The sequence below is a fragment of the Amblyomma americanum genome, chromosome 1 (assembly GCF_052857255.1).
Source record: "Amblyomma americanum isolate KBUSLIRL-KWMA chromosome 1, ASM5285725v1, whole genome shotgun sequence".
NCBI lineage: Eukaryota > Metazoa > Arthropoda > Arachnida > Ixodida > Ixodidae > Amblyomma > Amblyomma americanum.
In genome coordinates, this window is record NC_135497.1 from 124827259 (window position 1) to 125115616 (window position 288358).

General features: G+C 46.0%; 3 protein-coding genes, 5 long non-coding RNA genes and 1 pseudogene across 10 annotated transcripts in view; 5 read left to right on the forward strand and 4 right to left on the reverse strand.

Moving 5' to 3' along the window:
- Positions 1-18284: 18284 nt before the first annotated feature.
- LOC144113618 (protein PALS2-like) lies at positions 18285-50757 on the forward strand. The gene is made up of 14 exons (XM_077646782.1): positions 18285-18418; positions 21391-21512; positions 23017-23169; positions 24713-24865; positions 24951-25026; positions 25796-25944; positions 26031-26162; positions 27110-27218; positions 29697-29762; positions 35306-35467; positions 37452-37654; positions 42603-42734; positions 43519-43590; positions 49513-50757. The coding sequence occupies exons 2-14, from the start codon at positions 21480-21482 to the stop codon at positions 49687-49689; spliced, it is 1617 nt and encodes a 538-aa protein (XP_077502908.1). The 5' UTR covers positions 18285-18418; positions 21391-21479; the 3' UTR covers positions 49690-50757.
- Positions 50758-89572: 38815 nt separating this feature from the next.
- On the reverse strand, positions 89573-92958 carry LOC144135718 (uncharacterized). The gene is made up of 2 exons (XR_013315552.1): positions 92737-92958; positions 89573-89679 (listed from the first exon to the last, which is right to left on the reverse strand). It is a non-coding gene; the product is annotated as an uncharacterized LOC144135718 (long non-coding RNA).
- Positions 92959-98010: 5052 nt separating this feature from the next.
- LOC144113619 (uncharacterized) lies at positions 98011-103709 on the forward strand. The gene is made up of 3 exons (XR_013310837.1): positions 98011-98103; positions 100573-101648; positions 102050-103709. It is a non-coding gene; the product is annotated as an uncharacterized LOC144113619 (long non-coding RNA).
- A 1320-nt stretch (positions 103710-105029) lies between these two features.
- LOC144113531 (protein PALS2-like) lies at positions 105030-163452 on the forward strand (annotated as a pseudogene). The gene is made up of 16 exons (XR_013310815.1): positions 105030-105134; positions 128625-128844; positions 128895-128981; positions 131966-132087; positions 133592-133744; positions 135275-135427; positions 135513-135588; positions 136489-136637; positions 136723-136854; positions 137798-137906; positions 140386-140451; positions 145907-146095; positions 148582-148850; positions 153734-153865; positions 154650-154721; positions 162207-163452. The product of XR_013310815.1 is annotated as a protein PALS2-like (transcript).
- A 19071-nt stretch (positions 163453-182523) lies between these two features.
- Positions 182524-188748, forward strand: LOC144113620 (uncharacterized). Its single transcript, XR_013310838.1, has 2 exons — positions 182524-183016; positions 185487-188748. It is a non-coding gene; the product is annotated as an uncharacterized LOC144113620 (long non-coding RNA).
- A 13287-nt stretch (positions 188749-202035) lies between these two features.
- On the forward strand, positions 202036-209886 carry LOC144113621 (uncharacterized). 2 transcript variants are annotated; one of them, XR_013310839.1, is made up of 2 exons: positions 202036-204154; positions 204787-209886. It is a non-coding gene; the product is annotated as an uncharacterized LOC144113621 (long non-coding RNA). The 2 variants fall into 2 exon arrangements; XR_013310840.1 differs by having other exon boundaries at positions 206554-209886.
- A 34078-nt stretch (positions 209887-243964) lies between these two features.
- LOC144135734 (uncharacterized) lies at positions 243965-245284 on the reverse strand. Its single transcript, XR_013315553.1, has 2 exons — positions 245145-245284; positions 243965-244347 (listed from the first exon to the last, which is right to left on the reverse strand). It is a non-coding gene; the product is annotated as an uncharacterized LOC144135734 (long non-coding RNA).
- Positions 245285-249715: 4431 nt separating this feature from the next.
- The window catches only part of LOC144113623 (uncharacterized), a 209076-nt gene continuing 170433 nt past the window's right edge, over positions 249716-288358 (reverse strand). Inside the window, exon 2 of the mRNA XM_077646784.1 lies at positions 249716-253424. Coding sequence (XP_077502910.1) covers positions 252965-253411 — 447 coding nt within the window. The 5' untranslated portion in view covers positions 253412-253424 and the 3' untranslated portion in view covers positions 249716-252964. The remainder of the gene's footprint in view (positions 253425-288358) is intronic.
- On the reverse strand, positions 271082-271724 carry LOC144113622 (NPC intracellular cholesterol transporter 2-like). The gene has a single exon (XM_077646783.1). The coding sequence runs from the start codon at positions 271646-271648 to the stop codon at positions 271196-271198; it is 453 nt and encodes a 150-aa protein (XP_077502909.1). The 5' UTR covers positions 271649-271724; the 3' UTR covers positions 271082-271195.

Sequence of the window (288358 nt, forward strand, 5' to 3'; positions counted from 1 at the left end):
CGTCGCTGGGCACGTCCACAAGTGCCGCACATCACAAATGTCCGGTGCAGCGCTACAGTGAGGGCACCTGTCAGGTGCTGGCAGATCTTTGGCACGCCACCGATGACGGACAGATAGTGTCAGAGCCGCCCTTGCCCGAATCCGGCGCACGGATACCTCCTCCTGCCTAGTAAAACTACGGGGGAGAGGGTGCGAACACGGAGGAATTAGAGCGCGTGTTCGCTGGTGCAGAACTTCGGAATCGGAAACATGGGACAGGAACGGATCTGGGGGAAGAGGCGAAGGTGGCGGATCGTCTAATGTATGAAGATGAGTCATAGCATCCGCTTGAATGTTATGTGGATCCTGGGCATGGCCGCGAATCCAGTGTATGCGCACAGGACATGGATACTTTGCGCAGAGCACATGAATTGATTGTGAAATCTGGAACGTTCGTCGAACAGACTTAAGCTGTTTAAGGGCGGCGCGGGAGTCGGTGTAAATATGAACTGTATTGAATGTTGGAACGAGCGGAAGGGAAGCAATGGCATTATAAATTGCTTGAAGTTCCAATGCCAGGGGAGTGCACGTATCCGCAGTATACGTCGCGCGAGAGTTGAGATGCGGATGAGATGGACTATACACAGCAGTAACTCCCCTCTCTGCAGGATGTGATGCATCCGTGTATAATATGCACCCTTCAGGCGGATACGCTGCTGATACCGACGGGGAAACAGTGGGGCGATTGTCAGTGAGCTGGCAATAGGACCACGGTGGAAGTGTCTTTAAACGATGAAGTTTGAGAGACTGTTTTCGAGCTCTATTTGCCACCCGTTGGTCTATGATTTCACTGAGTGTATTAAGTTGGGCGAACTCCTGTAGCACAGGTATGGGTGTTAAACGACGCAGATATGTTATGACGCGCATAGCCTCACGATTGATAGCTTCAAGGGAGTCCCACTGTCTGCGGGTGAGACGTTGAAGTTGTGCCTGATATACTATCCGTGGCTGAAGGATATAGAGCGCACAAGCTGGCGGGCCGTATGAGCACGTGCGCCACCAGAGCGCGTACCTATACGACAAATCAGACCTAGAGTAGCGTGAGCCAATTTACGGGTGGCTCTCAGCCACGGGGTGCCAGTCCCAGATGTATGGAGGAGAAGACCAAGAATACGAACAGTTTTTACCTGAGGAATCAGAGAATTATGTACCGTAAAGTTTAAAGGGGGAGCTTTCCGTAAGCCGGCTTTATTTCCAATTCGAATGAAACATTATTTAGTAGGAGAGAGTGTTAGACCCAGAGGTGGGAGGCGAGATGTTAATACATCCAGCGCGTGTTGAAGGACCGACTGATGAATAGACGCATCTGGATGACAGCACCACAAGGTTATATCATCGGCATACGCAAGCACGCGGATAGAAGGGATGGTCTCTAGGGCTCGAACAACAGGAATTAAAGCCACATTAAATAATGTGGGCGCGAGAACGGAGCCCTGAGGCACTCCTCTATTGGAAGTGAAGTTACCAAAGGGCTTTCCGTGGAGACGCACGCTGAAGGTTCGATTTGCTAAGAAGGCGTGAATAGAGAGGAGGAACCGGTGAGGGAGACCAAGAGTTTGAAGGGAGGAAAGAATGACAGAGTGAAGGATGTTATCATATGCCTTTGTTATGTCTGTAGCGATTACGGTTCGTACAAGGTGACTCTGCGGAGAGTGGTCAAGCACGTCAGCAGCGAAAGTAGCAAGGCCGTCCTCCGTTCCAATTTGTGGGCGGAAACCAATTTGGGAATCTGGGCAACAATCATGGGATTCCAGCCACCGCGACAAGCGTGCGACTAGAATGGTTTCGTAAAGCTTGCAGATGGTAGGCGTAAGGGAAATTGGACGAAGGGCCGAGAGAGATAGTGGAGGCTGACCTGACTTTGGTATTGGAACCACAATAGAATGCTTCCAGTCTCCCGGCATGACGCCAGAAAGCCACACTTCGTTAAAAGTATCAAGTAGGGTTTGCAAAGCCCTCCCTTCCAAGTTACGGAATAAGGAGTTAGGTATGCCGTCGTGCTCGGGAGTAGTAGTAGTTTTTAAACGTTCAATGGAGGCCAGCAGCTCTGCCATGGTGAGGTCAGAAATAATCCCATCGGAGGGCTCTATAACCGATAAGTCAGGTGGAGACGTAGCGGTGCAGTCATGGTTTGGAAAAAATTGACGGGCCGCTTGTTGTGCAAATGTGTCCTCATCCACATTTAGCGCAAGGCGAATGCTCTCTGTGTAATCTGCAACCTTAGAAGGGCGCTCCATGGCGTGAAACACTCTCCAAAGATGTCGATTGCCCTGCGTAGAGGACAGGCGGGCACACCATGCAGCCCAGCGTTGCATAGCGCCGCGCCCGTGCGGTAGCGCGGTGAAGAGTAGGAAGAGCCGATGGGTCATCGGGGAGACGAGTAGCGTAAATATCCGCCTGGCGACGAAGAGCCCACAGATTCAAGAGATGTATGTCCGGGTTTGGGTCGTCTTCATTTACAGTAGTGGTAATAGTGTGAGTGGCGAGAACAGCGGAGAGAGTAGACAGTGCTGAAGAGGGGTTGAATGTAGATAAATGATTGTCGGCGCGTACAGAGTCCCATGACGTTGTTCGTACAGTGCGGCGTATTTTCCGTATACGAGTAGGCGTGAGGGAGATAAAAATAGGGCTGTGATCGCTACCCCAAGTATCAGAATCAACAGCCCAACGAGGGTTACTGGGGCCTAACCACCAAGTAAATCAGGTGAATACGGGCCACCTCGTGGGCGGGTAGAAGTATTCGGGTGGTTTAAAAGTTTAAATGAATGATCCGAAAGCTCCCTTGGATGTGTGCACCCCTTGAGGAATCCGATGGGTAACCCCACAAAGTGTGCGCGCTGTTGAAGTCACCACCAACTAGAACAGGGATACCCGAATTGGTAGAACGTAGAAAACGAACCCATCCCAGATTGGGAGATGCGGGGCCAGGACGACTATAAAATGAAACTAGGACAAGGGGTGTGCGTGCAAGTTTTACCAGAAGGGCGACAACCTCTTGACGTGTGTTGCACCACCGTGAAAGGTCGAGCGGTGTGTGCGGAACTGAACTGTGAATATAAATTGCAGATTTACCTGAGCTGAGGGAGGAGGCGGTGCAACGGCGATCAGGGATAGAGGGTGAATGGTATGCGCAGAAACCTGAAAGGCGTGGGAGTGCATTATGCTCTTGCAGTAGGAACGCCCATGCCCTCAGCTTTCCGTCGCGAAGGCGGATGTTCACTTCAGAGGCCTTATTAGCGAATCCTCGACAGTTCCACTGCACCACCACCGATGATGATGCGCTATACACGACGAGGCTGAAGAGCTTCCACGATGAGGGATGTCACCTGCTTCATCCGCGCTAATATCTTATCCACTGTCGGGGTAGTCACGGCTAACAGGTGGTCGGCACCTGATTGTAGCCCAGTGCTTGCCCTATTTGATTCCTCTGATGATTGCTCCCGAGTTATTAGAATTCTTCGAGAGGATTGAGAACGACGCTGTTCCCGGCGCTGGGTGAGTTCGTCTAGTCGGCGGCGAGCCTCCGCGATTGCATTGTCTAAAGCTGTGTCTTCATCTGTGGTATCCACATGTGTTGGATGCACTGGACGTTTTGGCGTACCATTTGATCCGGGAAGGTGAGCCGCTTGTGCATATGTACGCTGGTGAGAAGACGTATGGTGAGCAGCGGGCTCAGATAAAGGAAGTTCAGGGAAGTCGTTGTCGTCACATGCGAGGGCTGCAAAGAGATTACTTGTAGGAACATCCATTTTTGCAGGCGACTTGTGAAACTTCTTCGCTTGCTTCTTCTTTGGACAAGCGGAGGAGCGAATGTCATGGTCCGGCGATTTGCACAGGGCACAAGGAACTGTTGGTTCATTCATGTCGGCCACAGCTGCTGGATTAGGGCATATGGGGGTATTAGGGTATTTTGCATATGTCCTTCTTTGTGGCAGTGATAACAAAAAAATACGACGAGGTCGGAAGGGCTGTGGTTTGATGATCGCACCGTAGTAGGTAAGGTACTTCGGGAGAGTCAACGGGCCCTGCAGGATGAGCAGATATGAGCCCTGGCGACCCATAGGCCGTGTTTGCAGTACAACGTGAGTTGAGCAGCGAATATTTTCGCGCACCTCCTCGGGAGGGCTCCTGCTGTCGATATGATAAGCCATACAGTGGAGTGTGTCAGGACCGGATTCAAAATATATTTGCACCGGGACATGCTTGCTGTCATCCAGGGGGATCCGCGTAACTGCGCAAAGTTTCTGGGCGTCCATCAAGGATGACAAGTTTACCGTGATGGTGTTCGATGGGCGATGGGACGACAAACCCGCAGTAGTTCGAAGAGCCAAGAGCGTGGTCAATTGTGACTTGAACATTCCGGGCAGGGATGGCAGTCATATCAAAGCGCAATGTAGGCTTGATGGTAACGCGGAAAGAGTTCACAGCAGGCGGAAGAGAGCCCTGACTCACGGGGGGCATCTGTGGAGGAGGCTCAGACACTGATGACGGCCCTTGGTGGGAATACTGAACTGGCTCGACGGGCACATTTTCTTGAGGGAGTGCCACGGGCACGGAGGCGGTGGAGCAGTAGGCCACATCGTTCTAGGCCACATCGTTAGCAAGGAGGGAGTACGCCCAGACCCGCAGAAAACAACTGCTATTGAACAGTTTCCATCGCCGGCTGATAAGAAAGCAGTGCGCAGATTTCTCGGACTGTGCGCACATTATCGACGATTTGTGAAAAACTTTTCGCGCATCGCCGAGCCCCTAACCCAACTGACGAAGGCAGACGTGCCGAAATGGGAAGTGCCGCAAGCAGAAGCCTTCAAGAAACTTCAGCCTCGTTTACAGTCCCCACCGATCCTCGCGCATTTTGATGAAAACGCCGATACTGAAGTTCATACCGACGGAAACAGCGTGGGCCTATGCGCCGTCCTCGTTCAAAAAAGCGACGGGCTGGAGAAAGTCATCGCATACGCTAGCCGTTCCCTTTCCAAGACCGAGGCTAACTATTCGACAACTGAGGAGTGCCTTGCCATCATCTGGGCTACGTCGAAATTCCGCCCCTACCTGTACGGACGACCGTTCAAGGTGGTCAGCGATCACCACGCGCTGTGCTGGCTTGCCAATTTGAAGGACCCCTCGGGCCGACTCGCTCGATGGAGTCTGCGTCTCCAGGAGTTTGACGTCGCCGTCGTTTACAAGTCTGGACGCAAGCACTCTGACGCCGATTGCCTCTCACGAGCCCCTGTAGATACACCGCCGCTGGACGACGATGAGGACGCCTTCCTGGGACCCATCAGCCCCAGCTCTTTTGCTCAGCAGCAACGCTCGGACCCCGACCTAAGACGCCTCATCGAGTACCTGGAAGGCAAAGTTTCTTCCTCCCCCCCGCCCACCCCGCTTCATTCAAGCGAGGACTGTCTTCCTTCTGTGTGCAGAATGGGGTCCTTGTGAAGAAGGACTTTGCAGCGAGCAAAACAGCCTACCTCCTTGTTGTACCTGCTTGTCTCCGCGAAGAAGTTCTACACACTTCACACGACGAGCCGACAGGTGGACATATCGGGTTTCCTCGCACCCTCTGCCGCATTCAAGACAAGTATTACTGGCCCCGACTGTCTCCCGATGTCGCACATTATGTGAAAACCTGCCGAGATTGTCAGCGACGAAAGACCCCTCCCGCACGACCAGCAGGATTTCTGAACCCCATTGAACCTCCCTCAGGGCCCTTTCAGCAGATCGGCATGGACTTGCTTGGCCCTTTTCAACGTCAACGTCTGGAAATAAGTGGATCATTATAGCGACCGACTACCTGACCCGCTACGCTGAGGCGAAAGTCCTACCGAACGGATCAGCAGCAGAAGTCGCCAAATTTTTCGTGGAGTGCATTCTTCTTCGACACGGCGCCCCCGATGTGCTCATCACGGACAGAGGAACAGCATTCACGGCGGAGCTAACGCAATCCATCCTGCGTTACAGCCAAGCCAGCCACCGGAGGACAACTGCATACCATCCGCAGACCAACGGACTGACCGAGCGCCTGAACAAAACCATCGCCGATATGCTCGCCATATATGTCGATGCCGAACACAAAACTTGGGATATCATTCTGCCTTACGTCGTCTTCGCCTACAACACCTCAGTGCAGGAGACCACCCAGATGACAACTTCTAGGCTCGTCCATGGCAGGGAGCCCACGACCACGCTAGACGCCATGCTGCCCAACGTTACAGAAGAGAACGTCGACGTGGCCGCCTACCTTCAACGCGCCGAAGAAGCACGTAGGCTTGCCCGATTACGGATCAAAGATCAGCAGCGGTCCGACACCAGACGCTACAACCTACGAAGACGCAACGGGGAATACAAGCCAGGAGACCAAGTCTGGGCTTGGACGCCCATTCGCCGCCGTGGATTCAGTGAAAGCTTTTCCGCCGCTATTTCGGCCCGTATAAGGTTGTTCGTCGGCTAGGTGAACTGGATTATGAAGTATCCCTGACGCAATGACTGCATCTCAGCGACGCCGCGTAAGACCAGAAGTTGTCCATGTCGTCTGTCTGAAGCCGTATTATGCGCGCTAAAGGACGCTGCATGTCCATAGTACTCTATTTTCGCAAGATCTGCTTTATCTCTTACTGGTCGCATTATTTGTTTTAATGCATCGGGTCGTTGCTTCTTTGAGAGGGGAGTAATGCTACGAATATTTGCAGTTTTTGTTCGTTCTTCAAAACTGCCGCCACACCACTTTATCGCTTTGTTTGCGACGCAAGACGCGACTAGATTTATCTCGATTGATCGCAGCCGGGCAGAGCTGATTCTACGTTGTTCCAGATTGTTCTAGTAACTTTTCACTCTTTATCTCGAAAGTTCGCTATCAGCTTTAAATTGAGCACGGCCGACAGCGGCGGGCATTCTGTTCGACGATCGCCGAGCACGCTTGTCGCTTCGCCGCAGCCGAGTGATTCAGACCATTGTGGGCGCAAGTCAGCCCAATAAACAGTTTTCTGTTAGAAGACCTTCTGTTCGTCTTCATCGCTCCTTCGACTGCCGTCACCACTACGTGACAATATTGTAACGTGAAGATGTGCACACCAAAAGGGAAAAATATATTTACAGGGAAACAGCTTACAGCCACGCAGCCGAACAACCGGGCACGCGAAGCCCAGCAGCAGAAAACGCACTTCGTCCTCTTCGCGTTCCAAGCGCGAGCGCACCAAGCACGAGCGTTCCAAGCACAAGCAGAACCGTAGCATAACTCCCGGCGGCAAAAGCACCGTCCCGGTGCTAAGTGGATGATGTAGCAGGCGTGTGGTACGGTTTGAGACGGACTACATGAACGACGTCAGTCAAAGGGCTAGTGGACGACGTCGGAGCATGAAGAGGTGTAATCTCGTAGGTCACGTCGGTCACCTGACGGAGAACTCGATAAGGGCCACTGTACTGACGTAGAAGTTTCTCAGAGAGACCGATATGGCGAGAAGGAGACCAAAGGAGGACGAGTGAGCCCGGCGGATAGTGTACTGGGCGATGCCGGCGGTCTTAAACTGACTTCTGGTAGGTCTGAGATGCGGTGAGCCGGTCTCGGGCGATTTCACGGGCCATAGTTGCTCGGGAGATGGCGTCACGTGCATACTCTGTGGTCGAGGCAGTAGAACTCGGTAGTAATGTATCCAATGGCAGCGCAGGATGCCGACCAAACAGAAGGTAGAAAGGAGAATAGCCGGTGGTATCATGCCGCGACGAATTATAAGCAAATGTTACATAAGGCAAGGCAACGTCCCAATCGCGGTGGTCGGGCGAGACATACATGGATAGCATATCGGTGAGAGTCCTGTTGAGGCGCTCGGTAAGCCCGTTCGTCTGGGGATGGTAAGCTGTAGTGAGCTTATGCTGCGTGCCACAGGACCGGAGGATATCGTCAACTACTCGGGACAAAAAGTAGCGGCCGCGGTCCGTCAGCAATTGGTGTGGAGCGCCGTGGTGAAGGATTACGTTCTGCAATAGGAAGTCGGCGACATCGGTTGCGCAACTTGTTGGTAACGCACGCGTGATAGCGTACCGGGTCGCATAGTCGGTCGCGACAGCAATCCAACGGTTGCCGGAGCAGGACGTCGGGAAAGGTCCGAGTTCTTGCCCTTGGTGACGTTGGGCTAGCACGGCGCCAATCCCATAACCGCAGGCGTCTGTGCGAACTTCAGTCGGAGCCGACGGATCAAAATGGGCCAGAATAGGTGGGGAGGTGAGTAAGTCGACTAGCGAAGAAAAGGCCTCCTCTTGGGCAGGGCCCCAGGTAAAAGGGGTGTCTTTCTTTAGAAGGTCGGTCAGGGGGCGAGCGGTGCCGGCAAAATTTTTGATGAAACGGCGGAAGTACGAGCAGAGGCCGACGAACCTGCGCACATCCGTAGACGACTGGGGAATAGGGAAGTCCTTGACGGCTTTAACTTTAACAGGATCCGGGCGGACACCAGAAGCGTCGACTAGATGTCCGAGAATGGTGAGTTGGCGGCGACCGAATTGACATTTCGACGAATTGAGCTGTAGCCCGGCTCGACGGAAGACAGAAAGAATGCTCGCCAGTCTTTCGAGGTGCGTGGTAAACGTGTGCGAAAAAACCACAACATCGTCGAGGTAACATAGACATGTGGACCATTTAAAGCCGCGAAGCAAGGAGTCCATCATTCTTTCGAAGGTAGCTGGCGCATTACAGAGACCGAATGGCATAACTTTAAACTGATATAAGCCGTCCGGTGTGACGAATGCCGTCTTTTCGCGGTCATTGTCATCAACAGAGATTTGCCAATACCCGGACCGAAGGTCAATTGAAGAGAAAAATTTGGCTCCGTGAAGGCAGTCCAAAGCATCGTCTATTCTTGGGAGTGGATAGACGTCTTTTTTTGTTATGTTGTTTAGGTGCCGGTAATCAACGCAAAAGCGCCAGCTGCCGTCCTTCTTTTTAACCAGCACAACTGGTGAGGCCCAAGGGCTCGACGAGGGCTCTATGATGTCTTTACTGAGCATCTTGTCCACCTCTTGCTGTATGATGGTGCGTTCTGTACTGGACACTCTGTAGGGTCGTCTGTGAATAGGAGCTGCGTCACCGGTGTTGATGCGATGCGTGACCACAGATGTTCGAGCCAAAGGGCGGTCATCGAAGTCAAAGATGTCGCGAAAAGACGACAGAAGATACCGAAGGTCGTGAGCTTGCCCTGGTAAGAGGTCAGCAGCAATCATTTTTGCATATTCATCAGGTGGTGGGACGTCAGAGTCGCGGCAGTTCGACGAGGGTGGGACGCTTCTCACCGCCGATACGACGCATTCGGCAGCAGGGCACAGCGTGGCGAGCGACATACCTTGTGGGAGCGGCTGAACGTAAGAGGCAAAGTTGAGAACCGGAAGGGACGCTTGATTTGCCGACATGGTGACAACTGTATGCGCAAGGGCAACACTGCGTGTAAAGGGCACATCAGGAACCGGAGTAATGATGTAGTCACCATCGGGAACTGGCGGGACCGAGGAGAAACGGACATAAGTGGCGGCATCGGGGTCCAGGCGGACAAAGTCGGCGGTGCACAGTCGGTGAACAATTGGATCCGGTGGCTCTGAAGGAACAGGTAGAGCGAGTTGAACGATGCTTGTGGCGCAATCTATAAGGGCGGAATGGTCGGTGAGAAAGTCAAGGCCGAGAATGATGTCATGAGGGCAGTGTTCGAGGACAGTGAAGAGCACAGAAGTATGGCGGCCGGCTATTGAAACACGAGCAGTACACATTCCGACGACAATAGACATACCGCCATCTGCAACACGGACCACAGTTGAGGGGGCAGGAGTGAGCACTTTCCTTAGGCGACGGCGAAGACGAGCATTCATGACTGAGACGTGCGCTCCAGTGTCGATCAGAGCGGTAACAGGGACCCCGTCCACGTCGACGTTAAGGATGTTCCGATGAGCATGAAGAGTTAAAGGAGGGTTTTCTGGTCGGGTCGTCAGAGCAGCATCCCCCCCAGACGCTGCAGCCATCAGTTTTCCGACCGGGAGCGGGCATATGGGGCCGGCGACGAAGGGCGGCGAGGTCGGGGCGATGGAGATCGACGGCGCTGAGGTGACGACGAACGGTTGGTAAGCGGGGTCTGAGCGTTGTGGCCAGAAGAGGTCGTTTCCGAGGGCGAGGGAGAGCGGCGGGAATATGCAGAACCCGGCGGGTAGCGGCTGTAGGTCGAGGACGGACGGCTTCGGCAGTGTCGAGATATGTGGCCAACTCGGGAGCAGTTAAAGCAGATGGGCCTGTCATCAGGTGTTCTCCATTCATCTGGATTGCGGCTGCGTCGAGGGTAGTATGCACGTTCAGAACCGAGCTCCGGGGACATGCGGCGAGCATATGGGGCACTAACTGAGCAAACAGGTTGAATCCCAAGATTGGCAAATTCTTTGCGAACGACAGCCTGTATAAGGGATACTGCTGGAGTACTGTCTGTTGCGGGTGGATGAAACGCAACGGGGAACATTGCCTCTACTTCTTGGCGCACAAGTCGTGTCAGGCTCTCAGATGTCGGCAGACGGCTCGGTGGAGTCGAGTCTACACAGGACGACGTCGCAGTCGTATTCGGCAACCGCGTGAACTGCGGAGAAATTCGGCGGCTCTTCGCTTGTTCGAACCGGCGGCATTCCTTGATGATTGCGTCAACCGTTCCGCAGTCCTTGTATACAAGAAGGTTAAAGGCGTCATCTGCGATGCCTTTAAGCACGTGACCTACTTTGTCGCACTCTGACATAGTGGCGTCGACTTTCATGCAGAGAGCTAATATGTCCTGAATGTATGATACATAGGACTCTGTGGACGTTTGTGCACGGCATGCGAGCTCCTTCTTCGCAGCGAGCTGACGCCCGAATGGCTTACCAAACAGGTCACAAAGCTTGCGCTTGCAGAGATCCCAGCTGGTGAGTTCATCCTCGTGGGTCTCGAACCATACCCTGGCAGTGCCCGTCAGGTAGAAGATGACGTTGGCCAACTTTAGGGTCGGGTCCCACCTGTTGTGTGTGCTCACGCGCTCGTACATTGCGAGCCAGTCCTCCACGTCGACGCCGTCCGTTCCGTTGAAGGTCCCAGGATCTCTCGGATGGGCAATGATGAACGCCGGGTTGGCGGACGCCGACGGAGCGGCCCCTTCGCTGGTCATGGTTGAAGAGCCGGCGAGCTGACGACCGCTGCGAAGTTCCGTGCTTGCTGTGGCTGCACCCAGCACCTCCACCAGTAATGTAACGTGAAGATGTGCACACCAAAAGGGAAAAATATATTTACAGGGAAACAGCTTACAGCCACGCAGCCGAACAACCGGGCACGCGAAGCCCAGCAGCAGAAAACGCACTTCGTCCTCTTCGCGTTCCAAGCGCGAGCGCACCAAGCACGAGCGTTCCAAGCACAAGCACAACCGTAGCAATATGAAAGCACTGTCGGCCACAAAAGTTTACCGGGATGTGGGTGTGCGAGAAAAAAAAATCCAAGCAACTACGCGCGCCAATCGCCCAAATGTCTGCAGGTGTGCGGGAACGAGCTTGCTCCGTCAGTTCGCTACATTACCAGGCAGCTGGATCGCGAGGCTGCGCAACATTGTTATTTTTAAGAGCGTGAGCTCTTACTCTTCACGTATCGAGATATAGTAGGGTCTGCTACCACCCTTGATCACAGCGCCATCTGTGGCAGCAACTACTCATCGCGTTTCGAGATTTCATGAGGTCTCCTACCACCCTGAGATCAAAGCGCCATCTTTGGCTGCAACTAGAAAACAGCGCACCTCGCATTGAGACTTGTAGCGACATCTACAACATTGTAGAAACAACCACCTGCAGCGTGCCAATATGACTTCACGGTCCAATATGGTGGATAGAGGTCGAACTATGGGAGTATGACGTCAGGGGCCGAAATGGCGGCATAGTTTCGGCATATAGTTTCTTACTATTAACTACAGGGAAAGCTGGCGGCACTGCACCTGAACCTCCATGGGCGCGCAAAGCATCATGGGGCGATGAGGTACTTGGTGCGGGACCGTAGTTTTTTTTTTTTTCAGGAACACGGAGGGGCGTTACGGAGATGTCCCATTCCGTATCCACAGCGCACTCCACGCGCAGACTTCGGCGTGAAAGTAGTGCGCGAAAGCCATAGTAGCGAAAACGCAACAGCACACGATGCCAATAAAAGGTTTTTCTTTTCCGAAATGCTGTGGAAAAACCTTTTAAAATGTTGACGCGACATTTTTTTTCAAAAATATATCTATTTTTAAAAGTGCGCCTGTTAAGCACGAAATATTGGCTTTTGTGGTCTGCAATGCTTGGCCAATAGGAGAGCAAGCCATCGCTTATTTTGAGCAAAATTTGCATTTACATGCTTTTCTGCTCGTTTGTTGCGATTTATAGACAGGATATTGAATGATAGGACAATCTTGATTATCGAACAATGTGTGTTTTTTTCATTATTTTTGTCCAAAAGTTGTAGTTCTGCAGTCGGTAGCTCTCCGCCTTATGATGCTTAGAGCGCCCCTGGTGGTACAGGTGGTATCGAGGAAGCTCCTTGCAAACTCGCATAGGCGGGGCGCCAGCTTTCCCTCTAGTTAATAGTAAGAAACTCTACTTGTTTCGGTTTCTCTAATCCAAGATGGCGGCCATTAAAATTGGTTGTGCCCTCTTATTGTGAACTTTTTCTTATGTGAACTTTTTCTTCTTGCGTGGCCATGTTTTTCTGACGAGAGTGAGAAACTCTTGGCCAACGAGAGGAAAATGGACGTTCCGTTTGACGACGCCTCTCGCATCGTGTACCTTGAGGGCTCCCGAACTAAGCGGCGGTCGAAAGAATTCTTGGAAGTTTTTAGAGGACACTGGCCTTATGGAAAAGTGATAGAGACACAATCATTCAAATCTGTGATTCAGACGGAGCAACTGCTGACAGGCCACTGTAAGGCTAATCCCACTCGTAAATTAACACCACCGCCTCCTGCATAACATCGAGCTTAGATTTTGTTAAGTTTTCTTGCATTTTCGCCTGCATCCATAAGCATAAAAACAGAAGCCGGGTTTCGCGTTTCTTTGTTTTGTTATGGTTCGCGATGAATCCGAGCGATTAAAAAAGAAAATAAAAAAGGGGGCGACTGCTCTCGTGGTAACTTCAATGATCAGCGCTGGCTGTTAGCGTTCGGTGGTTTTGCATTTGCTTTTGCGTTGCGCTGTAGCTTGTTTTGAGAATGCGTAATGTGCTACTAAGGCGGTTCTGCAACCACCCTCGGCTCGCTGCCGTTCCCTCGCCCTTGTCTCTCGCTTACGCGCCGCGCCAGAAGGATTAGCTTCCACAAGCCGTTGTGGCGCTTCATCCTTAGCACTGTTGTGAAGAAGGAAGCGCAAAAAAAAAAAACGGACGAGGTACGGAGTAGGGGACACAAAAACACGTTCATGAGCGCTCGTGAACGTGTTTTTTGTGTCCCCTGCTCCGGCCCTCGTCCTTTTTTTTGCGCTTCCTTCTTCACAACATGCATCACCAACTAGACCGGCAGCTTACTCTCCATAGCATTGGTGTTAGCGCGACGCACCTATGACGTCGACAGTCCGGGACTGTCTGCTACGCCAGCACGCAGGTATTTTTTTCTGTTTAACGGCGCCCTGTGCGTGTGGCGGTGCCCTATATTTGAGCTACTGCGCATGCGTCGCTCGACGCTCCGGCGCCTACCCTGTAGCATAAGTATTCCTTTCCCCCTCCTCCTCCTTTACCTCCTCTCCTGATTTTCTTTCTTTTAGTACGAAAACATTATTAGCCTCCTACCTGTCCAAATCGGTCTGTTTGCGTGAAGCCTCTGAGAGAGTCGCGAATGGAAACGAAAAGCACATAACTGCCCCCCCCCCCCCCCCCGGGTTACTGGGCAACTCATTCGCGCTTTGAGCTACATGGCGGGGGTGACAGCCCCAAATTGGATTGGTATAATGGATGAACTTGCAAACTTGAAACATATTTAATGAACGCTCTACCCAATGGGGGAGGACGCATTTTAATTTTTCAAAAAAAAGTGGTGGTGGTGACAGAGAAATGTGCGCTGCATGCGCCGGCGTTAACAACGTTGTGGCAGAAACGCGGCACTTGAGCAATAGGCCGCCGGCGTTCATTGGGTTCATTAGCTGTGGCGTTGACATCTTTGTAGACTCAGTAGATTTTGAGGAAAGAAAAGGCCCATAACTGGCTCCCTGGGTCAGTGGACCCCTCGCTTTCAGGTGTACGTGGCGGTGGTGTCCACCTGCAAAAACCCATGCTTTGCACAATATTTCGGGCTCAGAAATGCTAAACCTCCAGCACGGAGCAAGACTATATAGGAGGTCAAACTCCCGTCAGCGCGAGCGAGCGCAGGCGACCAGATAAAAGTCACAATTGTATGCGCCGACGGGGTCGCACGGAGTGGCGGCGGCATGCGGCGCCTCGCAGAAGCCGCAGCGAAAAAAAAAAATGCAGCGCCCGGGCAGGCGGCTCCGGCGGCGCGCGCTCAAAGCAGACGACAAGCAGACGACACGGGTGTTTGCTTCAGCGGGCACGCCGTGACGTTGTGTTTCAGTAGTTTCTTTCCAGGCCGCCAGCATGTTAGTGGCGCCGCGGGCTTGTGACCTTTTCTGGTCGCCGCAGACAGCGGAGTTTCCACTCCTATATAGTCTTCCTCCGTGACCGCCAGCCAATTTTTTTTTACTTTAGGTCGAGCCCATGCTGCCTCGACTGAAATACGTTTCATGTTGTTGTTCTTCCACCAACACCTGTTCCTCCTTCCGGGGCACGAGGACACGTGAAGGTGACGATGCGTTCAGCGTTCGATGTGAATTCGGGCGAACCTATCTATAACAGGCAGCGCTGTGTCAAAAGATAGGCATCGTTACGCGCCGGTTTGAGTACACGAAGCGGATAGATAGACTGAATGGAGATTGGCATGTCGTGCAGATCACTACCAGCGGTCTCGTTCGCAGCCATATCGACAACAGCACAAGGGAGCCTGTATGCCGTAGGAGCCCGGCGACGACGCAGTAAATCGTTGTTTGTTGGGCACCCGGACCGCTCGCAAAAATTCCGCTCGTCCATCATACAGGCAACAAGCGCCGTACGCTGGGCCGCGCGCTGCTGCCGTGGACCACTTGCCACAGTCCGTGACCGGCGAACGGTCCTTGCGAAGGCCAGCTCTCTTTCTCTCCCTCTTTTTGGGCTGCCTTGAACTTTTCGGTTCTCTTTCTTCTTCCCCTCCCTCCTTTATCCCTTCCTTTATGGCGCGGTTCGGGTGTCCACCGAGATATCTGAGACGGTTACTCTGCCATTTCCTTTCCTCAAAAACCAAACAAAACAAATAAGCCGACGGCGTTCACAGAGTTCATTGGGGTTGACAGCATTGCAAAGGCCGTTCGTTTTCACGAAAGGAAAGGTGCACAACCGGCTCCGTGAGTCAGTGGAGACCTCAATAGAGAGTTTTAGTTTCACGTACGTAGAGGCTTCACGTACGTAGAGCTCTTACGGGTGACCAGTGCGCATGCGCAGAACGCAAAGGGTATGAGCGAGTCTCACGTACGTACGTGAGATTCGGATTTTTACGTTGCGGTCTTAGCGTTGCTTGCGTGCGTAGCGTTGACAAACATGGCGGCACCCTGCCCGCCGTTTCACGGCGATAACAGCTTCGTCGCTAATCCCTCGAGGCGATATGGTGTTCTAAACTGCTGTATTCGCCTTCGATTTGCCCATTCTTACCCTCGCACAAGGTTTAAAGCGACAAATAGCTTTTGTTTTTCAGACAGAAGGGCGATTTTTCAGCTGCTAAGCCTGACGAAGTAGCGTTGGTCGTCGTCATAGTAACGGTCTCGCTATGAATGGCTTCGCTTAATGACTTGTCTTGGATGATTTTGGCTACAACCAGTGTCTGTGTTTTTTAGTAGATGGCGCTAGGCGTAATGCGCGGCGTGTTTCGCGTACGTGTAACTATAAGGGTTTCAACCCACCTGCGTGCAGGCTACGTAGACTTCTCACGTTTGCGTGCGTGAAGCCTCTACGTACGTGAAACTAAAACTCTCTAATCTCGCTTTCATGTACATGGCGTTGGTGTCCAACTGCAAAAGCTTGCTTTGATTGCGTTCCGCACACTGGATAGGCAGCGTGCCCTCCCTGCCACCCTAGGGGGTGAAATGCAGTTAATGGTTGATCGCGAGAGATTGATCACCAAATGAACGCGGCGGCCTAGCTATTGCTTCAGAGCCGCATCTCAGCCACTACGCTGTCAGCGCTAATGCATTCAGGCCACATCTCTCTCTATCTCTAACCACCGCCACATGTATCAAAGCACGAATGAGGCGTCCGCATGTCCAGGAAGCCAGTTATGCGCCCTCCCTTTGCTCAAGGCCACCGTCGTCTAGAGCATTGTCAATGCCAACGCCAATGAACACAGTGAACGCCGACATTTTTCGCTTTGTATATCCTGGATTAGTTGAGCTAATCCAGATAATTTTTTCAGGAACGGAACGGTGTTTGTGCCCCGCCGCGGTGGCTCAGTGGTTAGGGCGCTCGACTACTGATCCGGAGTTCCCGGGTTCGAACCCGACCGCGGCGGCTGCGTTTTTATGGAGGAAAAACGCTAAGGCGCCCGTGTGCTGTGCGATGTCAGTGCACGTTAAAGATCCCCAGGTGGTCGAAATTATTCCGGAGCCCTCCACTACGGCACATCCTTCTTCCTTTCCTCTTTCACTCCCTCCCTTATCCCTTCCCTTACGGCGCGGTTCAGGTGTCTAACGATATACCAGACAGATACTGCGCCATTTCCTTTCCCCCAAAAAACCAATTATTATTATTTCAGTAGCTGCAGCCTAGCGCGTGGCACGCGTTCCTTAGCGCTCTCTGCCCTCGCCTCGCAGCTTTGGCTGTGCTTCGGTGCGAACAGCGCACGCATTTTCCAACGTTGTATGCAGATCTCCTAAAAGCTAGTTTTAAAATCCCATGCTCCCAGGTGGATAGCCGTGACACTATGCGTAACTAGCAAAATTATTGGGAAGATATAGCGAACAGTACGAACTAGCTTTTAACCATACCTGGTGCATCAATGCACGTCGGGGGCCATAGCATGTTAGTGTAACTGCCAGTGATACAACTGAATTTCTTATAACATTCTGCTGATGCCATCGTAGCATAACCTGTTTCTGAATTTGGTGGCAATGTGACGTAACTCCAATAATGAAGGAATAAAAAAAGAACCGTCTAGCACACTCTCAGGCTGCGGACAGCCGCACGAAATGCTTTGGATGAAATGGCGAGGACCGCCGCTCATTGCATATCCCGATGGAAGCTAATGGCCGGCCGCATTTGTTTACACTGAAAGCGTTTACTGATTTGTGGACACTTTGTTGTCTACTCTATGGTATAGCCCAGTTCCCGTTTTATTTACGTTTTCACCTATTTCGATAAAGCGCCTGACTCTTATCAGTTGCTTTCATTCTGCTCTATGAGTGGTGGCGCAAAAAAGTTGGTAAGATTCAGGCTGAAGCCCCGTTCTCCGCAGAGCAGTAGGAAGCGAGCCGGAGAGTAAATGGACGCCGGCTGCTTGGCTATCGTAAGGAAAAAGTTGCCGGCGAAAATATTCGCTCCGCTGTTGAGTGCGTCGATGTGGGCAGGGCTTGGCGAGGCGTTACGCGTTTTATCAGCCCCGTGTCGTTCACTAATGAATCACGGGTGCAATGCTGCTGCGCGACACTTCCGCGGTGGAGGCGGCGATCTGAAGGGGACAGTATATACCGTGCTGGGTACCTCGGCCGCTTTCGCGACAATAACGACGTCGACTCTCCCCAGGCTTCCGGCAGTGCACGCGTGGCCATCGTCGAATTCAAAGAGAAAACTTTTCTTACATCCTCCGCCGAAAACCGGCGCCTGGATGTGCGCCCTCTACCGGTCGTGCACTGCAACTTTGTGTGCGCCGCTCGGCAAAAGCTCCGTCGTCGAGCTGGGAGCAATGGAACAGCAGCAGCAATACAGCAACGACCAATGTTCTTCTGTTTCTTGGTGCAGATGCTATCTTGGAGCGGACTTAGTCATGACTCGAGCGACCGGCAGCACGTTCCCTACCTGACATCGACTGAGCGCCCCGTATCGCATCTTCGGCTGCCTGTACAGTTCAAGCCCGGCTCGCTACGAATGAGCGAATGTTGCCCGACGCCACCGGAAGAAGCCATCGCCTTCAAGTGGTCTGCACCTTTGGCCGCGCAAGCCCCATCGTCACAGTCATCAAGTGTATCGCGCCAAGTTTTAATATAACCTCCTTGATCGCGCCCATTTAAGCACTGGCAATCACCGAGCGCCTTCAGTGGGCATGGAACAGCAGCAGCAATGCAGCAACGACCAATGTTCTTCTGTTTCTTGGTGCAGGTCAGTTCATGTCCTTCTTTGCACTGTAAACGCACAAGTAATGTCAACCTGCTGCTTGTGCCATGCCCAAGCGTATTCATGTGCATTGTCTGCGAATGTGTATATGTGCTGAAATTATTGCTCCTAGGTGGCGACATTGAACAGAACCCAGGGCCCCCTAAAAAAGATTCTAGCCAGTCCAATGATGACGTAGTCACTCTGTTAAAATCTTTAAACGAAAAAATTGACAAGAACCATAGCGAAATACTCTCCCAGCTCAATGAAGTTCGGCAAACACAAACAAAGCTTGAGCGTCAGATGGCCAGAATGAACGATAGGCTTGTTGCCGTCGAAGAAAAAGTAGCTGCCTCGCAAGCCTCCAGCGCCTTTGACATTACCCAGGAAGTGTCTGAGGCTGTACAGAATGAAGCAGAGGCGTTTCATAAACGACTCGACGACCTCGAAGGCAGGTCACGACGCCATAATCTATTTTTTCACGGCCTCCCTGACACGCAAAACGAAACATGGGATGAATCTGAAAAGCTCGTGCGTGAAAAGCTTCTTTCTGAAATGGACCTTGAGCTACCCAGCGAGGCCATAGCACGCGCGCATCGGCTGGGTAAATTTTCGAATGACAAATGCCGTCCTGTCATAGTCAAGTTTACGAATTTTAAGATCCGAGAAGCCGTGTTTACTGACCGAAGCAAAATGAAAAATGCTGGGATAAAGGTTACGGAAGATTTCTGCTTATCAACTCGCAACGCACGTAAACTTTTTGACTTTGGACAAGCAAGTGGAGAGAAGTGCGCTATTCGTCAGAACAAATTGTTCATAAAGAATAAGTGTTACATCTACATTTCGGCATCAGATAGCATCTGTGAATATCATATCAATAACCAAGCATCCCCACTCAGCCCTGATAGTAGTGCCTTGCCTGCCGATCTTTCTACCGCGTAGCTACCTGCTCGTGGTCATGAGCTTCCAAATGACATATGTGTTTTGTTCTCTAATATTCGTAGTGTTGTTAACAAGCGTGATGATCGACACGTGCGATGCAGACATTCTGGTCCTCACCGAAACCTGGCTGAATTCAAAGATTTGTAATGAAATACTAAACTGCGAAAAGGATTTCATTACTTATCGATGTGACCGTGGAGACAGAATAGGAGGCGGTGTTCTGATAGCGGTCGCTGATCATCTGCATTCTTCACACGTGTCACTTGTTTCTTCACTAGAAATTGTATGCGCCTCTATACGCATTAATCATCGAGACGTAATCTTCTGCGCATGCTATCGCCCTCCAAATGCTCCATCGTCTTTCTGTAGTGAACTTCATGATGTGCTCAATCGCATTTTAGTTAGGTTTCCTTCTTCGCCAATCTTTTTACTTGGCGATTTCAACATGCCAAAAATAATTTGGTCTGGCGCGTTCCCTTCCACTCTGGATTCGTCACCTGACTCGATTGGCTTCATAAATCTGTGCACTGACTTCAATTTTTCTCAGCTCATTACCCAGCCAACCCGTATCACCACTACTAGCGCTAACATTCTTGATCTTGTTCTAACTACGCTTCCTGAGCTAGTTCATTCATTGGCATTTCTACCAGGCCTCAGTGACCACTCCTTCATCCAGTTTGACCTTAAAGATACTAGCACACGTGTGCGACCGAATCCCAAATATATCAGAGTTTATACAATGGCAAATTTTCCGTCGATTAACGCTGAACTCGAAATCTTCTTAGGAGAGTGCATGCCAAACTTTTATAACCGTACTGTGGAAATGAACTGGCGCCTTTTTAAAGAAAAAGTTCATTTTCTCGTCCAAAAACACATACTTTTACGCGTCATATCAGGCAAGCAACGTTCCCCGTGGTTCACTGCCGCATTAAAACGCCTTTTAAGTAAAAAAAACGAGTTTATCGTAGAGCGAAAACCACCGGTTGCCCTGATCACTGGGATGTGTATCGTGCCATAACATCTGAGTATCGAAAAGCCTTAAGAAGCGCCAAGCAGGCTTTCTTCCAGAGTACGCTTCCGTTTTTGTTGATTGATAATGCCAAAAAATTTTGGAACATCATTTCTGGTCCCAAGCATAAAGCAGTAGCTCTGAACGATAGAAGCGGCGCAGCCATTCCTTCATCAGAATGCCCTCAAGTGCTAAACGACGCCTTCTCAAATACTTTTTTACAGCAATCATCTGTTTCTCTGCCCTCTTTTCAGCCTGTGCAGAATCCATTAATGGACCCGATTGTGTTTGACAGTCTTGGTATAGAAAGTCTAATTAATAATCTCAAAATTTCTTCGTCTTCGGGAATCGACGACATAAATTCTAAATTTTTAAAGAATACAAGTGTTTATTCTTCCATTTACTTGTGTGCACTGTTTTCGCAATCTTTGAATTCAGGAAAGCTACCCGGGGACTGTAAGGTGGTACCAATATTCAAGTCTGGTGATGCTCATTGTGCTCTTAATTACAGACCCATATCATTAACGAGTGTCCCGTGTAAACTGTTTGAACATGTCATTTATTCTAATCTGGTTAAATCGGATCATCTGCATTTTGCCTTCTGACGAAATAAATGTTTTGCAATCCAATCCTAGGCTGGATATATATTCATTTTATGAATATAGCAATCTGTTATGTGGTGGTGGTCAGGTGCAAAAGTGCATATGGCATGTGAATGTAGTGCACATTATGGCAGCTAGATACATTAAAGGCAATCTATGGCGCTTCCATTATTTAAAATGTATGCGACTTAAGCATTCAATGAATTAAGAAAAATTTAGGATGACAACCACAAATGAAAAAGAAATGATCTAAGCTTCATATCTTCTTCATTTTTGGTGTAAAATCTGTCTTTTGCTATAATTATCACATAGTTTTGTGATAATTGCCTTGGTAACCATTTGTAACCACTGCTGAAAACTTAACAAATTTTCCTGTTCTCGAGTTGCTAAAGCAGTCATTCAGTCTTTTTTACTTTATTCTTCAGCTGCCTTTCAGCATGTCAGGGAAAACATCGAGGACCTCAATGGACGTGTGGGTGTTCGGGACACTGACCTCATTTTTCTCAAAGGTCTCATGGAATCGCCTGTCATGAGCTGCTTAGTGCAGGTATGGCACTTTCATAAATTTTTGTCACATCTTGTCGTTTATCATCATAAGGGCATTCAACATTTTATTACTACTTTCGAGCTTTTGTTTAACTTGGAATAGTGATCAGCGAAATTCGAGGAAGTTGAAAAAAGCTACGTTCTGCAACTTCATAGGCTGGCATTGTGCATGTTAATACCAACGTCCCTTGCAGCTGGGCATCTATGCATGTTGTACAAGGCATTGGAGTCACTGCCCTCTCTCTGTCAGAAAGCTAAAAGAGTGTAATTGGCATGGCATTTATTATCATGGTCATATTGTCTACATCATCGCTGTGGTTGTTATTAGTGAGCAATTTTGGTACATTGTGCTAATTCATTTATTTTTACTGATCTTTGCTAAGTCCAGTTAGTTGCATAGAATGGAGGCATTCTGAATGCATTTCAGCATTGTAATAAGGTTTTTGATGCGGCACAAATTACATTGTTTCCATCCTGTGCTTGCTAGCTCAACATGCTGTCATCATTGTACTCAAGCAGGAAAGTTGCTTGGACCAGTTTTTTAAGATCCATAATATCAAGTGTTTGCAGCACAAAAGTATGAAGGCAAAAGACGTGTGTGTTCCTCTTGCTTTTTTCTTTCATTTTATGCTGTGAAGACTTTATATTGCGCACTTGAGTATTTTTTTATGTAGTGCTGTGCTAATCATGTGTTACTGTTCTGGAGTTGTGCAGAAGAATAAGACATCAGTGAACAGCAGGTAGAAAAATATTTTGCATTCATTTTCTTTTCTGCTATTTTTTACCCTTTTGCTGATATGTTGCCTTCTGTGTTTGAGATGAGGTTGAAGTTACTTGTTGAAATCATTTACATGATGTTACATTCATAGATATGGAGAGTCTTTCACCAGACAGTAGTCATGAGAAAATTAATTTTAGAGTGGGGCCAGTGCCTCAGAAATAGCATCAATGTAATTTCTGAGGCACTGTTAAGAGTTTCTGATTCGGAAAAGGTCTAGAAATGTCAGAAACACATTGGCGTACTGGTATTCGCAGTTTGGCATAAGAGCCAGTACCATGGTATATTTATTTTTGCATAGTTTTTCAGTGTAATGAGAACTGGTCGACTTTTAATATTAAAAAGTTTATGGAGGAGGTCGATGTCAACAAAATGTGCACTGATCAATGTGATACCTTGTGTGCTGACTGAGGATATGTATAGCATTTGAAGTGCTAATGGTATTCAGGTGAGTGGTTAGCCAAAATGAGTTGAGGAGGTAACCCCAGCGTGTTATTTAAAATGAAAGTTCCAGCTGTAACCTTACATGAAGAAGTTCCTGGTGTATCACGGTACAAAAACAAAGCACAATTACTTGGCATCGTTTTGATCTTTAGCATCAATATTTGGTTATTAGGTGTTACGGTGACATCCATTATGAGCCGTAAATAAAGTTGGTCGGTTCTGTTGCTGTGAAATACATGTAAAGTTGATAAATTCAGTTAAATTTTCTTTCTTTGTCTACCAGGTCCAAGATCATCTTGAAGAGAAAACTACCACTTTCAAGCCTGTCTCCACAAACAATGTAGAACTTTTGAGGGATGTCTGCCAGGCTTGCCGTAGAGTCAGTGGTCGTGACGCCCAAGAGCTCGCCAACATTCTTAGTGGTCCTCACTTCTCAGTATGGCTCTTTCTTGAAATTATTCTTTAGTGTCTGGCCTTATTGACAACAGTGAAAAATATATATTGCATGTCTTACCCCTGGTGTAGTTTCACACTCTTTTGTCAAGCCTAGTGGGCTGTGTGTTTGAGGTTGGTGTTGTCCTCTGTGGCCTGGCATTGCATTTGGATAGCTGTTGTGAAACTGCACATGGGCGTTTCTTAACTTTTGTTGCAATAGTGTAAATAGACCAACTGAATTGATTCATGGCAGTTGTTCATGGCCAAGGTAAGCAAGAAGTGAATCTTTGTTTCTTTTGATAAGCAGGTTTTCTAATGAAGCTTAAAAAGATTTTTGAAAGGGTCTTGTTTTTTTTTTTCTTCTATAAAAATTAAGTGTAAAACTGGCTTTAAAGGCTGGTGCTAGCACAAAGTCACAGACTACAACGGCAGTCAATAGACTTTTCACCTGCACCCGCAAGCTTAACCAGAAACGTGAGCCACCAGTAATGTGGCCGAGCGCAGTGTTCTAAATGAGGCCAGTGTTGGGGAAAAACTTGCGAAAGTTCCGCCATTTCTTCCACGCTTGTATGCTACATGTAGTGTTGTGCCTGCTTTTGAGTGTGAGCTCTGCCACTTTTGCAGCGATGCTGAATATGTGTGAGAAGTCTTCCTTGCGGAAATTTTTTATATTTGCTTTTTTTTTATTTGAAAAATGGAGAACCTTAGAGAATATTGGAACAATGCAGTCTCCATGACTGCTTAGCCCTTCATATTTGATAAACTGCACTTTGTTACCTTTGGAGTGCACAGGAACTAATTTGGGGCTCTTACTTGTCTGTCCAATATGAAAAATGTTTGGTATGTTCAGTTATTGCTAGGGGCTATAATTGAATCTGCTGTATCACCATGAATAGTTATAACCTGTTGGTTGGGTACCCTTGTATTTATTATGAATTTTAATTCATTAGACGGTCACTTCGGGTGCATCTTGGGGTGTTTGGCATTGTTTTTTGAGTATGCCCATGAATGATAAAAATGTATTGCCTCCTCAGCTTCAAACTTCAGTAGTGACCCAGTTGGTGTTATCTGTTGACGTTCTTTGTTTATTACTCATTTTTGTCATTCAGTAATGCCCTAAGTGAAAGAGATGTAATTAATATAACAGATTTGTCACTTCAGGGATAAAATTTTGTTCAAAGCAGAGAAGGGGGTTTTTACCTTTGCTTATAGGTTCACATAATAAATCTACCTGCAAGGTTTCTTTTGTTTCACATCTTTTAAATAACAGAGTGTTGACAATTCTCTGCAATAAGTGTTGCATTAGCCGTAGAATTTGTAAAAAAAGCTACTGGAAAATCGTGCCATATGTGTCTTCAAGGTTTATTGAGATCAAAATTGTCAAACACTTTACCTTGCTTATAAATTTACCATTCTTAATATATGCACCAAGAAAAACAGTGAAAGCTAGAGGGATAAAAATTACTACCAAATGAGCATTTGGAGTTAGACTGCAGTGAGTTCTTGTATTTTGTTTTTGATGGTTCTCCTTTTGTTCATGGTAGGCCTTGCTCAACGCCCATGATGCTGTAGCTACAAAGAGCTATGAACCTGCTAAACCACTAGCACTTGAGAAGGAGGCACCAGCAATGGCACCTGAGACCCTGAATGACACTATCAGGATGGTGGGAATCAGAAAGAATGATGATGAACCCTTGGTGAGTGGCTGTTTCATTTCCAGCTTGCTGCTTTTGTGATTCTGCACACATGTGGTATAGAGGTGCTTTTGCTTAATGTTTTCAGGGGATAACGGTACGAGTTGAGGATGACAATTTGATGATAGCTCGCATCCTTGCTGGTGGAATCATTGATAGGCAAGGTGAGTTTGAGTGCAAGCTTTCTTTTTCACTAGATGCTAGGATTTGAAGTAGATTTCTTGACTGACTGATTGTGATGCTTATGGCAGTATCAGACTTCCCGACCTTCCTTGTGCAATATGGTTTCATGTGATTTGAGGATTCTTTTCTACTTGTTACTAGCTCTAATCTTTTCCTTTTGTGGAACAATAATGAATACCAGAATGGTAGTATTTGCTGTCTGTTAGTCCCTAAAGAACTAAAGTAATATCATAGCTACTTTTCTGATTTGGATATGTGTTTTATGCCTTTTAGTGGTATTCATGATAATGTATTTTGCCTTTTTAAGTTCTTGTGACTTTTTTTTTTTCAAGGGGTTACTTATGTTGAAATAATAAATAAATTGGTTTTTGAGGAAAGGAAAGGTATAGGAATGGTCTCATGTCTTACTGGACATCTGAACCCTGCTGTGAGGAAAGAGATGAACAAGCTTACCAAAAAAATTTGCCGTCACTGCATTTTCTGTTTTCAATTTTAATATAGGTTGAGGTGTGAAGGTCAAAGCATGCTTAACTGTAAACTGTGGTAAAGGCATGCTAAGTATAAACCTCATGTCATGACATACACTGAATGTTCAACAGAGGAAGGCATGTCTGTACTAGTTATTTCATTTAGAACATTCAGTTTGTGTTTCCTCATGGTTACTTTTAAAAGGAACTTTCAGAACATTCACATTTTGTTGTGTTAAAGGGAATGCAACTTAGTATTGTGGACACCTTGCTTATATTTCAGGGTTGTTACATGTTGGTCATACAATCTTGGAGGTCAATGGAGTGCCAGTTCACACGCCTGAGCAGCTGCAGCTGCAACTGAAAAAGGCCCAAGGCAGTGTTGCATTCAAAATCCTCCCCTCATATCACGACAACCTGCCAACATTTCAGGTATGTGTCTGTGACATCAACTGACATATTACAAATGTGAGGCTTTTTTTTGTGTGTGTGTGCTTGAATGGTACTTTATTTTGCAGTGTTTTGTGAAAGCACTGTACACATATGAGCCATCTAAAGATACCCTTCTACCATGTAAAGAAATTGGGTTGCCATTCAAGCAGGGTGACATCCTGCAAGTGCTCAATCAGGAGGATCCAAACTGGTGGCAGGTAGGTACAAAATTATAGTCTGAAGTATTCATGCACCTCTCTTTCAGCACATCTACTGGTCACAAGTGAGCCAGCAATCAATTTTTTTGCTTGGTTTAATCTTCCTTTTTTTTTATTGCGTAATCAATGATGAATCGGGCAAAATAAAAAAGGCTGCTTCCTGGCAAACAGTTTTTTTACCCTTTGCTATACACGCAGAGCTGTAATCTGCCCACAAGAGTGCTGAAACTGCTGCTGCTTTGATTGCCTCCAGAGTTTTTTGAGCATTTATGCTTCACAATGCGACGACTCTGCTAGACACCAGCATGCCAGTGATGCATGTCTCGTCAGATGTCAGGCATCAGGTGGTGATACGTACGAGCTCATTTAAATCTGCAGTTTCTTTTATTCTTGCTAGATTGTTGTAGTTTGCTAAAATTCCACATAATATTTCAGAAAAGCAGCAGCACTACAGAAGTGAGTGCTTTATAGGGAACGTGCTGAAGTGAGCATTTTGGTTTATTCACAACACTCACAACTCATATGTGCACAACAGTTTTTTTTTTGGCCACAATGACTCTAGAATAGGTGACATGTCTGAACTACTGAGGCTAAGCTTTCACTTTTTTTTTTTTGTCTCTGCAGTGCATCATGAATCAGTTCATTAGCTGGGCTCTAAAGTCTTAATAAACAAAGTGCACATGTCAAAGATCAGGCAGACTGGCATGAGGTTTCGTGGTGCCAGATTAAGCGGATCTTAATTGCATTTGAATTGATAAGTGTCATCAGGTTGAATCTACTACTTTATTAAAGTATCTCTGTTAAAACAATTATGCTATCAGCTTGTTGGCTTAGATTTGAATTGTATTTTCATTATTTTTGTAGTTGTTTTTATTGTGACTAATTTTAATATATTTGTTTGATTACAAAGCCTGAAGGTTTTCATGTGTCATTCTTTGCTTACACAGGCAAGAAGAGTATCTGCTTCAGGTCCGGCAGGCCTTATCCCATCTCAGGAACTTGAGGAACGAAGACGAGCTTTTGTGCGGCCAGAGTATGACTATGCAACAAAGACAAGTATGCATTAATTGCTGCTTTTCATGAGACAGATATGTCACAGGTGTTGAGGACTGCAATGAAAGTATTTTTGCATTTTAATTTCACATGTGCATAGTACCTGTTTTAAGTAGTATTGTCAACTTGTTGCTCGCACGAGCCTGTTCGCAGTCAAGATTTTGCATTTAGATTTAAATTCATTTTGCTGGACTGCATACTGTTGTCATGCAGTACTTTATTTTGACATGAGCAGGCTTTAACCATTATAGGCAGGTACTAGTGTGTTTTGCATAACTGCAATGTTTCCCAGTTTCCCTCCTGTAATGTAAGGATTTTTGTGATTTTAAATAGGTGTAGAATTAACACTCAAGTTCCCCAAACTAGAGGGGAATTCATTATTGTTGTGTAGCTAAAGCTGCATGACAATGAAAGCTTCATTGCTAGGTTTCAGCCAGCTGCCAGTGTTTTACAATGGTGTGTCACCACTGCACTTCAGTGGTTTGGAGCTCTGCCGTTTCTGGTTGACAGCTATTGGATCTCAAGTGTGCAGACCACCTTACAACTAGTTCGAGCTTGGCTGACAGGTGCTCTGAGCAAGCATGATGGCAAAGTTTGTTTCACGCTTTTTCTTTATAAAAGGAGTGTGCAGTGTTAAACTTGCCTCAACTGTGGCCACATTGGTTTGGTTTTTATATCATTTTATGTTTGCATTTACCTTTCTGTTGGGTCAAGCATCGCAAACAAATGGTGAAATGAAAATATTTGTCTAAATGTGCTTGAAGCAATACATGGCGAAACTTTGTAGTATTTTATTGTTTTGGAAAGCTAAGGATACTGCATTGCACAGTTTATTTGTGGTACAAATGTTTTGTTCACTACAATCTAAGCACCTGAAGGTTGTAAATTCAATGGGGATGTATGCACAGATTTGAAGGATGTTTTGAAATGTTAAATTTAATCGCTATAACATGGGCAGTGCTTTAGTCAGAGGCAAAACTCGGCATTGCGCGTCCCTCATAGCCCGAGTCGCTTTGGGACGTTAAATCCCCATAAACCAAACCAAAGCTCGGCATTGCAGTATTATGTAGTTAAAAACATGTGCTTGCAGCATGAGCAGTCATTGACGCCATTCCTCTTTAGATTGATTCATGTTGTTGCTTGAGCTGCTGCTCTCAGTGACCGCTGTTTCATCACAGTGGTTTGTGATTCATTGTCCTAAATGCCATCGTGGAAGGGGTGCTCATACTTGAGCACTAGCAACTTTATGGTTGCTATGGAAAACGTTGAGAAAATTTGGACAGACTCTATAGTGAGAGTTAGAGAACAAAAGTTTTTTCTTGGGGGGGGGGTACCAGATGCCATATGATGTTTGTACTGAATTTAAACAGCAGTGTTTATGTGTGGTACTGAGGGCCCGTCCATTTATGCAATGAACAAGACTTGTGTCGGCATCTGCATATATCATTGGTGAGGTTTTGGGCAGTTTTATAATATTTGTTTTGTATTTTTGCTTTTTTGTTCTCACTTGTGACTTGTGCGGGGATGAGGTAGAGAAATGTAGTAAACATAAAAAGTTAAAAAAGATACTAATAAATTCAAGATACATTTGCAGGGAATATTTTGACAGTGATGAGTTATACCATTTGTAAAAACATGAATGTTGTATGAAATAGGTTGCAGTTAACTTTCCTTGCTCCTAGTTATGCTTTTCTTTTGCAAGTTTCCTACTTTCATTTCAGCATGAAATTGCTAATTTCCTGTAGACAGAACTTATTCTGGTAGATAATTTCTGGTGGAGTACATTCTCATCATATACTTACAGCTGTTAATATTGAAATTATAGAATTCTAGTGCATCGTACCACTATTAAATGTTTGCATTATTTACTTTGGTTTCAGTGTGTTGGCTTGCTGTGTATGATGTTTGTGTGGGATATGAGGAAAAGGAGGTGCTGCTCCTTGGCGATCTAAATATGAAATTTGGAACATCCTAAGGAGCTGCTGCAGATATTTTTGTCATTTTTTTATTTTTACAGTGTACAAATGTTATGAACATCAAAGCAGTGAAAAACTAAAAATGTATGAGTTTTGTGCAGCAAACAGCTCAATTTTGATGTTGGTCATTACAAATCAAACTTTTGGGGCATGATACTGTAAGCGTATGCCTTGCGGTTTCTTGTTAATGTACACTGTGTCTTTGAAAGCACTCTACCACAGGCTTTGATTAGTTTTGTTTTCAGTGCATTTTATACACACTCATGTCACCAGTAGACTTGCAGTATTATTTAAGCTTATTTCTTGTCTCTATGTGATAGTGCAACATATTTTGGGCCATTTCCTACAGAAGTGTTGGTTTATAACATGTTAGTTGTGTGACCAGTAGTAGTCTGTGAAGTAAAGCTTGCTTAATTTTATCGTTGTTCTAATGCAAAAATAGTTTCTGTAGCCAGGTAGTAAATGTGTGCTTGACATAATATTATCTGTATCCATCTCTTTCCAGAAATGTGTGGTACAAAGGTTACTAAAAAGAAGAGAAAAACAATGTATGAGAGCAAGGCATCAGCAGGTATGTTTGCATTTCTGCTTGTGTTTGTTTTTAATTTATACTCACAGGCACGAGAGTTGAGTTAGATGTGCACAGCGGAACCTTAATATGATTCAGTCACACCGCCCCTCGAAAAGGCCACCAAAATGGCGATTTAGAGTCAAGATTTTTGTTTTTTGGCAATGCAGGTATTTTTTTGTGGTTGAAAGCAACACCTTTTGGCTTACAGGATGTAAATGGCCCTATGTGTATAAATGCATGGGAGAATAATTTGGGTGTGCTCTTTTTGTTTTTTTTTTTTGCCGGTACAAATATAACGATAATCGGTTATAACGATCAGATTTTCTAGTTTTGTCAGTATTGTTTACTCACGTACTCATCATAACAGTCGGCTCAGCTGGCTGATGTGCTGGAACCATTATAGTGAAAGTGCCACATTCCTATTGCTCATATATATATGCTTTGAGATACTGCGCAACAAGAATGCACTGTGAATTTCTGGAGCACTTGCAAGTGCCTGTGAACACATAGCTGTTGTCTGGTGGTACACTCATTGTAGCCTGACTATTACCATCTGCCATTTCCATCTGCAAGCAATGCTAACATATCTCATTCACTGCGCTGTTGTCTGACTATGCTCACTCTTAAGCCAAGAAACTGTGAGTTATGGGTTCAGTCAGAATTCGCTGTCATCGTCGACTCGGAGAAGCTCATTACTGACCCCACTGAGTAGTTTCTAAGCATCCCAACAAGCTCAGAAAGCATGCATCTAGAATATGCCTGTATGTGCCTGTATGTGTATGTAAAGTATTTGCTTGCCTGACCATGCCGCAGTTGTCAGCCGCTTCCTTGTTCTGACTTTTACCTGTGATCGTAAATGCATAGACAGTGAAACATATCTGGCATTGATTTTTTTGTTTTCCTCCATGGCTGTTGGTGCAGAACTGCTTTGCATAGTAAGGGAAAAAACAGTCGTGGCCAAAGCAAACAGAAAAAAAATTCTCACCTTATTTATATTGTCATATCGAGGTTAGTTTTCTGCATAAAAAAAAAATTGAGAATTGAAAGTTAAAAATTGGTTTCTTGGGGAAAGGAAATGGCGCAGTATCTGTCTCACACATCACATCGGAGGACACCTGAATGGGCCCCATAAGGGAAGAGATAAAGGAGGGACTGAGAAAAGAAAGGAAGAAAGAGGTGCTGTAGTGGAGGGCTCCAGAATAATGTGCCATAGTGGAGGGCTCCAGAATAATTTCGACCACCTGGGGATCTTTGCACACGGGTTCCCCTCCATCGAAATGCAGCCTCTGCTGTCGAGTTCGAACCCCGGATACTCTGGATCAACAGCTGAGCGCCCTAACTACTGAGCCACCATGTGGGGTCTGTATAAAAGCGGCTGATTTAGGTTTATGCACAGTGTGCACATGTGGGGTAAACCAAGTGGTCTCCCTTTTCTCTATCTGCTACTCTCTTCACACCAAGTTGCAGAAAAAATTAAGGTGCAGTTGTGATGTCCTGGCGTTGTTAGTTGTTTTGAAGGCTCACGGAATGTCTGTACTCGTTTCATGCATTTCCTCTACACGAATGCCCAGGAGGGCTCTGTAGGAACCTGTATAAATAAATAAATAGTTTTTTTTAGTGAGCATGTCATTTGTACTGAAAAAGAGCTTCGCTAATACAAGCACAGCACGTAGCAGTCGTGCAGGATGGCAGAATCAGAGGAAAATGTGTTATATTTGAAAAATGAGAACACGAGTTGTATTGATTATCAACTGAAGGGTCATTTACCATTTACAAATTTTTATTTTAAATTAAAACTGTAAGAGATATGTCAGTGCAGTCTATGCAGGCAAATTGTACAACTAGGTGAACATTATGTACCTGATGTGGATTGATAATTACAAGACTAATTTACTAAAATTAGTTAATAAACTTTTATTTTTTATAATCAGGGGCAAGGTTATATTGCGAAATTGAAGGCTGTCAACATCAGAGGTGAGCCCTGTTTTCAAATTTTCTTAATCGGCAGTGTGGTCCGAAACTTGAACATCAAAAATACACATTTGAAAGCTTGTTGAGTTGGCTTTCCCAAATTGCATAGTTACAAAATGGCGTCACTTCGTGTGGTATCGTCGCTGAAATCAAGTTAACTTCTACAGTATCAAATACACAAACGCATCAAATGGGATCGAAGTAAACATGCATTGATGGAAGGACAACTCAACGATATTGCATGTGCATATTTTTGACATTCGACATTTCTAACCACATTGCCAATTAAGAAAATTTAAAAACAAGACTCACCTTAGATGCTGGCTGTCTCCAGCTTTGTAGTATAACCTTGCCTCCTGAAATCAAATAAAAACAACTAATTATAGTTAATTAGTCATCTATTTATTGATCTATATCAAGTATACCAGGTGTCCCAGCTAACTTGAGTCAAGGGTTAAGAAATAAATTATTAGAGACAGGCGAGTGAGACCATCTGCATATTGGTGACATCCATCTTGAGCACCACAGGCAATTTTTGTTTTGCTTATAATTAATAGTTGGTTTAATTATTTAATTTAAAAAATATTGACTTTAGACAACAAATTGCATTTGAAGAGTTGTAGAGCGCGTTCAAAAACCCTCATTTTATCATTTACGCTAAGAAAACCCTCAATGGTGTCTTTTTTTTCCCAGCTCCAAAGAAAGCCCGCGAAATACAAAAATAAACCACGTGACTAACACATTCGCATGCCATGATCGTGCTGCTCTCAAGCGTGGTTTGAGCAATTGAAATCACGTGCAGCTTTGACTCGGCGGCCCTGCAGCAGCGGCAGGCCGATATGTTAGCGGCGGCAACTCGCACCGTCATGTGTGCCAACTGGCTAACGCAGACGAGAAACCACCGCGAACATATCGGCCTGTCGCTGCTGAGGGGCCGCCGGGTCAGAGTTGCAGGTGATTTCGTTTGCTCAAACCACACTTGAGAGCAGCATGATCGTGAACGCACGAATGCGTTAGTCATGTGGTTTATTTTTGTATTTCGTGGGCTTTCTTTGGAGTTGGGAAAAAAAGACATGCGTGTGGGGGTTTCCTTATCGTAAGTGATGGAGTGAGGGTTTCTGAACGTGCTGTACAACTCTTCAAATGCAGTTTGTTATCTAAAGTCAATATTTTTAAATTAGATAATTAAACTTAGTTAAACTATTAATTAATTGTGGGAAAATTTGCCTGTGGTGCGCAAGATGGCTGTTGCCAATATGCAACTGGTTTCGCTCGCCTGGCTCTATTAATTTATTTTTTAACCCTTGGCTGAAGTTAGCTGGGACACCCGGTATAATGTCCTCCTTGCTGTACAATCCACTTGCACAAACAGCACTGACGTATCTCACACAGTCTTAAAAATAAAAATCTGCAAATGTTAAAAGAAATCAGTGAGCCAGAGTACCCGTGGTCGAACCCAGCTGCAGTGGCTGTGTTTTTGATGGAGGCAAAACGCAAAAGGCACCTGTGTGCTGTGCGATGTTTAAAGATCCACCTAAATTATTCGGGAGCCCTCCACTACAGCACTTCTTTCTCTCTTCCTTCTTTCACTCCCACCTTCCTTCCTTCCCTTACAGTGGGGTTCAGGTGTCCACAGAGATGTGAGACAATTGCTACGCCATTTTCCTTTCCTCAGAAATCAATTTTTCAAAATATCACCCTCTATATATTCACAAGGGGCAGGGGTGGAAAGCGAAAGCATGTTAGAACATGTGCAGACTGGAAGAAAGCAAAGTTCCAGCAGCGTACAAGGCATGAAGGTCAACAACGTTGATGGTGGTGTAAGCAAGGTACTTTTAGTGCGCAAGCACTGAGTACTAAGCAGCGTACAAGGCATGAAGGTCAACAACGCTGATGGTGGTGTAGGCAAGGTACTTTTAGTGCGCAAGCACTAAGTACTAAGCACTCACCGATTTCGCTGATCTTTGTTTGAAACCTTCTTGACCTGAAATAAAATGAACTAAAATAAAACAGTTTATGGCCACGAGTGGCTTTCGAATCTGCAGCAATGCAAACAGATCAGCAACTCTGGCCACTGCATTAGAGCACTACGCCATAGCCGCTGCTGAACATCCCGCACGTTTAAACTGCTAGTCTCTCACGCCATGCTTTGGATGTCATCTTCTTCATCAACTTCCATCCATGCCCAATGGATCCAGAACACACTGCTATCGCATTGCCCTCTTTAGGTGCATTAAGCGGCCCCATAATTTTTTAGCCACTCACTGATTTCGCCAAATCTTTGTCTGAAGCCTGCTTGACATTGAAAACCATGCCTCGAACCAAAACTGACACTGAAGTGAAAACCAAGCGCTAGTGCACCTAATTTGCATTTGGCCTAACCATGCTGAATCATCTATTATTTTTTTCATCTGCCAGCCACCACCAAATTCTGACTGAACATTGCTTTCTTTTCTTTGGCTGTGGGGTAAGCCTCAAGGATCAATTGCGCGCATTGGTTTTGGTGATTGTGTAAGAATCTCAGCTTCATGAAACATGGGATGGCATGAGTAGCTGCAGTAAAACTTTGCGAAGTGTGCATATTTTTGTCATCTTTAGTGGCGCTGAATGCTAATAATTCGACCTTAACGTACAGTCACGAGTAAAAAAAGATCAGCACAATGACATCACCACAGCGGTGAAAATCAGTGTGTGGACGGCGCGGCACTGTGCTTTGCTGACACACCTGGCACTTTTGTTATCGGCATGTTCGTAACTGCAGTGCCGAGTGTTGCTATCCACTGCTTTGGGGGCACGTCACTAGTTGTAATATTTCGTGACTATACCTTCCTGGCTGACCCTCTGCAAGATGAGAGCCACATTTTGAGAACTGGTGAAAAATTTTCCTGTGATATTACTTGTATTGCATCTTTTGCTGGCATCATCTTTGCACAGTCAGCTTGCATAGCAATTGTAGGACATGTGCTTGCTAGCTTCCGAGACTTTTAAAAGACATCAATACCATATCAGGTTCCTACTTTCATCACTCTGAAAAATATGGTGCGTGTTGGGATGAAATCACCAGGGATACTGATTTTTAACTCCTGAAAGCAATTGTGAGAGGGCTGAAATGTACTGCATGTGGGACCTATTTGTGTGGCAAGTATTAGACCCCTTTTGCATGATCCTTTGGGTAATTCAAATTCTGGTGAACAAAATTCTCTGGCTGCAGCAAGTTTCAATTAATGCAAGCTGCCAGCAGATCTACATATTTCTGGGTTTACAATGCTGTGTCGTCAGTATTGTGCACAGCATACTACACTGCAGACAGCATCCCTTCAATTACAACTTGTCAATGCTTCTTAACGTACCACTTCACCTTTACAAGGTGCTGTGTTTGCTGCAATGACATGTTGCATCATGGCATTAGGCTGTCTTCGAAGTCTCAAGTCTCACAGGTATTAGAGGAATATGTTAAAAAATTACTTAGTTCACACTTAAGATATTGATTTCTACTTCTAACTACAGCTATAGTCTCTAACTCTTGTGTGATGTCCTTGTGTTTATTTCTTTCTGCTCTTTTGCCCATTTAGAGTTTGAAAAAGCTGAGCTGCTGTTGTATGAAGAGGTTGCCCGGATGCCGCCTTTTGAGCGGAAGACAGTAGTTCTCGTTGGAGCACGGGGTGTTGGCAGACGTTCACTGAAGAACAAGCTTATTAGCTACGATCCAGCACGCTTTGGGACACCACTTCCTCGTAAGTTGCTTTCTGTTTATGTGCTCTGCTATGTCAGGGCACAGGAACACTTGAGGACAGCTGCATCAAAATTTTGTTTTCAGTGAAATTCTTTTCTGTGGCTATTTCTGGCTATAAAGGTGCATTTATTACTGAGAAAATTAGATTGAAAATATTCCCGCCATTCAATTTAAACTCACGACGCCCTACACGGAAAAGGACTCCCTGATCACTATATTGAATTACACGATAGAGTAGCCTATACCTCATCTCACAAGCTGTTTGCATCACTGTGAAAGGTAGAGTGCTCTCATCCAGTCAGGGCCAAGGAAGACAACAAATAGTTCCTCGGATATTTGAGTAGTGTTGGGACTATTTCTCAAACAGTTATTTCAGTAATTGAAAAGACAGTTCAGAATGGTGTTTTGAAAGTGCAGCAAGTATTTCATTCCCTTCATAAATTAGCAGAGAAAGTCCACACGAACGCAGCATTGCGGAGGCCTGCTGCGAAGTGGTCTGCCACCATTCGTGAACGTGGCATCCGCTGTGTCGGTGCTCTGGTGCTCTTTCCTTCCTAGGGATGGAGCCACCAGTTGCGGGGTTAGGGGCACGGAGGAACACGTTTTGCAGCACACGCTGTTCTGATTGACTCAGATCACCGCAGCTTTCACGGTGCTGTAAACGGCTTGTGAGATGGAGTATAGCGTCTGGAATTTGGGGAAAAAAAGGCTGTTTGCCTGGGAAAGAAGCCGCTGGTGGTGACACCTCTATTTCGTTTCTTGGTCTTTTCTAATTTATAAAAGATTTGTTTTCTGGACGAGTGGTCTCTGTGACTAGCATTTGATAATGCATCAGTACTGGCTGACTTCTATTTCTACTCATCTACTCAGTGTCCCTTTAAAGAAAGAACCCTAAGTGGTCTAAATTAATCAAGAGTGCTCCACTACAGTGTCCCTCACAGCCCATGTGTCACTTCGGGATGTTAAACCCCACAGTTTGTAATTTACAATTTGTTTACGAGTACAGCCACTTTTATGTTCTGCGGTTGGAGATTTTGAAACAAATGGATTCAAAGATTTTTACAGGTAAGAAGGCTGCATGTTATCCATGTTCCACTAGTGCCTGGCAGAATGTTGGATGTGAAACTGCATGAACTTTTTTTTGTGTGTGTACAGTATGCAGCTGTAAAGGAGCTTAACAGGCTGTAGAAGCTGTGGCTAGAACGTGTCTTTCATCAAGTAGTTGTAATGCATTCAGGCTTGTGTTCATAGGAAACGTACCACCCTTACATGGGCAATAGCATTATTTTTCAGTAAGTTGTTATTGTTGTTATGTTACAGTGTGTCGTATTAAATCATTGTGTCTTTATTTAAATAAAATGAAAGGAGCTTGTTAAGCTCATTGTAAATTGGGAGGGGGAGCAAGAGTCTAAGGGTAAAAAGAATTGTTATTCCACGTAATGCCTCTGATGGGTTGGTATGTGGAACTATCGACTAGCTGAATGAATTACAAGGATACATATGAAGCAAGCAGAACTAAATAAGGATATGAGAAGGCACACGTAAGATAGGATGCAATGAACCAACTAGCCAAACCAAAATTTTGACCTAAATTAAAAAGAATTAACGAAGGTATCTACACACATTATATGTCTATCTTCATAACAGCAGGCAGTTTTTAAGGCTCTTTATGGCCATGAGAAACATGTTCAATTCAGTTTTGAAGTGAAACAGTAGTAACAATAGCTAGTAATTTTGTTAAGAGCTTTTATTAAGCATTTTTGTTTTTTACATGGTCACTAGCAGTGCCTGAAATGGTTGTGCTAATGTTAACTACCTTCCACTGTCAAGTATAATTCAGTATCGAGTGTGATTGTGATGATACATGGTTTTTATGTTTCACATACAAGGTACTCTATGTAAACTTGGCTACCCACTCACTTTCATGGCAGTTTGACTTTTTTTACCAGGTTTTAACAAAACTGTTTTGTTATGTGGCGATGCAGATACATCTCGCCCAATCCGGGAGACAGAAACGGATGGCAAAGTGTACTACTTTGTGTCACGTGAGGTAATGGAGGCAGACATAGCTGACAACAAGTACCTTGAGTGGGGTGAGCATAGTGGTCATCTGTATGGCACCAAACTGGACACCCTGCGTGCAGTCATTCGCTCCGGAAAGATGTGCGTGGTGGACTGCAGCCCCCAGGTATGCCCCTTATGCTGCACTTGAGAGTAACTTAAGGTTGTATTTACTGTTGTGCTGTCATACATAGTTTCTATGTCTCCAAGGCCTTTGACACTTTTGCTGGACTACCTTCTGAATTGGAGCATAATATGCCGATTATGACTAAGCTGAAGTAATCTGGCTATTCATGAAGCATTAGAACAATTTTTTAGCCCGCAGCTTACAGGTATCCAAGGAAGGGGCATGTGGAAAGTACCTTTAGTTCAAATATATGGCTTGTATTTCTTCGACCTGCTTTGCAGATGTTTTAATGCTTTCTTTGTTCTCTGCAGTATGTAAAGATTACTGTGAGACTTCTTGTGGCACCTTCTGATAGACGAAGATGTTTTGCTACTGCTGAGGCCACTATATTCATTCCAAATGGGCTCATGATGCTCTTGTAATTTGCAGAAATTGAATATTGGCCACTTACCTTGTATCACACTTGCACATAGCTAGCAACAATGGCTTTGAAGTGCATTTAATGAAACTGTGGTATGTGCACTACAGTGATTTTACCTTTTGAATTGATTGCTCACTATGGCCCCTCATTTGTCAGGGCCTTCATGTGTATACAGCAGCCTATACTTGTGTAGCGACATTAACTAAATCAATGCGTACAGCACTTCACTGCGTATTGTGGAGTGCATTGTGGATGCAAATGCTGGCGAGCATTTCCACAAATCGCGTGAAGGTACACATAAACAGAATACAGTGAAAGCTCGTTAATTCACAACTCGTTAATTCGAAATTTTGGATAATTCGAAATAGTCATCGTGGTCCGGTCCGCAGTGCATAGAAGTCTATGCGCATAACAGCTCGTTAATTCACTCAAAAATTGATGCCGCCACCCATAATTCGAACTGCGCGCCGCCAAGCGCCGCTGTTGAAAACCATCGTTGGAAGCTTTCACGGCAGAACGATAGATGGCACAACCATCGGGGCGCCGCTAGGGTGCTAGAACAAGTACTAACCAGTCTTTCCTGCCGCGACTGCTTCAAGGAACGACGTTTTAGTGTTTTAGCCCTCGTTTTGCACGCCGCTTGCTATGAGCTTGTGTCCGCGAGGTGTGTTCGCGTGGGAAATACTGCGCCAAGACGGTGAAGGAGAAAGTGGCAATTTTACTTGAGGTGGACGAACGGAAGGCCAGCAAAGTGGAAATCGCGAAGAAGCACGGGATTCCACCAAGCACGTTGTCGACCTACGTCCGAAATAGGAAGGCCATCGAGGATGCCTACGAAGCCGAAGATTTCGCCAGCAACAGAAAAAGGCTCCGATTAGCCAAGTATCCGGAAATTGAGACCGCTGTGATCACGTGGGTGAAGGAAATGAGAAGCGCAGACATTCCACTGAGCGGCTCAATTATCATGGCGAAGGCGGTCGATTTCGCCCTGCGCATGAATGGAAGATTTTGTCGCCTCCGAAGGATGGTTTCACCGCTTTCGAGACAGACATAATCTTGTCTTCCGGGTGTTGTCCGGAGAAGCCAAAGAAGTGAACGCAGAAACTTGTGCCACGTGGCGAAGTGGTGCTCTGCAGCAGTACTTAGAAAGCTACTCGGCACAAGATATATTCAATGCTGATGAGACGGCTTTGTTTTATAAGCTCCAGCCCGACAGAACAGTAACATTTAAAGGGGACTCCCTGCGTCGCATTCGCGTGCTAGAAGACCGAGTGACTACGGTAGCCCTCAGAGAGAAGAAGCAGAAGATGATAACAGATTGTTTTGCCAAATAAATGTTTTTCGTGCCCTCCGGGCATCAAACACGTCCATTTTTGCTCACTTTCATTAGTTCGAATTTTGGTTAGATCGAACTGGCCTGGCGGCCCCGTGGAATTTGAATTAACGAGCTTTTACTGTACAGTCAAGCCCACTTATAATAGCATCCACAGATATAACGAACGCTTGCTTATTACGAAGGAGTGCAGTGCTACCGTCAAAATATGCATTAGGGCTATGGCAATTCGTCTCAGATACAACGAACAACTCTGGTGACACCACTGAGCTACAGCAAACGAGGAGACACCATAAACTTGCCCCGAAGTTGAAAAACTGGCTCTTCCAGCGAGTGGGGAACACCGGAGGGCACCTCTAAGCTCCCATGACACGCTACAAAAAGAACATGTCGATCCAAAAAAGGCCCAAAAAAAATGACTGAAGAGGCGGCATTGAAACTCATGCACAGGTCGATCATTGCCTGCACGTGCGACAACGGGGCAAAACATCCTAAGTGGAAGCAAAAGGGTGATGGGTGCAAGACGGTGGCAGTGTCAAAACTGAAGCTACTGTGCATTGTCGTGGATCAGCTAACTGCAGTGATCTGAGAAATTTTAATGCCTTGCTGGCCATGCTGGTGACGTGGTATGCATCGCCTGCCAAGTCAGCTCCACCTTTTGTTCTGCTACTACATGCACACAGTGCCAGACAACAGACAGTGCAGCTGGTTCTGTAGGCATGTGCTCTGTGTTCTACTTTTGCAGGTGCAAGGGCCCAGAAACGATAGCTGACATTGTAGAAAACTCTTTTGATCAGATGCACGTAGACTTGTGGCAATGCGTCATTGATGCAAAGCTGGTTGGATGTTGCCTCCGATGACAACGTTCACTTGAACGACATTGCAGAGCCATACTATGAGGAAGCCCTTGTGCACAAAGTGTGAGAGCATTCTCCTACCGCTAGAAATCTGATAAAGGTGTTCAACTTGCAATCAGCTGCCTAGCACACTTCAGCCACGATCAGTTGTACCTAGGGCCTTTGGTTTTCAGGTTTTATTTTTTCCGTAATTTGGGGGGTAAACATCAGGCAATATTTTTCGAGCTCAAATATTGGGGAAAATCGGGTTATTCAGGAAAAATTTTCGTAGTTCGGGGTTTTTGGCGTCTTTTTTCCGTCATAGGAAAGTTTAATAGAACGGTTTGTTTTTCTGCTAGGCATAAAATGCCCTATATTTTGCTTATTATTTCATAAATAAGGAATTCACAGGCTCCACTAAAAAATTGTTCACGAATTAAAGTTTTTTCTTAATCTATTACAAATATTTCATTGCGTACATTATCAATATCCTACGAAGCACTGCCGCATCTGAGCAAGACCAGTCTGCCTTTATGCGTACAGTGTGAGAACAGTATCACAACGATAATTTTAAACACACAAGGTCAAAGGGATTAGGGTGCCGATATTTTTGGTAAAGCTTCATACAGTGACTCCGATAAGTTGCCTTTTCGGCAGCCATGCTTTTTGCCTCTCACTTCTAAATCGCCCTTTTTGGAACTTATCCTATAATTCATCCACTTCATAAAAATGAGCGTTAAAAGAAGTTTATAAGATTCCTAGTTGACCGTAGGCACCCCTCAGGAGTAAACACTAGATATCCACACATTTTATTGTGGTCTCTTGAGCTCTGTGAACTGGAAAACCAACATCATCTTGAAGGCTCGTTTTTGGGGAGAAATTTGGTTTACCCCAATTTTTAAGAAATAATTTCGGGATGCAAGAATTGGGTAAAATTGTGTTATACCCAAAGACTAAGGGCCCTAGTTAGGGTCTGTTATCTTGAAATAGATGCACTTGATATAGTTTTAAAGTAATAAATGCTATTTTTGATGAACTTAGTATCTTTAGCTGTAATATGCAGAGTCCTCTTACTGCGAACACCGGATACAATGAACATAGTCCATATTTCTGTCGGGTTCGTTATAAGTGGGATTGACTCTAGTAGGTGAAAAACATTGAACAACGTGATGAACAAAATCGAGTACATTGTTGTACGAATTGGATCTTTTGGAAAGAAGGTATAGAGGTGACTGAATGGGGCGGTGCCTCCAGTCTGCACTAGGCTTTGGAATGAAATAGTTGCAATCCAAATCAGTCCAGGAGCTGGGTCCTGTGCAAATCAGTCGGGAAATTTTGAACTGGTGGTCGCTTCGGAATGAGATGTGTGGTGGTGGCAAGAATCATTTTTGACATCGCCACACCACACATGCCTGCACAAGATGGGTACTTTGTGAATTAGGCACAGATAGATCTTTCAACAAAGGAAAAAAATCAAGCAAGTTGAGGTTTGTCCTGCAGGGAAAGGTGAATCTAAGTCGGAACTCTTTTTCTTACTCCCCATTCATGCCATGCTGGGTGCACACCCGCACCCGTTGCATGGAGGCTGCACATCACGATTCCTGATTAGCGTAGCACGGTGCTAAAGCGTGATTATCAAAGCAGCAGAGCTAGACATCCCAGTAATGTATAAGCAGTGGTTTTCATAAGTTGGTTTACGTACGTTATATACACTATTGCAGAGGACTTCAGCCGGTGCGCGATAATGCTGTGACACTAAAAGAAACAAGTGACCAAGGCAAACAACAATGCAGCAGTACCTTGGAATGGGCTGCCTTACTACTCTATTTACTCGCATAATTTGTGCACCCCCAACTTTTTATCTGGATTTTTGGAAAAAAAAAAAAACTTTTACTCCCTAATTTTGTGCTGTCTGCTGTGCCACACCGCCAGCATGTACATGGGTGCGCGTGGAACTCTGAAATACAGTGCTCCTCTTAGATTAGGTGCAAGTGCAGGACATAAAAATTTCATGAATAAAAAAGTAAGAAATGGTGCCATCAACAGACATGTGCAAGTATGTCATTTTATGGTTGTCCATGAACTAGACTAAGGAGTAGCTGCAGTGTGCCCCCCAGGAGCTGGTAAAAACTGCCATACAAGTAGGCCAAGTGCATTTCTGTTCAGCAGGAATATGTTGGGAAGGTTGATGCTGCAACCATGCTCTAAGTGAGGAGTGTCAGCAGCAGGAATAGAGTGCTAGTCATTTAGTAGTGCGCCTTATGTGTGCTATGACCCATCTTTTGTCATTTAAAAAAAAAGTAGCTCAGCTGCACCACGAGTCGTTAGGAACTCATAGTTGGCAATGTCTTCTTCCAGTATCTGAAAATCCTGAACACACCAGAGTTCATGCCTTACGTGGTCTTCATTGCTGCACCTCAGCTGGAGCACTTCCGACAGATGCATGAATATGGGCGTCATCATGGATATGGAAGCAGCCGCAATCTCACGGTAGGATGTGTATCGCATAATGATAGTGCTAATGTGGGAAACTATTTAAAACTAAAGAGTAAATTGCATACACCCTAACACCTACTCGAGAGGTTTGCCTGTCCTGTTAAATGAGCCACATTCAGGGCTGCTGGTTTGCCTGGCCTGTTAAATGAGCCACATACAGGGCTGCTTGTCTACACCAGCAGCCCTGAATGTGGCTCATTTAACAGGCCAGGCAAACCTCTCGAGTAGGTGTTAGAGTGTATGCAATTTACTCCCAAGTAGACCAGCAGCCCTGAATCCAAGTTTGGTTACGAATTCATTCAAGTTCATATATGTTTAAAGTTAAATATATGTGCTTATATATACAAAGGGTGTGTACATTTAGATGAATTTCTCTTACTGTAAGCTACAGTGCTGCTGTTATCTTGGGCCAACGCCTTTTTGTTTTTGCAAGCAGCAAAGTTTGGTCCAAGTGATGCAGAAGACCATGGATTAGTTATCTTTTAATTTATGCCCTTTATTCCTTGGTATGATTTCTTTCTTTGCTGCAATATTAAAAAGCTTTCTTGTGATTTATTCACCATGGTTAAACTTCTCATTTAATTACTGTCATGTAGTTAATATTAGTCAGCTGGGACCAAGCAGTGCAGCTTAAGAGTGATTAAATTTAACCATATAGTAAGGCAGTTTTTATGCTTCATCTTTCTTGCTCCTTCACAGTTTAATTCTTTGCTCTTGACTATTGGTGCTCTTTGCTTGGAGTGAAACTTGGATTATTTTTTTTTCTTCATAAATTTAGTTTGATAGAGCCATGAGTCGACATGGTTCACGACGGGCAAGGACTCTTGAAAGCTTGGCATCTCTTCAGGAGGTAACGTACTGTTTTATATATATAATTTTCTTTAGTCTAAGTAGATTTATGCTTCAACATTGCCATAAGCTATACCACTTAGAATTGTGGTTATCAATGAAGTTTGCTGTCATGAGGCAACAGTTAGGCTGTGAGAGCCGTTGTAGTGCAGAGTTAGAGCTAACTTTGAAGGGTATAGAACCAAAATACAGTATGGAAAATTAGGGATTGGCTCTTGCTTTGGCTGTTTTTGCTACAATTTATCAATGACGTTTGTGATGGCGAGCACAATGCAAATTTATTTTTATATACCAGGTGTTTCTGCAAAGCCTGCCACTAATTTTTTAAAATAGTCTGAAAGACAGCTTTTGCATCATAGTAATGCCAGTGGTGGCAGATGTCAAGGGGGCTGGTCAATCATGTGAATTGTAAGCTGGTTAACTAAATTCTAATAGATAAATTTTTAACTATGTATTACACTTAGGCACCTGGTTGCAATGAGAGATTTGTAGTTCGCCGTAGTAATGGTCATATCAGTTTTTAGAATTTAAAAAATGTGATTCAAAAGCAGCACGGCTGTGGAGCGTACACAGGGAGGCCTACCAGTACATATCATCAGTGACATCGTGGAAAAAACAACGCAGAAAGACAATGGACGTAGAAAGAGCAGACACCACAAGCGCTGACTCTGAACTGATTGTATACTCACAGAACAACAAAAGAGAAGATATGGATGAGGTGCATTTAGATACCATATTTACTTGCATAATCTGCGTACTCTGTTTTCCTAGAATTAAGGCTTCAAAATGGGGGTGTGTAAATTATGCGGAGATTTCGCGAACACGTCCTAAAAACTTTAAAAAGGTTATAACGCAGAATTTATATGGCATACTGCCACGTTTAAGTCGACTCTGCAACTCGCGCCCCACGCTGGTCAAAAAAAAGTTGACTCCAAACATAACTCGACGCATAACCCCCTGCGCTCGGCCCGTTCCACGTTATGTAGTTCCTTGCAGGATGGCATGACGGCACGTGTGCAGCTCAAAGCAAGAAACCCGGAACGATACAATTGCAAAGTCAGCAGTCCGAGGCAAATGGAGACAAAAGGCGATAAAACGGCGCCCTCATATGCGGCCCAGCTGAGTAGTGGCAAACAGAATAGCCAATGGTTTGGTAGTTATGGATTATGATGCAACTCACGCTTCGTAGGTTACCAGAAGTTTACACTCGCAGCCTATCGTACAGGAAATTGACCACTGGTGTGAACGAGCCAGGTAAACGGTGCACAGCTTACTTTTTCTTACTAGAAGCAATTTACAAACAGATTACCGACTGTTTTTGACGCCACGCACTCGCTTTTCGCAACTGCGCGTGTGACACAGCCGCACCTATGTTCCCAAGCCTGCTGGTGTGCTTGCGTAGCAGGGAGTGAAAATATATGGGTAAAAGTATTTGTTTTTTTTTCTTCAAAAATCCGGGTAATAAGTTGGGGGTGTGCAAATTATGCGAGTAAGTACGGTACAACTCCATTTCATGCAGGACAACTAATGGGTCACTAACACATGTGTGCTTGTTCTTTACAGATATGGTAGGCCTCTAACACCTTCCTTGTTAGTTGATTATGATGCCAAAAAAAAATTGTGGTTTGGTAAAAAAAAGGTTCACACCCACGACATTCACTACAATGCTTCACTACTTTGAAGAAGGCAGTTTCTTCAGAGATAGGTTATGCTCCTGCAGTCATACATTTAAGCAGCGGCCAATTTGTCCAATGTACGTACTACCACAGGAGAGCGGAATTTTATAGACCACCGCTTTTTCACAAGTGGCGTGCTGGTTTGCAAGGTTTACTGCACATCCCCTAGCCCTGCCATGCCCTTCACTACCAGAGTGTGTTCCGACCATAGCGCAGATTCTGCCACGTTTTTTGGGGGCCAAAAATAGCACAATGATACTGTACTTATTACCGTCAATTTTTTATTTGAGTGAAATGTTAAACACATGGAAGAACCGTTACTTTTTTCTTTTTCTTTCCCACTTCAGCAACCGTGGGTGATAACCTCTTGGTATCTTTAACTTTCATAAGCACCTTATTGAAGCGAGGGACAAGACATCCTCAGGAAACCCAGCCAGCCTTAATCTGCCAACTTGTTCACAGAAATTGTCATTCATTGAGTTAGTACCTGACTTGTGCAAAGATGATCCCAGGCAAGCCGCAGCAGTGCCACATTTCACAATTTTATAATTTCCTGGCTGAAAATTTAAAAGCGGCTTCACTGACCTTGGGGAATACTTCCAGCACACATGATCCTGCTGAAAACGGAGTTTAATGTCTAGGAATAGCAAATGGTAGAAATGCTCACATCAGAAAGTCGCTGTACTATTTGTACATAAATGGTTTTATGCTGAAAGAAGAGATTAGAATCAAATTATTTGAAGTGGGATTTCCTAAGTTCTCATGTTTCTAAAAATTGCCAAAAACGCACTGAATTGAAATTTTCAAAAATATATTTTTTTGGCCTAGTCTGTGATCTTGTAATGAAAAAAAAAAACATGTCACATTGCTGTAAATTGCACCTGTTAGAATGTTTAGAGGAAACGAGATTGGCATCTTCAATTATATTGTGGTAAACTACGACGTTGGGTGTTATTTGCAAACATGGAGGAAGAAAACCTCAGGAGAGGCCCACGCTATTTGAGCTGCATGTGAAAGGGGGTGCTGGAAGTCATGCACTTTCACAAGGACTACTGGGAGTCATTGGCCATCGGCATAGCAGTAGTAACATTGGGCCCAGCTGCATTGTCTGCTGTGCATGCTCGAGCACGCTGAGATGGCAGCCAGGGGGGGGGGGGGGGGGGGGGGGGGGGGGGGGCAGAGCAGGAGGGAGCTTTCACGTGCGGCTTCAAAAACTTAGGCATAACCACCTCTCCCGAGTTCTTTCCGTCCTCCATGTTTGAAAATTATTTTTTATAGGTGACTGCACAGCATAGAATAAATTTTAACATGCCAGTTTTGATTATGCTTATGTGCTCTAACAGGTGTAGTTTACAGCATTGTGAGGTCTGTTTTTAAGTTGCAAAGCTATAGAGCCGTAAATGTGAAATTTTAAAAAGTTTTCTTCAAGTTTTGTAACCTTTGGCAACGTATGAGTAAAAATTTAGGCTTAGATTGAAATTATGCTTCCGTTAGTGGCTAGGTACTGAAATAGATATTACAAGTAGTCTTTCTCTTTCAATGCGCCGTATTTCATTCAAATTGATTCAGCAGCTGCCTGTGGGAGCAGTTTGGTGGCCCTGATGTCTATGCATGAGAGAACTACCGTATTTACTCGCATAATTTGTGCACTTTTTTTTTTGTCTTTGAATAAGGCTTCAAACAGGGAGTGTGCATATTATGCAAAAATTTTGTGAACACGTCCTAAAAAACTAGAAAGGTCATAGCACACAATATATACTGTATTTTGCCGCCTATACGTCGACACTATAACTCCCCCCTCACTGGCCAAAAAAAAAGTTGAATTCAAATATAAGACACAAAGCTGCACCTGCTCCACCTACCTTATGTAGTTCCCTGCGGGACGGCATGACAGTGCGTGTGCAGCACAGTGCAATAAATTCACAACAATACTATCAAAGCCAGCAGTCAAAGGCAAGTGGAGATAACAGGCGATAAAACAGCGCCCTCTCATGCAGCCCGGCTGAGTAGTGGCAAACTGAAAAGCAAACGGTTCGGTAGTTTCGGATTCTGGCGCATGCGCACCTGTTCATCCGGGAAAGTGACCGCCAGCATTGCCGAGCCGGGTAAACGGTGTGCAGTTTGTCCCCTCGCCACTTGCACCTTTCGCAGCTGCACATGGCAAAGCGGCCACACCATTCTTCCCAAGCCTGCCTTCTGCGCACCTGCGTCATCTCGTGCATGCTGGGGGTCTGTCACAGCGGAAAACATGGGGAGCATAAAATGTGCGGGTAAAAGTTTTAGCGCGAAAGCGCTACTTCACTAGCAAAGCTGAAAAACCCGAGATGTGTGTGAAGCATCAACCTTTGACGGAGCACCAGTGGTGGAGGTCTTGCTTGCGCAGCTGCACTGTCAACGCATGGAACCATCACCCCCTCCCCACGCGCGGCTGCCAATAATGGCTGACGATAAGACCTTGCATGTGGTTGCCTTTGAGGCGATGTTGTCTCAAGTGCTTTCACATGTCCTACTCGGCTTTAACTGCGTTAAAACCCTACCATTTTTTTTTTTATAAATCCAGGCAATAAATTAGGGCGTGCAAAATGCTTGCGGGCGCAAATTATGCAAGATAATACGGTACTGTTGGGCTCAAATTCAGGCTTGTTACTAAATGCCTGCTCAAGACCAGTCACTATGATCGCTGGTCAGGTTTATGAAGTTTTCATGGCTGTTACGCTATAGCTAATTCAGTGCCCTGAAATTGTGCATCGCTGATTGTAATTGCTTTGGATAGTCTGTAGGAAGGTCATTTGAGTTTATAATTTCAAGCATAGCACTTGACCATAGTGCTGCTATTACTCTATTAATCTTTCGAGTATATTCTGCTTGCAGCTTATAGATTATGATGTGTTTATTTCACAGTACTAAGCAGAGGAAATTTTTTGGGGCTTCAAGTAGTGCTTCCCTGTCATGGTTGTGTATATTGCAGAAGAGAAGAAATCAAGAATTTTTCTCATAGCGAGCAATATGGTTATTATGCCTCTTCACGTAGTGTGCAAGGTTTACAGATTAAATGCAGCGGTGCTACGCAGAGATGTGTTTTTTTGGTCACCATACCGTTATCTCGAAAACAAGTTTTGTTTGCCTTTGGTCCCACTGATGATTTAAAGCATCGCGTATGTCCTGCAGCTTCTAGTGCACTCCAGCCAGGTTGTGTCCAGCTAGGTTGAATACAGCCAGGTTGTGCGATCTGATTCAGAGAATTTGCGATCTGATTCAGTGCAAAAAGTGTGTATTTGAGCCTATAAAAAGAAGCTTTTGCTGGTACTTTGAAGTGCAATAAAATTAATCTTACTGAATTAGCAAGCTCTTTTTCTGTGCAAGTTCTGTTTATATTTTTTTTATGCCTTCTGCTTTTTGTTTTGAAAGTTGACTGTTTATGGTTGCATGTTACAATTTTTTCTATTTGCAGAGAAAGGGAAAAGTATGTATTCACTGTAGTGTAGAATGTAGTAGTAGTTTGTTTTTTTATTGCATTTATTTCTGTTTTCATTCTTATGTTTTGATGCATGCATTTTTATTCTCGACAGCAAAAGGGCCGAGTATGTATCATAGCTGTAGACATGCGTAGATATCCTAGTGGGTGCTTTATGTTGGAAAAATTTCCTTTTATTTATAACGTCATTCATGTATTGCAGTGTAGCTGACAGTGCAATTATTTGGTCTGATTCTTGTGTTGTATTTCTTAACTTCTGTGGAGCCATACCATTCGTGTGGCTGGACTTTTGTGCACGTTGTAATGCTTAAAAACATTTGTCTGCCGAAATTAGTTCACTGTGGAGACATTTGCTTCCTTACAGCCGAAGCTATTGAACCAGAACATGAAAAATCCTTGAGAATTCTTGAAAGAACGTTCTTGTTACAATTGACTTATTAGGGAGAGGGAGAATTGGGAGATGTTGATCTGTGAGGATTGACTGCAGGTGACAAATTATTTTAATTATGAATTTAAATAACTTAATAATACTCCAAGTTGCCAGGCTAAGAATTGATAACAATCCTTGTCGTTTAGTTTAACGTTGCTGTTTAATAAAGACTGCTTTTAATGTCACTGCAAAGTGTAAAAAAGAATAGTTTTCTAAATTTTTGCAGTCACATGTGCGTCTTTAATAGAAGCTGCTATTGCCAGAGGGCATGATAATCACTGAGCTGCGATTATAAGCCATGAATACCATTGTAGCCAGAGTTAAGCCTGCCTTTTTGTACAGGATGAAGATCTCAAGAGGACCATTGAGGAAAGTGCCCAGCTTCAGAGAGCTTATGAACGCTATTTCGACACAATCCTTGTAAACAACAACTTTGAAAAGACCTTTGAACAGCTCAAGGATGTGATTGATTCACTATCAACAGAACCTCAGTGGGTGCCCATTTCATGGGTATACTGAAGTATTTTTTGCGAGCGTGCTGGCAAGCGACGCCCTCTGAAAACATTATGGCTGAAGCCAAGGGTGTCTTTTAGTTGGCCTGTGCCAACAAATTTTGTCAAAAGCAAAGACAAGGTCTGGAAGTAGTAGGTTTTAAGAACATTCTTTTAGATAACAGGCTGATCCTAATCAGGTACATGCTTAAATACTGCAATTTTCCTGCAGTTTGTGTTCAGAAAAAAAATTGAGATTGTGTGTTGCTTTTACTGCTTAGTTGTGGTTGTGTACTTTGCAGATGCCATAACTCAATATGAATGAGTCTCATTTTGTAACTACGCCCCCCCCCCTTTTTTTTTCCTCCTTTTTTTTTTCATGCTACTTGTGTTGGCACCCAAAGAGTGCCTTCCACAGCCATTCTAATTCCGTCCTCTTACTTGATATCTTGCCTTTGAAAGGCTGTACTGGCTGTGACAAGTATGAAAGGAGGTTTTAAGTACTGCATTCAGGCATTTAAGTTGATGACCTTTTGTTGGCCAAATGAAGAATCTCAAAGATAGCTGTCTGAGCAGCATTGTTTTACATCAGATGCTGTTTCGTGTGTTGTGCATTCCATTTTGAAGCTGTTTGTTGATTTTGCCTTTTGATTACACACAGATGTGTGCACTCCTCACATGAAGGGTAGTGTGTAGACTTGTGTTATGTGTGGAGTGAACACAGGTTTCTTGCCACTGTGTATAACCGGTGATGCCACCTGCAATACATAAACATACATATCACTCATAGTACATCATATCAGTTGCATCCGGTTCCATGCAGAGCACGATGATGTTTGACTGTTGCACTTTTATCTGTATAATGTCCCAGTGAGATGACCTAGATACAGCGCGTTGAACCATTGTCTATGTTGTGTTTGCTAGTGAAAGCACATCTGATTTCTTTGCCTGTGCTCTTCTTGCTCTGTTGTTAAAATAAGCAATGGTTTTAAATCTGCGAACATCATTAGTGCTTACTAATGACTGTTCAAATGGCGTGTTATTTGTTAAAATATGTGGGACTTTGTTAGAAGAGGTAATAAATGATCTGATATTATCCTTCATTTTTATGCAAGGTATAGGACTTGTGGTGATAACGAGCGGAGATTATAAGAGTAACTCAACTAGATTTGATGTGAAGCAACAAGTTTGGAATACGCATGCCTTTGTCATGGCACACATGTCACAGTAATTGTCTTTTCACTGATGCTGGGGCCACAATTACTGAAGCCAGTGCATAAGGTATGGATTTTTTACTGAGGCAGGCCCAGTGCAGCGCTGTACAACTTGTATGGTCTAATTTACGTAAATGTGGATAGATTTTAAAGGGCAACTCAAAACGTTTCTTGAACGTCTTGAGTTGGCAGGCACATCACATTTCTTAAGGTCCCCTCTCTCCGTCACAACAAACCATGTTTAAAAACATGAAGTGGAACAGTTTTAAAACAGCTAAAATGACAAATTGAAACCCAAACTCAATCCATGGCCAGGGATGATGCTCCACGTGAAGCAGTGATGATGCCATAAACATTACTAGAAAAACACTTGTACGCCTGTTGTATGGCTGAAATAGTGGCTGGTGACTTTGAATCCGTTCATAAAATGCCTGAGACGACCTAATATGAGCTTTGCAAAACTTTGTTAGTGAAGCAGGGAGCGGGTATTGACATGTGGCACATGTTTGTGACGTTGAAAATTCAGTGTTGCTCATAGAAATCGTCTGAACTGAGGCCACGGAAATGCAAACTTTAAAATCAATTTGTGCCAGAATGAAATGTCACATGGCTACCAAACTTGGTGGGAAATCAAAAAATTAGGACAAGAAAAAAATTTGCAGTATAAGGTTCATTAAATAATGGTAGTCTCAAAAAACCCCGCACACGCATGCACACACGCACACACACATATCACCACGCACCTTTTGTGAAGAGAGAAGAAGGCTCTTGTCGCATTAGATCAAATTTTGGTGAGTTACTCTTATGATGTATATGTTTCAGTGCCACAAGTCCACTAGAGTACATTTGACAGAAAAATGAAATTGGGGAGATCATTTGCAGTAGTATTGTACTGTAGCCCAGAGGCTTGACCTGCATATTCTTCTGGTAACATTATGCTGCAGACACAGGTTTAAAGGTACAGACACACTGGCGGCAAAACGTGGGCGGCACGCCAGTGGCGGCAAGCCGCTTTCCGCGAAACCTGCCGCGGCAGCGGATTGATCTGCCGCGCAAAGGATAGGTCGAGGAGCCATTTTCGGCGGCTTGCCACGTGCCACAGACCGGGGAGACCAATGATGAACGCCCGAATTAGTCACGTGGGGAGCGTCAGTGCCGCCACCTCTTAGCTCCTAGCAAAGTGTCCTTCCACAGGCTACAGCGAAGCCACGCGTGTTCCTCCACTAGCAGGGACCTCGACCGGTCTGGCAAGAAAGGAGCTTTGTGCGGCCGCGCTTTCCTGCGCACTCCTCGCCACCTGTGCCGCCAGCGGCTTGCCGCACGTTTTTCTGCCAATGTGTTCGTACCTTAAGACAGCAGATGTGATGGTTTTGGGAAACAGTTGAACCTGTAGCTAGCTTATGTTACTTGTTGACTCAAGCTTCATTTGCAGAAGTGAAATGATGCTTTTAAGCATGTGGGTAAATAATGTACATGCTTGCTTTATATATGAATGCACGAATAATGAATTGGGTTTGCTCGGTCGCTTGTATGAATGGTGTGCTGCTGAGCTAAGAAGTCCTTTCTGTGCAACTTTGAGCAGTGAGTTAAAGCCCGGCTGAGCGAAATGCGTGGCTTTGGCGCAGGATTATGTTACAGAGGAGAAATTGGTAGAAAGATTATATGCTTAATATCATGGAGTACCTGTGGTTTGGCTTGTCTTAACAATGTGAGTGGTTTTGCTTTTCTGGCAAGAATGATTCACATGAGACAATGAACGAGATTGGGAGGTCTCGCTTAATTATAATCTGTACTTGTGTGGTTTTACGAGAGGTACCTTGCAGAATTTTGCATGGGATGTTGCCTGTGGGCAAAGATCAAATACATTCCAGGTTTTGGTGACATGCAACTGTCAGTCTATTTTTATATTCATAGATAAATGCATTTTAACTCTGTAGTGATAACATGTGCAACAGCAACACTTTTGTGTCATTTGACAAGTGCTCAGGTATTCAAATGATTCATGATAGAGGTGCTAGTAATAACCAAGAGTGATATGCTTTGGCATATTCATATTTTTATGAGTAATAAGTTTACTTTATGCAGAGGTCTGTGAATTTTGACACATATTTTGGATATTCATATACTGCTGATTTGTATGCAGCCTTGAACAGTCAAGTTTATAAAACCAGAAGCATCTGCCTTGCTTTAGGAAATGTTGCTCATTTGTGTACTTTGTACTTCATGACATCACAGATATGTTTGACTTTACTTTTCTTGTAATAGCATAGTGCATTTTGCATCATCAACTGCTACCAATTGTGTGCCATGCAGAATTTTGATGTAAATTGTGATTACAGGCAGTGCACAGCTCTTAGGAATTTCACCACGATCTTCAAGGTGCTTTCATTTCAAGAAGGAAACGTGCTTTTCCATGCAGTAGGAAATGTGTGCTTTCATTTCTGTCATTAGCATTGAGGGAAAAATATATAATCAATGTGATGCTTATTTAGTGTTTAGGCTTGCAAGTTTGTCATACTAATAGTCTTTACATTTTTTTACTTTGTAGTGGATTGGAAACGGTTGCTGTTCATGTCAGGCGACATGCTCTGCATATGAAAGGTTCACATCTGTTCAAAAATTGGATTCAGTAATAATTGGTAATGTGTTGAATAAATATTGTGCTGCCGGATTTGTTCAACCAAAAAACTTCCAATTTTAGGCAACACTACTGAAGGGAACATTGCAATGCAAGTTATTTTTGCTCTTATGACATTATTGTACGCTGACATATTTTGAGGTATGCACTGTAAAAGTGCAGGTGTAGCTACACTGCATGATTTAAATTTAAGTGCCAGTTATGAACAGATGGGGTAGGGTGGGTGGGAAGTCAGGATTTTTTGATGCCTCGGATATTAAATAGCATTCACACTTCCCTTAATGGTTGCAGCACACAGTTTTGTCCCCTTTAGCTCTTAGTGCTGTGGCTCTTAATGCTGGCTGTCTGTGTTAAATTTGAGGAGCTTCACAGCCATTTTTTTTTTCTGTGAATAGGGGGCAAAAAAAATAGCCAAATGACTGTTTGATGTCCAGTATGGCTATTGTGAATCATTTATTGCTTTTCATTCAACCTGAGCCTAAATCCCGGTCTGCTGTGGAAGTGTGCACAGCTACACACAATGATAACTGTTTATTAAAAGCGAACTTCCAAGCTTAAACTGTCTATACTAATGAAGACTACGTGCTGTGATGCGCGAATTGTGTGCATTGTTGATCATAGTGTGATGTAGTGAGATTTTGCTTCTGGTTACAAAGCTGTATTTCTGCCTTTTTACTAAGTGGTGAAACCTGTTCCCAAGAGTAGTGCACTTTTCAGTGGCCTGTGTAATTTTTGTCATTTAGAAATATGGAAGCAACACTTGTGTGTCTTGGACCTCAATTTGGAGCCATTGCATTAGAAACAGATCTCACACTGTTTGAAGACACTGTTGCATTACAGATGAAACAGACTGGCATCATGTTTTCATGGCACTATACAGCCATTTTCTTTTACACCTGTGCTTGAATTTTCATTTGTTAGTTTGTGTGTGCTTCTGTATCTGGCATCTTTACAACTGAGATTTTTATAGACCTGTTACCTGGTTGCCATTCTGGCATCATCCGTCCAGAGGTGTGCCTTTGACAGCTGCAGAATAAAGTTGGTGTTCTGTTCATTACAGGACACTTCCTAATTTTGTGCATTCCATTGTCTCTGTATCTTGCATGGTGGGCACTGAGTACTACTTGCTGCATGCCACAGTGGCTCTGCAGTATTCAGTTATCACATGCATATACGCCATATTTGCATTGCAAAATGTGTAGTGGTTTTAAGGCATTTTATTTTCAGGACTGGTGCAGATTGGGGGATACCTTTTTGTGCTTTTTGTCTGGTAACACACTTGCAAAAAGCCACACATGTTCTCAGAATTGAATTTCAGTTCAGTGCATTTGATAAGTCATACAGGTCTGGAAGCTTATCATTAGGCACTGTTCTCTTATTTTACACGTCATTTTCTCTGACCACATGTGCCATAAAGCTGACCCTACTTTGAGAGCTTCCCTGGCCATTCATCCTGGGATTTTTCTTTTTTTGTGTAGAATAAGCTGTCAACACTGAAAAAATTTACTTGTGTCAGGCCATTGTACGCTTTTGCATGTTTAGTTATATTTAGTCGTGCTGTGAATGGTGCACTAAGCCATGCCATCACACAGAATGTGCGTTTATTGTGAGACTTATATAGTTTCAGGTTTGATGCACCTCTAAGCATGTGCTGTGTCGCCACACTAAAGATAATCGACTGGCTGCATTAGGCTGAATGCTGCTTCAAGGTGAGGAAGAGTGGTGTTGGTAAATTGTATTCGGTGATTAGCCCCGTTATAGATTCTTCTGGGTCAGTGAAAAAGGGTAGCACAGTAGAATAAAGATGGGATTCACACTAGCACTACCACTAAGTAAGCGTTCACAATTCCACCCCACAGTCTTTGTTTTGTCATGCTACCCTTCACGGTTCTAAAGCACCAACTCATTTTTCAGTTGGACACTTTTATGTTAAACTGATCTTTGTTTTACCTTAAGGGTAAACAAAATGTCTGCACTTTGTAAGAGTTATTGGTCAAAATAATTACTTTCCTTCATTTCTAATAGTATATACAAAGTGTCCCATGAATTGGAGGCTGCCAAGGGTTTTAAAAAAAAAATCTACAGATTGTGGAAATTAAACACAAGCAGTATTTTTGGGGGTTGTTGAGGGCTAACAGCAGCATTTTTCAACTCTGCCTAATGTCGAGCGTCAAAAAAAACCAGGTATGTTGTGGCATTTGCAAGGAAATGTTCTTTGCGCTCTGGTCGAAGTGCCCAATGTGTGGGCTGTGCAACTGGCAGCACTGCCCTGGTGGCTGCCGACATGGCGCGCTCAAGTTTGCCCAGCCACACTGGCTACTGCGGGGCTCCCACACCTTTCTTTCATTTTGGGGTTTCACGCATTTCCTTCAAAAACAAAATAGATCCGGAATAATCCTGTATTTGTAGAAATATAGAGTACGTGGCACCATTTTGCAGTGTCTTGTACTGGTCTGCAACTTACTAATCAGCAGTTTGCACATTTCTCCAGTGGTTTGAAAAAATCCTTACTAATAAGTTGGTGTGAAATGAAAAAATGCTTCTGCTTGCTTTAGATCGCTGCCCGCTGTATTATCCCAGCTGTATTTCCTTAGTGTGTGCTGGCTTTATTATTTATTTTTATCCTGTAGTTTACGTTGCCTAACTAACTAGGTTCCGTGCATAAAACTGACTTATTTGCCGAATGGATGGTGTGGGAGCTTGGTTATGGTTGTGCAGGGAGTTGGATTACAGGCCACCTGCTGAGGTTGCAGTCCATAATTTGATTACGAGTTTACGCTGCATAAGCGCAGGCATTCAGAAAAATTACAGAGCTAAAGAAAAATAAAATCCATTATTGAAAACTGCGCACACGCGTTGTATCGACTGCCGAATTTCGGGCGATCAATTCAGCAGGCCGATCGGTATAATTTCTTGGATCGTTCAGGGAGCTGGGCATGTGAGACCTTTGTCCTCCAGTACTGGGCTGCTGCCGCCTGCCTACACGCGAGTCCATTAGTTTTGGAATTACTTATGCAATAGAGCGGAGGACTCGTGCACGCGAGCAACCCTGCCACGGCACCTCGCACTTTAGTGAGACCTCGCTGCCTGCTACCTATCCCCCTTCATTTGCTATTCCTATTCTTTTCTCCTTCGCACTCTTTGTTGACCACACACTAAGAGATTTTGGACATGGCATGCCGTTTTTTTTTTTTCCTTGTGCACTGAAATTCTTCAGTAGACTTTCTTGATTCACGACCTAGTTCTTTCACATTTCCTTTCGTGGTTTCTGCGCAGTTTCTTGAAGGTCGACTCGCATCGACTCACGCGCTGTGGCGTGTCGTTTTCGCTCGATTCTCTTCGATGCCCCATCGCGCCGTAACGCCGCTCCCCGCTCTATTTCCAGGGACTCCAGTGATTCCAAAGGTTTTTTTTTTTTTTCAAAACGTACGCTGTGGTAAAGGTAGGGATTAGCGATGTTAAGGTGGTGGTACAGTACCGCGGACCATTGGCGCAGCACAAGTGTTCTTCCTTCAGCCTCGTGTCGCTGCAGGTTTAGGTTGTTCGGTATAAACAGGCTGCACTTACTGTGCACAAGCATCTGCGGCGTTGTATTGCCAAAAGACCGTTTACAATATTCCAGCGTGACGCGGCATATACGTGCGGTATATTGTTTTGGTAAAGTGCGTTTTCTGATGCCAGCGTGTTATACTAAATATATAGCATTCAACACAACCGGAGTGTTCAGTGCCGAGAGCAGATTTCACGCTTGAAGTGGCAATACGTCGAAACGTTTCCGCAGGTGTGTCCGAGCGGCATCGGAAAACTGGGTATTTTCATTAATTTATTTTAATTTTTATATTTCGTTTGTTTTTAATTTATTTCAATTATTTATTTTATATTTTAACTGGGTATTTTTATTTTAGTTTGGTAATATACAAAAAATTGCTTGTTTACTAAATGGACGCTTTCTTCGCCATAGTATGTCCGACGGATGACATCAGAAAACAGTTGGGGCATGTTAAGTTGCAAAATGTGGTAGCTAACCTCTTAAATAATAGGCGTCTTTCTGTTAAACAGAATTTTGGAGCTTGCTGTTAGTAATAGCCATAAGCAGCTGCGGCGCAAGGAATTTTTGGCCTCCCGACGCGTAAAACCGAAACCGGTGATTCGAAGCGGGCATTGCCAACACGGCGGCGTATGTCACTTGCTCTGCGACACAGAGCACGTGACACGCACGCGATCAGATGACCTGTGCGTGTGGGGTGCGGCAGCGCGCGCGCGGCGCGATACGCCGAACACCGCAGACGGAAGCTTTCGTTGTTACGAAGGCGGCAGATATCCGTTTTTGAGTTTTCTTTTGAAGACGGGGCAAGGTGTCATTTCTGCCCATTCGGGGGTCATGCTTTTATACCCGAAAGGCGACATGCTTTTATACCCGAACCGTTCATTCAGCGGAGATGGTACGAAAATAGCAGGTCGCGGATTTTGATCGCGGCCGTGCACCGCGAACGAATTTTGAGGGAAGCGAAACGCGAAAACGTTCATGTGCTAATATTTCTGTGCACTTTAGGGTCATTCCACGCCAAACTATCTCCCGATTTATTCCAGAAAATTTACGGCTTTTTATCGCTCTGTCGAAAGTAATTTCCCTCTATAGTTTTGCGGAAATTTTTCCTGTCATGCGGCAGCCCTTTGAACTTTCCTCCAGACGAATGCAAGACTAGAACTCATTAAAAAAATGTGCAAGAAATTTTTCTTTTGCGGTTCAAGTTTTTGCGAACAATGCAGAAGCATTGTACTTTAGTATCAGTCAGCAATATACAGCCAGCAGAAAACCTTGATGTGTTTTCAGTTCATTAATATAGCCCCAAAAGCATCATTTTTATCATTTTTTTCCCTCAAGAACGTAGGCGACATTCATGAACAATATAAACCGCTTTATCAGATTTCTTGGACATAAACATGCATTACTCTGTTAAAATGTTTGTACTCGAATAGAACAGAATAAATCTCACGAAAAAAATTGGAAGTTGCAAATGATGCGATTTGTCGCGTTTTCACCTTAAATTCCACACTGAGTGGTCCAGGTAAAAATACAGACTGTGGTTCCTTTGATAGCTGATGTTATCGTAATTTCGCTCAGCGTTATTTATCGAAGTGTTTGTTGTTTTTGTTTTAGGCGAGAAACGAATATTTGAAGTTCAATGCCACCAGCAATTGTCCCATATTGCCACTACGCCACATGGCACACTCGTCAGTTCCTAAGAGGCACAGGCCGGCTGTTTTGCGCTCCAGAAAAAAAGTTCGTTCCTTACTGTGCATGTGAAGATTCGAGTTCAATGTCGGTACGGGTGAAATGCGTTTCCGAAGAGAATGCAAAGAATTATGGAAAAATCGTCTGCTAGGTACTTACGATTTCAATTTTTTTTTCCACTGCTTGAGTTGGGAAGAGACTGTTTTTTCAAAATATTATCAACTCTTAGATTTTGCACCCTGATGATAGAGCATTTAATTAGCTTTCATAAAATATATTACACTTGTGTGTTCGCGATTTCAGAGATGCTTTTTAAATCCTTTTTGTGGTCACGTCTAGCGGAAAGGTGGAAGTTTTTAGAGGTTTTATTCGCATTTTTCTCACTTCACTTTCTTTGCAATTTTTAGGTTTGGCGGCCTTCTAACGGAGCACGTTATTAGCGTTCAGCAAATATATTACACTTGGCTATTTGCGACTTCGGAAATGCTTTTGGATCTTTTTTCGTGATCGTGTCGAACGGAAAGGTGCGAGTTTTCAGATGTGCTTCATCCGCATTTTTCTCAAAATAGCATTTCTGGAAGTTCGTGTACTTTTTCTCAGGAACTATTAGGCGTAAGCAAATAAAAATTTTCCCAGATTTTAACCAATGCCTTTTACAATACTAGTACCAGAATCGAAAGTACAAGTCCATTTTTATTTTAACGACAAAAAAAAAACATTAATGGGTCACAATTTTATTGCACCTGTTGTGCCGCCAAGTATAGGTTTTCTTTGGCTTCAACATTCAGGTTGACTTTTTACCGCCTTTCTCGTGTGATAAAAGTTCTCTAGCTGTTTCATAACAATACTTATACAGGCTGTCCAGGCTAACTTTTGCCAAGGGTTAAAAAATAGGATATTTGAGGTAGGCCAGGGAAACCACTTACATACAACTACCAGCCGGCTTGCGCATCTAGACAATTTTTGTATTGCTATTAAGTAGTAATTAAGATAATTTTCCTAAATGCGTAAATATTGACTTTAGACAGCAGATGTGAATAGCAAAGTTAGCACCGTCAGAAAACCCCCATTCCATTTATTTGCGATAACGAAAGCCTCACGTGTACCTTTTTTCTGAGCTCAAAAGAAAGCCCGCGAAATACCAAAAAATCACGTGACAAGCGCATCCGCGCGCCACGATTGTGGTGCTCTCAATCCTGGCTTGCGTGAATGAAATCAGCTGCTGGCATGGCGCGACGACACCATTGCTCCGGCAGACCGATATGTCGACGGTGGTTGCACCGTCACGACCCCATTGCTCCGGCAGGCCGATATGTCGACGGTGGTTGCACCGTCACGACGCCATTGCTCCGGCAGACCGGTGCAACCACCGTCGACATACCGGCCTGCCGGAGCAATGGGGTCGTGACGGTGCAACCACCGTCGACATATCGGCCTGCCGGAGCAATGGGGTCGTGACGGTGCAACCACCGTCGACATACCGGTCTGCCGGAGCAATGGGGTCGTGACAGTGCAACCACCGTCGACATATCGGTCTGCCGGAGCAATGGTGTCGTCGCGGCATGCCAGCAGCTGATTTCATTCACTCAAGCCAGGATTGAGAGCACCACAATCGTAGCGCTCGGATGCGCTTGTCACGTGATTTTTTGGTATTTCGCGGGCTTTCTTTTGAGCTCAGAAAAAAGGTACACGTGAGGCTTTCGTTATCGCAAATAAATGGAATGGGGGTTTTCTGACGGTGCTAACTTTGCTATTCACATCTGCCGTCTAAAGTCAATATTTACGCATTTAGAAAAATGATCTTAATTGCTAATTAATTGCAATGCAAAAAATTGCCTATGATGCGCAAGCCGGTTGGAAGGTGTATGTAAGTGGTTTCCCTGACCTGTCTAAAATATCTTCTTTTTTAACTCTTGGCTAAAGTTGGCCTGGACACCCTGTATACTTCAGTATCCAAACGTGTAACCTTCATGCACGTTTGTCAGCCTCAGAGATCCGTGCTGTGTTTCGGCTATTTTGCCATCGCGTTTGTACCTTGTGCTTGCGAGATTGGCCTGTGGAGGCGATACGGCGATAGCTGGATGTTAGTTCTTGCCCTTTCCTACCTTACGAGAGCTTTGTTTTCAGTAAGAGTGGTCTTTTTGTGTTCAGGAGCTGGCATTCTATTGACGCAAGCCAACTTTAATTTCTCCTTCGCTGCGGTGGCGAATAGGCTGTTTCCTCCGTTGCGTGAGTGGTTCGCCGGTACACTGGTACGTTGTTGTCAGGGTATTGCTGCAAAAATATATCTTAGGAGCCCTGCTATACGTGGATGTCCGCATGATGTCACTGCTTGTCAGCAATGCAGAGAGTATGGGGACAGGAAGTTTGCACAATGTGCAGTGGAGCGCTTACAGCACCATACGACAGAGCAGTTGTCGTCAGCTACTATTTCTAAAGACGACTTGCGTGGACCTATGTAAATAAGAGGCGCTGTTTGTAAACAGCCATCGCTGCGCGCACGCAACCAAGGGAAGCGCGAGGTGTTTTATGCATGAATGTCCGTGTAATGGAAGGCCTTATTGCGGCGTGCGTGTATGAGGATTTGTTATTTCCGTAGAGAGAAAGGGGAAGGGGATGATATATTGATTCTTTTTGTAATTCTTTTTGTATTTCGTTATTGGCTCATGCATTCGCTGTGACTGGAAGCATGCACTCGGACGGGTGGATGGTAAGAACCTAATATAGTCGTACGAAAAGATTGTACCGGAGTGACCTTATCAATTACGTGCCTTGCATCCACTGCTTATGAACAAATAGAGAGCGCAAGGCGTGGTTGTTCCGAGATAAATAGTGCGCGGGGAAGGCGATCATATTGTTCTCGCTTTCCACAGTAGACGTGATTAAAAATATGTATTCATATCTAAAGTATCACGTTGTCATTGAAATTTATGAGCACGAAAAAACGCGAAGCAGAGGAAGTTTTAGCAGTTAAAACTTATGCGACAATGGGAATGTCTCTGCCTTATTTTCTGCGCAAGCCGCATGGCAGTAGCTCAGTGGGTCTTGCTTACCAGAAGTGCTAGAGGCAGAAAATAAAAATAAAATACGCTTCTAGTTTTGTCATTCACCCATTGTACAAGTCTCCAATGACGATGTTAATTATTTTAAATTTCTTCCAAAGTGCGCGTCCAAGTCCATGGCTCCGCAATCACGCCTGCCGTTTTTACGTGCCAGGCGGCGATTTCGTCTTCATCTCTGTTGAGTCGTTTTGCACCGTCGTCGCGAGTAACGGAGGACTGGCTCACAGGAGGTCGCCAACATTAACAAAAAAGCGCGAGGTTGTGACGTTTGAAAACAAGCAAGATTCTACCTATAGGCTGCTCCCAGAAGTAGTGGTAGCTCCGCCACTTTGGATATAGAGGTGGCGTGTTTGCGCGTTTATATAACAAACCTGGTTGCGTCTTTCTGCCTCTGTAACTTACGGCTAGAAGTTTACTTTTCTGGGCGCCACATCCCATGGCAAGTGCACGCAGCAATTGCTGAACAGAGAGGAAAAGTTCGCGGGTTGTGTTTCGGCAATCAAACGTGCAAACGTGTGGGCCAGCGGAAAAAAATAAAAATCAGGCGTGACTCACGGCGCATCGGTTTATCGCATCAACTGAGTAAACTTGGCGCAGTAAAGAGGAGTAAGCGTATTGGAGCCAAAACTGCGCGGGCCAAGCGCGAGTTGTGCCCCTGAAGCGGCCCTCTGATAATGGCAGCAATGTGGCTGTCATACGCTGCGTACTTTGACCATCGAAGAAGATTGGTCCGTATGATTTGAGAGTGTCAGCATTAACCGGCCGTTTCGCTACTTTCGTGCACATCTTTAGCTGTCGACTCGTATGTTGTTTCAAAAAGTGGGCTTTAAATTTATTATTTCATGAAATGAAAGACTCGCAATAAATTTCCGGACGATCATCCAACGACCGCTTGTTCGGCGCATGATATTCTTCATATTTGCTGGGGCGACTTTATTACTTCACTACGACCGAACTAGTGGCATTGAGGAAATTTTATTAGTTGCAACTTAGCTATAGTACAACATGCCTCAGCAGCAAACTGCCTTATTTTATATTTGGGACAAGAGCTGGACTGCGTCTGCTCTGCTATAGGCGAACAACTGCTGTTGCGTATTATGGGAGCCCGACGAAATATGTCGGCTCCGGACGATCGAGGTGGGAGAGAGCGAGCGAAAGCAGAGCGGAGCGGAGGCCAGACGCGCTGCGCCAGATGCCGAGTCACTTGATGCCAGGCGCGCATACCACTGCTCGTGTAAACAGCACGTGAGGAGCGCCGGTGCCTGCTGCGATCAGAGCGTGGGAACAGGAACGCCCGAACGACGACACGGCACACCGTGAGTGCGCGGCAGATTAGGATTTCGAGCAGTGCCATTGCCGTATTGTGCAGTGAGGTGGCGTTCAAATCAAATTTTTTTTCCTGCCTAAAACAAGGACCACCGCAATAACAATCGCTGATCGAAACTGAAATGATATTACTGTGAAATTAGGTGCAATTTGCGCCTCATTTCGCCTCAGTGGCACCTCAGCGCCACCTCAGTGGCACCTCAGCATAGATTTTCGGGCTGAGTATGCGGCAAAACGCGCTTTGTTGCAAATTCAGAATTTTTTCTGAAATTTCTTTTGGTCTATTCGAGTTGGAACATTATAAAAGAATATTGCATCAACCTTACAGCCGAAGAAGCGGTTTATGTTGCGCACAAATTTCGCCTACTTTTTGAAAAAAAAAATCTAAAAATGGTAATTTTTGTGCTAAAATAATGAACAAAACGTACCTAAAAAATTTTCTTCTGGCAATTTATTTCTAGCTGATTCTGAGGTACAATGTTTATACATCGTTCGGGAAAATTTTGAGCTGTGAAATAAAAATAACTATTTTGTTAATTTTTTAATGTTACCTAGTTTTGCCTTTATCCGGAAAATTCAAAGGGCTGTCACATGACCGAAAATTTTTTCCCGCAAAAATATTCACTTTCGACAGTGCAATAAAGAGCCATAAATTTTCTGGAAGAAATCGGTGAGGGTAGAGCACGAACTCTGGCGCGTCTGGCGTGGAATGACCCTTTAAAGAAATTTAAGGGGACGAAATTATACCGGTGACCAACAGTGTTGTCTTGGCATGTAAAAACCAATCAGCCGTAATAAAGTACGCGCCTGCTCTGGTTTCAACCATCGTATTGACTTCCACGCAGTTAAATGCGATGAAGCAGACCTGACGCTATAGCTGCCAGCGACTTCTTGAGTAAGAAATAAACCCTTGCTGACCCTTGCCAGCACCGCGTGCGTAACCTCGTCCTGTTGTCAAGAGCACATCACGTGATCACGCACTTGTGAATAAACTGTGCTTATGTATAGAGGGAGAAAAGGTAGCGGTGTTCTTGCTGCTGCAAACGAAAGCCAGTTGTCCGCATTTTTGAGTGCTGCAGGCAAATTTCTTTATTGCAAGACTCAATGTGCGAAAGCATATGAAGATTTTTTTTTTCCAAATGAGCCAGATCCACCTATACGAAAACCGAGAAAGGGTCGAGATTTGGTTATCTGCACAAACAGTAGCGCTATCCAAGATGTTATATGGTATGGTTTACATGTTACAGAAGCTCTACACAACGATGTATTGAAATATATGCAAATAATATAGTCAATATGAGCATGTAAACTTTGGATTTGACACTTTGCAATGTGGAACTCTGCGCGTGACACAGTTTTGTCCAGAAGACGTTTTATACGGCCGTTTACAAGCGCTGTTTATGAAAACAGTGCCTAAAAATTATTATGATGCGAATACAGCAGAGAAACAGTTAAAACATTCATTGTGTGCAATCAGGGGCAGTGCTTTGCTTCAACAGAAGCAAGCAAATACGAACAGCAGGCTTCTGTCGCAAGCGCTTACGCGACAACCTTCTTTTCCAATGTCCACACTTCGGCAGCGGCAAAGTAAGCTACCTAGAATATATGGGATCTATATATTTTACTTCACTGCAGCATTCTAATTCAATGAGTAGCAGCGAAATGGTAGGCGCGTTCAGGAGGCAAAACGTCAGGACAGTGGCTAGTATTGTCATTTTCTGTCTGTATCTACTATTACGCTTGTAATAATGAATTGAGAAAGCCACTTGAATTGAGAAAGAAGTCGCCAAACTGAGTGCTTTAACGTGCACTATTGCAGAGGCGCATCCTTGCTTCATCGGCGACAGCCCTTGCAAAAATATTTTGAGTTTAATTTGACGCTTAATTCAATTTTCTCATTAGAACCCTTTGATAATAAATTGACTAGGTTTTGAATTGTTCTATTGACTTACGATAGCAAATTGGCCACCGCGTTAAAACTGAAACAAAATGCAGAGTGGCAATTAGACTCAACTGAGTTCATTCGTTCTTTCGAACGAAAATTTAATGTCTATCCAGTACCTTAACTCACTGCCCTTGAATGGTAGCAGCCTACAGCTTGGTGCTGAAACGTTACCGGAATGCTATAAAATTATTTATTTTGGTAAAAATTCATAATATATGCCGTCCGTCATATTCCTGATCTCGCTGAAACATAATTCACGCTCTCCATGATGCGTTTTTAAGCTTTGAATAACATTTTATAACCGGGATCGCCAAAGTTTACAGCAAATACCCTCTGCCAGCATTGCGAAAGCAGCAAGTAACAGGCACTTGGAGACCGCACTACTACACAGCATAAACAGGTTACAGCCATACAATCACCTGCCCTAAACCTACATGCTCCTGCTTGTATACTCGATATGAAGAGTGTTTCAGCTAGAATAGTTGCGAGTTGTTAATAACCGCAGATTTCAAAAATGATTTAAGCACCATTGCCGCATTCTGTGGATGGAAATGTTTCATTTCCATTCATTTATTTTTTCCCTTAAAGACCCGAAGGCATTACATAAGGGGGGAGCAAAATCAAGGTCAAAAGAGAAAGAATAAATTGACAAAAGAGAACAATAACAAAACAAAAAAGGGTATGTAACAGTTAAATGATCTTGTCACGCGTATACAATGCAAAGTAAAATTCACGGGTTTGAAACACGAGAAATATATATATATATATATATATATATATATATATATATATATATATATATATATATATATATATATATATATATCAAATAACATCCTGTATATCTTTTGTCCCTCGACACCGGAAGAGGTGACGTACAGCCGCAGCACTCTTAGATGTCTGCACACCAAGAAAAACACGCTTTATGCACGTGTTATAGAATTCTTTGAAAGTTGAAAGGAACAGCTCAGATATTCACGCAACATTGTTTCGCAAATGAACATCCGTTGATGTCACCTGGTGGGGCTGAATGAAGATCAAGTAGAATTATTCAAAGCTTGCCTTTGCGCGGACATTTCTAAATTTATTAGGCATCTCTACTTTCGCGCCTAAATTCAATGCACAGTCCAGGTGTTAAAAAAGTGGTATGCAATTTCTAATTTTCCAAGCTTTTGGATAAGTGCCTATCGCTAGAAGTCCTCACGGGCCGATCAAACACATCAAAGAGAACACGTCAACGACATTTGCGAATCTGCACCTCCGATTCCAATCCACGTGTCAATAATGGACCCTTTGCAAAACTCTGGATGTCAGTTTCCCTGCACAGCGAGAACCCCTTCAACATGGCGACCCGGCCTCTTTTTTTCGGACAGAAATTAGGTGCAGCTCTAGCAACTTCTGGTCACAAAATATTTCCGCGGGTCTCTCGTGCACACTTCTGCAGTGTGCTGTATTCGCAGTAAAGGGGTTATGCGCTCTTTTGGCAAGTCACTGCTTGGCAGGTGCAACCCACCTGCCGCGTGTTGCACTCGCGACGGGGGGAAGAGCAACTGTGTCAAGCTGCTGCTCGCCAGGTGCGTGCACGGCATAAGTCTTTCTGTTTGTCTCCAGCCCTGCACCCAACTTCTGCCCTTGCTTGGGACAAGCCGCGCCGCCATGGTAAAGGAGGTGTTCATGTTGAGGGAGGCTAACTTTCGCAGATTTTCAAATGATCTGCGAGGCTTTTCTGGACGTGATCGCATCACTTTACATCACGCGAGATTTCTATCGTCAGACAGCGCTCGGAAGCGAGTAAATACCGTTCCATAGCTACTCCACAATGATTTATTAGGCGGTGCACTCTGCTGCTCACTGTCGGAGCAGATGTTGTCAATACTTATCGGCAGAAATAAACTGAGCGGAGCAAAAAGCAAAAAAAAAAGTTAGAAGGCCAGGACGTATACCCTGGCCCTAAAATTTCAAGCACATATTTGAAAAAGAAGTCTGGCTATAGAAGGGGAACGTATGATCAATGAACGAAAAAAGCGTAGTATTAGTTTGCCGATGACAAAGTCCAAGTTCATTGGTGAGGGTGAGTGGAGGCAAGGATATGACATAAGACTACAATGTTTTTCGAAAATAACACAACATGCGGCCACTCCTCACGTTCGTCTTCCCGTCACTCTGCGTTGGCTAGTCTCTGCGAGGAAGACGGGGCACCGGCTGCAACTCAACGTCATGATGCAGACGTTGCGCCATGCCTCCAACGTCCCGCTGGCCATGAATGAAGGTGACCGTGGCGCGCGTCTTCTTGTTGTTCTTGTTGTTGTTAGCCTATAAGAGGATGGCACATAACCACACTGGGGGATCGGCCAAGAATCGGGTTACTATTCACCTGTATTCAGGTAATTAAAATGAAAAGCACGCTGGAAAGCAACACTGGAGGATTCTTCCTCATGAACAGAAAAGGGATTAAAGTTTTGATTTCAAAATTAATAATAATAATAATAATAATAATAATAATAATAATAATAATAATAATAATAATAATAATAATAATAATAATAATAATAATAATAATAATAATAATAATAAAGACAGGGACTGGTTATTGAGTCAAAATTTACTAATTGAGAGGAAAGAAAATTTTGTAACCCTTAGCATGGAAGTCGGTAAGATTCTAGCAGGAAATTTATAACAGCGGTACAAACAGATCTGTGGATGAACCCAAATAAGGTGGCGCCAAATGATAGCAAGAGCGGGCTGCTTAACCTAAGACCAAGGGGCCGCAAGGGCTCCTCCGGCAACCTTCTTCTCAATCAGGTGTATCGGCGACAATAGAGCAAAAAATGCTCAATGGATTCAAGCTCATGGCAAAATGCACAAAGTGGAGAGAGCGCCAAACCCAACCTGTGCAAATAGAAATTTAGAGGAGGTATACGGCACCGCAGCCTGTCAGAGATACTTCAAGCTGCCGAGATCGACAAACTTGCCTGTTCCAAGAATATCTGAGGTGCTGATAATCCGCCGATGTTATAAGTTTTGTGTCTTGCGTGCTTAAAAACGCACGTCGCCGAAACCTAGATGCTGTCATATAGGCTGTAGCCGGGATGATAGGCAACACGGGGCCGCTTAGGGAAGCCTTCGCGAGAGTATCAGCGATCTCATGAACTGTCATACTGCTGTGACCGGGAACCCATACTAAATGAACAAGACTCAAATGCGGAGGAAGCAGGGACAAGAATGTGTTGAAAATGGAACCGTCAACATGCGCAGCGAGGGACGAACACAGAGATAAAGAATCGGTAATTACTGCCACTGCGGTAATAGAGGGGTCTAGCTTGCGTAGAGCAAGTACTACTGCCAGAAACTCTGCTTGAAAAATAGGGGTGAAATCTGGAAGCCGCCGTGAAAAAGACCAGTCTAAATGCGAACAGAATATTCCCACACTTGCCTTTTCATTGCACTGCGTCGGTTGCTATTGCAATTTTTGTAGGTAGGGTCCTTAGATGATCGTTCAGTAGACCATTTGGAATACAGGGTGGCAAAAGTTTTGCATTTTGGGGGTAAATATCGTCGAAAACAATGTGGACAGCGGGCACTCTGTATAGCGCAGGAAGGATGTCATAAATCTTCACATCTAAAGGCTCAAGTGATCTTTGCACAAACACTACCTGTGGGGTATGAAAACGATACCAGAGGGCACTAAAAAAGGAGGTCGGCTGGCAACAGAAAATGCTTTGTGAACGGTGGAAATGAGATTCGTGGATTCTTAGGTAAGTCTGCACAGTTAAAAATTGAAGTCGAGATAAGAGAGAGGGAATGCGGGCTTCAAGGTACAGCACATTGGTAGCCACAAATTTTGGGAGGCCGAGGCACATCCTAAGTGCTTCCCTCTCCAAAAGGACGAGAGGACGAAGTTGTATGTAGCCGAGCCTGAAAACAACACAGATCTAAAATCCAAAATTGACATACATTTTGTAGATCTTTAATAGCGCATCTCTTCGCATGCCGTACCGGGGACTACACAATCTACGCAACATGCCCACGGCCCGAGGCCCCTTCACCGCGACATGGTCAATGTTGGGTCGCCCGGTGAGTTTCTCGTCATAAATGACCCTTAGGTATTTTAGGGATTGAACCTGCAGTATTGGTTGTAAGTGGCAAGTGAGAGAGACCACTACAGGATTCTGTAGAGGGAAAACAAGGATGGCACACTTGCTAGCATTAAAATTCAGGTATCAGCTGCTCAGCCAGCGCTCAAGTGTACTCAGATATGACTGCAACAGACCATGCAGGGAATGTATATCCGGCGCAGCCGCAAAAAACGCAATGCCGTCCGCATAGAAGTAAGTACGTAAATGTTGATGGAGAGGAATTGAGCTCAACAGAATATTAAAGAGCACAGGAGAAAGAACAGCTCCTTGCGGTACACCTCTCGTTTGTTTCTACCTCTCTGGATGGACACCATTATGGACGCAAAAGAATTCCCTATTATAAAGAAATGCAGATATGCAAGCAACTATATAATCTGGAAACTGGAGAGACTGTAGCCTATGCATTAGGATGGAGTGTTCTACACTGTCGTAAGGTTTGGCGACGTCTAACGCAACCAAAGCCGTGACCTGGCGTTGACGACGAGCAAGGAGAATTCTGCTCTCAAGATCAGCATGTGCATTCCATATCGAACACCGTGGCCGGAATCCGAGTTGACACGGGCTGAGTACATTTTTGCTGTCCACGAAGGCAGACACCCGAATTAGTAACACCCTTTCTATTAATTTTACCACGTTTTCTGTTAAAGAAATTGGCCTAATATTATCCAATTCATAGCCTCCCCCCTGATTTTAATGTAAAGGGATAACCTTGGCCAGCCTCCACTCAGGAGGCATCCAAGCGTGTTTGATAGAGTAGTTTATGAGGTGCAATAAGGAGTCAGCGGACTCCTCTTAGAATCTTGAGCATCTTTGTAGTGACACCATCAGGGCCAGGAGCAGCCGCTAGTAATCTCTGTACAACTTGGGAAAGCTGCGATAGATCAACTTGTGAGGCATTATTATTTGGCACCACCGACGCAAACAATATTGGTCGCAAAGGCAGTAGAGACGAAAGCCGCGTTTGCAGGCCCGTGGAAATTAATTCAACCGCCTGGATAGCTTCTTTAGGTGACATAACTAACGACTGGAAATAACTAGAGGACGTGAGCAGTTTTCTGGACCGTAGAAAGCCGAATAGTGCACGTCGGTTGCCTCACTTCGAAAGATAATCGAAATGTTCTGAGTCATATTTTTCCTTCGCACGAGAAACTGTGCGTTTAAAGGTGGCTGCAAAAAATTGATAATCACTAGTTATTTGGGCATTGGTTATGAAGAAACTTTTCCATGCTGCCTTCCTCCGCCTGTAATCTCTTGTACAGTCCGCATTCCACCAGTTAGAAGAATTCCCTTTTGTTGGCCGCACCAGAAACTCCGTCTTTTTACGGCATTCTTCTATAGCCAGACATATGCTTGTTGACTGGTGGGCCTCGGCGATGCTAGACACTGACGCAAGGGCAGAGCGCAACGCCGTCCGAAATCTGTCACAATTTATATGTGGCCGCAACTGAGAAGACGCAGGAGTTACACGACATACGATATCAAAATGAATAGGTATATGATCACTTGAGGTGCCGCAATCAACAGTCGACCAATCCGTCACACCAAATCCAGGACTAGTGAACGTGAGATCTAAAACGGATTGAGTCCGTGCGCGAAGATAAGTGGCCGATCCTGAATTTAAGCACATCAGGTTGTGATCAAAACCCAGTCCCAAAGGCGCTTGCCGCATGAATTAGTCCTAAAACCCCAAGACACATGGTGAGAATTGAAGTCCCCAGCCACGAGAACTGCGTTTTTACAGTTTACGAGTAAAAAATCCAGAGGTCTAACATCCTGGACTCCATTGGGGAAATAACAATTTGCTATGGAAAACGGAGAGCACCAAGGAAGTACCAAGTCTAGTGCCAAAATCTCACAGTCAGGAGACATTTGTTGAAAAGATACCTTAGCCCTGTGGCAAAATTTTGAAGAGACTTAAGTTAGTAAACCAGCTCCTCTTGACCGGCGATCTATGCGAAATGAACGGTAATTTTTAAAATGAAAATGGTTGTCGGTTGAAAGCCAGGTTCCTTGCAGAATTATGACATCCGGATTAAGCTGGGTAGAAATGCAGAGTAAATCTGTGGAATCTGAAATAGAGCGACAGTTCTACTGTAGAACTCGCAACGACGCTATGGTTGCGAAAGCCTAGCAGCAGCAACTGCCTGTCCCAAAATGGTATCCTTGGGCTTGGTGTCGAGCTGTTGCTTCTTTGGTTTGGGCTGGGCACGTGGAGACGACGAATGAGATATGAGGGACCCGCTGCGCTTGAGAACCCGCCAATCAGGCTCCATCATCTCGGAATCATAGATGATGCCATCATCACTCGAAGTACCCGAGGTATGTGCCGCGGAAGGGGCTGTAGTACGTTCATGGGGCTGAGGTGCTTCAGGAATTGCAGACCGGGTAAGAGTAGAGGGAATTGCTGTAGAGAGAGGGGGCAAACCGGCCTGCACGGCATGTGTAAGCTGAGTCGCTAGAACGTTTGTAAAGCACTCCGATACACTTGCGACAATCCTTTCTACCATTTTAGACATGGAACCCTCCACAGCAGCCGCAATTGCCTGGGACAGCGTCGAGTCTAACATGGCTCCTTGACGAGCGGTCACACCTGCATAACCGTGGGCACGTTCTTTCAACTGTGTAATAGGGTCACGGCGCGAACACCGTTTTCTGTCAATTATCTCTATAATTTGGATTTCCTGCGCTCGGGAGGGACAATTTGAGTAGTTTGCAGAGTGGGCCCCACCGCAAAGGCAACACTTCTCGTTCTGCTCAGTGCAGGTGCTCGTTGCATGACCATCCCCACAGTTGCAACACCGCAAGTTGGATTTGCAACCACCGGCACTATGGCCATAGCGCCAGCAGTTGTTGCACTGCAGAGGCCTAGATGACAAAGGGTCTACCCGAAAAATTAGAGGCCATGCCTTGATTTCAGAGGGGCAGAAAGTTCCGACAAACTTGGCAATCACAGATTCGGTAGACATCCGCATGTTGTTTACATCCCGGCTACAGCGGTGCACAGCAACAACACCTGCAACAGACAGAAGCTCAGAGGTCTCTGCTGGAGACAGGGAAGAGTCCATAGCCGAGGTCTGGCGATCTACACAGAATCCCGCCGCGTCCAAACTGGCGCACCTCTGAGATTGACTCATAATGAGAAGTGGCTGACTGGACAGCAGCCCGAACAGCTGCAGGGTTGGTCATCTTGATTGCACCGCCATTCTGAGGCACCAGCGCAACAGGGATATTGCCGACGCCGCTGCGCAAAAAAAGCTTCCAAAGGCAGGAGATCAGGTGATAGAGAAGCCGACCAGGGGGAGCTCCCCTGGCCGGGAGACTGGGTAGACATTGCCCGGGCTTACCGCCTTACCACGTGCTTAAAGCCCACAAAGCGAGAAGCCACCTGAAACTTAGCTGATCGTTCCCAGCAGAGCAGAGCAGGTCAGAATCGAACGCGTCCAGAACAGAACCACCGCCGTGGCGCGTCTTCTCTGGGTGGTGCACAAGTTCTTCCTTGTATTCTATAGCACCACGGAGGCCAGGTGGCAAGAGCGCAGCGGTTGCGTTGGCAGCAGAGTCGGAAGGTAGCACGAAAGAGTCGAGTAGCAGCCTTGGGCAGCGGCAGTTCTTTCGCGTGTCTTTCAACATCGCGCTGGCCATATGGCTCAAGCCCTGAATATTTATCATCAGTAGGCTGCACCGTGAGGCAGATGACTCGGACAATATTGCTAAGCAGGTGTTGAAGCTGGTCCGTGAGTTCGTGTGCGCCTTCGATGACACAGCTGGAAGGTGTTGCAAGTGAATCACGTGCGTCAAGACCAAGGGTTTTCGTGAGACGAAAGACACCGGCACAGTCCTCGACGATAGCCAGGCGTCGCAAACACATACGGGGCCTTAGAAAAGGGTCCGTCGTAAGATGCAAAACATGAGTGACAGCACAGTGAAGAATCAGGAGGGGTATGAGGCGGTCACCTTTACCATAACGGTGGTGGTCTGTGCACCACGAGTACCAAAATTTCCCGGTCGTAGGCAACGATGGCTTCGTACCCGACCTGCGCTGTAGATTTCACTAGCTCCTCTCTGTCACCAGCGTGTTATTTGGTGTCAAGTATAGAGTTTTTGTACTTGGAGATACCATCGATGACGGCGCTCAGCTGCGTAAAATTTTAACGGCGCTCTATGGCCGTGGCGAATAGCAGGACGTTGAGTGCCGCACCGACGATCGCTCGTACACCAGCTACCACAGTATCGGAAGCGCACGGCTAACGGAGAAAACCTTGATCTCTTGTGAAGTGCCGGCCATAACCGCAAATGATCCGGAGCCGTTCAAACCCCCTTTGCCGTCCATGAATACCGCTGACGGCTCCAATTTCGGTACTCGCATCAACAGGTTGCTGAAACGTCTTCGCGTAGAGCTAGATAGGGAGATGGAACATCATTTCATGGTGCACAGTGGTACAGCAAGGCTTAGGAAGGGACCGGAACTTTCGCTGCGCGGCCTGCGCCAAAGGCGATTCGGCGGCACCTATGCCCCGAAGTGGGCGAGAGTGGCACGAGCTCCCTTCATGTTTCTCTTTGTCGACATGAGCTAAAACCGTGTACAAACAGCGAAAGGCGGCTTCGTTTGAAGGATTCTTTTTTTTAGCCAGTTTTTAACATGACAGCGTTAAGGTTCCCGTGTCGCAGAAAAGCCAGCGTCGGCGTCGTTGGCCGCGAGCGAAAAATTTCCGAAAAATCCCCAGAGATGTAACCCAGGTAGCAGGTGGGCCAGTTACGTCAAGTGACCTTGTGACGTAATCACAACCAGCCCACCGCATTGTGAGCACACTGGCCACCACAGGGGGTGGCAGTTAAATTAATGATTTCTCGCGAGAGGTTGCTCTGGAAGTGCAGCCTGGGTCGCACAAGCCCCACCGATGGCAAGGCAGCAGCTGTTATTGCAGTGCAGTGGAGCATAGCATAACCAGTGCAACACTGCACCAGAAGTGGTATGAGGACTCCCAGGGATCTATGAATGTAAGGCAGAGAATGACCAATTCCGCATATATACCAGCAAACAACGTACCTCCCCACGTGCGCCCAGAAAGGATGGAATGTCCCAGTCCCAGCACAACATTTATCGAACATTTCCAGGCCGTAGAGGCAGGACACAGAGACACAAGCAAAAGGGCAGTGCGCCCACTAATGACCTAGTAACGTTTTTTCGAGGGTGTTAAGCAGAAACAAAAACAAATCATAGCATTTTGGTCCCAGAAAGGTAACTGGGAGAACGTTTTTGGGACCAATGCTTTTCAATAAAAAATACAAATTGACTCCTCGCTCCCTTTTCCCTCTCTCTCGTGCCAGAAGCTACGGGGAGAGTATTTTGCTCTTGCACTCGCCGTTTTGAGAGATCAAACAGTTTTGTTCGAACAGCCGAAGGAAGCGCAGTTCACCCCGCATCTCTCTCGTGGGCCGTCGGCTCCATGCTGCAGGCAGGCAGGTGACGGCGGTCTGCCTTTTCATCGCACCGCCGGAAGCGGCGGTCACCAACGTGCCCGTCTTCTATAGTGTTTCCAACTTCAGCACAGTGCGGCGGTCGCTGCAGGCATCTCCAACTACCAGCAGTCCTCGTTGCGCCACTGTCTAGCAGAGGCGCAGTAGTGGCCTCCCGTCGCTCGCCCGGCTTCCTCGCTGTACGGAAGCCATCTTGCGCACACGTATTCGCGCAGCCCCTAGCCGCTCACGCGCAAGCCCCAACGAGCGGCTGCTCTTGCTCTCATCACTGGGCTGACGTGAACTTCGTAGCTACGGATCCATGGCAGCTTTCCCTCACACCTCGGCGTGCCCACATAATTCCTTTTGGAACTGATGCAGCGGCGCGCGGCGCATCGCAAGTCTTTTGCGTAGCTTCACGGCCCTACAGCATAATGGCGCTCTTACAGGCGTCGTTCGCGGCAGCGGATTTCAAGGCAATGGGCGACTCCTAGCGCGCACTCTGCATCCCTCAGCGCCTCCGACGACTGTGGCGTGTTGTTGGTGGCAGCGTGGCCGTCCACTGCGGTCATAGGCGGGAGAGATCTTCGAAGGCCCACCAGACTTTTGCTGCGTGTGCCCATGAATTAACCTGCTCTACCTACATTGCCGTCCTGTCGCAGCGGTATAGTTTGTGTTGTGTTCGCGTAGCTGACTCCCAACCCACCCCCACCGGATTACTTGTGCCTTGATCACCTTGATCTCGCCTTCCACGCCGTATTGTGCCGCACGCGCGGTCTGCTGTACCATGGGTGCGGCGCGCCAGGGCTCCTACCTCAAGACGTCCCCCCTTTCCATCCGGCTCCAAGCAGTCTTATCTCCACACTTAGACACAAGAAAATAAAACGGGGGTGTAACGCGTATGTTTTAGCGTTCGCTGTGCCGTGAGAAGGCGCAGGACAGAAGAAGGCTGCGTTGAAGTCATATATATATATAGTTGCGGGTTTCCGTTGGCAACGTCGTCAAGGTATGTTGGTTTATGCTCGTTTTTTATTTTCGTCTAGTAGAATTAATTTTTTCCTGATTTGATAACACGCTCAAGCTTACTCCGAGGCTCATGCGAGAGGCAAAACGAGAGGGAGGTTTCACCCTGCAGAAAATCTGTGACCTGAAACCGCGTATCTGTATTGTACGCCCATATCTTCTTTTCTATTGGCACCCAGGTTGCTCGTTACATGCGCTTGCTTTTGCGTGTGCATATACTCTTCTGTACCCTTTAGAGTGTTTGCTTAAGGTGCATCAACTTTCAGCTTGTATTATGCTTTTATTGCTTAATTTTTTCAGATTTCTCAGAGCTAGAGAAAAATTTGGTCATTATTATATGCTGGTGCCGTAGTGCTCCGTACATTTTGTGTTAAATGGTGCATACATATGCGTCTCCTGTTTGTATTCATTTAAATGCAAAGAGCACATCTAATAATCTGAAATTACATCTGTATTGCGCTGCTATTCCCTGTTGTATGGGCGGGATCGAACGACTTTTTGAATTTATATTTCCTTTGTGTGTAAAATTCTAGCACATTTCATCTTGTGGCGGGAGCAGCGCAGCACGAAACAAAGAAGAGACAGGCGGGAATAGACGCTAACAGCCAGATTTTTAATGCGCGTTCGTCGAATATATACATCTCGTTCGTGCTATAAGGAAAGGACAGAAGCATGACAAACGCATAAGAAGTACACGTGGTAAAATATTAGGGAAACGCACGCAGATAATCAATTTCGCTGTCACTAAACGCTATCGAAAGTATGCTGACGCATACGTCGCTCTTTTGTAGAATGTTGAAGGCTTCTTCAATCTCCCTGGTCTGTTGTTCAAAATATGACGTGATGGCCATTGTGTTGCTAAGCTGCAGGTCACATTCATGCTCTCTGCAATGTTTCGCAAATTCACTGCTGATGGCGCCCTTTAGGGATCTTTTGTGCTCTCGAAGCCGTTCATTCAAACAGCGCCCTGTTTGACCAATGTAGGTGCGTCCGCATGACAGAGGTATTTCATAAACCCCCTTTTCACACATTTCACATGTTTTTTCCGGTGCTTTTTCTTGCATTAATCTTTCTTTGCTCGCTGTTGACTTTGGCGCACAGGGTTCTTAATTTGTTGGGTGCTGACATGAGCACATTTACACCAGCTCTTGCGCCTACCTTTCTGAGACTGTGGGAAATGCCATTAATGTAAGGAATGACAGCGTACGGGTTCCTTTCTTCTGATGTGGTTGTGACATATTTTCTGCCTCTAAGTGCTTGCAGAATCCCTTCTGCGACACTGGACAGCAGTCTCGTCGGGTAACCTGCTGCTTTCAGCCGACTGTTCTGGGCGTCAAAACTGCCTTGAACTTCATGATGACAGGATCTCGTCAATTCGGATCTCATTGCTGTTTTTGCTAATGACTAAAGGACTAGAAAAACTAGGACTAGAAATAACGAGTAAACTCCCAGAAAACAACGTTATGCGATTTCTTGACTTGACGCTAGCCTTTCTAGGCGCTCACATATGCTGGCGGTACGGACCACGAAGCTAGAAGGGGCTGCTCCCCTACACATCTGCGCACTCCAAGATCATCAAGAAGGGGTAGAAAAAAACAGCAATGAGAACCGCATGGACGAGATCCTGTCATCATGAAGTTCAAGGCAGTTTTGACACACAGAACCGTCGGCTGAAAGCAGCAGGTTGCCCGACGAGACTGCTATCCAGTGTCGCAGAAGGGATTCTGCAAGTACTTAGAGGCAGAAAATATGTCACAACCACATCAGAATGAAGGAAGCCGTACGCGGTCATTCCTTGCATTAATGTCCTTTCCCAACGTCTCAAAAAGGTAGGAGCAAGAGCTGGTGTAAAAGTGCTCATGTCCGCAACCAACAAGTTAAGAAGGCTTTGCGCCAAAGTCAACAGCGAGCAAAGAAAAAATCAATGCAAGAAAAAACACCGGAAGAAACATGTGAAATGTGCGAAAAGCGGGGTTTATGAAATACCTCTGTCATGCGGACGCACCTACATTGGTCAAACAGGGCGCTGTTTGTATAAACGGCTTCGAGAGCACAAAGATCCATAAAGGGCGCCATCAACAGTGAATTAGCAAAACATTGCAGAGAGCATGAATGCGCTCAGCAGCTTATCAACACAATGGTCATACCGTCATATTTAGATCAACGAACCAGGGAGATTGAAGAAGCCTTTAACATCCGACAAAAGAGCGATGTATGCGTCTGCATACCTTCAATAGCGCTTCGTGACAGAGAAATCGATTATCTGCGTGCGATGTCTTAATATTTCACCACGTGTACATCTTATGTGTTTTTCATGCTTCTTTCTTTTCCGTCTTATACGAGCGAGATGTATGTATTCGACGAACATGCATTAAAAATCTGGTTGTTATTCAGCGTCGTGTCCTGCCTCTCTCTTTGTCTCGTGCTGCGCTGCTCCCGTCACAAGATCATGCACCAACCAGCCCAAATTTTTACCTTGTTAAAGCACATTTCATGGAAACAAGTAAGTCTGAATGGCCTAGCCAGCAAGCATTCACGCGAGGGGACAGATGTATTACACCACCTGTAACGTAAGCATGTGCCTGAAATTTGGTACATATGTGCGCTTGGATGTCTGAAGTCTGCATGCAAAAGAATAAATAGTTTTATTGAGCCAGCACGGAGATAGCGAACATTAACCTTTTGGGGCTGTCCCCGGGACGCACAACTCTTTGGACACGGCTAGTTGTGGGGACGTTTTTTGGATGTCTTCGGGAAAAATGAGCCCCTCCTGGGGAGATTCCAAATGTCCTCATGGGATATTTCTGGGAGATTTTGAGGAGGTTTTGTGTTGGGATGGGCATCAACCCACTATCGCTATCGCGTCACACCGTTAAGGCGGAGCTCAAGTGGTTTGGTTGGTTTATGGGGTTTAACGTTCCAAAGCAACTCGGGCTATGAGGGACGCTGTAGTGAAGGGCTCCGGAGATTTTCGCCACCTGGGGTTCTTTAGCGTGTTCTGACGTCGCAAAGTACACGGGTCTTTAGCATTTCACCTTCATCGAAATGCTACCGCCGCGGACGGGATGCAACCCGCATCTTTCGGGGCAGCAGCCGAGCGCCATGACCACTGAGCCACCGCGGCGGCACGGAAGGTAACATTCAGCTTCTGGCTTCTCGCCGTCGCGCTTCTGTATACCATGCATTAAATAAAAATTGCTGCGAAGGGATTTACCTGCATTCTGCACATTTTATTTTGGGGTTTCTCTTAATGTCTCTATTGTTTTGCGGATTACCGCCTCTGTCACACACCTTCCTCTCAATTTCGAATACTGGAGCCTTAATCTGAGCATCGGTGAAATTACTCAATGTAGCGTCAATGTACACTTGTTCGCGCCGTTCTCGGGGACAGGACGCGCCACATGCCCGGGAAGCGTGGCGCTCTTCCTGGTTTGTGCGACAACCTGCGGTTCTTGCTTTCCTTCTCGTGCGGGTGCCCTTGACCCCAGCGCGCACTTGGCTTTTCCCTCTCAGATGCAGTTGCGCACACGCTCGCACGTAAGCATGTGCCTGAAATTTGGTACATATGTGCGCTTGGATGTCTGAAGTCTGCATGTTAAAGAATAAATAGTTTTATTGAGCCAGCACGGAGATAGCGAGCATTAACCTTTATATATATATATATATATATATATATATATATATATATATATATATATATATATATATATATATATATATATATATATATATATATATATATATATATATATATATACACGCCGTCCCTGGAGTGTGAACATCTATGGACTCTAACCGAAACCCCTGAAAGCGAAGGCAGACGCCAAGTGCTCTGCGTCCCTATTTCGTCTTTCATCGTTTGTGCTGACAATCAGGCGAGGGAATTTTTCGCTTCGCAATGCGACTTGTTCAAGCTGCCTCAGAAGACAGATATTCGCTTTTAACGAGCGGAATTACAGGTTGATATGAGAACACTTAAAGTATGCAGTGTATATGGGTATGTAGTTTTCTATTGCCTCGGTGAGACAGCTCCATATTAACATCTAAGCCTATAGGCCTTTAGCAACCCGACATTGGAGAGATTTAGCACAGCTGTACGGCGAGTACGGCAAATACGGTAACGTGTACTATACGTTGCCGTTGCTGCTGTTGCAGTGCTTGCTTAGCCGTGTTCGCCTTATGGTCACAATTACCGTAGTTAGCGTATTTACCGCACGAAGGTGTTAAACTCTCTATTTTAGTGATGGTATAGAGGTCCGGCATACAGCGCTGACACGAAACGCTGAACATGACGTGGCACTGCAAAAACCGGGTATATAGGGACTAAAGTGTATTGGTTTGATGCGACAGATCACATTTTATTTATTCAGGAGCAATAGGCTGCGCTGAAAGTTGAAGGGCAAATCAGATATTCATGTAGGGCAGATCAGAGGAACGACTTTCGCTGCGGCAGCGTAAACCGGTCATGCGATGACTAAATCATGAAAGTTCTAGTCACCTGTCTCTACTTAAGATTTAATTTCTTTTTTGCAGAAATCAACAGACAAGCAATCACGCCATTTATCCGCATGATGATGATATTGCGGTCGTACCATTTGCAACGGATGGATGGATGGATGGATGGATGGATGGATGGATGGATGGATGGATGGATGGATGGATGGATGGATGGATGGATGGATGGATGGATGGATGGATGGATGGATGGATGGATGGATGGATGGATGGATGGATGGATGGATGGATGGATGGATGGATGGATGGATGGATGGATGGATGGATGGATGGATGGATGGATGGATGGATGGATGGATGGAGCGTCCCCTTTGTGTTGGGAGATGCCACCATGCTCGACATTTTTCTTTGCATTTATCTAAGCTATCTGTCAAATTTAACGGTATTATCTATAAATCTGGGAATTTTCTTTAAATACAAATTACACTGACCTTTATAGTTTTTGCCAATCTTTAATCTTGAACTTGCACCCTTGTGTTGACAACATTTTATCGTCCACTTCCGTCAGGCGTTCTTCATAGCATCACACTCTGAGCTTCCCGTGTTTCCCGTTGCGTCACCAGTTAAGGCCAGGCCATCCGTCAGCCACCAGTAGTGAACACAGCGCAAATCTGTGGCAATATTTTCATTCATTATTGAGCGAAAACTAAAGAGCGGGCTGTGAGATAATGCGCGATGATGCTGATACTGATGGCTTACTCTTTCTGCGCGCTGCAGAATCTGAATTATTAAATGCTTGCAGCGCTCGCCCCACTTTCAATCAATCAACGAGCATTTATTTCACCAACAAAGTGTACAGGTGGTGAAAAAGGGCGGCGGAGAAAAAGCTGCAAGTTTCGCAGCTTGACAAAACCCCGTCCGCCCCTCGAGCAGCGACAGGCTATAGTAAATGTAAAAAAAAACGCGCATGCACACACACTGATAACAAAAGAAAAAAAAAGCATGTAATCGATGCTGATCAAGAGTTACAAAGACAGAAATACCACTCAGATCTGTCATTTGCGATAACACATGTTGAACAGAAAACTGTGGCGAAATAGCACATGGTTATCAAATATGTAAATCTTGGAAGGCACATGCATGCAGTACACAAGAGACACAGAAAAACACGATTGCACTTGTAATTGAATATTTCATTCATTTTTGTCTAGTAAAATGTGATGCATATTACCTACAAGAATAATTCTGTAAGGCGCCGATTATTTAGTGTAAATACATCGATACCTAGTTGATCAAAGTAGTTTATTAGTTTAGGTAGAGTACAACTTGCCCGTTGCCGACCGTACTCTGTGCGTGAGAATGGTATTTGCCATGGGGGTTGGTGTCTATATGGGTACACGTAGTCGGAGCGTTTGAGGTTGGCATTTGGTAAAAATGAGTCCAGTTTTCCATGGACTGCACTTTTATAGCATCTTAGTAGTTTGTTATTATACACGTCTGCCACTTTAGGTATTTTAAGTGTCTGAAAAAATACTTCCGTATGTTCAAGAAAATGTGTATTTTGTATGGCTCGTACTGCTTTCTTTTGTAAAATAGTCAGTTTATGCAGGTTTTGGGACGTCGTATTTCCCCAAACTGACACACAGTAACAGAGATGAGAATGGAAAAGAGAATGGTATATGAGTTTTTTTATGCCGACAGGAAGTGAATGCCGGGTTTTGTTAAGCACGCCAACTGATTTGCGATTTTTTGTACACATAGCGTTAATATGTTCATTCCAGGACATGTTTTCTGAGAAAATTACTCCTAAAGTTTTAACGTGTTTTTCGACTGTGATTGAGTAGGGGCCTAAAGTAATGTTTCCAGCCACATTTGTTTGAAACCCTGCTGCACGAAAAAGAACACATTTTGTTTTAGATTCATTTAGCACTAGGTTATTCTTTCAGACCAATCTTGAAGGCTACAACACACAGAGCTTGCCTGTCTTAAAATGCTTCCCAAATCCTTTCCTTCCACGTATATGGTGCAATCGTCTGCATAGATAAAGAACTTACAGGTTTTACTGATTGCTACAATATCATTTATATAATAAAGAAAAGGTACCAGGTCAAGGATGCTACCTTGTTCTCACGGCCATAAGAAATCTATTGAGTTCGCCACGCATTAAAAATTTCCCCGCAGATTTTTGATGTTCAGCGTCGTGCAGAAGGGGGTGGTAGCCGCGCAAACTAGAAGCGTCTCTCCCGATTTTCTGTACTCGTTTTTATTGTAAGGCTTTCCTGCAGCGAGTGTCTTCACCGTAGCAGCCAGATCTTCACAAGACCGATGTGGGCAGCAAGTAATTCCTGTTCCGTAGCGTTCTTTCGCGTTGACTGATTTGACGGGGCACTACGCTGCTCTCCGAAAGTACCACAGCTGTCAACCAACTACAGCAAAAAGAAACTGCGAACGGCCAAGATCAAACCGCAGGTTTTTCGCCAATCTTTCGAGGGCGCACAAGTAAATGCAGTGTGGCTTAGCCAAGCCAAGATTGTGTTGTTCTACATGAAAATCCCACTACTAATTTGCAGACAACTTCACGATTCCACGCATCCGGCGATGCCTACCTATGTTTGAGAAAGCTAGAGCCTGAATCCGCTTTATTCGGCAGCCGCCAGGACTCAAAACGTGCCTCTCAAGGTTTACCAGAGGCGAAATTCATTGGCCGGAACAGGAGAGAACACGAAACAGAGTGGCAGCGGTGGTTTTTCTAAAGCATCCGACATGCGGCTACTTCAGAGAAAACAAAGTTAGCGTCGCGAAAATCGAGCAAAAGGTCCTTGACGCAATGAATAATAGTTTGCTGGATATGAAGTTCATTACCCGGGATGAGTAGAGAGGATTAAATTGCGGATGGCCCCAGTGTCTTCTCTAAAGGGTTAAACACTTGGCCACTCAACACGTTCATCTTCGCATCGGTGGTCGACTATACCCAAAAACGAATATGGTGCGCTGGTTGCAACTCGACGACCTGATGCAGCCGCCTCGCCACGCCTCCGTCGTCCCGCTGGCCATCACAAACGGCCGGCCACCGTGGTGCGCTGCTTCTGCAGGCGATGCACAAAATCTTCCTCGCCTCCTATGGCACCATGGAGGCCTGCTGGCGGCAAAAGCACAGCAGGTGCACCATCAGCAGGGTCTCCGGTAAGAAAGCGTCGAGCAGCAGCCTTGGTCAGCAGCAAGTGAAGGTCGTTCTCGTCTTTGGGCGCATCATCAGTAGGGTGGATCACACGTCGGTAAATACCAACAGCACCATGAAACAGTTGTCGGACGGCCTTCATGAGATCTGCACGTTCCGCGATTTTGATGGCAGTTGAAATAAGCGCAAAAGACCTACCAACACCAAGGTTTGTAGTGAGACTGAAGACTTCGTTAATATCCTGGAGATCTTCCAGCAGGACGTCGACTTCTTTCGTATCTTCGATAATAACGAAGCCATTTGTCGTAAATGCACGATAGGCTTCGAGAACGAGGCTCATCGCAATATGGAGAAGTGATAGCGCAAAGAAATATCGGGAGCACGAGGTTGTCACGTGCACCGATATTACAGTGGGGTCCGTGTGGTACGGAAACCAGAACTCCCCGGGTGCGGACAACAGTGGCATAGTGCCCGATGTGTACGGTAGTCTTGACCAGTTGCGCAGCTTGCTGTTCGTGGTTGTCAGGAACATGCTCTTTGTGCTTGGACAGGCGACATGTAGCGCGATTCTTGTGAGTAAAATTCTTGCAGCGCTCCGCGGAATTGACGAAGAGCAGAATGTCGTCTGGTGCACCGAACAGCAGTCGTATGTCAGCTGCCTGCATGCAGGAAGCGCACGGGTGGTCGTAGGCAACTAGGGACTCCCCTTCCAACGGCTGCGAATACGGCACAAGACTCGGGTCGCAGAGTGGCCGCGGGTGTTGTAGCACGGACATGGGCCAGTGTTTCTTTATCGCATCAGGACTCACGATTGCGGCGTCTAGGAGTCCAGCGACGCTCCACCTGTGGGTAGGCCTCTTGAGCTTGGGAGTGGTGCCATGCTCTAACCAATAAGGGACCCGTATCCGTTGCAGCTGTTGACTTCGTTGTCCACAAATCGCGCTCACGTACTGCTCCGGTTTCGGTATCCTACAGGGTGCTGCAACGTCGTCGTGTTGAGCTATACGGTGAGAGAGGACATCGTTTGATGTCTCCCGGTGGGGCAGCAAGGCTTAGGACTCGAAAGATGATCAGTGGGCCCGGCACGTTCTCTGGGCTGCCTGCGCCGAAAGCGATTGAGGGCACGTGTTCCGCGAGGTGCGCGAAAGTGGAATGAGCTGCCTTGATCTTTGCCTGCGTCAGAATTTTTCAAAATGGTGTAGAAAAACCGGTGCACCACTCTGCTTGTGTGGGACCAGAAAATTTTGGCCCTGCCTCGAAATACGGCATCCAGCTATGGCTTCTTCCTGTAGTCCTGCCACACAGTAGCCAAGGGAATCGACGTGGAGAGATATGGCTGCACTCTGCAGTAGGGTCTTCGGTGTTTGCGTTTTCTACGCTTAATGTTTTTGTAGCATGCTTCTGCCACTCTGCCTCGCACACTTCTCTGACCACAAAATATTTGCACCTTTCTCAGCGCGTTGAAGATTTTACAAATCGCATCGTTCCTACAACCTTAACTAAGCGCTCAGACCTCGCGGCACTGACGCGCCAGATGCCCTGCAAGTGTGGCGCTTCTGCTTCGTTCGTGCGACAACCTTTTTGCTTTCAATCACATCTGCGTGCCTTTTGGCATAAAATGTGATATACTCGTACCCGACGTTTTGGGCAGAAAAATTGTGAATATTGGAAAATTGTAAGGAACTAGCTGTTACAGAAATATTGAAGGTAATGGGTCATTCTTCTGATTTGTAGCAAAGTCTTTGTTTCGAAGTTTATCATCGCTCGCATCATGCAGTTAAGATTGCCATAGAAAACCAATTGGGAACACTTTTGATGATAGCAAAAACGTTATCAGCAAAAAAATGCAAGCCTGTCCACGGGAGATCTGCGGATATGTTGACTGTCATTGTGAAATCTTAAAAGAAATGAATAAAACCTGCGGTCATTGACCCTTCGTATTTAAAAATGCTTTTCCGGAATTGTTGGGTATGTTACAAATGGAGGTGCAAATCTGATTTCCCTCCCTGCCGTATTTCCGGGAACCAGAGTAGGCGTGCAGTTGTCATTTCCCGCCGACAAAAAGTACGGGATCACTCACACTCAAGGGCGCCATAAAGGAACGCCGTATTCGGCGAGGGTCAGCGTCTGCAGAATGAAACCGTGCCATCTGAAAGTGAAGGCAGGCGCAGAGTGTTTTGTGTTTCTTGTTTTGCCTCCCAGTGGTGCTTGTTTATTTTTCTTTTGTAACGATAGCTACATTACGTAGCATCTCGAGCCTTGAGCGTGCCACGGCGCCGCCACCCTGTGGCTGCGCCGCCACGCTGTCACCTGGTTGGTCACATGGTGCGGAGAAGCTGCCGGCAGCGCGGCGCCGTGGCTGATCACGTGAGCATATTCCACTCGGCCAGCTGTAGCTATCGCGTCACTCCAGGTTTAACCAAAGCTAAACCACCGCCAATTTTTTCATGAATATGAACAGCGCTACGTATATGGAAGAATACATAGACAACACACACTAATTAGAGGCGGATTCATGGGTAACTCTTGGAGGGAATGGTGGGAAGGGGGGTGAGGTCCCATATGAGCGCCATGTACTTCTTGGACTTCTTTTGCTCGAAACAATTGGTACAGCATGGTTTTCCTAAGCAAAAATTTCTCGATTTATTGGCGGGGAGGGGGAGGGGTGGAATAACAGCCCCTCTTTAAATTTGCCCCTGCATACACACGACTTAGGGCTGCGCCTCTTATTTTCACGATTTAGGAGGCGCCCCTTAAATGGAAGACATTTTTCTGCTTAATTTTTTGAACTATATTGTACCATACGTTCCCCAACAAACACGAAACCTCCTCAAAATCTCAAAGAAATATCCCATCAGGATATTTGGAATGGCCCCAGGAGGTTCCCATTTTTCCCGAAGATGTCCAAAAAACGTCCCCACAACTAGCCGTGTCCAAAAAGTTGTGCGTCCTAGGGACAGCCCCAAAAGGTTAATGCTAGATTTCTCGGTTCTGGCTCAATAAAATTATTTCTTCTTTTTCATGAAGACTTCAGGCATCTAAGCGCACATATGTGCCAAATTTCAGGCACATATGCTTACGTTACAGGTGGTGTAATACATTTGTCAACTCGCGTGAATGCTTGCTGGCTAGGCCATTCAGACTTACCTGTTTACATGAAATGTGCTTTAACAAGGTGAAAATTTGGGCTGGTTGGTGCATGATCTTGTGACGGGAGCAGCGCAGCACGAGACAAAGAGAGAGGAGGGACACGACGCTGAATAACAACCAGATTTTAATGCATGTTCGTCGAATATATACATCTCGCTCGTATAAGAAGGAAAAAAAGAAGCATGAAAAACGCATAAGATGTACACGTGGTGAAATATTAAGGCATCGCACGCAGATAATCAATTTCTCTGTCACGAAGCGCTATTGAAGGTATGCAGACGCATATGTCGCTCTTTGGTCGGATTTTGAAGGCTTCTTCAATCTCCCTGGTCCGTTGATCAAAATATGACGGGATGACCATTGTGTTGATAAGCTGTGGAGTGCATTCATGCTCTCTGCAATGTTTTGCTAATTCACTGCTGATGGCGCCCTTTAGGGATGTTTTGTGCTCTCGAAGCCGTTTATTCAAACAGCGCCCTGTTTGACCAATGTATATGCGTCCGCATGACAGAGGTATTTCATAAACTCCGATTTTCACACATTTGACATGTTTTTCAGGTGTTTTTTCTTGCATTGATTTTTTTCTTTGCTCGATGTTGACTTTGGCGCACAGGCTTCTTAACTTGTTGGGTGCTGACTTGAGCACTTTTACACCAGCTCTTGCTCTTACCCTTTTCAGACTGTGGGAAATGCCATTAATGCAAGGAATGACCGCGTACGGCTTCCTTTATTCTGATGTGGTTGTGACATATTTCCTGCCTCTAGGTGCTTGCAGAATCCCTTCTGCGACACTGGATAGCAGTCTCGTCGGGCAACCTGCTGCTTTCAGCCGACGGTTCTGGGTGTCAAAACTGCCTTGAACCTCATGATGACACGATCTCGTCTTGTCTTGTTGTACGCCTTTGGAGTGAACAGAGCACAAAAAGGCAAGTAGAAGACCAGATGAACATGGCGCTGGCTTGCAACAACATTTATTCGGCGTACAGGAAATCTCCGTTTGTTCGTGGCGAAACAAAAACAAACAGTCTAGGAAAAGTTGTTTAACGCATGTGGCCGTAACTTCCGTCCTCTTCTGGTAAAAGAGAAACTGAGCATATGCACTGACATAGTCTTCGCCCCCTGCTGCTGTCATCTCAGCTTCCATATGTTATTGTATCAGTTGCACTTCATATTTTTCAGAGCAAAACAGTTGCGAAGTGAGGCATGCACCCACAGGTACTACAAAGCTGTCATCCTTCATCATAGTCAGTTTCCACCTTGTTGGCGTACTCTCTCAACTACTTGCAAGCATACTAACTGCTTGCTGCATGAGAAATGATTGCATGCAGTATACCACACGTTGTGTGCTCACTTCACGAACTCTTAGTAACAACTTATGATAATGCATGGCGACACGACTGACTACTTTCACTATCCAGTTGCGCACATATCAAAGCCATGAAAAGAACATTGATTATGTTTTGTTTAGATTTCTCTGAAGAAGTCTTGCCCTGACGAAGTGGACGAAAGTTTTCAGCAACTATGTATGCGGTTGATATGTGCCAGTTGCCCAACTTATCTTCACATTTGCATTGAAGAAAAATTGCTGCAGCCATCACGTTTTGTGAATGCAGTTTACTCACAGCTTTAAAAAAAAGGCAGAGCACATTGTTGCTGTCATTCTTTACCTTCACACTCTGCCACACAATCTCCAAAGGTTGGCCAATGTTAAGGTTCGTTTTTCAGCACCTAAAATGCTGGGTAACATACGTAAAATCATGATATCTGTTAACTCAGTGAGTGTTCAGTGGAGTGCAGGGTCTTGTCTCTCACTCACGGCAAGTAGTACGTTCGATACAGTGGCTGGTGTCACAAAACTCTCAGTAGGCCTGCCAGCAAGGTTAAAACGGGCCATGAAGGATGCATGGCTGCGCATTGCAGTATCAGTGGGTGCATATGTCGGTTCGCAGATTCATTCTCAAAAACATAAAGGTAAATAGGAGCAGAAAACTAAAGAAAATCAGAAGATTGCAGCAGGATGTGGTGACTGTATCAGTATATGCTCGCTATCATGACGCAGAGCTCGCGTAGCTAATGGGTACATGCAGGCATTAAAATATTTATCCAAGCATGTCTGCTTGGTGACCTGCCAAGAATATATATATATATATATATATATATATATATATATATATATATATATTCGGACATTTTATCTTCACTTCACTTTGTTTTCCTCAAAGACCACCTCTGGAGGTATTACATGAAGGGTGGGGTTAGAGATATTTGAGGAAAAAAGAAGTACAAACATTGCCTTTGAAAATGCATTGTAAAGGCTTCGAGAAGTGAAAATGGCCATGTGGTGGCGGCGACTTCATGGGGAAGGGCATTGCAGTCCACAATAGCTCGGGGGAAAAAGATCCTGAAAACGTTGTTGTGCGAGCAACAGGGCAAGTTTTCTGAAACGGATGCACAGCGTGGTGAGATATGTGGGGGCGATGCACAATGTAAACAAAGGCTGGCAGTGCAGCGTCAAAGTAAGAGGCTTTCAAGGCTGTCCTTCAGAGATGAAACGCTGATGGAATAAGAGTATGCATGATGCATGACATTGACGGCATGGCTTTGAATTGATTCGAGCGCATTTGTTAGGTGTAACTGAGGTGGGTTCGAGATGGGACTGGCGTACTCAGGTTTTGATCTGATGCGTGTTTTATATGTCAGAAGTTTCACGTGTTCGAATTAATTGTGTTTTAAGCAAGTGCTGTGTTTGTGTGGTCTGCTTTGTTTCTGCCTATTCATGTGTTGTTTACTTCGAAAATGTACCAGAAAGGTGAAATTTTACTGCAGCTCTATACTGCTGTGATGCTTTAAATGTTTCCCCGCGCTGGTTGCTCAGTGCCAAGGGCGCTCACCGAGCCCGGTGACAAAATGGCACCCATGTGCTGCTCTGTGATATTGCAAATGGTCTAGGTTAATTCGGAACCCTCCACTGCAGCAGCCCTCATAGCTGAAGTCAGTTTGGGACATTAACCCTAGATATCATACCATGTTTCACGTATTGCCTTAATTTGCCCTATTTCTGAACAAATTCTATTTTATTTTCAGCATCGCTTCCTGGATGTAGCTAAAGCACCAAAGAAGCACCTTTTTGCTGGTGATGGATACCATCTGTCGGCTGGTGAAGGAGTGGAGGAGCCGGCCGAGATCCTTGTCAGGAGCCTGGAAAAGTTGTATGGACCAGGTATCCTTGCTCTTTCTCAAGGGTGCCAACCAGGCACATCATTTACGCATGCCATCACTGCGGTACAAAGGGCCATGTGAATGGGGACTGCTACGAGTACCGCAGGCCGTAGGACCTGCACTACTACCTGCAGTGCTCGTATCAGTGGGTACTGTAGTGACAGTGAGACCTGTTTCTGCTATGCTTCTGAGCTACATCTGCTCCTTGGAATCTGTTGACATCATCTGGGATTTTTTTACATGCATTGACAACACAGAGCATGCTGGCGTTTTTGCATTTAATCTTCGCAGAACTTGCCACCGCTGCGGTTGAAATTAATCTGGAGCTCTCCACTGTTGTGTCGCTTATAGTCCGTATGAAGATTTCCGACATTCAAACCCGCATGACAAGGATTTCAAGTCCACTAACGTTGTGCTGGCTTGCTTGACAGCCTGTATTGGCAAGCTGGAAATCTTAGATGGGAAAACAATCGGGAAAGTGTGGAATTCTACTTCCCAGCAAGCTATGTCCTTGCGAATGGCAAGCTGTTTTATATTCTTGTGGTGCAGCTACGTCTTCACTGCTTCGGAATAACGGCACCTCACAACCATGTAGTGCTGCATGTTGCCACTAGTCGAATACTTTTCATGGAGCCAAAGCACTTGCAGAAATTTGCAGTGCCCCTTCACCAATGTCGTCACCTGCGGTACCTGGTTCCATATTTTCCACAAATACAAGCGACCATGTATCATACAGCTTGCCACTGTTCACAAACTGTCACAAGCAAACTGTTCAGCTCTGAATCGAAGACATTTAATGAATGCTGCAGTTTGCGGTTCGCATTGCCGACAGTAAACTTCGAAGAACAGCCAACAACCAGTATCAGACGAGGTAGCAGGCAGCTGGCTTGGGACCCACGGAGCTGTGCAATCATGAATGCATTCATCAACGACCAACACAATGGCAATACCAGCTTATTACAAGGTACAACCCAATTGTCTGCTGGTCTGCAATTAGGCTTACACCAAGCTGCAAATTACTGACAGATGTCCAACAAACATGTTGGACACTACGAGCATAGCCACACAGTGGTGATCATGTCTTCACCTTTCTTGCAGTCTGCACAGACTGTGACCTGGCTCCACATTATGTACAGACTCGGCCAACCCAGGCCTTGTGCTCGAGTGAACCGTTGCAGTTACAGCCTTGTGAGTGCCCTTTCCAGCTCCCTTGTTCAGGCTGATCAAGCGTGAAGCTGTTTGTTCAACTGAGCGAAATAACAAACTGCTGCCTCTGCTGCAGCTCTCTAGCCCGCCACATCATTATTGCAAATGGGTTCTGCCTCCTGCTACAAAATAAGCCTGGTACTGCGCCCTTTTGCAATGCTGTGGTGCACACGTCTTTCATCCAGGCCTGTCATTGACACTGTTTGAATGAAGTGCCATGGAGAGTGTTGCCTAGTATCTAGATGCCTAATGAAAAAGCATCAATGCCTCTGCCAATCAGGTGCAACAGCACCACTTCCTCTTTGGCTCCCGGCACTGCATAGCAGCCTTTCAGAAGATCTTCAGGGCTTGCAGCTGTGTTGTGCAATTTTCTCTTTCAACGTTTCAAGCTACAGAACACTCAGTACTGGACCTGCCTCCAAGAACATGTCTATTCTTATCTTGGTACCCCGGTTGTCTTGAGATTTATAGGAATCTATGTCTGCAAAACCAGCACCACCTTTCATTTGGTGAGCCCAGCATACAAGAATTTCTCAAGGTTAAAATTAATCAAGTTCACAAGCATTGTCCCCGTTTCCATTCCGCTGTGGTGCCTTGCATGTCACTGCCTGGGTAGAGAAGGAGGCTGGTATTGCACTTCTGTTTTGCAGAAAGGGAAGGAGGGGTCACTTCAATCATTGTAACATGTTGCGATGTGATGTGTACTGAGTGAACTTAGTGAATGACTGCACGTTTCCAACTGTTGTGTGTGTATTGCAACTGTAGAAACTGTTTAAAAAGCACAAGTGCAGTGGTGTGCAGGTGTTAACTTTTATACAAAAATTTTAGCTCTGCACATTTCTTGACCCAGTTCCTCCTCTCATGTCTTTTTTGTGGTGCCGAGGTAGAACGTTTAAATAGCAGGGTACAAGTAATGCTTATGGAATGTCAACATGGGTAGCATTGGTTGAACGGTCCTACCTGTTCTGTGTACGTGGCAATGTCTGTTCATCGAGAAATATGGCACTAAGTGTTTACAACAGCCGCCGCGGTGGCTGAGTGGTTATGGCACTCGGCTGCCGGCCCGAAAGACGCGGGTTCGATCCCGGCCGCGGCGGTCGAATTTCGATGGAGGCGAAATTCTAGAGGCCCGTGTACTGTGCGATGTCAGTGCACGTTAAAGAACCCCAGGTGGTCGAAATTTCCGGAACCCTTCACTACGGCATTTCTCATAGCCTGAGTTGCTTTGGGACGTTAAACCCCTATAAACCAAACCAAACGAAGTGTTTACATTTTGAGTGTGTTTCTGCCAGCACAGTTTCTGCGCTTCTCTGGCTTCTTGGAGAGTGGTATCGCAAATTTGTGCAGACGAAGGATTTTCTCACATTCAACCATACTTTATCTATTGGTCAGCCCTGCAAAATTCCCACTGGTTCTTCTCATGCGTTTTTGAGTGCAATCTGCATTGGAGTGTTATGCAGCCATTTGCTGTTCATTAGAGTTTACACTGACCACGTAGCTCAAAGAGGTGTTCCTAAAAGCCTTGCACCCTGTCGCACAAAAGTGTACTTATGGTGTGGAATGGTAAGCGCTCTGTATGTGTGCAAGCCTATAAAGCAGAGAGAAGGCTTCGAAGAGGAAACTCAAGACGCACTTTACACATGACTGAACAACAAACAAAACAGCGCACTACACATACACCAATATAAGGCTACAGAAAACACCGCAGTCCTATCACACTATTGGTCCTCACACGTAAACCACAAAGTCGCACTTATAGTCTTGCTACCAAAGGCGGGTGACTCGTGCGCTATCTCGGACGCGGAGTAGGGGCAAAAACCCAGGCGGTACCTTGTTTCAAGAGACGCCGCTCTTCCACGAGAGGAGTGTTGAGGAGGATCAGGTGAAAAGAGACGGTACTGCCACGTCGCCTTAGCTGGATGTCGGTGTTGGGGCATCCTCGTACTGGTGACGAGGTCTGGGAGCTAGCAACAACCGCTGGCAGAGTCGTCGATCCGGAGGCGTTGACACAGGGCCCACGTTCCAAAGACAGGGTCAGCGTCATGATCCACAGGACCGGGGTATCAACCGCTGGGGACCACGCCTGGTCAGTAGGCCTCGCGATTAAACACCTCCTGCAGCAGCTGACGGCCGTGCACCAACGTCCGCACCTAGAATATTCCTCCTCCTGTCCACGTCGGCATACCTTCTTCTTCTTCTTCTTCTTCACCCCAGGTATATGGCACATACCCACGCGGGGGGATTGGCCAAGGTGTAGTTGAATAAACAAAGTTTACGTGGAAGATGATGACAAAAATGTAGCACCAATCGTGAATTTTGAAAAATCAATGAATAAAAACAAGAGAACAATATTGACAGTTAAATAACAGACAGCATTTTATACCTCCTTTTATACGTCCACTTCATGTTCTTCTACTTCCGCCTTGTTTTCAGTGTTGTCGTAGTCTTCTCCATTTCTTGCAAAAATACCACTGCACTCTCTTTTCTTCCCTCTTATCTTTCTTTCAGGTGCCATGTGCCAATTAACGTGCCTGTCCTTAGGTCCAGTTTTTTACTCATCCCTCTTTTCTTTCGCTCATGAAACACCCTGACATCTGCGAATTTCAAAACCATTAGCAATTCAAACAGTCCAGTAAGGTTTTTTGCTGTTGACTTTTGTTGTGCTCCCTTTTATCCTTTTTTAAGCTAACTTGTGAGAAATGTGACTAGTTAGCATGAAGCACAACCGATGAGAGCATGGCGTAGTCTCCTTGTCATTCTCATAATTTAATATATTTGCATATTAGTAGAGGCTCATTTCAGCTCAGAGATGAATTCCCTTTTAAGTGCCTGACGTTTCCAGTGCCCTTGCAGTCATGCTCCAATTATCGTTGTAATGATGCTATGGCAATGACTGTGCTTGTCTTCCCCTGCCCACATTGTGACATGTTCTCAATGTAGTCATTTCCAAATCACATGGTGCCTGTCGATGCGAGCGCAGAACGGTCCTGGGCGCTGCCCATGCTTACTGCTGATGCTGTTTGCAAGACTCCTGGGGCCGTATTACTGAACTGTCAAATATCAAAGTTTTCAAAAACTTGCGAAAAATGGATGGTTAGCCTCCCTCCTATTGGTCGGTCGTGGCCGGCGGCCATATTGCTTTTTTGCGTCATGGGTGGCTTCAGATTACGTCACGGATGTGGTAGAAGTGATGGCGTTGCACACCTAATTATGCAGGCGCAAATTGACATTTTTTTGTGATCACCTCGAGGCAGTCGATTTTACTGTTGCGTTTGTGACAGAAAATAGCGGCGGTGTACGCGGCGATATGACTGAGGCGGCTCCGCCGGCGCGAGCAGCGGCGAAGGAGGGCGCACGAAGGCGCGTTTGATTCGCCGGACGAGCTGTTTCGGCGCCTTTTTTTGGCTGGAGAAGCAGACTGTGGAGTGGCTATGCGACGAAGTCGCCGATGGACTGGGAGGTGCGCATGCGAGCGTGCTGTCGGTGCGGCGGCAGGTGCTATGGGCACTGCGGTTATTTGCCATGGGCGGCTTTCAGGCTGCCGTTGGTAACGAGGCGCACGTCAGCATCACAAAACTGATGGTAAGCAAATGCGTGCGGAAGGTGCTAGAGGCAATCTGCTAACTTAGCGCGCATAAAGGGTGGTTCCCCGCGGTCACGTCTGTGCAACAGCTACATATAAAAAAAACACGCTTATGCTGGTAAAGCACTTTATTTTTCCTAGAAAATCACACTTCGTGGTCGTCTTCTATTTCCCAAGGGAAAAGAAACAGACAACCACACATCACATACAGCAACACTTCGCCCTTTGGCGTTTTGTCATCGATCGTGAGCGCCGAACAAGACAGAAGAATAAGTTGTCTTCGTCGATTTCTTACCAAGCGCTCCCTGCTAGTTTGCTCGGCAGGCACGTAGCCTTAATTGCCTTCGTTTAATTTTTTCTGCGCACTAATTAGGTCAACCGCACTGTAGCTTGATTTCAGACGACACGAAAAAAACAAAACAGCGTGGAATCGGCTGCTTTCGTGCCATGGAAGAAGGACTCCATGTTTCGTGCAACTCTTCAAGCCCACCACTACTACCACTGGAAGCACCCTTGCACAAGTCTTACTTAAAATTATGTTCAGTGCAGCTTAACGCACTGAACGAATTTCAAATTATTTTTTTATGCAATAGCTTGCAACTTTCATTGTAAAGGCTTTCACACTCCTCCATGTTGGGCGAAACTGTTTGTGACCGTTTGACAGCATACATTGATTTGTGTGGTGATGTGTTTATTTATATTTTGTCTGTACTGGCACATGTTGGGAGTGTATAGCTGTGCCCCCAGTTCTAGGTTGTATGTGTGCCTTTGTAAAGGTTATAAATTTTTAATTCAGAACCATATGTTTTATTCATTCCTGCTACATTGAATTCCATTCGTACAATTCGTCACGCAGCACCTGCCAGGTGCAATAAATGAAATATAATGGTGCGCAACACAAAAATGGCGCAAATGAAAATAGTAGTTCCATAATCAACATTTAATGTGCTGAGCCGTGTAATGTCTCCAGGACTACTTTTTTCACTCACCACTTCCCAGGGTGGCTCTGTCTAGGCATTCATGAGATGCCTCTTTTTTCCCGCTGAGCACCATTACCATAATTTGAATTTTCCTCATAAGGAAAGGCGCCTCGATTTATCAGGCTAAAGGTTTTGAAGTGCCTGCTGTTCACTGCACCAGTGGTTTCATTTTAGTGCAGTGTGGCGTTAGTTGCAGGAAAATGAAACGGCCTACTAAAAGTTGTGTAAATGCGCACTTACACTCATTTATTGCGCGTCGTGAAATGTGGCAGTGAATGTCAGGTTAATATACAGGAATGGGAATGTAGGTGTTTTCAAACACAACTGGTGAAGGGAAAGGTTGAAGTGGGGATGGCCTTGCAGGTATACATGCATCTTCCACGGCCAGGTGGGAAGGAAGAGAAAGCAGGAATAGGAAAAGGTAATGAGAAGGGGGAAGAATTTCAAAACAAGGTGCTATGCACTATTAAACGCCTGAGGAGATCAAAACCAGTTATTTAGAAGGAGGGCAATCAGTACTGCATGCTTTAATCAGTGCCTGCACAATACAATGAAATCCCTTCACTGCGTAACATAGCTGTAGTGCCGAGAAGCTGCCAATATTGATGACGGCATCACAGAGTGTAATGAAGGCCCTTGATTTGTTTTTGTGCACATATATCACTCATGCAAAGTGAAGTAAACGGTCCATTTGCATAAAAGTGTGAGCACGACACAGGTATGCCGCGCGTACGGCTGGAGCAATTTTAAGCGTTACATTCGTTGCCCAGGTTTCAAACTACGGACCTAGATTTCGTTCAGCTCATATTACACCGCCTCGAAGGACTACGCTTGGCGATGTGGCAACAAGCAATGAGCCATTTAAGGCGCATTTATAGTCCGACGTGTTCAGTCTCGCTACGCCGGTTTCGCTGCGCTGGCCGAAGCGCCACCCCCTATGCGACCAGACGCCGCGCGCCGAGCATGCGCAGAACGACCGCCGCCTCGCGCGCCGACCGTCGACACGCCGGCAGTTTGAATTCCGTTCGCGCCTTTTTCTGCGTCGCCTCATCCGTTTCGTTCCATCCACGGCATTGCGGCTACTAATGAAACATGGCTATTGTGTTATCCGCGCGACAGAAACTTGCTCTCGTGTTGCTAGTGCACCGCTTGCGGCGAAAGCGCAGGCGCTCGATGTATGTGCGAAACATCGCTCTCTCCACGGGAACAACTTACCCGTAGAGAGACCGGTGCTTCGCCTTCTGTTGCCAAGCGTTCTCATTGCCCTGGTGGTCTCTGAAATCCAGCCTTTTGGTGTCGTATACACAAGGGTGCTGTTTTATGGCTTCGATAAACCGTTCCACAATGATGTCCGGCACAATTTCAATATTTGGGCAGCTCGCGCCACTCACGCCGCTCGCACTGGCATCCGCCATTTTTCTCCGCGCGATGCATTGTGTGTCGACGCGGTCGGCGGCGCCGGCGCGCAATTGGAGCAGGAGCCAAAGCTGCGCCGGGCCCGTCGGGGCACGCTGGCAGCCGCCGGTTACGCTGGCCGCGGCAGTGCGTCGAACTAAAGACGGAGCCTTTTCACCAAAGCAGCGCGCGCGCGCTTGCGTTACGTCGGACTATATTCGCGCCTTCACTACGAAAACAATGTTCTGAAGACGCACGGACATTAAACCATCAGTTGCGTGCTTTCTTAGTTGTAACAGTGCTTAGCGCACAAGTAGATATGGATGACCACTTTCGTCCATGCCGACTAAATATTTTTTAATTCTAATTGGTTATGTAAGCCCACGTAACGTGTACGTAATTGCACTAGTCCGCTTTGCTATTCGGATGCTAGACAGCGAAACCAAAATAAGAAGAAATTCATTGGAATTATTTACTAGACGTATTCATATTCTACATGGCAGTTTATATTCACTTATGTCTTGTGCTTACACAGAACGTACAGCCGAATGTGTCTGTACTGCTTTGATGATTGCGCACCTTAGGCCGATCTTTGGTAATGTATACATGGTATTGTCGAGCATTTTTCGCTCTCTCAACACCGCCATTTAGCCTCAGAGCACTTCCTTTTGAATAATTTGGAAGGGCGCATTTTGCGAGCAAGGGAAAAAGAGAAGCTTCGAAACATGGCGTCTCACCTGCACCATTGCCGTATAAAACTCTGCGCGTTTCGCTTGCCACGCTAGCTTATCAAAACCACTGCGACACGAATCATCTGCGTCAGCACGTTTTCAAACGGCACCCGTCGTCTGCACTGGCCCAAACATAGCGCTATCGTTTTCAAACGCCGCGCCATTTATACCATAAGCGCTGTTGTGCTAGTGTCATCATCAGCAGCCAAATTTGCTTGCCAACCACTGTGTTGCAAACTTACAAACGTAAAAACCATTGTGAAATCTTGACAACTTGGGGCGTGTACGTTATTCAGTGTTAGGAAAGCTAAAATTCGAGCATTTAAAAGTGCTGGCATGCATTTCGACATGTTTTTTTTTTGTTTTGCTTTCAAATATGCTTGCTATGGCAGTACTGGCGTTGATCGCTAGGGGACCATAAAGCGTTAGACAAGATGGCCGCCTCCATGCTGCTTGTGTTACATTTCAAAACATCGCGAATAGTTCCCAAGACGTAAGCTTACGAAGGGTAGGTGAACGTTTCAGGTATATCAAGTGATTCAGTGCGTACGATTGTTGGAAATATGGAGCAGAAGTTTCGTAGCTGGCCTTACATGGCAGGCAAGTGTGTGAGCAACGAGTGCTAGAGTGGAGTAAAGCTTTGCTTTTACTTGAACATTAAGTACCAGCAGGCTGTTTTTTTGAATGGTGGAGGATGAGCTCTACACGAAATACAAACCTTTGACGGCACTGATGCTCATTAATTTTAAACGCCAGGTCCGGTGAGTCGCACCGAGCATTGTATGTTTTATTTCTGTGTGAATTAAACTGCAGTGAGCCTTTCGTCTTGCCTCTCGCGTCTGCATGCTACTTTGCACTTAAAGTTGTGTCAGTTAAAGAACTGTGCAGCGAGTCTTTCGCCTTGCCTGTCACGCGTCCCGGTTACTTTGCTGTGGAAGTTGTGTGGGTGTGAATTCCTGGCGCTCAGTTGGGCTTCAATCTATAATAGTGCCACAGCGAAAATGTAGGATCGTTCACCAGTACGCAACGTGAACGATCACGCCAGGACATCGCGGAGAGTTCGGAATATTGGTAGACCTGCTAGTTTTTCGCTTTCAAACGAAGGCATTTTTTGTTTTATTTATTTTCAATATTGCACAGAGCATGGTCTTCGACGGCCAAGTCAAAGGCAGCTGGCCTGAGCCTAACAAGGCCCCACTACCGATGTAATTCTCGCCAGAAAATAAAAGAGAAAAGCGCTACGAACCGAAGTACATAGCTAGATATTACCTTGTGCCTATGATGTCTGTGTCCACTTACCACAGCACCTTTCTGTTGCAGACATTCCTCTGGCATCATGGGCTCTGTTAACATGGTTTTGCAAAGGCAATAATGGGCTGTTTTGTGCTGCTGTTTGTGAGGTGCCAATATTTAAGTGTGCCAAGAACTTCTACTGTCATATCGACTGCACAATGAAGTTTTCACTCTTTCACGCATTGCTATGCATGGCTATACGTGGGGATCACATGTTTTGTCATTTGAAAAATGCACAGCAATTACGTGTGTGCTAATACGACCATGGGTGTTTCCGCCACCTTCTAACGCTTAATCTGGGACTGTTTTGTTAGTTAGACTGCAAAGGAATTGGGGCTGATGCTGCTTATACCGCCTCATCATTTAATTCCTCATGCATTTAAGTTCTACGCTGCAGCTGTGCTATAAATTGCTGTGCACCTAGCCAAAGCAATCATTGCCCTTCCGTCGCGAATTCTCAACAGGAGATTCATTTAGTCAAAACACTCACACGCTTCTAATAGGAGTATTATGTGCGGAGGGCGTATACAGAAAGCGAAGGAGAGAAAAAAGCCGCATACATGTCGGACATCACTTTTTTACAGAGAAGCTCTTGAGCGCATGTTCCTGCATTCAACGTCTTAACTGATTGCTCATTCCTCCACTCTTGGCGTGGCAGGTGGTAGCAGAGTGAAACGCCACCTGCCAGGGAGAGAGTGGAGGAATGGGCAACTGGAAGGTGGCTAGCAGTGTAACACGTCACCTGCCAGTGGTGGCAAGTGGCATTTGAAGAGCTGCACTCAAATTTCACATTACCCACTGTCATATTTCAAACTTCTGAAGCTTCACCATGAATGGGTTACACAAAAGGCAAGCATGTAGGAAAGAAGTTACAGAACTGCACGTGGTGCAGAAAATCATATGTAATACAATATAAGGCTTTGGAGAATAGTACACAACACATTATATTTCTGCTGTTTAAATGAACATTTAAAACATGACTAACAAAGTACAAGACAGCACAAAATAAACCAGGAAAAGCATAACAGCTCTTGGTGATTTAAGACTGCAGGGTCATTAATGGAAGCGGTGTGATCAGAAATATCATTCCAGCAGCTTATGGTTTGCAGGAGGGCTGTCAAATTAGCAGCAGTGGTGCGACCGAATAAGTGCCTAAAGCTGCTGTCTTTATAAAGACAACGGGATGCACAATGTGGTTCTGCTAGGGGAAGGTTAGTAGGATGCCTGATTTGGACAAAGCAAAGCAATCTTCGTACGTAACTCTAGTGTTGTAATTAACTTTAGTGAGTGATAGCGGTAACTTAACATTAGTAACGCTTGATTACTGGTCATATTTTATGGTTAGAAAATGTGCTGTGCAGGTGTGAATTCACTTGAACAATTGTATTAAATAGGCTTGGTGTGGTGACCACATGGGGAACGTGAATTCAAGTTGGGCAAGAACAAGTCTGATATGCAAGTTTTCAAGTGGTTAACAGGGCATCTCAAAGATTACGTCTTAGATAGCTGAGAGTACGGCGATTTTAATTATGCCATGCTTGAAGGTATTTATATGGAGGCACGTATGCACAAGGGTTAAAATTTAATTTTTTTTTGCTTGCCACGTTGGCCAGGTTTGGAACTGCCGACTATATTCTGTACTTACAAAGACGAACCTTTATTGAACGCGCATCTGTTTCTTCAGGCAAACTGCAGCCCACATTTTGGTCTGACCAAGAGTCTCAAACTCGTTTTGCCATGCAAGCCAGACTGTAGTTGTACCACTCGGGTATGTGATTTTGTGCAGGGAAGTAGGATCAAGGGAAGGGGGTGTTGCATTTTTGTAACAAAGCGTATCTTCCTCTGTAATGGCAGATGTCCCTGGTGTTGAAGCTGTGCGGTGCAAGCTGCATCTCCAAGAATGTCTCTTACATGTGGATACCATCTACACACTTTAGAATTTTGGAGGAACCTATCTTGGCTCTGTATTATATGCTCAAGCACATGTCTGGAAGTAAAATTATCATGGCTGGTGACCTGAACCTTGCTGGTATAAACTGGAACACACTGAATACCGCAAATATAAGAATATAAGATTTTATGTTCACCTTTAGCCTCAAATAGCATAATGAGTTAATTGTCATATATACAGGTGATTCTCTAATTTACAGTCATAGATCGCCGGGAGTCCTCGTACCCTTTCTGGCGCGGTGGTGCAGCGGTTAAGCGATGCGCCACTGCCCTGTGATGGCAGGTGCTCCCAGCAGTGGGCCTTCTGCGGCCCCGGTTGCTCTTCCCGAGCGACCAATCATTCATTTAACTGGCCCATGCCATGGTAGGCACTTGGCTCTTTTCCAGTGGGCAGGCTGTGAGGACGGTGCAAGGTTACACGACCTATGTGGCCCATCTGCCTCCTAGGTTGCTCTGTGCGGACCACCTGCCAGAGCCATGCCAGTGTTTTTTTTTTTTTGCTCACAACGCTGACACCAGATGTTCTGGATAACGGGACCATTAACGCTATCACGTTAATATAAAGACAGATAGCAGTAGACTGTCATGTTCATTTGAGTGCATTGTTTGCACAAAAGGCACAGAAAAATGGAAGGGTCACGACTATAGCTGGAGGTAACATTTCAGACTGGCTTCAAATTTATCATGATCAATGGCACATGCAGTGGTACCAGGCAGTTGATTCCAGTAACGAATGGGGTGGAAAAAAGGTGAATGAAAAAAGCAAATTGAGGAAAGGTATGTGCATCTTTCAGTTGGTGATCAATGCAGGTAAAAACAGGACAGGTTGGTGTGATATGGCACAAAGTGAAGTAAGAGTGACTATGGTATTATTTGTGAAAAAGGAGGGAATGGAAAATATTTGCTGTCCTTTGAGCAGAGGTAAGTTCAGATATTTGTTTCATTTCTTTGATACTCAGTAATTCTTAGATATAAATTGCGCAGGCTCATTCTCCAAACTCCGATTTTGTTAGTATATGTGCATCTGTTAGAAATCAAGGAGGTATATTCCATTTCGAGCACACTAATTAATTCTATGTTAAAAGCATTGTGTCTGGGTTTCATAAACCAAAGGTTGCATTGAAGGAATTCAGATGCTTTCGATGCCTTGTTGAAGAGGTCATGGTACCATTCTTCAGACTCAAATTGTTTATTGCATGTAGTTTGTTAAGTATATCTGAACAAGTAGGCGAGATATAGGCTGATTTGGTGCGACAAGTAATTTGTATTTAAGTTATCCTGAACCGTGTGAAAGTCAGGCAACACTGGTGCACCCTCGATCTGTGACGCCATAAACCAATGGTCACGTGCTTGCCTGGAACTGAACTGCGCATAGTGAGGATAGGGCAGTGGGTTGTTTATTGTTCATGCTAGGGGTGAAGAAGGGGTGTTGGCAAGAGAATGAGGAGCCCACACCCCACAATAGGGGGACAAAAGACAAAGGCAACAAAGGCCTGTGTCCTGTTTCATGTCTGATCTTGGAGACTTCACCGCAGTGTGCCACGGCGGGACTTAAATAGGTGCATGTTGTGCTCCACACTGACTGTGCGCGGCAGTTTTGGAGATGATGACAGTGCTAACGATTTATGACGTCACTCAGGCTGCATCTATATGGCCGTCACTGCCATCGGGAGGGGATTAGAACCGATAACTTCTAATTGCAATTTCTAGCTTTCCAGCTGAAATGTGCACATAGGGCCGTACGCCTTTTTTATGTATAGTTAATAATGCCGTGGCCAGTGGCAGTAACATAAAATCATGATTTGTGGGGAGAACATGTCATGTCCCCTTTAATAATCGCGTCTATGTGATTGTTCCAAGAAAGGTCGGATGTTATGTGAACCCCGAAATACTTGATGGTGGGTACTGATTCTATGGCAACATTGTTCAGAGTGTAATGGCATGGTACGATGCTATATTGTGAAATTGAAGGGTGTAAAAATCGGAGGCAAGCATAGCTTTTCAGAACCTGTATGAAGCCTCGAGATATCGAACATGAAAATAGCTTCAGAGAACTCAAGTTGGGTTTTCTCACGTTGCATATCGAAAATGGGCGGTCTTAGAACATAGGTGATGTAAGCAACGCCCTTTTAGGAACATGTAATGTGGGAAAGGCAATTTTTACGAGCTGCCAAATGCATATTTTCTGTGGTCCATATCTCGAATTACGATTCTGTTGATGTCTGCCTTGCTGCATAATCAACCTGCATAGACGTACCTTTCGCTGCTTTTCAAATAAAAATCTGTATTGAATAATTTGAAACAACAAGTTTGTGTGTATGCATATATAAGCGCATGTGTGTAGAAAGATTCTACAAAAATGCCTGGTGCAGTCATTTCATCCTTTTGCATGATGAGGTCCTCCTGCTTCTTCTGTCACCATTTAGACCTCAAAATCAAAATAAGGTGGCTGCTAGCTCACTGCGACAACATGGCAGAGTTTCTCTTCTGTGTGTTGCAACAAAAAGAGAGTTCAAATAAAGGTCAAAGAATAACTGCAGAACTGCTTGCTGGTCAGCAGAATGACAGCATAATAGTATGACTGCAATAAAAACACATGGGCATATGTGCTCTTTTCACACCTGTAAAGCAGACTTGCAGTGTGTAGAAGCATTTTTTTGAAGTGATCATGTGGTTGTGAGGCACGATATCCCACCCAGTGGTAACGGGAGCAACTTTATGAAAACAGGCAAGAACAGAAAACTTGATGCTGTTGGTCCTGCGGGACGACATGTTTGCTGTCTACATGAATTATGCTGCTATCTTCTCCGTCCTATTGTGGACATCCAAACCCGGATCTGTACAAATAAATAATACAACAAAAATATGTGATCATGCCCTCCTTTATTTGATACTGCCAAAACAGGTCCCTGACAGGGAGGTCCTGGCAAGGAAGTCATGTTCAAGCACTCTGTAATGAAAAACAACAGACTATAATGTAATCAGCACAAATAACTGTGCACAATAACATCACAATTGGGTTAAAATGAAACAGTATAAGCAGAAATGTATAATATATACACAGAAATGGAAAAAACATAAAGCAGTAATATCATATAGCGGCTACAAAACACCACGCAAGAAGTATACAGAAAACAGCAACAAAATTACCATATCCAAAAGGAGGAAAGAATAGAAATTTAAAACACGATAAAACAGCCGGAAGAAATTTTGGAATCCTCTGAAACAAGAAGGAAACCATCATGCAAAGGAAAAACAAGGCTGTAAAAGTTTTAATCGGTACCAAGATAATTAAAAGTCACGAACTGGTTTGACTGAGGCATTGGTTCGTGCTAGAGCCGTACCTCACTGGCCTGCAAGGTAGCCTTGAATATGCAACTGGAAAAAAAATGTGCTTAAAAAAAGGACCAAATCTGAGAAAAAAACTTGGAGATGAAGAAAAAAAGTGCTACCAGGCATTCCACATCTGGTTATCAAGCAGTTACCGCAAGCTACAGAATTATCCAAAACTGTTCTGTACTTAGATGAAGCAAAAGGACCGGAGCATAGATATTTAGGGCATTGGCAAAAGTAGTGAGAAATTCCATCTACTTGACTTCCACTGGGGCAAGCAGATTTAGGAAAGCCCAGTTTTAGTATTAGGTGTGACGGTCCCTTCAACTGCCCCAGACATGAGAAATGTCTGCGCTTTACAGCATACAGCATTGTAATAAGGGAGTATTTACTCTCTTACAAATCTACTCCACCTTGAGGGATTCTCCTAAACATTTGACCAGCATATAGCATTACACACGTTCACACCATGCAAGTGGCAACAGTACTAGCAGCACCTCTTGCTCGCATGACAACCTGGCCAGTTTGTGGAACTGGGCTGCAGACTACGACCATGGAAGTGGCACAGCAGTGGGGGCATCGCTCACTCACGTTTCACCTGGGCCAGTTTGTGCCACTTGCCTAGACTATGAATACATTCAGACCTTGTTGATATGTTGCCAGTTCATATGCTCAAAATCGCGAACAGCAGAAATCTCGCCTCCTAGAATTACAAACAACACCTTGTGACACATTTTCCCAGCTTCTAAATTTACAGTTGTGACGAATTCTGGTCGTATAATATGTTTAATGACTAACTGAGGTGTGCAAACATTTAAACGGGCCAAACATAGCGGGACACAACATGGGAAAACTAGGATGCAGCAGCAGTCACCCACTGCGGTGGCTTCTGTGCAGTGCGCAAGTGCAGAGTACCAGAAAAGCGACAAAGGTGCTGAAACATATGAGCAGACCATTTTTGTGGTAAGGCAACAGGAGGAGGCCGAGTTACGCCTCCACAAAAGGCGGCAGTGTGGTGCGCGATGTTGGCACATGCTACAAAACCCCCTGGCGGTCTAAACTAATCCGGAGCCCTCCAATACGGCGTCCCTCGCAGCCGAAGTGTCAATTCACGACGTTAAACTGTTTGATTAAATTACTACGCCTACTTGCTTATAAATGTATTGTTCTGCCTACCTTAGATTATGCTGCTATCATTTGGGACTCGTTCACGCAAACTAACAAATAAATTAGAGAAGGTTCAAGAGAGCGCGGCACAATACATACATAACAATTACCAACGTACATCAGTAACACATCTTTTAATCCAAGCTGGCCTCCCTACAATAACTGAGCGAAATCGTTGCGCACGACTTAAATTTATGTATCAATTAATCAGGAGACACTACAGAACGGAGCTTACCGATTTGCTTGTTTTTTCGTCCGTATATGCGACGCGACAATGACACCAGCTAACATAAACTCCTTTTCGGGTTCGAAATAACTGCTTTAAATACTCATTCCTTCCACGAACTATTTCCGATTGGAGTAACCTCACTAACAGTGAAGTGCTGCAGCCGTCGCTGACGCTGTGCAGCATATCACCTAGTTTTCAGTGCATTTGCTATTTCGCTGTTCTGTTATATATGTTTAAGGGGGGAGTTTGGTCTTGAAAACAAAATTTTATTATTGTAGTAATAATTATGAAATCTTCAGGGAATATGAATTTTTGCGCACTGATTGTAAATATGTAATTTAATTTCATGTAAAACAATTTCTTGGGCACTTATATAATTCTTATGCAATTATTCTGCGAAGAGCTTGGAAGAAAATTTGCTGTAGGAGAATCGCTGAAATGTATGCCTTTGGGTCGTCTTGATACTAAGGAATGCAATAAGGGTAAAATAATCATTCTGAATATTATAGAACTTCAGTTATAGGGTATTGAAGCTGCTACCAGAAACGAGAATACACACTTTTCTTCACATTTGATGACTGATGTTATAAACTACCGCATATCATCACAAAACATTCAAATGCACAGCAAGTTTCCGAGACGCGTTATTTCAACTTGTGTGGCTTCCCTACTACGCATACTGCAACCGGCCGCCGCGGTGGCTGAGTGGTTACGGCGCTCAGCTGCTGGCCCGAAAGACACGGGTTCGATCCTGGCCGCGGCGGTCGAATTTCGATGGCTCATTCCCGGTTAAAAGCAGAAAAGCAATGACAAAAATAAAGTGGAACGAGAAACGGCCTGTACCTGCATAGCACCACCAGGCTTAAACCAATAAAAGAAAAAATGAACAGGGCCCATTCGGCGAAATTTTTAATTTAGTAGGAAAAGCCACTGGGAAAAATAAAATTGGGCATGGTAACTGAAACGGTGTCCGAAGGGCTCAACGTACACACAGGAATGAAAAAGTCCTCACAGCCCCCCCACCCCCTGCAGCGTCCCGTCAACCTTTACTACGGTGAGTAGCTTTGGGACGTTAAGCCGCCATAGACCATAAATGGGCTTAATTCTTGACAAGAAGCGAAAAAAAAGGAGCCCTTTGATGTACCACAAACACATCAGCCAAGCACACTGTGATCGTGAGTTGTACGACAGTGTACCGGCGCTTCTGTAACTGGATTTGATGGCGCTAGCTCCTTTCCCAAGCCATGCACCCTAGAAGGCCGAGCACCAGGCCGGGGATGGCTTGTACCCATTAAAGCATAACCAGTGGGTAACCGGCGGCAGTTAGGAGTCGAACCCACCACATCCCAAAGCTGAGGCGAGTGCTCTACCACCAAGCCACAGACATACCCACCACAAAGCCACAGAATTTGTACTTGGTACCTACTATTAAAAAAAAAAAGAGAAGAAATCGACAGGGGCACAGAGAACAGAACAGCAATATTTAGTTGCGTCTTAGCGTAGTTCCTTTTCAACTGCAAACAAAAACCAGGTCTACTTCATTTTCATTTTACACGCACATTTTGATGCTGTGACGACAGATGGCGCTCACTAGTGGCGCATATAATGTGGACAACTACTGGCAAAATAATGTGGATAAACGGCTTCACCCTACAGTGGAAAGCAGCGGGGCTGATTTATCCAAGGCATTGGGGTTTAAGGACAGTGAAGGGAAAATATATTTTAAGCGGGTAGAAATAACCAAGCAAAAGTTATCTGATTGGCGGATAAAATCAAGAGAAGAGTAAACTTTCATAAGTCATGGCTAGGTGGCTTGAGCCACCGCCCGATTTAAGGGGTTCAGCCGTATCCATCCATCCATCCATCCATCCTATAGGGTGCCTTGATGTGCGCGGCTCGGGCATCGAGGCTGAGCAAATCCAGAATATACAAAGCGAAAGATGTTGGCGTTCACTGTGTTCATGAACTTGAGATGACTTTGGGGAAAGGAAGGGCGCATAACTGGCTCCCTGGATATGCGGATGCCTCATTCGTGCATTGATACATGTGGTGGTGGTGAGAGAGAGATGTGGCCTGAATGCATTAGCGCTGACAGCGTTGTGGCTGACATGCAGTACTGCAGCAATAGCTAGGCCGCAGCGTTCATTTCGTGATCAATCTCTCGCGATCAACCATTAACTGCATGGTTGCAGTTAATGGTTGCAGGTGGGATTAACTGCAGCCGGTTGTGCGCTTTTCAAGGAAAGGCCTTTGCAAAGTTGTCAACGCCAATGAGCTCTGTGAATGCCGTCGGCTCACTTGTTTTGGAGCACGGACTGTTGGGCGAGTTGGTGCATTGCAAACACGTACAAGCGCACAAAAAAAAACGCACGAAGAAAGAAACAGAAACCACGAGCGCTTTGGTGTCTGGTAAGCGCTCGTGGTATCAGTCTCTTTCTTCGTGTGTTTGTGTTTTTTGTGCGCTTGTGCGTGTTTGCACTTTTTTGGTTTTTGAGGAAAGGAAATGGCACAGTAACCATCTCACATACCTCGGTGGACACCCGAACCGCGCCATAAAGGAAAAAAATAAAGGAGGGAGGTAAAGAAGAGAGAACTGAAAATTGAAAGTTGGATTTTGAGGAAAGGCGCGGCGCTGCGCAGTGGCGGAAAACCTGTGGCTCAGTGCTTCTAAGGGCTAGGGAGTGGCTAGTGATTAGGGAGTGAGAGAGAGTGAGAAATATCCTTGGCGAGGTGCGCGTTGTGACTTCATGTGCCTCCTCGGAGCACCGCCACGGCGAAATTGCAAGTTCGCGGCCAGTAAAGCTTTCGCTTTAAAATTTTGAGGACGCTTAAGGGCGGTTCACATGCAAGCGAATTGGCGAACAGAGCAAACCGCGGCGCGGCGCTGCGAAGCGGTTCGCGAGCTTTCGTTTCACATGCATCGCCGCTCCGCGTTTCCCACTGCTGCGAAAACCAATGTTGCTGGCAAAAGACATGCGCCTGCGACCGGTTTTGCTGGCCTGCAACCACAAAAAAAGCGTAATATAAAAGCGTTATTTTATCATTTCTTTTCACAGTTTATTTAAATAAATATAATTATTGCGTTTTAAGCCTTAAACAGCCCTTTATACAATTTCTTTCCTAAATAAGTTTGTACGTGCGGCGTACAAACTCGCGTGTCAACGCCGGGCCGTCATTGGTTGAGATGCGGTGCTGCCGCGTCGCCGCCGCGAAAATTTCCAACTTGCCCGAACCTCGCCGCTCCAGCCACTGGGGCTTCCTCCGCCGCTTCGCGAGCGGTTCGCTTGCATTTGAAACGGGCTTTAAGCTTTGCCTTTAAGAACAGGACGCGACTGCGTGTAGCAGCATTGACAAGGAATCCACGGAACGCCATCGTTCTTCAGTGCGAGCTCTTGCCCGGTCAATTTAAGGAAACATATCTCGGTGGACACCCGAACCGCACTGTAAGGCAAGGAAAATGAAAACATTTTTTTAAGGAAAGGAAAAGACGCCTCTCTCACATATCTCGGTGGACACCTGAACCGGGCCGTAAGGGAGGGAGATTGAAATGAATAATAATGATTGTTTTTGAGGGGAAAGGAAATGACGAAAATTTGGTTTTAAGCAAAGCAAATGATGCCTGTCTCAGAATTCTCGCTGGACTCCCGTACCACCCGACCGCGGCAGCTGCGTTTTCATGGATTTAAAACGCTAAGGCGCCCATGTGCTGTGCGATGTCAGTGCACGTTAAAGATCCCCAGGTGGTCGAAATTATTCCGGAGCCCTCCACTACGGCACCTCCTTCTTCCCTTCTTCTTTCACTCCCTCCCTTGTCCCTTCCCTTACGGCGCAGTTCAGGTGTCCAACGATATATGAGACAGATACTGCGCCATTTCCTTTCCCTAAGAACCAATTATTATTATAATTCCCGTACCGCGCCGTTAGAGAAGGACAATCCCTTCCCTTACGGTGCGGTTCAGGTGTCCATCGAGATGCGCCATTTTGCGCTCACGGCCAAAGACGCCGACAACACCGGCTTTTCTGCGAAACGAGCTCCTTAACGCTGTCGAGCTAAAATAATAGCATAGCTCAGAAAAACGTTATTGAGCTCAGATGAAGTGTCAGGAGCTAGGGCGGGTCGTTACGGGGAAAGGAATAAAGCAGTGTTATTTTTACGCCGACGCGACCGGTGGCGTTGAGCGCACCGTTAGCGCTTCCGTCTACTCCACCAGATGGCTCTCACGTTCGAGGGCTGAACCGAAGGATGCGGTGTGAAATTCCGGCAGCGGCGACTGCATTGAAGTAAAGGCGATACTAAAAAAATGGCTGCCAATTTCCATGGTTATTGAAATGCGAGCGCGCGACTGCTTGAGGGATCGCGAGCCCCCCAGCGTCCCCTCAAGGTTCACTACGGCGTCCCTCATAGCCTGAGTCGCTTTCGGACGTTAAACCGCCATAAACGTTTGACAAGAAAAGCAAAAAAAAGGAGCCCCTTGATGTGCCACCCAAAAAACACATCAGCCAAGCACGCGATGGGGTGGGATTGGTTGTGAGCGAACACTAATCCTCGAGCTCCACGACAGAAGAACAGCGGACGGGGATTTAGTATGCCCATGCAAGGCTCACTCGGGATTTGAAGGCGGGGGATCCTTTCTCAAGAACAGCGGACGCGCATTTAGTGTGCCCATGCAAGGCTCACACAGTGTCGGGATGTAAGGCGCGGGCTCCTTTCCCAGGCCATGCACCCTAGTAAGCCGAGCACCAGGCCGGGGAATGCCTTGTACCAATTAAAGCATGGCCTCTGGGTAACCGGCGGCAGTGGGAGTCGAGCCCACCATCTCCCGAGGCCGAGGGGGGGGGGGGGGGGCTCTACCAAGAGGCCACGGCTGCGATGGGATCTAGAGTCACAGGGTTCGTATTTGTATCTGCCGTTAACAACAAAGCAGGAAAGAAGAAATCGGCAGGGCACGCAGAACAGAACAGCGCTACGTAGTTGCGTCTCAGCGTAGTTCCTTTTTAACTGCAAACGAAAGAACCCAGCTCGACGTCAGTTTGATTTTGCACCCACATTTCGATGCTGGCACGAAATGTGGCGTATCCACTAGTGGATATCCACTAGTGGCGTATCCTAGTGTTCCTGTATATGCTCCCGCAGGGAGCAGAGTAACGCGAAGGTCCGCCATCATGTTCCAATATCTGCGGCAAAGCCCACGCTACTGCGTACAGGGTCTGCTACATAGGCTCGCTGTGTAGAGCCCTTGGGCTTGTTTTTTTATTTGCGTACAAATTGCACTCGATCGCAATTTTTTAAACTTAACGCCAAAAACTAATCTGTGATTTGCCGAGGGTGTGCATACAGCATTAAAAAACAATCGCCAAAGACTAACAGCGAATTGTAGTCATGACAAATTGACGAAAAATAATAGAAAAGGCCTGCGAGTTTTTTTTCTTCTTGAAAAAATAATTTCAGATGCACAGGCAGTTCTGTTCCGGATGGTACAGCGTCTGTCCCGTCGTGTCTTCCTCTGTGCGCTTCACAACTAGCACCGCCGCGTGTTCTGTGCGAGTTATGCACGGAAAATATGAAAACGCATCTCCCTAGAACATTAACATGATTCTGCAGCTTGTTACAGGCAAGTAGACTAAAACAACACCAATGCGTTGAACAGGTGAGTCTGACCTAACGAAAAAAATTAAAACTCAATTGCTTGCCTAAAACATTTTACACAATGTACCACGTTGCTAAATGCAGTGAAATGACGAATCTTTAAAAACCATTGAAAGTGCTCTCTCTCGTTGATATTATTAGCTTACTTAATTTTTATTAAGCATTATCTTTTCACCTGTGTTATTAAGTTATATTTCGTCGCGCTTAACGCGGCCCATTCTCAAAAGCTACATTAATCGCCGACGCACTTCAGCCGCCGAACTTCCAAATGTCAGTTCGTAAAACGCTTTGCCGTTTCCAGTGCGTTTGTGACAGTTTGTCGCACTGCACGCAGTCATAGCTGACGACGGCGTGGCTCACTGCCACAGCAGAACCCCAAACCTGACGCCACAGGTGAGCACTGGAAATGGCGTCGAGCTGACGAGGGGTCGCTCGGCACTGCGCCTGTGAAGTCAGCTTCCCCGCTGAAAGTTCAACACCTGACGTCACGAAAATAATGTGACCGACTCTTGGCGAATGGCGTTCGGAGCGGCGAGGGAAAACAGACACGCAACTCTGCTCCCCGCGGGAGCATATACAATTCAATTCAATTTCAATTTATTCAACATCTTGAGGATTTTGGGTGCGTCGACAAAAAGCCAGAGAGAAGGCTTGACAGGGGTCGACGCAGCCTACAATGACTTGACAGCAGCATCAGAATACATTAATAACAGGATCACTACGTGAATATGGAAATAAAATAAAATAAAATGGCAAGTAAGCACGCCGGAAAGAAAATACAAAATAATAAGTACAAATCACACTTGCACGAAGCGCTGACGGGTACCTAAGTGTACATTAATTTAGATGCCTTATTTAATGAGCACGGAAGAGTGTATGAAAGCATATGACGACTATAATTCGTTCAAGTTTTCGGCACGAACCATGTAAAACCAGTACGAGGGGCATACTTCAGTTCGTTACATTTTAAGCTCGACAGGTGCACCATAAATATATTATTTTTTCTAATACTTGTTTTATACCGCCTCAGTAGTATAGATTCAAAGATTTGGGGAAGGGGGTGATGCGAAGTGATGCAAAAATCGGTTCCGTATGTTCAAAACGTGAAGCATTAACAATATTTCGGACAATTTTCTTTTGAAATAAATGCAACCGTTTGATATTCATAAATGATGTTGTTCCCCAGACCAAAATACAATAGTTAGCAACAGAGGAAAACGGTGCGTTGTACAGCATCAGCTTAGTATGCTTTGGAAAGAGGTACCGCAGTCGGGACTCAATACCAGCAACCTTGGACTGCTTGTCTCTAATTTTTTCAACGCGTTCATCCCATGATAAATTTTCATTAAAAAGCACTCCTAGGCTTTTGACCGTAGGAACTATTTGAATGCATGAGGAACCCATTTTTAGATGAATTTGTGAGACAGCAGGATCCTTATAACGAGGCCTAAAAAGTACATCTTTGCTTTTTCAGGTGTTTATGATCAGTGAATTGGACTCAGACCATTCGTGAAGTTTCTGCAAACAATCTGCAGCTTGCTCTTCAAGATCTCGCACATGTGCTGCTCGGAAAAATGGAGTGGTGTCGTCTGCATAATGACAAAAGTTGGAGGATTACTTATACAGACTATGTGTTTTACATAAAGAAAGAAAAGCAGCGGTCCCAATATACTGCCTTGCGGCACCCCAGAAGACAGATGTATAAAATTTTATGTCTCGTTGTCTACTGCTACTTGTTAGACATGACAACCAAAGTATGACGTAATAATTTGATGAAATGTTCCGCGATAACCATAGTGTTCGAGCTTCGCCAACATTGTGTTGTGGTTGATATGCTCGAAAGCTTTCGAAAAGTCAATAAAAATGCGGAGAGTGAAAAGTTTTTGTACAAAGGACTCTAGAATTAGTTGTTTTTGGGTTGGAAGCGCAATTTCTGTAAAAAAGTTTTTCCTGAAGCCATGCTGACTAGGCGTTAATATGTTACATTTCTCGCAGAAACTGGACATTCGCTTGTATAATATTTTTTCAAAACACATCGAGAAAATGGGGAGGATAGGAACTGGGCGATAATTGGATAGGTCATTTTTGTCACCACCCTTATGAACAACGGTTACTTTGGCAATCTGCAATCGTTGGGGAAACACCGCATGTTCGAGGCAGCAATTCAAAATGTGCTCTAAAACTGGGCTGATTACATCGGCTACACCGACCACGCCCTATGAAGACGCTGCACCCGCGACGCCGCATGAAGAACCGACACTCGTTGCATCGACGCCGCACACAATGAGAACGCCGACCACGACGCAGGCTGCCTTGAAAACGACGCCGCCACCCAGAAGAGCTTCGACCACACGCCCCATCCGCGACTCGCATACGCGACGAAGCCGTGACCCGACGCCGAGAGCGACATGCAATGCAAGAGCTAGGACCTCCGTCTTAGAAGTGACTATCGACGGCCGGAAAGTTACCGCTCTAGTCGACACAGGAGCCGATTACTCTGTGATGAATGGAACATTCGCTGCGCAGCTGAGAAAAGTCACAACGGCTTGAGACGGCCCACAAATTCGCACCGCAGGGGGCCACCTCATTACGTCATCAGGACGATGCACAGCGCGAGTGACTCAAAGGACATACCTATCCTGCGACCTCTGTTGTGCTACCGCAATGCTCCCGCGAAGTGATCTTGGGTATGGATTTCCTTAATGAGCATCAGGCGATCATCGACCTGATATCCAAGCTGATCACGCTTTCGACGGACGAAGCCATCGCTTCGATGAAAACTCGGGAAAATCACGTTGCACTGAGTGTCCTGGAGGAAGAAGTGAGCGTCCCACCCCGTTCAAGCGTTATCGGGACTGTAGGCGCCACGAAAGCCATTAACGCTGAAGCCATCATCGAGGGGAACATGCAGGTGCTTCTAGATCGAGGAATCAGCATCGCAAGAGGCATCGCACATTTCCGCAATGACCAGGCCGAAGTACTGCTGACTAACTTCCGCGAAGAATACCGGCACATTAAATGAGGAACGACGATTGCTTTTTTAGACGAAATATCCGACGTACGAGGCTCCTTCGCCCTCTCTGACCCCCTCCGCAGAAGATTCGCCTGACCAAGAGAACTCGCCCACTTTTGACATCAACCCAGCCCTGCTCCGGAAAAGAGAAGACCAGATCCGCAATCTGCTTCGAAGCTAGAGTGAGTGTTTTTCGACATCGCCGAAGGTCCGACAAACGCCAATTGCCGAGCATCGCCTTATAACGGACCAACACGTCCGACCTCTCCGTCAAAGCCCCTACCGTGTGTCACCGCGACCAAGTCGAATAAATGCTTCGCGACGACGTCATCCAGCCTTCAAACAGCCCATGGGCGGCACCGGTTGTTCTAGTGAGAAAGAAAGACGGCGCACTTTGATTCTGCGTGGATTACCGCCGCTTGAACAACATAACAAAGAAGGACGTCTATCCCCTCCCCCGCATCGACGACATACTGGACCGCCTCTGCAACGCTAAATATTTCTCATCGATGGACCTCAGGAGCGGCCACTGGCAAATTGAGGTCGACGAAAGAGATCGCGAGAAGACAGCATTCATCACTTCGGATGGGCTGTTTGAGTTCATTTGGTCTCTGTTCCGCACCAGCGACGTTTCAGCGAGTAATGGATACAGTGCTGGCAGGCCTGAAGTGGAAAATTTGTCTGGTATATTTAGATGACGTCGTTGTCCTCGCCTCGAACTTTGAAGGACACCTCAAAAGGCTTCGAACAGTACTAGACGCCATCAAGTCGTCTGGCCTAACCTTGAAAGCAGAGAAGTGCCACTTTGCCTACGAAGAGCTGCTGTTTCTAGGCCACATTTTTTTTTATTCGAGAAGTGTGCCATGAGGCATAAGTTGAAAAAGGAAGGGGGGGGGATGCACGGGATTGAAAGTTAAAAGAAGGAGTGAAGAACCGTTGCGCTGAGGTAGTCGCACAGGTTGCCAATGAAACGGTTGTCCATAGTCCACTTCACGTAGTCACTTTCACGGTTCCACCGCAGGCCCACCTCCCTGAGGAGCCGTTTTCTGATAGCAGCCGTCGCTGGGCACGTCCACAAGTGCCGCACATCACAAATGTCCGGTGCAGCGCTACAGTGAGGGCACCTGTCAGGTGCTGGCAGATCTTTGGCACGCCACCGATGACGGACAGATAGTGTCAGAGCCGCCCTTGCCCGAATCCGGCGCACGGATACCTCCTCCTGCCGAGTAAAACTACGGGGGAGAGGGTGCGAACACGGAGGAATTAGAGCGCGTGTTCGCTGGTGCAGAACTTCGGAATCGGAAACATGGGAAAGGAACGGATCTGGGGGAAGAGGCGAAGGTGGCGGATCGCCTAGTGTATGAAGATGAGTCATAGCGTCCGCTTGAATGTTATGTGGATCCTGGGCATGGCCGCGAATACAGTGTATGCGCACAGGACATGGATACTTTGCGCAGAGCACATGAATTGATTGTGAAATCTGGAACGTTCGTCGAACAGACTTAAGCTGTTTAAGGGCGGCGCGGGAGTCGGTGTAAATATGAACTGTATTGAATGTTGGAACGAGCGGAAGGGAAGCAATGACATTATAAATTGATTGAAGTTCCAATGCCAGGGGAGTGCACGTATCCGCAGTATACGTCGCGCGAGAGTTGAGATGCGGATGAGATGGACTGTACACAGCAGTAACTCCCCTCTCTGCAGGATGTGATGCATCCGTGTATAATGTGCACCCTTCAGGCGGATACGCTGCTGATACCGACGGGGAAACAGTGGGGCGATTGTCAGTGAGCTGGCAATAGGACCACGGTGGAAGTGTCTTTAAACGATGAAGTTTGAGAGACTGTTTTCGAGCTCTATTTGCCACCCGTTGGTCTATGATTTCACTGAGTGTATTAAGTTGGGCGAACTCCTGTAGCACAGGTATGGGTGTTAAACGACGCAGATATGTTATGACGCGCATAGCCTCACGATTGATAGCTTCAAGGGAGTCCCACTGTCTGCGGGTGAGACGTTGAAGTTGTGCCTGATATACTATCCGTGGCTGAAGGATATAGAGCGCACAAGCTGGCGGGCCGTATGAGCACGTGCGCCACCAGAGCGCGTACCTATACGACAAATCAGACCTAGAGTAGCGTGAGCCAATTTACGGGTGGCTCTCAGCCACGGGGTGCCAGTCCCAGATGTATGGAGGAGAAGACCAAGAATACGAACAGTTTTTACCTGAGGAATCAGAGAATTATGTACCGTAAAGTTTAAAGGGGGAGCTTTCCGTAAGCCGGCTTTATTTCCAATTCGAATGAAACATTATTTAGTAGGAGAGAGTGTTAGACCCAGAGGTGGGAGGCGAGATGTTAATACATCCAGCGCGTGTTGAAGGACCGACTGATGAATAGACGCATCTGGATGACAGCACCACAAGGTTATATCATCGGCATACGCAAGCACGCGGATAGAAGGGATGGTCTCTAGGGCTCGAACAACAGGAATTAAAGCCACATTAAATAATGTGGGCGCGAGAACGGAGCCCTGAGGCACTCCTCTATTGGAAGTGAAGTTACCAAAGGGCTTTCCGTGGAGACGCACGCTGAAGGTTCGATTTGCTAAGAAGGCGTGAATAGAGAGGAGGAACCGGTGAGGGAGACCAAGAGTTTGAAGGGAGGAAAGAATGACAGAGTGAAGGATGTTATCATATGCCTTTGTTATGTCTGTAGCGATTACGGTTCGTACAAGGTGACTCTGCGGAGAGTGGTCAAGCACGTCAGCAGCGAAAGTAGCAAGGCCGTCCTCCGTTCCAATTTGTGGGCGGAAACCAATTTGGGAATCTGGGCAACAATCATGGGATTCCAGCCACCGCGACAAGCGTGCGACTAGAATGGTTTCGTAAAGCTTGCAGATGGTAGGCGTAAGGGAAATTGGACGAAGGGCCGAGAGAGATAGTGGAGGCTGACCTGACTTTGGTATTGGAACCACAATAGAATGCTTCCAGTCTCCCGGCATGACGCCAGAAAGCCACACTTCGTTAAAAGTATCAAGTAGGGTTTGCAAAGCCCTCCCTTCCAAGTTACGGAATAAGGAGTTAGGTATGCCGTCGTGCTCGGGAGTAGTAGTAGTTTTTAAACGTTCAATGGAGGCCAGCAGCTCTGCCATGGTGAGGTCAGAAATAATCCCATCGGAGGGCTCTATAACCGATAAGTCAGGTGGAGACGTAGCGGTGCAGTCATGGTTTGGAAAAAATTGACGGGCCGCTTGTTGTGCAAATGTGTCCTCATCCACATTTAGCGCAAGGCGAATGCTCTCTGTGTAATCTGCAACCTGAGAAGGGCGCTCCATGGCGTGAAACACTCTCCAAAGATGTCGATTGCTCTGCGTAGAGGACAGGCGGGCACACCATGCAGCCCAGCGTTGCCTGCCTAGCCGCTTTGCATAGCGCCGCGCCCGTGCGGTAGCGCGGTGAAGAGTAGGAAGAGCCGATGGGTCATCGGGGTGACGAGTAGCGTAAAGATCCGCCTGGCGACGAAGAGCCCACAGATTCAAGAGATGTATGTCCGGGTTTGGGTCGTCTTCATTTACAGTAGTGGTAATAGTGTGAGTGGCGAGAACAGCGGAGAGAGTAGACAGTGCTGAAGAGGGGTTGAATGTAGATAAATGATTGTCGGCGCGTACAGAGTCCCATGACGTTGTTCGTACAGTGCGGCGTATTTTCCGTATACGAGTAGGCGTGAGGGAGATAAAAATAGGGCTGTGATCGCTACCCCAAGTATCAGAATCAACAGCCCAACGAGGGTTACTGGGGCCTAACCACCAAGTAAATCAGGTGAATACGGGCCACCTCGTGGGCGGGTAGAAGTATTCGGGTGGTTTAAAAGTTTAAATGAATGATCCGAAAAGCTCCCTTGGATGTGTGCACCCCTTGAGGAATCCGATGGGTAACCCCACAAAGTGTGCGCGCTGTTGAAGTCACCACCAACTAGAACAGGGATAGCCGAATTGGTAGAACGTAGAAAACGAACCCATCCCAGATTGGGAGATGCGGGGCCAGGACGACTATAAAATGAAACTAGGACAAGGGGTGTGCGTGCAAGTTTTACCAGAAGGGCGACAACCTCTTGACGTGTGTTGCACCACCGTGAAAGGTCGAGCGGTGTGTGCGGAACTGAACTGTGAATATAAATTGCAGATTTACCTGAGCTGAGGGAGGAGGCGGTGCAACGGCGATCAGGGATAGAGGGTGAATGGTATGCGCAGAAACCTGAAAGGCGTGGGAGTGCATTATGCTCTTGCAGTAGGAACGCCCATGCCCTCAGCTTTCCGTCGCGAAGGCGGATGTTCACTTCAGAGGCCTTATTAGCGAATCCTCGACAGTTCCACTGCACCACCACCGATGATGATGCGCTATACACGACGAGGCTGAAGAGCTTCCACGATGAGGGATGTCACCTGCTTCATCCGCGCTAATATCTTATCCACTGTCGGGGTAGTCACGGCTGACAGGTGGTCGGCACCTGATTGTAGCCCAGTGCTTACCCTATTTGATTCCTCTGATGATTGCTCCCGAGTTATTAGAATTCTTCGAGAGGATTGAGAACGACGCTGTTCCCGGCGCTGGGTGAGTTCGTCTAGTCGGCGGCGAGCCTCCGCGATTGCATTGTCTAAAGCTGTGTCTTCATCTGTGGTATCCACATGTGTTGGATGCACTGGACGTTTTGGCGTACCATTTGATCCGGGAAGGTGAGCCGCTTGTGCATATGTACGCTGATGAGAAGACGTATGGTGAGCAGCGGGCTCAGATAAAGGAAGTTCAGGGAAGTCGTTGTCGTCACATGCGAGGGCTGCAAAGCGATTACTTGTAGGAACATCCATTTTTGCAGGCGACTTGTGAAACTTCTTCGCTTGCTTCTTCTTTGGACAAGCGGAGGAGCGAATGTCATGGTCCGGCGATTTGCACAGGGCACAAGGAACTGTTGGTTCATTCATGTCGGCCACAGCTGCTGGATTAGGGCATATGGGGGTATTAGGGTATTTTGCATATGTCCTTCTTTGTGGCAGTGATAACAAAAAAATACGACGAGGTCGGAAGGGCTGTGGTTTGATGATCGCACCGTAGTAGGTAAGGTACTTCGGGAGAGTCAACGGGCCCTGCAGGATGAGCAGATATGAGCCCCGGCGACCCATAGGCCGTGTTTGCAGTACAACGTGAGTTGAGCAGCGAATATTTTCGCGCACCTCCTCGGGAGGGCTCCTGCTGTCGATATAATAAACCATGCTGTGGAGTGTGTCAGGACCAGATTCAAAATATATTTGCACCGGGACATGCTTGCTGTCATCCAGGGGGATCCGCGTAACTGCGCAAAGTTTCTGGGCGTCCATCAAGGATGACAAGTTTACCGTGATGGTGTTCGATGGGCGATGGGACGACAAACCCGCAGTAGTTCGAAGAGCCAAGAGCGTGGTCAATTGTGACTTGAACATTCCGGGCAGGGATGGCAGTCATATCAAAGCGCAATGTAGGCTTGATGGTAACGCGGAAAGAGTTCGCAGCAGGCGGAAGAGAGCCCTGACTCACGGGGGGCATCTGTGGAGGAGGCTCAGACACTGATGACGGCCCTTGGTGGGAATACTGAACTGGCGCGACGGGCACATTTTCTTGAGGGAGTGCCACGGGCGCGGAGGCGGTGGAGCAGTAGGCCACATCGTTCTAGGCCACATCGTTAGCAAGGAGGGAGTACGCCCAGACCCGCAGAAAACAACTGCTATTGAACAGTTTCCATCGCCGGCTGATAATAAAGCAATGCGCAGATTTCTCGGACTGTGCGCACATTATCGACGATTTGTGAAAAACTTTTCGCGCATCGCCGAGCCCCTAACCCAACTGACGAAGGCAGACGTGCCGTTTAAATGGGAAGTGCCGCAAGCAGAAGCCTTCAAGAAACTTCAGCCTCGTTTACAGTCCCCACCGATCCTCGCGCATTTTGATGAAAACGCCGATACTGAAGTTCATACCGACGGAAACAGCGTGGGCCTATGCGCCGTCCTCGTTCAAAAAAGCGACGGGCTGGAGAAAGTCATCGCATACGCTAGCCGTTCCCTTTCCAAGACCGAGGCTAACTATTCGACAACTGAGGAGTGCCTTGCCATCATCTGGGCTACGTCGAAATTCCGCCCCTACCTGTACGGACGACCGTTCAAGGTGGTCAGCGATCACCACGCGCTGTGCTGGCTTGCCAATTTGAAGGACCCCTCGGGCCGACTCGCTCGATGGAGTCTGCGTCTCCAGGAGTTTGACGTCGCCGTCGTTTACAAGTCTGGACGCAAGCACTCTGACGCCGATTGCTTCTCACGAGCCCCTGTAGATACACCGCCGCTGGACGACGATGAGGACGCCTTCCTGGGACCCATCAGCCCCAGCTCTTTTGCTCAGCAGCAACGCTCGGACCCCGACCTAAGACGCCTCATCGAGTACCTGGAAGGCAAAGTTTCTTCCTCCCCCCCGCCCACCCCGCTTCATTCAAGCGAGGACTGTCTTCCTTCTGTGTGCAGAATGGGGTCCTTGTGAAGAAGGACTTTGCAGCGAGCAAAACAGCCTACCTCCTTGTTGTACCTGCTTGTCTCCGCGAAGAAGTTCTACACACTTCACACGACGAGCCGACAGGGGGACATATCGGGTTTCCTCGCACCCTCCGCCGCATTCAAGACAAGTATTACTGGCCCCGACTGTCTCCCGATGTCGCACATTATGTGAAAACCTGCCGAGATTGTCAGCGACGAAAGACCCCTCCCGCACGACCAGCAGGATTTCTGAACCCCATTGAACCTCCCTCAGGGCCCTTTCAGCAGATCGGCATGGACTTGCTTGGCCCTTTTCAACGTCAACGTCTGGAAATAAGTGGATCATTATAGCGACCGACTACCTGACCCGCTACGCTGAGGCGAAAGTCCTACCGAACGGAACAGCAGCAGAAGTCGCCAAATTTTTCGTGGAGTGCATTCTTCTTCGACACGGCGCCCCCGATGTGCTCATCACGGACAGAGGAACAGCATTCACGGCGGAGCTAACGCAAGCCATCCTGCGTTACAGCCAAGCCAGCCACCGGAGGACAACTGCATACCATCCGCAGACCAACGGACTGACCGAGCGCCTGAACAAAACCATCGCCGATATGCTCGCCATATATGTCGATGCTGAACACAAAACTTGGGATATCATTCTGCCTTGCAGGAGACCACCCAGATGACAACTTCTAGGCTCGTCCATGGCAGGGAGGCCACGACCACGCTAGACGCCATGCTGCCCAACGTTACAGAAGAGAACGTCGACGTGGCCGCCTACCTTCAACGCGCCGAAGAAGCACGAAGGCTTGCCCGATTACAGATCAAAGATCAGCAGCGGTCCGACACCAGACGCTACAACCTACGAAGACGCAACGCGGAATACAAGCCAGGAGACCAAGTCTGGGCTTGGACGCCCATTCGCCGCCGTGGATTCAGTGAAAGCTTTTCCGCCGCTATTTCGGCCCGTATAAGGTTGTTCGTCGGCTAGGTGAACTGGATTATGAAGTATCCCTGACGCAATGACTGCATCTCAGCGACGCCGCGTAAGACCAGAAGTTGTCCATGTCGTCTGTCTGAAGCCGTATTATGCGCGCTAAAGGACGCTGCATGTCCATAGTACTCTATTTTCGCAAGATCCGCTTTATCTCTTACTAGTCGCATTATTTGTTTTAATGCATCGGGTCGTTGCTTCTTTGAGAGGGGAGTAATGCTACGAATATTTGCAGTTTTTGTTCGTTCTTCAAAACTGCCGCCACACCACTTTATCGCTTTGTTTGCGACGCAAGACGCGACTAGATTTATCTCGATTGATCGCAGCCGGGCAGAGCTGATTCTACGTTGTTCCAGATTGTTCTAGTAACTTTTCACTCTTTATCTCGAAAGTTCGCTATCAGCTTTAAATTGAGCACGGCCGACAGCGGCGGGCATTCTGTTCGACGACCGCCGAGCGCGCTTGTCGCTTCGCCGCAGCCGAGTGATTCAGACCATTGTGGGCGCAAGTCAGCCCAATAAACAGTTTTCTGTTAGAAGAGCTTCTGTTCGTCTTCATCGCTCCTTCGACTGCCGTCACCACTACGTGACAATATGAAAGCACTGTCGGCCACAAAAGTTTACCGGGATGTGGGTGTGCGAGAAAAAAAAATCCAAGCAGCTACGCGCGCCAATCGCCCAAATGTCTGCAGGTGTGCGGGAACGAGCTTGCTCCGTCAGTTCGCTACATTACCAGGCAGCTGGATCGCGAGGCTGCCCAACATTGTTATTTTTAAGAGCGTGAGCTCTTACTCTTCACGTTTCGAGATTTCGTAGGGTCTGCTACCACCCTTGATCACAGCGCCATCTGTGGCAGCAACTACTCATCGCGTTTCGAGATTTCGTGAGGTCTCCTACCACCCTGAGATCAAAGCGCCATCTTTGGCTGCAACTAGAAAACAGCGCACCTCGCATTGAGACTTGTAGCGACATCTACAACATTGTAGAAACAACCACCTGCCGCGTGCCAATATGACTTCACGGTCCAATATGGTGGATAGAGGTCGAACTATGGGAGTATGACGTCAGGGGCCGAAATGGCGGCATAGTTTCGGCATATAGTTTCTTACTATTAACTACAGGGAAAGCTGGCGGCACTGCACCTGAACCTCCATGGGCGCGCAAAGCATCATGGGGCGATGAGGTACTTGGTGCGGGACCGTAGTTTTTTTTTTTTTTCAGGAACACGGAGGGGCGTTACGGAGATGTCCCATTCCGTATCCACAGCGCACTCCGCGCGCAGACTTCGGCGTAAAAGTAGTGCGCGAAAGCCATAGTAGCGAAAACGCAACAGCACACGATGCCAATAAAAGGTTTTTCTTTTCCGAAATGCTGTGGAAAAACCTTTTAAAATGTTGACGCGACATTTTTTTTCAAAAATATATCTATTTTTAAAAGTGCGCCTGTTAAGCACGAAATATTGGCTTTTGTGGTCTGCAATGCTTGGCCAATAGGAGAGCAAGCCATCGCTTATTTTGAGCAAAATTTGCATTTACATGCTTTTCTGCTCGTTTGTTGCGATTTATAGACAGGATATTGAATGATAGGACAATCTTGATTATCGAACAATGTGTGTTTTTTCATTATTTTTGGCCAAAAGTTGTAGTTCTGCAGTCGGTAGCTCTCCGCCTTATGATGCTTAGAGCGCCCCTGGTGGTACAGGTGGTATCGAGGAAGCTCCTTGCAAACTCGCATAGGCGGGGCGCCAGCTTTCCCTCTAGTTAATAGTAAGAAACTCTACTTGTTTCGGTTTCTCTAATCCAAGATGGCGGCCATTAAAATTGGTTGTGCCCTCTTATTGTGAACTTTTTCTTATGTGAACTTTTTCTTCTTGCGTGGCCATGTTTTTCTGACGAGAGTGAGAAACTCTTGGCCAACGAGAGGAAAATGGACGTTCCGTTTGACGACGCCTCTCGCATCGTGTACCTTGAGGGCTCCCGAACTAAGCGGCGGTCGAAAGAATTCTTGGAAGTTTTTAGAGGACACTGACCTTATGGAAAATTGATAGAGACACAATCATTCAAATCTGTGATTCAGACGGAGCAACTGCTGACAGGCCACTGTAAGGCTAATCCCACTCGTAAATTAACACCACCGCCTCCTGCATAACATCGAGCTTAGATTTTGTTAAGTTTTCTTGCATTTTCGCCTGCATCCATAAGAATAAAAACAGAAGCCGGGTTTCGCGTTTCTTTGTTTTGTTATGGTTCGCGATGAATCCGAGCGATTAAAAAAGAAAATAAAAAAGGGGGCGACTGCTCTCGTGGTAACTTCAATGATCAGCGCTGGCTGTTAGCGTTCGGTGGTTTTGCATTTGCTTTTGCGTTGCGCTGTAGCTTGTTTTGAGAATGCGTAATGTGCTACTAAGGCGGTTCTGCAACCACCCTCGGCTCGCTGCCGTTCCCTCGCCCTTGTCTCTCGCTTACGCGCCGCGCCAGAAGGATTAGCTTCCACACGCCGTTGTGGCGCTTCATCCATAGCACTGTTGTGAAGAAGGAAGCGCAAAAAAAAAAAACGGACGAGGTACGGAGTAGGGGACACAAAAACACGTTCATGAGCGCTCGTGAACGTGTTTTTTGTGTCCCCTGCTCCGGCCCTCGTCCTTTTTTTTGCGCTTCCTTCTTCACAACATGCATCACCAACTAGACCGGCAGCTTACTCTCCATAGCATTGGTGTTAGCGCGACGCACCTATGACGTCGACAGTCCGGGACTGTCTGCTACGCCAGCACGCAGGTATTTTTTTCTGTTTAACGGCGCCCTGTGCGTGTGGCGGTGCCCTATATTTGAGCTACTGCGCATGCGTCGCTCGACGCTCCGGCGCCTACCCTGTAGCATAAGTATTCCTTTCCCCCTCCTCCTCCTTTACCTCCTCTCCTGATTTTCTTTCTTTTAGTACGAAAACATTATTAGCCTCCTACCCGTCGAAATCGGTCTGTTTGCGTGAAGCCTCTGAGAGAGTCGCGAATGGAAACGAAAAGCACATAACTGCCCCCCCCCCCACCCCCACCCCCCGGGTTATTGGGCACCTCATTCGCGCTTTGAGCTACATGGCGGGGGTGACAGCCCCAAAATGGATTGGTATAATGGATGAACTTGCAAACTTGAAACATATTTAATGAACGCTCTACCCAATGGGGGAGGACGCATTTTAATTTTTCACCTAGAGTAATCTTGTTTTTTGCCAAGCCGGCAGTAAAGAAAAAAAAAGTGGTGGTGGTGACAGAGAAATGTGCGCTGCATGCGCCGGCGTTAACAACGTTGTGGCAGAAACGCGGCACTTGAGCAATAGGCCGCCGGCGTTCATTGGGTTCATTAGCTGTGGCGTTGACATCTTTGTAGACTCAGTAGATTTTGAGGAAAGAAAAGGCCCATAACTGGCTCCCTGGGTCAGTGGACCCCTCGCTTTCAGGTGTACGTGGCGGTGGTGTCCACCTGCAAAAACCCATGCTTTGCACAATATTTCGGGCTCAGAAATGCTAAACCTCCAGCACGGAGCAAGACTATATAGGAGGTCAAACTCCCGTCAGCGCGAGCGAGCGCAGGCGACCAGATAAAAGTCACAATTGTATGCGCCGACGGGGTCGCACGGAGTGGCGGCGGCATGCGGCGCCTCGCAGAAGCCGCAGCGAAAAAAAAAAAAAATGCAGCGCCCGGGCAGGCGGCTCCGGCGGCGCGCGCTCAAAGCAGACGACACGGGTGTTTGCTTCAGCGGGCACGCCGTGACGTTGTGTTTCAGTAGTTTCTTTCCAGGCCGCCAGCATGTTAGTGGCGCCGCGGGCTTGTGACCTTTTCTGGTCGCCGCAGACAGCGGAGTTTCCACTCCTATATAGTCTTCCTCCGTGACCGCCAGCCATTTTTTTTTTTTACTTTAGGTCGAGCCCATGCTGCCTCGACTGAAATACGTTTCATGTTGTTGTTCTTCCACCAACACCTGTTCCTCCGTCCGGTGCACGAGGACACGTGAAGGTGACGATGCGTTCAGCGTTCGATGTGAATTCGGGCGAACCTATCTATAACAGGCAGCGCTGTCAAAAGATTGGCATCGTTACGCGCCGGTTTGAGTACACGAAGCGGATAGACTGAATGGAGCTTGGCATGTCGTGCAGATCACTACCAGCGGTCTCGTTCGCAGCCATATCGACAACAGCACAAGGGAGCCTGTAAGCCGTAGGAGCCCTGCGACGACGCAGTAAATCGTTGCTTGTTGGGCACCCGGACCGTTCGCAAAAATTCCGCTCGTCCATCATACAGGCAACAAGCGCCGTACGCTGGGCCGCGCGCTGCTGCCTTGGACCACTTGCCACAGTCCGTGACCGGCGAACGGTCCTTGCGAAGGCCAGCTCTCTTTCTCTCCCTCTTTTTGGGCTGCCTTGAACTTTTCGGTTCTCTTTCTTCTTCCCCTCCCTCCTTTATCCCTTCCTTTACGGCGCGGTTCGGGTGTCCACCGAGATATCTGAGACGGTTACTCTGCCATTTCCTTTCCTCAAAAACCAAACAAAACAAATGAGCCGACGGCGTTCACAGAGTTCATTGGGGTTGACAACTTTGCAAAGGCCGTTCATTTTCACGAAAGGAAAGGTGCACAACCGGCTCCGTGAGTCAGTGGAGACCTCAATCTCGCTTTCATGTACGTGGCGTTGGTGTCCAACTGCAAAAGCCTCCTTTGATTGCGTTCCGCACACTGAATAGGCAGCGCGCCCTCCCTTCAACCCTGGGAGGTAGCATGCAGTTAATGGTTGATCGCGAGAGATTGATCACCAAATGAACGCGGCGGCCTAGCTATTGCTTCAGAGCCGCATCTCAGCCACTACGCTGTCAGCGCTAATGCATTCAGGCCACATCTCTCTCTATCTCTAACCACCGCCACATGTATCAAAGCACGAATGAGGCGTCCGCATGTCCAGGAAGCCAGTTATGCGCCCTCCCTTTGCTCAAGGCCACCGCCGTCTAGAGCATTGTCAATGCCAACGCCAATGAACACAGTGAACGCCAACATTTTTCGCTTTGTATATCCTGGATTAGCTGAGCTAATCCAGATAATTTTTTCAGGAACGGAACGGTGTGTGTGCCCCGCCGCGGTGGCTCAGTGGTTAGGGCGCTCGACTACTGATCCGAAGTTCCCGGGTTCGAACCCGACCGCGGCTGCTTCGTTTTTATGGAGGAAAAACGCTAAGGCGCCCGTGTGCTGTGCGATGTCAGTGCACGTTAAAGATCCCCAGGTGGTCGAAATTATTCCGGAGCCCTCCACTACGGCACCTCTCTCTTCCTTTCTTCTTTCACTCCCTCCTTTACCCTTTCTTTACGGCGCGGTTCAGGTATCCAACGATATATGAGACAGATACTACGCCATTTCCTTTCCCCCCAAAACCAATTATTATTATTTCCCCCCCAAAACCAATTATTATTATTATTTCAGTAGGTGCGATGTCAGTGCACGTTAAAGATCTCCAGGTGGTCGAAATTATTCCGGAGCACACCACTACGGCACATCCTTCTTCCTTTCCTCTTTCACTCCCTCCCTTATCCCTTCCCTTACGGCGCGGTTCAGGTGTCTAACGATATACGAGACAGATACTGCGCCATTTCCTTTCCCCCAAAAAACCAATTATTATTATTTCAGTAGCTGCAGCCTAGCGCGTGGCACGCGTTCCTTAGCGCTCTCTGCCCTCGCCTCGCAGCTTTGGCTGTGCTTCGGTGCGGACAGCGCACGCATTTTCCAACGTTGTATGCAGATCTCCCAAAAGCTAGTTTTAAAATCCCATGCTCCCAGGTGGATAGCCGTGACACTATGCGTAACTAGCAAAATTATTGGGAAGATATAGCGAACAGTACGAACTAGCCTTTACCATACCTGGTGCATCGATGCACGTCGCGGGCCATAGCATGTTAGTGTAACAGCCAGTGATACAACTGAATTTCTTATAACATTCTGCTGATCCTTTACATAGCCCGTTTCTGAATTTGGTGGCAATGTGACGTAACTCCAATAATGAAGGAATAAAAAAAGAACCGTCTAGCACACTCTCAGGCTGCGGACAGCCGCACGAAATGCTTTGGATGAAATGGCGAGGACCGCCGCTCATTGCATATCCCGATGGAAGCTAATGGCCGGCCGCATTTGTTTACACTGAAAGCGTTTACTGATTTGTGGACACTTTGTTGTCTACTCTATGGTATAGCCCAGTTCCCGTTTTATTTACGTTTTCACCTATTTCGATAAAGCGCCTGACTCTTATCAGTTGCTTTCATTCTGCTCTATGAGTGGTGGCGCAAAAAAGTTGGTAAGATTCAGGCTGAAGCCCCGTTCTCCGCAGAGCAGTAGGAAGCGAGCCGGAGAGTAAATGGACGCCGGCTGCTTGGCTATCGTAAGGAAAAAGTTGCCGGCGAAAATATTCGCTCCGCTGTTGAGTGCGTCGATGTGGGCAGGGCTTGGCGAGGCGTTACGCGTTTTATCAGCCCCGTGTCGTTCACTAATGAATCACGGGTGCAATGCTGCTGCGCGACACTTCCGCGGTGGAGGCGGCGATCTGAAGGGGACAGTATATACCGTGCTGGGTACCTCGGCCGCTTTCGCGACAATAACGACGTCGACTCTCCCCAGGCTTCCGGCAGTGCACGCGTGGCCATCGTCGAATTCAAAGAGAAAACTTTTACATCCTCCGCCGAAAACCGGCGCCTGGATGTGCGCCCTCTACCGGTCGTGCACTGCAACTTAGTGTGCGCCGCTCGGCAAAAGCTCCGTCGTCGAGCTGGGAGCAATGGAACAGCAGCAGCAATACAGCAACGACCAATGTTCTTCTGTTTCTTGGTGCAGATGCTATCTAGGAGCGGACTTAGTCATGACTCGAGCGACCGGCAGCACGTTCCCTACCTGACATCAACTGAGCGCCCCGTATCGCCTCTTCGGCAGCCTGTACAGTTCAAGTCCGACTCGCTACGAATGAGCGAATGTTGCCCGACGCCACCGGAAGAAGCCATCGCCTTCAAGTGGTCTGCACCTTTGGCCGCGCAAGCCCCATTGTCACAGTCATCAAGTGTATCGCGCCAAGTTTTAATATAACCTCCTTGATCGCGCCCATTTAAGCACTGGCAATCACCGAGCGCCTTCAGTGGGCATGGAACAGCAGCAGCAATGCAGCAACGACCAATGTTCTTCTGTTTCTTGGTGCAGGTCAGTTCATGTCCTTCTTTGCACTGTAAACGCACAAGTAATGTCAACCTGCTGCTTGTGCCATGCCCAAGCGTATTCATGTGCATTGTCTGCGAATGTGTATATGTGCTGAAATTATTGCTCCTAGGTGGCGACATTGAACAGAACCTAGGGCCCCCTAAAAAAGATTCTAGCCAGTCCAATGATGACGTAGTCACTCTGTTAAAATCTTTAAACGAAAAAATTGACAAGAACCATAGCGAAATACTCTCCCAGCTCAATGAAGTTCGGCAAACACAAACAAAGCTTGAGCGTCAGATGGCCAGAATGAACGATAGGCTTGTTGCCGTCGAAGAAAAAGTAGCTGCCTCGCAAGCCTCCAGCGCCTTTGACATTACCCAGGAAGTGTCTGAGGCTGTACAGAATGAAGCAGAGGCGTTTCATAAACGACTCGACGACCTCGAAGGCAGGTCACGACGCCATAATCTATTTTTTCACGGCCTCCCTGACACGCAAAACGAAACATGGGATGAATCTGAAAAGCTCGTGCGTGAAAAGCTTCTTTCTGAAATGGACCTTGAGCTACCCAGCGAGGCCATAGCACGCGCGCATCGGCTGGGTAAATTTTCGAATGACAAATGCCGTCCTGTCATAGTCAAGTTTACGAATTTTAAGATCCGAGAAGCCGTGTTTACTGACCGAAGCAAAATGAAAAATGCTGGGATAAAGGTTACGGAAGATTTCTGCTTATCAACTCGCAACGCACGTAAACTTTTTGACTTTGGACAAGCAAGTGTAGAGAAGTGCGCTATTCGTCAGAACAAATTGTTCATAAAGAATAAGTGTTACATCTACATTTCGGCATCAGATAGCATCTGTGAATATCATCAATAACCAAGCATCCCCACGCAGCCCTGATAGTAGTGCCTTGCCTGCCGATCTTTCTACCGCGTAGCTACCTGCTCGTGGTCATGAGCTTCCAAATGACATATGTGTTTTGTTCTCTAATATTCGTAGTGTTGTTAACAAGCGTGATGATCTGTGTACTATCATCGACACGTGCGATGCAGACATTCTGGTCCTCACCGAAACCTGGCTGAATTCAAAGATTTCTAATGAAATACTAAACTGCGAAAAGGATTTCATTACTTATCGATGTGACCGTGGAGACAGAATAGGAGGCGGTGTTCTGATAGCGGTCGCTGATCATCTGCATTCTTCACACGTGTCACTTGTTTCTTCACTAGAAATTGTATGCGCCTCTATACGCATTAATCATCGAGACGTAATCTTCTGCGCATGCTATCGCCCTCCAAATGCTCCATCGTCTTTCTGTAGTGAACTTCATGATGTGCTCAATCGCATTTTAGTTAGGTTTCCTTCTTCGCCAATCTTTTTACTTGGCGATTTCAACATGCCAAAAATAATTTGGTCTGGCGCGTTCCCTTCCACTCTGGATTCGTCACCTGAGTCGATTGGCTTCATAAATCTGTGCACTGACTTCAATTTTTCTCAGCTCATTACCCAGCCAACCCGTATCCCCACTACTAGCGCTAACATTCTTGATCTTGTTCTAACTACGCTTCCATAGCTAGTTCATTCATTGGCATTTCTACCAGGCCTCAGTGACCACTCCTTCATCCAGTTTGACCTTAAAGATACTAGCACACGTGTGCGACCGAATCCCAAATATATCAGAGTTTATACAATGGCAAATTTTCCGTCGATTAACGCTGAACTCGAAATCTTCTTAGGAGAGTGCATGCCAAACTTTTATAACCGTACTGTGGAAATGAACTGGCGCCTTTTTAAAGAAAAAGTTCATTTTCTCGTCCAAAAACACATACCTTTACGCGTCATATCAGGCAAGCAACGTTCCCCGTGGTTCACTGCCGCATTAAAACGCCTTTTAAGTAAAAAAAACGAGTTTATCGTAGAGCGAAAACCACCGGTTGCCCTGATCACTGGGATGTGTATCGTGCCATAACATCTGAGTATCGAAAAGCCTTAAGAAGCGCCAAGCAGGCTTTCTTCCAGAGTACGCTTCCGTTTTTGTTGATTGATAATGCCAAAAAATTTTGGAACATCATTTCTGGTCCCAAGCATAAAGCAATAGCTCTGAACGATAGAAGCGGCGCAGCCATTCCTTCATCAGAATGCCCTCAAGTGCTAAACGACGCCTTCTCAAATACTTTTTTACAGCAATCATCTGTTTCTCTGCCCTCTTTTCAGCCTGTGCAGAATCCATTAATGGACCCGATTGTGTTTGACAGTCTTGGTATAGAAAGTCTAATTAATAATCTCAAAATTTCTTCGTCTTCGGGAATCGACGACATAAATTCTAAATTTTTAAAGAATACAAGTGTTTATTCTTCCATTTACTTGTGTGCACTGTTTTCGCAATCTTTGAATTCAGGAAAGCTACCCGGGGACTGTAAGGTGGTACCAATATTCAAGTCTGGTGATGCTCATTGTGCTCTTAATTACAGACCCATATCATTAACGAGTGTCCCGTGTAAACTGTTTGAACATGTCATTTATTCTAATCTGGTTAAATCGGATCATCTGCATTTTGCCTTCTGACGAAATAAATGTTTTGCAATCCAATCCTAGGCTGGATATATATTCATTTTATGAATATAGCAATCTGTTATGTGGTGGTGGTCAGGTGCAAAAGTGCATATGGCATGTGAATGTAGTGCACATTATGGCAGCTAGATACATTAAAGGCAATCTATGGCGCTTCCATTATTTAAAATGTATGCGACTTAAGCATTCAATGAATTAAGAAAAATTTAGGATGACAACCACAAATGAAAAAGAAATGATCTAAGCTTCATATCTTCTTCATTTTTGGTGTAAAATCTGTCTTTTGCTATAATTATCACATAGTTTTGTGATAATTGCCTTGGTAACCATTTGTAACCACTGCTGAAAACTTAACAAATTTTCCTGTTCTCGAGTTGCTAAAGCAGTCATTCAGTCTTTTTTACTTTATTCTTCAGCTGCCTTTCAGCATGTCAGGGAAAACATCGAGGACCTCAATGGACGTGTGGGTGTTCGGGACACTGACCTCATTTTTCTCAAAGGTCTCATGGAATCGCCTGTCATGAGCTGCTTAGTGCAGGTATGGCACTTTCATAAATTTTTGTCACATCTTGTCGTTTATCATCATAAGGGCATTCAACATTTTATTACTACTTTCGAGTTTTTGTTTAACTTGGAATAGTGATCAGCGAAATTCGAGGAAGTTGAAAAAAGCTACGTCCTGCAACTTCATAGGCTGGCATTTTGCATGTTAATAGCAACGTCCCTTGCAGCTGGGCATCTATGCATGTTGTACAAGGCATTGGAGTCACTGCCCTCTCTCTGTCAGAAAGCTAAAAGAGTGTAATTGGCATGGCATTTATTATCATGGTCATATTGTCTACATCATCGCTGTGGTTGTTATTAGTGAGCAGTTTAGGTACATTGTGCTAATTCATTTATTTTTACTGATCTTTGCTAAGTCCAGTTAGTTGCATAGAATGGAGGCATTCTGAATGCATTTCAGCATTGTAATAAGGTTTTTGATGAGGCACAAATTACATTGTTTTCATCCTGTGCTTGCTAGCTCAACATGCTGTCATCATTGTACTCAAGCAGGAAAGTTGCTTGGACCAGTTTTTTAAGATCCATAATATCAAGTGTTTGCAGCACAAAAGTATGAAGGCAAAAGACGTGTGTGTTCCTCTTGCTTTTTTCTTTCATTTTATGCTGTGAAGACTTTATATTGCGCACTTGAGTATTTTTTTATGTAGTGCTGTGCTAATCATGTGTTACTGTTCTGGAGTTGTGCAGAAGAATAAGACATCAGTGAACAGCAGGTAGAAAAATATTTTGCATTCATTTTCTTTTCTGCTATTTTTTACCCTTTTGCTGATATGTTGCCTTCTGTGTTTGAGATGAGGTTGAAGTTACTTGTTGAAATCATTTACATGATGTTACATTCATAGATATGGAGAGTCTTTCACCAGACAGTAGTCATGAGAAAATTAATTTTAGAGTGGGGCCAGTGCCTCAGAAATAGCATCAATGTAATTTCTGAGGCACTGTTAAGAGTTTCTGATTCGGAAAAGGTCTAGAAATGTCAGAAACACATTGGCGTACTGGTATTCGCAGTTTGGCGTAAGAGCCAGTACCATGGTATATTTATTTTTGCATAGTTTTTCAGTGTAATGAGAACTGGTCGACTTTTAATATTAAAAAGTTTATGGAGGAGGTCGATGTCAACAAAATGTGCACTGATCAATGTGATACCTTGTATGCTGACTGAGGATATGTATAGCATTTGAAGTGCTAATGGTATTCAGGTGAGTGGTTAGCCAAAATGAGTTGAGGAGGTAACCCCAGCGTGTTATTTAAAATGAAAGTTCCAGCTGTAACCTTACATGAAGAAGTTCCTGGTGTATCACGGTACAAAAACAAAGCACAATTACTTGGCATCGTTTTGATCTTTAGCATCAATATTTGGTTATTAGGTGTTACGGTGACATCCATTATGAGCCGTAAATAAAGTTGGTCGGTTCTGTTGCTGTGAAATACATGTAAAGTTGATAAATTCAGTTAAATTTTCTTTCTTTGTCTACCAGGTCCAAGATCATCTTGAAGAGAAAACTACCACTTTCAAGCCTGTCTCCACAAACAATGTAGAACTTTTGAGGGATGTCTGCCAGGCTTGCCGTAGAGTCAGTGGTCGTGACGCCCAAGAGCTCGCCAACATTCTTAGTGGTCCTCACTTCTCAGTATGGCTCTTTCTTGAAATTATTCTTTAGTGTCTGGCCTTATTGACAACAGTGAAAAATATATATTGCATGTCTTACCCCTGGTGTAGTTTCACACTCTTTTGTCAAGCCTAGTGGGCTGTGTGCTTGAGGTTGGTGTTGTCCTCTGTGGCCTGGCATTGCATTTGGATAGCTGTTGTGAAACTGCAAATGGGCGTTTCTTAACTTTTGTTGCAATAGTGTAAATACACCAACTGAATTGATTCATGGCAGTTGTTCATGGCCAAGGTAAGCAAGAAGTGAATCTTTGTTTCTTTTGATAAGCAGGTTTTCTAATGAAGCTTAAAAAGATTTTTGAAAGGGTCTTGTTTTTTTTTTCTTCTATAAAAATTAAGTGTAAAACTGGCTTTAAAGGCTGGTGCTAGCACAAAGTCACAGACTACAACGGCAGTCAATGCACCCGCAAGCTTAACCAGAAACGTGAGCCACCAGTAATGTGGCCGAGCGCAGTGTTCTAAATGAGGCCAGTGTTGGGGAAAAACTTGCGAAAGTTCCGCCATTTCTTCCACGCTTGTATGCTACATGTAGTGTTGTGCCTGCTTTTGAGTGTGAGCTCTGCCACTTTTGCAGCGATGCTGAATATGTGTGAGAAGTCTTCCTTGCGGAAATTTTTTATATTCGCTTTTTTTTTTATTTGAAAAATGGAGAACCTTAGAGAATATTGGAACAATGCAGTCTCCATGACTGCTTAGCCCTTCATATTTGATAAACTGCACTTTGTTACCTTTGGAGTGCACAGGAACTAATTTGGGGCTCTTACTTGTCTGTCCAATATGAAAAATGTTTGGTATGTTCAGTTATTGCTAGGGGCTATAATTGAATCTGCTGTATCACCATGAATAGTTATAACCTGTTGGTTGGGCACCCTTGTATTTATTATGAATTTTAATTCATTAGACGGTCACTTCGGGTGCATCTTGGGGTGTTTGGCATTGTTTTTTGAGTATGCCCATGAGTGATAAAAATGTATTGCCTCCTCAGCTTCAAACTTCAGTAGTGACCCAGTTGGTGTTATCTGTTGACATTCTTTGTTTATTACTCATTTTTGTCATTCAGTAATGCCCTAAGTGAAAGAGATGTAATTAATATAACAGATTTGTCACTTCAGGGATAAAATTTTGTTCAAAGCAGAGAAGGGGGTTTTTACCTTTGCTTATAGGTTCACATAATAAATCTACCTGCAAGGTTTCTTTTGTTTCACATCTTTTAAATAACAGAGTGTTGACAATTCTCTGCAATAAGTGTTGCATTAGTCGCAGAATTTGTAAAAAAAGCTACTGGAAAATCGTGCCATATGTGTCTTCAGGGTTTATTGAGATCAAAATTGTAAAACACTTTACCTTGCTTATAAATTTACCATTCTTAATATATGCATCAAGAAAAACAGTGAAAGCTAGAGGGATAAAAATTACTACCAAATGAGCATTTGGAGTTAGACTGCAGTGAGTTCTTGTATTTTGTTTTTGATGGTTCTCCTTTTGTTCATGGTAGGCCTTGCTCAACGCCCATGATGCTGTAGCTACAAAGAGCTATGAACCTGCTAAACCACTAGCACTTGAGAAGGAGGCACCAGCAATGGCACCTGAGACCCTGAATGACACTATCAGGATGGTGGGAATCAGAAAGAATGATGATGAACCCTTGGTGAGTGGCTGTTTCATTTCCAGCTTGCTGCTTTTGTGATTCTGCACACATGTGGTATAGAGGTGCTTTTGCTTAATGTTTTCAGGGGATAACGGTACGAGTTGAGGATGACAATTTGATGATAGCTCGCATCCTTGCTGGTGGAATCATTGATAGGCAAGGTGAGTTTGAGTGCAAGCTTTCTTTTTCACTAGATGCTAGGATTTGAAGTAGATTTCTTGACTGACTGATTGTGATGCTTATGGCAGTATCAGACTTCCCGACCTTCCTTGTGCAATATGGTTTCATGTGATTTGAGGATTCTTTTCTACTTGTTACTAGCTCTAATCTTTTCCTTTTGTGGAACAATAATGAATACCAGAATGGTAGTATTTGCTGTCTGTTAGGAAATACTACCATTCTGGTATTCATTATTGTTCCACAAAAGGAAAAGATTAGAGCTAGTAACAAGTAGAAAAGAATCCTCAAATCACATGAAACCATATTGCACAAGGAAGGTCCGGAAGTCTGTTAGTCCCTAAAGAACTAAAAGTAATATCATAGCTACTTTTCTGATTTGGATATGTGTTTTATGCCTTTTAGTGGTATTCATGATAATGTATTTTGCCTTTTTAAGTTCTTGTGTGACTTTTTTTTTTTCAAGCGGTAACTTATGTTGAAATAATAAATAAATTGGTTTTTGAGGAAAGGAAAGGTATAGGAATGGTCTCATGTCTTACTGGACATCTGAACCCTGCTGTGAGGAAAGAGATGAACAAGCTTACCAAAAAAGTTTGCCCTCACTGCATTTTCTGTTTTCAATTTCAATATAGGTTGAGGTGTGAAGGTCAAAGCATGCTTAACTGTAAAGTGTGGTAAAGGCATGCTAAGTATAAACCTCATGTCATGACATACACTGAATGTTCAACAGAGGAAGGCATGTCTGCACTAGTTATTTCATTTAGAACATTCAGTTTGTGTTTCCTCATGGTTACTTTTAAAAGGAACTTTCAGAACATTCACATTTTGTTGTGTTAAAGGGAATGCAACTTAGTATTGTGGACACCTTGCTTATATTTCAGGGTTGTTACATGTTGGTCATACAATCTTGGAGGTCAATGGAGTGCCAGTTCACACGCCTGAGCAGCTGCAGCTGCAACTGAAAAAGGCCCAAGGCAGTGTTGCATTCAAAATCCTCCCCTCATATCACGACAACCTGCCAACATTTCAGGTATGTGTCTGTGACATCAACTGACATATTACAAATGTGAGGCTTTTTTTTTGTGTGTGTGCTTGAATGGTACTTTATTTTGCAGTGTTTTGTGAAAGCACTGTACACATATGAGCCATCTAAACATACCCTTCTACCATGTAAATAAATTGGGTTGCCATTCAAGCAGGGTGACATCCTGCAAGGGCTCAATCAGGAGGATCCAAACTGGTGGCAGGTAGGTACAAAATTATAGTCTGAAGTATTCATGCACCTCTCTTTCAGCACATCTACTGGTCACAAGTGAGCCAGCAATCAATTTTTTTGCTTGGTTTAATCTTCCTTTTTTTTATTGCGTAATCAATGATGAATCGGGCAAAATAAAAAAGGCTGCTTCCTGGCAAACAGTTTTTTTACCCTTTGCTATACACGCAGAGCTGTAATCTGCCCACAAGAGTGCTGAAACTGCTGCTGCTTTGATTGCCTCTGGAGTTTTTTGAGCATTTATGCTTCACAATGCGACGACTCTGCTAGACACCAGCATGCCAGTGATGCATGTCTCGTCAGATGTCAGGCATCAGGTGGTGATACGTACGAGCTCATTTAAACCTGCAGTTTCTTTTATTCTTGCTAGATTGTTGTAGTTTGCTAAAATTCCACATAATATTTCAGAAAAGCAGCAGCACTACAGAAGTGAGTGCTTTATAGGGAACGTGCTGAAGTGAGCATTTTGGTTTATTCACAACACTCACAACTCATATGTACACAACAGTTTTTTTTTGGCCACAATGACTCTAGAATAGGGGACATGTCTGAACTACTGAGGCTAATCTTTCACTTTTTTTTTTGTCTCTGCAGTGCATGATGAATCAGTTCATTAGCTGGGCTCTAAAGTCAATAAACAAAGTGCACATGTCAAAGATCAGGCAGACTGGCATGAGGTTTCGTGGTGCCAGATTAAGCGGATCTTAATTGCATTTGAATTGATAAGTGTCATCAGGTTGAATCTACTACTTTGTTAAAGTATCTCTGTTAAAACAATTATGCTATCAGCTTGTTGGCTTAGATTTGAATTGTATTTTTTGATTATTTTTGTAGTTGTTTTTATTGTGACTAATTTTAATATATTTGTTTGATTACAAAGCCTGAAGGTTTTCATGTGTCATTCTTTGCTTACACAGGCAAGAAGAGTATCTGCTTCAGGTCCGGCAGGCCTTATCCCATCTCAGGAACTTGAGGAACGAAGACGAGCTTTTGTGCGGCCAGAGTATGACTATGCAACAAAGACAAGTATGCATTAATTGCTGCTTTTCATGAGACAGATATGTCACAGGTGTTGAGGACTGCAATGAAAGTATTTTTGCATTTTAATTTCACATGTGCATAGTACCTGTTTTAAGTAGTATTGTCAACTTGTTGCTCGCACGAGCCTGTTCGCAGTCAAGATTTTGCATTTAGATTTAAATTCATTTTGCTGGACTGCATACTGTTGTCATGCAGTATTTTATTTTGACATGAGCAGGCTTTAACCATTATAGGCAGGTACTAGTGTGTTTTGCATAGCTGCAAAGTTTCCCAGTTTCCCTCCTGTAATGTAAGGATTTTTGTGATTTTAAATAGGTGTAGAATTAACACTCAAGTTCCCCAAACTAGAGGGGAATCCATTATTGTTGTGTAGCTAAAGCTGCATGACAATGAAAGCTTCATTCCTAGGTTTCAGCCAGCTGCCAGTGTTTTACAATGGTGTGCAACCACTGCACTTCAGTGGTTTGGAGCTCTGCCGTTTCTGGTTGACAGCTATTGGATCTCAAATGTGCAGACCACCTTACAACTAGTTCGAGCTTGGCTGACAGGTGCTCTGAGCAAGCATGATGGCAAATTTTGTTTCACACTTTTTCTTTATAAAAGGAGTGTGCAGTGTTAAGCTTGCCTCAACTGTGGCTACATTGGTTTGGTTTTTATATCATTTTATGTTTGCATTTACCTTTCTGTTGGGTCAAGCATTGCAAACAAATGGTGAAATGAAAATATTTGTCTAAATGTGCTTGAAGCAATACATGGCGAAACTTTGTAGTATTTTATTGTTTTGGAAAGCTAAGGATACTGCATTGCACAGTTTATTTGTGGTACAAATGTTTTGTTCACTACAATCTAAGCACCTGAAGGTTGTAAATTCAATGGGGATGTATGCACAGATTTGAAGGATGTTTTGAAATGTTAAATTTAATTGCTATAACATGGGCAGTGCTTTAGTCAGAGGCAAAACTCGGCATTGCGCGTCCCTCATAGCCTGAGTCGCTTTGGGACGTTAAATCCCCATAAACCAAACCAAAACTCGGCATTGCAGTATTATGTAGTTAAAAACATGTGCTTGCAGCATGAGCAGTCATTGACGCCATTCCTCTTTAGATTGATTCATGTTGTTGCTTGAGCTGCTGCTCTCAGTGACCGCTGTTTCATCACAGTGGTTTGTGATTCATTGTCCTAAATGCCATCGTGGAAGGGGTGCTCATACTTGAGCACTAGCAACTTTATGGTTGCTATGGAAAACGTTGAGAAAATTTGGACAGACTCTATAGTGAGAGTTAGAGAACAAAAGTTTTTTCTTGGGGGGGGGGTACCAGATGCCATATGATGTTTGTACTGAATTTAAACAGCAGTGTTTATGTGTGGTACTGAGGGCCCGTCCATTTATGCAATGAACAAGACTTGTGTCGGCATCTGCATATATCATTGGTGAGGTTTTGGGCAGTTTTATAATATTTGTTTTGTATTTTTGCCTTTTTGTTCTCACTTGTGACTTGTGCGGGGATGAGATAGAAAAATGTAGTAAACATAAAAAGTTAAAAAAGATACTAATAAATTCAAGATACATTTGCAGGGAATATTTTGACAGTGATGAGTTATACCATTTGTAAAAACATGAATGTTGTATGAAATAGGTTGCAGTTAACTTTCCTTGCTCCTAGTTATGCTTTTCTTTTGCAAGTTTCCTACTTTCATTTCAGCATGAAATTGCTAATTTCCTGTAGACAGAACTTATTCTGGTAGATAATTTCTGGTGGAGTACATTCTCATCATATACTTACAGCTGTTAATATTGAAATTATAGAATTCTAGTGCATCGTACCGCTATTAAATGTTTGCATTATTTACTTTGGTTTCAGTGTGTTGGCTTGCTGTGTATGATGTGTGTGTGGGATATGAGGAAAAGGAGGTGCTGCTCCTTGGCGATCTAAATATGAAATTTGGAACATCCTAAGGAGCTGCTGCAGATATTTTTTGTCATTTTTTTATTTTTACAGTGTACAAATGTTATGAACATCAAAGCAGTGAAAAACTAAAAATGTATGAGTTTTGTGCAGCAAACAGCTCAATTTTGATGTTGGTCATTACAAATCAAACTTTTGGGGCATGATACTGTAAGCGTATGCCTTGCGGTTTCTTGTTAATGTACACTGTGTCTTTGAAAGCACTCTACCACAGGCCTTGATTAGTTTTGTTTTCAGTGCATTTTATACACACTCATGTCACCAGTAGACTTGCAGTATTATTTAAGCTTATTTCTTGTCTCTATGTGATAGTGCAACATATTTTGGGCCATTTCCTACAGAAGTGTTGGTTTATAACATGTTAGTTGTGTGACCAGTAGTAGTCTGTGAAGTAAAGCTTGCTTAATTTTATCGTTGTTCTAATGCAAAAATAGTTTCTGTAGCCAGGTAGTAAATGTGTGCTTGACATAATATTATCTGTATCCATCTCTTTCCAGAAATGTGTGGTACAAAGATTACTAAAAAGAAGAGAAAAACAAAATATGAGAGCAAGGCATCAGCAGGTATGCTTGCATTTCTGCTTGTGTTTGTTTTTAATTTATACTCACAGGCACGAGAGTTGAGTTAGATGTGCACAGCGAAACCTTAATATGATTCAGTCACACCGCCCCTCGAAAAGGCCACCAAAATGGCGATTTAGAGTCAAGATTTTTGTTTTTTGGCAATGCAGGTATTTTTTTGTGGTTGAAAGCAACACCTTTTGGCTTACAGGATGTAAATGGCCCTATGTGTATAAATGCATGGGAGAATAATTTGGGTGTGTTCTTTTTGCTTTTTTTTGCCGGTACAAATATAACGATAATCGGTTATAACGATCAGATTTTCTAGTTTTGTCAGTATTGTTTACTCACGTACTCATCATAACAGTCGGCTCAGCTGGCTGATGTGCTGGAACCATTATAGTGAAAGTGCCACATTCCTATTGCTCATATATATATATATGCTTTGAGATACTGCGCAACAAGAATGCACTGTGAATTTCTGGAGCACTTGCAAGTGCCTGTGAACACATAGCTGTTGTCTGGTGGTACACTCATTGCAGCCTGACTATTACCATCTGCCATTTCCATCTGCAAGCAATGCTAACATATCTCATTCACTGCGCTGTTGTCTGACTATGCTCACTCTTAAGCCAAGAAACTGTGAGTTATGATTCAGTCAGAATTCGCTGTCATCGTCAACTCAGAGAAGCTCATTACTGACCCCACTGAGTAGTTTCTAAGCATCCCAACAAGCTCAGAAAGCATGCATCTAGAATATGCCTGTATGTGCCTGTATGTGTATGTAAAGTATTTGCTTGCCTGACCATGCAGCAGTTGTCAGCCGCTTCCTTGTTCTGACTTTTACCTGTGATCGTAAATGCATAGACAGTGAAACATATCTGGCATTGATTTTTTTGTTTTCCTCCATGGCTGTTGGTGCAGAACTGCTTTGCATAGTAAGGGAAAAAACAGTCGTGGCCAAAGCAAACAGAAAAAAAATTCTCACCTTATGTATATTGTCATATTGAGGTTAGTTTTCTGCATAAAAAAATTGAAAATTGAAAGTTAAAAATTGGTTTCTTGGGGAAAGGAAATGGCGCAGTATCTGTCTCACACATCACATCGGAGGACACCTGAATGGGCCCCATAAGGGAAGAGATAAAGGAGGGACTGAGAAAAGAAAGGAAGAAAGAGGTGCTGTAGTGGAGGGCTCCAGAATAATGTGCCGTAGTGGAGGGCTCCAGAATAATTTCGACCACCTGGGGATCTTTGCACACGGGTTCCCCTCCATCGAAATGCAGCCTCTGCTGTCGAGTTCGAACCCTGGATACTCTGGATCAACAGCTGAGCGCCCTAACTACTGAGCCACCATGTGGGGTCTGTATAAAAGCGGCTGATTTAGGATTATGCACAGTGTGCACATGTGGGGTAAACCAAGTGCTCTCCCTTTTCTCTATCTGCTACTCTCTTCGCACCAAGTTGCAGAAAAAATTAAGGTGCAGTTGTGATGTCCTGGCGTTGTTAGTTGTTTTGAAGGCTCACGGAATGTCTGTACTCGTTTCATGCATTTCCTCTACACTAATGCCCAGGAGGGCTCTGTAGGAACCTGTATAAATAAATAAATAGTTTTTTTTAGTGAGCATGTCATTTGTACTGAAAAAGAGCTTCGCTAATACAAGCACAGCACGTAGCAGTCATGCAGGATGGCAGAATCAGAGGAAAATGTGTTATATTTGAAAAATGAGAACACGAGTTGCATTGATTATCAACTGAAGGGTCATTTACCATTTACAGATTTTTATTTTAAATTAAATCTGTAAGAGATATGTCAGTGCAGTCTATGCAGGCAAATTGTACAACTAGGTGAACATTATGTACCTGATGTGGATTGATAATTACAAGACTAATTTACTAAAATTAGTTAATAAACTTTTATTTTTTATAATCAGGGGCAAGGTTATATTGCGAAATTGAAGGCTGTCAACATCAGAGGTGAGCCCTGTTTTCAAATTTTCTTAATCGGCAGTGTGGTCCGAAACTTGAACATCAAAAATACACATTTGAAAGCTTGTTGAGTTGGCTTTCCCTAATTGCATAGTTACAAAATGGCGTCACTTCGTGTGGTATCGTCGCTGAAATCAAGTTAACTTCTACAGTATCAAATACACAAACGCATCAAATGCGATCGAAGTAAACATGCATTGATGGAAGGACAACTCAACGATATTGCATGTGCATATTTCTGACATTCGACATTTCGAACCACATTGCCAATTAAGAAAATTTAAAAACAAGACTCACCTTAGATGCTGGTGGTCTCCAGCTTTGTAGTATAACCTTGCCTCCTGAAATCAAATAAAAACAACTAATTATAGTTAATTAGTCATCTAATTATTGATCTATATCAAGTATACCAGGTGTCCCAGCTAACTTGAGTCAAGGGTTAAGAAATAAATTATTAGAGACAGGCGAGTGAGACCATCTGCATATTGGTGACAGCCATCTTGAGCACCACAGGCAATTTTTGTTTTGCTTATAATTAATAGTTGGTTTAATTATTTAATTTAAGAAATATTGACTTTAGACAACAAATTGCATTTGAAGAGTTGTAGAGCGCGTTCAGAAACCCTCATTTTATCATTTACGCTAAGAAAACCCTCAATGGTGTCTTTTTTTTCCCAGCTCCAAAGAAAGCCCGCGAAATACAAAAATAAACCACGTGACTAACACATTCGCACGCCATGATCGTGCTGCTCTCAAGCGTCATTTGAGCAATTGAAATCACGTGCAGCTTTGACTCGGCGGCCCTGCAGCAGCGGCAGGCCGATATGTTAGCGGCGGCAACTCGCACCGTCATGTGTGCCAACTGGCTAACGCAGACGAGAAACCACCGCGAAGATATCGGCCTGTCGCTGCTGAGGGGCCGCCGGGTCAGAGTTGCAGGTGATTTCGTTTGCTCAAACCACACTTGAGAGCAGCATGATCGTGAACGCACGAATGCGTTAGTCATGTGGTTTATTTTTGTATTTCGTGGGCTTTCTTTGGAGCTGGGAAAAAAAGACATGCGTGTGGGGGTTTCCTTATCGTAAGTGATGGAATGAGGGTTTCAGAACGTGCTGTACAACTCTTCAAATGCAGTTCATTATCTAAAGTCAATATTTTTAAATTAGATAATTAAACTTAGTTAAACTATTAATTAATTGTGGGAAAATTTGCCTGTGGTGCACAAGATGGCTGTTGCCAATATGCAACTGGTTTCGCTCGCCTGGCTCTATTAATTTATTTTTTAACCCTTGGCTGAAGTTAGCTGGGACACCCGGTGTATAATGTCCTCCTTGCTGTACAATCCACTTGCACAAACAGCACTGACGTATCTCACACAGTCTTAAAAATAAAAATCTGCAAATGTTAAAAGAAATCAGTGAGCCAGAGTACCCGTGGTCGAACCCAGCTGCAGTGGCTGTGTTTTGATGGAGGCGGAAACGCAAAAGGCACCTGTGTGCTCTGCAATGTTTAAAGATCCCCAGGTGGTCGAAATTATTCGGGAGCCCTCCACTACAGCACTTCTTTCTCTCTTCCTTCTTTCACTCCCACCTTCCTTCCTTCCCCTACAGAGCGGTTCAGGTGTCCACAGAGACGTGAGACAATTGCTAGGCCATTTTCCTTTCCTCAGAAATCAATTTTTCAAAATATCACCCTCTATATATTCACAAGGGGCAGGGGTGGAAAGCGAAAGCATGTTAGAACATGTGCAGACTGGAAGAAAGCAAAGTTCCAGCAGCGGTCAACAACGTTGATGGTGGTGTAGGCAAGGTACTTTTAGTGCTCAAGCACTAAGTACTAAGCACTCACCGATTTCGCTGATCTTTGTTTGAAACCTTCTTGAACTGAAATAAAATGAACTAAAATAAAACAGTTTAGGGCCACGAGTGGCTTTCGAATCTGCAGCAATGCAAACAGATCAGCAACTCTGGCCACTGCATTAGAGCACTACGCCATAGCCGCAGCTGAACATCCCGCACGTTTAAACTGCTAGTCTCTCACGCCATGCTTTGGATGTCATCTTCTTCATCAACTTCCATCCGTGCCCAATGGATCCAGAACACACTGCTATCGCATTGCCCTCTTTAGGTGCATTAAGCGGCCCCATAATTTTTTAGCCACTCACTGATTTCGCCAAATCTTTGTCTGAAGCCTGCTTGACGTTGAAAACCATGCCTCGAGCCAAAACTGACACTGAAGTGAAAACCAAGCGCTAGTGCACCTAATTTGCATTTGGCCCAACCGTGCTAAATCATCTATTATTTTTTTCATCTGCCAGCCACCACCAAATTCTGACTGAACATTGCTTTCTGTTCTTTGGCTGTGGGGTAAGCCTCAAGGATCAATTGCGCGCATTGGTTTTGGTGATTGTGTAAGAATCTCAGCTTCATGAAACATGGGATGGCATGAGTAGCTGCAGTAAAACTTTGCGAAGTGTGCATATTTTTGTCATCTTTAGTGGCGCTGAATGCTAATAATTCGACCTTAACGTACAGTCGCGAGTAAAAAAGATCAGCACAATGACATCACCAGAGCGGTGAAAATCAGTGTGTGGACGGCGTGGCACTGTGCTTTGCTGACACACCTGGCACTTTTGTTATCGGCATGTTCGTAACTGCAGTGCCGAGTGTTGCTATCCACTGCTTTTGGGGGGCACGTCACTAGTTGTAATATTTCGTGACTATACCTTCCTGGCTGACCCTCTGCAAGATGAGAGCCACATTTTGAGAACTGGTGAAAAATTTTCCTGTGATATTACTTGTTTTGCATCTTTTGCTGGCATCATCTTTGCACAGTCAGCTTGCATAGCAATTGTAGGACATGTGCTTGCTAGCTTCCGAGACTTTTAAAAGACATCAATACCATATCAGGTTCCTACTTTCATCACTCTGAAAAATATGGTGCGTGTTGGGATGAAATCACCAGGGATACTGATTTTTAACTCCTGAAAGCAATTGTGAGAGGGCTGAAATGTACTGCATGTGGGACCTATTTGTGTGGCAAGTATTAGACCCCTTTTGCATGATCCTTTGGGTAATTCAAATTCTGGTGAACAAAATTCTCTGGCTGCAGCGAGTTTCAATTAATGCAAGCTGCCAGCAGATCGACATATTTCTGGGTTTACAATGCTGTGTCGTCAGTATTGTGCACAGCATACTACACTGCAGACAACATCCCTTCAATTACAACTTGTCAATGCTTCTTAACGTACCACTTCACCTTTACAAGGTGCTGTGTTTGCTGCAATGACATGTTGCATCATGGCATTAGGCTGTCTTCGAAGTCTCAAGTCTCACAGGTATTAGAGGAATATGTTAAAAAATTACTTAGTTCACACTTAAGATATTGATTTCTACTTCTAACTACAGCTATAGTCTCTAACTCTTGTGTGGTGTCCTTGTGTTTATTTCTTTCTGCTCTTTTGCCCATTTAGAGTTTGAAAAAGCTGAGCTGCTGTTGTATGAAGAGGTTGCCCGGATGCCGCCTTTTGAGCGGAAGACAGTAGTTCTCGTTGGAGCACGGGGTGTTGGCAGACGTTCACTGAAGAACAAGCTTATTAGCTACGATCCAGCACGCTTTGGGACACCACTTCCTCATAAGTTGCTTTCTGTTTATGTGCTCTGCTATGTCAGGGCACAGGAACACTTGAGGACAGCTGCATCAAAATTTTGTTTTCAGTGAAATTCTTTTCTGTGGCTATTTCTGGCTATAAAGGTGAATTTATTACTGAGAAAATTAGATTGAAAATATTCCCGCCACTCAATTTAAACTCATGACGCCCTACCCGGAAAAGGACTCCCTGATCACTATATTGAATTACACGATAGAGTAGCCTATACCTCATCTCACAAGCTGTTTGCATCACTGTGAAAGGTAGAGCGCTCTCATCCAGTCAGGGCCAAGGAAGACAACAAATAGTTCCTCGGATATTTGAGTAGTGTTGGGACTATTTCTCAAACAGTTATTTCAGTAATTGAAAAGACAGTTCAGAATGGTGTTTTGAAAGTGCAGCAAGTATTTCATTCCCTGCATAAATTAGCAGAGAAAGTCCACACGAACACAGCATTGTGGAGGCCTGCTGCGAAGTGGTCTGCCATCATTCGTGAACGTGGCATCCGCTGTGTCGGTGCTCTGGTGCTATTTCCTTCCTAGGGATGGAGCCACCAGTTGCGGGGTTAGGGGCACGGAGGAACACGTTTTGCAGCACACGCTGTTCTGATTGACTCAGATCACCGCAGCCTTCACGGTGCTGCAAACGGCTTGTGAGATGGAGTATAGCGTCTGGAATTTGGGGGAAAAAAGGCTGTTTGCCTGGGAAAGAAGCCGGTGGTGGTGACACCTCTATTTCGTTTCTTGGTCTTTTCTAATTTATAAAAGATTTGTTTTCTGGAAGAGTGATCTCTGTGACTAGCATTTGATAATGCATCAGTACTGGCTGACTTCTATTTCTACTCATCTACTCAGTGTCCCTTTAAAGAAAGAACCCTAAGTGGTCTAAATTAATCAAGAGTGCTCCACTACAGTGTCCCTCACAGCCCATGTGTCACTTCGGGATGTTAAACCCCACAGTTTGTAATTTACAATTTGTTTACGAGTACAGCCACTTTTATGTTCTGCGGTTGGAGATTTTGAAACAAATGGATTCAAAGATTTTTACAGGTAAGAAGGCTGCATGTTATCCATGTTCCACTAGTGCCTGGCAGAATGTTGGATGTGAAACTGCATGAACTTTTTTTTTGTGTGTACAGTATGCAGCTGTAAAGGAGCTTAAAGGGACACCGAGGAGAAATTGAAGTTGGCTTGTATCGATAGAATAGCAGCTCCTGATCACAAAAACGCCACTCTTACTGAAAACAAAGCTCTTGTAATGTAGAAAATAGCAAGAACCAAAATACAGGTGTCACCGCCACAGGCCAATCTCGCAAGTACAAGCGTGATGACTTCCTAGGACAAGAGGCGCCACCTTGGAGGAAATTTCCGTACTTCATGGAAGCCACGAATCTCTGAGGCTGGCAAAGGAAGGTTGCGCACCGCACCGCTAGCTGTCAGAAATCACGGAGTCTGCGTTTACGTCACGTATCACGTCACTCCGTTCTGTGACGTCATAAGAGTTCTCCGTGTCCTCATAAGAGTTCTGGAGTTTGAATCAGAGCGGCGGGAAAAACTTTCTCAACTTCGAATCCAAATTTCTTTGAAATAAATGCATCTTTCGCGCCCGACAAGCGGCAACAAAGCCATGAAATGCCGAAGTATCAGATTTTGCTAAAAAAAAAAAATGATAGAGTTCTCCTCAGTGTCCCTTTAACAGGCTGTAGAAGCTGTGGCTAGAACTTGTCTTTCATCAAGTAGTTGTAATGCATTCAGGATTGTGTTCATAGGAAACATACCACCCTTACACGGGCAGTAGCATTATTTTTCAGTAAGTTGTTGTTGTTATGTTACAGTGTGTCGTATTAAATCATTGTGTCTTTATTTAAATGAAATGAAGGAGCTTGTTTAGCTCATTGTAAATTGGGAGGGGGAGCAAGAGTCTAAGGGTAAAAAGAATTGTTATTCCACGTAATGCCTCTGATGGGTTGGTATGTGGAACTATCGACTAGCTGAATAAATTACAAGGATACATATGAAGCAAGCAGAACTAAATAAGGATATGAGAAGGCACACGTAAGATAGGATGCAATGAACCAACTAGCCAAACCAAAATTTTGACCTAAATTAAAAAGAAGTAACGAAGGTATCTACACACATTATATGTCTATCTTCATAACAGCAGGCAGTTTTTAAGGCTTTTTATGGCCATGAGAAACGTGTTCAATTCAGTTTTGAAGTGAAACAGTAGTAACAATAGCTAGTAATTTTGTTAAGAGCTTTTATTAAGCATTTTTGTTTATTACATGGTCACTAGCAGTGTCTGAAATGGTTGTGCTAATGTTAACTACCCTCCACTGTCAAGTATAATTCAGTATCGAGTGTGATTGTGATGATACATGATTTTTATGTTTCACATACAAGGTACTCTATGTAAACTTGGCTACCCACTCACTTTCATGGCAGTTTGACTTTTTTTACCAGGTTTTAACAAAACTGTTTTATTATGTGGCGATGCAGATACATCTCGCCCAATCCGGGAGACAGAAACGGATGGCAAAGTGTACTACTTTGTGTCACGTGAGGTAATGGAGGCAGACATAGCTGACAACAAGTACCTTGAGTGGGGTGATTCATATTTGAACAGCGCAATAAAACAACGGGACACAACGAAGAAAGGACACCACAAGCGGGGTGAGCATAGTGGTCATCTGTATGGCACCAAACTGGACACCCTGCGCGCAGTCATCCGCTCCGGAAAGATGTGCGTGGTGGACTGCAGCCCCCAGGTATGCCCCTTATGCTGCACTTGAGAGTAACTTAAGGTTGTATTTACTGTTGTGCTGTCATACATAGTTTCTATGTCTCCAAGGCCTTTGACACTTTTGCTGGACTACCTTCTGAATTGGAGCATAATGTGCCGATTATGACTAAGCTGAAGTAATCTGGCTATTCATGAAGCATTAGAACAATTTTTTAGCCCGCAGCTTACAGGTATCCAAGGAAGGGGCATGTGGAAAGTACCTTTAGTTCAAATATATGGCTTGTATTTCTTTGACCTGCTTTGCAGATGTTTTAAGGCTTGCTTTGTTCTCTGCAGTATGTAAAGATTACTGTGAGACTTCTTGTGGCACCTTCTGATAGACGAAGATGTTTTGCTACTGCTGAGGCCACTATATTCATTCCAAATGGGCTCATGATGCTCTTGTAATTTGCAGAAATTGAATATTGGCCACTTACCTTGTATCACACTTGCACATAGCTAGCAACAATGGCTTTGAAGTGCATTTAATGAAACTGTGGTATGTGCACTACAGTGATTTTACCTTTTGAATTGATTGCTCACTATGGCCCCTCATTTGTCAGGGCCTTCATGTGTATACAGCAGCCTATACTTGTGTAGCGACATTAACTAAATCAATGCGTACAGCACTTCACTGCGTATTGTGGAGTGCATTTTGGATGCAAATGCTGGCGAGCATTTCCACAAATCGCGTGAAGGTACACATAAACAGAGTACAGTGAAAGCTCGTTAATTCACAACTCGTTAATTCGAAATTTTGGATAATTCGAAATAGTCATCGTGGTCCGGTCCGCAGTGCATAGAAGTCTATGCGCGTAACAGCTCGTTAATTCACTCAAAAATTGATGCTGCCACCCATAATTCGATCTGCGCGCCGCCAAGCGCCGCTGTTGAAAACCATCGTTGGAAGCTTTCACGGCAGAACGATAGATGGCACAACCATCGGGGCGCCGCTAGGGTGCTAGAACAAGTACTAACCAGTCTTTCCTGCCGCGACTGCTTCAAGGAATGACGTTTTAGTGTTTTAGCCCTCGTTTTGCGCACCGCTTGCTGTGAGCTTGTGTCCGCGAGATGTGTTCGCGTGGGAAATACTGCGCGAAGACGGTGAAGGAGAAAGTGGCAATTTTAGGCCAGCAAAGTGGAAATCGCGAAGAAGCACGGGATTCCACCAAGCACGTTGTCGACCTACGTCCGAAATAGGAAGGCCATCGAGGATGCCTACGAAGCCGAAGATTTCGCCAGCAACAGAAAAAGGCTCCGATTAGCCAAGTATCCGGAAATTGAGACCGCTGTGATCACGTGGGTGAAGGAAATGAGAAGCGCAGACATTCCACTGAGCGGCCCAATTATCATGGCGAAGGCGGTCGATTTCACCCTGCGCATGAATGTGGAAGATTTTGTCGCCTCCGAAGGATGGTTTCACCGCTTTCGAGACAGACATAATCTTGTCTTCCGGGTGTTGTCCGGAGAAGCCAAAGAAGTGAATGCAGAAACTTGTGCCACGTGGCGAAGCGGTGCTCTGCAGCAGTACTTAGAAAGCTACTCGGCACAAGATATATTCAATGCTGATCAGACGGCTTTGTTTTATAAGCTCCAGCTCGACAGAACAGTAACATTTAAAGGGGACTCCCTGCGTCGCATTCGCGTGCTAGAAGACCGAGTGACTATGGTAGCCCTCAGAGAGAAGAAGCAGAAGATGATAACAGATTGTTTTGCTAAATAAATGTTTTTCGTGCCCTCCGGGCATCAAACGCGTCCATTTTTGCTCACTTTCATTAGTTCGAATTTTGGTTAGATCGAACTGGCCTGGCGGCCCCGTGGAATTCGAATTAACGAGCTTTTACTGTACAGTCAAGCCCACTTATAATAGCATCCACAGATATAACGAACGCTTGCTTATTACGAAGGAGTGCAGTGCTACCGTCAAAATATGCATTAGGGCTATGGCAATTCATCTCAGATACAACGAACAACTCTGGTGACACCACTGAGCTACAGCAAACGAGGAGACACCATAAACTTGCCCCGAAGTTGAAAAACTGGCTCTTCCAGCGAGTGGGGAACACCGGAGTGCACCTCTAAGCTCCCATGACACGCTACAAAAAGAACATGTCGATCCAAAAAAGGCCCAAAAAAAAATGACTGAAGAGGCAGCATTGAAACTCATGCACAGGTCGATCATTGCCTGCACGTGCGCCAACGGGGCAAAACATCTTAAGTGGAAGCAAAAGGGTGATGGGTGCAAGACGGTGGCAGTGTCAAAACTGAAGCTACTGTGCATTGTCGTGGATCAGCTAACTGCAGTGATCTGAGAAATTTTAATGCCTTGCTGGCCATGCTGGTGACGTGGTATGCATTGCCTGCCAAGTCAGCTCCACCTTTTGTTCTGCTACTACATGCACACAGTGCCAGACAACAGACAGTGCAGCTGATTCTGTAGGCATGTGCTCTGTGTTCTACTTTTGCAGGTGCAAGGGTCCAGAAACTATAGCCGACACTGTAGAAAACTCTTTTGATCAGATGCACGTAGACTTGTGGCAATGCGTCATTGATGCAAAGCTGGTTGGATGTTGCCTTCGATGACAACGTTCACTTGAACGACATTGCAGAGCCATACTATGAGGAAGCCCTTGTGCACAAAGTGTGAGAGCACTCTCCTACCGCTAGAAATCTGATAAAGGTGGTCGACCTGCAACCAGCTGCCTAGCACACTTCAGCCATGATCAGTTGTACCTAAGGCCTTTGGTTTTCAGGTTTTATTTTTTCCGTAATTTGGGGGGTAAACATCAGGCAATATTTTTCGAGCTCAAATATTGGGGAAAATCGGGTTATTCAGGAAAAATTTTCGTAGTTCGGGGTTTTTGGCGTCTTTTTTCCATCGTAGGAAAGTTTAATACAACGGTTTGTTTTTCTGCTGGGCATAAAATGCCCTATATTTTGCTTATTATTTCATAAATAAGGAATTCACAGGTTCCACTAAAAAATTGTTCACGAATTAAAATGTTTTCTTAATCTATTACAAATATTTCATTGCGTACGTTATCAATATCGTACGAAGCACTGCCGCATCTGAGCAAGACCAGTCTGCCTTTATGCGTACAGTGTGAGAATAGTATCACAACGATAATTTTAAACACACATGGTCTAAGAATTAGGGTGCCGATATCTTTGGTAAAGCTTCATACAGTGACTCCGATAAGTTGCCTTTTCGGCAGCCATGCTTTTGGCCTCTCACTTCTAAATCGCCCTTTTTGGAACTTATCCTATAATTCATCCACCTCATAAAAATGAGCGTTAAAAGAAGTTTATAAGATTCCTAGTTGACCGTAGGCACCCCTCAGGAGTAAACACTAGATATCCACATATTTTATTGCGGTCTCTTGAGCTCTGTGAACTGGAAAACCAACATCATCTTGAAGGCTCATTTTTGGGGAGAAATTTGGTTTACCCCAATTTTTAAGAAATAATTTCGGGATGCAAGAATTGGGTAAAATTGGGTTTTACCCAAAGACTAAGGGCCCTAGTTAGGGTCTGTTATCTTGAAATAGAAGCACTTGATATAGTTTTAAAGTAATAAATGCTATTTTTGATGAACTTAGTATCATTAGCTGTAATATGCAGAGTCCTCTTACTGCGAACACCGGATACAATGAACATAGTCCATATTTCTGTTGGGTTCGTTATAAGTGGGATCGACTCTAGTAGGTGAAAAACATTGAACAACGTGATGAACAAAATCGAGTACATTGTTGTACGAATTGGATCTTTTGGAAAGAAGGTATAGAGGTGACTGAATGGGGCGGTGCCTCCAGTCTGAACTAGGCTTTGGAATGAAATAGTTGCAATCCAAATCAGTCCAGGAGCTGGGTCCTGTGCAAATCAGTCGGGAAATTTTGAACTGGTGGTCGCTTCGGAATGAGATGTGTGGTGGTGGCAAGAATCATTTTTGACATCGCCACACCACACATGCCTGCACAAGATGGGTACTTTGTGAATTAGGCACAGATAGATCTTTCAACAAAGGAAAAAAATCAAGCAAGTTGAGGTTTGTCCTGCAGGGAAAGGTGAATCTAAGTCGGAACTCTCTTTCTTACTCCCCATTCATGCCATGCTGGGTGCACACCTGCACCCGTTGCATGGAGGCTGCACATCACGATTCCTGATTAGCGTAGCATGGTGCTAAAGCGTGATTATCAAAGCAGGAGAGCTAGACATCTCAGTAATGTATAAGCAGTGGTTTTCATAAGTTGGTTTACGTACGTTACGTACGCTATTGCAGAGAAGGACTTCAGCCGGTGCGCGATAATGCTGACCAAGAAACAAGTGACCAAGGCAAACAACAATGCAGCAGTACCTTGGAATGGGTTGCCTTACTACTCTATTTACTCGCATAATTTGTGCACCCCCAACTTCTTATCTGGATTTTTGAAAAAAAAAAAAAAAACTTTTACTCCCTAATTTTGTGCTGTCTGCTGTGCCAGACCACCAGCATGTACATAAGTGCGCGTGGAACTCTGAAATACAGTGCTCCTCTTAGATTAGGTGCAAGTGCAGGACATAAAAATTTCATGAATAAAAACACAAGAAATGGTGCCATCAACAGACATGTGCAAGTATGTCATTTTATGGTTGTCCATGAACTAGACTACGGAGTAGCTGCAGTGTGCCCCCCAGGAGCTGGTAAAAACTGCCATACAAGTAGGCCAAGTGCATTTCTGTTCAGCAGGAATATGTTGGGAAGGTTGATGCTGCAACCATGCTCTAAGTGTCTTATGTGTTCTATGACCCATCTTTTGTCATTTAAAAAAAAAGTAGCTCAGCTGCACCACGAGTCATTAGGAACTCATAGTTGGCAATGTCTTCTTGCAGTATCTGAAAATCCTGAACACACCAGAGTTCATGCCTTACGTGGTCTTCATTGCTGCACCTCAGCTGGAGCACTTCCGACAGATGCATGAATATGGGCGTCATCATGGATATGGAAGCAGCCGCAATCTCACGGTAGGATGTGTATCGCATAATGATAGTGCTAATGTGGGAAACTATTTAAAACTGAAGAGTAAATTGCATACACCCTAACACCTACTCGAGAGGTTTGCCTGTCCTGTTAAATGAGCCACATTCAGGGCTGCTGGTTTGCCTGGCCTGTTAAATGAGCCACATAGAGGGCTGCTTGTCTACACCAGCAGCCCTGAATGTGGCTCATTTAACAGGCCAGGCAAACCTCTCGAGTAGGTGTTAGAGTGTATGCAATTTACTCCCAAGTAGACCAGCAGCCCTGAATCCAAGTTTGGTTACGAATTCATTCAAGTTCACATATGTTTAAAGTTAAATATATGTGCTTATATATACAAAGGGTGTGTACATTTAGATGAATTTCTCTTACTGTAAGCTACAGTGCTGCTGTTATCTTGGGCCAACGCCTTTTTGTTTTTGCAAGCAGCAAAGTTTGGCCCAAGTGATGCAGAAGACCATGGATTAGTTATCTTTTAATTTATGCCCTTTATTCCTTGGTATGATTTCTTTCTTTGCTGCAATACTAAAAAGCTTTCTTGTTATTTATTCTCCATGGTTAAACTTCTCATTTAATTACTGTCATGTAGTTAATATTAGTCAGCTGGGACCAAACAGTGCAGCTCAAGAGTGATTAAATTTAACCACATAGTAAGGCAGTTTTTATGCTTCATCTTTCTTGCTCCTTCACAGTTTAATTCTTTGCTCTTGACTATTGCTGCTCTTTGCTTGGAGTGAAACTTGGATTATTTTTTTTTCTTCATAAATTTAGTTTGATAGAGCCATGAGTCGACATGGTTCACGACGGGCAAGGACTCTTGAAAGCTTGGCATCTCTTCAGGAGGTAATGTACTGTTTTATATATATAATTTCCCTTAGTCTAAGTAGATTTATGCTTCAACATTGCCATTAGCTATACCACTTAGAATTGTGGTTATCAATGAAGTTTGCTGTTATGAGGCAACAGTTAGGCTGTGAGAGCCGTTGTAGTGCAGAGTTAGAGCTAACTTTGAAGGGTATAGAACCAAAATACAGTATGGAAAATTAGGGATTGGCTCTTGCTTTGACTGTTTTTGCTACAATTTATCAATGACGTTTGTGATGGCGAGCACAATGCAAATCTATTTTTATATACCAGGTGTTTCTGCAAAGCCTGCCACTAATTTTTTAAAATAGTCTGAAAGACAGCTTTTGCATCATAGTAATACCAGTGGTGGCAGATGTCAAGGGGTCTGTTCAATCATGTGAATTGTACGCTGGCTAACTAAATTCTAATAGATAAATTTTTAACTATGTATTACACTTAGGCACCTGGTTGCAATGAGAGATTTGTAGTTGGCCGTAGTAAGGGTCATATCAGTTTTTAGAATTTAAAAAATGTGATTCAAAAGCAGCACGGCTGTGGAGCGTACACAGGGAGGCCTACCAGTACATATCATCAGTGACATCGTGGAAAAAACAACGCGGAAAGACAATGGACGTAGAAAGAGCAGACACCACAAGCGGTGACTCTGAACTGATTGTATACTCACAGAACAACAAAAGAGAAGATATGGATGAGGTGCATTTAGATACCATATTTACTTGCATAATCTGCGTACTCTGTTTTCCTAGAATTAAGGCTTCAAAATGGGGGTGTGCAAATTATGCGGAGATTTCGCGAACACGTCCTAAAAACTTTAAAAAGGTTATAACGCAGAATTTATATGGCATACTGCCACGTTTAAGTTGACTCTGCAACTCGCGCCCCACGCTGGTCAAAAAAAAGTTGACTCCAAACATAACTCGACGCATAACCCCCCGCGCTCGGCCCGTTCCACGTTATGTAGTTCCTTGCAGGATGGCATGACGGCACGTGTGCAGCTCAAAGCAAGAAACCCGGAATGATACAATTGCAAAGTCAGCAGTCCGAGGCAAATGGAGACAAAAGGCGATAAAACGGCGCCATCATATGCGGCCCAGCTGAGTAGTGGCAAACAGAATAGCCAATGGTTTGGTAGTTATGGATTATGATGCATCTCACGCTTCGTAGGTTACCAGAAGTTTACACTCGCAGCCTATCGTACAGGAAATTGACCACTGGTGTGAACGAGCCAGGTAAACGGTGCACAGTTTACTTTTTCTTACTAGAAGCAATTTACAAACAGATTACCGACTGTTTTTGACGCCACGCACTCGCTTTTCGCAACTGCGCGTGTGACGCAGCCGCACCTATGTTCCCAAGCCTGCTGGTGTGCTTGCATAGCAGGGAGTGAAAATATATGGGTAAAGGTATTTGTTTTTTTTTCTTCAAAAATCCGGGTAATAAGTTGGGGGTATGCAAATTATGCGAGTAAGTACGGTACAACTCCATTTCATGCAGGACAACTGATGGGTCACTAACACATGTGTGCTTGTTTTTTACAGATATGGTAGGCCTCTAACACCTTCCTTGTTAGTTGATTATGATGCCGAAAAAAAATTGTGGTTTGGTAAAAAAAGGGCTCACACCCACGACATTCACTACAATGCTTCACTACTTTGAAGAAGGCAGTTTCTTCAGAGATAGGTTATGCTCCTGCAGTCATACATTTAAGCAGCGGCCAATTTGTCCAATGTACGTACTACCACAGGAGAGCGGAATTTTATAGACCACCGCTTTTTCACAAGTGGCGTGCTGGTTTACATGGTTTACTGCACATCCCCTAGCCCTGCCATGCCCTTCACTACCAGAGTGTGTTCCGACCATAGCGCAGATTCTGCCACGTTTTTTGGGGGCCAAAAATAGCACATTGATACTGTACTTATTACCGTCATTTTTTTATTTGAGTGAAATGTTAAACACATGGAAGAACCGTTACTTTTTTCTTTTTCTTTCCCACTTCAGCAATCGTGGGTGATAACCTCTTGGTATCTTTAACTTTCATAAGCACCTTATTGAGGCGAGGGACAAGACATCCTCAGGAAACCCAGCCAGCCTTAATCTGCCAACTTGTTCACAGAAATTGTCATTCATTGAGTTAGTACCTGACTTGTGCAAAGATGATCCCAGGCAAGCCGCAGCAGTGCCACATTTCACAATTTTATAATTTCCTGACTGAAAATTTAAAAGCAGCTTCACTGACCTTGGGGAATACTTCCAGCACACATGATCCTGCTGAAAACGGAGTTTAATGTCTAGGAATAGCAAATGGTCATCAGTGGGCCTGTCGAAGGTGAACGCACATCCAAATCCACTTTCTTTAATTATTTTGACTTCATCCACAACGTGCTTGATAAAATTAGGTCTGTCTACGAATGCCAGATAGTCTTCAACGTACCTGAAAATCTTTTTTGAAAGGCTGCTCAAGTCTCAGCAATGCACTTATCAACCCTAGAAAGGAAATTATTGCTAAGTATCGGAGCTACTTTTGAACAAATGCATACGCCAGTTTTTTTAAGAAACAGACAGCCGTCCAATTCAACAAAGGTAGAAATGAGATAAAAAGTTAACAACTCTAAAAAAGAAGCAACTGAAATATCACAGGCATTAACATTAGCGTTCTTCATCGTTATTTGTGATGCAGTCACTAACATTTCAACACAGTATCTTGCTGGAGGCGACTAGAAAAGGTCCTTGACATCTATACTGAACGCATAGATTGCACCATGGTTCTGGTGTCTAAGGTAATCCACAACAGCCAAAGAATTTCATGTCTGAAATGGGTCTTCCAAAGCAACATCAGTTGCGAATCAGCTCTTTTGGTGTCTGTTCTTTCTATGTCCATCGTCTTTTTGCGCTGTTTTTTCCAAGATGCTGTACCAACTAGCTCAGATGTCAGTATTACTTCATCAGTGGCATGCGTGTCATGGGACTTTCGCTGTCCTGCCACGGCCACCGCTCGAGAGCACCAGCCAGGGCAGTACATAAAAGGTCATGTAACACATGCTTCACCGAATGACGTGTACTGCTTGAGATCCCTGTGTGCACTCCACAGCCATACCGCTGCTGAATCGCAGGCTGTAAGACAAAATTCATTGCGGAAGAGTGCCGGGTGTAATCGTATTTTTATATTGTAAAAACTGATATAGCCATTACTAATAGCCACCTACAGATCTCTAATTACAACCATGTGCCAAGCGTAATAGTTAAAAAATTAATCATGTGAATTTTTTACTCAGCTTACTAGTTGACATGATTACCCTGTTTCCTGACATCTGCCACAACTAATACTCGTATGCTTCAAATGCTATCTTTATAATGCAAAAAGCCAGTTAATAAAAATCACTGGTGGGCTTTGCTGAAACACCTGGCATTTAATGCTCAGAGAACTAGTTAACAGCTCTGTGGCTTCTATTGTGTCAGATTCCTTCTATTCCGGGTAATCAAAGGTATTCTTTTCTATGCGGTATAGTCAGATTCATTTGGACTTCACAGTACTGACCAAACTCACTGTAGTAACTAACCCCGGACTAGGGGCATTGGCAATAAAGGTGTTTCACCACCACCTTTGTAATTATTCAATGCTCAGGTGATACTAAATATTATGAGCAGTTCTGTCATGTCTTTCTTGTGCCTTCCTCTGAAGTCAACATGCTACATACAATCTTTTGAAAATGCCATTTGCTACATATTTTGTACTGTCTGTAATGTTGGGAAATTTGGTTGTCCTACCAATATAAGAGTAACGGAGCTTACACAACTTTCCATCTGTAGCTGTTTTGCTCAAAAAGGAGCTTTAGCTCAGGCTCAACTTTAGTTTTCATATTCAGGCGCATGGAGAACGTAGAAATGCTCACATCAGAAAGTCGCTGCACTATTTGTACATAATTGGTTTTATGCTGAAAGAAGAGATTAGAATCAAATTATTTGAAGTGGGATTTCCTAAGTTCTCATGTTTCTAAAAATTGCCAAAAACGCACTGAATTGAAATTTTCAAAAATATATTTTTTTTTGCCTAGTCTGTGATCTTGTAATGAGAAAAAAAAAACGTCACATTGCTGTAAATTGCACCTGTTAGAATGTTTAGAGGAAACGAGATTGGCGTCTTCAATTACATTGTGGTAAACTACGACGTTGGGTGTTATTTGCAAACATGGAGGAAGAAAACCTCAAGAGAGGCCCATGCTATCTGAGCTGCATGTGAAAAGGTGTGCTGGAAGTCATGCACTTTCACAAGGACTACTGGGAGTCATTGGCCATCGGCACAGCAGTAGTAACATTGGGCCCAGCTGCATTGTCTGCTGTGCATGCATGAGCACGCTGAGATGGCAGCCAAGAAGGGGGGGGGGGGGGGTGCAGAGCAGGAGGGAGCCTTCACGTGCGGCTTCAAAAACTTAGGCATAACCGCCTCTCCTGAGTTCTTTCTGTCCTCCATGTTTGAAAATTATTTTTTATAGGTGACTGCACAGCATAGAATAAATTTTAACATGCCAGTTTTGATTATGCTTATGTGCTCTAACAGGTGTAGTTTACAGCATTGTGAGGTCTGTTTTTAAGTTGCAAAGCTATAGAGCCGTAAATGTGAAATTTTAAAAAGTTTTCTTCAAGTTTTGTAACCTTTGGCAACGTATTAGTAAAAATTTAGGCTTAGATTGAAATTATGCTTCCGTTAGTGGCTAGGTACTGAAATAGATATTACAAGTAGTCTTTCTCATTCAATGCGCCGTATTTCATTCAAATTAATTCAGCAGCTGCCTGTGGGAGCAGTTTGGTGGCCCTGATGTCTATGCATGAGAGAACTACCGTATTTACTTGCATAATTTGTGCACTTTTTTTTTGTCTTTGAATAAGGCTTCAAACAGGGAGTGTGCATATTATGCAAAAATTTTGTGAACACGTCCTAAAAAACTAGAAAGGTCATAGCACACAATATATACTGTATTTTGCCGCCTATACGTCCACACTATAACTCCCCCCTCACTGACCAAAAAAAAAAGTTGAATCCAAATATAAGACACAGAGCTGCTCCTGCTCCACCTACCTTATGTAGTTCCCTGCGGGACGGCATGACAGTGCGTGTGCAGCTCAGTGCAATAAATTCACAACAATACTATCACAAAGCCAGCAGTCAAAGGCAAGTGGAGATAACAGGCGATAAAACAGCGCCCTCTCATGCAGCCCGGCTGAGTAGTGGCAAACTGAAAAGCAAACGGTTCGGTAGTTTCGGATTCTGGCGCATGCGCACCTGTTCATCCGGGAAAGTGACCGCCAGCGTTGCCGAGCCGGGTAAACGGTGTGCAGTTTGTCCTCTCGCCACTTGCACCTTTCGCAGCTGCACATGGCAAAGCGGCCACACCATTCTTCCCAAGCCTGCCTTGTGCGCACCTGCGTCATCTCGTGCATGCTGGAGGTCTGTCACAGCGGAAAACATGGGGAGCGTAAAATGTGCGAGTAAAAGTTTTAGCGCGAAAGCGCTACTTCACTAGCAAAGCTGATAAACCCGAGATGTGTGTGAAGCATCAACCTTTGACGGAGCACCAGTGGTGGAGGTCTTGCTTGCGCAGCTGCACTGTCAGCGCATGGAACCATCACCCCCTCCCCACGCGCGGCTGCCAATAATGGCTGACGATAAGACCTTGCATGTGGTTGCCTTTGAGGCGATGTTATCTCAAGTGCTTTCGCATGTCCTACTCGGCTTTAACTGCGTTAAAACCCTACCATTTTTTTTTTATAAATCCAGGCAATAAGGGCGTGCAAAATGCTTGCGGGCGCAAATTATGCAAGATAATACGGTACTGTCGGGCTCAAATTCAGGCTTGTTACTAAATGCCTGCTCAAGCCCAGTCACTATGATCGCTGGTCAGGTTTATGAAGTTTTCATGGCTGTTACGCTATAGCTAATTCAGTGCCCTGAAATTGTGCATCGCTGATTGTAATTGCTTTGGATAGTCTGTAGGAAGGTCATTTTAGGTTATAATTTCAAGCATAGCACTTGACCATAGTGCTGCTATTACTCTATTAATCTTTCGAGTATATTCTGCTTGCAGCTTATAGATTATGATGTGTTTATTTCACAGTACTAAGCAGAGGAAATTTTTTGGGGCTTCAAGTAGTGCTTCCCTGTCATGGTTGTGTATATTGCAGAAGAGAAGAAATCAAGAATTTTTCTCATAGCGAGCAATATGGTTATTATGCCTCTTCACGTAGTGTGCAAGGTTTACAGATTAAATGCAGCGGTGCTACGCAGAGATGTGTGTTTTTTTTGGTCACCATACCGTTATCTCGAAAACAAGTTTTGTTTGCCTTTGGTCCCACTGATAATTTAAAGGATCGCGTATGTCCTGCAGCTTCTAGTGCACTCCAGCCAGGTTGTGTCCAGCTAGGTTGAATACAGCCAGGTTGTGCGATCTGATTCAGAGAATTTGCGATCTGATTCAGTGCAAAAAGTGTGTATTTGAGCCTATAAAAAGAAGCTTTTCCTGGTACTTTGAAGTGCAATAAAATTAATCTTACTGAATTAGCAAGCTCTTTTTCTGTGCAAGTTCTGTTTATATTTTTTTTATGCCTTCTGCTTTTTGTTTTGAAAGTTGACTGTTTATGGTTGCATGTTACAATTTTTTCTATTTGCAGAGAAAGGGAAAAGTATGTATTCACTGTAGTGTAGAATGTAGTAGTAGTTTCAGTTTTTTTATTGCATTTATTTCTGTTTTCATTCTTATGTTTTGATGCATGCATTTTTATTCTCGACAGCAAAAGGGCCGAGTATGTATCATAGCTGTAGACATGCGTAGATATCCTAGTGGGTGCTTTATGTTGGAAAAATTTCCTTTTATTTATAACGTCATTCATGTATTGCAGTGTAGCTGACAGTGCAGTTATTTGGTCTGATTCTTGTGTTGTATTTTTTAACTTCTGTGGAGCCATACCATTCGTGTGGCTGGACTTTTGTGCACGTTGTAATGCTTAAAAACATTTGTCTGCCGAAATTAGTTCACTGTGGAGACATTTGCTTCCTTACAGCCGAAGCTATTGAACCAGAACATGAAAAATCCTTGAGAATTCTTGAAAGAACGTTCTTGTTACAATTGACTTATTAGGGAGAGGGAGAATTGGGAGATGTTGATCTGTGAGGATTGACTGCAGGTGACAAATTATTTTAATTATAAATTTAAATAACTTAATAATACTCCAAGTTGCCAGGCTAAGAATTGATAACAATCCTTGTCGTTTAGTTTAACGTTGCTGTTTAATAAAGACTGCTTTTAATGTCACTGCAAAGTGTAAAAAAGAATAGTTTTCTAAATTTTTGCAGTCACATGTGCGTCTTTAATAGAAGCTGCTATTGCCAGAGGGCATGATAATCACTGAGCTGCGATTATAAGCCATGAATACCATTGTAGCCAGAGTTAAGCCTGCCTTTTTGTACAGGATGAAGATCTCAAGAGGACCATTGAGGAAAGTGCCCAGCTTCAGAGAGCTTATGAACGCTATTTCGACACAATCCTTGTAAACAACAACTTTGAAAAGACCTTTGAACAGCTCAAGGATGTGATTGATTCACTATCAACAGAACCTCAGTGGGTGCCCATTTCATGGGTATACTGAAGTATTTTTTGCGAGCGTGCTGGCAAGCGACGCCCTCTGAAAACATTATGGCTGAAGCCAAGGGTGTCTTTTAGTTGGCCTGTGCCAACAAATTTTGTCAAAAGCAAAGACAAGGTCTGGAAGTAGTAGGTTTTAAGAACATTCTTTTAGATAACAGGCTGATCCTAATCAGGTACATGCTTAAATACTGCAATTTTCCTGCAGTTTGTGTTCAGAAAAAAAATTGAGATTGTGTGTTGCTTTTACTGCTTAGTTGTGGTTGTGTACTTTGCAGATGCCATAACTCAATATGAATGAGTCTCATTTTGTAACTACGCCCCCCCCCCCTTTTTTTTTCCTCCTTTTTTTTTTCATGCTACTTGTGTTGGCACCCAAAGAGTGCCTTCCACAGCCATTCTAATTCCGTCCTCTTACTTGATATCTTGCCTTTGAAAGGCTGTACTGGCTGTGACAAGTATGAAAGGAGGTTTTAAGTACTGCATTCAGGCATTTAAGTTGATGACCTTTTGTTGGCCAAATGAAGAATCTCAAAGATAGCTGTCTGAGCAGCATTGTTTTACATCAGATGCTGTTTCGTGTGTTGTGCATTCCATTTTGAAGCTGTTTGTTGATTTTGCCTTTTGATTACACACAGATGTGTGCACTCCTCACATGAAGGGTAGTGTGTAGACTTGTGTTATGTGTGGAGTGAACACAGGTTTCTTGCCACTGTGTATAACCGGTGATGCCACCTGCAATACATAAACATACATATCACTCATAGTACATCATATCAGTTGCATCCGGTTCCATGCAGAGCACGATGATGTTTGACTGTTGCACTTTTATCTGTATAATGTCCCAGTGAGATGACCTAGATACAGCGCGTTGAACCATTGTCTATGTTGTGTTTGCTAGTGAAAGCACATCTGATTTCTTTGCCTGTGCTCTTCTTGCTCTGTTGTTAAAATAAGCAATGGTTTTAAATCTGCGAACATCATTAGTGCTTACTAATGACTGTTCAAATGGCGTGTTATTTGTTAAAATATGTGGGACTTTGTTAGAAGAGGTAATAAATGATCTGATATTATCCTTCATTTTTATGCAAGGTATAGGACTTGTGGTGATAACGAGCGAAGATTATAAGAGTAACTCAACTAGATTTGATGTGAAGCAACAAGTTTGGAATACGAATGCCTTTGTCATGGCACACATGTCACAGTAATTGTCTTTTCACTGATGCTGGGGCCACAATTACTGAAGCCAGTGCATAAGGTATGGATTTTTGACTGAGGCAGGCCCAGTGCAGCGCTGTACAACTTGTATGGTCTAATTTACGTAAATGTGGATAGATTTTAAAGGGCAACTCAAAACGTTTCTTGAACGTCTTGAGTTGGTAGGCGCATCACATTTCTTAAGGTCCCCTCTCTCCGTCACAACAAACCATGTTTAAAAACATGAAGTGGAACAGTTTTAAAACAGCTAAAATGACAAATTGAAACCCAAACTCAATCCATGGCCAGGGATGATGCTCCACGTGAAGCAGTGATGATGCCATAAACATTACTAGAAAAACACTTGTACGCCTGTTGTATGGCTGAAATAGTGGCTGGTGACTTTGAATCCTTTCATAAAATGCCTGAGACGACCTAATATGAGCTTTGCAAAACTTTGTTAGTGAAGCAGGGAGCGGGTATTGACATGTGGCACATGTTTGTGACGTTGAAAATTCAGTGTTGCTCATAGAAATCGTCTGAACTGAGGCCACGGAAATGCAAACTTTAAAATCAATTTGTGCCAGAATGAAATGTCACATGGCTACCAAACTTGGTGGGAAATCAAAAAATTAGGACAAGAAAAAAATTTGCAGTATAAGGTTCATTAAATAATGGTAGTCTCAAAAAACCTCGCACACGCATGCACACACGCACACACACATATCACCACGCACCTTTTGTGAAGAGACAAGAAGGCTCTTGTCGCATTAGATCAAATTTTGGTGAGTTACTCTTATGATGTATATGTTTCAGTGCCACAAGTCCACTAGAGTACATTTGACAGAAAAATGAAATTGGGGAGATCATTTGCAGTAGTATTGTACTGTAGCCCAGAGGCTTGACCTGCATATTCTTCTGGTAACATTATGCTGCAGACACAGGTTTAAAGGTACAGACACACTGGCGGCAAAACGTGGGCGGCACGCCAGTGGCGGAAAGCCGCTTTCCGCGAAACCTGCCGCGGCAGCGGATTGATCTGCCGCGCAAAGGATAGGTCGAGGAGCCATTTTCGGCGGCTTGCCACGTGCCACAGACCGGGGAGACCAATGATGAACGCCCGAATTAGTCACGTGGGGAGCGTCAGTGCCGCCACCTCTTAGCTCCTAGCAAAGTTGCCTTCCACAGGCTACAGCGAAGCCACGCGTGTTCCTCCACTAGCAGGGACCTCGACCGGTCTGGCAAGAAAGGAGCTTTGTGCGGCCGCGCTTTCCTGCGCACTCCTCGCCACCTGTGCCGCCAGCGGCTTGCCGCACGTTTTTCTGCCAATGTGTTCGTACCTTAAGACAGCAGATGTGATGGTTTTGGGAAACAGTTGAACCTGTAGCTAGCTTATGTTACTTGTTGACTCAAGCTTCATTTGCAGAAGTGAAATGATGCTTTTAAGCATGTGGGTAAATAATGTACATGCTTGCTTTATATATGAATGCACGAATAATGAATTGGGTTTGCTCGGTCGCTTGTATGAATGGTGTGCTGCTGAGCTAAGAAGTCCTTTCTGTGCAACTTTGAGCAGTGAGTTAAAGCCCGGCTGAGCGAAATGCGTGGCTTTGGCGCAGGATTATGTTACAGAGGAGAAATTGGTAGAAAGATTATATGCTTAATATCATGGAGTACCTGTGGTTTGGCTTGTCTTAACAATGTGAGTGGTTTTGCTTTTCTGGCAAGAATGATTCACATGAGACAATGAACGAGATTGGGAGGTCTCGCTTAATTATAATCTGTACTTGTGTGGTTTTACGAGAGGTACCTTGCAGAATTTTGCATGGGATGTTGCCTGTGAGCAAAGATCAAATACATTCCAGGTTTTGGTGACATGCAACTGTCAGTCTATTTTTATATTCATAGATAAATGCATTTTAACTCTGTAGTGATAACATGTGCAACAGCAACACTTTTGTGTCATTTGACAAGTGCTCAGGTATTCAAATGATTCATGATAGAGGTGCTAGTAATAACCAAGAGTGATATGCTTTGGCATATTCATATTTTTATGAGTAATAAGTTTACTTTATGCAGAGGTCTGTGAATTTTGACACATATTTTGGATATTCATATACTGCTGATTTGTATGCAGCCTTGAACAGTCAAGTTTATAAAACCAGAAGCATCTGCCTTGCTTTAGGAAATGTTGCTCATTTGTGTAATTTGTACTTTGTACTTCATGACATCACAGATATGTTTGACTTTACTTTTCTTGTAATAGCATAGTGCATTTTGCATCATCAACTGCTACCAATTGTGTGCCATGCAGAATTTTGATTTAAATTGTGATTACAGGCAGTGCACAGCTCTTAGGAATTTCACCACGATCTTCAAGGTGCTTTCATTTCAAGAAGGAAACGTGCTTTTCCATGCAGTAGGAAATGTGTGCTTTCATTTCTGTCATTAGCATTGAGGGAAAAATATATAATCAATGTGATGCTTATTTAGTGTTTAGGCTTGCAAGTTTGTCATACTAATAGTCTTTACATTTTTTTACTTTGTAGTGGATTGGAAACGGTTGCTGTTCATGTCAGGCGACATGCTCTGCATATGAAAGGTTCACATCTGTTCAAAAATTGGATTCAGTAATAATTGGTAATGTGTTGAATAAATATTGTGCTGCCAGATTTGTTCAACCAAAAAACTTCCAATTTTAGGCAACACTACTGAAGGGAACATTGCAATGCAAGTTATTTTTGCTCTTATGACATTATTGTATGCTGACATATTTTGAGGTATGCACTGTAAAAGTGCAGGTGTAGCTACACTGCATGATTTAAATTTAAGTGCCAGTTATGAACAGATGGGGTAGGGTGGGTGGGAAGTCAGGATTTTTTGATGCCTCGGATATTAAATAGCATTCACACTTCCCTTAATGGTTGCAGCACACAGTTTTGTCCCCTTTAGCTCTTAGTGCTGTGGCTCTTAATGCTGGCTGTCTGTGTTAAATTTGAGGAGCTTCACAGCCATTTTTTTTTTTTCTGTGAATAGGGGGCAAAAAAAAATAGCCAAATGACTGTTTGATGTCCAGTATGGCTATTGTGAATCATTTATTGCTTTTCATTCAACCTGAGCCTAAATCCCGGTCTGCTGTGGAAGTGTGCACAGCTACACACAATGATAACTGTTTATTAAAAGCGAACTTCCAAGCTTAAACTGTCTATACTAATGAAGACTACGTGCTGTGATGCGCGAATTGTGTGCATTGTTGATCATAGTGTGATGTAGTGAGATTTTGCTTCTGGTTACAAAGCTGTATTTCTGCCTTTTTACTAAGTGGTGAAACCTGTTCCCAAGAGTAGTGCACTTTTCAGTGGCCTGTGTAATTTTTGTCATTTAGAAATATGGAAGCAACACTTGTGTGTCTTGGACCTCAATTTGGAGCCATTGCATTAGAAACAGATCTCACACTGTTTGAAGACACTGTTGCATTACAGATGAAACAGACTGGCATCATGTTTTCATGGCACTATACAGCCATTTTCTTTTACACCTGTGCTTGAATTTTCATTTGTTAGTTTGTGTGTGCTTCTGCATCTGGCATCTTTACAACTGAGATTTTTATAGACCTGTTACCTGGTTGCCATTCTGGCATCATCCGTCCAGAGGTGTGCCTTTGACAGCTGCAGAATAAAGTTGGTGTTCTGTTCATTACAGGACACTTCCTAATTTTGTGCATTCCATTGTCTCTGTATCTTGCATGGTGGGCACTGAGTACTACTTGCTGCATGCCACAGTGGCTCTGCAGTATTCAGTTATCACATGCATATACGCCATATTTGCATTGCAAAATGTGTAGTGGTTTTAAGGCATTTTATTTTCAGGACTGGTGCAGATTGGGGGATACCTTTTTGTGCTTTTTGTCTGGTAACACACTTGCAAAAAGCCACACATGTTCTCAGAATTGAATTTCAGTTCAGTGCACTTGATAAGTCATACAGGTCTGGAACCTTATCATTAAGCACTGTTCTCTTATTTTACACGTCATTTTCTCTGACCACATGTGCCATAAAGCTGACCCTACTTTGAGAGCTTCCCTGGCCATTCATCCTGGGATTTTTCTTTTTTTGTGTAGAATAAGCTGTCAACACTGAAAAAATTTACTTGTGTCAGGCCATTGTACGCTTTTGCATGTTTAGTTATATTTAGTCGTGCTGTGAATGGTGCACTAAGCCATGCCATCACACAGAATGTGCGTTTATTGTGAGACTTATATAGTTTCAGGTTTGATGCACCTCTAAGCATGTGCTGTGTCGCCACACTAAAGATAATCGACTGGCTGCATTAGGCTGAATGCTGCTTCAAGGTGAGGAAGAGTGGTGTTGGTAAATTGTATTCGGTGATTAGCCCCGTTATAGATCCTTCTGGGTCAGTGAAAAAGGGTAGCACAGTAGAATAAAGATGGGATTCACACTAGCACTACCACTAAGTAAGCGTTCACAATTCCACCCCACAGTCTTTGTTTTGTCATGCTACCCTTCACGGTTCTAAAGCACCAACTCATTTTTCAGTTGGACACTTTTATGTTAAACTGATCTTTGTTTTACCTTAAGGGTAAACAAAATGTCTGCACTTTGTAAGAGTTATTGGTCAAAATAATTACTTTCCTTCATTTCTAATAGTATATACAAAGTGTCCCATGAATTGGAGGCTGCCAAGGGTTTTAAAAAAAAAATCTACAGATTGTGGAAATTAAACACAAGCAGTATTTTTGGGGGTTGTTGAGGGCTAACAGCAGCATTTTTCAACTCTGCCTAATGTCGAGCGTCAAAAAAAACCAGGTATGTTGTGGCATTTGCAAGGAAATGTTCTTTGCGCTCTGGTCGAAGTGCCCAATGTGTGGGCTGTGCAACTGGCAGCACTGCCCTGGTGGCTGCCGACATGGCGCGCTCAAGTTTGCCCAGCCACACTGGCTACTGTGGGGCTCCCACACCTTTCTTTCATTTTGGGGTTTCACGCATTTCCTTCAAAAACAAAATAGATCCGGAATAATCCTGTATTTGTAGAAATATAGAGTACGTGGCACCATTTTGCAGTGTCTTGTACTGGTCTGCAATTTACTAATCAGCAGTTTGCACATTTCTCCAGTGGTTTGAAAAATAATCCTTACTAATAAGTTGGTGTGAAATGAAAAAATGCTTCTGCTTGCTTTAGATCGCTGCCCGCTGTATTATCCCAGCTGTATTTCCTTAGTGTGTGCTGGCTTTATTATTTATTTTTATCCTGTAGTTTACGTTGCCTAACTAACTAGGTTCCGTGCATAAAACTGACTTATTTGCCGAATGGATGGTGTGGGAGCTTGGTTATGGTTGTGCAGGGAGTTGGATTACAGGCCACCTGCTGAGGTTGCAGTCCATAATTTGATTACAAGTTTACGCTGCATAAGCGCAGGCATTCAGAAAAATTACAGAGCTCAAGAAAAATAAAATCCATTATTGAAAACTGCGCACACGCGTTGTATCGACTGCCGAATTTCGGGCGATCAATTCAGCAGGCCGATCGGTATAATTTCTTGGATCGTTCAGGGAGCTGGGCATGTGAGAGCTTTGTCCTCCAGTACTGGGCTGCTGCCGCCTGCCTACACGCGAGTCCATTAGTTTTGGAATTACTTATTCAATAGAGCGGAGGACTCGTGCACGCGAGCAACCCTGCCACGGCACCTCGCTCTTTAGTGAGACCTCGCTGCCTGCTACCTATCCCCCTTCATTTGCTATTCCTATTCTTTTCTCCTTCGCACTCTTTGTTGACCACACACTGACTGTAAGAGATTTTGGACATGGCATGCCGTTTTTTTTTTTCCCTTTTTCACTAAAATTCTTCAGTAGACTTTCTTGATTCACGACCTAGTTCTTTCACATTTCCTTTCGTGGTTTCTGCGCAGTTTCTTGAAGGTCGACTCGCATCGACTCACGCGCTGTGCGTGTCGTTTTCGCTCGATTCTCTTCGATGCCCCATCGCGCCGTAACGCCGCTCCCCGCTCTATTTCCAGGGACTCCAGTGATTCCAAAGGTTTTTTTTTTTTCAAAACGTACGCTGTGGTAAAGGTAGGGATTAGCGATTGTTAAGGTGGTGGTACAGTACCGCGGACCATTGGCGCAGCACAAGTGTTCTTCCTTCAGCCTCGTGTCGCTGCAGGTTTAGGTTGTTCGGTATAAACAGGCTGCACTTACTATGCACAAGCATCTGCGGCGTTGTATTGCCAAAAGACCGTTTACAATATTCCAGCGTGACGCGGCATATACGTGCGGTACCTTGTTTTGGTAAAGTGCGTTTTCTGATGTCAGCGTGTTATACTAAATATATAGCATTCAACACAACCGGAGTGTTCAGTGCCGAGAGCAGATTTCGCGCTTGAAGTGGCAATACGTCGAAACGTTTCCGCAGGTGTGTCCGAGCGGCATCGGAAAACTGGGTATTTTCATTAATTTATTTTAATTTTTATATTTCGTTTGTTTTTAATTTATTTCAATTATTTATTTTATTTTATATTTTAACTGGGTATTTTTATTTTAGTTTGGTAATATACAAAAAATTGCTTGTTTACTAAATGGACGCTTTCTTCGCCATAGTATGTCCGACGGATGACATCAGAAAACAGTTGGGGCATGTTAAGTTGCAAAATGTGGTAGCGAACATCTTAAATATTAGGCGTCCTGCTGTTAATCAGAATTTTGGAGCTTGCTGTTAGTAATAGCCATAAGCCGCTGCGGCGCAAGGAATTTTTGGCCTCCCGACGCGTAAAACCGAAACCGGTGATTCGAAGCGCGCATTGCCAACACGGCGGCGTATGTCACTTGCTCTGCGACACAGAGCACGTGACACGCACGCGATCAGATGACCTATGCGTGTGGGGTGCGGCAGCGCGCGCGCGGCGCGATACGCCGAACACCGCAGACGGAAGCTTTCGTTGTTACGAAGGCGGCAGATATCCGTTTTTGAGTTTTCTTTTGAAGACGGGGCAAGGTGTCATTTCTGCCCATTCGGGGGTCATGCTTTTATACCCGAAAGGCGACATGCTTTTATACCCGAACCGTTCATTCAGCGGAGATGGTACGAAAATAGCAGGTGGCGGGTTTTGATCGCGGCCGTGCACCGCGAACGAATTTTGAGGGAAGCGAAACGCGAAAACGTTCATGTGCTAATATTTCTGTGCACTTTAGGGTCATTCCATGCCAAACTATCTCCCGATTTATTCCAGAAAATTTACGGCTTTTTATCGCTCTGTCGAAAGTAATTTCCCTCTATAGTTTTGCGGAAATTTTTCCTGTCATGCGGCAGCCCTTTGAACTTTCCAGACGAATGCAAGACTAGAACTCATTAAAAAAATGTACAAGAAATTTTTCTTTTGCGGTTCAAGTTTTTGCGAACAATGCAGAAGCATTGTACTTTAGTATCAGTCAGCAATAAACAGCCAGCAGAAAACCTTGATGTGTTTTCAGTTCATTAATATAGCCCCAAAAGCATCATTTTTATCATTTTTTTTCCTCAAGAACGTAGGCGACATTCATGAACAATATAAACCGCTTTATCAGATTTCTTGGACATAAACATGCATTACTCTGTTAAAATGTTTGTACTCGAATAGAACAGAATAAATCTCACGAAAAAAAATTGGAAGTTGCAAATGATGCGATTTGTCGCGTTTTCACCTTAAATTCCACACTGAGTGGTCCAGGTAAAAATACAGACTGTGGTCCCTTTGATAGCTGATGTTATCGTAATTTCGCTCAGCGTTATTTACCGAAGTGGTTGTTGTTTTTGTTTTAGGCGAGAAACGAATATTTGAAGTTCAATGCCCCCAGCAATTGTCCCATATTGCCACTACGCCACATGGCAGACTCGTCAGTTCCTAAGAGGCACAGGCCGGCTGTTTTGTGCTCCAGAAAAAAAGTTCGTTCCTTACTGTGCATGTGAAGATTCGAGTTCAATGTCGGTACGGGTGAAATGCGTTTCCGAAGACAATGCAAAGAATTATGGAAAAATCGTCTGCTAGGTACTTACGATTTCAATTTTTTTTTCCACTGCTTGAGTTGGGAAGAGACTGTTTTTTGAAAATATTATCAACTCTTAGATTTTGCACCCTGATGATAGAGCATTTAATTAGCTTTCATAAAATATATTACACTTGTGTGTTCGCGATTTCAGAGATGCTTTTTAAATCCTTTTTGTGGTCACGTCTAGCGGAAAGGTGGAAGTTTTTAGAGGTTTTATTCGCATTTTTCTCACTTCACTTTCTTTGCAATTTTTAGGTTTGGTGGCCTTCTAACGGAGCACGTTATTAGCGTTCAGCAAATATATTACACTTGGCTATTTGTGACTTCGGAAATGCTTTTGGATCTTTTTTCGTGATCGTGTCGAACGGAAAGGTGCGAGTTTTCAGATGTGCTTCATCCGCATTTTTCTCAAAATAGCATTTCTGGAAGTTCGTGTACTTTTTTTCTCAGGAACTATTAGGCGTAAGCAAATAAAAATTTTCCCAGATTTTAACCAATGCCTTTTACAATACTAGTACCAGAATCGAAGGTACAAGTCCATTTTTATTTTAACGACAAAAAAAAAACATTAATGGGTCGCAATTTTATTGCACCTGTTGTGCCGCCAAGTATAGGTTTTCTTTGGCTTCAACATTCAGGTTGACTTTTTACCGCCTTTCTAGTGTGATAAAAGTTCTCTAGCTGTTTCATAACAATACTTATGCAGGCTGTCGAGGGTAACTTTTGCCAAGGGTTAAAAAATAGGATATTTGAGGTAGGCCAGGGAAACCACTTACATACACCTACCAGCCGGCTTGCGCATCTAGACAATTTTTGTATTGCTATTAATTAAGTAGTAATTAAGATAATTTTCCTAAATGCGTAAATATTGACTTTAGACAGCAGATGTGAATAGCAAAGTTAGCACCGTCAGAAAACCCCCATTCCATTTATTTGCGATAACGAAAGCCTCACGTGTACCTTTTTTTTGAGCTCAAAAGAAAGCCCGCGAAATACCAAAAAATCACGTGACAAGCGCATCCGAGCGCCACGATTGTGGTGCTCTCAATCCTGGCTTGAGTGAATGAAATCAGCTTCTGGCATGGCGCGACGACACCATTGCTCCGGCAGACCGATATGTCGACGGTGGTTGCACCGTCACGACCCCATTGCTCCGGCAGGCCGATATGTCGACGGTGGACGACCCCATTGCTCCGGCAGGCCGATATGTCGACGGTGCAACCACCGTCGACATATCGGCCTGCCGGAGCAATGGGGTCGTGACGGTGCAACCACCGTCGACATACCGGTCTGCCGGAGTAATGGGGTCGTGACGGTGCAACCACCGTCGACATATCGGCCTGCCGGAGCAATGGGGTCGTGACGGTGCAACCACCGTCGACATATCGGTCTGCCGGAGCAATGGTGTCGTCGCGTCATGCCAGCAGCTGATTTCATTCACTCAAGCCAGGATTGAGAGCACCACAATCGTGGCGCGCGGATGCGCTTGTCACGTGATTTTTTGGTATTTCGCGGGCTTTCTTGTGAGCTCAGAAAAAAGGTACACGTGAGGCTTTCGTTATCGCAAATAAATGGAATGGGGGTTTTCTGACGGTGCTAACTTTGCTATTCACATCTGCCGTCTAAAGTCAATATTTACGCATTTAGAAAAATGATCTTAATTGCTAATTAATTAATTGCAATACAAAAAATTGCCTATGATGCGCAAGCCGGTTGGTAGGTGTATGTAAGTGGTTTCCCTGACCTATCTAAAATATCTTCTTTTTTAACTCTTGGCTAAAGTTGGCCTAGACACCCTGTATACTTCAGTATCCAAACGTGTAACCTTCATGCACGTTTGTCAGCCTCAGAGATCCGTGCTGTGTTTCGGCTATTTTGCCATCGCGTTTGTACCTTGTGCTTGCGAGATTGGCCTGTGGAGGCGATACGGCGATAGCTGTATGTTAGTTCTTGCCCTTTCCTACCTTACGAGAGCTTTGTTTTCAGTAAGAGTGGTCTTTTTGTGTTCAGGAGCTGGCATTCTATTGACGCAAGCCAACTTCAATTTCTCCTTCGCTGCGGCGGCGAATAGGCTGTTTCCTCCGTTGCGTGAGTGGTTCGCCGGTACACTGGTACGTTGTTGTCAGGGTATTGCTGCAAAAATATATCTTAGGAGCCCTGCTATACGTGGATGTCCGCATGATGTCACTGCTTGTCAGCAATGCAGAGAGTATGGGGACAGGAAGTTTGCACAATGTGCAGTGGAGCGCTTACAGCACCATACGACAGAGCAGTTGTCGTCAGCTACTATTTCTAAAGACGACTTGCGTGGACCTATGTAAATACGAGGCGCTGTTTGTAAACAGCCATTGCTGCGCGCACGCAACCAAGGGGAGCGCGAGGTGTTTTATGCATGAATGTCCGTGTAATGGAAGGCCTTATTGCGGCGTGCGTGTATGAGGATTTGTTATTTCCGTAGAGAGAAAGGGGAAGGGGATGATATATTGATTCTTTTTGTAATTCTTTTTGTATTTCGTTATTGGCTCATGCACTCGCTGTGACTGGAAGCATGCACTCGGACGGGTGGATGGTAAGAACCTAATATAGTCGTACGAAAAGATTGTACCAGAGTGACCTTATCAATTACGTGCCTTGCATCCACTGCTTATGAACAAATAGAGAGCGCAAGGCGTGGTTGTTCCGAGATAAATAGTGCGCGGGGAAGGCGATCATATTGTTCTCGCTTTCCACAGTAGACGTGATTAAAAATATGTATTCATATCTAAAGTATCACGTTGTCATTGAAATTTATGAGCACGAAAAAACGCGAAGCAGAGGAAGTTTTAGCAGTTAAATCTTATGCGACAATGGGAATGTCTCTGCCTTATTTTCTGCGCAAGCCGCATGGCAGTAGCTCAGTGCGTCTTGCTTACCAGAAGTGCTAGAGGCAAAAAATAAAAATTAAATACGCTTCTAGTTTTGTCATTCACCCATTGTACAAGTCTCCAATGACGATGTTAATTATTTTAAATTTCTTCCAAAGTGCGCGTCCAAGTCCATGGCTCCGCAATCACGCCTGCCGTTTTTACGTGCCAGGCGGCGATTTCGTCTTCATCTCTGTTGAGTCGTTTTGCACCGTCGTCGCGAGTAACGGAGGACTGGCTCACAGGAGGTCGCCAACATTAACAAAAAAGCGCGAGGTTGTGACGTTTGAAAACAAGCAAGATTCTACCTATAGGCTGCTCCCAGAAGTAGTGGTAGCTCCGCCACATTGGATATAGAGGTGGCATGTTTGCGCGTTTATATAACAAACCTGGTTGCGTCTTTCTGCCTCTGTAACTTACGGCTAGAAGTTTACTTTTCTGGGCGCCACATCCCATGGCAAGTGCACGCAGCAATTGCTGAACAGAGAGGAAAAGTTCGCGGGTTCTGTTTCGGCAATCAAACGTGCGGGCCAGCGGAAAAAAAATAAAAATCAGGCGTGACTCACGGCGCGTCGGTTTATCGCATCAACTGAGTAAACATGGCGCAGTAAAGAGGAGTAAGCGTATTGGAGCCAAAACTGCGCGGGCCAAGCGCGAGTTGTGCCCCTGAAGCGGCCCTCTGATAATGGCAGCAATGTGGCTGTCATACGCTGCGTACTTTGACCATCGAAGAAGATTGGTCGGTATGATTTGGGAGTGTCAGCATTAACCGGCCGTTTCGCTACTTTCGTGCACATCTTTAGCTGTCGACTCGTATGTTGTTTCAAAAAGTGGGCTTTAAATTTATTATTTCATGAAATGAAAGACTCGCAATAAATTTCCGGACGATCATCCAACGACCGCTTGTTCGGCGCATGATATTCTTCATGTTTGCTGGGGCGACTTTATTACTTCACTACGACCGAACTAGTGACATTGAGGAAATTTTATTAGTTGCAACTTAGCTACAGTACAACATGCCTGAGCAGCAAACTGCCTTATTTTATATTTGGGATAAGAGCTGGACTGCGTCTGCTCTGCTATAGGCGAACAACTGCTGTTGCATTATGGGAGCCCGACGAAATATGTCGGCTCCGGACGATCGAGGAGGAAGAGAGCAAGCGAAAGCAGAGCGGAGCGGAGGCCAGACGCGCTGCGCCAGATGCCGAGTCACCTGATGCCAGGCGCGCATACCACTGCTCGTGTAAACAGCACGTGAGGAGCGCCGGTGCCTGCTGCGATCAGAGCGTTGGAACAGGAACGCCCGAACGACGACACGGCACACCGTGAGTGCGCGGCAGATTAGGATTTCGAGCAGTGCCATTGCCGTATTGTGCAGTGAGGTGGCGTTCAAATCAATTTTTTTTCCTGCCTAAAACAAGGACCACCGCAATAACAATCGCTGATGGAAACTGAAATAATATTACTGTGAAATTAGGTGCAATTTGCGCCTCGTTTCGCCTCAGTGGCACCTCAGCGCCACCTCAGTGGCACCTCAGCATAGATTTTCGGGCTGAGTATGCGGCAAAACGCGCTTTGTTGCAAATTCAGAATTTTTTCTGAAATTTCTTTTGGTCTATTCGAGTTGGAACATTATAAAAGAATATTGCATCAACCTTACAGCCGAAGAAGCGGTTTATGTTGCGCACAAATGTCACCTACTTTTTGAAAAAAAAATCTAAAAATGGTAATTTTTGTGCTAAAATAATGAACAAAACGTACCTAAAAAATTTTCTTCTGGCAGTTTATTGCTAGCTGATACTGAGGTACAATGTTTATACATCGTTCGGGAAAATTTTGAGCTGTGAAAGAAAAATAACTATTTTGTTGATTTTTTAATGTTACCTAGTTTTGTCTTTATCCGGAAAATTCAAAGGGCTGTCACATGACCAAAATTTTTTCCCGCAAAAATATTCACTTTCGACAGTGCAATAAAGAGCCATAAATTTTCTGGAAGAAATCGGTGAGGGTAGAGCACGAACTCTGGCGCGTCTGGCGTGGAATGACCCTTTAAAGAAATTTAAGGGGACGAAATTATACCGGTGACCAACAGTGTTGTCTTGGCATGTAAAAACCAATCAGCCGTAATAAAGTACGCGCCTGCTCTGGTTTCGACCATCGTATTGACTTCCACGCAGTTAAATGCGATGAAGCAGACCTGACGCTATAGCTGCCAGCGACTTCTTGAGTAAGAAATAAACCCTTGCTGACCCTTGCCAGCACCGCGTGCGTAACCTCGTCCTGTTGTCAAGAGCACATCACGTGGTCACGCACTTGTGAATAAACTGTGCTTATGTATAGAGGGAGAAAAGGTAGCGGTGTTCTTGCTGCTGCAAACGAAAGCCAGTTGTCCGCATTTTTGAGTGTTGCAGGCAAATTTCTTCATTGCAAGACTCAATGTGCGAAAGCATATGAAGATTTTTTTTTTCCAAATGAGCCAGATCCACCTATACGAAAACCGAGAAAGGGACGAGATTTGGTTATCTGCACAAACAGTAGCGCTATCCAAGATGTTATATGGTATGGTTTACATGTTACAGAAGCTCTACACAACGATGTATTGAAATATATGCAAATAATATAGTCAATATGAGCATGTAAACTTTGGATTTGACTCTTTGCAATGTGGAACTCTGCGCTTGACACAGTTTTGTCCAGAAGACGTTTTATACGGCCGTTTACAAGCGCTGTTTATGAAAACAGTGCCTAAAAATTATTATGATGCGAATACAGCAGAGAAACAGTTAAAACATTCATTGTGTGCAATCAGGGGCAGTGCTTTGCTTCAACAGAAGCAAGCAAATACGAACAGCAGGCTTCTGTCGCAAGCGCTTACGCGACAACCTTCTTTTCCAATGTCTACACTTCGGCAGCGGCAAAGTAAGCTACCTAGAATATATGGGATCTATATATTTTACTTCACTGCAGCATTCTAAATCAATGAGTAGCAGCGAAATTGTAGGCGCGTTCAGGAGGCAAAACGTCAGGACAGTGGCTAGTATTGTCGTTTTCTGTCTGTATCTACTATTACGCTTGTAATAATGAATTGAGAAAGCCACTTGAATTGAGAAAGAAGTCGCCCAACTGAGTGCTTTAACGTGCACTATTGCAGAGGCGCATCCTTGCTTCATCGGCGACAGCCCTTGCAAAAATATTTTGAGTTTAAGTTGACGCTTAATTCAATTTTCTCATTAGAACCCTTTGATAATAAATTGACTAGGTTTTGAATTTCTCTATTGACTTACGATAGCAAATTGGCCACCGCGTTAAAACTGAAACAAAATGCAGAGTGGCAATTAGACTCAACTGAGCTCATTCGTTCTTTCGAACGAAAATTTGATGTCTATCCAGTACCTTAACTCACTGAACTTGAATGGTAGCAGCCTACAGCTTGGTGCTGAAACGTTACCGGAATGCTATAAAATATTCCTCCTCCTGTCCACGTCGCCATACCTTCTTCTTCTTCTTTACCCCAGGTATATGGCACATACCCACGCGGGGGGATTGGCCAAGGTGTAGTTGAATAAACAAAGTTTACGTGGAAGATGATGACAAAAATGTAGCACCAATCGTGAATTTTGAAAAATCAATGAATAAAAACAAGAGAACAATATTGACAGTTAAATAACAGACAGCATTTTATACCTCCTTTTATACGTCCACTTCATTTTCTTCTACTTCCGCCTTGTTTTCAGTGCTGTCGTAGTCTTCTCCATTTCTTGCAAAAATACCACTGCACTCTCTTTTCTTCCCTCTTATCTTTCTTTCAGGTGCCATGTGCCAATTAACGTGCCTGTCCTTAGGTCCAGTTTTTTACTCATCCCTCTTTTCTTTCGCTCATGACACACCCTTACATCTGTGGATTTCAAAACCATTAGCAATTCAAACAGTCCAGTAAGGTTTTTTGCTGTTGACTTTTGTTGTGCTCCTTTTTATCCTTTTTTAAGCTAACTTGTGAGAAATGTGACTAGTTAGCATGAAGCACAACCGATGAGAGCATGGCGTAGTCTCCTTGTCATTCTCATAATTTAATATATTTGCATATTAGTAGAGGCTCATTTCAGCTCAGAGATGAATTCCCTTTTAAGTGCCTGACGTTTCCAGTGCCCTTGCAGTCATGCTCCAATTATCGTTGTAATGATGCTATGGCAATGACTGTGCTTGTCTTCCCCTGCCCACATTGTGACATGTTCTCAATGTAGTCATTTCCAAATCACATGGTGCCTGTCGATGCGAGCGCAGAACGGTCCTGGGCGCTGCCCATGCTTACTGCTGATGCTGTTTGCAAGACTCCTGGGGCCGTATTACTGAACTGTCAAATATCAAAGTTTTCAAAAACTTGCGAAAAATGGATGGTTAGCCTCCCTCCTATTGGTCGGTCGTGGCCGGCGGCCATATTGCTTTTTTGCGTCATGGGTGGCTTCAGATTACGTCACGGATGTGGTAGAAGTGATGGCGTTGCACACCTAATTATGCAAGCGCAAATTGACATTTTTTTGTGATCACCTCGAGGCAGTCGATTTTACTGTTGCGTTTGTGACAGAAAATAGCGGCGGTGTACGCGGCGATATGACTGAGGCGGCTCCGCCGGCGCGAGCAGCGGCGAAGGAGGGCGCACGAAGGCGCGTTTGATTCGCCGGACGAGCTGTTTCGGCGCGTTTTTTTGGCTGGAGAAACAGACTGTAGAGTGGCTATGCGACGAAGTCGCCGATGGACTGGGAGGTGCGCATGCGAGCGTGCTGTCGGTGCGGCGGCAGGTGCTATGGGCACTGCGGTTATTTGCCATGGGCGGCTTTCAGGCTGCCGTTGGTAACGAGGCGCACGTCAGCATCACAAAACTGATGGTAAGCAAATGCGTGCGGAAGGTGCTAGAGGCAATCTGCTAACTTAGCGCGCATAAAGGGTGGTTCCCCGCGGTCACGTCTGTGCAACAGCTACATATAAACAAAACACGCTTATGCTGGTAAAGCACTTTATTTTTCCTAGAAAATCACACTTCGTGGTCGTCTTCTATTTCCCAAGGGAAAAGAAACAGACAACCACACATCACATACAGCAACACTTCGCCCTCTGGCGTTTTGTCATCGATCGTGAGCGCCGAACAAGACAGAAGAATAAGTTGTCTTCGTCGATTTCTTACCAAGCGCTCCCTGCTAGTTTGCTCGGCAGGCACGTAGCCTTAATTGCCTTCGTTTAATTTTTTCTGCGCACTAATTAGGTCAACCGCACTGTAGCTTGATTTCAGACGACACGTAAAAAAACAAAACAGCGTGGAATCGGCTGCTTTCGTGCCATGGAAGAAGGACTCCATGTTTCGTGCAACTCTTCAAGCCCACCACTACTACCACTGGAAGCACCCTTGCACAAGTCTTACTTAAAATTAGGTTCAGTGCAGCTTAACGCACTGAACGAATTTCAAATTATTTTTTTATGCAATAGCTTGCAACTTTCATTGTAAAGGCTTTCACACTTCTCCATGTTGGGCGAAACTGTTTGTGACCGTTTGACAGCATACATTGATTTGTGTGGTGATGTGTTTATTTATATTTTGTCTGTACTGGCACATGTTGGGAGTGTATAGCTGTGCCCCCAGTTCTAGGTTGTATGTGTGCCTTTGTAAAAGTTATAAATTTTTAATTCAGAACCATATGTTTTATTCATTCCTGCGACATTGATTTCCATTCGTACAATTCGTCTCGCAGCACCTGCCAGGTGCAATAAATGAAATATAATGGTGCGCAACACAAAAATGGCGCAAATGAAAATAGTAGTTCCATAAACAATTTTTAATCTGCTGAGCCGTGTAATGTCTCCAGGACTACTTTTTTCACTCACCACTTCCCAGGGTGGCTCTGTCTAGGCATTCATGAGGTGCCTCTTTTTTCCCGCTGAGCACCATTACCGTAATTTGAATTTTCCTCATAAGGAAAGGCGCCTCGATTTATCAGGCTAAAGGTTTTGAAGTGCCTGCTGTTCACCGCACCAGTGGTTTCATTTTAGTGCAGTGTGGCGTTAGTTGCAGGAAAATGAAACGGCCTACTAAAAGTTGTGTAAATGCGCACTTACACTCATTTATTGCGCGTCGTGAAATGTGGCAGTGAATGTCAGGTTAATATACAGGAATGGGAATGTAGGTGTTTTCAAACACAACTGGTGAAGGGAAAGGTTGAAGTGGGGATGGCCTTGCAGGTATACATGCATCTTCCACGGCCAGGTGGGAAGGAAGAGAAAGCAGGAAAAGGAAAAGGTAATGAGAAGGGGGAAGAATTTCAAGGCAAGGTGCTATGCACTATTAAACGCCTGAGGAGATCAAAACCAGTTATTTAGAAGGAGGGCAATCAGTACTGCATGCTTAAATCAGTGCCTGCACAATACAATGAAATCCCTTCACTGCGTAACACAGTTGTAGTGCCGAGAAGCTGCCAATATTGATGACGGCATCACAGAGTGTAATGAAGGCCCTTGATTTGTTTTTATGCACATATATCACTCATGCAAAGTGAAGTAAACTGTCCATTTGCATAAAAGTGTAAGCACGACACAGGTATGCCGCGCGTACGGCTGGAGCAATTTTAAGCGTTACATTCGTTGCCCAGGTTTCAAACTACGGACCTAGATTTCGTTCAGCTCATATTACACCGCCTCGAAGGACTACGCTTGGCGATGTGGCAACAAGCAATGAACCATTTAAGGCGCATTTATAGTCCGACGTGTTCAGTCTCGCTACGCCGGTTTCGCTGCGCTGGCCGAAGCGCCACCCCCTATGCGACCAGACGCCGCGCGCCGAGCATGCGCAGAACGACCGCCGCCTCGCGCGCCGACCGTCGACACGCCGGCAGTTTGAATTCCGTTCGCGCCTTTTTCTGCGTCGCCTCATCCGTTTCGTTCCATCCACGGCATTGCGGCTACTAATGAAACATGGCTAGGGTGCTATCCGCGCGACAGAAACTTGCTCTCGTGTTGCTAGTGCACCGCTTGCGGCGAAAGCGCAGGCGCTCGATGTATGTGCGAAAGATCGCTCTCTCCACGGGAACAACTTACCCGTGGAGAGACCGGTGCTTCGCCTTCTGTTGTCAAGCGTTCTCATTGCCCTGGTGGTCTCTGAAATCCAGCCTTTTGGTGTCGTATACACAAGGGTGCTGTTTTATGGCTTCGATAAACCGTTCCACAACGATGTCCGGCACAATTTCAATATTTGGGCAGCTCGCGCCACTCACGCCGCTCGCACTGGCATCCGTCATTTTTCTCCGCGCGATGCATTGTGTGTCGACGCGGTCGGCGGCGCCGGCGCGCAATTGGAGCAGGAGCCAAAGCTGCGCCGGGCCCGTCGGGGCACGCTGGCAGCCGCCGGTTACGCTGGCCGCGGCAGTGCGTCGAACTATAGACGGAGCCTTTTCACCAAAGCAGCGCGCGCGCGCTTGCGTTATGTCGGACTATATTCGCGCCTTCACTACGAAAACAAAGTTCTGAAGACGCACGGACATTAAACCATCAGTTGCGTGCTTTCTTAGTTGTAACAGTGCTTAGCGCACAAGTAGATATGGATGACCACTTTCGTCCATGCCGACTAAATATATTGTAATTCTAATTGGTTTTGTAAGCCCACGTAACGTGTACGTAATTGCACTAGTCCGCTTTGCTATTCGGATGCTAGACAGCGAAACCAAAATAAGAAGAAATTCATTGGAATTATTTACTAGACGTATTCACATTTTACATGGCAGTTTATATTCACTTATGTCTTGTGCTTACACAGAACGTACAGCCGAATGTGTCTGTACTGCTTTGATGATTGCGCACCTTAGGCCGATCTTTGGTAATGTATACATGGTATTGTCGAGCATTTTTCGCTCTCTCAACACCGCCATTTAGCCTCAGAGCACTTCCTTTTGAATAATTTGGAAGGGCGCATTTTGCGAGCAAGGGAAAAAGAGAAGTTTCGAAACATGGCGTCTCACCTGCACCGTTGCCGTATCAAACTCTGCGCGTTTCGCTTGCCACGCTAGCTTATCAAAACCACTGCGACACGAATCATCTGCGTCAGCACTTTTTCAAACGGCACCCGTCGTCTGCACTGGCCCAAACATAGCGCTATCGTTTTCAAACGCCGCGCCATTTATACCATAAGCGCTGTTGTGCTAGTGTCATCATCAGCAGCCAAATTTGCTTGCCAACCACTGTGTTGCAAACTTACAAACGTAAAAACCATTGTGAAATCTTGACAACTTGGGGTGTGTACGTTATTTAGTGTTAGCAAAGCTAAAATGCGAGCATTTAAAAGTGCTGGCATGCATTTCGACATGTTTTTTTTTGTTTTGCTTTCAAATATGCTTGCTATGGCAGTACTGGCGTTGACCGCTAGGGGACCATAAAGCGTTAGACAAGATGGCCGCCTCCATGCTGCTTGTGTTACATTTCAAAACATCGCGAATAGTTCCGAAGACGTAAGCTTACGAAGGGTAGGTGAACGTTTCAGGTATATCAAGTGATTCAGTGCGTATGATTGTTGGAAATATGGCGCAGAAGTTTCGTAGCTGGCCTTACATGGCAGGCAAGTGCGTGAGCAACGAGTGCTAGAGTGGAGTAAAGCTTTGCTTTTATTTGAACATTAAGTACCAGCAGGCTGTTTTTTTAAATGGTGGAGGATGAGCTCTACACGAAATACAAACCTTTGACGGCACTGATGCTCATTAATTTTAAACGTCAGGTCCGGTGAGTTGCACCGAGCATTGTATGTTTTATTTCTGTGTGAATTAAACTGCAGTGAGCCTTTCGTCTTGCCTCTCGCGTCTGCATGCTACTTTGCACTGAAAGTTGTGTCAGTTAAAGAACTGTGCAGCGAGTCTTTCGCCTTGCCTGTCACGCGTCCCGGTTACTTTGCTGTGGAAGTTGTGTGGGTGTGAATTCCTGGCGCTCAGTTGGGCTTCAATCTATAATAGTGCCACAGCGAAAATGTAGGATCGTTCACCAGTACGCAACGTGAACGATCACGCCAGGATATCGCGGAGAGTTCGGAATATTGGTAGACCTGCTAGTTTTTCGCTTTCAAACGAAGGCATTTTTTGTTTTATTTATTTTCAATATTGCACAGAGCATGGTCTTCGACGGCCAAGTCAAAGGCAGCTGGCCTGAGCCTAACAAGGCCGCACTACCGATGTAATTCTCGGCAGAAAATAAAAGAGAAAAGCGCTACGAACCAAAGTACATAGCTAGATATTACCTTGTGCCTATGATGTCTGTGTCCACTTACCACAGCACCTTTCTGTTGCAGACATTCCTCTGGCATCATGGGCTCAGTTAACATGGTTTTGCAAAGGCAATAATGGGCTGTTTTGTGCTACTGTTTGTGAGGTGCCAATATTTAAGTGTGCCAAGAACTTCTACTGTCATATCGACTGCACAATGAAGTTTTCACTCTTTCACGCATTGCTATGCATGGCTATACGTGGGGATCACATGTTTTGTCATTTGAAAAATGCACAGCAATTACGTGTGTGCTAATACGACCATGGGTGTTTCCGCCACCTTCTAACGCTTAATCTGGGACTGTTTTGTTAGTTAGACTGCAAAGGAATTGGGGCTGATGCTGCTTATACCGCCTCATCATTTAATTTCTCATGCATTTAAGTTTTACGCTGCAGCTGTGCTATAAATTGCTGTGCACCTAGCCAAAGCAATCATTGCCCTTCCGTCGCGAATTCTCAACAGGAGGTTCATTTAGTCAAAACACTCACACGCTTCTAATAGGAGTATTATGTGCGGAGGGCGTATACAGAAAGCGAAGGAGAGAAAAAAGCCGCATACATGTAGGACATCACTTTTTTACAGAGAAGCTCTTGAGCGCATGTTCCTGCATTCAACGTCTTAACTGATTGCTCATTCCTCCACTCTTGGCGTGGCAGGTGGTAGCAGAGTGAAACGCCACCTGCCAGGGAGAGAGTGGAGGAATGGGCAACTGGAAGGTGGCTAGCAGTGTAACACGTCACCTCCCAGTGGTGGCAAGTGGCATTTGAAGAGCTGCACTCAAATTTCACATTACCCACTGTCATATTTCAAACTTCTGAAGCTTCACCATAAATGGGTTACACAAAAGGCAAGCATGTACGAAAGAAGTTACAGAACTGCACGTGGTGCAGAAAATCATATATGATACAATATAAGGCTTTGGAGAATAGTACACAACACATTATATTTCTGCTGTTTAAATGAACATTTAAAACATGACTAACAAAGTACAAGACAGCACAAAATAAACCAGGAAAAGCATAACAGCTCTTGGTGATTTAAGACTGCAGGGTCATTAATGGAAGCGGTGTGATCAGAAATATCATTCCAGCAGCTTATGGTTTGCAGGAGGGCTGTCAAATTAGCAGCAGTGGTGCGACCGAATAAGTGCCTAAAGCTGCTGTCTTTATAAAGACAACGGGATGCACAATGTGGTTCAGCTAGGGGAAGGTTAGTAGGATGCCTGATTTGGACAAAGCAAAGCAATCTTCGTACGTAACTCTAGTGTTTGTAATTAACTTTAGTGAGTGATAGCGGTAACTTAACATTAGTAACGCTTGATTACTGGTCATATTTTATGGTTAGAAAATGTGCTGTGCAGGTGTGAATTCACTTGAACAATTGTATTAAATAGGCTTGGTGTGGTGACCACATGGGGAACGTGAATTCAAGTTGGGCAAGAACAAGTCTGATATGCAAGTTTTCAAGTGGTTAACAGGGCATCTCAAAGATTACGTTTTAGATAGCTGAGAGTACGGCGATTTTAATTATGCAAGGCTTGAAGGTATTTATATGGAGGCACGTATGCACAAGGGTTAAAATTTAATTTTTTTTTGCTTGCCACGTTGGCCAGGTTTGGAACTGCCGACTATATTCTGGTCTTTCAAAGACGAACCTTTCCTGAACACGCATCTGTTTCTTCAGGCAAACTGCAGCCCACATTTTGGTCTGACCAAGAGTCTCAAACTCGTTTTGCCATGCAAGCCAGACTGTAGTTGTACCACTCGGGTATGTGATTTTGTGCGGGGAAGTAGGATCAAGGGAAGGGGGTGTTGCATTTTTGTAACAAAGCGTATCTTCCTCTGTAATGGCAGATGTCCCTGGTGTTGAAGCTGTGCGGTGCAAGCTGCATGTGCAAGAATGTCTCTTACATGTGGATACCATCTACACACTTTAGAATTTTGGAGGAACCTATCTTGGCTCTGTATTATATGCTCAAGCACATGTCTGGAAGTAAAATTATCATGGCTGGTGACCTGAACCTTGCTCGTATAAACTGGAACACACTGAATACCGCAAATATAAGAATATAAGATTTTATGTTCACCTTTAGCCTCAAATAGCATAATGAGTTAATTGTCATATATACAGGTGATTCTCTAATTTACAGTCATAGATCGCCGGGAGCCCTCGTACCCTTTCTGGCGCGGTGGTGCAGCGGTTAAACGATGCGCCACTGCCCTGTGATGGCAGGTGCTCCCAGCAGTGGGCCTTCTGCGGCCCCTGTGCTCTTCCCGAGCGACCAATCATTCATTTAACTGGCCCATGCCATGGTAGGCACTTGGCTCTTTTCCAGTGGGCAGGCTGTGAGGACGGTGCAAGGTTACATGACCTAAGTGGCCCATCTGCCTCCTAGGTTGCTCTGTGCGGACCACCTGCCAGAGCCATGCCAGTGTTGTTTTTTTTTGCTCACAACGCTGACACCAGATGTTCTGGATAACGGGGCCATTAACGCTATCACGTTAATATAAAGACAGATAGCAGTAGACAGTCATGTTCATTTGAGTGCATTGTTTGCACAAAAGGCACAGAAAAATGGAAGGGTCACGACTATAGCTGGAGGTAACATTTCAGACTGGCTTCAAATTTATCATGATCAATGGCACATGTAATGGTACCAGGCAGTTGATTCCATTAACGAATGGGGTGGAAAAAAGGTGAATGAAAAAAGCAAATTGAGGAAAGGTATGTGCATCTTTCAGTTGGTGATCAATGCAGGTAAAAACACGACAGGTTGGTGTGATATGGCACAAAGCGAAGTAAGAGTGACTATGGTATTATTTGTGAAAAAGGAGGGAATGGAAAATATTTGCTGTCCTTTGAGCAGAGGTAAGTTCAGATATTTGTTTCATTTCTTTGATACTCAGTAATTCTTAGATATAAATTGGGCAGGCTCATTCTCCAAACTCCGATTTTGTTAGTATATGTGCATCTGTTAGAAATCAAGGAGGTATATTCCATTTCGAGCACACTAATTAATTCTATGTTAAAAGCATTGTGTCTGGGTTTCATAAACCAAGGTTGCATTGAAGGAATGCCTTGTTGAAGAGGTCATGGTACCATTCTTCAGACTCAAATTGTTTATTGCATGTAGTTTGTTAAGTATATCTGAACAAGTAGGCGAGATATAGGCTGATTTGGTGCGACAAGTAATTTGTATTTAAGTTATCCTGAACCGTGTGAAAGTCAGGCAACACTGGTGCACCCTCGATCTGTGACGCCATAAACCAATGGTCACGTGCTTGCCTGGAACTGAACTGCGCATAGTGAGGATAGGGCAGTGGGTTGTTTATTGTTCATGCTAGGGGTGAAGAAGGGGTGTTGGCAAGAGAATGAGGAGCCCACACCCCACAATAGGGGGACAAAAGACAAAGGCAACAAAGGCCTGTGTCCTGTTTCATGTCTGATCTTGGAGACTTCACCGCAGTGTGCCACGGCGGGACTTGAATAGGTGCATGTTGTGCTCCACACTGACTGTGCGCGGCAGTTTTGGAGATGATGACAGTGCTAACGATTTATGACGTCACTCAGGCTGCATCTATATGGCCATCACTCCCATCGGGAGGGGATTAGAACCGATAACTTCTAATTGCAATTTCTAGCTTTCCAGCTGAAATGTGCACATAGGGCCGTACGCCTTTTTTATGTATAGTTAATAATGCCGTGGCCAGTGGCAGTAACATAAAATCATGATTTGTGGGGAGAACATGTCATGTCCCCTTTAATAATCGCGTCTATGTGATTGTTCCAAGAAAGGTCGGATGTTATGTGAACCCCGAAATACTTGATGGTGGGTACTGATTCTATGGCAACATTGTTCAGAGTGTAATGGCATGGTACGATGCTATATTGTGAAATTGAAGGGTGTAAAAATCGGAGGCAAGCATAGCTTTTCAGAACCTGTATGAAGCCTCGAGATATCGAACATGAAAATAGCTTCAGAGAACTCAAGTTGGGTTTTCTCACGTTGCATATCGAAAATGGGCGGTTTTAGAACATAGGTGATGTAAGCAACGCCCTTTTATGAACATGTAATGTGGGAAAGGCAATTTTTACGAGCTGCCAAATGCATATTTTCTGTGGTCCATATCTCGAATTACGATTCTGTTTCAGAAGTTTTTTAAACTGGGTTTACCTCTTATGTTGAAGGCCTTCAATTTGTCAGTATAATCTTGTGCCCTGAACAAAAAAAAATTTAGAGGTTCCATTTATATTGGTTAATTACTCATTATTTCGTTGTGTTCTGTTATGTACATGATGTCTGCCTTGCTGTATAATCAACCTGCATAGACGTACCTTTCGCTGCTTTTCAAATAAAAATCTGTATTGAATAATTTGAAACAACAAGTTTGTGTGCATGCATATATAAGCGCATGTGTGTAGAAAGATTCTACAAAAATGCCTGGTGCAGTCATTTCATCCTTTTGCATGATGAGGTCCTCCTGCTTCTTCTGTCACCATTTAGACCTCAATATCAAAATAAGGTGGCTGCTAGCTCACTGCGACAACATGGCAGAGTTTCTCTTCTGTGTGTACAAAAAGAGAGTTCAAATAAAGGTCAAAGAATAACTGCAGAACTGCTTGCTGGTCAGCAGAATGACAGCATAATAGTATGACTGCAATAAAAACACCTGGGCATATGTGCTCTTTTCACACCTGTAAAGCAGACTTGCAGTGTGCAGAAGCATTTTTTTGAAGTGATCATGTGGTTGTGAGGCACGATGTCCCACCCAGTGGTAACGGGAGCAACTTTATGAAAACAGGCAAGAACAGAAAACTTGATGCTGTTGGTCCTGCGGGACGACATGTTTGCTGTCTACATGAATTATGCTGCTATCTTCTCCGTCCTATTGTGGACATCCAAACCCGGATCTGTACAAATAAATAATACAACAAAAATATGTGATCATGCCCTCCTTTATTTGATACTGCCAAAACAGGTCCCTGACAGGGAGGTCCTGGCAAGGCAGTCATGTTCAAGCACTCTGCAATGAAAAACAACAGACTATAATGTAATCAGCACAAATAACTGTGCACAATAACATCACAATTGGGTTAAAATGAAACAGTATAAGCAGAAATGTATAATATATACACAGAAAGGGAAAAAACATAAAGCAGTAATATCATATAGCGGCTACAAAACACCACGCAAGAAGTATACAAAAAACAGCAACAAAATTACCATATCCAAAAGGAGGAAAGAATAGAAATTTAAAACACGATAAAACAGCCGGAAGAAATTTTGGAATCCTCTGAAACAAGAAGGAAACCATCATGAAAAGGAAAAACAAGGCTGTAAAAGTTTTAATCGGTACCAAGATAATTAAAAGTCACGAACTGGTTTGACTGAGGCATTGGTTCGTGCTAGAGCCGTACCTCACTGGCCTGCAAGGTAGCCTTGAATATGCAACTGGAAGAAAAATGTGCTTAAAAAAAGGACCAAATCTGAGAAAAAAACTTGAGTGCTACCAGGCATTCCACATCTGGTTATCAAGCAGTTACCGCAAGCTACAGAATTATCCAGAACTGTTCTGTACTTAGATGAAGCAAAAGGACCGGAGCATAGATATTTAGGGCATTGGCAAAAGTAGTGAGAAATTCCATCTACTTGACTTCCACTGGGGCAAGCAGGTTTAGGAAAGCCCAGTTTTAGTATTAGGTGTGACGGTCCCTTCAACTGCCCCAGACATGAGAAATGTCTGCGCTTTACAGCATACAGCATTGTAATAAGGGAGTATTTACTCTCTTACAAATCTACTCCACCTTGAGGGATTCTCCTAAACATTTGACCAGCATATAGCATTACACACGTTCACACCATGCAAGTGGCAACAGTACTAGCAGCACCTCTTGCTCGCATGACAACCTGGCCAGTTTGTGGAACTGGGCTGCAGACTACGACCATGGAAGTGGCACAGCAGTGGGGGCATCGCTCACTCACGTTTCACCTGGGCCAGTTTGTGCCACTTGCCTAGACTATGAATACATTCAGACCTTGTTGATATGTTGCCAGTTCATACGCTCAAAATCGCGAACAGCAGAAATCTCGCCTCCTAGAATTACAAACACCTTGTGACACATTTTCCCAGCTTCTAAATTTACAGTTGTGACGAATTCTGGTCGTATAATATGTTTAATGACTAACTGAGGTGTGCAAACATTTAAACGGGCCAAACATAGCGGGACGCAACATGGGAAAACTAGGATGCAGCAGCAGTCACCCACTGCGGTGGCTTCTGTGCAGTGCACAAGTGCAGAGCACCAGAAAAGCGACAAAGGTGCTGAAACATATGAGCAGACCATTTTTGTGGTAAGGCAACAAGAGGAGGCCGAGTTACGCCTCCACAAAAGGCGGCAGTGTGGTGCGCGATGTTGGCACATGCTACAAAACCCCCTGGCGGTCTAAACTAATCCGGAGCCCTCCAATACGGCGTCCCTCGCAGCCGAAGTGTCAATTCACGACGTTAAACTGCTTGATTAAATTACTACGCCTACTTGCTTATAAATGTATTGTTCTGCCTACCTTAGATTATGCTGCTATCATTTGGGACTCGTTCACGCAAACTAACAACTAAATTAGAGAAGGTTCAAGAGAGCGCGGCACAATACATACATAACAATTACCAACGTACATCAGTAACACATCTTTTAATCCAAGCTGGCCTCCCAACAGTAACTGAGCGAAATCGTTGCGCACGACTTAAATTTATGTATCAATTAATCAGGAAACACTACAGAACGGAGCTTACCGATTTGCTTGTTTTTTCGTCCGTATATGCGACGCGACAATGACACCAGCTAACTTTAACTCCTTTTTGGGTTCGAAATAACTGCTTTAAATACTCATTCCTTCCACCAACTATTTCCGATTGGAGTAAACTCACTAACAGTGAAGTGCTGCAGCCGTCGCTGATGCTGTGCAGCATATCACCTAGTTTTCAGTGCAGTTGCTATTTCGCTGTTCTGTTGTATATGTTTAAGGGGGGAGCCTGGTCTTGAAAACAAAATTTTATTAATGTAGTAATAATTATGAAATCTTCAGGGAACATGAATTTTTGCGCACTGATTGTAAATATGTAATTTAATTTCATGTAAAACAATTTCTTGGGCACTTATATAATTCTTATGCAATTATTCTGCGAAGAGCTTGGAAGAAAATTTGCTGTAGGAGAATCGCTGAAATGTATGCCTTTGGGTCGTCTTGATACTAAGGAATGCAATAAGGGTAAAATAATCATTCTGAATATTATAGAACTTCAGTTATAGGGTATTGAAGCTGCTACCAGAAACGAGAATACACACTTTTCTTCACATTTGATGACTGATGTTATAAACTACCGCATATCATCACAAAACATTCAAATGCACAGCAAGTTTCCGAGACGCGTTATTTCAACTTGTGTGGCTTCCCTACTACGCATACTGCAACCGGCCGCCGCGGTGGCTGAGTGGTTACGGCGCTCAGCTGCTGGCCCGAAAGACGCGGGTTCGATCGTGGCCGCGGCGGTCGAATTTCGATGGCTCATTCCCGGTTAAAAGCAGGAAAGCAATGACCAAAATAAAGTGGAACGAGAAACGGCCTGTACCTGCATAGCACCACCAGGCTTAAACCAATTAAAGAAAAAATGAACAGGGCCCATTCGGCGAAATTTTTAATTTAGTAGGAAAAGCCACTGGGAAAAATAAAATTGGGCATGGTAACTGAAACGGTGTCCGAAGGGCTCAACGTGCACACAGGAATGAAAAAGTCCTCACAGCCCCCCCCCCCACACCCCCTGCAGCGTCCCGTCAACCTTTACTACGGTGAGTAGCTTTGGGACGTTCAACCGCCATAGACCATAAATGGGCTTAATTCTTAATAAGAAGCGAAAAAAAGGAGCCCTTTGATGTGCCACAAACACATCAGCCAAGCAAGCGCACACGCGCTCGTGAGTGGTACGACAGTGTACCGGCGCTGCTGTACCTGGATTTGATGAAGCTAGCTCCTTTCCCAAGCCATGCACCCTAGAAGGCCGAGGACCAGGCCGGGGATGGCTTGTACCCATTAAAGAATAACCGGTGGGTACCCGGCGGCAGTGGGAGTCGAACCCACCACCTCACGAAGCACAGGCGAGTGCTCTACCACAAAGCCACAATTGACGTATCCACCACAAATCAACAGAATTTGTACTTTGTATCTACTATCTAAAAAAAAGAAGAAATCGACAGGGACACAGAGAACAGAACAGCAATATTTAGTTGCGTCTTAGCGTAGTTCCTTTTCAACTGCAAACAAAAACCAGGTCTACTTCATTTTCATTTTACACGCACATTTTGATGCTGACACGACAGATGGCGCTCCTAGTGGCGCATATAATGTGGACAACTAGTGGCAAAATAATGTGGATAAAGGGCTTCACCCTACAGTGGAAAGCAGCGGGGCTGATTTATCCAAGGCATTGGGGTTTAAGGACAGTGAAGGGAAAATATATTTTAAGCGAGTAGAAATAACCAAGCAAAAGTTATCTGATTGGCGGATAAAATCAAGAGAAGAGTAAAATTTCATAAGTCATGGCTAGGTGGCTTGAGCCACCGCCCGATTTAAGGGGTTCAGCCGTATCCATCCATCCATCCTATAGGGTGCCTTGATGTGCGCGGCTCGGGCATCGAGGCTGAGCAAATCCAGAATATACAAAGCGAAAGATGTTGGCGTTCACTGTGTTCATGAACTTGAGATGGCTTTGGGGAAAGGAAGGGCGCATAACTGGCTCCCTGGATATGCGGACGCCTCATTCGTGCATTGATACATGTGGTGGTGGTGATGTGGCCTGAATGCATTAGCGCTGACAGCGTTGTGGCTGACATGCAGTACTGCAGCAATAGCTAGGCCGCAGCGTTCATTTCGTGATCAATCTCTCGCGATCAACCATTAACTGCATGGTTGCAGTTAATGGTTGCAGGTGGGATTAACTGCAGCCGGTTGTGCGCTTTTCAAGGAAAGGCCTTTGCAAAGTTGCCAACGCCAATGAGCTCTGTGAATGCCGTCGGCTCACTTGTTTTGGAGCACGGACTGTTGGGCGAGTTGGTGCATTGCAAACACGTACAAGCGCACAAAAAAAAAACGCACGAAGAAAGAAACAGAAACCACGAGCGCTTTGGTGTCTGGTAAGCGCTCGTGGTATCACTCTCTTTCTTCGTGTGTGTTTTTTGTGCGCTTGTGCGTGTTTGCACTTTTTTGGTTTTTGAGGAAAGGAAATGGCACAGTAACCATCTCACATACCTCGGTGGACACCCGAACCGCGCCATAAAGGAAAAAAATAAAGGAGGGAGGTAAAGAAGAGAGAACTGAAAATTGAAAGTTGGATTTTGAGGAAAGGCGCGGCGCTGCGCAGTGGCGGAACACCTGTGGCTCAGTGCTTCTAAGGGCTAGGGAGTGGCTAGTGATTACGGAGTGAGAGAGAGCGAGAAATATCCTGGGCGAGGTGCGCGTTGTGACTTCATGTGCCTCCTCGGAGCACAGCCACGGCGAAATTGCAAGTTCGCGGCCAGTAAAGCTTTCGCTTTAAAATTTTGAGGACGCTTAATTTTGAGGGCGCTGGCTTGCAACAACATTTATTCGGCGTACAGGAAATCTCCGTTTGTTCGTGGCGAAACAAAAACAAACAGTCTAGGAAAAGTTGTTTAACGCATGTGGCCGTAACTTCCGTCCTCTTCTGGTAAAAGAGAAACTGAGCATATGCACTGACATAGTCTTCGCCCCCTGCTGCTGTCATATCAGCTTCCATATGTTACTGTATCAGTTGCACTTCGTATTTTTTAGAGCAAAACAGTTGCGAAGTGAGGCATGCACCCACAGGTACTACAAAGCAATCATCCTTCATCATAGTCAGTTTCCACCTTGTTGGCGTACTCTCTCAACTACTTGCAAGCATACTAACTGCTTGCTGCATGAGAAATGATTGCATGCAGTATACCACACGTTGTGTGCTCACTTCACGAACTCTGAGTAACAACTTATGATAATGCATGGCGACACGACTGACTACTTTCACTATCCAGTTGCGCTCATTGCAAAGCCATGAAAAGAACATTGATTATGTTTTGTTTAGATTTCTCTGGAGAAGTCTTGCCCTGACGAAGTGGACGATAGTTTTCAGCAACTATGTATGCGGTTGATATGTGCCAGTTGCACAACTTATATTCACATTTGCATTGAAGAAAAATTGCTGCAGCCATCACGTTTTGTGAATGCAGTTTACTCACAGCTTTTAAAAAAAGGCAGAGCACATTGTTGCTGTCATTCTTTACCTTCACACTCTGCCACACAATCTCCAAAGGTTGGCCAATGTTAAGGTTGGTTTTTCAGCACCTAAAATGCTGGGTAACATACGTAAAATCATGATATCTGTTAACTCAGTGAGTGTTCAGAGGAGTGCAGGGCCTTGTCTCTCACTCACGGCAAGTAGTACGTTCGATACAGTGGCTGGTGTCATAAAACTCTCAGTAGGCCTGCCAGCAAGGTTAAAACGGGCCATGAAGGATGCATGGCTGCGCATTGCAGTATCAGTGGGTGCATATGTCGGTTCGCAGATTCATTCTCAAAAACATGAAGGTAAATAGGAGCAGAAAACTAAAGAAAATCAGAAGATTGCAGCAGGAGGTGGTGACTGTATCAGTATATGCTCGCTATCATGACGCAGAGCTCGCGTAGCTAATGGGTACATGCAGGCATTAAAATATTTATCCTAGCATGTCTGCTTGGTGACCTGCCATGAATATATATATATCTATATATATATATATATATATATATATATATATATATATATATATATATATATATATATATATATATATATATATATATATATATATATATATATATTCGGACATTTTATCTTCACTTCACTTTGTTTTCCTCAAAGACCACCTCTGGAGGTATTGCATGAAGGGTGGGGTTAGAGATATTTGAGGAAAAAAATAGAAGTACAAGCATTGCCTTTGAAAATGCATTGTAAAGGCTTCGAGAAGTGAAAATGGCCATGTGGTGGCGGCGACTTCATGGGGAAGGGCATTGCAGTCCACAATAGCTCGGGGGAAAAAGATCCTGAAAACGTTGTTGTGCGAGCAACAGGGCAAGTTGTCTGAAACGGATGCACAGCGTGGTGAGATATGTGGGGGCGATGCACAATGTAAACAAAGGCTGGCAGTGCAGCGTCAAAGTAAGAGGCTTTCAAGGCTGTCCTTCAGAGATGAAACGCTGATGGAATAGGAGTATGCATGATGCATGACATTGACGGCATGGCTTTGAATTGATTCGAGCGCATTTGTTAGGTGTAACTGAGGTGGGTTCGAGATGGGACTGGCGTACTCAGGTTTTGATCTGATGCGTGTTTTATATGCCAGAAGTTTCACGTGTTCGAATTAATTGTGTTTTAAGCAAGTGCTATGTTTGTGTGGTCTGCTTTGTTTCTGCCTATTCATGTGTTGTTTACTTCGAAAATGTACCAGAAAGGTGAAATTTTACTGCAGCTCTATACTGCTGTGATGCTTTAAATGTTTCCCCGCGCTGGTTGCTCAGTGCCAAGGGCGCTCACCGACCCCGGTGACAAAATGGCACCCATGTGCTGCTCTGTGATATTGCAAATGGTCTAGGTTAATTCGGAACCCTCCACTGCAGCAGCCCTCATAGCTGAAGTCAGTTTGGGACATTAACCCTAGATATCAAACCATGTTTCACGTATTGCCTTAATTTGCCCTATTTCTGAACAAATTCTATTTTATTTTCAGCATCGCTTCCGGGATGTAGCTAAAGCACCAAAGAAGCACCTTTTTGCTGGTGATGGATACCATCTGTCGGCTGGTGAAGGAGTGGAGGAGCCGGCCGAGATCCTTGTCAGGAGCCTGGAAAAGTTGTATGGACCAGGTATCCTTGCTCTTTCTCAAGGGTGCCAACCAGGCACATCATTTACGCATGCCATCACTGCGGTACAAAGGGCCATGTGAATGGGGACTGCTACGAGTACCGCAGGCCGTAGGACCTGCACTACTACCTGCAGTGCTCGTATCAGTGGGTACTGTAGTGACAGTGAGACCTGTTTCTGCTATGCTTCTGAGCTACATCTGCTCCTTGGAATCTGTTGACATCATCTGGGATTTTTTTACATGCACGGACAACACACAGCATGCTGGCGTTTTTGCATTTAATCTTCGCAGAACTTGCCACCGCTGCGGTTGAAATTAATCTGGAGCTCTCCACTCTTGTGTCGCTTATAGTCCGTATGAAGATTTCCGACATTCAACCCCGCATGACAAGGATTTCAAGTCCACTAACGTTGTGCTGGCTTTCTTGACAGCCTGTATTGGCAAGCTGGAAATCTTGGATGGGAAAACAATCGGGAAAGTGTGGAATTCTACTTCCCAGCAAGCTATGTCCTTGCGAATGGCAAGCTGTTTTATATTCTTGTGGTGCAGCTACGTCTTCACTGCTTCGGAATAACGGCACCTCACAACCATGTAGTGCTGCATGTTGCCACTAGTCGAATACTTTTCATGGAGCCAAAGCACTTGCAGAACTTTGCAGTGCCCCTTCACCAATGTCGTCACCTGCGGTACCTGGTTCCATATTTTCCACAAATACAAGCGACCATGTATCATACGGCTTGCCACTGTTCACAAACTGTCACAAGCAAACTGTTCAGCTCTGAATCGAAGACATTTAATGAATGCTGCAATATGCGGTTCGCATTGCCGACAGTAAACTTCGAAGAACAGCCAACAACCAGTATCAGACGAGGTAGCAGGCAGCTGGCTTGGGACCCATGGAGCTGTGCAATCATGAATGCATTCATCAACGACCAACACAATGGCAATACCAGCTTATTACAAGGTACAACCCAATTGTCTGCTGGTCTACAATTAGGCTTACACCAAGCTGCAAATTACTGACAGATGTCCAACAAACCTATTGGACACTACGAGCATAGCCACACCGTGGTGATCATGTCTTCACCTTTCTTGCAGTCTGCACAGACTGTGACCTGGCTCCACATTATGTACAGACTCGGCCAACCCAGGCCTTGTGCTCGAGTGAACCGTTGCAGTTACAGCCTTGTGAGTGCCCTTTCCAGCTCCCTTGTTCAGGCTGATCAAGCGTGAAGCTGTTTGTTCAACTGAGCGAAATAACAAACTGCTGCCTCTGCTGCAGCTCTCTAGCCCGCCACATCATTATTGCAAATGGGGTCTGCCTCCTGCTACAAAATAAGCCTGGTACTGCGCCCTTTTGCAATGCTGTGGTGCACACGTCTTTCATCCAGGCCTGTCATTGACACTGTTTGAATGAAGTGCCATGGAGAGTGTTGCCTAGTATCTAGATGCCTAATGAAAAAGCATCAATGCCTCTGCCAGTCAGGTGCAACAGCACCACTTCCTCTTTGGCTCCCGGCACTGCATAGCAGCCTTTCAGAAGATCTTCAGGGCTTGCAGCTGTGTTGTGCAATTTTCTCTTTCAACGTTTCAAGCTACAGAACACTCAGTACTGGACCTGCCTCCAAGAACATGTCTATTCTTATCTTGGTACCCCGGTTGTCTTGAGATTTATAGGAATCTATGTCTGCAAAACCAGCACCACCTTTCATTTGGTGAGCCCAGCATACAAGAATTTCTCAAGGTTAAAATTAATCAAGTTCACAAGCATTGTCCCCGTTTCCATTCCGCTGTGGTGCCTTGCATGTCACTGCCTGGGTAGAGAAGGAGGCTGGTATTGCATTTCTGTTTTTCAGAAAGGGAAGGAGGGGTCACTTCAGTCATTGTAACATGTTGCGATGTGATGTGTACTGAGTGAACTTAGTGAATGACTGCACGTTTCCAACTGTTGTGTGTGTATTGCAACTGTAGAAACTGTTTAAAAAGCACAAGTGCAGTGGTGTGCAGGTGTTAACTTTTATACAAAAATTTTAGCTCTGCACATTTCTTGACCCAGTTCCTCCTCTCATGTCTTTTTTGTGGTGCCGAGGTAGAACGTTTAAATAGCAGGGTACAAGTAATGCTTATGGAATGTCAACATGGGTAGCATTGGTTGAACGGTCCTACCTGTTCTGTGTACGTGGCAATGTGTGTTCATCGAGAAATATGGCACTAAGTGTTTACAACAGCCGCCGCGGTGGCTGAGTGGTTATGGCACTCGGCGGCCGGCCCGAAAGACGCGGGTTCGATCCCGGCCGCGGCGGTCGAATTTCGATGGAGGCGAAATTCTAGAGGCCCGTGTACTGTGCGATGTCAGTGCACGTTAAAGAACCCCAGGTGGTCGAAATTTCCGGCACCCTTCACTACGGCGTTTCTCATAGCCTGAGTTGCTTTGGGACGTTAAACCCCTATAAACCAAACCAAACGAAGTGTTTACATGTTGAGTGTGTTTCTGCCAGCACAGTTTCTGCGCTTCTCTGGCTTCTTGGACAGTGGTATCGCAAATTTGTGCAGACGAAGGATTTTCTCACATTCAACCATACTTTATCTATTGGTCAGCCCTGCAAAATTCCCACTGGTTCTTCTCATGCGTTTTTGAGTGCAATCTGCATTGGAGTGTTATGTAGCCATTTACTGTTCATTAGAGTTTACACTGACCACGTAGCTCAAAGAGGTGTTCCTAAAAGCCTTGCACCCTGTCGCACAAAAGTGTACTTATGGTGTGGAATGGTAAGCGCTCTGTATGTGTGCAAGCCTATAAAGCAGAGAGAAGGCTTCGAAGAGGAAACTCAAGACGCACTTTACACATGACTGAACAACAAACAAAACAGCGCACTACACATACACCAATATAAGGCTACAGAAAACACCGCAGTCCTATCACACTATTGGTCCTCACACGTAAACCACAAAGTCGCACTTATAGTCTTGCTACCAAAGGCGGGTGACTCGTGCGCTATCTCGGACGCGGAGTAGGGAAAAAAACCCAGGCGGTTCCTTGTTTCAAGAGACGCCGCTCTTCCACGAGAGGAGTGTTGAGGAGGATCAGGTGAAAAGAGACGGTACTGCCACGTCGCCTTAGCTGGATGTCGGTGTTGGGGCATCCTCGTACTGGTGACGAGGTCTGGGAGCTAGCAACTACCGCTGGCAGAGTCGTCGATCCGGAGGCGTTGACACAGGGCCCACGTTCCAAAGACAGGGTCAGCGTCATGATCCACAGGACCGGGGTATCAACCGGTGGGGACCACGCCTGGTCAGTAGGCCTCGCGATTAAACACCTCCTGCAGCAGCTGACGGCCGTGCACCAACGTCCGCACCTAGAATATTCCTCCTCCTGTCCACGTCGCCATACCTTCTTCTTCTTCTTCTTCTTCTTCACCCCAGGTATATGGCACATACCCACGCGGGGGGATTGGCCAAGGTGTAGTTGAATAAACAAAGTTTACGTGGAAGATGATGACAAAAATGTAGCACCAATCGTGAATTTTGAAAAATCAGTGAATAAAAACAAGAGAACAATATTGACAGTTAAATAACAGACAGCATTTTATACCTCCTTTTATACGTCCACTTCATTTTCTTCTACTTCCGCCTTGTTTTCAGTGTTGTCGTAGTCTTCTCCATTTCTTGCAAAAATACCACTGCACTCTCTTTTCTTCCCTCTTATCTTTCTTTCAGGTGCCATGTGCCAATTAACGTGCCTGTCCTTAGGTCCAGTTTTTTACTCATCCCTCTTTTCTTTCGCTCATGACACACCCTTACATCTGTGGATTTCAAAACCATTAGCAATTCAAACAGTCCAGTAAGGTTTTTTGCTGTTGACTTTTGTTGTGCTCCCTTTTATCCTTTTTTAAGCTAACTTGTGAGAAATGTGACTAGTTAGCATGAAGCACAACCGATGAGAGCATGGCGTAGTCTCCTTGTCATTCTCATAATTTAATATATTTGCATATTAGTAGAGGCTCATTTCAGCTCAGAGATGAATTCCCTTTTAGGTGCCTGACGTTTCCAGTGCCATTGCAGTCATGCTCCAATTATCGTTGTAATGATGCTATGGCAATGACTGTGCTTGTCTTCCCCTGCCCACATTGTGACATGTTCTCAATGTAGTCATTTCCAAATCACATGGTGCCTGTCGATGCGAGCGCAGAACGGTCCTGGGCGCTGCCCATGCTTACTGCTGATGCTGTTTGCAAGACTCCTGGGGCCGTATTACTGAACTGTCAAATATCAAAGTTTTCAAAAACTTGCGAAAAATGGATGGTTAGCCTCCCTCCTATTGGTCGGTCGTGGCCGGCGGCCATATTGCTTTTTTGCGTCATGGGTGGCTTCAGATTACGTCACGGATGTGGTAGAAGTGATGGCGTTGCACACCTAATTATGCAGGCGCAAATTGACATTTTTTTGTGATCAGCTCGAGGCAGTCGATTTTACTGTTGCGTTTGTGACAGAAAATAGCGGCGGTGTACGCGGCGATATGACTGAGGCGGCTCCGCCGGCGCGAGCAGCGGCGAAGGAGGGCGCACGAAGGCGCGTTTGATTCGCCGGACGAGCTGTTTCGGCGCGTTTTTTTGGCTGGAGAAGCAGACTGTGGAGTGGCTATGCGACGAAGTCGCCGATGGACTGGGAGGTGCGCATGCGAGCGTGCTGTCGGTGCGGCGGCAGGTGCTATGGGCACTGCGGTTATTTGCCATGGGCGGCTTTCAGGCTGCCGTTGGTAACGAGGCGCACGTCAGCATCACAAAACTGATGGTAAGCAAATGCGTGCGGAAGGTGCTAGAGGCAATCTGCTAACTTAGCGCGCATAAAGGGTGGTTCCCCGCGGTCACGTCTGTGCAACAGCTACATATAAACAAAACACGCTTATGCTGGTAAAGCACTTTATTTTTCCTAGAAAATCACACTTCGTGGTCGTCTTCTATTTCCCAAGGGAAAAGAAACAGACAACCACACATCACATACAGCAACACTTCGCCCTCTGGCGTTTTGTCATCGATCGTGAGCGCCGAACAAGACAGAAGAATAAGTTGTCTTCGTCGATTTCTTACCAAGCGCTCCCTGCTAGTTTGCTCGGCAGGCACGTAGCCTTAATTGCCTTCGTTTAATTTTTTCTGCGCACTAATTAGGTCAACCGCACTGTAGCTTGATTTCAGACGACACGTAAAAAAACAAAACAGCGTGGAATCGGCTGCTTTCGTGCCATGGAAGAAGGACTCCATGTTTCGTGCAACTCTTCAAGCCCACCACTACTACCACTGGAAGCACCCTTGCACAAGTCTTACTTAAAATTAGGTTCAGTGCAGCTTAACGCACTGAACGAATTTCAAATTATTTTTTTATGCAATAGCTTGCAACTTTCATTGTAAAGGCTTTCACACTTCTCCATGTTGGGCGAAACTGTTTGTGACCGTTTGACAGCATACATTGATTTGTGTGGTGATGTGTTTATTTATATTTTGTCTGTACTGGCACATGTTGGGAGTGTATAGCTGTGCCCCCAGTTCTAGGTTGTATGTGTGCCTTTGTAAAAGTTATAAATTTTTAATTCAGAACCATATGTTTTATTCATTCCTGCGACATTGATTTCCATTCGTACAATTCGTCTCGCAGCACCTGCCAGGTGCAATAAATGAAATATAATGGTGCGCAACACAAAAATGGCGCAAATGAAAATAGTAGTTCCATAATCAACATTTAATGTGCTGAGCCGTGTAATGTCTCCAGGACTACTTTTTTCACTCACCACTTCCCAGGGTGGCTCTGTCTAGGCATTCATGAGATGCCTCTTTTTTCCCGCTGAGCACCATTACCATAATTTGAATTTTCCTCATAAGGAAAGGCGCCTCGATTTATCAGGCTAAAGGTTTTGAAGTGCCTGCTGTTCACTGCACCAGTGGTTTCATTTTAGTGCAGTGTGGCGTTAGTTGCAGGAAAATGAAACGGCCTACTAAAAGTTGTGTAAATGCGCACTTACACTCATTTATTGCGCGTCGTGAAATGTGGCAGTGAATGTCAGGTTAATATACAGGAATGGGAATGTAGGTGTTTTCAAACACAACTGGTGAAGGGAAAGGTTGAAGTGGGGATGGCCTTGCAGGTATACATGCATCTTCCACGGCCAGGTGGGAAGGAAGAGAAAGCAGGAATAGGAAAAGGTAATGAGAAGGGGGAAGAATTTCAAAACAAGGTGCTATGCACTATTAAACGCCTGAGGAGATCAAAACCAGTTATTTAGAAGGAGGGCAATCAGTACTGCATGCTTAAATCAGTGCCTGCACAATACAATGAAATCCCTTCACTGCGTAACACAGTTGTAGTGCCGAGAAGCTGCCAATATTGATGACGGCATCACAGAGTGTAATGAAGGCCCTTGATTTGTTTTTATGCACATATATCACTCATGCAAAGTGAAGTAAACTGTCCATTTGCATAAAAGTGTAAGCACGACACAGGTATGCCGCGCGTACGGCTGGAGCAATTTTAAGCGTTACATTCGTTGCCCAGGTTTCAAACTACGGACCTAGATTTCGTTCAGCTCATATTACACCGCCTCGAAGGACTACGCTTGGCGATGTGGCAACAAGCAATGAACCATTTAAGGCGCATTTATAGTCCGACGTGTTCAGTCTCGCTACGCCGGTTTCGCTGCGCTGGCCGAAGCGCCACCCCCTATGCGACCAGACGCCGCGCGCCGAGCATGCGCAGAACGACCGCCGCCTCGCGCGCCGACCGTCGACACGCCGGCAGTTTGAATTCCGTTCGCGCCTTTTTCTGCGTCGCCTCATCCGTTTCGTTCCATCCACGGCATTGCGGCTACTAATGAAACATGGCTAGGGTGCTATCCGCGCGACAGAAACTTGCTCTCGTGTTGCTAGTGCACCGCTTGCGGCGAAAGCGCAGGCGCTCGATGTATGTGCGAAAGATCGCTCTCTCCACGGGAACAACTTACCCGTGGAGAGACCGGTGCTTCGCCTTCTGTTGTCAAGCGTTCTCATTGCCCTGGTGGTCTCTGAAATCCAGCCTTTTGGTGTCGTATACACAAGGGTGCTGTTTTATGGCTTCGATAAACCGTTCCACAACGATGTCCGGCACAATTTCAATATTTGGGCAGCTCGCGCCACTCACGCCGCTCGCACTGGCATCCGTCATTTTTCTCCGCGCGATGCATTGTGTGTCGACGCGGTCGGCGGCGCCGGCGCGCAATTGGAGCAGGAGCCAAAGCTGCGCCGGGCCCGTCGGGGCACGCTGGCAGCCGCCGGTTACGCTGGCCGCGGCAGTGCGTCGAACTATAGACGGAGCCTTTTCACCAAAGCAGCGCGCGCGCGCTTGCGTTACGTCGGACTATATTCGCGCCTTCACTACGAAAACAAAGTTCTGAAGACGCACGGACATTAAACCATCAGTTGCGTGCTTTCTTAGTTGTAACAGTGCTTAGCGCACAAGTAGATATGGATGACCACTTTCGTCCATGCCGACTAAATATTTTGTAATTCTAATTGGTTTTGTAAGCCCACGTAACGTGTACGTAATTGCACTAGTCCGCTTTGCTATTCGGATGCTAGACAGCGAAACCAAAATAAGAAGAAATTCATTGGAATTATTTACTAGACGTATTCATATTCTACATGGCAGTTTATATTCACTTATGTCTTGTGCTTACGCAGAACGTACAGCCGAATGTGTCTGTACTGCTTTGATGATTGCGCACCTTAGGCCGATCTTTGGTAATGTATACATGGTATTGTCGAGCATTTTTCGCTCTCTCAACACCGCCATTTAGCCTCAGAGCACTTCCTTTTGAATAATTTGGAAGGGCGCATTTTGCGAGCAAGGGAAAAAGAGAAGCTTCGAAACATGGCGTCTCACCTGCACCGTTGCCGTATCAAACTCTGCGCGTTTCGCTTGCCGCGCTAGCTTATCAAAACCACTGCGACACGAATCATCTGCGTCAGCACTTTTTCAAACGGCACCCGTCGTCTGCACTGGCCCAAACATAGCGCTATCGTTTTCAAACGCCGCGCCATTTATACCATAAGCGCTGTTGTGCTAGTGTCATCATCAGCAGCCAAATTTGCTTGCCAACCACTGTGTTGCAAACTTACAAACGTAAAAACCATCGTGAAATCTTGACAACTTGGGATGTTTACGTTATTCAGTGTTAGCAAAGCTAAAATGCGAGCATTTAAAAGTGCTGGCATGCATTTCGACATGTTTTTTTTGTTTTGCTTTCAAATATGCTTGCTATGGCAGTACTGGCGTTGACCGCTAGGGGACCATAAAGCGTTAGACAAGATGGCCGCCTCCATGCTGCTTGTGTTACATTTCAAAACATCGCGAATAGTTCCCAAGACGTAAGCTTACGAAGGGTAGGTGAACGTTTCAGGTATATCAACTGATTCAGTGCGTACGATTGTTGGAAATATGGCGCAGAAGTTTCGTAGCTGGCCTTACATGGCAGGCAAGTGCGTGAGCAACGAGTGCTAGAGTGGAGTAAAGCTTTGCTTTTACTTGAACATTAAGTACCAGCAGGCTGTTTTTTTGAATGGTGGAGGATGAGCTCTACACGAAATACAAACCTTTGACGGCACTGATGCTCATTAATTTTAAACGTCAGGTCCGGTGAGTTGCACCGAGCATTGTATGTTTTATTTCTGTGTGAATTAAACTGCAGTGAGCCTTTCGTCTTGCCTCTCGCGTCTGCATGCTACTTTGCACTGAAAGTTGTGTCAGTTAAAGAACTGTGCAGCGAGTCTTTCGCCTTGCTTGTCACGCGTCCCGGTTACTTTGCTGTGGAAGTTGTGTGGGTGTGAATTCCTGGCGCTCAGTTGGGCTTCAATCTATAATAGTGCCACAGCGAAAATGTAGGATCGTTCACCAGTACGCAACGTGAACGATCACGCCAGGATATCGCGGAGAGTTCGGAATATTGGTAGACCTGCTAGTTTTTCGCTTTCAAACGAAGGCATTTTTTGTTTTATTTATTTTCAATATTGCACAGAGCATGGTCTTCGACGGCCAAGTCAAAGGCAGCTGGCCTGAGCCTAACAAGGCCGCACTACCGATGTAATTCTCGGCAGAAAATAAAAGAGAAAAGCGCTACGAACCAAAGTACATAGCTAGATATTACCTTGTGCCTATGATGTCTGTGTCCACTTACCACAGCACCTTTCTGTTGCAGACATTCCTCTGGCATCATGGGCTCAGTTAACATGGTTTTGCAAAGGCAATAATGGGCTGTTTTGTGCTACTGTTTGTGAGGTGCCAATATTTAAGTGTGCCAAGAACTTCTACTGTCATATCGACTGCACAATGAAGTTTTCACTCTTTCACGCATTGCTATGCATGGCTATACGTGGGGATCACATGTTTTGTCATTTGAAAAATGCACAGCAATTACGTGTGTGCTAATACGACCATGGGTGTTTCCGCCACCTTCTAACGCTTAATCTGGGACTGTTTTGTTAGTTAGACTGCAAAGGAATTGGGGCTGATGCTGCTTATACCGCCTCATCATTTAATTTCTCATGCATTTAAGTTTTACGCTGCAGCTGTGCTATAAATTGCTGTGCACCTAGCCAAAGCAATCATTGCCCTTCCGTCGCGAATTCTCAACAGGAGATTCATTTAGTCAAAACACTCACACGCTTCTAATAGGAGTATTATGTGCGGAGGGCGTATACAGAAAGCGAAGGAGAGAAAAAAGCCGCATACATGTAGGACATCACTTTTTTACAGAGAAGCTCTTGAGCGCATGTTCCTGCATTCAACGTCTTAACTGATTGCTCATTCCTCCACTCTTGGCGTGGCAGGTGGTAGCAGAGTGAAACGCCACCTGCCAGGGAGAGAGTGGAGGAATGGGCAACTGGAAGGTGGCTAGCAGTGTAACACGTCACCTGCCAGTGGTGGCAAGTGGCATTTGAAGAGCTGCACTCAAATTTCACATTACCCACTGTCATATTTCAAACTTCTGAAGCTTCACCATAAATGGGTTACACAAAAGGCAAGCATGTACGAAAGAAGTTACAGAACTGCACGTGGTGCAGAAAATCATATGTGATACAATATAAGGCTTTGGAGAATAGTACACAACACATTATATTTCTGCTGTTTAAATGAACATTTAAAACATGACTAACAAAGTACAAGACAGCACAAAATAAACCAGGAAAAGCATAACAGCTCTTGGTGATTTAAGACTGCAGGGTCATTAATGGAAGCGGTGTGATCAGAAATATCATTCCAGCAGCTTATGGTTTGCAGGAGGGCTGTCAAATTAGCAGCAGTGGTGCGACCGAATAAGTGCCTAAAGCTGCTGTCTTTATAAAGACAACGGGATGCACAATGTGGTTCAGCTAGGGGAAGGTTAGTAGGATGCCTGATTTGGACAAAGCAAAGCAATCTTCGTACGTAACTCTAGTGTTTGTAATTAACTTTAGTGAGTGATAGCGGTAACTTAACATTAGTAACGCTTGATTACTGGTCATATTTTATGGTTAGAAAATGTGCTGTGCAGGTGTGAATTCACTTGAACAATTGTATTAAATAGGCTTGGTGTGGTGACCACATGGGGAACGTGAATTCAAGTTGGGCAAGAACAAGTCTGATATGCAAGTTTTCAAGTGGTTAACAGGGCATCTCAAAGATTACGTTTTAGATAGCTGAGAGTACGGCGATTTTAATTATGCAAGGCTTGAAGGTATTTATATGGAGGCACGTATGCACAAGGGTTAAAATTTAATTTTTTTTTGCTTGCCACGTTGGCCAGGTTTGGAACTGCCGACTATATTCTGGTCTTTCAAAGACGAACCTTTCCTGAACACGCATCTGTTTCTTCAGGCAAACTGCAGCCCACATTTTGGTCTGACCAAGAGTCTCAAACTCGTTTTGCCATGCAAGCCAGACTGTAGTTGTACCACTCGGGTATGTGATTTTGTGCGGGGAAGTAGGATCAAGGGAAGGGGGTGTTGCATTTTTGTAACAAAGCGTATCTTCCTCTGTAATGGCAGATGTCCCTGGTGTTGAAGCTGTGCGGTGCAAGCTGCATCTGCAAGAATGTCTCTTACATGTGGATACCATCTACACACTTTAGAATTTTGGAGGAACCTATCTTGGCTCTGTATTATATGCTCAAGCACATGTCTGGAAGTAAAATTATCATGGCTGGTGACCTGAACCTTGCTCGTATAAACTGGAACACACTGAATACCGCAAATATAAGAATATAAGATTTTATGTTCACCTTTAGCCTCAAATAGCATAATGAGTTAATTGTCATATATACAGGTGATTCTCTAATTTACAGTCATAGATCGCCGGGAGCCCTCGTACCCTTTCTGGCGCGGTGGTGCAGCGGTTAAACGATGCGCCACTGCCCTGTGATGGCAGGTGCTCCCAGCAGTGGGCCTTCTGCGGCCCCTGTGCTCTTCCCGAGCGACCAATCATTCATTTAACTGGCCCATGCCATGGTAGGCACTTGGCTCTTTTCCAGTGGGCAGGCTGTGAGGACGGTGCAAGGTTACATGACCTAAGTGGCCCATCTGCCTCCTAGGTTGCTCTGTGCGGACCACCTGCCAGAGCCATGCCAGTGTTGTTTTTTTTTGCTCACAACGCTGACACCAGATGTTCTGGATAACGGGGCCATTAACGCTATCACGTTAATATAAAGACAGATAGCAGTAGACAGTCATGTTCATTTGAGTGCATTGTTTGCACAAAAGGCACAGAAAAATGGAAGGGTCACGACTATAGCTGGAGGTAACATTTCAGACTGGCTTCAAATTTATCATGATCAATGGCACATGCAATGGTACCAGGCAGTTGATTCCATTAACGAATGGGGTGGAAAAAAGGTGAATGAAAAAAGCAAATTGAGGAAAGGTATGTGCATCTTTCAGTTGGTGATCAATGCAGGTAAAAACACGACAGGTTGGTGTGATATGGCACAAAGCGAAGTAAGAGTGACTATGGTATTATTTGTGAAAAAGGAGGGATTGGAAAATATTTGCTGTCCTTTGAGCAGAGGTAAGTTCAGATATTTGTTTCATTTCTTTGATACTCAGTAATTCTTAGATATAAATTGGGCAGGCTCATTCTCCAAACTCCGATTTTGTTAGTATATGTGCATCTGTTAGAAATCAAGGAGGTATATTCCATTTCGAGCACACTAATTAATTCTATGTTAAAAGCATTGTGTCTGGGTTTCATAAACCAAGGTTGCATTGAAGGAATGCCTTGTTGAAGAGGTCATGGTACCATTCTTCAGACTCAAATTGTTTATTGCATGTAGTTTGTTAAGTATATCTGAACAAGTAGGCGAGATATAGGCTGATTTGGTGCGACAAGTAATTTGTATTTAAGTTATCCTGAACCGTGTGAAAGTCAGGCAACACTGGTGCACCCTCGATCTGTGACGCCATAAACCAATGGTCACGTGCTTGCCTGGAACTGAACTGCGCATAGTGAGGATAGGGCAGTGGGTTGTTTATTGTTCATGCTAGGGGTGAAGAAGGGGTGTTGGCAAGAGAATGAGGAGCCCACACCCCACAATAGGGGGACAAAAGACAAAGGCAACAAAGGCCTGTGTCCTGTTTCATGTCTGATCTTGGAGACTTCACCGCAGTGTGCCACGGCGGGACTTGAATAGGTGCATGTTGTGCTCCACACTGACTGTGCGCGGCAGTTTTGGAGATGATGACAGTGCTAACGATTTATGACGTCACTCAGGCTGCATCTATATGGCCGTCACTGCCATCGGGAGGGGATTAGAACCGATAACTTCTAATTGCAATTTCTAGCTTTCCAGCTGAAATGTGCACATAGGGCCGTACGCCTTTTTTATGTATAGTTAATAATGCCGTGGCCAGTAGCAGTAACATAAAATCATGATTTGTGGGGAGAACATGCCATGTCCCCTTTAATAATCGCGTCTATGTGATTGTTCCAAGAAAGGTCGGATGTTATGTGAACCCCGAAATACTTGATGGTGGGTACTGATTCTATGGCAACATTGTTCAGAGTGTAATGGCATGGTACGATGCTATATTGTGAAATTGAAGGGTGTCAAAATCGGAGGCAAGCATAGCTTTTCAGAACCTGTATGAAGCCTCGAGATATCGAACATGAAAATAGCTTCAGAGAACTCAAGTTGGGTTTTCTCACGTTGCATATCGAAAATGGGCGGTTTTAGAACATAGGTGATGTAAGCAACGCCCTTTTATGAACATGTAATGTGGGAAAGGCAATTTTTACGAGCTGCCAAATGCATATTTTCTGTGGTCCATATCTCGAATTACGATTCTGTTTCAGAAGTTTTTTAAACTGGGTTTACCTCTTATGTTGAAGGCCTTCAATTTGTCAGTATAATCTTGTGTCCTGAACAAAAAAAAATTTAGAGGTTCCATTTATATTGGTTAATTACTCATTATTTCGTTGTGTTCTGTTATGTACATGATGTCTGCCTTGCTGTATAATCAACCTGCATAGACGTACCTTTCGCTGCTTTTCAAATAAAAATCTGTATTGAATAATTTGAAACAACAAGTTTGTGTGTATGCATATATAAGCGCATGTGTGTAGAAAGATTCTACAAAAATGCCTGGTGCAGTCATTTCATCCTTTTGCATGATGAGGTCCTCCTGCTTCTTCTGTGACCATTTAGACCTCAATATCAAAATAAGGTGGCTGCTAGCTCACTGCGACAACATGGCAGAGTTTCTCTTCTGTGTGTACAAAAAGAGAGTTCAAATAAAGGTCAAAGAATAACTGCAGAACTGCTTGCTGGTCAGCAGAATGACAGCATAATAGTATGACTGCAATAAAAACACCTGGGCATATGTGCTCTTTTCACACCTGTAAAGCAGACTTGCAGTGTGCAGAAGCATTTTTTTGAAGTGATCATGTGGTTGTGAGGCACGATGTCCCACCCAGTGGTAACGGGAGCAACTTTATGAAAACAGGCAAGAACAGAAAACTTGATGCTGTTGGTCCTGCGGGACGACATGTTTGCTGTCTACATGAATTATGCTGCTATCTTCTCCGTCCTATTGTGGACATCCAAACCCGGATCTGTACAAATAAATAATACAACAAAAATATGTGATCATGCCCTCCTTTATTTGATACTGCCAAAACAGGTCCCTGACAGGGAGGTCCTGGCAAGGCAGTCATGTTCAAGCACTCTGCAATGAAAAACAAGACTATAATGTAATCAGCACAAATAACTGTGCACAATAACATCACAATTGGGTTAAAATGAAACAGTATAAGCAGAAATGTATAATATATACACAGAAAGGGAAAAAACATAAAGCAGTAATATCATATAGCGGCTACAAAACACCACGCAAGAAGTATACAAAAAACAGCAACAAAATTACCATATCCAAAAGGAGGAAAGAACAGAAATTTAAAACACGATAAAACAGCCGGAAGAAATTTTGGAATCCTCTGAAACAAGAAGGAAACCATCATGCAAAGGAAAAACAAGGCTGTAAAAGTTTTAATCGGTACCAAGATAATTAAAAGTCACGAACTGGTTTGACTGAGGCATTGGTTCGTGCTAGAGCCGTACCTCACTGGCCTGCAAGGTAGCCTTGAATATGCAACTGGAAGAAAAATGTGCTTAAAAAAAGGACCAAATCTGAGAAAAAAACTTGGAGATGAAGAAAAAAAGTGCTACCAGGCATTCCACATCTGGTTATCAAGCAGTTACCGCAAGCTACAGAATTATCCAAAACTTTTCTGTACTTAGATGAAGCAAAAGGACCGGAGCATAGATATTTAGGGCATTGGCAAAAGTAGTGAGAAATTCCAACTACTTGACTTCCACTGGGGCAAGGAGATTTAGGAAAGCCCAGTTTTAGTATTAGGTGTGACGGTCCCTTAAACTGCCCCAGACATGAGAAATGTCTGCGCTTTACAGCATACAGCATTGTAATAAGGGAGTATTTACTCTCTTACAAATCTACTCCACCTTGAGGGATTCTCCTAAACATTTGACCAGCATATAGCATTACACACGTTCACACCATGCAAGTGGCAACAGTACTAGCAGCACCTCTTGCTCGCATGACAACCTGGCCAGTTTGTGGAACTGGGCTGCAGACTACGACCATGGAAGTGGCACAGCAGTGGGGGCATCGCTCACTCACGTTTCACCTGGGCCAGTTTGTGCCACTTGCCTAGACTATGAATACATTCAGACCTTGTTGATATGTTGCCAGTTCATACGCTCAAAATCACGAACAGCAGAAATCTCACCTCCTAGAATTACAAACAACAACTTGTGACACATTTTCCCAGCTTCTAAATTTACAGTTGTGACGAATTCTGGTCGTATAATATGTTTAATGACTAACTGAGGTGTGCAAACATTTAAACGGGCCAAACTTAGCGGCACGCAACATGGGAAAACTAGGATGCAGCAGCAGTCACCCACTGCGGTGGCTTCTGTGCAGTGCGCATGTGCAGAGCACCAGAAAAGCGACAAAGGTGCTGAAACATATGAGCAGACCATTTTTGTGGTAAGGCAACAAGAGGAGGCCGAGTTACGCCTCCACAAAAGGCGGCAGTGTGGTGCGCGATGTTGGCACATGCTACAAAACCCCCTGGCGGTCTAAACTAATCCGGAGCCGTCCAATACGGCGTCCCTCGCAGCCGAAGTGTCAATTCACGACGTTAAACTGCTTGATTAAATTACTACGCCTACTTGCTTACAAATGTATTGTTCTGCCTACCTTAGATTATGCTGCTATCATTTGGGACTCGTTCACGCAAACTAACAAATAAATTAGAGAAGGTTCAAGAGAGCGCGGCACAATACATACATAACAATTACCAACGTACATCAGTAACACATCTTTTAATCCAAGCTGGCCTCCCAACAGTAACTGAGCGAAATCGTTGCGCACGACTTAAATTTATGTATCAATTAATCAGGAAACACTACAGAACGGAGCTTACCGATTTGCTTGTTTTTTCGTCCGTATATGCGACGCGACAATGACACCAGCTAACTTTAACTCCTTTTCGGGTTCGAAATAACTGCTTTAAATACTCATTCCTTCCACGAACTATTTCCGATTGGAGTAACCTCACTAACAGTGAAGTGCTGCAGCCGTCGCTGACGCTGTGCAGCATATCACCTAGTTTTCAGTGCATTTGCTATTTCGCTGTTCTGTTGTATATGTTTAAGGGGGGAGCCTGGTCTTGAAAACAAAATTTTATTAATGTAGTAATAATTATGAAATCTTCAGGGAACATGAATTTTTGCGCACTGATTGTAAATATGTAATTTAATTTCATGTAAAACAATTTCTTGGGCACTTATATAATTCTTATGCAATTATTCTGCGAAGAGCTTGGAAGAAAATTTGCTGTAGGAGAATCGCTGAAATGTATGCCTTTGGGTCGTCTTGATACTAAGGAATGCAATAAGGGTAAAATAATCATTCTGAATATTATAGAACTTCAGTTATAGGGTATTGAAGCTGCTACCAGAAACGAGAATACACACTTTTCTTCACATTTGATGACTGATGTTATAAACTACCGCATATCATCACAAAACATTCAAATGCACAGCAAGTTTCCGAGACGCGTTATTTCAACTTGTGTGGCTTCCCTACTACGCATACTGCAACCGGCCGCCGCGGTGGCTGAGTGGTTACGGCGCTCAGCTGCTGGCCCGAAAGACGCGGGTTCGATCGTGGCCGCGGCGGTCGAATTTCGATGGCTCATTCCCGGTTAAAAGCAGAAAAGCAATGACAAAAATAAAGTGGAACGAGAAACGGCCTGTACCTGCATAGCACCACCAGGCTTAAACCAATTAAAGAAAAAATGAACAGGGCCCATTCGGCGAAATTTTTAATTTAGTAGGAAAAGCCACTGGGAAAAATAAAATTGGGCATGGTAACTGAAACGGTGTCCGAAGGGCTCAACGTGCACACAGGAATGAAAAAGTCCTCACAGCCCCCCCCCCCCCCCCCCCCACACACCCCCTGCAGCGTCCCGTCAACCTTTACTACGGTGAGTAGCTTTGGGACGTTCAACCGCCATAGACCATAAATGGGCTTAATTCTTAATAAGAAGCGAAAAAAAGGAGCCCTTTGATGTGCCACAAACACATCAGCCAAGCAAGCGCACACGCGCTCGTGAGTGGTACGACAGTGTACCGGCGCTGCTGTACCTGGATTTGATGAAGCTAGCTCCTTTCCCAAGCCATGCACCCTAGAAGGCCGAGGACCAGGCCGGGGATGGCTTGTACCCATTAAAGAATAACCGGTGGGTACCCGGCGGCAGTGGGAGTCGAACCCACCACCTCACGAAGCACAGGCGAGTGCTCTACCACAAAGCCACAATTGACGTATCCACCACAAATCAACAGAATTTGTACTTTGTATCTACTATCTAAAAAAAAGAAGAAATCGACAGGGACACAGAGAACAGAACAGCAATATTTAGTTGCGTCTTAGCGTAGTTCCTTTTCAACTGCAAACAAAAACCAGGTCTACTTCATTTTCATTTTACACGCACATTTTGATGCTGACACGACAGATGGCGCTCCTAGTGGCGCATATAATGTGGACAACTAGTGGCAAAATAATGTGGATAAAGGGCTTCACCCTACAGTGGAAAGCAGCGGGGCTGATTTATCCAAGGCATTGGGGTTTAAGGACAGTGAAGGGAAAATATATTTTAAGCGAGTAGAAATAACCAAGCAAAAGTTATCTGATTGGCGGATAAAATCAAGAGAAGAGTAAAATTTCATAAGTCATGGCTAGGTGGCTTGAGCCACCGCCCGATTTAAGGGGTTCAGCCGTATCCATCCATCCATCCTATAGGGTGCCTTGATGTGCGCGGCTCGGGCATCGAGGCTGAGCAAATCCAGAATATACAAAGCGAAAGATGTTGGCGTTCACTGTGTTCATGAACTTGAGATGGCTTTGGGGAAAGGAAGGGCGCATAACTGGCTCCCTGGATATGCGGACGCCTCATTCGTGCATTGATACATGTGGTGGTGGTGATGTGGCCTGAATGCATTAGCGCTGACAGCGTTGTGGCTGACATGCAGTACTGCAGCAATAGCTAGGCCGCAGCGTTCATTTCGTGATCAATCTCTCGCGATCAACCATTAACTGCATGGTTGCAGTTAATGGTTGCAGGTGGGATTAACTGCAGCCGGTTGTGCGCTTTTCAAGGAAAGGCCTTTGCAAAGTTGCCAACGCCAATGAGCTCTGTGAATGCCGTCGGCTCACTTGTTTTGGAGCACGGACTGTTGGGCGAGTTGGTGCATTGCAAACACGTACAAGCGCACAAAAAAAAAACGCACGAAGAAAGAAACAGAAACCACGAGCGCTTTGGTGTCTGGTAAGCGCTCGTGGTATCACTCTCTTTCTTCGTGTGTTTGTGTTTTTTGTGCGCTTGTGCGTGTTGGCACTTTTTTGGTTTTTGAGGAAAGGAAATGGCACAGTAACCATCTCACATACCTCGGTGGACACCCGAACCGCGCCATAAAGGAAAAAAATAAAGGAGGGAGGTAAAGAAGAGAGAACTGAAAATTGAAAGTTGGATTTTGAGGAAAGGCGCGGCGCTGCGCAGTGGCGGAACACCTGTGGCTCAGTGCTTCTAAGGGCTAGGGAGTGGCTAGTGATTACGGAGTGAGAGAGAGCGAGAAATATCCTGGGCGAGGTGCGCGTTGTGACTTCATGTGCCTGCTCGGAGCACCGCCACGGCGAAATTGCAAGTTCGCGGCCAGTAAAGCTTTCGCTTTAAAATTTTGAGGACTCTTAAGGGCGGTTCACATGCAAGCGAATTGGCGAACAGAGCAAACAGCGGCGCGGCGCTGCGAAGCGGTTCGCGAGCTTTCGTTTCACATGCATCGCCGCTCCGCGTTTCCCACTGCTGCGAAAACCAATGTTGCTGGCAAAAGACATGCGCCTGCGACCGGTTTTGCTGGCCTGCAAACACAAAAAAAGCGTAATATAAAAGCGTTATTTTGTCATTTCTTTTCACAGTTTATTTATATAAATATAATTATTGCGTTTTAAGCCTTAAACAGCACTTTATACAATTTCTTTCCTAAATAAGTTTGTACGTGCGGCGTACAAACTCGCGTGGCAACGCCGGGCCGTCATTGGTTGAGATGCGGTGCTGCCGCGTCGCCGCCGCGAAAATTTCCAACTTGCCCGAACCTCCCCGCTCCAGCCACTGGGGCTTCCTCCGCCGCTTCGCGAGCGGTTCGCTTGCATGTGAAACGGGCTTTAAGCTTTGCCTTTAAGAACAGGACGCGACTGCGTGTAGCAGCATTGACAAGGAATCCACGGAACGCCATCGTTCTTCAGTGCGAGCCCTTGCCCGGTCAATTTAAGGAAACATATCTTGGTGGACACCCGAACCGCACTGTAAGGCAAGGAAAATGAAAACATTTTTTAAGGAAAGGAAAAGACGCCTCTCTCACATATCTCGGTGGACACCTGAACCGGGCCGTAAGGGAGGGAGATTGAAATGAATAATAATTGTTTTTGGGGGGAATGGAAATGACGAAAATTTGGTTTTAAGCAAAGGAAATGATGCCTGTCTCAGAATTCTCGCTGGACTCCCGTACCACCCGACCGCGGCAGCTGCGTTTTTATGGAGGAAAAACGCTAAGGCGCCCGTGTGCTGTGCGATGTCAGTGCACGTTAAAGATCCCCAGGTGGTCGAAATTATTCCGGAGCCCTCCACTACGGCACCTCCTTCTTCCCTTCTTCTTTCACTCCCTCCCTTGTCCCTTCCCTTACGGCGCAGTTCAGGTGTCCAACGATATATGAGACATATACTGCGCCATTTCCTTTCCCTAAGAACCAATTATTATTATAATTCCCGTACCGCGCCGTTAGAGAAGGAAAATCCCTTCCCTTACGGTGCGGTTCAGGTGTCCAGCGAGATGCGCCATTTTGCGCTCACGGCCAAAGATGCCGACAACACCGGTTTTTCTGCGAAACGAGCTCCTTAACGCTGTCGAGCTAAAATAATAGCATAGCACAGAAAAACGTTATTGAGCTCAGATCAAGTGTCAGGAGCTAGGGCGGGTCGTTACGGGGAAAGGAATAAAGCAGTGTTATTTTTACGCCGACGCGACCGGTGGCGTTGAGCGCACCGTTAGCGCTTCCGTCTACTCCACCAGATGGCTCTCACGTTCGAGGGCTGAACCGAAGGATGCGGTGTGAAATTCCGGCAGCGGCGACTGCATTGAGGTAAAGGCGATACTAAAAAAATGGCAGCCAATTTCCATGGTTATTGAAATGCGAGCGCGCGACTGCTTGAGGGATCGCGAGCCCCCCAGCGTCCCCTCACGGTTCACTACGGCGTCCCTCATAGCCTGAGTCGCTTTCGGACGTTAAACCGCCATAAACGTTTGACAAGAAAAGCAAAAAAAGGAGCCCCTTGATGTGCCACCCAAAAAACACATCAGCCAAGCACGCGATGGGGTGGGATTGGTTGTGAGCGAACACTAATCCTCGAGCTCCACGACAGAAGAACAGCGGACGGGGATTTAGTATGCCCATGCAAGGCTCACTCGGGATTTGAAGGCGGGGGATCCTTTCTCAAGAACAGCGGACGCGCATTTAGTGTGCCCATGCAAGGCTCACACAGTGTCGGGATTTAAGGCGCGGGCTCCTTTCCCAGGCCATGCACCCTAGTAAGCCGAGCACCAGGCCGGGGAATGCCTTGTACCAATTAAAGCATGGCCTCTGGGTAACCGGCGGCAGTGGGAGTCGAGCCCACCACCTCCCGAGGCCGAGGGGGGGGGGGGGGGGGGAGGCTCTACCAAGAGGCCACGGCTGCGATGGGATCTAGAGTCACAGGGTTCGTATTTGTATCTGCCGTTAACAACAAAGCAGGAAAGAAGAAATCGGCAGGGCACGCAGAACAGAACAGCGCTACGTAGTTGCGTCTCAGCGTAGTTCCTTTTTAACTGCAAACGAAAGAACCCAGCTCGACGTCAGTTTGATTTTGCACCCACATTTCGATGCTGGCACGAAATGTGGCGTATCCACTAGTGGATATCCACTAGTGGCGTATCCTAGTGTTCCTGTATATGCTCCCGCAGGGAGCAGAGGAACGCGAAGGTCCGCCATCATGTTCCAATATCTGCGGGAAAGCCCACGCTACTGCGTACAGGGTCTGCTACATAGGCTCGCTGTGTAGAGCCCTTGGGCTTGTTTTTTTATTTGCGTACAAATTGCAGTCGATCGCAATTTTTTAAACATAACGCCAAAAACTAATCTGTGATTTGCCGAGGGTGTGCATACAGCATTAAAAAACAATCGCCAAAGACTAACAGCAAATTGTAGTCATGACAAATTGACGAAAAATAATAGAAAAGGCCAGCGAGTTTTTTTTCTTCTTGAAAAAATAATTTCAGATGCACAGGCAGTTCTGTTCCGGATGGTACAGCGTCTGTCCCGTCGTGTCTTCCTCTGTGCGCTTCACAACTAGCACCGCCGCGTGTTCTGTGCGAGTTATGCACGGAAAATATGAAAACGCATCTCCCTAGAACATTAAAATGATTCTGCAGCTTGTTACAGGCAAGTAGACTAAAACAACACAAATGCGTTGAACAGGTGAGTCTGACCTAACGAAAAAAATTAAAACTCAATTGCTTGCCTAAAACATTTTACACAATGTACCACGTTGCTAAATGCAGTGAAATGACGAATCTTTAAAAACCATTGAAAGTGCTCTCTCTCGTTGATATTATTAGCTTACTTAATTTTTATTAAGCATTATCTTTTCACCTGTGTTATTAAGTTATATTTCGTCGCGCTTAACGCGGCCCATTCTCAAAAGCTACATTAATCGCCGACGCACTTCAGCCGCCGAACTTCCAAATGTCAGTTCGTAAAACGCTTTGCCGTTTCCAGTGCGTTTGTGACAGTTTGTCGCACTGCACGCAGTCATAGCTGACGACGGCGTGGCTCACTGCCACAGCAGAACCCCAAACCTGACGCCACAGGTGAGCACTGGAAATGGCGTCGAGCTGACGAGGGGTCGCTCGGCACTGCGCCTGTGAAGTCAGCTTCCCCGCTGAAAGTTCAACACCTGACGTCACGAAAATCATGTGACCGCCTCTTGGCGAATGGCGTTCGGAGCGGCGAGGGAAAACAGACACGCAACTCTGCTCCCTGCGGGAGCATATACAATTCAATTCAATTTCAATTTATTCAACATCTTGAGGATTTTGGGTGCGTCGACAAAAAGCCAGAGAGAAGGCTTGACAGGGGTCGACGCAGCCTACAATGACTTGACAGCAGCATCAGAATACATTAATAACAGGATCACTACGTGAATATGGAAATAAAATAAAATAAAACGGCAAGTAAGCACGCCGGAAAGAAAATACAAAATAATAAGTACAAATCACACTTGCACGAAGCGCTGACGGGTACCTAAGTGTACATTAATTTAGATGCCTTATTTAATGAGCACGGAAGAGTGTATGAAAGCATATGACGACTATAATTCGTTCAAGTTTTCGGCACGAACCATGTAAAACCAGTACGAGGGGCATACTTCAGTTCGTTACATTTTAAGCTCGACAGGTGCACCATAAATATATTATTTTTTCTAATACTTGTTTTATACCGCCTCAGTAGTATAGATTCAAAGATTTGGGGAAAAGGGTGATGCGAAGTGATGCAAAAATCGGTTCCGTATGTTCAAAACGTGAAGCATTAACAATATTTCGGACAATTTTCTTTTGAAATAAATGCAACCGTTTGATATTCATAAATGATGTTGTTCCCCAGACCAAAATACAATAGTTAGCAACAGAGGAAAATGGTGCGTTGTACAGCATCAGCTTAATATGCTTTGGAAAGAGGTACCACAGTCGGGGCTCAATACCAGCAACCTTGGACTGCTTGTCTCTAATTTTTTCAACGCGTTCATCCCATGATAAATTTTCATTAAAAAGCACTCCTAGGCTTTTGACCGTAGGAACTATTTGAATGCATGAGGAACCCATTTTTAGATGAATTTGTGAGACAGCAGGATCCTTATAACGAGGCCTAAAAAGTACATCTTTGCTTTTTCCGGTGTTTATGATCAGTGAATTGGACTCAGACCATTCGTGAAGTTTCTGCAAACAATCTGCAGCTTGCTCTTCAAGATCTCGCACATGTGCTGCTCGGAAAAATGGAGTGGTGTCGTCTGCATAATGACAAAAGTTGGAGGATTACTTATACAGACTATGTCGTTTACATAAAGAAAGAAAAGCAGCGGTCCCAATATACTGCCTTGCGGCACCCCAGAAGACAGATGTATAAAATTTTATGTCTCGTTGTCTACTGCTACTTGTTAGACATGACAACCAAAGTATGACGTAATAATTTGATGAAATGTTCCGCGATAACCATAGTGTTCGAGCTTCGCCAACATTGTGTTGTGGTTGATATGATTGAAAGCTTTCGAAAAGTCAATAAAAATGCGGAGAGTGAAAAGTTTTTGTTCAAAGGACTCTAGAATTAATTGTTTTTGGGTTGGAAGCGCAATTTCTGTAAAAAAGTTTTTCCTGAAGCCATGACTAGGCGTTAATATGTTACATTTCTCGCAGAAACTGGACATTCGCTTGTATAATATTTTTTCAAAACACATCGAGAAAATGGGGAGGATAGGAATTGGGCGATAATTGGATAGGTCATTTTTGTCACCACCCTTATGAACAACGGTTACTTTGGCAATCTGCAATCGTTGGGGAAACACCGCATGTTCGAGGCAGCAATTCAAAATGTGCTCTAAAACTGGGCTGATTACATCGGCTACACCGACCACGCCCTATGAAGACGCTGCACCCGCGACGCCGCATGAAGAACCGACACTCGCTGCATCGACGCCGCACACAATGAGAACGCCGACCACGACGCAGGCTGCCTTGAAAACGACGCCGCCACCCAGAAGAGCTTCGACCACACGCCCCACCCGCGACTCGCATACGCGACGAAGCCGTGACCCGACGCCGAGAGCGACATGCAATGCAAGAGCTAGGACCTCCGTCTTAGAAGTGACTATCGACGGCCGGAAAGTTACCGCTCTAGTCGACACAGGAGCCGATTACTCGGTGATGAATGGAACATTCGCTGCGCAGCTGAGAAAAGTCACAACGGCTTGAGACGGCCCACAAATTCGCACCGCAGGGGGCCACCTCATTACGTCATCAGGACGATGCACAGCGCGAGTGACTCAAAGGACATACCTATCCTGCGACCTCTGTTGTGCTACCGCAATGCTCCCGCGAAGTGATCTTGGGTATGGATTTCCTTAATGAGCATCAGGCGATCATCGACCTGATATCCAAGCTGATCACGCTTTCGACGGCCGAAGCCATCGCTTCGATGAAAACTCGGGAAAATCACATTGCACTGAGTGTCCTGGAGGAAGAAGTGAGCGTCCCACCCCGTTCAAGCGTTATCGGGACTGTAGGCGCCACGAAAGCCATTAACGCTGAAGCCATCATCGAGGGGAACATGCAGGTGCTTCTAGATCGAGGAATCAGCATCGCAAGAGGCATCGCACATTTCCGCAATGACCAGGCCGAAGTACTGCTGACTAACTTCCGCGAAGAATACCGGCACATTAAATGAGGAACGACGATTGCTTTCTTAGACGAAATATCCGACGTACGAGGCTCCTTCGCCATCTCTGACCCCCTCCGCAGAAGATTCGCCTGACCAAGAGAACTCGCCCACTTTGACATCAACCCAGTCCTGCCCCGGAACAGAGAAGACCAGATCCGCAATCTGCTTCGAAGCTAGAGTGAGTGTTTTTCGACATCGCCGAAGGTCCGACAAACGCCAATTGCCGAGCATCGCATTATAACGGACCAACACGTCCGACCTCTCCGTCAAAGCCCCTACCGTGTGTCACCGCGACCAAGTCGAATAAATGCTTCGCGACGACGTCATCCAGCCTTCAAACAGCCCATGGGCGGCACCGGTTGTTCTAGTGAGAAAGAAAGACGGCGCACTTTGATTCTGCGTGGATTACCGCCGCTTGAACAACATAACAAAGAAGGACGTCTATCCCCTCCCCCGCATCGACGACATACTGGACCGCCTCTGCAACGCTAAATATTTCTCATCGATGGACCTCAGGAGCGGCCACTGGCAAATTGAGGTCGACGAAAGAGATCGCGAGAAGACAGCATTCATCACTCCGGATGGGCTGTTTGAGTTCATTTGGTCTCTGTTCCGCACCAGCGACGTTTCAGCGAGTAATGGATACAGTGCTGGCAGGCCTGAAGTGGCAAATTTTTCTGGTATATTTAGATGACGTCGTTGTCCTCGCCTCGAACTTTGAAGAGCACCTCAAAAGACTTCGAACAGTACTAGACGCCATCAAGTCGTCTGGCCTAACCTTGAAAGCAGAGAAGTGCCACTTTGCCTACGAAGAGCTGTTTCTAGGCCACATTTTTTTTATTCGAGAAGTGTGCCATGAGGCATAAGTTGAAAAAGGAAGGAGGGGGGGGGGAATGCACGGGATTGAAAGTTAAAAGAAGGAGTGAAGAACCGTTGCGCTGAGGTAGTCGCACAGGTTGCCAATGAAACGGTTGTCCATAGTCCACTTCACGTAGTCACTTTCACGGTTCCACCGCAGGCCCACATCCCTGAGGAGCCGTTTTCTGATAGCAGCCGTCGCTGGGCACGTCCACAAGTGCCGCACATCACAAATGTCCGGTGCAGCGCTACAGTGAGGGCACCTGTCAGGTGCTGGCAGATCTTTGGCACGCCACCGATGACGGACAGATAGTGTCAGAGCCGCCCTTGCCCGAATCCGGCGCACGGATACCTCCTCCTGCCTAGTAAAACTACGGGGGAGAGGGTGCGAACACGGAGGAATTAGAGCGCGTGTTCGCTGGTGCAGAACTTCGGAATCGGAAACATGGGACAGGAACGGATCTGGGGGAAGAGGCGAAGGTGGCGGATCGTCTAATGTATGAAGATGAGTCATAGCATCCGCTTGAATGTTATGTGGATCCTGGGCATGGCCGCGAATCCAGTGTATGCGCACAGGACATGGATACTTTGCGCAGAGCACATGAATTGATTGTGAAATCTGGAACGTTCGTCGAACAGACTTAAGCTGTTTAAGGGCGGCGCGGGAGTCGGTGTAAATATGAACTGTATTCAATGTTGGAACGAGCGGAAGGGAAGCAATGGCATTATAAATTGCTTGAAGTTCCAATGCCAGGGGAGTGCACGTATCCGCAGTATACGTCGCGCGAGAGTTGAGATGCGGATGAGATGGACTATACACAGCAGTAACTCCCCTCTCTGCAGGATGTGATGCATCCGTGTATAATATGCGCCCTTCAGGCGGATACGCTGCTGATACCGACGGGGAAACAGTGGGGCGATTGTCAGTGAGCTGGCAATAGGACCACGGTGGAAGTGTCTTTAAACGATGAAGTTTGAGAGACTGTTTTCGAGCTCTATTTGCCACCCGTTGGTCTATGATTTCACTGAGTGTATTAAGTTGGGCGAACTCCTGTAGCACAGGTATGGGTGTTAAACGAGGCAGATATGTTATGACGCGCATAGCCTCACGATTGATAGCTTCAAGGGAGTCCCACTGTCTGCGGGTGAGACGTTGAAGTTGTGCCTGATATACTATCCGTGGCTGAAGGATATAGAGCGCACAAGCTGGCGGGCCGTATGAGCACGTGCGCCACCAGAGCGCGTAGCTATACGACGAATCAGACCTAGAGTAGCGTGAGCCAATTTACGGGTGGCTCTCAGCCACGGGGTGCCAGTCCCAGATGTATGGAGGAGAAGACCAAGAATACGAACAGTTTCTACCTGAGGAATCAGAGAATTATGTACCGTAAAGTTTAAAGGGGGAGCTTTCCGTAAGCCGGCTTTATTTCCAATTCGAATGAAACATGATTTAGTAGGAGAGAGTGTTAGACCCAGAGGTGGGAGGCGAGATGTTAATACATCCAGCGCGTGTTGAAGGACCGACTGATGAATAGACGCATCTGGATGACAGCACCACAAGGTTATATCATCGGCATACGCAAGCACGCGGATAGAAGGTATGGTTTCTAGGGCTCGAACAACAGGAATTAAAGCCACATTAAATAATGTGGGCGCGAGAACGGAGCCCTGAGGCACTCCTCTATTGGAAGTGAAGTTACCAAAGGGCTTTCCGTGGACACGCACGCTGAAGGTTCGATTTGCTAAGAAGGCGTGAATAGAGAGGAGGAACCGGTGAGGGAGACCAAGAGTTTGAAGGGAGGAAAGAATGACAGAGTGAAGGATGTTATCATATGCCTTTGTTATGTCTGTAGCGATTACGGTTCGTACAAGGTGACTCTGCGGAGAGTGGTCAAGCACGTCAGCAGCCAAAGTAGCAAGGCCGTCCTCCGTTCCAATCTGTGGGCGGAAACCAATTTGGGAATCTGGGCAACAATCATGGGATTCCAGCCACCATGATAAGCGTGCGGCTAGAATGGTTTCGTAAAGCTTGCAGATGGTAGGCGTAAGGGAAATTGGACGAAGGGCCGAGAGAGATAGTGGAGGCTGACCTGACTTTGGTATTGGAACCACAATAGAATGCTTCCAGTCTCCCGGCATGACGCCAGAAAGCCACACTTCGTTAAAAGTATCAAGTAGGGTTTGCAAAGCCCTCCCTTCCAAGTTACGGAATAAGGAGTTAGGTATGCCGTCGTGCTCGGGAGTAGTAGTAGTTTTTAAACGTTCAATGGAGGCCAGCAGCTCTGCCATGGTGAGGTCAGAAATAATCCCATCGGAGGGCTCTATAACCGATAAGTCAGGTGGAGACGTAGCGGTGCAGTCATGGTTTGGAAAAAATTGACGGGCCGCTTGTTGTGCAAATGTGTCCTCATCCACATTTAGCGCAAGGCGAATGCTCTCTGTGTAATCTGCAACCTGAGAAGGGCGCTCCATGGCGTGAAACACTCTCCAAAGATGTCGATTGCCCTGCGTAGAGGACAGGCGGGCACACCATGCAGCCCAGTGTTGCCTGCCTAGCCGCTTTGCATAGCGCCACGCCCGTGCGGTAGCGCGGTGAAGAGTAGGAAGAGCCGATGGGTCATCGGAGTGACGAGTAGCGTAAAGATCCGCCTGGCGACGAAGAGCCCACAGATTCAAGAGATGTATGTCCGGGTTTGGGTCGTCTTCATTTACAGTAGTGGTAATAGTGTGAGTGGCGAGAACAGCGGAGAGAGTAGACAGTGCTGAAGAGGGGTTGAATGTAGATAAATGATTGTCGGCGCGTGCAGAGTCCCATGACGTTGTTCGTACAGTGCGGCGTATTTTCCGTATACGAGTAGGCGTGAGGGAGATAAAAATAGGGCTGTGATCGCTACCCCAAGTATCAGAATACACAGCCCAACGAGGGTTACTGGGGCCTAACCACCAAGTAAATCAGGTGAATACGGGCCACCTCGTGGGCGGGTAGAAGTATTCGGGTGGTTTAAAAGTTTAAATGAATGATCCGAAAAGCTCCCTTGGATGTGTGCACACCTTGAGGAATCCAATGGGTAACCCCACAAAGTGTGCGCGCTGTTGAAGTCACCACCAACTAGAACAGGGATACCCGAATTGGTAGAACGTAGAAAACGAACCCATCCCAGATTGGGAGATGCGGGGCCAGGACGACTATAAAATGAAACTAGGACAAGGGGTGTGCGTGCAAGTTTTACCAGAAGGGCGACAACCTCTTGACGTGTGTTGCACCACCGTGAAAGGTCGAGCGGTGTGTGCGGAACTGAACTGTGAATATAAATTGCAGATTTACCTGAGCTGAGGGGAGGAGGCGGTGCAACGGCGATCAGGGATAGAGGGTGAATGGTATGCGCAGAAACCTGAAAGGCGTCGGAGTGCATTATGCTCTTGCAGTAGAAACGCCCATGCCCTCAGCTTTCCGTCGCGAAGGCGGATGTTCACTTAAGAGGCCTTATTAGCGAATCCTCGACAGTTCCACTGCACCACCACCGATGATGATGCGCTATACACGACGAGGCTGAAGAGCTTCCACGATGAGGGATGTCACCTGCTTCATCCGCGCTAATATCTTATCCACTGTCGGGGTAGTCACGGCTAACAGGTGGTCGGCACCTGATTGTAGCCCAGTGCTTACCCTATTTGATTCCTCTGATGATTGCTCCCGAGTTATTAGAATTCTTCGAGAGGATTGAGAACGACGCTGTTCCCGGCGCTGGGTGAGTTCGTCTAGTCGGCGGCGAGCCTCCGCGATTGCATTGTCTAAAGCTGTGTCTTCATCTGTGGTATCCACATGTGTTGGATGCACTGGACGTTTTGGCGTACCATTTGATCCGGGAAGGTGAGCCGCTTGTGCATATGTACGCTGGTGAGAAGACGTATGGTGAGCAGCGGGCTCAGATAAAGGAAGTTCAGGGAAATCGTTGTCGTCACATGCGAGGGCTGCAAAGCGATTACTTGTAGGAACATCCATTTTTGCAGGCGACTTGTGAAACTTCTTCGCTTGCTTCTTCTTTGGACAAGCGGAGGAGCGAATGTCATGGTCCGGCGATTTGCACAGGGCACAAGGAACAGTTGGTTCATTCATGTCGGCCACAGCTGCTGGATTAGGGCATATGGGGGTATTAGGGTATTTTGCATATGTCCTTCTTTGTGGCAGTGATAACAAAAAAATACGACGAGGTCGGAAGGGCTGTGGTTTGATGATCGCACCGTAGTAGGTAAGGTACTTCGGGAGAGTCAACGGGCCCTGCAGGATGAGCAGATATGAGCCCCGGCGACCCATAGGCCGTGTTTGCAGTACAACGTGAGTTGAGCAGCGAATATCTTCGCGCACCTCCTCGGGAGGGCTCCTGCTGTCGATATGATAAACCATGCAGTGGAGTGTGTCAGGACCAGATTCAAAATATATTTGCACCGGGACATGCTTGCTGTCATCCAGGGGGATCCGCGTAACTGCGCAAAGTTTCTGGGCGTCCATCAAGGATGACAAGTTTACCGTGATGGTGTTCGATGGGCGATGGGACGACAAACCCGCAGTAGTTCGAAGAGCCAAGAGCGTGGTCAATTGTGACTTGAACATTCCGGGCAGGGATGGCAGTCATATCAAAGCGCAATGTAGGCTTGATGGTAACGCGGAAAGAGTTCGCAGCAGGCGGAAGAGAGCCCTGACTCACGGGGGGCATCTGTGGAGGAGGCTCAGACACTGATGACGGCCCTTGGTGGGAATACTGAACTGGCGCGACGGGCACATTTTCTGAGGGAGTGCCACGGGCGCGGAGGCGGTGGAGCAGTAGGCCACATCGTTCTAGGCCACATCGTTAGCAAGGAGGGAGTACGCCCAGACCCGCAGAAAACAACTGCTATTGAACAGTTTCCATCGCCGGCTGATAAGAAAGCAGTGCGCAGATTTCTCGGACTGTGCGCACATTATCGACGATTTGTGAAAAACTTTTCGCGCATCGCCGAGCCCCTAACCCAACTGACGAAGGCAGACGTGCCGTTTAAATGGGAAGTGCCGCAAGCAGAAGCCTTCAAGAAACTTCAGCCTCGTTTACAGTCCCCACCGATCCTCGCGCATTTTGATGAAAACGCCGATACTAAGTTCATACCGACGGAAACTGCGTGGGCCTATGCGCCGTCCTCGTTCAAAAAAGCGACGGGCTGGAGGAAGTCATCGCATACGCTAGCCGTTCCCTTTCCAAGACCGAGGCTAACTATTCGACAACTGAGGAGTGCCTTGCCATCATCTGGGCTACGTCGAAATTCCGCCCCTACCTGTACGGACGACCGTTCAAGGTGGTCAGCGATCATCACGCGCTGTGCTGGCTTGCCAATTTGAAGGACCCCTCGGGCCGACTCGCTCGATGGAGTCTGCGTCTCCAGGAGTTTGACGTCGCCGTCGTTTACAAGTCCGGACGCAAGCACTCTGACGCCGATTGCCTCTCACGAGCCCCTGTAGATACGCCGCCGCTGGACGACGATGAGGACGCCTTCCTGGGACCCATCAGCCCCAGCTCTTTTGCTCAGCAGCAACGCTCGGACCCCGACCTAAGACGCCTCATCGAGTACCTGGAAGGCAAAGTTTCTTCATCCCCCCAGCCCACCCCGCTTCATTCAAGCGAGGACTGTCTTCCTTCTGTGTGCAGAATGGGGTCCTTGTGAAGAAGGACTTTGCAGCGAGCAAAACAGCCTACCTCCTTGTTGTACCTGCTTGTCTCCGCGAAGAAGTTCTACACACTTCACACGACGAGCCGACAGGTGGACATATCGGGTTTCCTCGCACCCTCCGCCGCATTCAAGACAAGTATTACTGGCCCCGACTGTCTCCCGATGTCACACATTATGTGAAAACCTGCCGAGATTGTCAGCGACGAAAGACCCCTCCCGCACGACCAGCAGGATTTCTGAACCCCATTGAACCTCCCTCAGGGCCCTTTCAGCAGATCGGCATGGACTTGCTTGGCCCTTTTCAACGTCAACGTCTGGAAATAAGTGGATCATTATAGCGACCGACTACCTGACCCGCTACGCTGAGGCGAAAGTCCTACCGAACGGAACAGCAGCAGAAGTCGCCAAATTTTTCGTGGAGTGCATTCTTCTTCGACACGGCGCCCCCGATGTGCTCATCACGGACAGAGGAACAGCATTCACGGCGGAGCTAACGCAAGCCATCCTGCGTTACAGCCAAGCCAGCCACTGGAGGACAACTGCATACCATCCGCAGACCAACGGACTGACCGAGCGCCTGAACAAAACCATCGCCGATATGCTCGCCATATATGTCGATGCCGAACACAAAACTTGGGATATCATTCTGCCTTGCAGGAGACCACCCAGATGACAACTTCTAGGCTCGTCCATGGCAGGGAGGCCACGACCACGCTAGACGCCATGCTGCCCAACGTTACAGAAGAGAACGTCGACGTGGCCGCCTACCTTCAACGCGCCGAAGAAGCACGAAGGCTTGCCCGATTACGGATCAAAGATCAGCAGCGGTCCGACACCAGACGCTACAACCTACGAAGACGCAACGCGGAATACAAGCCAGGAGACCAAGTCTGGGCTTGGACGCCCATTCGCCGCCGTGGATTCAGTGAAAGCTTTTCCGCCGCTATTTCGGCCCGTATAAGGTTGTTCGTCGGCTAGGTGAACTGGGTTATGAAGTATCCCTGACGCAATGACTGCATCTCAGCGACGCCGCGTAAGACCAGAAGTTGTCCATGTCGTCGGTCTGAAGCCGTATTATGCGCGCTAAAGGACGCTGCATGTCCATAGTACTCTATTTTCGCAAGATCCGCTTTATCTCTTACTAGTCGCATTATTTGTTTTAATGCATCGGGTCGTTGCTTCTTTGAGAGGGGAGTAATGCTACGAATATTTGCAGTTTTTGTTCGTTCTTTAAAACTGCCGCCACACCACTTTATCGCTTTGTTTGCGACGCAAGACGCGACTAGATTTATCTCGATTGATCGCAGCCGGGCAGAGCTGATTCTACGTTGTTCCAGATTGTTCTAGTAACTTTTCACTCTTTATCTCGAAAGTTCGCTATCAGCTTTAAATTGAGCACGGCCGACAGCGGCGGGCATTCTGTTCGACGACCGCCGAGCACGCTTGTCGCTTCGCCGCAGCCGAGTGATTCAGACCATTGTGGGCGCAAGTCAGCCCAATAAACAGTTTTCTGTTAGAAGACCTTCTGTTCGTCTTCATCGCTCCTTCGACTGCCGTCACCGCTACGTGACAATATGAAAGCACTGTCGGCCACAAAAGTTTACCGGGATGTGGGTGTGCGAGAAAAAAAAATCCAAGCAGCTACGCGCGCCAATCGCCCAAATGTCTGCAGGTGTGCGGGAACGAGCTTGCTCCGTCAGTTCGCTACATTACCAGGCAGCTGGATCGCGAGGCTGCGCAACATTGTTATTTTTAAGAGCGTGAGCTCTTACTCTTCACGTTTCGAGATTTCGTAGGGTCTGCTACCACCCTTGATCACAGCGCCATCTGTGGCAGCAACTACTCATCGCGTTTCGAAATTTCATGAGGTCTCCTACCACCCTGAGATCAAAGCGCCATCTTTGGCTGCAACTAGAAAACAGCGCACCTCGCATTGAGACTTGTAGCGACATCTACAACATTGTAGAAACAACCACCTGCCGCGTGCCAATATGACTTCACGGTCCAATATGGTGGATAGAGGTCGAACTATGGGAGTATGACGTCAGGGGACGAAATGGCGGCATAGTTTCGGCATATAGTTTCTTACTATTAACTACAGGGAAAGCTGGCGGCACTGCAACTGAACCTCCATGGGCGCGCAAAGCATCATGGGGCGATGAGGTACTTGGTGCGGGACCGTAGTTTTTATTTTCAGGAACACGGAGGGGCGTTACGGAGATGTCCCATTCCGTATTCACAGCGCACTCCGCGCGCAGACTTCGGCGTAAAAGTAGTGCGCGAAAGCCATAGTAGCGAAAACTCAACAGCACACGATGCCAATAAAAGGTTTTTCTTTTCCGAAATGCTGTGGAAAAACCTTTTAAAATGTTGACGCGACATTTTTTTTCAAAAATATATCTATTTTTAAAAGTGCGCCTGTTAAGCACGAAATATTGGCTTTTGTGGTCTGCAGTGCTTCGCCAATAGGAGAGCAAGTCATCGCTTATTTTGAGCAAAATTTGCATTTACATGCTTTTCTGCTCGTTTGTTGCGATTTATAGACAGGATATTGAATGATAGGACAATCTTGATTATCGAACAATGTGTGTTTTTTCATTATTTTTGGCCAAAAGTTGTAGTTCTGCAGTCGGTAGCTCTCCACCTTATGATGCTTAGAGCGCCCCTGGTTGTACAGGTGGTATCGAGGAAGCTCCTTGCAAACTCGCATAGGCGGGGCGCCAGCTTTCCCTCTAGTTAATAGTAAGAAACTCTACTTGTTTCGGTTTCTCTAATCCAAGATGGCGGCCATTAAAATTGGTTGTGCCCTCTTATTGTGAACTTTTTCTTATGTGAACTTTTTCTTCTTGCGTGGCCATGTTTTTCTGACGAGAGTGAGAAACTCTTGGCCAACGAGAGGAAAATGGACGTTCCGTTTGACGACGCCTCTCGCATCGTGTACCTTGAGGGCTCCCGAATTAAGCGGCGGTCGAAAGAATTCTTGGAAGTTTTTAGAGGACACTGACCTTATGGAAAATTGATAGAGGCACAATCATTCAAATCTGTGATTCAGACGGAGCAACTGCTGACAGGCCACTGTAAGGCTAATCCCACTCGTAAATTAACACCACCGCCTCCTGCATAACATCGAGCTTAGATTTTGTTAAGTTTTCTGGCATTTTCGCCTGCATCCATAAGCATAAAAACAGAAGCCGGGTTTCGCGTTTCTTTGTTTTGTTATGGTTCGCGATGAATCCGAGCGATTAAAAAAGAAAATAAAAAAGGGGGTGACTGCTCTCGTGGTAACATTATGGATCAGCGCTGGCTGTTAGCGTTCGGTGGTTTTGCATTTGCTTTTGCGTTGCGCTGTAGCTTGTTTTGTGAATGCGTAATGTGCTACTAAGGCGGTTCTGCAACCACCCTCGGCTCGCTGCCGTTCCCTCGCCCTTGTCTCTCGCTTACGCGCCGCGCCAGAAGGATTAGCTTCCACACGCCGTTGTGGCGCTTCATCCATAGCACTGTTGTGAAGAAGGAAGCGCAAAAAAAAAAAACGGACGAGGTACGGAGTAGGGGACACAAAAACACGTTCATGAGCGCTCGTGAACGTGTTTTTTGTGTCCCCTGCTCCGGCCCTCGTCCGTTTTTTTTTTGCGCTTCCTTCTTCACAACATGGATCACCAACTAGACCGGCAGCTTGCTCTCCATAGCATTGGTGTTAGCGCGACGCACCTATGACGTCGACAGTCCGGGACTGTCTGCTACGCCAGCACGCAGGTATTTTTTTCTGTTTAACGGCGCCCTGTGCGTGTGGCGGTGCTCTATATTTGAGCTACTGCGCATGCGTCGCTCGACGCTCCGGCGCCTACCCTGTAGCATAAGTATTCCTTTCCCCCTCCCCCTCCTTTACCTCCTCTCGTGATTTTCTTTCTTTTAGTACGAAAACATTATTAGCCTCCTACCCGGCCAAATCGGTCCGTTTGCGTGAAGCCTCGGAGAGAGTCACGAATGGAAACGAAAAGCACATAACTGCCCCCCCCCCCCCCCCCCTAGGTTAGTGGGCACCTCATTCGCGCTTTGAGCTACATGGCGGGGGTGACAGCCCCAAAATGGATTGGTATAATGGATGAACTTGCAAACTTGAAACATATTTAATGAACGCTCTACCCAATGGGGGAGGACGCATTTTAATTTTTCACCTAGAGTAATCTTGTTTTTTGCCAAGCCGGCAGTAAAGAAAAAAAAAAGTGGTGGTGGTGACAGAGAAATGTGCCCTGCATGTGCCGGCGTTAACAACGTTGTGGCAGAAACGCGGCACTAGAGCAATAGGCCGCCGGCGTTCATTGGGTTCATTAGCTTTGGCGTTGACATCTTTGTAGACTCAGTAGATTTTGAGGAAAGAAAAGGCCCATAACTGGCTCCCTGGGTCAGTGGACCCCTCGCTTTCAGGTGTACGTGGCGGTGGTGTCCACCTGCAAAAACCCATGCTTTGCACAATATTTCGGGCTCAGAAATGCTAAACCTCCAGCACGGAGCAAGACTATATAGGAGGTCAAACTCCCGTCAGCGCGAGCGAGCGCAGGCGACCAGATAAAAGTCACAATTGTATGCGCCGACGGGGTCGCACGCAGTGGCGGCGGCATGCGGCGCCTCGCAGAAGCCGCAGCGAAAAAAAAAATGCAGAGCCCGGGCAGGCGGCTCCGGCGGCGCGCGCTCAAAGCAGACGACAAGCAGACGACACGGGTGTTTGCTTCAGCGGGCACGCCGTGACGTTGTGTTTCAGTAGTTTCTTTCCAGGCCGCCAGCATGTTAGTGGCGCCGCGGGCTTGTGACCTTTTCTGGTCGCCGCAGACAGCGGAGTTTCCACTCCTATATAGTCTTCCTCCGTGACCGCCAGCCAATTTTTTTTTACTTTAGGTCGAGCCCATGCTGCCTCGACTGAAATACGTTTCATGTTTTTGTTCTTCCACCAACACCTGTTCCTCCGTCCGGTGCACGAGGACACGTGAAGGTGACGATGCGTTCAGCGTTCGATGTGAATTCGGGCGAACCTATCTATAACAGGCAGCGCTGTGTCAAAAGATAGGCATCGTTACGCGCCGGTTTGAGTACACGAAGCGGATAGATAGACTGAATGGAGATTGGCATGTCGTGCAGATCACTACCAGCGGTCTCGTTCGCAGCCATATCGACAACAGCACAAGGGAGCCTGTATGCCGTAGGAGCCCGGCGACGACGCAGTAAATCGTTGTTTGTTGGGCACCCGGACCGCTCGCAAAAATTCCGGTCGTCCATCATACAGGCAACAAGCGCCGTACGCTGGGCCGCGCGCTGCTGCCTTGGGCCACTTGCCACAGTCCGTGACCGGCGAACGGTCCTTGCGAAGGCCAGCTCTATTTCTCTCCCTCTTTTTGGGCTGCCTTAATATTTTCAGTTCTCTTTCTTCTTTCCCTCCCTCCTTTATCCCTTCCTTTACGGCGCGGTTCGGGTGTCCACCGAGATATCTGAGACGGTTACTCTGCCATTTCCTTTCCTCAAAAACCAAACAAAACAAATGAGCCGACAGCGTTCACAGAGTTCAATGGGGGTGACAACTTTGCAAAGGCCGTTCATTTTCACGAAAGGAAAGGTGCACAACCGGCTCCGTGAGTCAGTGGAGACCTCAATCTCGCTTTCATGTACGTGGCGTTGGTGTCCAACTGCAAAAGCCTCCTTTGATTGCGTTCCGCACACTGAATAGGCAGCGTGCCCTCCCTTCAACCCTGGGAGGTAGCATGCAGTTAATGGTTGATCGCGAGAGATTGATCACCAAATGAACGCGGCGGCCTAGCTATTGCTTCAGAGCCGCATCTCAGCCACTACGCTGTCAGCGCTAATGCATTCAGGCCACATCTCTCTCTATCTCTAACCACCGCCACATGTATCAAAGCACGAATGAGGCGTCCGCATGTCCAGGAAGCCAGTTATGCGCCCTCCCTTTGCTCAAGGCCACCGCCGTCTAGAGCATTGTCAATGCCAACGCCAATGAACACAGTGAACGCCAACATTTTTCGCTTTGTATATCCTGGATTAGCTGAGCTAATCCAGATAATTATTTCAGGAACGGAACGGTGTTTGTGCCCCGCCGCGGTGGCTCAGTGGTTAGGGCGCTCGACTACTGATCCGGAGTTCCCGGGTTCGAACCCGACCGCGGCGGCTCCGTTTTTATGGAGGAAAAACGCTAAGGCGCCCGTGTGCTGTGCGATGTCAGTGCACGTTAAAGATCCCCAGGTGGTCGAAATTATTCCTGAGCCCTCCACTACGGCACCTCTCTCTTCCTTTCTTCTTTCACTCCCTCCTTTACCCTTTCCTTACGGCGCGGTTCAGGTGTCCAACGATATATGAGACAGATACTACGCCATTTCCTTTCCCCCAAAACCAATTATTATTTCCCCCCCAAAACCAATTATTATTATTATTTCAGTAGGTGCGATGGCAGTGCACGGTAAAGATTCCCAGGTGGTCGAAATTATTCCGGAGCCCTCCACTACGGCACATCCTTCTTCCTTTCCTCTTTCACTCCCTCCCTTATCCCTTCTCTTACGGCGCGGTTCAGGTCTCTAACGATATACGAGACAGATACTGCGCCATTTCCTTTCCCCCTAAAAACCAATTATTATTATTTCAGTAGCTGCAGCCTAGCGCGTGGCACGCGTTCCTTAGCGCTCTCCGCCCTCGCCTCGCAGCTTTGGCTGTGCTTCGGTGCGGACAGCGCACGCATTTTCCAACGTTGTATGCAGATCTCCTAAAAGCTAGTTTTAAAATCCCATGCTCCCAGGTGGATTGCCGTGACACTATGCGTAACTAGCAAAATTATTGGGAAGATATAGCGAACAGTACGAACTAGCCTTTACCATACCTGGTGCATCGATGCACGTCGCGGGCCATAGCATGTTAGTGTAACAGCCAGTGATACAACTGAATTTCTTATAACATTCTGCTGATCATTTACATAGCCCGTTTCTGAATTTGGTGGCAATGTGACGTAACTCCAATAATGAAGGAATAAAAAAAGAACCGTCTAGCACACTCTCAGGCTGCGGACAGCCGCACGAAATGCTTTGGATGAAATGGCGAGGACCGCCGCTCATTGCATATCCCGATGGAAGCTAATGGCCGGCCGCATTTGTTTACACTGAAAGCGTTTACTGATTTACGGCACCTATTCTTCCTTTCTTCTTTCACTCCCTCCTTTATCCCTTCCCTTACGGCGCGGTTCAGGTGTCCAAAGGTATATGAGACAGATACTGCGCCATTTCCTTTCCCCAAAAAACAATTATTATTATTATTGTGGACACTTTGTTGTCCACTCTATGGTATAGCCCAGTTCCCGTTTTATTTACGTTTTCACGTATTTCGATCAAGCGCCTGACTCTGTTATCAGTTGCTTTCATTCTGCTCTATGAGTGGTGGCGCAAAAAAGTTGGTAAGATTCAGGCTGAAGCCCCGTTCACCGCAGAGCAGTAGGAAGCGAGCCGGAGAGTAAATGGACGCCGGCTGCTTGGCTATCGTAAGGAAAAAGTTGCCGGCGAAAATATTCGCTCCGCTGTTGAGTGCGTCGATGTGGGCAGGGCTTGGCGAGGCGTTACGCGTTTTATCAGCCCCGTGTCGTTCACTAACGAATCACGGGTGCAATGCTGCTGCGCGACACTTCCGCGGTGGAGGCGGCGATCGGAAGGGGACAGTATATACTGTGCTGGGTACCTCGGCCGCTTTCGCGACAATAACGACGTCGACTCTCCCCAGGCTTCCGGCAGTGCACGCGTGGCCATCGTCGAATTCAAAGAGAAAACTTTTCTTACATCCTCCGCCGAAAACCGGCGCCTGGATGTGCGCCCTCTACCGGTCGTGCACTGCAACTTTGTGTCCGCCGCTCGGCAAAAGCTCCGTCGTCGAGCTGGGAGCAATGGAACAGCAGCAGCAATGCAGCAACGACCAATGTTCTTCTGTTTCTTGGTGCAGATGCTATCTTGGAGCGGACTTAGTCATCACTCGAGCGACCGGCAGCACGTTCCCTACCTGACATCGACTGAACGCCCCGTATCGCCTCTTCGGCTGTCTGTACAGTTCAAGCCCGACTCGCTACGAATGAGCGAATGTTGCCCGACGCCACCGGAAGAAGCCATCGCCTTCAAGTGGTCTGCACCTTTGGCCGCGCAAGCCCCATCGTCACAGTCATCAAGTGTATCGCGCCCATTTAAGCACTGGCAATCACCGAGCGCCTTCAGTGGGCATGGAACAGCAGCAGCAATGCAGCAACGACCAATGTTCTTCTGTTTCTTGGTGCAGGTCAGTTCATGTCCTTCTTTGCACTGTAAACGCACAAGTAATGTCAACCTGCTGCTTGTGCCATGCCCAAGCGTATTCATGTGCATTGTCTGCGAATGTGTATATGTGCTGAAATTATTGCTCCTAGGTGGCGACATTGAACAGAACCCAGGGCCCCCTAAAAAAGATTCTAGCCAGTCCAATGATGACGCAGTCACTCTGTTGAAATCTTTAAACGAAAAAATTGACAAGAACCATAGCGAAATACTCTCCCAGCTCAATGAAGTTCGGCAAACACAAACAAAGCTGGAGCGTCAGATGGCCAGAATGAACGATGGGCTTGTTGCCGTCGAAGAAAAAGTAGCTGCCTCGCAAGCCTCCAGCGCCTTTGACATTACCCAGGAAGTGTCTGAGGCTGTACAGAATGAAGCAGAGGCGTTTCATAAACGACTCTACGACTTCGAAGGCAGGTCACGACGCCATAATCTATTTTTTCACGGCCTCCCTGACACGCAAAACGAAACATGGGATGAATCTGAAAAGCTCGTGCGTGAAAAGCTTCTTTCTGAAATGGACCTTGAGCTACCCAGCGAGGCCATAGCACGCGCGCATCGGCTGGGTAAATTTTCGAATGACAAATGCCGTCCTGTCATAGTCAAGTTTACGAATTTTAAGATCCGAGAAGCCGTGTTTACTGACCGAAGCAAAATGAAAAATGCTGGGATAAAGGTTACGGAAGATTTCTGCTTATCAACTCGCAACGCACGTAAAAAACGTTTTGACTTTGGTCAAGCAAGTGGAGAGAAGTGCGCTATTCGTCAGAACAAATTGTTCATAAAGAATAAGTGTTACATCTACATTTCGGCATCAGATAGCATCTGTGAATATCATATCAATAACCAAGCATCCCCACGCAGCCCTGATAGTAGTGCCTTGCCTGCCGATCTTTCTACCGCGTAGCTACCTGCTCGTGGTCATGAGCTTCCAAATGACATATGTGTTTTGTTCTCTAATATTCGTAGTGTTGTTAACAAGCGTGATGATCTGTGTACTATCATCGACACGTGCGATGCAGACATTCTGGTCCTCACCGAAACCTGGCTGAATTCAAAGATTTCTAATGAAATACTAAACTGCGAAAAGGATTTCATTACTTATCGATGTGACCGTGGAGACAGAATAGGAGGCGGTGTTCTGATAGCGGTCGCTGATCATCTGCATTCTTCACACGTGTCACTTGTTTCTTCACTAGAAATTGTATGCGCCTCTATACGCATTAATCATCGAGACGTAATCTTCTGCGCATGCTATCGCCCTCCAAATGCTCCATCGTCTTTCTGTAGTGAACTTCATGATGTGCTCAATCGCATTTTAGTTAGGTTTCCTTCTTCGCCAATCTTTTTACTTGGCGATTTCAACATGCCAAAAATAATTTGGTCTGGCGGGTTCCCTTCCACTCTGGGTTCGTCACCTGACTCGATTGGCTTCATAAATCTGTGCACTGACTTCAATTTTTCTCAGCTCATTACCCAGCCAACCCGTATCACCACTACTAGCGCTAACATTCTTGATCTTGTTCTAACTACGCTTCCTTAGCTAGTTCATTCATTGGCATTTCTACCAGGCCTCAGTGACCACTCCTTCATCCAGTTTGACCTTAAAGATACTAGCACACGTGTGCGACCGAATTCCAAATATATCAGAGTTTATACAATGGCAAATTTTCCGTCGATTAACGCTGAACTCGAAATCTTCTTAGGAGAGTGCATGCCAAACTTTTATAACCGTACTGTGGAAATGAACTGGCGCCTTTTTGAAGAAAAAGTTCATTTTCTCGTCCAAAAACACATACCTTTACGCGTCATATCAGGCAAGCAACGTTCCCCGTGGTTCACTGCCGCATTAAAACGCCTTTTAAGCAAAAAAAAACAAGTTTATCGTAGAGCGAAAACCACCGGTTGCCCTGATCACTGGGATGTGTATCGTGCCATAACATCTGAGTATCGAAAAGCCTTAAGAAGCGCCAAGCAGGCTTTCTTCCAGAGTACGCTTCCGTTTTTGTTGATTGATAATGCCAAAAAATTTTGGAACATCATATCTGGTCCCAAGCATAAAGCAATAGCTCTGAACGATAGAAGCGGCGCAGCCATTCCTTCATCAGAATGCCCTCAAGTGCTAAACGACGCCTTCTCAAATATTTTTTTACAGCAATCATCTGTTTCTCTGCCCTCTTTTCAGCCTGTGCAGAATCCATTAATGGACCCGATTGTGTTTGACAGTCTTGGTATAGAAAGTCTAATTACTAATCTCAAAATTTCTTCGTCTTCGGGAATCGACGACATAAATTCTAAATTTTTAAAGAATACAAGTGTTTATTCTTCCATTTACTTGTGTGCACTGTTTTCGCAATCTTTGAATTCAGGAAAGCTACCCGGGGACTGTAAGGTGGTACCAATATTCAAGTCTGGTGATGCTCATTGTGCTCTTAATTACAGACCCATATCATTAACGAGTGTCCCGTGTAAACTGTTTGAACATGTCATTTATTCTAATCTGGTTAAATTTCTAAAAAATCATTCGTTTTTTTTCCCTCGTCAGCATGGCTTTCGTCAATCATTTTCTTGTGAAACGCAACTCATTTCCTTCACCCATGATTTATTTGATGCATTAGACAAGGGATTTTTCATTGACTGTGCATTTTTAGATTTTCAGAAAGCATTCGATCTTGTTAATCACCAACTACTTTGTTTTAAGCTCGGCAAACTAAACATCGACCCAAACATTCTTTCATGGATCGAGAGTTTTTTGCGTAACAGAACTCAATTCGTCACTGCAAATAACGCTGATTCCTCACCATGCTCTGTTACCTCCGGCATGCCTCAAGGTTCCGTGCTCGGGCCGCTATTGTTTCTAATATACATAACGATCTACCAATTTCTATTAACTCCACAATTAGGCTTTTCGCAGATGATTGCGTTATTTATCGAGTAATCAAATCCGCTTCAGACTCATCCTTACTTCAAAGTGACCTAAATAAGGTATCTAGTTGGTGTAATATTTGGCTCATGAGACTGAATACTAACAAGTGTAAGGTCATGCGTATTTCACACCGGTCTGCTAACGAAAATCTTATTCCCTACAATATTTCAGGTTCTCTCCTTGAGCAAGTTACCGCATATAAATATTTAGGGGTTCATATAACTGCTAACCTTTCATGGCAGGCACATGTTGATTATATTGTTAACAATGCTAGCCGCATGCTTGGCTACTTGCGTCGTAATTTTTCCATGGCTCCATCTTCTTTAAAACTGCTACTCTGTAAAACCTTAGTTAGATCGAAATTAGAATATGCGTGCTCTGTGTGGGACCCGGGACTTGAAACTCTTACTAATCAGTTAGAGTCAGTACAGAATCGTAGCGCCCGATTTATTTTCTCTAATTTTTCCCGCACTGCTAGTGTAACTACAATGAAAAATTCTTTGAACCTTCCTAGCCTTTCCCTTCGTAGAAAACTCGCGTGAATACTAACTTTTCACAAGATTTACTACCACAATCATCAGCTAAAACGGGATCTTCTATTTGAACCATCGTTCATATCACCTCGCACGGATCATCGCCACAAGGTACGCATTCCATACTGCCGAAGCAATGCATATTTTAACTCGTTTATACCCAAGACGGCGAGCGATTGGAACCACCTGCCCACCTTGCTTGCCGACATTTCTGACACCTGTTTATTCAAAAATGCCGCGGAAAACTATGTGTTTGACTAGGCTGTTTTCTTACGTAATCTGGTTTGTATTTTGTTCAAGCTTACGTTTTTTCATTCCTTGCTGTATTACATTACATTTTCCATTTACTTTTTGTTTTCATTTTGCTGCATTGTTTTTACTTTTTTATCCACTCCCTTCTGTAACGCCCCACTGGGGCCCTGAAGGTATTGTAATAAATAAATAGAGCATGGGGCGGGCGAAGCTTTCTCCACCTTGTCGGGCCGACTGCTTCGTGCGCGGTGTTTTTACGGAGATCCGGACGTCGGGGAGGGAAGGGGGCGCTGTTCACATGTTTGCCCGGCCAAAAAGCCGCGAAGATGCCCCGTAGTCGACGTGCAGCTGCGCGAGAAAAATTGGCTGTGGTTTAGCTCTGGTTAACCCTAGTTGAATAGCGAAAGCTTCGTTTCCTTGGCACGTCGTCTGCGCAGCTCTCAATCCGACGCTCTCGAGAACTCAAACCGGTCTCTGACGCAGTTCAAGACTCCAGGACGTGGAACGACTTCTAGCCGCATCTTCGTTATGCTGCGTTTGATTCGTGCGGCGCGTTCTTCTGCCTTCTCTTGAGCGCGTTCTCTCTTCCTCGCTTCGTTCCTTCGTTGTCCCCTTCCCCTATATCTCTCTCTCTCTCTCTCTCTCTCTATATATATATATATATATATATATATATATATATACACGCCCCACGGGGCGACACCTCCTCTCTCTCTACCCAGCGGGTCACATCTGGTGGAGCGCGAGCAGCGGCGTCGACGGCGGCGCCATCTGTTGGAGCGCGGCTGCGGTGCTGCTAAGCAACGGCGGCTCAAGGTCGTTCGTGGGCCACGGCATACGGCTGAAGTGCGACGCCGCGACGAGCCGAGCTGGCTGGCTGGCGTAGTGTTGTTTTCGCAACAAAAGCAAATTAAAGTGCGGGCTTAACAGCCAGAAAATGCGGACCCCATGGCGCTGCTTGAATGGATGGAATAATAATAATAATAATAATAATAATATTAATAATAATAATATTAATAATAATTGGTTTTGGGGGAAAGGAAATAGCGCAGTATCTGTCTCATAAATCGTTTGGCACCTGAACCGCGCCCTAAAGGAAGAGATAAAGGAGGGAGTGGAAGAAGAAAGAGGTGCCGTCACCTGGGGATCTTTAACGTGCACTGATATCGCACAGCACACGGGCGCCTTAGCGTTTTGCCTACATAAAAATGAAAACTTTATTTTCGTCAGAACGCATGTGCGGACGATTCCGTGCTGGATGGCCATCAACCCATGGCTGACGACGACCTGGGTGGCCCACTCCACGGCCCTGGTCAGTATGACCGGGTCCGAGCTGGCCAACACTGCCTCCCACTGCTCGAGAGAAGGATCACGCATAATATCCGCTGGTGGCGGCGCTATGCTACAGCTCCATAATATGTGGTCATGGGTTGCCAGTTCCTGGCACCTTTTGCATTCCGGCTGAACGTCCGGGTAGATTTTGTTTTACACGTATGGATTCAACACGTATGGGTATGGCGCTGCTTGAAGGCAGAGATGCACACAAGACATTTCATTTTACTGTGCTCAACGCGCCGCCCCATGTACCGTCGACTCAATGCACTTTTTGTTTAACACGTATGGGTTCAACACGTATAGGTATGGCGCTGCTTGAAGGCACAGATGCACACAAGACATTTCATTTTACTGTGCTCAACGCGCCGCCCCATGTACCGTCGACTCAAGGCACTTGTGCTTACGTTTTCCCAGGTAGCTGCTATACAGTTTGCAGTTGCACTGCCAACCAAACAAGCCCAAGGTCAGACCCGATTCGCGTTTCTTGCGAAATTCAGAGCAAAATATAAGCAATAGTTATTGATGATCCGCGCATCTGGGCTTAATTGAGCGCTGCTTGACTAGTGCCACAAACCACATTCCGATAACGCGCACAGTTTCGAATGCGGTCTGCAAAAAGTAACAAAAAAATAAAGAAAGAAGGGAGGACAGACGACGCGCTACTTCTTGGTTGTGTCAAGCGCTCACGGAAGAGCCGTTCATTCTACGTTTAGTGATTCTTTTTTACGAAACCACAGATTACGCGCACGCTTATGCTAGCGAAAAACCCGCGGCACATTACGCGACGTTGAAAGGGACTGCGGTGAGAAGGACGGCGCTCAGCTCAACGGCCGCAACTCTTGAGCGGGAAGGTTTCACCGTCGTTTGCCGCATTTAGGGACAATAGGCGCACCAAAATGCCGCTTTCCGAAAATGGCAATGGAGAGCGAGCGAGCACTCGGCGCGGCCGCGGATTGTGCAGCGTGCATTATGGGCCATATAAGACGGAAGCGGTAAAGAGCGAGCGCGCGGCAGAGCTTTGGAAGAGCCCCGATTTCTCTTCTAGAGCGAAATTGAACGACGTGCAGGAATGGGAGCGAAGAGAATAAATAAATAAGAAGGAAAAAAAAGGAACCCAGCTAATTACATCATTCGGGCAGGATGCGGCAGATTCGCTGCGCAGCAACTGCATAAAACGCCGCGGCGCTCGCTCGCTATCGCGGGGCTTGCTGAGCGGGTGTCTGTCGTGTTAACTTGAGAGCGCGCGTGCGCTCACGCACACCGTCTTCATTTGCATAATCTCCAGGTGTCTCCCATAATTTCTCGGCGCACTTGCTTTGAGCGAAGTTTCGCGCCCGAGTTAACGCGTATGTATACTACGCCGCGCCGAAAGCAGCAAGGACCAGGCCGGGCCGAGAAGGACAATTTAAGTATGGAGGACCAGGTAAAAAAGAAAAAAATAGAAGCAAAGAGGGCAGGGAGCAGAGAGAGGGATATGAGGGCTAAATAGAGAGATATCCACTCGGCGGCCGTGAATGACGTCCCTGCGACTAATTGATCCGGCGAAGGGAGAGGCGACACTCTCGGAAAGAGCCGCGCACCGGTGGCATTAACACGTTCACTGCGGCAGTGATTTTCGGAGCCCTAATTCCTGCGCGTAGTGGCCCACCAGTTGGCTACCCTTAAACGTTATTGGGTGCAGCGCGACCGCCCCCCCCCCCCCCCCTCCCCTCCGCTTTGAGTTTCCGGCGAAGCGAACTTATTGGAAGCGACAATAGATTGCAGTAGCAACCTGATATGTGTGTTTTTCGCGGGCTCTTTCAAAACCTCCTCTCTCAGGATTTCATCGCACCACTCAGTATTCGTGCCGCATAGCATCATACACGACGTGTCCCACCGGTAACACACGACGCAGAGAACGTTCTCGGCCGGCACGGCCGTGATACGATGAAGCGAAAAAAAAAAAAGAGGTAGTGGATTTGAGCAGTCAGGCCAAATGCCAAATTGGTGCGCTAGGAGTTCGATTTTCCCTTCGGTACTGGTGTTCAGAACCAGTGTTCCCGGATGGCAGTTGTTCGGACAGCGATAATGGGTTAATGACCATATATGCGGAATTGACATTCTCTCAATTCATAGATCCCTGTGAATCTCCCTACCACTCCTGGCGCAGTGGTGCAGCGGTCAAGTTAAGATGCGCCACTGCTGTTCTACTTCTATGGCAGGCGCTGTTATCGGTGGACATGCTGATATATATATATATATATATATATATATATATATATATATATATATATATATATATATATATATATATATATATATATATATATATTAAGGAAGCCAACAGTCACGGAAACCAAGGGCATAGGGGAATGTTTTTAATCTTTTTTTATTTGTAGTGCCAATCAATCGTTTTAAATAAAATTATAAAGCAGCAGAAAAAACAACCATGCCGCCGGTGGGATCCGAACCCACGACCTCTGAATATCGCGTCCGGTGCTCTTACCAACTGAGCTACGGCGACGGCTGTCCAATCTGCTGCTTTCGTGGGTATTTATGTTTACTGCGTGTAAGCGAACCTTGAGAGTGTTCACCAGCGCCACCCTCGACCGTAGCGGTGGACGTAGCACGTCCTGTTATACCGCGAGTGTGACGTGGAACGTCATCTAACGCCGAGGGCGGAAACTGTGCGAGAGCCCTCTTATACTACCTATGGCAACAAGACTGCCAGAACCGAGACCCCCGTTAAGCTATTAGCAGACAAGGTTAAGATGACGTTCCACGTCACACTCGCGGTATAACAGAACGTGCTACGTCCACCGCTACGGTCGAGGGTGGCGCTGGTGAACACTCTCAAGGTTCGCTTACACGCAGTAAACATAAATACCCACGAAAGCAGCAGATTGGACAGCCGTCGCCGTAGCTCAGTTAGTAAGAGCACCGGGTTCGTCGTGGGTTCGGATCCCACCGGCGGCATGGTTGTTTTTTCTGCTGCTTTATAAGTAATTTTATTTAAACCGATTGATTGGCACTACAAATAAAAAAAAGATTAAAAACATTCCCCTATGCCCCTTGGTTTCCGTGACTGTTGGCTTCCTTAATATGTTTGTCAAACGAGCCCCTCATTTCCTTAACCTTGTCTGCTAATATATATATACAGGACGTGCTACGTCCGCCGCTATGGACGAGGGTGGCGCTGGTGAACACTCTCAAGGTGCGCTTACATCCAATAAAACATAACCCACGAGAGCAGCAGATTGTACAGCCGTCGCCGTAGCTCAGTTGGTAAGAGCACCGGACGCGATATTCGGAGGTCGTGGTTTCGGATCTACCGGAGGCATGGTTGTTTTTTCTGTTGCTTTATAAGTAATTTTCTTTAAGCGATAGATTAATCGAAGTATTATTATCCCACTGATGAGCACTACACATTAAAAAAATATTAAACATTCCCCTATGCACCTTAGTTTCCGTGACTGTTGGCTCCCTTCCTCCCTTCATAAGTTGTCAAAACGAATATATATATATATATATATATATATATATATATATATATATATATATATATATATATATATATATATATATATATATATATATATATATATATATATATATATAAACGTGATACAGATGACACATGGGGAAAAAAGTAACGATCTTTATTCTAACGTTGTACCGGATCCATCCGATCTTCACCCCCTGCTTATATATATGGTGGTGGGCAGGTCGTCCACCATCCGGTAGCTGAGCAGCCTGCTACAAAACCGGCTTCAGACAGACAAACCGACAAACGCACAGCGGCTAAATGCGGGGAACGCCCACTATAAGTGCTAGCGCACTAAAAAAATCGAGGGACAGCGGTTCTCTGTACAGTGATACTGTTATCCTTGGCTCCAGCGATAGCACTCCACCGGCTTTCCAGGGGGCTTTCCTTCCGTTCGCTGCGGTCATTTCTCTCCTTCTCTCTCGGATATCTGTTCAAGCGGCTCAGGCCTGCCCGGAGATAACAACGTGATGGACACGCTGGTAGGGGGGAAAAAGAAAAAGAAAACACACGCGCGACACCCGCTTAGTCGTGCAATTTGGTTCACACGCAGATCAGGTAGCTTCGTATGGACAGGGCGGCTATACTATAAGCCAAACGCCGAACCGACGCGAGCCGGGGGTGCGTTGCGGGGAAGATTAGTCGGCGTGCTCATTACCTTCAGATTTCATGCAAGGATAATTGCTCTAAAAAGGGAATGCTCTCGGGCATGCGTGTGTGTGGGCGGCTGCAGGCTCCTGCAGCGCGCCGCCTAGTTGGTGGGAGCCCGGGCCGGCAGGGGGGGACTCTGCTCTTTGTTAAGCCGCCTTTAATTACTTCGCAAAGTTGGGACATTTTAAATCAGTTCATTGACTCGGGAGCCCTTAATTTAGCTCCTCTCCGCCGGGCCCCGCTCTCCAGCGTGTATGTATATATGCATATATTTGGTGCTTACAGGAATCGAGCATTTCTTCTCGCAATATTCGCCGCGCATGCAAATTAAATGAATGCAATTAAGAGCTTTGTGCCCCGGTAGATTTTTGTGTTGTGTGCTTGCGAAAAAGAGGCGTTCATTGCCGAATTTTGCTCTGTATATGAGCGCATTAATCGACATCCTTTTCACTCAAGTTGCATGAATTCGCATTTTCCTTACTCGTATAGGCTGGACGCGATGCCTGCAGATTGGTCGTATTCGCCTTAAAGTTAAAGCTAAACGATAGCGTGATTTTGCTACCATGCGGATCCTTGAGTTGGCTGGTCGTCATTCATTTCAAGGAGACACCGACACGCCACTTACCGTTGGTCTTGTTGAGACGCCTGAGCAAAATAGGTGCCGATTCCTTGGCTGACTTCACAACTGTCCCGCGCTTATCGGACACGTGTGTCTAAGATAGCGGCCACTTTGGCTGCGTCGCCAGCCTCCCGTGGGTACGTTTCAAGCTCGGGTAGCTGCGACGTCTGGAACGCTGACCGAGAACAAATCCTCTTCCTTTCACTCACAGCAGTCGCTGTATGGTTCTACAAACGACAGAGTCGAAATCGGTGCTTTCACCGCCATCACTCTTAGATAAGCAGCGCTTCAACAGGCTTTAAAGGCTTTGTCAGGGACGTTTTCAGCGATTCTTGGAACCGTTAGCAACAGCTGCGGTGCTGACACGCAGAAGTGATCCCTTACTAAAGACGTGTGCAGTGGACCCTCAACAGATCGCAAATGGTGTACATCAACAAGTAAGAATCTGTGAACGCAAATGTTAATCACGAATGCCCTACGTGGTGATCAAAGTCAGTGTAGTCTACTCGTTTTGCTCCCTCTTTAGACTTGTCTTTTTTTTCCAATCTTTTCTTTTTTTTCTGTAAAAAGAAACGTTTTGTACATTTTCTCTTTGCCTTTTCTCGGCCCAATACACTTGAGCGCTATCTAGGCAACACGCATCCATGTGCTGCACTTTGGGCCATGAACAGGGGACATGGTTGTCGTCCAGGTCTACTGTTCAGGGAGCACTCGATGAATCATAACCAGGAACACGAACGCACAGCAGTTTCCTTTAACACCACGTTCCCACTTGAGCATGGCAGACTCTAGCTGCTTCACTGTTATGATTGGCAGCGGTGGCAGCGCATCGTTCACAGCCTGACGCCTTATCTGTCACATTTGGCAGCTGCTCGCACCGTTGCAAGGCTTAAAGAAAAGTAACCGGAATCTACCATGCCGCTGCGCCCTGGGTGTAAGGACTGGCTTCTGCGCATCCTCTGCGGCGCCACCGACGACTGGATACAGCTTAAAAGGAGCGGCTGGACACACGACGGTTTCTTGGCAGCGGTGGCAGCGCATCGTTCACAACCTGACGCCTTATCTGTCATATTTTGCAGCTGCTCGCACCGTTGCAAGGCTTAAAGAAGAGTGACCGGAATCTACCGTGCCGCTGCACCCTGGGTGTAAGGACTGGCTTCTGCGCATCCTATGCGGCGCCACCGACGACTGGATACAGCTTAAAAGGAGCGGCTGGACACACAACGGTTTCTTGGCAGCGGTGGCAGCGCAGCTTAAAAGGAGCTGATATTACAGAATTTTGAAAATAAAAAATATCGTGTTAGGCCTCTTTTTAGATTTCACGAAAGCCTTTGATCTCATCAATCGCCGCATCCTGCTTAAGAAGATGGAATACTACGGTTTTCGCGGCAAAGTTCTCTCTTTAATATCTTCTTACTTACAGCATCGCACACAATTTGTCGATATTCAAAGACAACGCTTAGCTATTAAACCAGTAGTTTCGGGTGTCCCTCAGGGGAGTATTTTAGGGCCCTTCCTGTTTTTAATTTATGTCAATGATATTGTTAATATCGACAAATCTGCTGACTATATTATATACGCCGATGACACAAGTGTGTTTTTTTCTGGACAATCGAGCATCAATTTAGCCGATCGAGCAAACAGGACACTGGGACATATAAATACTTGGGCAACGGAGAATGAATTAAAGATCAACGTTGCAAAGACAAAAGCAGTGATCTTTCATCCCCGTCAAAAAGATATTTGTATTCCATCCCTTGCAATAAACAACACTACAATTGAAGTGGTTCGCCATTTTAAAACACTAGGGGTCATTTTTTCAGAAAATATGTCGTGGGACGACCACATTACCTACCTCTCCGGGAAGCTCTCGCGTACGACTGGCTATTTGCGTCGCTACGGTTCATCTTTTCCTATATCAGTTAACGTATTATTATACAATTCCCTTTTTTCCTCGGTATTGAATTATGGCGCGCTTGTCTGGGGGACTACAACGCTTAATAATACTAATAAACTGCTGCGTTTACAGAAACGTGCTATCCGCATTATTGCAAAAGTCCCTCGTTTTTCATACACAGCCGAATTATTTAAGAAATTTAACATAATCGGTATAGAATTTTTATATTCCTACAGACTAATCCGTCACTACAAGTCAGAAATAATTAAACACGACAATTCTTTAGCAGTGCTAGCCGCACTTGCTACGAATTATCCTGTGTATTTTACACGAAGTCCGGAAAAATGGAAAGTTTATATATGCCGCACAAATTACGGGAAACAAATGTTGAAATATCGTCTGCCAGCTATCCTGAACGAACTGTCCGGTGAAGATAACCGAGCTGTCTTCAACAAGTCGTTCAGGGATCTGCGCAGCATGTTTCTCTAACCAAAGAAATGTACGTGACAATATTATGAGTTTCTTTGTTTTGTTTGTGAAATAAGCCCAGTTACAGAGATGTGTATTATTTTGTTCTCGTTTTTTTTTCTTCACTTCACTTTCGTGCCGTGCATTTTTTTATTCTTAGCCACTTTTGTGCACTACATTTTTCATGATCCGTACACCTCAAGTTTCTGTTTGCCTTTCGTTATCTGCATTTTTCGTTTTTTTTTATTTTGTACGCCTTTCTGCCTTGTGGGCAGCTGCGTTTTCTGCGTTTTCTCCGTTTTCTGCTGATTTCACTGCCTGTATTTTTAAACATTCCGCGTATTCCACTGTATGCCTTGTAAGGGGCACGGACCTCGTCAAGCCACCTTTGGCTTTTTGTCCGTGCCCCTAAGCATCTCAGGATGTTTGAATAAATTGATTTGATTTGATTTGATTTGATTATACGAGCATAGGGCTTTGTTAGGCAACGTTAGCATACTTTCCCGCTGCAGCTTTGTGAGCTCAGTTTCCTTCTATGAAAAGCGTGTACCGATAGTAACATAACTAAACTGCAGAGCTAGCATGTTTATGATAGCGAAATGTGTACCGCACGCGTTCCAGACACCAGCTTTCGCTATCTTCGCGTTCATTTCAAGCACTCGCAGCGAATATTGATGTTAAAGGGTGAATTATTTTGCTAACCAACAGCCAGGCAGACCTTTTTATTCTGTTTACCGCTGAAATTCCGCCTTACTCACCCATCGCAAGGAGCCGAGCACGTAAGAGAAGGCTGAAGGAAACCAGGGAGCCCAGTTTTTCTTTCCTTACTTCCTTCCCGGCAATAACCTTAAGGTCACGTCTCTCGGGAGACGTCGAGTAACGGCGAAGTTAGAAATTCAGATTCCAGTCTGCTGCGCAGGGCAACCTGCTCCGACTTGTGCTACACGAACGCACACAACTTGCGCCGCTGCACCGTTAAGTGCAAACGAAGGCAAAAAAAAAAAAGTTCTGGCTACGTGCTTCCTGAAAACCTGTCCGTTCTTGTACCTGCAACAGCAAAGGGTGCTTGAGATGTCCGCTACTTCACCTCGGGGCATGGCGCTGTTGAGAATCCACTTGGAGGATTTGTCGTTCGCTTCACCTAAAACTGTTCCTATTCTTTGAGGGGCGAGGAACCGTGCGGTCGGGAGCCGCAGACGCTAGTTCGAAACCACAGTGAGGAGTGAAGAGTAAAATGAATTTTCTTGCATCGCTTTATCGCTTTCTCGGAGCGGGGTTTTTCGCGGAGTTAATTCTTCGCAGACCCGAAGGCTATAGTAGCGTCTATTGGTATACACCAAGAGATCAGAGTTCTCCGCATTTTTGAAGTTCTGCTGAGTGCAGTGAACTGGAAGTTAGAAAAAAAGCAAAACCTTTCCAGCGGTCTACAAAGCGCTGACTTTGTGACTATCATGGACAAGAAGGCACGTATGTGCTAACGCGACCAAATGTTAGTGTTGCTTCGGTTTGTGGTGAGTTTCTCGGAAGTCCATTACTGGTTGCGTCAATGTTTTATCTAGTTCTTTTTTGTTTGTTTGTTCATTCAGTGATGGAAAAATATTGACAATTGTCTGCGTGACACGCGACCACTGCGATAACTTTTTTGTAGACCCGATTTCAGGACGGCTCGTCGATGCTGCCAGTCGCCCTCTTGAGTCGGTATCAGCCACGTGTTTTGGATGTTAAAGCGTGCTGGGCTAAAGGATGTCGTGTACTTCCATGTTCCTGTGCCATGTTCGTCATAATAGCGTGGCCAATTGCTAGCGTTCACGGTATCCGTATTGCAAGTACGCAGTCGCGGCCACTCCTTCCTCTTTGTTCGGCCGCCATTCCTTGTTTATCTGTTCGCGCCTCGACGACTATGATAACTGGGGGTAGACGCCCGATGCCCAAGGCTGTGGGCTTGCTTCCTTCCTCTCTACTGTTTTGCGTCGCGGCAGCTGTGAGGCGCTTCAGTTTTGCGTTCAAGCATCCAACTCGCGCGCCTATTGGAGTGTAAGCCGTACAGCTGTCGCTGTAATAAGCCGTCTCTGGAAAGCCTTCTCCAAAGCAATCGACTGGCACTGAGCAGCACGCACGTTGTAGTTCAAAAATGTTACCCCATTCGGCGATTGAGCCGCATGAAGGCACACTTTAAAAGCGTACAGAAAAAGGACACGTACAGAGTACAGTACAATGTTGACTGCCGTTTTATTTCGTGTTTTCACGGGGGACGATAAGGAAAAAGACGACACGAGAGACATCAACCAGAAAGGGCGCTGATACTTGGCACGGTGTTTCTTCGTAACAGTTCGCGAATAAGTTTTTTTTTTCGTGACGTATCTGTAAATATCGAGGCATCTCTTAAAGTTGGACGTCGTGCTCGTGTATTTCGTTCTCAAAAGGTGTCAGCTCATGTTCTATGGTCCGCAGAATCCTGCACACACACACACACATACACACAAACACAAGTAATCACAGTAGCTAAACGAGCTAAGACATATCGCAGGAGAAACTCAAGTACTGATAATTATTTCTTCCCTACATAGCAGTAAATGAGCAGCAGCGAATGTGATCACAGACAAAATTTCTGTGTAATCTCAAAATGTGGATTTCTCTGGCACCACGTCAATATGACATTTCTTGTTTCTCTTCATCTGGCACAAGAAACATGAGTCGGTATGCGCAAACACACAAAAATACACGACACCTTGCCGCGTCTGTAGTGGATGCTCGTTCTGCTGAAATGCCAGTCCTGGAACAATTAAGTTAAACTGCCATCTTTCGATCGTTTAAAGAGTAAAATGCTGAGCTTGCTTTAGGAACCGGGTGCAATCAAATGCAGGCCAAGATCATGGTACAGTCTAGGGCGTCTAGTCCATTCACACACACTGGCACTTGCCCGCTATGGGCATCAGAATTTGTGCCCATGCCTTAATGGCGATATGCCGATATGTTACGGCGATTTTATTACAAGGCTTGTTTGTATTAAACGCTTTTAAACTCGCAGAAGAGCAACGACGACATTTGAAGAGTACACCAGGGGCCATATTTTCTAACGATCCATTTCATTTCCCATTTATTTAGTCCTGTACCATTGGTTGCTTCTTCCAGTGACGTAGGCCCTGGGAGAAGGCGTCACGCTGATCGTGAGAGAAACAGTCCCCTGATGCCACGTTTGACCGGCCTGAAGAGAGCTTAATCGGCTCCAGTCAAGTCCCGGCAAAGAAACTTGGCGCCGGATGTGCGACGAATTGGCGCAGCATGGTGTGCGACTTAGCCGGACTAGATACGGAGGCACGGGGATGGCTAGTGTCAGCGCCGCGACCACAACGGCCTCGTCTGTGATTGGTCGCTTGCTTTCCTATCTACTGATGCTTTAGAGACGATATACGTCACGGACAAATGGAAAGGGATATGAAATGGATCGTAAGACGGGTATTTTATTGTAGTGTTACGTGAGCAAGTGCTGGGGTTGGATGGGCTATAGCGAAGGGGCTCTTGTCCCGGCAAATTTATGCACTAAGCTAAACCGAATGCCAGCCGTGTGAGAAACCCATTTGGCGAACAATCCGGCTGTTTTTTTCCTTCATTGTGTGTGTGACGCGGCAGTTGTGATGCGTAAGAATATAAATGCTGTTCCATAGAGGACACAATATGCTATCAACCTTTCAGAACGATGAAGAGAGCATGTCAGGCTCGTTTTAGCCACAACCATGTCACGTCGATGAGCGAGGGATGACCGCCTGTACAAATGCGCCACACCTTCTTCAATGTGTATCACCTGTGGCCTTGCTCTAGGTGTGGTAATTAAAATGTGCATGTGCTGTCCAGCGACTCCTGTGTGCGCCTTAGTGGCGTATGGTGCTACTCACGGAGCGCCCGTCTTCAAGATGAACTGCATGCGCTCATTTCTATTCCTTTTTCGCTTATTGGAGCATCATTTGGCACCGCCAGAAATTCACGTGTTTCTGCTGTATACACTATAAAAAAAGAAACTTCACCCTAAAAGGTGTCGTTCTGTCCCATAACCACCACCTTTGAATATGTTCTGACACAGCGCGGTGCGCACGCAGGTCCATCAGTCATTACCTTTAGAGCGCTGTTGTTGTTGTTACCCCCATACAATGGCACATGCCCACATAGGGGGATTGACCAAGAATTGGGGGGCACAGAGAGTTTTTCAGATAAATAGATTTTTTTTAGAGCGCGGTCACATTGATTCAATTCGCGACCATACTTCCTTTTCCTCACCCTGACTGCAAACAGCCGCCATTTTCCGTCTGAAAATTTGTTTTCAAGCAATGCGCTCTATCAGAAAGCTGTAAGTCGCTCACAACTGTTCACTGCAGCTGGACCTATAATGCACGACAGAACGGGCAAAAAAAAAATAGAAGAGCGCCCATAGATTTAGACTTGTACGTTTGTGCCCTCGAAGGTCGTAGTAAAATGCAAAAATGATGCCCCTATATTGTGATACAGGCCATGTCAAAGCAGCAGTCTCTTAAGCCTGCGTCACAATCATATTTCTGTCGTTTTGTTTTATTAGTGCGCCATAGGTCTAGTACCTAGACGCTTTCTCATTTCGCTGCCACTGTCAAACGCGGCTTCTACAGCTACGAACCAGACTGATATGGTCGCTGCTTTGTCAAGACGTATGTTCGAAACTAAAGGCTCAGGTATAAAGGGTACTGACCATGGGACACTGCCGTGTCCTCCCGAGTGCAGATCAATTTAGCGGGATACATAGAATGCGTTTCTACTATGCAGTCAATCTGTACACGACTCATACCAGGACCAGACTTTTGATTACATGGCTCTGGGAAAGTCTTGGCTTCCTGTCGAGCTTCCTTCCTGCCTTCCTGGCTATAACTTTACTGCAAATTTATTTTTGAACTGATTCTTCACAACAGTGGGCTGGCAAGCAACTGCTCAGGGTCCTACACTGACTAGACATTTCTCCTCCAAGAAAACAAAAACCTTGCGCAGTATTTTCGCTCCGTTTTAAAGTTGGTTCGCCTCTGCAACTTCTTCTGGCAGAGAAACGAATGACGGGTCGTCTAGACATGCGCAAACCTAGCTGGTAGAAAAACCACCAGTCACACTTTTTTTTGTTCGGTAGCTGCGTAATTGCTGCTGCGAGTTTCTGATGAGAGATAACAAGAAAGTGCATGCCCTATGTTAGAGCCCCTCAAAAATATACTGCCATGAGTTGCAGCAACCTTAATACCGTCTCAGCGGGCTTTCTAGGTTAACAGGGGCTCTGAAACAGTGGCCCTAACGCGCAACGTGATGAAGACGACATCTCGAACCACCGGCCTAGTCTCGCAATGTCGCAGGGGCTTGTGTCGAGCTCCGTACTTCCCGGTCCTTTTGGCGCAGACTTTGGTCGGTCAGCCATTCTACGCGTGTCTCCGCGAGGGTCGGCCGCCGCCGCTGCACCCTAGGCGACCTCCTCGCGGGGCTGCTCGTCATCCTCGGCCTCGGAGGGGCTCTCTCCGGCGGCCACTTGTCCGGGCAGCAGCGGGTCCAGCGAGCCGGCCGTGCTCCAGACGCGCACGGCAGCCACGTGTCCCGCCGGAAAGGCGGCGGCCGGCGGAAGCCTCCGCTTGGCGCCCTGCTCGCGCACTGCCTCGGCCTTGTCCAGCGCCGCCTGGCTGGCGGCCATGCGCTTGCACATGGCGCAGGCGCACACCAGGATGCCCAGGCAGAGCACGCCGAAGCTGACGCCCACCACGAGCACGGCGGCCGTCCAGAGCTGCTCGTCGAGCTTGTCGTCGCGCACGATCATCATCACGATGGCCACGCTGGCGCCTGACAGCAGGAAGCCCGACAGCGTGAAGATGCCGGCCGCTGCGTAGCAGGCTCGCGTGCCCGGGCTGCTCCCCATGCTGCCTCTGCGTCTGGGAGGAAAAGCACCCGTCTCAGCACCTCTTCAGCCACGCATACAATTACGACGCTGAACGAAAGCGACCGCTCCTTGCATGGTAGCTTGGTCGCAGCTGTGCCACTACTTTCAGAGGGAGAAGCTGGGAACGCGAGGCGACGGCTTTCGCATGTGTTCTTCCCTCCAGCGCTCACGAGCCAACCACACATTTCTGGAAGTCGCTGCCTTGCGCTCGTAGCTTCGCATGCGCAGCAGCAGAAAGCTGCCGTGGATGGCGCACTGCACCCTAGGGCGTCTCTTGGGAGCTACTCAGTGTTCAGTGAAGTGGAAGTTTGAGCCAGTTGGTGGCTCATACCTAAAATAGTCGAACAGCGCAAAACGCGCACACGCCACAAGATAGTAGACGAAAATAAAAAGCGCTTTCGTTTCGTACTTTGTTGCAGACTTATTTTGGGGCAATGTTCGTAAGTGCGCATCCACTGATAAAACCAGTAATAATTGAAATCGTGGAATCGGATAATACCTAAATTTTACTTATAGTACCGCTTGCATACTCAGACGTTCCCAGAAGAGTTTCGTACCATCATGTAATGTAGGGCTCCAACAGAACAGCCTTACAGTGGTGTGGCACATGACGACGCTAGCGGTTGCCCCAGAATAAATCGAGCCGTACGCCTGGGCAGTTGTAACGTCCATCGCGTTCGTGTGCGCATACCGTGGGAACGCGAGAGTGTTAGTTGGTACCAACCGGAAATCCGCGCACCGCGTCTCCTCTCTTTTGCTTGTATGTAAGTACATCATGGCCATCTGACACTGTAAACTCTCATCATTCCAAGGCATCTGATGACTGTCATCTCTTAGGTAAATGACACAGCCAGTTTCTTTTGATAATCTCTGAAATGTCTGGCTGACGAGCGACGAGAGAATGTTCCCGGCATGAACTTCGACATCATCATTCGCTTCGTCCTTTGCTGACTTTTCTAATGAAGCTTGTAATGCAGCATGTCAGCCAGTGCTATAGTTTCTTCCTTGGTGCATATTCCAATTTGGAAGTGGCGGTTCAGCAAACGAAGCGGAAAACGCTGCATTTGGGGATAGTTTTTAATTGTGAGGCATATCAGTGGAATATTGCAAGAGACTTATGAACATATTGATGGGAACGGTCTAAAAATCCGATGCGTAGCAAAACCTCGTTCTTAAAGTTTTTCCTTCGCTCGAGCATAGATAGCCAATGGGATGTGTTTTTTTACAATAATTGTTAGGTATCTTTGGAATATTGCAATTTGCTGTTATGAACATATTGATGGACAAGGCTGACGACTGGGCGAGTTGGTCGTGATTCATCTTAAAAGCAGTCAAAGGACGCAACACAGGAAAAGAGAAGAAAACAGGATAGAGGCTGGACTATCAACTGAAATTTTATTGAAGGAAAGAGGCAAAAGAAGACTCGCGCATCGATGTGCGCACACAAGACCCAAACCAGTGAAAAGGCGGACACCGAACGATAGTCATCGTTGTGCCAGCACATCACTAGCACTGACCCGACCTGAGACTATACAGCTCCAGGTCGGGGAAGCCTATTCTTGGTTACGAGTCAGACCATTCGAGGTTAGCGAAGGATAGGTTGGCAGTCGCCTGCATCACGTCAGCTTTACGAAAGTCATGCCATCGGCGTGTCGAGGAGGCATTCTCAGGGCAGAATTCCAAGCTCATGGTAGCTGGTTTTTCAATGCCCCATCTCGCCGGCTTTTGTCGGAGCGTGTTTTGACCCGGTTCAGACAAGGGAGGAAACGGTCGGGATATGCTGATGTGGTTGCGCGGCGTCAAAAGGTGGCTGCGATACCTTCCCTTCACAGCATTTCGCGCCGACTAAAGAAAGTCGCGGTGAAGTATAATGTTGCTGTTCTTTTCACAGCTAGGAACAAGGTTGGTGGCCCTAGCGCCGCCATTAAAAGGAGGCTGGATAAAACCGGGTGAACAAGATGGCAGTGTACGTGTGTATCTCATAAAACTATTGGTTCACAACTTGCAAGAAGAATGCGGTTTGTCACATCCCGCTGCCTTGTGAAAGCAACCGCTACGGGTGGACAGGCAGGCGTTTCAATGTGCGCACTTGGAGGAAGGCAACTTCTAATCTGGCACTGCACTGCCCATCTCGCGAAAGTAAATCGGAAGATGACCCGTCAGTTTGCACGCCTAATTTCTGTGAGACTTCAGTGGCGTATAGAAGGGGTGAACAAATCTGTAGATAGTGGAGGCGTACTATATCTCTAAGGCAAAAAACCACGTGTGTAGCTCAGCCGTCGGTCAATCTTCACCAGAAAGAATTCGAGTAAGGATCTGCGGATATATTGATTGTTTTGGTGCAATCTTACGATATGCGATAAAAATTACGTTCGTGAACAACATCCGGTTAGAAAAATGTGCTTGACCGAAATTTATAGGTATAGATTTTTTCGAGGTTGCAATTAGTAGATGATGATATCTCTATCAGGAATGAATTTTTGAAAAAGGGTGGGGTTTCTCGCATCCTTAGGCTACCGCCAAAGCCTCCTCCTCAATCTGAGGGTACCTTCCTTGAGCTGTAGTCGTAACGCGTGAAGTGTAAGATACTAGTTTCCACGAGTTATTAAATCTTTGCAGGAGGGTTGAACATATAACATTCTGTGAAACATCACGTGTTATGTTCAGATCTCCTTCCGAATCGAAGATGGCTAATAGAGGTTGCTCACTCAAATTGTTGCAAAGGATCTGCCATTCTTCGGCATGATTTTCCGTTGATTCAAAGGCGCTTTCTTTCTTTATCAGTGCTCTAAGTAGCTTCGAGCTTGTACTGGCCGGTATGCAATCCTGAGCCTCTGTAGAGAAGTCGGCAAAAAACGACGCGGATGATGATGTCGAAGTTTTTGCCGCGAACATTCTCTCGACACTCGTCAGCCCGACAACGTTCGAGAGATTATCAAAAGCAGCTGACCGTGTCATTTACGTGAGAGGTATCATTTATCAAATGCATTGAAATGAAAGAGTTTACGCTATCTCATGGCCTTTGGTTTAGTTTGGTTTATGGTTTATGGGGGTTTAACGTCCCAAAGCGACTCAGGCTACGAGGGACGCCGTAGTGGAGGGCTGCGGATAATTTCGACCACCTGAGGTTCTTTAACGTGCCCTGACATCGCACAGTACACGGGCCTCTAGAATTTCGCCTCCATCCGCGTCTTTCGGGTCAGCAGCCGAGCACCACAACCACTGCTCCACCCGCGCCACCGTGAAAGGAGCCCCTTTGGCTACGCCGGAACTTGTATTATACAACGAGTATCAAGAGGCACAGTGCGAAAAATCACCGGTGGCACTTAAGAGTACTTACATGCTATGAATGCGAAAGGATTGTGCACTACTGCTATTTCCGTTGGTGCGCTTGTGGCTGATTATGTCTTCGGCATTCAGTGCATTTGTGTAACTTAGTTCGCACTGGCCACCAAACCGCACACCATTCGGAGCTCCGTGGGTTAACGCCCATATGCGCTGAGTTGGTCATTCTCTACTTAGCATTCATAGATGGCGGCGAGTCCTCGTGCCACAACCAGCGCAGTGGCGCAGCGGTTAAGCGATGCGCCAACTGCACTGGCAGATGGCTGTTCCTCTCACAGCCAGCCGTAGGTATACTGTGCGCCCATGTTTCTCTTCCCGAGCAACTGCTCGCGCAGCTTATGCGGCGCTCCTCCGAACTTACCCCGAACTTACCCGAGTTACTATATACCCGAGCTTCCTCTCATTTGCAGCAGCTTATGCGGCGCTCCTCCGAACTTACCCCGAACATACCCGAGTTACTATATACCCGAGCTTCCTCTCATTGGCAGCAGCTTATGCGGCGCTCCTCCGAACTTACCCCGAACTTACCCGAGTTACTATATACCCGAGCTTCCTCTCATTTGCAGCAGCTTATGCGGCGCTCCTCCGAACTTACCCCGAACTTACCCGAGTTACTATATACCCGAGCTTCCTCTCATTGGCAGCAGCTTATGCGGCGCTCCTCCGAACTTACCCCGAACTTACCCGAGTTACTATATACCCGAGCTTCCTCTCATTGGCAGCAGCTTATGCGGCGCTCCTCCGAACTTACCCCGAACATACCCGAGTTACTATATACCCGAGCTTCCTCTCATTGGCAGCAGCTTATGCGGCGCTCCTCCGAACTTACCCCGAACATACCCGAGTTACTATATACCCGAGCTTCCTCTCATTGGCAGCAGCTTATGCGGCGCTCCTCCGAACTTACCCCGAACTTACCCGAGTTACTATATACCCGAGCTTCCTCTCATTGGCAGCAGCTTATGCGGCGCTCCTCCGAACTTACCCCGAACATACCCGAGTTACTATATACCCGAGCTTCCTCTCATTGGCAGCAGCTTATGCGGCGCTCCTCCGAACTTACCCCGAACATACCCGAGTTACTATATACCCGAGCTTCCTCTCATTGGCAGCAGCTTATGCGGCGCTCCTCCGAACTTACCCCGAACTTACCCGAGTTACTATATACCCGAGCTTCCTCTCATTTGCAGCAGCTTATGCGGCGCTCCTCCGAACTTACCCCGAACATACCCGAGTTACTATATACCCGAGCTTCCTCTCATTGGCAGCAGCTTATGCGGCGCTCCTCCGAACTTACCCCGAACTTACCCGAGTTACTATATACCCGAGCTTCCTCTCATTGGCAGCAGCTTATGCGGCGCTCCTCCGAACTTACCCCGAACATACCCGAGTTACTATATACCCGAGCTTCCTCTCATTGGCAGCAGCTTATGCGGCGCTCCTCCGAACTTACCCCGAACATACCCGAGTTACTATATACCCGAGCTTCCTCTCATTGGCAGCAGCTTATGCGGCGCTCCTCCGAACTTACCCCGAACTTACCCGAGTTACTATATACCCGAGCTTCCTCTCATTGGCAGCAGCTTATGCGGCGCTCCTCCGAACTTACCCCGAACATACCCGAGTTACTATATACCCGAGCTTCCTCTCATTGGCAGCAGCTTATGCGGCGCTCCTCCGAACTTACCCCGAACATACCCGAGTTACTATATACCCGAGCTTCCTCTCATTGGCAGCAGCTTATGCGGCGCTCCTCCGAACTTACCCCGAACTTACCCGAGTTACTATATACCCGAGCTTCCTCTCATTTGCAGCAGCTTATGCGGCGCTCCTCCGAACTTACCCCGAACATACCCGAGTTACTATATACCCGAGCTTCCTCTCATTGGCAGCAGCTTATGCGGCGCTCCTCCGAACTTACCCCGAACATACCCGAGTTACTATATACCCGAGCTTCCTCTCATTGGCAGCAGCTTATGCGGCGCTCCTCCGAACTTACCCCGAACATACCCGAGTTACTATATACCCGAGCTTCCTCTCATTGGCAGCAGCTTATGCGGCGCTCCTCCGAACTTACCCCGAACTTACCCGAGTTACTATATACCCGAGCTTCCTCTCATTGGCAGCAGCTTATGCGGCGCTCCTCCGAACTTACCCCGAACTTACCCGAGTTACTATATACCCGAGCTTCCTCTCATTGGCAGCAGCTTATGCGGCGCTCCTCCGAACTTACCCCGAACATACCCGAGTTACTATATACCCGAGCTTCCTCTCATTGGCAGCAGCTTATGCGGCGCTCCTCCGAACTTACCCCGAACATACCCGAGTTACTATATACCCGAGCTTCCTCTCATTTGCAGCAGCTTATGCGGCGCTCCTCCGAACTTACCCCGAACTTACCCGAGTTACTATATACCCGAGCTTCCTCTCATTTGCAGCAGCTTATGCGGCGCTCCTCCGAACTTACCCCGAACATACCGGAGTTACTATATACCCGAGCTTCCTCTCATTGGCAGCAGCTTATGCGGCGCTCCTCCGAACTTACCCCGAACATACCCGAGTTACTATATACCCGAGCTTCCTCTCATTGGCAGCAGCTTATGCGGCGCTCCTCCGAACTTACCCCGAACATACCCGAGTTACTATATACCCGAGCTTCCTCTCATTGGCAGCAGCTTATGCGGCGCTCCTCCGAACTTACCCCGAACTTACCCGAGTTACTATATACCCGAGCTTCCTCTCATTTGCAGCAGCTTATGCGGCGCTCCTCCGAACTTACCCCGAACATACCCGAGTTACTATATACCCGAGCTTCCTCTCATTGGCAGCAGCTTATGCGGCGCTCCTCCGAACTTACCCCGAACTTACCCGAGTTACTATATACCCGAGCTTCCTCTCATTGGCAGCAGCTTATGCGGCGCTCCTCCGAACTTACCCCGAACATACCCGAGTTACTATATACCCGAGCTTCCTCTCATTGGCAGCAGCTTATGCGGCGCTCCTCCGAACTTACCCCGAACATACCCGAGTTACTATATACCCGAGCTTCCTCTCATTTGCAGCAGCTTATGCGGCGCTCCTCCGAACTTACCCCGAACTTACCCGAGTTACTATATACCCGAGCTTCCTCTCATTTGCAGCAGCTTATGCGGCGCTCCTCCGAACTTACCCCGAACTTACCCGAGTTACTATATACCCGAGCTTCCTCTCATTGGCAGCAGCTTATGCGGCGCTCCTCCGAACTTACCCCGAACTTACCCGAGTTACTATATACCCGAGCTTCCTCTCATTGGCAGCAGCTTATGCGGCGCTCCTCCGAACTTACCCCGAACTTACCCGAGTTACTATATACCCGAGCTTCCTCTCATTTGCAGCAGCTTATGCGGCGCTCCTCCGAACTTACCCCGAACATACCCGAGTTACTATATACCCGAGCTTCCTCTCATTTGCAGCAGCTTATGCGGCGCTCCTCCGAACTTACCCCGAACTTACCCGAGTTACTATATACCCGAGCTTCCTCTCATTTGCAGCAGCTTATGCGGCGCTCCTCCGAACTTACCCCGAACTTACCCGAGTTACTATATACCCGAGCTTCCTCTCATTGGCAGCAGCTTATGCGGCGCTCCTCCGAACTTACCCCGAACTTACCCGAATTACTATATACCCGAGCTTCCTCTCATTGGCAGCAGCTTATGCGGCGCTCCTCCGAACTTACCCCGAACTTACCCGAGTTACTATATACCCGAGCTTCCTCTCATTTGCAGCAGCTTATGCGGCGCTCCTCCGAACTTACCCCGAACTTACCCGAGTTACTATATACCCGAGCTTCCTCTCATTGGCAGCAGCTTATGCGGCGCTCCTCCGAACTTACCCCGAACTTACCCGAGTTACTATATACCCGAGCTTCCTCTCATTGGCAGCAGCTTATGCGGCGCTCCTCCGAACTTACCCCGAACATACCCGAGTTACTATATACCCGAGCTTCCTCTCATTTGCAGCAGCTTATGCGGCGCTCCTCCGAACTTACCCCGAACTTACCCGAGTTACTATATACCCGAGCTTCCTCTCATTTGCAACAGCTTATGCGGCGCTCCTCCGAACTTACCCCGAACTTACCCGAGTTACTATATACCCGAGCTTCCTCTCATTGGCAGCAGCTTATGCGGCGCTCCTCCGAACTTACCCCGAACTTACCCGAGTTACTATATACCCGAGCTTCCTCTCATTTGCAGCAGCTTATGCGGCGCTCCTCCGAACTTACCCCGAACTTACCCGAGTTACTATATACCCGAGCTTCCTCTCATTGGCAGCAGCTTATGCGGCGCTCCTCCGAACTTACCCCGAACATACCCGAGTTACTATATACCCGAGCTTCCTCTCATTTGCAGCAGCTTATGCGGCGCTCCTCCGAACTTACCCCGAACTTACCCGAGTTACTATATACCCGAGCTTCCTCTCATTTGCAGCAGCTTATGCGGCGCTCCTCCGAACTTACCCCGAACATACCCGAGTTACTATATACCCGAGCTTCCTCTCATTGGCAGCAGCTTATGCGGCGCTCCTCCGAACTTACCCCGAACATACCCGAGTTACTATATACCCGAGCTTCCTCTCATTGGCAGCAGCTTATGCGGCGCTCCTCCGAACTTACCCCGAACATACCCGAGTTACTATATACCCGAGCTTCCTCTCATTGGCAGCAGCTTATGCGGCGCTCCTCCGAACTTACCCCGAACTTACCCGAGTTACTATATACCCGAGCTTCCTCTCATTTGCAGCAGCTTATGCGGCGCTCCTCCGAACTTACCCCGAACATACCCGAGTTACTATATACCCGAGCTTCCTCTCATTGGCAGCAGCTTATGCGGCGCTCCTCCGAACTTACCCCGAACTTACCCGAGTTACTATATACCCGAGCTTCCTCTCATTTGCAGCAGCTTATGCGGCGCTCCTCCGAACTTACCCCGAACATACCCGAGTTACTATATACCCGAGCTTCCTCTCATTGGCAGCAGCTTATGCGGCGCTCCTCCGAACTTACCCCGAACTTACCCGAGTTACTATATACCCGAGCTTCCTCTCATTTGCAGCAGCTTATGCGGCGCTCCTCCGAACTTACCCCGAACATACCCGAGTTACTATATACCCGAGCTTCCTCTCATTGGCAGCAGCTTATGCGGCGCTCCTCCGAACTTACCCCGAACTTACCCGAGTTACTATATACCCGAGCTTCCTCTCATTTGCAGCAGCTTATGCGGCGCTCCTCCGAACTTACCCCGAACATACCCGAGTTACTATATACCCGAGCTTCCTCTCATTGGCAGCAGCTTATGCGGCGCTCCTCCGAACTTACCCCGAACATACCCGAGTTACTATATACCCGAGCTTCCTCTCATTGGCAGCAGCTTATGCGGCGCTCCTCCGAACTTACCCCGAACATACCCGAGTTACTATATACCCGAGCTTCCTCTCATTGGCAGCAGCTTATGCGGCGCTCCTCCGAACTTACCCCGAACATACCCGAGTTACTATATACCCGAGCTTCCTCTCATTGGCAGCAGCTTATGCGGCGCTCCTCCGAACTTACCCCGAACATACCCGAGTTACTATATACCCGAGCTTCCTCTCATTGGCAGCAGCTTATGCGGCGCTCCTCCGAACTTACCCCGAACTTACCCGAGTTACTATATACCCGAGCTTCCTCTCATTTGCAGCAGCTTATGCGGCGCTCCTCCGAACTTACCCCGAACTTACCCGAGTTACTATATACCCGAGCTTCCTCTCATTTGCAGCAGCTTATGCGGCGCTCCTCCGAACTTACCCCGAACATACCCGAGTTACTATATACCCGAGCTTCCTCTCATTGGCAGCAGCTTATGCGGCGCTCCTCCGAACTTACCCCGAACATACCCGAGTTACTATATACCCGAGCTTCCTCTCATTTGCAGCAGCTTATGCGGCGCTCCTCCGAACTTACCCCGAACATACCCGAGTTACTATATACCCGAGCTTCCTCTCATTGGCAGCAGCTTATGCGGCGCTCCTCCGAACTTACCCAAGTTAATTTGTGGGCAGTAAGTGTGGACACTTTCTGTACGTGTTACGCATGAGACAAGTAATGCTTACGCATTAAAAAAGTTTCAATATTTTTCCACCAGGAAGCAAAAGTCAGAGTTCTGAACTTCCAAGTCGTTCCTCGAGTGCAACTCATCTGTATGTGCCAAGTCGTTGATGCTATCAAACAGAGAGCGAATGATGCAAGACAAAGAATACGCAACAGCACAAGGCACACGTGGAGATATACACATACTAGAAGTAGCCTTATCTAAATGTGAGAGGCAGTAGATAAAGTCCACACGAAGGGCTAAGTCACAGCCCAGCGTAACGAAAATTTCTCCGGAAAGCTGAAGCAGACTCAGCAGTGGGCCACGTGCGGTACTGGTGCGAGCACAAAGACAGCGGAAGGCACGTGCAAAGTTATGCATTAAGTAAATTATGCTGGTGGGCTAGTCTACTATTTTCAGCTATTCCATGGTGCGCAGCGCTGGTAAAAGACATCCCCCTTGTTCTTTTCCATTGTCTGCCAACTCTGCACACCACGAAGTTATGCGTTAACAAGGCAACGCAAGAGGCTAGTTGGTAACTCGTGATTTGGGTATTTACACATTGTGTGCATATAATAAGTTGTCCATTGTGCAATAATAAGTTGATAATAGCACTTCCTGTAGTCCCTCTCATAAGTGCTTAATAACTAAATCATGTGTTCTGAGCGTTTTCGCACCGTGTCTCTTGATACTCGTTGCATAATATTAGGCACTGAGAGCTCCAAGTTACTTTCAAATCGTGGTCACTGCACAGCGAACTACATGCTGGTTACATTCGACACCCCTTTAGTCTAATTGTCTCAGGACTGTTTTACACAGCTCTTTCAAACTATTGCTGACCTGAAACAGTTGTTGTCCCCATCAGTGATGCGAAAATGCATCGCTTTGCACATTACTGGGCACATAACTCTGCTTTTTAAATTGTAATGACTCCTGTGTCCTGTGCACGAATATCATTATGTACTTGTGCGTAACGAAGGGGGGGGGGGTAGGGCCGTATTTTTTTGTGTGTGTGCGCCTTGAGTATATAACGAGCAAAATAGGTTCCGAAAAAGGATGCAACATTTCCTAAACACGCATGTAAATGAAAAATTGATGCCTCCGGAGGAACAGACATGTTCAGATATTCTCTACACATTTCGATTTTGACTCTCACGAATTTCATCATCATCAGCGAGCAATCTTAGCATAAAATAAAAAAAAAGAATTCACGCAGAACTGTTGCGAGTTACGAGCTTCTAGCAGGTCTCATATGTGCGAATTATGGTACTCTTCAGACGGAGCAGTTCCGGTTTAAGAGCGTATACTATACCTTTTTTTTTAAAGTCATACCAGTTGCACGTTTATCCCCACACACCAGACAACCAATATAGATCATTCGCGAGAAAACAAATATGATGAGTGAATTTCTGATGGTCCTTATGAGTCACGGACTAGATTCAGAGAGAAGGCAAGCGTAGCAGGGGGCTGCTGAAAATTAGGTGGGCGGATGAAATTAAGAAGTTTGCCGGGATAGGGTGGACGCAGCTGGCACACGACAACGTTAATTGTAGGGAAATGGGAGAGGCCTTTGCCCTGCAATGGGGTGTAGTCAGGCTGATTATGATCATGAGTGAATTTCTACAAGCACAAGTTGTGGGAGTGGCTATCGAGGCAAGCCGCAGAGAAACGCTACCGACTGCTCCCTCATTTCGCCGTAACCAAAATGCGGCCGCTGTAGCCGACATCGAACTCGCGACCTCGTGCTCAGCAGCAGAACGCCGTTGCCACGGGAGGGTTGCGATGTGTGAAAACTACATATTGAAGGAAAAAATGAGAGCTTAGAGGCTATCGAATTTTTTCTATTCTAATCAGACTTGGCAGCAGCGGAGGCAGCACGAGCACCTCGGGTGACAAGCTTGCTTGCTATCGTTCCAGTCATCGACCAAATCGTCAGAAGCGGGGCATCAGACCAGCATTCAGCAGTCACGTGGTGCCAACACCAGCAAAGAGGGACACTGGCTCTGACGAATCAAGAAAGGCATTTGCGCCACGTCCATCATGGGAGCCAAACCTATATAACCTGGAGCATCGCCTGGCCGCCGTCACTTGGCAGCAGCGGAGGCAGCACGAGCACCTCGGGTGACAAGCTTGCTTGTTACCGTTCCAGTCATCGACCAAATCGTCGGAAGCGGGGCATCAGACCAGCATTCAGCAGTCACGTAGTGCCAACACCAGCAAAGAGGGACACCTAGCTCTGACGAAGCAAGAAAGGCATTTGCGCCACGTCCACCAGGGGAGCCAAACCTATATAACCTGGAGCATCGCCTGGCCGCCGTCACTTGGCAGCAGCGGAGCAAGCACGAGTACCTCGAGTGACAAGCTTCCTTGTTATCGTTCCAGGTTGTCATCTTTTCAGAACTCGTTTGAAACAACAAAAATTTTGCACTTGCTGCTTTGGCGGCTGCCGCTATTTGTTTGTACTGTTGCATGCATGCGCTTTTTATTCATATACAATGGGAGATTTTGCTCGGTTTCGTGAAGAACTCAGGAAGGAAATCAAAGAATTCAAGTCCAAATTGGAGCGCGAACTCAGGACAGAGATCAGAGAGATAAAAAAAACCCAAGAGTTTTTCAATGAACAGTTTTAGGGTATAAAAAACGAACACAGTGAGCTGATCAAAGAAAACAAAGCTGTCAAGCAGGAGAATCAAAAACTGCTGATTTAGTGCGAAGCCCTGAAAAGTGAAGTTATCCAGCACGAACAACAAATCACTGCATCCGAGCAGTATTCGAGAAAGCGCAACATTGAGCTCAAAGGAGTACCCCATGCTCAAGATGAAGGCCTTCCGGACATTCTTCGTGAATTGGCACGCTTTTGAATGAGCCTATCGCTGATGCGGACGTGGAAGTGTGTCAGAGTTCCCTGTAAGAAGATGACAGCCATCCCTAACATCATTGTGCAGTTCAAGAGCCGGGCTAAACGTGAGACAGTTCTGCAGAAAGCTAAGAAAATCAGAATTTTGACGGAGGACCTCGGCCATGAGTCTAACTCTCCGATATTTATAGATGAACATCTATGCCCAGCCATGGAGCAGCTTCTCGGCAAGGCTGTCGCCAGAAAGAAGGAAAAGGGATGGGGCTTTGTTTGGACAAATGGCGGGAAGATCCTTGCGCGGAATGAGGAAAGAAACTTCGTCTGTCTTACACATTCGAGACGTGCGGGATGTTGAAAACATTGTCTGAATAGGGCTCCTTGTAGGTGCACTACAGTCCTCTAAAAGGGATGGCTAAGTCTCCACGTGATGTCAATGTTATTGTGCGCACTCGTCCTAAAATTGTTCTCACATGTTTTCATTTCTATATTCATTCTGCACGGAACAAAGAGGAACTTTCACTTCTGTTGGATGAATTTGAATTCCAATTTGACACAATTATGCTCTCTGAGACGTGGTATACATGTGACGACCAGGTATACATGAGAGAGAATTATCAGACTTTTTTCTTAAACCGACCGAGCAGACAGGGGGGTGGGCTTGCAATCCTAATGAAAAATTGCTTTTACTGTGAGATAGTTCCTGAATTCACTTTCATAGAAACGGAAGTCGAATTTCTAACGCTGATATCACGTAGCCAGGTTTTTTCCGTTATGTATCGACCACCTGATTCTGATTTAAGTTGTTTCTTTGATCGCTCAGAACATTTGCTCAACTTTGTTAGTGATAATAATTTAACTTTAATTCTTGGTGGTGATTTTAATATTGTTCTGTAAAAGCGCTCTTCCACTCAGGCGTTGCTTTTATCAGTCATATATAGAATCAAGTGGCAACACAGCTTTAGCCAGCACAGCGACGCGCGCCACGCCACACAGCGCGACACTCTTTGATTTCTTTATCAGCAATATCAACACTCGGTCTTTGCTATCAGGAGTTGTCTGCAGTGATATAAGCGACCACTTTCCCATCTATATGCTGGTTCAATGAGCCGACCACACAATCCGTGACAGCCCTGAAAGGTTTACAACAGACTATCACGCCTCTAACATTAGATGGTTTCCGTTCGAGCCTCATAAAAGAAACATGGAATACCGTGTTTCTTTCAGACAGAGCCGGTGCTGCATATGAATCCTTCATTATTTTCAAGCAGCTTTACCGCGATCATTTCAAGGAAAAGTCATATAAAAAGAAAAAAAATAGTCGTAAGTCATAGAACACTAAACAGGGCTTTAGGATGAGAAAAAAGAAATCCAAATTATTCAAGAAATTCCTCAAGACTAAGTCACTTGACGATCTAACAGAGTTCGAACAATACAATAACAAAGTAACTGCCTTTTTAAGGACCGAGAAAAGAAAATACTTGCATGAACAATTTCAGACTGCCGTCAAGATAGCGCTCAAATATGGAAAAAACTTAATAAATTGCTTAACCGAATACCATCTACTCCATGTGTTAGTGAACTTATCATTGATGGACAACCAGTGCAGAGATTAGAATTAGCAGAAAGGTTCAACAAATTTCTCAGGGATGTTGTGAGCAGTGCGCCATGTACTCAGGTGCAGACCGAAGGGATTAGAAAACATTATAACAGTATATTTCTTGAACCAAATGGTGAACAGGAAGTTAGAAGCACTTTTTCCTCACTTAGTAATAGTAAAACGCTTGATATAGATGGCATTCAAGTTGCACCTGTTAAATGTTTTAGATATTGTAGATCCAGTACTTACATCTATAACCTGGCCTTATCAACAGAATGCTTCCCCTAACAGATGCAGGCATCAAAAGTTATTGTAATCTTTAGAACCGGAGATAAGAATGACATCTCGAATTATAGGCCAATCTCTATATTGCCTGTTTTTTCCAAAGTTTTGGAAAAAATAATTTGTAAGAGACTATACAAATTCTGCAGCAAATTGAACATACTGTCTATGTCTCGATACGGATTTGTTCAACGCAGATTCACGGAAACAGCTTTACTAACACAAAAAAAAATAATTCTTGAAGCATTTGAAAATAAAGAGATATGCATAGGAACTTTTATTGACTTTTCAAAGGCTTTTGACCGCCTTAATCACCACAAACTGCTACAGAAACTTGAACTCTATGGCATACGTGGCACACCACTCCTCCTCATCGAATCATATCTTCAACATTGTTTTCAGTGTGTGCAAATAAGAAATGAGCTCTCCTCTTTTCAGAAAATTTTTACCGGCGTCCCACAGGAAGTATTTTGGGACTTTTACTTTTTATCCTTTACATTAATTACATTGTTAATATAAGTTGTAAGTCTTAATATGTAATTTACGCAGAGGTCACTAGCATGTTTTTTTAAAGGTAAGTCTCGAATTTCTAGTCCCAACCATTAACAGCGCGCTGGATGCCCTCAAACACTGGAGCGAAGCAAACTCCCTGGTACTAAACGCGAAAAAGACAAAAGTAATTTTCCACGCGAGAAATAGGGCGATCATGGCAGAGCCTCAGTTTACCATTGGGAATTGTATTATAGAAATTGTAGATGCAGCACTTGAAGTATTTTCCAGCAAGAGCATGGTCTGGGACGCTCACATTAGTATAGTTCTATGTCGCTTCGCGAAATGTGTAGGAATGCTAGCAAAATTTCGGTATTTTCTTCCGACGTCTATAAAAATACTAATTTACAACACGCTGTTCCTCCCTCATTTAAATTACTGTTTCTAGTATGGGAAATACAACGCAGGCCAACATAAATAAAATATTCATGCTCCAAAAGAAAGCAGCGCACATAGCAAATGTGGATTACCGTGCGCACACAGAATTTTTCACGCGCTTTCACATTACACCAGCTCATGACCTATATGAATATCATTTAGCATTAAGATATAAAAAGTGTATACGCTACCACCAGAATACGTTCCTAGAACTACCCTGCCTGAAAGCCACTATTCCAACATATGCATTTCGAAATTAGTCATTCTGGTGCGTTCCCTTCTGTCGTACAGAATATGGACGTTCTATGTTACGTTTTGCAGTTCCACATGTATTAAATAAGCTGCTGAGTACAGGCATATCTGTGGAAAAAAGCAGCCCATGTGACATTCTTGTCGCTTTGAAGCGGTGACTTTCAGTCCTGTTGATAAATGTGCTAACATACGCAAGCATTTTTTTTCCAATTATGTGTACTTGATTGTAATTTTATCAATCAGTTTGTCATATTATAAAAAGCGTACAAAACCTTTAGTGTTCATGTTTTGGGCGTATATGTTCTTTTCTTTGTCTTTTAACCATATATGCTCGCAGTGCCTCTTAATTTTTTTTCATACCTTGTCATTGTTAACCACGCTCTGTTGTCTTCGTTGTATTTTGCCTTGTAGAAGGGGGCCCGGACTCCTTCATGTGAATTTTTTTCCCTTTTCTGTCCGGGCCTACCTACATCGTCCTGATGTAAATAAAGACGAACTTGAACTCCAAGACCGCATTAGGTGTATAGAGTGCCGAGGCAAATTGTATGCCGCTGATAGTGGAAGTTTTGCGAGTATAACTGCACCTAGGGGCAGAGTCTCCGGAACATTTTTTTGAGGGGGGGGGGGGGGGGGGCAAGACTTCGAGCTTATTTTGTTCTTTATTTATTTACTACTCATTTACATAAAAATTTCATATTTTATTATTTCTTATTTTTCAATTCTCAAAGGTTGATGCAAACTGCCACATTATGGTGACGACACTCCAGCAGTCAGGAAGACAACGAAAAGGCTTCCAAAAGAAACTGTTTAAGGGACTGACTTGCGCTCACTAAGAAATGAATGACTCAGCGGCGGCGATAGCCACAAGCGTGCTTGGCGGTCATCGAACTGAATGCACGCAGTTCTTGGCCACGCTCAGTTTAAAGCTGACAAGGAACCTTCGAGATAAAGAACCAAAAGCAACAACAATCTATATTCCTATATTGCCTGGACGCAAGGTCCATATCATCGTTCATTACTTGATTTTATTAGTTCAACCCACCTTTTTTCATTTATTTAAGCATCCTTCTCATCTCTCATTTCATAACCTTTATGCCCTGAGGCAATAAACATCGATAGAAAAAAAATACTGCAACAATCTGGAAAAAAGTGGAAACATTTGGACGTGGCCGTTATCAATGGAGATAATCTGGTCGCATCTAGCATTACAAAACAAAATGATAAAGCCTTGTGCCGGCGTTTTTGAGTGCCAACGAACAAACGGTGCAAGGATTCACGGCAATATAAAACGAATTCAAATAGGAAGGTTTACTCACGAGGCGTGATCAATTGCAATTAAAAAGCTCGTGTATAGTTTGTTTAAATTCTGGGAATCATCATCATGTACACGGGTCAGACAGTCGACTTCTGTTGGGACATGTCTGGTTTAGGTTACTCATATACGAAATGATTTATAACTGGCTACGATGGCAAGCAGCCCAGCTCCACTGTGCTTTGCATTAAAAGAGTCTTAGAACTGAAGAGTTTAAATTGTCAGAAACCTGATCCAAGTGCAAGCAATTGGATACTGAGGAGGGGGGGGGGCGCTGCCCCCTCTGGAAAAATGTTGAGCGGGGGGGGGGGGGGTGGCGACCGCCCCCTTGCCCCTCCTGTTCCGGGGTCCCTGCCTAGGGGTACGGTTACAACGAAAAGCTCTAAAATAAAAGCACGGACGCGGGTTGCGAAAACAAGTATGTCTGTATAGTCGCTCTGGGCAAGGGGCAGGCTGAAAGAGAGGTGCAGAGATCACTTCGCGCTGGCCGGTGCCGTCGCCGACCAACAAGTACACAGCTATCCCTGAGCTCTGAAAAGTACCAGAGGAACATGCTCACCTTCGCTGTCCGCGAGCGAACAGCTGCACCGTCGCTCGACTGTGCGACCATGACTTCTATCTTATGTTTTACCGTTCCACGGTAATCATTTCCTAATGCAGTAAAATCAACGGTTCAGTCTTACAACGCCGCACCACGACCGTTTGCGACGGTGAAGCTCGACAGCGGGGGTGCCATCGGGACAGCGATCCTTTTCCTCGCTTCACTCTTTCCCACTATTGTCCGTTATTATTACATACCGCTTTTTCCCCGTGCGAAAAACATCGCAACGCGCTGTCTCCGGAAAATCGGCAGCAGCTGTCATAACGAAGTTATTAGTTTGTAACTGAAACTGACTGGGAGGGCGTGCTGAACCTAGTTGACACTAGGTTTAACACACCGACCTCAATGAGAAGAGCAAGATCACCCTCGAAAGGAAGTTAACAGCTGTTTTAATTTTTTTTATGGACAGCTCGCGCGACGGCTTCTGCACCGCCCTCGGCACACCAGAGTCACATTCACCAACGAGTGGACGCGGCATGAGGAGACTCAGCTGCTGATCTCGACGGGGATCAGCTGGCAGACGAGGTTCTTGCTCGCGTCGTCGATGAGCTCCCACTTGACGTTCAGCGAGATTGACGGGTAGGCCGACTTGACGGGGAACGAGCCGCGGTAGGTGTAGCTGCCCTGCGCTTGCACGGGGCAGGTCACTCCGCTCTTGCAGGCGTCCGGCTGCGGCAGCGGGAACGGCAGGGGCACCTCGTGGAACACGCCGTACGCCTTGACCTTGACGCCCTGGCTGGCCACCTTGGATTTGAAGTGGATGGTCACGTTGGCCTGGGTGCCCTTCTTCAGAACGCAGGTGCCGGGCGGCTTGCAGCCCTCGATCTCGAAGTTGACCGTGGTGCCGTCCGGCGCGTCGCACTGGGGCCAGTCGCCCAGAGCGCACGCGGCAGACGACAGCAACAGAGCGGCGAGCAACAGCTGACGGCGGACCTCCATTGTTCTCTCGTACGCGCGAGAGCAGCCCCACGGCGAACTGTGCGGATCAACACCTCGCGCGTCGTCCTTTTGGCCGACTCGTCACGTGGTTGACAGCGCGTGGGGGGCGGAGGCGACGGCCGCCGCGTGGTCTGGCCATCATCGCTTCCCCCTCCCCGTTGGCATCCGGCGTTATCGGGCGTCACCGGACGGGGGCGATAGACAACGTCGTCCGATAGATGGCTGCCGTGAAAGCAGACTTTTGTCTCAGGGCGGTTGTCGCCTGTATCCCTGCGCCGAGTGCTCGCGGGGGGAGGGGGCTGACAGGAGAAGCTCATCTACGAGGAACTCGGCTATCTCTCGTATCGAGCATAAGGCCAAAGCGTCCTTGGCGGCGCATTTCTTCCTCGTACCAATGGGAGCAGCACGCATCAGCTCAAATGCCGAGCGCAGTTGTACACGAGCAGTCTTGCTTTGCGAACAGTCTCAACATTCACTCCCTTGAAGCCGCATTTAATTTTTGTACTACGAGCTAGTGTGGCCGCCGTGCTTTCAAAAATTGCTCGTAGCGGTTCCAATAGTTAACACTGTACAGAAGAAATGTATTGTATTTGTAAGCTAATGAGCAACAAAGGGATCGCGATACAGTATACATTATATTTTGCTACGCCACCAAAACTTGCTAAAAAGAACAAGGGTTGCTCAAGATGCAGAGTTAGCATCTTACGATCTTAAGACACAGTAGTGCTGAGCTTGGCGCTCCATTTGAATCTGCCCTGAGCCGTGCGAGTTCATCATTCATTCATTCTGCGGTGCAAATTTCTCGCGAGTGTTGCGCGCACGCAAGCAGTCGTGTCGAAAGCGAGCTTGAGCTTTAACGCGCGGTATTTTATGTGTCTTACGCTCACGCTATGTTAGACGAAGAACCGCTACGTTCAATATCCCGATTTTGGACCTATAAAAAGCAGCCTTTGTGAAAAAATTGTGCAACCGATGGGGTTTGCTTCTAAACCGCGTAGTGAGGCTGTCTAGCAGCCTTGAAAATCTTAAGCCGTGCAGGGATGAGAACAACAGTTCCTTTTACTTTTTTAATTGTAGGCGTAAGTAGGTGACGCATGTCAAGAACTGAAGTGAAGCTTTAATAAAAGTCATGCCAGTTCGACACCAAATCAGAAGTTTGAAAAAAATCTCTGTATCGAACTTTTGTAAGTTTTTGGCAGTGAAACGTGCGCTGTGAAATCAAGCTCTCAGGACAGATACGATGTATGAGAGTGCCTTCCTCTGCGAGCTGAATAATGGCACATATTCTCGGCAATGTAGAATGACTGACATACTCCCGCGATGAATTCTTGAAGACATAAAGCCAGCCATATGAAATCCTTTGTCGCAGCGTTGGCTCGTGTGCTGCTAAGAATCAACATAACTAAACTTGCATTTTTTTAGAAGACATAAAGCCAGCGATATGAAATCCTTTGCCGCAGCGTTGGCTCGTGTGCTAAGAATCAACATAACTAAACTTGCATTTTTTTTAGAAGACAAAGCCAGCGATATGAAATCCTTTGTCGCAGCATTGGCTCGTGTGCTGCTAAGAATCAACATAACTAAACTTACATTTTTTAGAAGACATAAAGCCAGCGATATGAAATCCTTTGTCGCAGCGTTGGCTCGTGTGCTGCTAAGAATCTATACAACTAAACTTGCATTTTTTTGGAAGGTACTTTGCACCGTATTTTTGCACAATGGATACCATGCGACAGTTGGCTGAAGTAACGCTGCCGCCATTCAGTCGAACCCCCCCTCCTCTTTCCGCCTTCTTCTCTGCAGTCTGCAATGCGGCCTGCGCATGCGATGTGCTGAGTTTGCCGCGCTATGTCTGGGGCGACTTGTAGACCCGTGCGCCCCGCAGTGAACCTTGCATTTAGTCTATCTGCCGAAACGTGGTATCCAGTGCCGGCCCCGAGCCCACGTCTTCGAACATGACACAGTATACGGCGCAGCCGCGACTCCGTTAACCTGGTGCGCTGGTATGTCGTCAAAAGCCGCAGGCTTTGGCGCATGAGAGACTCCTGAACGCCCCGACTACTAACAACGATCGCAGCTAATCTTTATCCGCATAGTCAAGCGTGCGATGCCTATCTCACGCCACTCGCAACAAGGAAGGGCGGGACAAAGCCCCAGGAGCGGCTAGTGTAAGAAATCCGCCCCAGAGAACGTCGGTCGTTGCGGGAGACGCACGAGCGCCTGAACGTGACAGAAGCTTGTCGACGCGCGCGCTTGCCTCGGAGAGCGTGCAGATTACACGAATCCTTGGCGAGAGGGGAAGGAGAGGAGGGCCGAGTCAAAAGGAGCGCTGCCGCTTTGTCTAAGCCGAGGTAGTAGTTTGCGGCGGACCTTTGTGGGAAAACAATGGCTGCTAAAACAATGACGTCCATTTGGAGAGCGAATGAAGCGTGCTGTGCCGTTGCGCGGCGGCGGACACACACACACACGTGCTTTCTGGCGCGCCGACGCCTTCGCGCGCCTCCGGGCCCCGACAGCTGTGGTCGTCGGGCGGCTTGTTGGACACGGCCCATTTGAGATCCACGCGTAGCGGTCGATGCCGTGTCGACCACGCCGCTTGTCCCGCACGAGAGACGCGCTTCTCCACCGAGGGAGGACGATACTCTGTGCGCCGCGTTGTCATAACGACCTGCACACGCGCACACCCTGTTCCTTCCTCCGGCCACCATGAGAAACAGGGGAGCCAATCACCGGGTGTGCATGCGCGAACAACCCTTGGCTCGCAGGAGAGCAAACAGATAGCGCCACGAAACAAGGGGCCTGAGCCGTGCGTACTTATATCGCTCTCCGGCGTGCGCTTCGGCCGCTCGCGATTATGCGAGCCGGGATAAGCCGGCTGCCGCGCATGCTAAGCTCGTAAGTTTGGTCGCCATTTGCGTTGACTGTCGTCTCGAAGGCGCTGTCAGGCACCGACAACTAAAGAAGAAAGAAAAGAGGAGCGAACAGGGTGGCGGAAGAAAGGCGCAGTGACGTGACGAGACACTTGGTCTGGAGCGTCGCCCCTGTGCGACGCGCACTTCGTCCAGACCGCGTCACTAATGCACGGGCACGCCCGCCTTTTCGACGACTAGTTCGAGCTTGTTTTACTTCTGAGCAGTGTGCATTTACTTGCGCATGAAACCCTTAGCTCTGGAAAACGAAGGTGAGAGACCATTACTATATAGAACGTGTAATAAAATTACAGCGAGGACGAAATAAAATCGCACAACAGACGAGCTGTTTCGTTTTGTGCGCTTACGAAACAGCGAAAATTTCACGGGGAGCTGAAGATTGGCCGTTTTCCTGCACGATCGATTTTAACGAGAAGAACATCGCTTCCCGCAAATCCGACTTGCCGTTTTATGCATCGCAATGATCGCGGTATTCAGTGGGGAAAAGGTGAGTTGGGAAGTGAAAGGATAAACCCGCTGCTCGCATCGTCGTAACTGCAGTCTAACCAGAGTGCTGACACGTGAACTAAACGGGCTTCATGTGACTTTATATATGTTTAGCCGGCGATCAAGTGGTTTCCTGTCTCCTGCCCACTAACCTTTAGGCGCACCATGCCACGCAGCATCGCGAGATATCGGGTGATTCTTTTTACTCTTTACAATTTTTATCTTGAACGCCGTGAGCGGTAGGCGGTGCGATCTGCGCAAGGCGGACATTAAGTACGCAATAGAGCTCAATCAATTAACTGGTAGTCTGATATACCGCTACCAAATTAAAACTTGCCAGAATATTGATTAAATATTGTACATTACCCAGCAACCGAAGACAATTATAGTGCGGGAAAGTAGGATTACCTACAGCTAATAATTAGGGATGATGATGTTGATGTTCCTGGGAGGTCATGACCCTCCCTCGTTTCCGCCACTTCCCGATGGCGATGGTAATTGTTTCGAAATCCCGGGAATTCTCCGATTACTCGGTGAAACCGCGTCATTGTGAAAGAAAGCGCTAGATTACGTCTTCGAACACTGTGACAACTGTTAAAATCACACGGGTCAAAACAACTGGCCTAGAGTGGGCAGCGTGAACCGCTCTCTCTGTCAAGAGCACCATGGCTCTCCGCTCAAATTTCCCCGCAGCGAAATCTTTTTCCGAGCCCCCACCTCCGGGGAAAAAAACCGCCTAAGTACTCATACGCCTCAACAGAATCCTGGGTACCATTTAGTCAACCAGTCTGAGACAAGCTGCTGTAAGTCAATCACTGAACTAATCAATGGTACGCCAGCATCCTTGACGTTTTTTTTTTTTTTATCCACGAGCACCATGCGAGCATTCTGGAAAGCCGTTTAAGGTGAACGATGGGTCTCTGCAAAATAGGTAAAGGAAAGATAACGTGTAGTGACTGGTCGTCTGCAAGGCAGGCCGCCAACCTAACTGATCCCATACGAGAAAAGAAAAAAAAATAGAATGATTAGAAACATACAAATAAAAATCGCACACTAAAAACAGAACCGAACAGCAGTGTGCCCCATTAAACGTCATATTAGAAGGTCTGAAACAGCGGTTCAGCAGCTCAGCGCGAGCATGTATTCAGTTCTATTCCAACATCTTCATTAAAAAAAAAAGCGAACGGTATCAGCTACCACATCACCATACATTCAGTATAGTTATGCATTTTTTCGCCGCTGCAACAGCGCTATGCTGGTGCGTTGGCATCGTGTTGCGGTGTTTCGGCTTAATAAGCGAATTTCCTAGAAGGAACAAGGAACTGGAGACCAAAAAAGAGGTTATTCAGAAAGATAAAAAAGTGAAATTATATTTGCATCTGCTTGCATTACGGAGCGGGAATATACAGAATTAGTGTGAGGTTCGAAAGGGGAAGTCACCGATCAAAAGCTTCGACGGTGTTATACGGGTTATTCTGGCTTCGTGCTTTTTTAATCAAATCTGCAGGGGTCCTTGTCCAGAACCACCTGAATCACATTCTCTCGCCTGTGCCAACTACTCCAGTTTCTGTTAAGTCAGCTTGCGATGTACAGCAGGATCCCCTTTCTTCGACTGCAAGGCAAGAGCCATGACGCCGGCAACGAGCATGAACACGAAGCAGCCTTGCTTGGGGCCATCCGCGCTGCGACGAATTCATTACGTGCTTGTTGGACTGAAATTATTTGTTTGCGGCATCAAACAAAGCTACCGCGGGTCAAACGTGAGTTACGTGCTTTGCGCGCTGCCGGGAGTTTGAGCCGACCGGCAGGCAGCCGGGTGCTACGCAAGCGGGGCAAGGGGGAGGAAGAGTGGCGTGCTGAGACAGTAGCACTCCTTCCGGGAAGACCAGAGGGGTTGCGTCTTCCTGCAGGCTCGGGCTGAACGGACATTGCGGCGCAGCACCTGAAGCTAAGAGGGAACTGTGGAATCCGGTTGTCTAGACAGGGGAAACCGAACACCAAGCGTCATTGCATGAACACTGCGGTGATGCGCTGCAACTCCGCTTCGGAAGCGGCACTCGTCGGAGTAAGACGTGGCAACTGCAAAAAGTCTCGAACTAAAAATTTCGACCTCACTGAATGACGACCTCACTCAACCTCAAACTCAGGCGTGAGGTTGAGGTATGATTTCCTGACCTCACTCACACAATTTCGAGCCGTCGCCGACCTGACCTCAACAACGTTTCTGCTTTTACAACTTCGAATGATTGAGTTGAAACAGCGCTGCAGGAGCCTAGAAGCTGGATGAGTGCATTTGCGCAGGCTTTGGAATCTTTCACGTGAAGTAAGAGGTGATTACCTCGAAATTTAAGGAGATTTAGTGTGGAGCTCCGATTTGCTTGCATTAAGCAGGTGGCCACAACGGGGATAGTGCAGAAGTTGTTGGCACAAAGAATATTCCCCGGAGACGGTCTTAATAAAGCTGGAATGCTTTGTTTCTCTGGCTACAGGAGAGTTCGGGCCGTGACTGGAAGGAAAAAGGATGGCGCTGGCCAATAAGGTGAGGGTTGGATTGTGAAGAAAAGATAGCAAAAAGTTATCAACAGCGCATGAATTCGACAGCAACTGCCCTCGCGAGGCCTTCTTTTAATGCAAGCTCTGCTTCTTGCGTTTTTGTTGCCGTTTTTGTTTCCTGATTATTAAGTAAAGCAAATACGTTCTTGGGAATGCAGAGGCCATTTCAAAAGAGCCGGTGTTTTACATGTCAAGCGTGTCCTAAAAAGACTAACACTGCACGTCACAGTTAAAAAGGACCACTCAGCCTGACGCTGACACGAGCTTGGAGTTTAACCGGTTAAAGAAATCAAAGAGCCGAAAAGAAGTCGGTGATGGGCGGATAGTAGCGAGTTCAAGTGAGCCTAGCGAAATAAAAACGCCGCGAGAATTCACGCTTTTGTTCCGTGGAGCGTTTACATTGAAAAGAAGAAATCGCAAATCTCGCTGAAAGAGCTGGATTCGGGTCAGTGTTTTCTAAGACTGTCAGGCTCGCCATGCATACAAAGAAGAGGGGTAAAAAAAAAAGATTCACAAATTCCTTTCAGATGGAATCTACCATTTCGGCCCGGGAGAGGGCGCTTTGAGAAGCGACCAGAGCCTTCGACTCGGAGCCGAGGTTGGGCGGCGATTGCGCGATCTATAGAAGACAGGGGACGGTCTTTTTGAGCTCGTTCTGTCCTCGTGCTCAGCTGGAATTGTCGGCGAACTTCATATGAGGTTTAGGAAGCTTTTTAGAATACGCCGCCACCGGAATGCTTGTTCACGGATTAGAACATGGATGGTGAAAGAGTATCCGAGGAAAAGACGCGTGAGGTTCCAAATTAATAATGCGGTAATGTCCTCTCTACTGTGGCCTGCTTTAATACGCATTCGTTACGCAACTTTCTTCTCTAAATCTGTGAAACCTGATCCCGTTCTTTTTAAGCACAGTGGCCTAATCGAGGTGGGTGCAACTGCGATGTTGGTACAACAGTTTAGGGCATGGAAAAAGGAAATGTTGAAAATCTCCTGATGTTTCGGCCTTTCTCAAGGTGAGGTAGATAAAACGATACCGCTGTGTATGTAGTCCCCCAGTGCCGAGAGTATCAGCTCCCGCGCCTACCGTAGCCAACGTGGCAAAGATTCGCCGAGAGCCCACTACCCTATAATGGTGCGTTCCCATTGGACAGACCGCAGACCTGAATCATATTCATTGCTATGGTCTGTTTACCAACTCGCAGGTTTCGTTTGCGACATGTACGTCCGCAACCATGTTGACAACGAAAAACTAAGCCGTAAACTTCAGAGCGCTGTGTATCTCCGTGAAACAAAAAAAAAAAACGTGTAGTTGGGAATTTGACACAATCGCCACTTCAGAAAAAAAAAAAAACCCGCTGGGGGTGCATCGATATTCTAAAAGAAGTATTGATGTAGAGTGGAAGTTATGTGACATGAATTAAGGACGGCTTAGACGCCTGCATCCGCAATTTCACTGTGCGCACTATTGTGTCTCCAGTCTGTGTACCTAGTAGAGATAATCGAAATCCGTAACAAGTTCTATCATCGAAAAGCACAATACCCCAGGAATCGACTGCAATATGTCTTATCTTGACTGGGTGTCTTGCGACCATAGCGAGCAATTTGTGTGCAGCGTTGCGATAGCGCATGCCGCGGCGGCGGAAGCTGACAGGATGCCCTTGACGTAATATACATGCGTCATTGGCTGGCTCCGCCTCTCCAGTTGCGTCATGCGGCGCCACATGTACACTTACAGAAGACGGCGCGACCACCCAGACAACTCGCTTGTGTTAATCGTGCGCTGCATATTTCGCCTCCGGTGCCGTACTGGAGTAGAATCTGTTTTTCTCAGTCGTAAGAAACGCATCACATACATGCCGCATATTCGTCTAAAACAGTGAAAGATTACTGGACGAATTGTGTGCATTCATGACTGCATGAAATAAAAAGGGTCGAAAATGAGCCAGTTCAGCTTTTGCTCGAGGCCTCTGTCGGATATGGATAGCGTGGCCTCCAGTGATTCCAGCATGGTATACAGTCGCTTCCGCTGGGCTGAAGTTTGTGGCGAGATAAGCGGAACGCCTCAGTTGTTATCCGTATCAGAGGCGTTTTTTGTCCACCTCTTTTTTTTTGTGTGGCCTTTATCTAATGCGATGTCTAAAATCTCAGAGATAGCGGACGCCCGTGAAAGTCTGCCCGGGAAAGCGCAAACACCCCGAAGTAACCCTCGAATGCTTGACAGGATCAGTCAGCCTTTTACGCCTCTCAAACGGAAATATCTGCTCGTTAGAGATGTCACTGACACTTTGATACTCTTCGTTGAAACCTTGCAGTGTAAAGCTTTCTTCGCCTTCCTAGCGAACATTTAACAAGGTGAACTTCCTGGACGTGCGCTTGAAGTCATCTTGCCAGTTATCTACACGTGGCTGATTTCGAAGCCATCCAAGTATGCGGAACTTTTTCCGGCCGCGCGTCTTGATGAACACTGGGCGCAAGGAAGGCTCTGATATATTGGCGAGCAATGAAGAGTGCCAGGAACCTTGTTGGAACTCCAAAGTGCGCACCTTTTGGTCTTTCGCATACCCTGTGCTCGATTTAGGACTGAAGACTAAGCACTTTACGTCTGCCAATCGGCTCTTCGTCTCCTTAGTTCGTAAAGTTTTTATTTCATTTTATACGAACATGCAATTTCAGTTTGGTTCGTTCTCTCACTCGGGAAAAATTGCACAAGCACTGACAACATAATGCACAACAAAACACTGCTGCGCCACGCAGTACACAATGCACAACCTAAAGAACACAATGCGCGCGCCAGAAATGCAAACAGTAAATGAACAATACACGAATAAAATGAAGTATAATCACAATAAATCGACAGCAAGCAATAATCATAATCACAGACGCGTGAAGGTAATAGGCAATCCCAAAACTGCTTTTGTTGCCTTGTCCGTGTAGAAACTAAGCTCGAACTATCATCACGGTCACATTCAAGCAGAAACTGTAGGCTGATTCTTTGCCGCAGTGGCCGTGTCTTGATGTTCATTATATAAAATATCCGTAATTAGGTACTTCGTGCTGTTTGAGCCAACTCCCTCACCCGTAGTGTTGGCTGGCTCGATGAAGGTTCGGCAGCGTCTATTGCGCCGAAGCCGATGGACCCTAACCTGTATATAGGCGTGCAGAAACGCTAGCCCTGCGGAGGTTTCCCGCGTTAGGCCACGGGTGAGCACACCGGGGGCGTTGTGCCATGAGCGGTGAGTTGCAAGCCGTGTTTCCCGCGCGTTGCGCCGTTGCAACAGGCTAGCGGCGAACTTCTGCCGCAGCAGCATGCGCTCTGGTGTCGGCGTGCACTGCGCAACGCGGTCGTTCCTGCGCTCTTCGTCAAAGTTGACATCTCTAGCGCGGCCGCATTGACCGCTTCTTCCCTGGTGGCTCATATCGCCAGTGTTACTCGGCGCTGTCGCCAATATTTAGCGTCCGAGACGAAACGCCGTGTGGGAAAGAGCGAGCTGCCTTCTGTCGCCTTATTGCGTTGCTTGTCCTTTTTTATTTCCAAAGTGCTCTTCGCACTTCAAGCTTCGCCTTGGAGAGGCCGTCTTTGATTCATAGATTCATTCCTGAGTTGAAATTTGTTTGTTTTGTTTTATGGGGCGTCCCAAAGCGTCTCAGGCTGTGAGGGACGCCATAGTGGGGGCTCCTGATAATTTCGACCACCTGGGGTTCTTTAACGCGCAGTGACAGTACATTGGCCTCTAGCATTTCGCCTCCATCGAAACGCGTCCGCCGTGGCCAGGATCGAACCCTTGTCCTACGGTTCAGCAGCCGAGCGCAATAACCACTGAGCCACCGCGGCGGCGCCTGACTCGAAATTCTTCGTTTTTTTTTTCCCGGAAGAAGTAAGGACATAATTATGAGTCCCTATTCGGAAGTCTTCGTCGGCATCCCTCGTCTCAGGGACAGAGAATCACTGCGTTCGTAAAATCTTGATAGCCTTTGGAATAGAGCGTGCTACTCTTACGGGACTAATTACTTCGCAAGGCTCTGTGATATGGAAACAGCAACCAAAAATAAATAGTCGCAAAATTAAGCGCAGCTGCCCCTCTAGCGTAAAGAAGGAAGGGAACTAATTACGGAAGCCAACCTATTCTTAAGCCTTTTTTCTTGAGCTACGAAAAAAAAATTGAGTCTAAGCAAGTTTGCGAGGTGTGGCGGAGACTTGTGCAAAATACGGCTTATGCGGATTATAAGATTACGCGGAATTTGAGTTATGGATTTATACCCTGTTCTGGCTGTTCAGGGGCACACTACTTGGAGTTCTCGCAGTGCGAAAGGTGGATCGATACTCCCGCTTTTGTCACATATTAAGAACTAGTGCCTGTTTGCATACTGTTTTGGGCGCCTCCCCTTTGCGCCTTGTGATACGCTGAGGCGCTGGATCAGATGTATGCACCCTTTCAGCTCAAAACATGCGGGCTGTACGGAGGGCACGACACGTGGATTTCACGGCTGTGACGTGCGTGTTGGTCGAATGGAGGGTTCATTTCTGTCTCGGAAGTGAGGAGAGATACTTGGGAGGCGATCAGGACGTCTGGGTACCTTTTTCGAATGCGCGCAGACTCCACTTTTTTTTTCTCCCCTTCTTGCGGGTAGATATAACGAGGCGTAAGCTTTACAGTTTGCATATGCTCCATATATTCGCTTCCCTCAGGTCGGTATACCGTCGAGTGTACGCGCTTTTAATCGAGCAAAAGATGTTTGCGCACTGTCCACGAAAAAGGGGCGAGCGATAGTAAGTACTGCGATAAAAACCAGCAAGCATATCTGGAAGGCAGTGCGCTGCTGGCCACGCACGCAATACACTCGGAGGCCTCGCACGGCGGCATTTATCGGTGCCAGTTTCGACAGCGCTATGTAGCTCTCGCCCGGCCGCCGGAAACGCAGCGGGCCAACCGGTGCGATGAGTGTCGGGGCGGCAGCGGACAATGTGAACGATACCACGGGGCGGGGAATCGTCTTTTGTGCCTTCGGCGCGGCCGCTCGGGGCTAATTTACGGATTCCGGAAAGCGGCCCGATATCTCTCTCGACTAGCGATACGGCGACTGTCTCCTCGAGCGAAGCGCATTGCACAAGTGGCACCTAACGATGCCGAGGGGCCGATGCGAAGAGCGCGCCACATGCCTTGATACTGGCGCTATTTCTTTTGTTTGTTTGTTTTTTTTCTTTCCAGCGTGCGTATACATCACTCTGTCATCTCGTGGAAGGCACAGCGAAGGATGCCGGCAGGCGGGGAAGCGGGCGACCTGCATACACAGCAGGGCAGCACAGATTGCCACCACGGCGCGGAAATCCTGCTGGAGGCGTGTGAGCCATCTAAAGGCCGCCTCCGCCCTGGGGCTTGAGCACAGGAGGCGCAGGCACTAGACGACTTCCCCCTCCTGCCATTGCATGAGCGAGCGTAACAACAGAAAAGTATGCGCAAAGTAATAGAACTGCCCGTGTGTGAAGCTGCTCCTGTGATATCTATACCCCCGAGCGATATGGGAGGAATGGGACGTTCTGCACAAGTTTCGCCCATTTTTTCTCATGCTGCTCTGTAAATAACAATAATAAAAAAAATGTTCCCCTAACACGCATCCCTCAATATATCCAGGCAACTCTCGCCCAGTTCTTATTATGTTTACTTAACAGTTAACACGCTAAATCTCGACTTATATCGATTAGCTTTATGGTTAGCCGCCAGAAAACAGCGCCATATATGCGCACATTTAGAGATGAGGAAAATGAAATATGGCGGAGAGAGTGCACGCGAAATTTCATGAACATATATTTAGAGCAACATGAACACTCCGGTCGGCATGTTTCTTTCACCCAAAAGCCCTTGTATGGCGCGCAAGAGACCGTCTGATGGACTGACACAGACCGTAATGGAATGTGTGACCACCACGGCGCTAGCATATGCACCGCCGGCAAATTATCGACAGCAGGAAGGGAACTCGTGTGGAAGTTCAACTGCGATTCCGTGGATGCTGCGGCGTAAGCTGAGTGCGCCGGTCACGACGCAGAAAGTGCGTGGTGTGCGCGCTGTGATGCGATTTTTGTTGTTTATACGAAGCGCCTGCTCTGGCGCCTACGGTGATGTGAAGTGCCCCGCGCGCTGGCATGTGGTCACCCTGTATACGTGTTCTTGCACCCTAGCTATTAGAGGATAAACTTCCTTCAGTCTTCTGGCAGCTCTCGTTCCGCCTGCTCCTTGCTTCTAGCCACTTCTGCCCGCCGCTAGTGCATGCGGCATAACAGGAGAAACAAAATGAAGAGCGTGCCACCTGGGAGGAGATAAAAACGAGGAAAACTCGCGAAAGGATGTCAACAACAACAACAATTTGTAACCTGCGCTCTTGAATATTGCTATCTCTCTTCAGCAGATGAAATCAGCACGTGCGCACACCCACGTGTACAGTTCTGGCAGTTTCGCCTTGAAAATCGCCTTTTCCGCTGCTGATGTGTCAAGTGCATTGCAGAGAACTGCTGCACTCGAGGATCGGAGGCCGGGCGTGCGCACACTGCCCGACGCCGGGCTTGCATCACCACCGAGCTAAGCGTTTCAGTGTTCAGCGAAAAATAACCAGTCGTCGATCCGAACGTGAGATCGTGTTCGTTTGAGTTCGCCTGAGAAGTGGGATAGAAAAGAGGCAGCTAGTGAAGGTGCAATCAATGCTACGGAAGAAATATCCAAATTTCTCTCCTTTGAAACAAAAGAAAAACCTTTCCTTCGTCAGTGATGCGCAAACAACCGAACTCGCAGTCGCGCTGCTCGGCTGTCTACCTTCATTCGATTAAATGAACGTTCAGGTTCACCGCTCGTGCGTGCCTCCACTTCGACCCTCGCTCTGTATGCTGTAGCGCTGTTTTTTGTTCTCATATTGCTGGTTCTTTCGCTTGACTTTTATTTCGCATTTTCACCCTTGCTGATATTTCTGGACCTAAAGGTCAGCGCACGAGCTTTCTTGCACACTGAACACATTTTATACCGCCGGAGCATTGCTCGTAATGTGTGTTCGTGTTTTAGTCGTTGCATTTATCATTGTGGCTGTAGCGTGAACAACTTTGTATTTATTAGCGTCATTTTTTGGCGCTCTCACTCGATAATTTTACTAAATTTTGTCACTGCTGCCAAGTTCTTTGCGTAGGATCTTGACACTGCTCTACAACAGCGCAAGTCTGTCATAAATGCTCAGTGCGCGGCATTGTCTCCAGTGAGCTGCCTGTTTTCTAGAGCTTTGCTCAGGAAGAAAGAAAGGAGGAGAAAAAAGAAGGAACAATAGGAACAATGGAATAAAGAACAAGTTAGAAGGAAGTAACCGAGATAAAGAAAGGAAAGAAAGAAAATTGCAGTCTCCCTTGTAATCTAGAGCAGATGTAAGGATGAATTGCTTTGCAGTAGCGGCGTACCGTTGTCTAGGATGGCTTATGGGTGATGCTAGCCGCATTCTCGAAATTTGTCCCGCCCAGGCCATGCCACATCGCACCACAAAAAACCTCTGCCTGCTGCCTCGCTGAAGCGCAAAACGGGCCGTAGTCGCACGCACTCACGACCATGCGCTCACGAGTCAACGACGCAGGCCTGAAAAGCTTGCTGTGTCTCGAGTCAAACTGAACCTTCTTTGAGGACCTCGCAACACTCAAAGACAGCCATAACATCAGCGCAGCCACTCGGGGGCGAAACGGCGCGACCAGGATCACCCCCTCTCCATCGCTCTCACTATACTCCTTTATGGACGTCTGTTGGTTGTTTAGCCACAAGTTGGGGCGACCGCGCTGCCGCAGACAGCCTCGTCTTCGCAGTGATAGCAGCGGCTCCAAAGACCCGCAATGCGCCCTTCCGCTCGCGGTGCCCACACGGACGGAAAGTTCACTTCGTGTTCTCCCTCCGGTTCGTCGCGGTTTTTGGACGATTTTCTACCGATGAAGACTGCAGTGTGGGGGTCGCCGCCACTATCCGAACTAATTCACCTGCAGAGGCGGAAGGTGCCGCCATCGCACTTGCGCTGGCCCACTCCACCATTGACAAAAACATAACCGAAATTTGCACAGATTCCCAGGCCGCATACCGCCACTACCTAAAGGGCGTGGCGACGCCGGCCACACACCGTATTCTTGCCACAGCCACCTCTCTCGACCGAAAGGTTACTCTGTCGTGGATCCCTGGGCATGCCTCGATCCCCGGTAATGAGCGCGTTCATGCGCTGGCCCGAGAACTCTCCTCCCGGGCCCCGGACGATCAGGCACCCACCGTTGCGCAAGAGGCCCCGTGGGTCCTTTATACATATCATCAAATCACCGCATTCTACAAACTCAGACGCATGACATTATCACCTCCCCACAGTACTTTGTCGCCCTTATCCAGCGCCACATGAAGACAATTACAGACGGGCTGCTTTATTTCACCTTAGCGTCTCTCATGCTTTCACCCCACCTTTCCTCCTCATTGTAACACCTGTGGCGTGCCCAGATCCACACTTTTTCACTACCCTTGGAAATGTCCTTCCCCACAGGCAGTACCCCCCCATCCCCAATCCCACTCATTCTTCCTGGGAGGCTGCTTTACGGACAGCTCAGCCCGCCGGCCAGAAATGGCTGGTGGATCGGGCCTTATGTGAGGCACAAGCACGTGGACTCCTGGAAAAGTAGGAGACCACCCTGAAAGATTTTTTCTGTCCCTTTTTTTTCTAATAAAAGTTGTTTCCATCCATCCATCTACCGAGTGTGCGGAGAACGGGAGCTAGAAGCATTCCCTGCTTAAAAATGAAGGAAGGAAGGAAATACGGAGGGAGAAAAGAATGAGGGAAACAAGAAGGAAGGAAAAAAAATGACAAAAGAAAGACTGACCTCACGCCTTTCGCGCAACGCAGCTAACATGCTGGTTTCCGCCTATGTGGCGTGGCATCTTCCCAATTAAAGGAGATGTACATTTGAAGCTCCTATCAGGAACACGTACAGACCTGATCGACACACACTGTAGTCGAGACTAAGATGAAGATCTCACATGACTCAAAAGCTCTAAAAAAAAACGGGATATTCACCAGGCGGTAAAAGCCGTAAGTGGGCCATGCAAATTGGGGCTGACGCGGCCGTTTCTTGGATCCGTGTGGTCAGGATCAGTATTGATCCTGAAACTGCGCATAGCGTTGCCTGTCAATGTGGCACATTTCTCTAATTGGAATTCCTTTAATTTAGAACGCTATATTTAGTGTGCTGTCACAGACTGTTCTCTCGATGACTTGAATTGGTGAAGGTGGTGTATACTTGGTCATCCTGAGTAGGTCGCCCTGTCGGAAACAGTCATAGAATATTCCAACATAGAGCGTGCTTTTAAACAAATGAACTCACAAAAGTTGATAATAAAAATCATTTATATCATATATCCGTTCGTTTCATAAATGGGAAGTAAAATCGCCATTTGCTCACAACGACTGCCTACCGCACCGTAACTGTACGCTTAATTCAAGCGAACAACAGGCTTCGGAATCACGGGATTCGCACAATCGGATACTTTGTGGCGATGGCAATTACAGACGAGCGGGAGCTCCAGTCAGGGCGATCATGCTGGTAAAAGTTATGCTTGGAGTAAAGTTTTGCCGTGGGAAAATCATTTCTAATTTTTAAAAGAAAGTATATCGGAATATTCCATGTCGCAACTTCTAGGGCAAAATATATCTCGTGCTTTTAACAGTTAAATAATTTGTTATTGAGCTCACTAATTACACAGGCAGAAAAACAGAGAAACTACAATAATATTGTGATGAAGAAGACGAAGCTGGCAGCAGCGCGGGACGGAGCGCTCGCTCTAGGCCAGCGGCCATTAAATAATCTCTTTGCCATCGTTCGTCGCGTCCCATTCTTCGGCTGGCTGCCACGTAACAATATTGCGAGAGTTCTTAACGCTTGCAGTTTAATGCCGAAGAGCTCGGCTTATCTTTGACGAGTTGCCATGAGAATCTAAAAACACACGGGCACTGTGCGTGCCTGTAAATTTCAACGCAGTTTTAACAGCAAGCACAAGAGCAGATTTCCGGCATTTTGTATATGAACTCTACTTGACGATAACTTTGAGGTAGCTGCGTTTCGATAATTTAGGAAGCGCCTGGCGTCCATAATCATAACATTAACTTCGACTTTAAATCGTGCGTAGCTTCATTATGGTGATGATGAAGTAATCAGTCACTGTAATGTACGGAGGAGTAATCAGTCCCTTCCGAGTTTATTTTCCCGCATGCTAAAACACGAAGCGACCCGATGTTAGTGCATGTCCGTTTTTGTAACAGAAGCAAAGGAGCAGTGGCAGCCAACTGGCGTCCAAACTTGGCTGATCTAGTGACTAAAGCATGCAGGCAGCTGTAGGGCCGAAGCTTTCCCTGTTAAAGCTAGTTCGATGATTGAGTGTCAAAGGGACCACGAAGAAATATTTACTGAGGTTAGGGAAAGCGCCCGAGCGATCGGTATTCCATCACTCGTCATCGCAAAGCAAAAATTTTCAAGCTATAGCTTCATTAGCACCAAAGTTAATGCCGATTAAAAATGATGCTCGTAACCCCCCCCCCCCCCCCCACCCTTCCTTAACTCATACAAGCCGACGAACCAGGGAAAAAAAAAAAAACAGGTCGGGACTGCGCTCACATCACTTGCGGGCGTCCAATCGGAAGGTTCGCCCAGATTCCTCGCTCTGCGTGAGATTGGGAACGGCAGCAAAAAACCCGCGGTGAA

What these genes read in the sequence shown, in the direction of transcription:
- LOC144113618 (XM_077646782.1), top strand. Translation starts at nt 21,480, where the DNA reads ATGGAATCGCCTGTCATGAGCTGCTTAGTGCAG. An exon ending in AGAATGATGATGAACCCTTG is followed by an intron (nt 24,866 to 24,950) that starts GTGAGTGGCTGT and finishes TAATGTTTTCAG; the next exon opens with GGGATAACGGTACGAGTTGA. An exon ending in TGGAATCATTGATAGGCAAG is followed by an intron (nt 25,027 to 25,795) that starts GTGAGTTTGAGT and finishes CTTATATTTCAG; the next exon opens with GGTTGTTACATGTTGGTCAT.
- LOC144113622 (XM_077646783.1), bottom strand. Translation starts at nt 271,648, where the DNA reads ATGGAGGTCCGCCGTCAGCTGTTGCTCGCCGCTCTGTTGCTGTCGTCT.